The 288,358-nt window shown below is 39.3% G+C and overlaps 7 protein-coding genes across 11 annotated transcripts; 3 read left to right on the forward strand and 4 right to left on the reverse strand.

The window, feature by feature from the left end:
• Positions 1 to 9,237: 9,237 nt before the first annotated feature.
• CEP152 (centrosomal protein 152) lies at positions 9,238 to 31,259 on the reverse strand. The gene is made up of 26 exons (XM_033071067.1): positions 31,196 to 31,259; positions 29,949 to 30,071; positions 29,195 to 29,295; positions 28,918 to 28,984; positions 27,723 to 27,891; positions 26,928 to 27,068; positions 25,891 to 26,030; positions 25,398 to 25,598; positions 23,852 to 23,999; positions 23,110 to 23,201; positions 22,122 to 22,285; positions 21,330 to 21,534; positions 20,468 to 20,560; positions 20,224 to 20,354; positions 19,929 to 20,057; positions 19,656 to 19,791; positions 18,743 to 18,922; positions 17,981 to 18,253; positions 17,411 to 17,524; positions 16,485 to 17,135; positions 14,936 to 15,110; positions 12,708 to 12,789; positions 12,513 to 12,619; positions 11,609 to 11,765; positions 11,231 to 11,334; positions 9,238 to 11,108 (listed from the first exon to the last, which is right to left on the reverse strand). The coding sequence occupies exons 2-26, from the start codon at positions 30,033 to 30,035 to the stop codon at positions 10,231 to 10,233; spliced, it is 4,725 nt and encodes a 1,574-aa protein (XP_032926958.1). The 5' UTR covers positions 30,036 to 30,071; positions 31,196 to 31,259; the 3' UTR covers positions 9,238 to 10,230.
• A 2,391-nt stretch (positions 31,260 to 33,650) lies between these two features.
• On the reverse strand, positions 33,651 to 61,207 carry SHC4 (SHC adaptor protein 4). Of its 2 annotated transcripts, XM_033070856.1 has the most exons (13): positions 60,361 to 60,452; positions 59,918 to 60,262; positions 53,119 to 53,189; positions 47,310 to 47,373; positions 46,276 to 46,395; positions 45,185 to 45,238; positions 42,794 to 42,845; positions 42,326 to 42,452; positions 40,181 to 40,358; positions 38,805 to 38,865; positions 37,276 to 37,458; positions 35,558 to 35,811; positions 33,651 to 34,864 (listed from the first exon to the last, which is right to left on the reverse strand). In XM_033070856.1, the coding sequence occupies exons 1-13, from the start codon at positions 60,364 to 60,366 to the stop codon at positions 34,709 to 34,711; spliced, it is 1,671 nt and encodes a 556-aa protein (XP_032926747.1). In that variant the 5' UTR covers positions 60,367 to 60,452; the 3' UTR covers positions 33,651 to 34,708. The 2 variants fall into 2 exon arrangements, with proteins under 2 accessions (XP_032926747.1, XP_032926746.1); XM_033070855.2 differs by having other exon boundaries at positions 59,918 to 61,207.
• Positions 61,208 to 69,016: 7,809 nt separating this feature from the next.
• Positions 69,017 to 97,078, reverse strand: SECISBP2L (SECIS binding protein 2 like). The gene is made up of 18 exons (XM_033070487.2): positions 96,912 to 97,078; positions 87,560 to 87,738; positions 86,633 to 86,957; positions 86,379 to 86,514; positions 85,764 to 85,993; positions 85,652 to 85,676; positions 84,796 to 84,905; positions 82,973 to 83,104; positions 82,364 to 82,447; positions 81,357 to 81,524; positions 81,088 to 81,229; positions 79,306 to 79,475; positions 78,075 to 78,207; positions 76,932 to 77,094; positions 76,006 to 76,226; positions 75,221 to 75,375; positions 74,521 to 74,740; positions 69,017 to 73,563 (listed from the first exon to the last, which is right to left on the reverse strand). Exons 1-18 carry the CDS (start codon positions 96,927 to 96,929, stop codon positions 72,890 to 72,892), a joined length of 3,285 nt encoding a protein of 1,094 aa, XP_032926378.1. The 5' UTR covers positions 96,930 to 97,078; the 3' UTR covers positions 69,017 to 72,889.
• Positions 97,079 to 104,000: 6,922 nt separating this feature from the next.
• COPS2 (COP9 signalosome subunit 2) lies at positions 104,001 to 125,524 on the reverse strand. 2 transcript variants are annotated; one of them, XM_033070724.1, is made up of 13 exons: positions 125,342 to 125,524; positions 116,302 to 116,415; positions 115,175 to 115,252; positions 114,458 to 114,583; positions 113,046 to 113,135; positions 112,856 to 112,933; positions 111,833 to 112,007; positions 110,658 to 110,836; positions 110,469 to 110,521; positions 108,414 to 108,511; positions 106,640 to 106,722; positions 105,526 to 105,584; positions 104,001 to 104,756 (listed from the first exon to the last, which is right to left on the reverse strand). In XM_033070724.1, exons 1-13 carry the CDS (start codon positions 125,393 to 125,395, stop codon positions 104,612 to 104,614), a joined length of 1,332 nt encoding a protein of 443 aa, XP_032926615.1. In that variant the 5' UTR covers positions 125,396 to 125,524; the 3' UTR covers positions 104,001 to 104,611. The 2 variants fall into 2 exon arrangements, with proteins under 2 accessions (XP_032926615.1, XP_032926614.1); XM_033070723.2 differs by having other exon boundaries at positions 113,046 to 113,156; positions 125,342 to 125,462.
• Positions 125,525 to 127,306: 1,782 nt separating this feature from the next.
• On the forward strand, positions 127,307 to 175,987 carry GALK2 (galactokinase 2). Its single transcript, XM_033070979.1, has 10 exons — positions 127,307 to 127,401; positions 129,313 to 129,401; positions 130,523 to 130,646; positions 135,608 to 135,698; positions 138,597 to 138,743; positions 151,305 to 151,403; positions 154,102 to 154,254; positions 159,100 to 159,310; positions 168,740 to 168,941; positions 175,513 to 175,987. The coding sequence occupies exons 1-10, from the start codon at positions 127,349 to 127,351 to the stop codon at positions 175,715 to 175,717; spliced, it is 1,374 nt and encodes a 457-aa protein (XP_032926870.1). The 5' UTR covers positions 127,307 to 127,348; the 3' UTR covers positions 175,718 to 175,987.
• A 32,376-nt stretch (positions 175,988 to 208,363) lies between these two features.
• FGF7 (fibroblast growth factor 7) lies at positions 208,364 to 234,459 on the forward strand. 3 transcript variants are annotated; one of them, XM_033070751.1, is made up of 4 exons: positions 208,364 to 208,549; positions 209,060 to 209,644; positions 232,936 to 233,039; positions 233,422 to 234,459. In XM_033070751.1, exons 2-4 carry the CDS (start codon positions 209,359 to 209,361, stop codon positions 233,614 to 233,616), a joined length of 585 nt encoding a protein of 194 aa, XP_032926642.1. In that variant the 5' UTR covers positions 208,364 to 208,549; positions 209,060 to 209,358; the 3' UTR covers positions 233,617 to 234,459. The 3 variants fall into 3 exon arrangements, with proteins under 3 accessions (XP_032926642.1, XP_042635606.1, XP_032926644.1); XM_042779672.1 differs by having other exon boundaries at positions 209,406 to 209,644; XM_033070753.1 differs by having other exon boundaries at positions 209,450 to 209,644.
• A 16,005-nt stretch (positions 234,460 to 250,464) lies between these two features.
• DTWD1 (DTW domain containing 1) lies at positions 250,465 to 260,047 on the forward strand. The gene is made up of 5 exons (XM_033070774.1): positions 250,465 to 250,635; positions 252,691 to 252,969; positions 253,961 to 254,104; positions 254,956 to 255,229; positions 259,020 to 260,047. The coding sequence occupies exons 1-5, from the start codon at positions 250,465 to 250,467 to the stop codon at positions 259,247 to 259,249; spliced, it is 1,098 nt and encodes a 365-aa protein (XP_032926665.1). The 3' UTR covers positions 259,250 to 260,047.
• The last annotated feature ends 28,311 nt before the right edge of the window (positions 260,048 to 288,358 follow it).

A 288,358-nucleotide genomic window follows, 5' to 3' on the forward strand; every position in this document is an offset into this window, starting at 1 on the left:
CTGAGTATCCCCAAGGATGGACACCCCACTTTTCTGGAGTAACCTACTCCATTGTTTCACAACTTCTGCTATGAGAAATTTTTCTTAGTAGGAATTTCCCTTCCCTAGAGTTTGTGCCTGCTCTTCATCCTACCACTGCTCACCACCCACAAGAGTCAGGCTCTACCTCCTCTATACCCTGAAGACAGCAGAAGATCCTCTCTAACCTGTGCTTCTTAAACCTGGATGAACCCTCTGCTGAGAGAGCATTGCTTTAGCCCCTCACCATGTGCGTGTCCTCTGCCAGGCTTGCTCCAGGTGTCAGTGGCTTTTGGGCTCAAGGGTGAGTGTGGTTTTTCTGTGCCAGGATGCCCAGAAACTGGCAGATGCAGTTTCTATAGCACCAGAAGAGGTCAAGAATGCCTTCCCTGCCCTGCCTGCTGGCCCTCCCAGAACACAACCCATGTGCAGTTGGCCTCCGCTGCCGGAGCGCCGCTGACTCACGGAGCACAGGGATGAGGCTCTGGCCAGCAAAGAGCTCAGAACAGCTCTGATCTGCACTTTCCTTTATTCAGTAACTTTCAAAAGGCTGACTTCATTTCCTCAGGTTTTCTAGATACCAGTAAACTGAGACAACCTCATCCAGAGTCTGTGATTTCTTACCGGGCAGAAAATCATTTGGGGATTTCCCTCCCACTTTGTCTGTTGAAAGTATTAAAATGTCCTTACTGAGGATCACTGGGGTGTTATTTTATCAGGTTCACAAGTTTCAGCAGCCAGCCTTCATTGCCTCAAAATGTCCATCAGATGCAAGGTCTTTATACACCACACTGGATAAAAAATTATCCACTTATTAATACATGCATCTTTAATATATTGTACTGTACACTTCCAGGACAGTTACTTGGGTAAATTCAGCCCACAGATATCAACAGGAAACTTTCTATTAACTCACAGGGTATTCTGTTCATTTTTAGCCCCTTCTCATTAATGCAGTCTCAACCCATGGCAAACTGTTTTGCCTTATATAGATGCTTTAAAGCTATTTTATAGGATAAAATCAGGTTGCCCTTACTTATAAGGAAACAGGAAATAAAAATTGCAGTTAATTAAAAAAATACCAGTAGCCAAATTAAGTAAAATAAGCTATTTGAGGAGGAAGTTGCAATAGATTCCATGTACTCTGGCTCAAAGTGGGAATGAGAAGGGACAGGAAGAAAGCTCTCTATGTTTTTTGGAGGTTGAAAACCCTTTTTTTCCTCTTCTACAGAAAATTAAGATACAGGGATAGAGTTAAAATCAATTTGTTAGAATACTTGAAATGAGAGCGACTTTTACTAGTTTCTAGTACAAATTATTCAGATAATGTTTAAATAGGGGAAGAAATTCCAACAATAAAAACGTCTTTTCAGCTTTTTTTTTTTTTTTTTTTTTTTTTTAAAAAACAGAACTACTGCCTCTAGAACGTCCCCAGTGGTTTACAAATTATCAACACTAGGTCCACCCAAAATTGCTATTACTGTGATGAATGGGGTGGAGTTCAGAAGAGATTGAGCTGCTACATTTCTTTTCTAAAGAGTCAGGTTTTGACACTTTACAAATTTGAAATAAAGATGTTGGATACTTTTTCTAGCTTAGTGAACTCCTTTCAATACCAAGAAAAATACCACATAACTTCAGACAAATAAGAATGAAGGTCGAACAGGCACAGAGTCAGCAGAGGAAATGTCATTTGAAACCCACGAGGGAGAGCCAAGGAAAAATACTTGACAGGAGATGCCTGGGGAAAAGGACATCTATATCTATCTATCTATAGATATATGGATATATATTAAGGCTGACTTTTCCCGCTCCTGCTCATCAGTAAAAGGAAGGAAGTGCAATTTTATGGCTGAAAAGTGAATGATGTAAATAAGGAGATTCGTGGTGCCTTTTCAAGATAAGGAAATCTTTCAGAGGCTCCAGTCTGGACACATTTTATGATAAACTATTGGGAAAACAGAGTTTCCCTGCACTACAATGATCTGGAGAAGCTTCCCTTGGCACTACAAGCCTAGTCTAAGATTTTTTTTTTCCCTCTCCATTTATTTCAGTGGAGTTCAGAGCATGCCCTGACTTCAGTGTGGTGGACACTATTCCATCAGTTAAACTAAACTAGGGCAGTGAAATTTCTAAGAAGAGCCTATTACATGGACTTGAAAGCTTTATGTAGAATTGGAAACAATTCCTTCTATACAGTTGGCTACAAAGTCTTTCCTCCTGTTCAAAGTATGCAATCCTCTGCATTCTGAGGCTCTTTACCTACTTGGGGCTTTGTCACAAACAGTGAACTAACAACAAAAAGCCTGTGCAGTCTTGCTGACTAAATATTCAGAGTCCTGCACAGTGAAAATAGAAAGTGAAATTCCAGAAGTGTTCTCTAAACCAAGAAATAACTGCTTTTTGAATCTACTCAAACTTGTAAAAAATAAGTCTTCAGAATTCACATATGTATCATGCTCTAATACACATGTTCAAGAGTGTCAAATTCAGAGCTAAATGTCTTATAAAAACAACTGTACCATTATACCAGCACAGCAGATCACTGTTATTTATGCATATGCCAACAACAGTCATTCCCCATGGAATCCTGAAAAAGTTGTTTCTTCTAGGGCAGATCAGCATTTGAAATCTGACTAGTATCTTCTATGTTATTTCTTTTTGTTTGGTTTCCGTATTTCCCCCTACCACAAACTCCATTTTAAGGGCAGTTGACTTAGGCAACCCTGGTAGCTACTTACCCTGCTTTGACAGGTTTGTTTCACAAGCTGTCCTTCCCCTTCTTGCAGTCAAATCTGTATTATACCATTTGCAAGTAAAAAAATAAAGAAAAGAAAAGAATAAAGTTTAAACATTTTAAATTGAGTATTATCAATTATGCCACTGGCTACACCCATAATATGGGAAATGTTATCCTGTGCTTTACCAAATCCCATGCTGGATAAGAAAACTCTTCTAACACATTTGGTAACTGTGCTTGAAGGACCAGAGTAGAAAGAAAACCTGAGGAATTTCTTCCATTCGTGAAGAATGCAGGTGGGATGCAGCCCAGGAAGATGCTGAAGAGTACAACAGAGTGTTAATCTGCAAATCCCGGCTATAAACCCATTGGAATCTGCACTGCTCAGCCCCACTCCTGAGCCACCAGCAGACAGCTGTGTGTGCAGAACTCCCTGTCTGACTGTTGCCAGGTGTAGAAGTTGCTGTTCTTCAGATGACCAACAAAATATGTTCCACAGCTACCAGCACTTCTGCAGGAAAGCATTTACCAGTGTGGTGATTTGATTTATAAGGTTGATCATACTCCAGAAGCTCTCAGAAAACCCAAGGAAGACTGACCTACTGCAGTGTATGAACAGCACAGAAAGCAGGCTCCAGACAATTGGCCACTGCCTTTGACATCAGGTCTAGGCAAGGCGCACAGCACAAAAAAGACATTTTGACAGCAAGGCAGAAACATGTGCAGCAAGCAGTCCATCTCTTGGGTTACTCCAGAACTTCATTTGCCATAACAGGATCTTATAGTTTCTGGATAAGGCCTCTTACACACTCATTTTAAGGCTTGTTTTCCTTGTCAAGTCTCATTCTTCTCAAACTACAAAAAGGGAAGAGAGCAATTATAAGGGTAATTACAATTATAATTATAAGAATGCATCTCATTATTAGGGGTTTTAGCAAGTATTTATCAGTTATATTCAGAGATTTGTGGAGGTGACTGAGCACTGGAACAGGCTGTGCCATAGAGGTTGTGGAGTGTCCATCCTTGGAGATATTCCAAATCCTGGGCACCTGGCTCTAGGTGACCCTGCTTACTCAGTGCATGTGGGACTAGATGACCTCCAGAGCTCCAGGTTCCAATGGAACCTATTCAATCACTCCTTTCTGATATTTCTATAGGGAACAGTGTGTCAATAGATTTTCTGTTTCAGAAACCCACAGCCACTGAGTTTGAATTCATACTGGATAATTTCCCTGTTCTCCTAAGCACAGGAACCTTGCAGTCCTACTTTGACTCATGTGTTAAGCTCTTAAATAACTACACCCGCTCCTTGGGGAAGATCCTGGAGCATATACCTGGAATTGCAACGTTGGGACTACTACACAGACTGGATGCAGACAGCTAACAAATGGAACTCACAAAAAATAAGAGCAATACCACAATGGAGGCAGGGAAACATGGGTCAGCTCAGCCCCAGTGCCTGCCCTGCAGAGCTGGAGTAGCAGAATTGCCAGGACAGGCAGGGTGCCCAAGCAGCAGCAGATCCTGCCCTGCTCAGCCCCACACTCCCCAGGGCAGGGCCTGCCAGCTCCTTGAGTAAAGCAACTTCTGCACCAGCTCCCTGCCTGTGTGCTTTTCACAGCTATACAGATGATTTTATGTCAGCACTGCATGTCTTACCTGATTCCTACACGTGCACATGCGAATGATTTTGATTTAGTTTGATTTCACTGGTGACAGTGCTGTTCAAGAGAAGAGTTAAGAACAAGTTAAACTCCCTGGCTGATGAATTGGTCACAGCTTCCCACAGGGACTGCTCAGACATCCGCAATGATAAATCAGAGTCAAAGCCTCTACTGGCTCAGCTCATGTTTATTAGAACTATCTGCTAATGACCTAAAGGGAACAATCTTGAGAAGTGTAGGAAATAGTTTCCCCAGCTATTGGTTATTGCAGTATGCATCGCTGACACAGGCAAATAATCTCTTGTAAGAGCACTGCAGGAAGACAGGAGTTACGTTTTATGAAGGACTTTACTTTTCACATTTGGTTTCCTTCCAGTTTGGGAGGAAACTGAGATACTTAAGTTTTCCACAAAAGAAAAATCACGTGGAAAAAAGGCTGGATTTGGATCTCCTAAACTGTTTTGTTTCAATCTTGACTTTTTAGAGCTGCAAAAGTTTACAAACCAAGACTCATTTTAAAACAAAAGGTTTCAGTCAAAGAGTGTTAAAATGTTTTGATTCTTGGAAGGTTTCCATTTTTCTCCCATAACTAAATATGAAGACAAACACAATTCTCTGAAGTATTTTAGAAGAACTCTATTTTTTCAAATGGAAAATTGTCCACATTTTCTTTATTGACCCTATACTCTTTTTATTCCCCTTTATTTTCTTCAAAATATTCAAAGCATTCTAGAAGAAAATGGAAATGTTTCTAGTGGGAAGTTTGGAAAGAGCAACTGACTTCTGAAAAGTGAATCCTGTATCTACATTTTTCTTTATACCCTCTGCCTAAGCAGAAACAGATGATAAGTCTCTTACTAGTTACCCTATCTTCTCCAAGGACATTAGCAAGTCATTTCTGTTCAAAATACAGACTCCAGGAAGCAAAGAAAAAGTTAGACAAGAACTTACCCAGTAACTATTGCTATATGTAGCTTATGCTGCACACCTGGATTACAACATCAGTCACTTGGGCAATGAACCAGAGATATAAAGGAAAAGAAGTTGTTTCCATTCTGATCCTGCAGGTTCTTGCCTGTTTTCTTCCTTGTGAAAACTGCATAGTACACAAAATTGCCAACTGGCAAGTTTAAAGGAGGAACCCAGTCATCTGACAGGCTCCATATGTCCCACAGCTTCCACAGGCCCAGCCACTGTTAGAAACCAAAACCTGGCACGTGCCACAGAACACACACACAGCAGCACTCTAGTTAGGACTGGGTTCTGCTGCTCTTTCTACAGCCCTGGCTGCACTTTAAGTCACTATGACATTGACATTAACATCCCCTGTGAACACCTTTGAAGGCACAGAAAAGAAATGTTTACTACATAGCTTTGAGATTTTTCTGCAGGCATGGATTTTAAAGCTGGGATGCAGTCTGGCTGTTAATTAAAGTCAACATATAAAGAACAATTTCACTTAGAGAGCTTCATTGGCAAGAATCCCAATCCCTGAAGAGGTTTCTCGATAGAAAGAGGAGCAGAAGGAAGGAGAAGTTACCAGAAGACTTGGTCTTTACGGAATACTAACACTGTCCTTAAACACAGGATGATGAAGTGTTACATAAACGTACGTGTGGTATGAGACCACTAGAGGGGAGTAAAGTAACTTACAAGTGAATGTTTCCTCTACTCGGTTTTGCTGTACAAATTGCATTTGCACATGGTAATTAACAGCTATAGTAAAGCCAGAGTATTAAAGAATTGCATTTGCTTAACATTCTAAGCAAAGTTGATTAGATAATTACAGTATTTCTGTACCATTGTCCCCTCTCACTAGGCTGCAGGCTGACAGGGAACATTCGTCATCTGGATGAAGCCAGAACACCAGGGATGGCATTTGGCCAGAACATTTGGCAATAGACATGGATTTCTTTACTTGTATTCAGATTTACAAAGAAGCAATGTTACATGATGGAAACAGACTCATTTTATCAAGTGTGAAAAAGGCATTGGGCTCAAAAGCTTGCTTGGTAGGTAAGCATGTACAAGAAGGAAATGAAGAACCTTGGTTCTCACACAGATCACCATCAAAGTCTACACAAGAGTGAAATATTTACCCAAACAGCAAGAACAGAGAGAAGCATGATTAATTTGGAAGTGCAAAGCACTCTGCATCAGAAGGCTGGGTGAAATCTCACTACAGCTGCAAGTAATGTGCTCCTGTATCACTGCCAGGTTGCCATCGTCTCCATTGTAAGCCATCCACACTGTGGGAGACAGGACTGCACAGTGAATCTGCACAAAAGAGAAAAATAAATTTCAATGGGAAATCTTAGCAACTCCCACAGAACAAAGGGAAACATGAGAACAGAGTTCCAACAGCAGAAGAATAGCTTTGACAGCAAATTTTAAGGATGAATGACTGAAATATATATATACGTGACTGTGGATCCCAATACTTCTGGCAAGTGCACCCAGTTTGAGATTTTATGGGAAAAGGGACATGATACAGTAGTAAGCAGACCTTCAAACCTCAGAAGAAAGTTCTAACTATAAAGTAAAGTAAGAGGTAGGGGGCAAACAAGATATGAAATTGCAAAGGTGGTAAGTAAAGCCTGGGAATGCAAGCAAGTCAGAGATCTCCATAGTTGATCCACAGGTTATACTTAGGGAACTTGAATTTAAATAATAGCAGTCTTGAAAGGCTTTCACAATCTGATAGAGTATTTTGCAAAGATTGTAGTAATTCTGCAGAAGAGACAAACTGGCTGAACCAGACTGAAAACTATCAAGCATGGTAGGACCAAGACTGTTGGGTCTAATTTTTTCTATTAATAATTTGCTGTCCTATATTATACCTGCAAGATAAACCAGCCAGAGAAAATATAGGGAACAAACATACAGAATACCACTGCATTCTGCTACTTTGGGGTGTTGTTAAAGAAAGTTTAAGTTAAATAGTGCCAAACTGCAATGTTACTGGAATAAAATTTGATCTAGCTGCTACAGCATAAATACAGTGTTGAAAAAGGAATAATCTGAATCAAAAAGATGTAACAGCAGGTAATCAGTTCTTGAATAAAGCAGGTAAGATCTTTCAGCCATATAACCTAGTGGGTGAAAATACCTGACAGGCTTAAGAGATTCATTCAGTGACTCTATCACAATCCTGGCTCAACTACCCAAGTCCAAGCACACACATTGCAGGATTACATCCCCCTTTCCAACTGGTGTCAGCTGTCCAATGTCAGGAGTTGCCACCCCCTGTTAATTGCTTCATTCTTTCCTACTGACATTGGAAGGAGAGCTGAGAACACTTTTGACTAGGAGCTGTTGATTCTTGAGCTAAGGATCATCTTGCACCTTAAACTTTACTCACCAGGGAATGATTGCTGCTGTTTCCATGTAGATCTTCCCTCTTGGCCTCTACTACTGATTTTCATTAAGCAAAACTTAAAATCTCTTCGGCAGCTCTGGAGCTCTCAGGAGTTTTCACTACAGCAAGACACACAGTAAACATCAGGTGAGCAAGGATTTAACTGAATCTTTACCTACCTTCACATTCTCACACACGTTTCAGTTTTGGTCCCTGAAGTTGCCCAATATGACACAGCTGAAACAGTAAGACAAGAGCAGCCAGTCAAGTGGAAGGCCCCTCCTCATCAGTATGGCCCCAGCTCCTAAATTAAATAGGTAAGATCAGTAAACACTTCACTCTGCATTGAAACCACTGAGCTTTTAAACACAGTGAACATCTTAAAAGCTGTGGAAATTGACAGTAAGAGTTATGCACACAACACTGAACAAGGCACCAGAAATAAAATGTATTGCAAAAAGTTATATTTTATTATTTTAAAAGCAGTTTGCACATTGTCTCTAAGTGTGGTATTCTGGGGAGCAACTACAAAAAAGCTCTTGAACCTACCTCAGATGGAATATTTGGAAAAGTTCCATTTGGTCCACAGCAATGAGATGATGGGCCCTCAGCTGCTGTCTGAATGCTCAGGGATGTCCTACAGGAGAGGTGGATGTTTACTTTTACAGATCAAATCTGGAAGCTGGGTCAGCTTCTGAACTTGCCCAAGGATTGAATCAATCTGATTTATTGGCTTGAACACTTGTGCAAGTACCTCTTAGACAGGACTAAATGTGCTTCTTTTTTACTTTGTGGAATTTGGGGAAATGTTTAAGCTAACCAGAAACAGCCACTCATCATTGAAAAAAAAAGGAAAAAAGCCTCCACATGGGGCTTAGAGGACAACTAGTAAAAACTTTCCTTTGCAGACAAGGCCACAGCTATTTCCTCAGCTAACAGCACGGAATTTGGCCCTTGAACTTAACCACTGCCCGTGTTTGTTTAGGCACCAGCGGTCTCTCATGGCCCCAGTTTGCTCCCACTGATGATGACAAACCCCACCTCACTCAAGAGGAAGTGGGGTTAGATTTATGGGCAACATGAAAGCCACCAAGAAATTCAGAAGTCTCTCGTTAGAGAGCCTGTGAGAGTCTCAAGTCACAACCCAGGCCTGTGTACCAGGAGCTGAAATCCATTCTGCCTGCCCAGTTGTCCTGGAACATAAACATGCAGGACAATTTTGTAAAGGAAGTTAAACACATTTGTCTTCAGATTCTGTACTACTTCCCTTTCAAAACTCAAAAGATTCTCAAACTGAACTGTGATGTTCAAGTCCAAAAAACCAAGTAAGCAACCTTAACAAATAAGCAGTTAAATGTTACATATGAAAGGCATACAGAACATCCTTGAGAGAAGAGTCAGACTTTCTTCTAATATCACAGAACAATAGCAAACAAATCCTTTTTGCTTAGAACTCCCATATTACTGTGGCTGTGCATTGCTGGCCCATAACTATTAATTGCAACAAGTGTGATTTAATCACCCCCTGTGTAAGCCAGCAGCAAAATCCACTGCTCATCAGGGGATCACTGGAAATGAAATGCCATCCCAAGGAAAGGAACAAGTCTAGGAAAAAAGACACATCCTGCAATTCTCTTTAAAATGTGACCAGGCCTTTAAAATAGGATATTTCTAAGCATCAGGAGGGCAAATTACTACATCTTCAGTTTACCCTGATAACATGTACTAATTAAGAAACATCTACAGAATATGGTCATTCTAACTGCTACCTTTCTTACACCCAGTATGAGCTATATTTTGCTGTATCAAAGGGAAGAATAATTGAAACGTGCTTTGTTATGATAATTTAATGAAAAATTGCAAGCATACTTGCTTTTGTTGTGGGAACACAAACAGAGGGTTACAGGAGATTCTTCAAAATGGAAAAGTCAATTAAAATACAAACTTCAAACAAACCCCAAAACATCTCTCATTATACTCTAAAGGAATTTTGATAACCACTATAAAAATGACCACAAGTTACAGTAGCTTGGTTTTAGATAAAAACTGCACACTTAGTTGAATATAAAAATAGATTCTATTTAATAAATTTGTATCTAGTGCACTATAAACATTTATGAAAGTGTTATGACAAAGGTAAACAAAAGTCTACAATAATAGTTCAAGTAACTTGATAGAATTTGTTCGTGTAACATTGATCATTAAATGGACACAGTAGAAGAGATTTTCCTCAATCAATCATCACACTTTTATTTAAACATCAAGTTAATTTTTTCCTTCAAACAAGGACTGCTGGTATGAGTTCAAGTAAAAGAGTGGGCTAATTAAAAACCACTATCTTGCTGAGACTGGGGATCCCACACCACTTTTTCTCCAAGCATGTGTTGCAGCATTTTCCTACATTTGGATCTGATGTTGCATTGAGCTGTGGGACAGCTGAATTTGATTTCTCAAGAGTCGAGGAATGAAGTTTGCTCTGGGTTTGTTATTTGCCGGCCTCTACTGTAAACTTTTGTGCTGTTTTTTGTACTGACAACCTTGCCACTGCCACTAGAAACGTCTCTCCAAGAGGTAACATTTTCATCTGCAGAGGAAAATGATCTGATGTGAGGAAACTCTTCACAGTATACAGTCTGTGCTTGAACATCAGTATTGGCTTTTTGTTGAGGATAGAAAAGAGGCATTTCACCATAATCCAGATGCAAGCTTCCATTCCCAGAACTCCATTCACTGCCACTTCCTTCATCTCTTTCTGGAGTGTCTTTAAAATCAAATTCCTGAGTTCTCTTAGACTTAGTTTTCCATTTTCCACATGATTGGATACATTGATCCTCTTTCAAGCCTGTTCTTCCATTCTTGTTCTTAAGCATATGAGTTGGCCCAGAGCTCATGTGGCCATTTTTAACATTGGATACTTGCATACTTTGTAGTGTTCCCTGACCAGCAGAGGGAGGAGCATTGCCATTACTCACAGCACACAAAGGTCCTTTGCCTATATTTGCAGCGGGGCCATATTTTTCTCTCCTTCCATCTTCATTTGGATAACATTCTGGTAGAACACCTCTAGAAGCACCATCCAGATTATGAGAATTATTCCTGTTCTGAGTATCTGAAGCCACTGTTTCACAAAGCACATGTTGAGCTTTGGTCTGTGTTGCATCAAACTGCTGTATCAAGTCACGTGGAACACGCTTCTGGACCACTTTATCAGTGGCTTTTTCAGTACTGCTTTCACTACATGATTTGCTTTCCCTATGGTGTAACTTAGTCCAAAGCACACAATCTCTTTTGGAGCACTCACCTCCAGGATCAGAGTTTGTATGCAGAGCTAGGAGAGAAGGGAAAGAGATAGGTAATTGAAGATAATGTTGATACTAGAAGAAAAGCATTTCCATTACTACATGCATTACATCAATATGAAGATGAGAAGGACCAGAGAGTCCAGCACACCTGGGCGGGCAGATTTGCGCGGGGGAATGTGTCGGAGAGGCGTTTCCAGTCCTTTAGCCATCGTAGCAAGTTTACTGGCAGCATCCATTATTTTCTTTTCAGCTCTGTCAAGAATTGCAGAGCATAGGGAAAAAAAACAGACAAAAACAAGTTAAGGGTAATTGAACACTACATCTTACATCAAAGCAGTGCTACTGAGAGTCAGAGAAGACTGAAAGGACAGTGTGCCAGGCAGCTCAGCAGTGACCTGGCACCAACACGCACACACTGGCAGGACTTCAGGTCTTCACTGTTTGCTGCAAGGTGGACAGACTCCAGACTAACATCTACACACCTCCTGCACAGCCAGCAGTCATTTCCAAACATACTTGAACTTACCCCTCATGTTTGCCATTGTCAGTGAGTAGGTGTTGCAGGCAGGTCAAGTAGTACTTGCGCATTTTCCGTGCTGTCTCTTGGCGCTCTCTTAAAACCTCCACTTTAATCATTTCAGCAGCTCGTTCCTTACTTTCACGGATATAACAAAGCATATCACCTACAAACACATGTCATTAGTAGCAGTTTTTCCCCAGAGTGAGGAAAAAGCCAACACCACAAACTGGGATTGTCTAGCAGACCTGGAACGAGTCAGCAAGGACATGGATTTACCTGCCAACATTCCACCAAATCCTCGTGCCAGTTGTTGCCCACTGGATGAATGCCAGGGCAAACCACAGCAGGTCAATATGAAGGATCAGAAAGGAATTCAATTGTCTGATTCTGCATCTTAAGCAGGCACAGGGATTTGGGAGGAATGTTGGCTGGCAAAATATGGGTCTAGAAACTTTTCAATGGCCATAGAGCTGGAATCTGGTGACCTGCTATACTTAGGTAAGACCTGGTGCTAAACTTAATCCCTTCTCCTCAGTCAGAAGGTTGCTGACTAAGCCAGAAGGCAGGATACAGCACAGGAGAAAAGCAGAATTTCTCTCAGGACAAGCTGCAGGCTAGGTAGGTTTCTTTCCTGGAGAAACAGGATCAGTTCTCAAAATACACTTGACCACTTTAAAAGACATACTACAGTACAACAAAGCAAGGATGGTAAAACAAGGTTTCACTCATCACAATTGCATATTGAATTTAGGGTGACAATTCCATTTCTCACAGTCACTCCTGTAAGATGGAAAAGTTTACTTCTCCTGTGATTTGGTTGTCAGATTCTTGCCCAAGCTGGCTGAAGGAAGAAGCAATAAAGTAAATTATTTTCCTCCATTAATTTTTCAGCTAAGACTTTAGTACTTACACTTAATCTTGCTCAAAGCCTTAATGTAGTGAGCACGCATTTCTTCCAGACCTTTCGCAGAGTCAGAAGATGCACAAGGTTTTGAGATGCCTTCCCTTGACAGTGACCTGAAATGCATACACATCACATTGCACAAAAAAACCCAACTTATATTCTCCCAAAATAAGAAACCATCTTGTTTAATTTTTTAAATACCTTGGTGGTGATCCCTGGTCTTTCAGTTTAGTGTTCATCTCTGAGTTTTCTGCAATTAGAGCTCCTGGAACCATCTCATTTTCTATTAAAAAAAAAGATGAACCATAATTCTCTGCATTTCTCTAAATTCAAGTTCAAGAGATGCTTATGTAATAACTGCTGCCTCTGGTACAAGAGCTCAATGTCCCAAAGTATTGTTAGTCGCAGTACAGCTGTTGCAGTAACAAGCAGATAGGAACTGATCCCAACACACTTCAATGAAGTCTGAATATAAAAATCAGCTCATACAGTAATTAAATAAGCTTTAAGCCTTCATATGTCATTACTAACACTAAACTAAGATATCAAGTGTACTTGGAGAGAAAGGACAGGATAAAAAAGAAACAAGGGTGGTTTTGACAAACATTGAAAAAGAATTATTAATTTGTGGCTTAGCAATTGTGCCTTTGAGCCTTTGAGACAGAAAGATACAAGATAAAACCTGGTTGGTTTGGTCGGTTTATTGTGGTGAGGAGTTTTTTTGTTTGTTTGTTATGAGGTTAATAACCAAAACCCCCAGTATCCACTAAAATTAAAAGATCCAACAGATGAGATAATCAAAGTTGTGTTTAGGTGACTAACAATCCTAACCTTGAATTTGCTCTGACTTAGCTTCATATTCCTTCACAGCAAGCTGAAGATGTTTGGAAGCCATCTCCAGCTCTCTTTTCAAGTCCTGGCACACAGCCTCTCTTTTTTCTAGCTCCTGGCAGCAGCACTTGCAGCACAAATCTTCTTTTTGTACATTTCTGACTTGCAACAGTAATTGCTAAAAAGTTATACATCAACATGGGACCAGAAAAAAAAATGAAACAAGCCCAACCTATTTTCAGTGTTCTACTTAGTCCTCCTCTCACTGGAGAGTGTGTAATATTTTAGCTCAATTACACTAATCACAAGAGGCTGGTACCCTGCTCCAGAAAGTGCAGCAGCATCTATCAACTCACACAGCCTTCACAGCCTCAGTGCATTAGCGATGATATCTGAGTTCTTCAGTCAGCAGAATAAATTGAGGTTAAATGCTTTTAATTTTTTTTTAGTGTTAAAAAAAATAAAAACCACCAAAAAACAGCCAAGCAGGGTCTTTTGAAGTCAGCTGAAGGAAGCTGTCCCAGCTGGAAAGCCTCACATGTGTCTGAGCCTGGTTAAGGGATACACAAAGACTGGGCTCCTTCCAGGCCAGCGATGGCTGCTCCCCACAGCCAGGCCAGGGCGCTCTAGAGACAGGAGCACTGCAGTGCTGGTATTGTTCTGTGTTAATAGGAACTTGTTTTGTTGGTGTTGAAGGAATTCAAGCCACACTACAGGCACAGAGCCAAAACCTCTCTTGGGTTTTGCTGCTTTATGTTTTTCAGTTGCGTAAGAGCTCAAACTAAACAGAAAGCCCCAGGGACATCTGTCCCTCCCATGAAGTTTTTCCCATCTACACTGTCTCCAGTTTTGCCATAGTACACGTGACAGCTTTGGGAAGAGCTACAGTGCTAAACTACATACTAGGCACAGGGAGTGGGGGGAAAGGGAAGAAGGGGAAAAACAAAAAAAAGAGAGAGAGAAAAGCCACCCATGGATTCACATTTTTTTCAACTACATTCTTGACCAAAAGAACCAGAGAAGACTACCCTGCCAGGTCAAGCAAGTTCTTGACACAATAGTATCTTTTACATGAATTCCTTGTCTTGTGTAATGCCAAGAGCAAGCAGTATAATCCAATCTTCGAAGATCCAATCTAGTATTACCCATTTACAAAACATAGTTTACACCATGCCCTGCACATCATGGCCAACACTGCCTTGCATGTGAACTGTTATATACTCCAAAGGTTTTAGTGCTAACAACCACCAAAGAATACACACACCTGAGTGTATGAGACAGCTATTTCTTTCCTTCTGAAGAATGGCTTCAAAAAGCAGAAAGCTACTAGCTTTTGATAAAATGAAACCATAAAGCCTAACGTTAAATCAGTATCTGGAGACCAGTACCATTCGCTGCAGTTTGTGACTTGAACTTAGTTTACGCAATATTCATCAACCTCACAGTCAGAACAACTATATCTTCCTCTATCACCCAAATATTTACTAATAATTAATTTTGCACTGGGGTCATCAATAGGACATTGACTATTGAAGACATCTACTAAAAAGCTTCATGTGATGATATGCAATGTGTCAGATTAAGATCAAACCCAATACCTTTGTCTGTTCCAGCTTCCTGCAAGGGTGTCTGTCTTCTCAGTCTCCTTTGGGCTTCTGCTTGGTGTCCAGCATGGCACACAGGAGGTCTTGCCACATCCCCAGTGTTCCCTGCACCATGGTGTGGGTGCAGGTATGAGTCTTTATTTGCATTACTCACTAGCTCTTCATATTTCTGCAATTGAAAAACACTTCCTGAAAACCCCACACAGCAAAAACAAAAGTGTTCCACACCACAACCAACCCTGGCCACCAATAGTAGCTTTAGTAATTTTAACACAGGTTCTTTAAACCTGCAGTAGAACCACAGTCAAATCATGAAAAAATTTCTATTCTATGGTACAAAAGTTTTATTTAGCATAACTTGTTGCAACAGCAGTGCCTGAATATCTTGAGTATTATTTGGAAATGACATAGCCCTTAACATTGCAGAACTATACCCTGTCTTTGAATAGCTAAAGATAATTTGCTTTTTAAAGAGAAAAGACATTACTAGGAAATTAAAGACTTCACTAGATAAGGTGGTTCAAGCCAACCAATGTTTTGAGATTCAAAGGCATATTAAACAGTTTACCAAGAGACATTTCATTTCCACTGCAGAAGGTGCATAAGGTACAGGAAAAAAAGCTCCCAATTCTCTTTACCATCATGGATATGACTTGTGACATGAAAACATTTAAGGTCCACTTGTTGAACAGAAATACATTGACACTAAAGAAATGGTAACATCCCACCTTCTCTTGAAAAACAAGACATTTTCTCTGTCCTATTCTCAGATAATTCCCCAGCTACTAACTGCTGGCAATGGCATTTCCGGTGGAATGCTCCCCACAACAAAAAACTTATTACAATCATAAGCACTGCAAGAAGAGGAATCTGCTAAAACAACAGAAACAAAGGCTTTGGGATACAATTTGATTTAGCCCCAAACTCCTCTAGTAGAGGGTAAGACATCTTTCCTCATTTAGGCAGGCACACTGAGAAAGATTTCCTAGAGGCACAATAAAACAGGCAAGACTCTTATTCCCAAGACAGAACTGCCTAACTGACAAACTGACCTACTGCAGGCAATTTGCAAAAAGAGTTTGCTGTTTTCATCTTTGTTTGTATAAAGAGGAGGGAAAAAAATGTAACATGATCAACATTCACTATCCAATCACCATTGCAAACTGGATTTTGCAGCTATGCAAACATCTGAGGGGGGTTCTGTCATTACAGCCCATCTGTGAGATGGCATGGAGCCTTCAACAGGCCCCCAACATTAAGGAAGTGGATTAATCTCCTTAATTTACAAATCTTTGCATAAATGACATTCCAAACCTGAATTTCTCTTCTTTAAGGACTGAAGATGTAAAAGCTGCATCCTCTCCCTTTTCACTTGCTAGTGTTAGATTTAGCCTCCTTTTAGTTTTAGAGTACACATATCAATGAACACTAAAGTTGAATTTTCTATTTCTCACAATTACATGGCTATCATGGGAGAAAGCAGGCCTGACTGACTTCTCAAATCCCTTTTCTGATGGAGAGTTACAATTTACAGAAGCATTACCTCTTTCCATTCCAGCTCTTTCTTCTCCAGAATTGTGCAGACTGTGGCTCTATAGGACTTTTGTAAACAAGCCTTCAGTTTGTCTTTGCCTTGACTGGTTAATGGAACATGAGAGTCAAAACACTTGTCCTTCCAATAACGTTTACTCTGTGTGCACTTGACCAGTTCTTCATGAATTTCACTCAACAAATACTCCAGCTCCACCAGGGTCTTCTCCTCATATCGATTAATTTCATCCTGCAGTCGCTTGGCTGCCTCAGCCTCCCATTCTCGCTGCTTTTGGTCTAGTAACATCTTTATTTCTGCATCCTTCTGAACTGAGAGATCATGCTTCTGCTTTGCAAGGTCCTCCTTTGCTGTTGCAAGGACCTCCTTAATTCTGTTTCTATGATCATCTAAGAAGGATTGGTAGTCTCTCTCATTTTGCTCTTGTATCTGCAGAATTTCTTCTTGTTTTTCTTTGTTCCACTGCACACGGGCTTTTGCTAGTTCTGCTTTGACAGCTACAGGGATTTCCTCTTTCTTTAGCTCCAATTCCCTCCTCAGAGAAATCACTTTTTCTTCAAGTTCTTTAACTCTTAGTCCAGATCTCTCTGTACCTTCATATTCTTTCTTCCACTTCTCCTCAGCAGCTGAGAGAACCAGGGCTAGCTGCCAAATATACAACAGTCATTAGAAATACATACACACATTCATAGATACACAAAATGTAACTCTGAGTCACTATAAATCTACTGGAGATATTTCCAATGTATTTAACAAAAATTAAACCTATGTAGGCAAAAAAATGGATGTGGAGCAGAGCAGCCAAGACATCTTTCCTTAGTGACTCCCTGTGCCTGTATCTACATTCATTCCTCTGTAATATTTGGGATTTGGAAGTTTTAACTGTTTATCAACACACATACAGCAGTAGTTTGGGCTACCTGCTTTGCTGTAGTCTTTTGGTGTTCCTTTTCCCATTTTTCTTGTTCTATCTTTAGATTTACTTTGTACTCTTGCAGCCACTTGGCATGAGCTTGGGTTAGTGCTGCATCTACCTTTAAACAGATAAAACACCTGCTTCAGTAGGTAGGTAGGTACACTTGAATACATTTTTATTATTACTTTCATGTAACAATGCAAGAATAGACTTCAGTTTGGATTGCCTACATTTACAGAAATTTAAAGAATCAGACCAGCAGCACTTCATGCATTTCTTGATGCAAAAATTATACCAGAATTTAAAAAATTAAATTAATTTTCAACAAAATGGTATAAAACCTAAGTCAGTGCTGCTCAGCTCTGTTCAAAACTCCTGCAAAACTTTAACAGCATGAAAAACAAACCACATACTACAGTTTTTTCAGAACTTTTTAAAGAACTCTATTTCTAATACAGCAAATATGAGTGCTAAACTTAAGAGGAAGTCAGTAGAGGAGCCCACTTTCTTTTTTTAAGTGACTTAATTGGACACAGTAGTTTTGCAAACTCCAGGCAGACAGAACAATTGTTACCTGGCTGGCAAGATTTTCACAGTACTTATTTTCCAGTTCTAATTCAAATTCTTTTAAGACCTCTTTGGAGGCTGTGTTTTCTTTCAGAGCCTTCTGGGTCTGCAGCCTCTGGTCTTCAACAGTCCCTTCTAACTCTTTAGTTGAAACTTCATCCACAACTGTAACTTGGTCAGTTTGGCAGCTGCAGTCATTACATTCAACTACAGTTCTTCTCACTTCTTCCAGCCTACTTTGCCATTCTCTTTCTAATTTGGCAAAGACTTGTTCTTTATTCTAAGGAAAAAAATACATTTTTAAGAAAATCTTCCCAGTGTCTAAATAAACAGATTTCACTGGTGTTTAGCAAATGAAACACTGTTCACACCAATGATGCTCCTTGACAGGAGAGGAACAAAACCATGCACAGAGAGGAGAGAGTTTGGTGACTCATCAGAGCTTTCTTCTATGGGATAGGATACACAAAGGATTTCTACATGATACCTGAGTGAAACAACAACCTTCACTCAAGCATCAGGGTGGAAAACTCCAGCTGTGACATTCAGGGTATTCTGTTTGCTACTTTACAAGATCTAGGTTTTGGGTTTCTTTAAAAATACAAAACATGTATAACACCTAATGATTTTTTCAGTCATTAGGCTTTTAAAATGACAGATCCTTAACAGACACTTCCAGTGGCAGAATAACAGCACAAAGTTCTGTTTCTGAAAATAAACAGCAAAACAACCAAAAAAAAATTGAAATTTCATTATCTAAGTTTCCCACCTCTTTTTCTTCCTTTTCCCACTGAACTTTGGCTAATGCAACTTCTTCTTGAACCTGCTGGCTTTTTTCTTCCAGCCACTGCTTCTTTGCTGCCATCATAGACCTGATGTGTTCCTCTTCAAGCTCAATTCTCAGAAGTTTAAGGGAGACTTCTTTTTCTTCTTGTAGCTGTTTCTTGAGCTAGACCAAAAAAATAAAATAAATGAAGTATTCTCCAAGGTACAACTGCTCTGGTACAAAGAGATGAGAATGCATGAGACACGTGATTAACTCTCTAGAGGCTGTGCGCTGATGACAGCTAGATAAGAGATTCAACTCTCAAAAAAGGTGTTTTAAGATATTACACCAGAGGTGGTTATAGGCTATTCCTGTAAAGTAAGTTTTCGTATCAAGCACCTTTACTCTTCTCATACTTTGGCCTGAACCTCTTTACTGTACTTGCTTACCCAGACAATTGATCTACTTCGGTCATTGCACTGACATCTTCAGAAAAGCAAAGTTTCTAATCAAATCAGTGTAAATTCATTATTACGTTAAAAAAACTCAGTATTTTTTAGATCAGTTTTATACAGGCTAAAGTAAACTTGTATCATCATTCAGGGTTTTTTGAAAATGCCTTATGAATGTAAAAGCTCATACTGCTGACTAAGCATCCTTGGAAGTCAGAGTTATGGAAGTACACTACATGAAAACAAACAGCTATTGGGAAGAGTTACTCCTACAATATTTTAAAGCCCAGGACACACCACCAGCTTAATTTAAAAACCTGTAAGTTATATGTATGAACTTTCTGATACAGTTGCATCTCTTCCAAGTAGGTTCCACAAACTTTTACAAAATTAAATATACTTATTAATATTACATCTTGAGAACAGCGTGAAAGTATATGGTTTACAGGCATTTCCATTTTTACCTTCTCTTCCTTCAGCTGCTGCTCTTGCTGAAATTTCTGTCTTAAAGTAGTTTCCAAGGTGTCCTTCTCCCGACAAATTCCAATGTAACATTCCTTCACCACAGTAATCTCTTTGTTCAGCTCCTCTATATTATCCCTTCAAAGGACAGACTAGGTATTGTCAACTGGCCTCACAGGACAGCGAGTCAGCTTTAAAAGAAGTGTTACTAGCAATGAAAGTCAGACAGGAAACATGAAAGGTTCAGTAAAAATGGAAATAACGGTAAGCCTTACTTTAACTGCAAGATTGTCTCTTCAGAGGTTTGAACAAGCTGCTGCTTTTCCACAGCAAACCTCTCCATCAGCTCTTTCTCAAAATGTGCTTTGGTGTCCTCATGATGTTGCTGGTAAGTTCTTTCACACCTACAATTCGAAGAAAGGAAAAATAACTACCTGGTTTCAACTACCTAGGTTCATCTTTTCCATAAGAAAATACCTTTCTAACATTGATCTCTTGTACCTGGCAGCTGGAACACGGTTATGTGTACAGGGTGAAAACCCACAAATTAAACCAAGTTAACAGACTTACCTCTCAATGGCTTCTTGCTTATCATGATCAAACTCCTCAACCATCTTTCTCATCTGACAACAGAGGTCTTGATTTAAGCTTTTCAGTTTTTCCTCATTTTCCTTCAGTTCTTCAATAGTTGAAGTATGCACCTGGACAAACAAGGGTCAAGTAACATGGGATTGTAAGAACATTTAATAACAGGTTTTTAGCTCAGGGTGGGGTTTTTTTGTTTTCCTGGAGTGGTAAGCAGCATCTGTCTTACCTCAGCTTCCTGTAACAAAGCTTCATTAGCCTTTTTGAGTCTCAGAACTTCTTCCTTTAGATTATCAGAAGCATCCTTCAAATTTGTGACAGGCTAAAAATAAATAAAATTAAGATGATATCTTTCAAGATATAAACAATTTAGCAGCTAGTGCTTAAAAAAAAAGTTAAGATATGTCAAATAAAATTCTACTTAAAAATATAAAAAACCCAGGAAATTCTTGTACTGAAAGATCACAGTATCAATGCCATTGTAGATGAATTTTTAAAACTCAGTATCATGAAGCTTTGGAGAAGCACACTCAGTGTTGTGTCTGCAAGCTGAATGACAACAGTCATCCAACAGAGAGCACACTTCTCACATACATTGTATTCCTATCCACATCCAGGTCACCATGTACAGACACTGCAGGTCTGATCAGTCTCTAGAGGGAAGGCAATAATGGGGTGAAGAGAGATGCAATATCAAGGAGATTCCTTGTTGATCAAATTACACCCTGAAGGCCCTCTGAAGGAAATCTGTGAAATATCAAATTTGTATAATCTAATGGTACTATCAGCCCTCTTAGAGAAATTACAAGGTCCTTTTGGCTAAAGAAAACCATCTTTTTCCAATGAAATTTACTTCTAACAAAAGTAGGGCAGACACTAAGTACTTCAAGCATATAAGTCACCATTTTAGGACTCACTTAATGCATATGCTGCCCAGGTTCTGCTATTCAATTGTTTTCTTTCCAACCAAAGATACAAAAGCAGAGTTGCTATGCATAAATTTTTGATCAATTCTCATAAGAAGTTTAAATGTTGGTTTTCTTCACCAAAAAACAGAAATACTTGACTTTTAAAGAAATGTAAAAACAAACCTCTGAATCTCTTGATGCTTTTTCTGCTTTCAACTGCTTGTATTCCTCTAGTGTCTCCTGGCAATCTTTAAGACTATTTTGTAGTTGAGTAATCTGGTTTCTCTTCATTTTATTACTGTTCAATAAACGTTCCAGCTCAGCTTTTAATTCTACAATAATTTCATCTTTAGAGAGTTCTTTATCCGTGTCTCTGTTCTGTATTGCACTATCAGGAAAGACATAACCAGTTCAGTATTTAAAAGACAAACACATTTATCTGAAAGGCAGTGGTAGCAAAGAGAAGAGCAACTAAAGCCACCAGAAATATCAGGATGTCTAAGATGTAATAGTAAAAAGCATAAGAAGACATGAATATCAAAGCTTTTTCATCAAGTTGCAATTAATTACAGAGAACTTGTTAATTCAGCTATTTCCTCAAAAGATTCATTCTCACACAATGTGAAGAGTTATGAAACAACTCAACGGGTTGATGTAAAAGAGAGATTTAGCTTTAAACTACTATGTGGAGTCTTTGAGCAAAAAACGTATCCATGAATATAATTCTTACAATTAAAGGAACAGCAATATAGTGCCCATAAAATCTGAAGACTTATTAAATAGCAATTAGGCAACCAATTTATGGTACTAACACAGTTTTTCCTCTGTTTCTCGGATTACCTGGCAATACAAGCAGTATTTCAAGTATCTATCAAAAAACCTGTGTGTTGATTGAGTAGAACCCTCTTTTTAGACATAACTTGCATAATTTCTAGAGGATTTAAATTTTTTCTTTCAACAAGAATCACTCAATACCTGCAGAATCTTGGCTTCTTCCCTGTGATTTTTTTAATTCCCAGTTCTACATAGGAATCACCCAGGCTCATATGTTGCTCTCCACCTGCATCATTCAAAAATACTCCAAGCTTGGCAGCAGATTCATACAAAGCTATTTCTTCTTTCAGTTCCATTAATTCTTCCTGAAAGGAAAAGACAGAAAAAAAAATACATTGACCAGAGAGACTCCAAGCCCAACGTATCAGGCCCATGATAACTCTTCCAAAGAGAACAAACACATGGAGCTCTTCCTCCTGAATATAGTTATATTTAGCTGCATTTAGCAGAATTGTCTAGCATTAACTTATGCTTTCATTTTTCATTTCTGGTACCTCTAGCAAAGCATAGGTTAAAACTACAAATTCATAAAAATATACAAGAAATATTCCCTATTGTTCTTCTTATAGTCCATCTATGAAGAATTATTTCTTTTGCTCTTCTGCATTCCTGCTGTCCTTGTATAGCAAAATGGATGACAACAGAAAAGCACATACCTGGAGAAACAGCTATTACTCTAGTCCTTAGTAGGATTCATGGTTTCCAAGGTAAGAGATTTAAATCAAATATAAGAACTGAATTGGAAACCCAGACTTCCACTCATGCTTTACAGAGGACTTTCTAGCATTCCCTTCTGCTGACAAAAGATAAATTTCAGAGCATGGCATCTCCTCATTGAATTACAAGACTCCTAGCATACTGAATTTACTTTTTTTTTTTTTCCAAAAGCAGGTTTGGACAGAAGTATGAGCTCAGACTTGTGCCAGTATAATTGCTCAAATGTGTTTTAATTGGTGGGGAATGAGGAAGACCAACATGAAACACTGGGAGAGGAAGTAGTCAAAGATGATGTACTTGTTTCCTCCAAAAATTTAAAAGTGTTTCAACCACCAACATCTTAGTTATAATGCTCCACCCCTCATCAAATGCAACCATTTTATTCAAACATAAAATATTGAATAAAATTAACCTGCAAAGCCTTGTTCATGTTGTTGCTTATTATCTGTGCAGACTGAGCTTGCTGCAATTGAAACCGTAACTGATTTGTCTCCTGCATTGAGCCTATTGCAGGAAAGAAAGGGGAGAAAAAGAGTAAATCATAAACATGCAAGAAAGTCTACATAATCTGAAGAAAGATGTCTGTTAAAAACAGCAATGTTGATTCTGGCAATAGACATTACTGTTTCTATTTCCTTGAGCTCACTAACAGCTACTAAATACATTACTATCAAAAGGTTTCAATGTGTGAAGGTAGGCAAAAGTCAAACACACAAATTGCAATGCATTTCACAATCTATGATACAGGCTTCCAAGAATCAGCCTCCACCTTCCAAAACAATTATTCTCACTAAGACTTGAATTTAGAATGGCAATTCACGTCAAGTACCTCAACACTAAATTAACTTGCATCCAAATCCTGTTTAGTATGAAACAAGGTTTACACATATACAGAACAAGATACCTATGAAAACACTTCAATCACCATTGTTTGGGGTTTGGAGATGCTGTTTGCTTTTACTTCTATTTGGTTTTTACATCTTAGTCTAGACTTAAAGTTAAGTCTGACTAATCTACTGCATAGGAAACTGTCTAGAACACAATTAGCTTGATGCTGATTCCCCTTCCATAGAAACATTGATATGCAATTTAACATTTAGAACAACTGAAGACACTTCTGCAGGGAAAGGCAATAGTATGAGTAAAAGGCTGACCTGTTTGCAGTAAATTTGCACATTGCTTTTGGCTTTCTTCTAAGCTTCTTGTCAGTCGATTTATTATTTCAGTTTTTTCACATTTGGTTTCTTCCAGCAATTTTTCAAGTTGCTTAACATGCTCTCCTAGATTTTTGCAAAGCTCTTTCTAGAAATAGAGCATTTTTACTCATTTTACAAACATTTAACCATCTAGAACAGTTTCAGATACAGAAAAAGTCAATATATACAGGATAAAGGAGAAAAATAATCTGATACCTAAAGGGGTAGAGGACAGTAAAATCAATCACAGATCAAACACTATCCTTGACTGACAAGTGTTCAGTTTTCACTGGGAGCCAGTAAATGTACTCATATACAAACACACATGGATGAGAATCATTTCATATTTCCTAGAGCAGTCACTTTTCAGCACATCAGATTATCTCCTGTAATTAATCACATACACTTAGTCTGCTGGAGAAAAAAAAAAAAACAAGCCTTCACATTTGTATCAAGCCAGAGCTTAAGTCAGTTTATTTTAACTGAGCTTAAGCCAAAGTAGCAAGTGCCAATACTCTGTAAAAGAGGAACTGTAGTTTCTTTTTCACAGGGTATACAAAGTAGACATTTATATGGCATTACTTAGTTACCCTCACAGACCTGGGAGGCACAGTGCCTTGTATTTACACTTTTTGACTTTTCTAGCTTCCCTCAAAAAACAGGAGATCTCCCTCTTTAAATATCCCAAACATGCTACCATATATTTCACAGTAGAGACAAAGTTGTAAAAGCTTTGTTATGGTACTAACAGACAAAAATTTAGCTGTGCATTTTGTTTAGAAGCAAGTACCAGTTACCTCTCCAAGTGTACAACCCATCTATTTCTATATGTTGAGACAAGAATTACAGAAATTTAATTTTATTTTCTTGATGTAAAATAAGAGGAAAATTTATTAAGACCTGCCTGAATATTTTTGCTTGAATTGCTTGAATATTTCTAATAGTGGAATGGATTCTTGTGACATATCAAGTAGAATAATTTCAGTAACCTCTACAACATAATCTATATCAAACTTCATCTTAAAGACAGCCTTTTAGCCCTTCTCTACTTTTAAATCCTTACTGCTAAAATAAAGTCACTGTTGAGTGGTTAGTCATCCTTCAGCATTTGAGACCAAATCGTGGCAACAGACTACTCAATAAAAAGTTTTTGTTTTTTTTCTTGGAAGAATATCACAATATTTCTTAATTAGCCCTTTTCTTTCCCAGAGTTATTTGCAGAACTCCTTAAAAAAAGGCTGCACAGAAGAAAAGCTCAGGAGAGCAACTAAGACAATGAATTCCTTCCTCCTCTGCATCTGCTGTGCACAAACTCACAATCTGAACTTGCAACTGCCTGGAGATGTTTATGAAAACACACCACATAGGCCTCATAATGCTGAGACTTTCCATTTTCTTAGTAGCTTCCAGAAGGAGTTCTTAGAATTGTAGGTCAAGAAATGCAGTTTGGGAAACATGGGGAGCTCTGCAGTGTGGTACTCAGCATCCTAGAATAATTTCTCACCTGCTCTCGGAGTGCAGATTGTGTAGTGTCAAGTTTCTGCTCTAATGACAATACTTGCTGTTCATGCTTCTGCTTGAGTGCAGAAATAATGGCCTCGTGTTGTTCTCTGGCTCGCTGGAGGGCATCTGATCGCTGGAGTTCTAACAGCTGCTTCTGCATGCTTTCCATGGCCACCTCTGCCACTTTGGATTGCTTCAGTATCTGTAGGAACAGTATTATAGTTCACAGTTACATACATTTCACTGTTGCTCCAATATTCTGGACAACAGTTCAGTTTTTTCTGGGCAAGAGTTGCCACAAGTGCTCAGATAATGCCTGTGTTCTCACACACAGTATTTTCAACCAATGAATCCCATCCATCCATCAGGTATTTAGCTTTTGCAATGATCATGACCAGCATTTCAAGAGACTAGCACTTCTGCTTAATGCAAATGCACCACATATTTAACTGTAGAGGTCTTCAACATAAACAGTCTAAAAATATTTACAGTACCTGCTCCTCATTGGCAGTAAGAGTCTGAATTTGAGTTTCAAGGGCCTTGATTTGACCTTCAAGATGCATTTCCCTTTCCTTTCCATTCTGATAGAGTTTCTGAGACTCATGAAGACTAAGAGCCAAACCATCCTTTTCATCTGAAGAGAGAGACATAACTGTGTGAGAACCATGGCCAGCCACTCAAAAACTTCCTGCAGCACAACTGTTCAGTACCTGCTCTACAGAACCATTCACTCGCTCGTACTGTGGACAACATCAGAAGACTGAACAAAAACATTGTCTCTATCCAGCAACCAGTCTCCTCCTGGCAGCAGGGAGCACTCCAACACTGTTTGCAGTAGGGTCCTGAAGGTACAAACCCCATCCTGGCAGCAGGAGGACCTCACATCCTCCTTTAAAGGGAGAATCCTCTGGAGGAACAGCCAAGACACAGCCACGTGGTTGACAGCTGAACTTTACCCTCTCCTTTGCCTCTTTTACATTCTAAAAACTATAGTCTTAATTATATAAGGTTCCTACTTTGTCTGTTCCTATAAGAAATGGGAAACTAAGACAATCATCAGTCTCCACCACAGATTTTGTAATTTTTGAAAGAGATTTTTTTTTTTTTTACATCCAGTCTATGTCTGCTAAACCAGAAAGCACCAATTTTTTTTTTTTTTTAATAGATGTCCATTTCCCCGGTTGGGGTCCGGGTGTTTTGGCATTGACTTCTTTTTTTCCCCTGACTTTTAAAAGATTACTTTGGCAAATTTTTCATTTTTCTGTACATTTGTGATGCCTGACACATGGGGACTCTGGAAAACAACAGTGGTTTTGAAAATACAGTAAAGTTAAGACAGTTATGCAGTCAGGCACCAATCCAGAGATTTTTACTTAGAACAATGTTTGGGGGAAGAGGGTTAGGCACATATAGTCCCAAATCAAGTTTATAAGTATGATAAATACTTTGAAAGACACTTTCTAAATCAATCTCAGAATTAAAAAGCTGCTAGATATGAATAAATTCTAATAATTAGCACAAAACATTTTACCTTTGACCATTGAAAGCTGATGATTCAAATACCTAATCTGTTGTGCACTCTTTTCTAGCTTTTCATTAAGTTCTTCCAGTTGTCTTTCCCTTGCTTTATTCAGAACTTGAAGTTGAAGAATCTGCATACTTTCTGAAGAATCTGCCAAATTTCAAGCAGCATGCAGACAAGTCAGCACAGATATCAAGAAAGTCATTGCTGTAATTCCTGCTCCAAAATATTATTTTTTTATAGTGCTAAGTTCATTGCTGGTGCACAAAATCTTTTTTTAATCCACATTTGATTCACATCACATAAATTCCTTTGGCAGCAACGGCTAAAGGATTGTACAAACAACAATTCCAACCTAACAGCAAGCCCAGATAAAAGTTTGCGTGCTGTGAACTCACAGACTTGTGGTCACTGCAAATTCACACGTCTAATGAAGCAGTTCTGTCATTTGAAGTGTACCTAACAGAAAAGCCCAATGTGGCATCACTCAGAGTACACTACCTGAGGAACAGTGAGTCATTATTTTCCAATATTATGAAAGGAGAAAAAGTGTCAACAAGGTTTGACATGAAACCATCAGAAATCATTTTTCAGTTTCATCAGTCAAAACTACATTTTTAATGCCCAAAATTCATATACCCTGAGCAAAAAGAGATAACTTCTAGATTTAAAAGATTACATACTTCAACATACTTTTAGTTGTCCTCTAACTGAAAAACTACTGAAATCAACATGCTTTCTATCACTGATTCCCAGAGAACTTTTTACACAAGTTTATTTCAAGTCCAAGCACCAAACACTTACTTTCATCATTGACCAAGAATTCATGTTGCAGATCTTCAAACATTTCATTTCTCCTATTTCCTTCTTGGATTCCTGGAATATTTTGATGAATGCCATTTTGGTATGGTTTATAAGTCACTTTGTAAGGTTCTGGTGATTGGCCATTGACAAGATCAGATGCAACAAATTGCTGTTGTGACAATATATACATAAGAGGAAATAAATTAAAACCACAAGGGTAGTGTTGCCTGGTGAAAATACTTTACATCTTACAGGTTAACATGAAGAAGAGTTCTAGCAGCTTTTCATGTTCAGGCTCCAACCCTGCTCACCATTTAAGCATTCATTTTTGATGAAAGCTTCCACCTTAGAAAAGCAGTGAAGTGTTAACTTAAATAAAGTAAGCATACACATAAGTGAACTACATTTATTCTACCTCATGGAATTCCATCAAGGCAACAAGAGAAAGAAAAAAATCGTATCATGAACATATGAAAATTCAGCTTTTAACATCTTGTTTTTTAAAATAGGCCACAGAAGCCTCCCATCACTGTTTGAACTGACTGTAAGAGAATGAAGACATTTAAAAATATTACTACCAATAGCTAATGACCTGTGAAAATTTTCCAAGACAGAAAAATGTGTCAGCTTCTAAAATACCTTAAGATGTTCCTTTGGATCATCTGAAAAATTTATTATTTTATTTTGCTGATTGTTAAATTCTGGTTTATGGCCATTTGTGTAAGGCCTGAAGTTTTCAGGAAGATGATACACATTGTTATCTTGGTAGCAACTTGGAGAGTTAAACCCATCTCTACCATGATACACATAATCTGGATCATCTTGGCCATTCTGGCCACAGTAATCTTCTGTAACATCATATAAATGTTTGTTCTCTTCATCATTATGTAGGCCATTGCAATTCTTCCCATGTTTTTCAAAGTGATCAGTTTGCTGGTCACACAAGAATTGTTCAGGGTACAGATTTTGTCCTTGTTCATAGCCCTATGAATGGATAGGAGGTTTAGAACTGCTTCCTCAAAACTCAGATTTCACCCCACCCTCCTTTTTCTGAGGTTACCAGCCCTTAAGTTAGAAATACTTCAAATGAATACCAAAACACATCACCTACAGATATTTCTCCAATGAATTTAAACAATATTTAGCATGTCATTATGAACAAGCAGTAATTAGATCCCTGCTCATACAAGCTTACATTTGGAGGATCACTGATCAATGGATGATCATTCCACCTTCCATCAAGCTTCCCAGGCTCATGTGACCTAGAGAGACACAAGTAGCTTAACTATGTACTAATAACTTCAGAGGGAAAAAAAACAAGCCATTTTTTCTTAAGTTAAGGTACATTTAGTTTACTGCAAATTGCACTACAGCTCCCCTTTTACTTGGATTGCTCTTACACACCTCATCAACCCAGACTTTGACTTGAAAGCATAACATAAATAATAAAAAGATGGTGCCATATGCCTTACTGCTCCTCAGTCTCCTGGATGCTACAGTCTGAGAAGCTGGAGAGTTGGTCTCCACTGTCCTCCAGCATATCATGGGGAAGGTCTGTCAACAATTGTTGCAACTGAAATAGAACAAACAACATTCATTATATGCTCTTCAGGAAAATTAATACAAGTTCAGCCCAAAAACATTGGCAAAGTAGGCCACATGCACAAAAGCCTGGTTTTCTTCCTCCAAGGAAGAATTCACAAAGAGACTTATACCACAGAATGCTTACTAGACTAGGATACCAACCAAAGCATTTTTCTGCCAAGCTCTTGTTAAGCAAAGAGCTGCACCAGGAAGAGGTAAAGGAAATGCATCTAGTAGACATGTTCCAGGACAGCCTAATTTCAAATAATCACCTGCAAACTGATCATTTCTCCTCTCTAAATTCCATTCTAGAGAGGCAGTGGACATCCAAAACATGCTCTTTCTGAGAACTCTGGATGGAAATCGAGGTAAGAACTTGCCAGTCTGTATCACTACATTCAAGTCATCACTGCAATGATTAGTGCTCTACTGTGGACCAAGCAAGCAGACACTAACAGAAAAACACCACAACTAAAGCACACCTGAACTTTGCTTCTTATGCTTTTCAAGAGTGGCACAGTCAGCACCCTCTTTAGCTCTTACCAGATTGCATAAACCTTTTTCTTTCTTTTTAAGCACTTAAAAGATAGGAAGAAGCTAAATTCACAAGCCTTCAGATTAAATTGCTTAATTCTTTTTCACCTCTTGTTCTCTTGCATAATCTTCTTGGTCATAGTCATCATCTTCATGTTGGGTTTGAAGAGCTCCACTATCAAAGTCAAGGGACATTGTTTCCTAATATTGATTTTGTGTATCCAGCAAAACCTACCACAGGACAGGAAAACATCACACATGAACAAAATACAAGAGGAATCAAAAAGCACCACCCTCATCACCTGAATTACTTAGCACAAAAATATAATTCTTTAAACAGTCATTGTACGTTACTTATTTGTTTCTCACATACCCAAGCCTACCGACTCCCAAGAATTTAGCATTTAAAACAAGTATTTGGGTTTTTCATAGGCTGCCATTATATAATTTCTGAAGTTCACTTACAGCCAGACATTATTTTCTGCAAGTTCTAATGCTGTACAGTATACACATGATGTGATACATGATGACAGTTATGTCCACTTCTGCATCTTGCTTCATAGCCTTCTGCAGAATAACTGCATTTTGTACTAAAAAATGAAATTATGCTGTTCCTTGTGCATCTAAATAACAGCTCCAAAAGGAAAAATAGGAAAAGTATCATTGAAATCTGAAAAGTAACATCAGTTCCATATTTCAGTGCTTAAGGAAGAGAGTCTTGGCTCCAAAGGCTTGTCTGCACTGAGCAGTGTGTTCACAGAGCTGCTGTGGAAGTGTTGCTCCACGCTTGGTTACAAGGTGAGTTACTGCCTGTTCAAGGGACGCTTGTTTGGGCACACAGCTGCAGCAGGTACTGAAGTCTTCACTTGGTATAACATTACAAGAGCATTATTTCCAAGTCAAAAGTCACTTCAGCACGTTTAAAGGACTCTCTTTCCCACTGCTATTCAAGGAAACTCTCCAAGAGAGCTGGCAGGAGGCCTCAGAGCAGCTCCTGTAATGCCCGTGATCCCTCTCCCAGGGGCTCTGAGCTCCCCCTTCCCCCACACGCATCGGCCGGACGCGACCACCGGCCCTGTCCCCCTTCCTCAGGGCCGCCCCAGCCCCGGGAGCGAAGGCAGCGGGACGAGAGGGCACAGCCGCCAGAGCCGCGGCCGGTCCGGAGAGCCGGAGCCCGGAGAGCCGGACCTGGACGGGCCGGGGGCAGCTCCAGGGGTGCGAGGCGAGCTCGGCCGCCGCCACCTCAGCCCTCTCAGAAGCCGGCGGGGCCGACGCTGCCGTTATTCAGTACAGCTCCCGCGGGGCCTGCAGGGCCGGAGACAGCGGCAAAGCGCGGCCCGAACAGCGATACCCACCTGAGGCGCCGGGGCCACCCGCCCTCCACAGCCACCGCCGGGGCGGGCTCGCCTCTCTTCCGCATCACACCCGGCCCGCGCCCGCCGTCGCTGATTGACAGCCCTGAGCACCAATCGGCGGCCAGAACCGCCCTGAGCCGCGCTGATTGACGGCCCCAAGCACCAATCGACAGCCAGAGCCCGCCCAGCCGAGCGGGAGGGCAGGCCGGCTCGCTGATTGTTTGAAAGCAGGCGCGCATGGTCGCGGGAACGCGCCTGGCGAGCTGATTGGCCAAGCAGGTGACCAATGGCAGCGTGGCTTTTGTGTAGGGGCGGGGTTTCCGCGGGCGGGCAGCGGCGCCATCTCGCAGCGGGACGTGGCGGTCGCCTGGCAACGCGGGGCCGCGGGATGACGTCACGGGCCCGGAGCTGCGCCTCACGACAGTGTCACGATAGCGCTGAGGGGTGCGCGGTCACCTCTCCTGTCCCAGCTCATTCTCATTAAAAGATTCAAACTCCCGAATGAACAGATGTGTTGCGCAGAGCCGCGGCAGGAAGCGGTTCTGGCAGAGCTGGCTCCGTGTGTAACAGCCCCACCTGGGGCCTCGCCCTCAGCCCGGGCTGCGCCGCCCGCCCGCGGGAAAGGACCCGGGGCACGGAGGCTTGGGTCATTTGTTAGAGGGCTTTTATTGATTGGAGCAAACAGTTCATTTGTTTCAGTGACATTTATAGAAGTTTGAAAAGGAACGAACAAGCTATATCTAGTAAATGTGCCATTATAGGCGAAATCAACCATTTTTCCCAGAGGATTATAGTAGCCATTCGAACAGAGACTAACCAATTCTCATCATTTTCACAGACATCAAATGACTCAAACAAGGACAAAAAAAGGGTTTAGATGTGTCTGGCAATTCATATTGAGTTTCTCAAGAACAATATTTTGGAAACTTCACAGAATCCAGACAACTATTTTTCTTTTTAGCATGGTTGTTTCTAAGACTTCCACGGAGAACCTGACATTGTACTTTTCATAAGACAGCTGGGCCACAGAGCAGCATTAATAGCTTAAGTGAAGGCACGTAAATGCTAGAAAGTAAAAACTGAGAATGAATGTAGTTCATTCTAGGAAAATGCATGGATGTGTTGTGTTTGATTTTTACCTGTAATTAGTTGGGTTACCTGCTTTCTCCCCCATCAAAAGATTTTTATATTTATTGCACTAGCACCCAGTTATTTCCCTTTCCTTTTTTAACTTCACAGTTCTGCTTCAGACACTGAAAAAATATGCAGGAGCATCAGAACAAAGATTGAGGTCTTTTAAACTTTTTTACATTAATGATATTCAGAGAGAGAGACACACTGCATTATACTGTGATCCAAACATCACACACCAGCTCTGGTTGTTCTTATGTGCAAGTGAAAACTGGTGAAGTGAAAAAAGTCCCTGAGTCAGCATCTTGACTGGCAAAGTCACAAAACTTTGATCTCATGCTATCACAGCTCCAAATGCTGTTATTTAAGTCGTGAGTACCTTTGATTTGTACTAAAAATAGAGGTGGAGTTCTGCACATTTTCCTTCTATGACCTGCCATAAAACTCAGCTTTGATGCAGAAATCAAAACAGCAGGTCTTTACTCCACTTGACAGCCACAGAAATAGCTGGGTTTGCTTCATTGCTTGCTCCATAGCTATATCAAGCACATTGTGAAGTTTGACAAGATGTGAGAATAGAAAGGATATTATGCAGAGGGTTGATATCCCAGTTACAGTTTCTTGCCAGCTGTCCTTGCTGTGGCACAAAGCTCCAGCTGGAGGTCTTCACAGGTGAACATCTTGCATGGGATAGAAGGGGCATGTTTGCTGCTAGCCCTGAAGGCTCAGGGTATCAAAAATGCCAGACTGTTAGCAAGGAAATCAACTACTAATGTTTTAAAACTTCTCATTGCTTCAGTATATGTAATTGTGTAGCTTCATCATATTATTACCAAATAGTGAAATGTATTTTTATGGCTATTATATGAGGATAAAAATAAAACTGTTTTCTAATAGGTTCTAAATGCGGCTCTTTACATTATATTTTCCCCTCCAAGGAAGCTTGTCTCCCAGAATTTTATAAGACCTTCCTTTTCTAAAGGAAAGAGTTCCTACTACAGTGTCCCATTTACATGAACACTGGCAAACAAACAGAATGTAATATTTATGGTCAAAATTTCCAGCAACTGCTGAACTCAACAACAATTGTCTGCCTTAGGAACTGAGCTGGTGGGCTGGGAGACAGAGTTTGTTATTAATTAATAATTAGTAATTATGTCTGTTCATGCCAGAGGACATTGCTTGTCTTAAAGGCACAATTTCCCTCAGGCCATCACCTGGACTACCAGTTCATTCCCCAAAGCTTCCCCGCCTTTCTTCAGTCACTTATTAAATCAGTGAATCTTCAACAGGAAGCCAAATAAATCACTGTTCACTCTGAATATAGGATTGTTCATGTTTAGAGTATTTATTGTGGCAAAACAATTAATAGATTTCTTTTAAAAGGTTTTTCCATGTTTAGGAACAAATGGATGTGAAAGGGGAAAACTATCTTGTTTTGGAAAGAACACTGAATAAGGACACATGCAAAGTTCAAACAGCTTTTAAATAGTTTTCTCCCAAAATGTATCATTAGTTTTGTTCAGCTGTTCTAGTTTGTAAACAACTATGTTATCAATGAAAATATATTTAGCCTACCTTTAAAAAGATGTTTCCAGTATTAATTGATAATAATAATAAAATCATATGCAAGACAAAAATATTAAGATCTAGCATGCTTGTCCCTTAACAAGTTCTATTCCAAAATTATATTACATATATTAATATCAACTTTGTAAATGTTTGTAATCTCAAATCTTTGAGTAGTCAGACAGCGACAAAAAATTATTAAGAAACTGGACAACCTTTCTGTATTGTGGATGCCATTCATTTCAAATGTTACTTGCTAGTAAAGTGCTGTTACAAGCAAAATGAAAATGTTACTGTCCATTGAAAGAAGATGACATTTTAGTAATATTCAAATTGTACTTGTTTTTGGCAAATAGTTAAAAGCTTAGACATGTTTGTTTAACCACCCAAAACTAATTCAGTATAAATAATATTGGTTTCAATAATCCTATGCTAAAAGGCACATACTAATGTTCCAGCAGTCTTTCAAGTGAGCTTTTGTATGTAGAGTTTTAATTGTGCTTTTAAATAGTTACTGATTCAGTATGACCTTGAAAGTGACATTTGTGCATGTCTAAAATACCTTCTCACACATGAATCTCACACTCTGAAGGTGTAATTTTTTAAGATTAAGATTATATGTATCTATATAACTATGCTTGTTGATCTCTATAGATCTACATAGATATACACATATACATATATTCATACATACACACACAAAAGGGCTTCTTCTGGAACAGCAGCAGAAAGTACAGTCTATACTTTTTTGACTTGTCTTCATAATAGAAAGTTCAGGTATGAATTGTCTTGGGATTTGTGAGATCCAAGGGATTATTTGTGACACTGCATGTGTCCCATATTACTCTCTTTCCTTACAGGCTGCTTCAAGCTCACTTCACTTCCAGAAGAGATGATTGGCAAATTATTTTCCATGTGATACTGAATAAGATGACCCACGCTATCAAATACATGGTCTTTGGTTCTCACCTAGTGGAAGAAGCAAAAGAATGTATTTAGGGTTAGATTGTGTTTATAAATGGTTGGACATGAGTGTAACACATTAAAGTCAAAAGGCACTTAAGCCACTGAACTCACTTGAGCAGGATCATTAGGCTGTAGACAGCAATTCAGACCTATCCTTTGACCCACCATTAGCTCACATGAAAAGTAGTGGAAAAGTAAAGAGACTGTGTCAAACTGAGCTGATTCTACACAGGGGAATGAAATAACCTTTTTTCTTTCTCCACAGAAGAGATACATATTTTTCCCTAAATCCCATTGAGGATCACTTTTCTGATTTACTCTCTCCTCAGAAATGTCACTCAAGACTACTCCTCTAACCCTGAGCAGAAGAAAGTAGAATTGAAGAGACAACAAACCATTTCTGCATCCATAATTAAGGATAGGGTTATTTTTTCTAGGACTAATGATTCAAATAATGTATTAAATGTATACACTAATTATCAGCACCTGGACCAACAGTATTTAAGTTTCTCATTAATACTCTATAGTACTTCAGTGCTTTTAAGTTTTTTGAACTTTCAAACCTACTGCAGCCACTGGCTATATTTCAATTAGCCTGGATGGAATCAAATCAGTTCCACTTCATGGAATGCACCCATGCATTCTGATTTAAATATCTGAGCAGCACTGAAATTTCATTATATGAAATATTCATACCTTGCCCTCAGGATCCACCAAGAGCAGATGCTTTGCCTGCCCTCCCTGAAGTCCACTGAGGACATACTGACCAGGTGACGTTGTGCTCTCTCGTACCAGAAAATCCCCGTCGTTGACTAAGAGGCTCTCTGCTGCTTTCCTGTTCAATTTGCCATGGTAACAATCTTCATTCTTTAGCTGTTGCTTTATTTGTGGCAGAACACAGAGACCAGCTGTGTTGCTTGTGGCACTCTGCTGAACAGGTTCCGGTAACTCTAAAATTAAATGAAAGGGAATGTATTGAACACTTCACCTAAAACTTCACCCGAAGAGGATGCAAGCCAATATTTTTAATAGCTTTTACAAAATTGAAACAATTCAGTCTTGAAGCTGTGATCAAACCAACCTTACAGACTGTAAGAATATGCACACATGAATGCTCACGACCCTCCAGTGCATTAGGCAAAATTATCACACCACCTCTCCCCCACCTTAGATGGGAAAGCCTTTGGTCGCTAGGCAACAGGTATTAGAACCAGGAGGTTTTCTGATGCTGTACTGGTTTGGGGTTATATTTCTTTGTATGAAAAAGTCAAATCTTCCCTGTACAAACAAGATTTTTGTTGGCTTTTTAGCTTTTTTTTTTTCCTTAAGATCTTGTTTTTCCTTCTTCCTTAAGAAGCTCTGAAGAGATTGTCACAGATCATTGGTAGAGTCATGTTGAGCGGCTCCAGCTATGTGCAGGAATGTAAGACAACATAGCCAATATAGCCAGAAGGGAAGGATTAGAGCATGATGCATTTGCTGTTAAAAAACGAACAATTACCAAATGTACTAAAAAAACTGGGTGGTTTGGGATATAGCCAGTCAGACTGAAAATGATTCACAGGCAGAATTCTTCTAAGGAAAATAAGAGGATACCACTTTTTCAATGGAATTGTGCAACCTAAGGCTCCTCAGGATATAGGGAGTTCTTTTTAGAGCATGATCCAGTCCCAAGCTAGAAATGTCTCAATGGTCACAGATTTATTGTGTTTCCTTTATTGTCCAGTCCTTTTTCCACTTTCTTGTGTGGAGCCAACTCTGACAGAGAAAACACCCAGTGGGAAACCATAAAAGGCAAAGCTAATAAAGAATATCCAATAATGAGGACAGTCAGTAGCAACCATATAATCATTTAGTGGATATCCACCACTCTGAGTCCATAAATTAAGTTTTGACATACATTTAATTGATACCACAGATCAAATGGTTCAATTTAGAAATTATTGGACGAGATTCAATGGTCATTTATCGAAGAACTGAGTAAAGAGTGTCACAATAATCCCACTTTACTCTTGCATGCTACTGCCTGTGAAGCAAAGGCATCTGAGGCAATTTCCACCTTAGAGGAGTTAAGACCTTGAACATACAGAGAACCCTCTTCCTTGAGGCAATGTGCATTCCAAGCTTGTATCGTCCTAAAGACTTGCTTTTTGATACCTGTGGCACTCTATTCATTGTCATCAATCAACTGCAGAAGATGCAAGGTTACTCTGCTTGTTTACCATCACTACTTTTGCTCTAAATTTAATCCCCTTTCTCTTTAACCTAATAAGGAAGAAGAACAACCAGGATAGATTTCTTGCCCCACCTTTTCTCTATTTCTTATGGGAGACCCAAATCTTTGTCCATGCAGAGATGAGAAGCCCCCCTCCTGGCAGTGCTTACACAGCTATGGCATCACAATGGGAACCTACTGGGCTGGCGCAGAGGGCTCCCAGGGATCTGTGCTGCTGCTGCTGCACCTCGGGCTGCACAGGCTGCAGACTGCAGGGACTGCGTGTTGATGTAACAGGGATCGTCAAAGAGATCTGCTTTGTAGGCAGGTTTCAATGAGGTTGCCTCTTTTATTGCCTTCTGTGATCTCTCATCACAATTACCTGCAATTAGTATATGGTATGCACAGATTTCCTTCTTTTATTTTTTAAAATCACCTTTAAGTAACTGTAAAAGCTGAAATAGGAATGATGTTCTTATTTATAGCCCACTAAAGTAATTCAGAAGGAAAATAAAAATGCAAATGAACTTATTTTTCTGTATGTCTAGAAAGCACAAAGTCCAAAATTAATTAGAATGAAGTTTTCAGAAATGTTCTGCACTGGTTCAGTTCTCTTCAATCAATGTCAGCAGTGAACCCCCCACAGACTGGAAAGAATACATATAGCTCTACAGAAACACAAACCATATATGTTATTTGTTACAAAACCCTTTCCTTCCCCTCTGCACCACAAAAAGAGCTTGTGGGAAGCTGAGCAATTCTCTCTGGCTATTCTGGTGGAGAAGGGAGGGATGGAGGAGATTGGTGCTTTGAGGCTCGGCCTGGAGAGCCAAAGCCACATCTGTCAGGTTAGGAACCAAGCCTAGGAACAGGCTAACAGAATATCCCCTGCAGGGTATGAAAATAATAGCACTTCAGCTAGCCAAATAGCAGGCATATTTTTGCTCTTCAACAAACGTTTTATTCATAGATCTATTCATTCATTCTTTTATTTGTTCACCCTCTCTTTGTAGAAACCATTTGATTCTCCTTTCCTTGAGTTGGAAATAACACAAGAAACTGAAGTATCCCCTACATCGCTTCAGAGTCGTGCAGGTGGGAATTCAGAAAGGACCTCATTGTGCAGTGAAACAGAGGAGCTGGGGAAATGTGCTCAGGGCATCAGCTGTAAAGGAAGTCCAGAAAGGGATAGAGGCTGAGATCTCCTGGGGTCCCTTAGAGCAGGTTTTGCTAAAGGCAAATTGATCCTGAGCACAAAGCTACCTAAGGCAGGGGAAGCACAGTCACACTGAGAAGCCAGGGATGCTGGAACCAAGGGGCCAGGCTCTGTTGGAACAACCCAATGCTGATACTTTGGATCTCATTGAGCATTTATAGGAGAAGGGAGATATTCAGAGATTGGTAAGCAATGAAGTATCTTTCTTTTTCAAATGGTATGAATAAAGGGAATAAAACAACAAAGAGTATGAAAGAATTAAAAAAACAAAGAACTACTGTACAGTATCATGAGAAGTAAAATGAGTAAGTGTGCCAGCAGACATGAAGATAGATTAGTGGCCTTTAGAAAAGCTGTAAGGCTTTTTTGTCTGCCTTTCATCTAGGGCACTAAAAATGACCCACTAAGTAGAACACTTTTCACCATTGTATTGAAAGCCAAGGGGCAGTTCTTCCAGGCAGCCTGCCCTGGCTAATTCTGCATATGCATGAGAAGAAAAAAAGAGTACATACCCACAGTTTTGTTTTCTTCTGGACAATTTTCATATATATTGATGAAGGTTGGGCTGCCTGCCTATAGAAAAATTTTAAAATCAGTCACATCAAGTAGTCCCCTAGAAAAACTCAGGTAACTTCAAAACATCCATGCACTAGTTAATAGACATACTGGTAATTAAAAATGTTCTTCACCACAAAATTCCCATCTCCTCAAATAATATTTCACACTGATACTCTTCTTTCTTTAGATGTCACATCTGGACTCCAACCCCACATAACTGCCCAGCTATGTATCTAAAGTTAGTATATATGCAGTATAACTTCTGGCTAAGAAAGCTCAGATTTTCTAATACATGTCCCTCATCATAAAATCAATTACAGGTATCATGGTTTGAAAGTGAAATGGTTACTAAATTGTCTGAGCAGCACTGAAAGAGAAAGGAAAATCAAAAAGTAACACCCCATGGGTAAAAGGCATTTGCATTTACATGCAGGGTAATTCCTTGCAACAACACTGGTGAGCATCAGGTGCAAACTCTGAATATAGTAAAACATTTTTAGAATTAGAGAAGTGTTGGGGAGGTGGGGACCTGATATGCAGAGTATGGTTCATGTTAGCAAAAAATGGATGGAGCAGTAGCACAGGAACATACAGCAGCCTGGGAGCAGTTGCCAGCAAACACAAATAACACTTGGGAGCAGCAAGTTTTAAACAGAACCAACTGGATATATCTGAGCAAGCGTATCTGAGTGTGCTCCCTCTGAGCAAATAGGTGGTGCCTTCTTTCCTGCGTGGGGAGAGGATGGTGCTCCCAAGGCCTCACAGAGCAGGCTCTGAAATCTGTGCAGCCAGTCTGAACTTGGCTTGTTTTACTCCCTGACTGGTTTTTATTTCCCGCTATCCCAGACAAGAGCCACAGATATCTTCTGCTGATTTAACAGAGCTTCTTGAAACAATCTAAGAGTAATGAATATTGTATATATACTGCAATCAGTCAATGTTGTATGTATAAGTTGTAGAGCATAATGGACAGGATGAAATATTTATTAGATCACAGAATCAGGAGCCAGGAGGTCCCAGATTTTGCAGATGTTCTCTCCAACAAGCCATTTAAATTGGTATCTATTTTCTTCTCAGAGCTAATGAGTGAACAAGGGAATATTACTTGGTCTCCTGAAAGTACTCTGAGGACAAACCAGTTAATATTCAGAAAGTGCTTTGGGATTCAATTATGTACTAAGCATCATTAAATCTAGCCTAAAAAAGCCTTTTCCCTGGATAATCAGGACCTGGTTCTGATGTTAATGCCATGCTTTAACACCACAGAAGCATTTTATTATTCATTCCCACAACAGGCAGTGAATATTTATCTCAGCAGATGCATACTTACTGAGCAATGCTGCTTTTTGCACTGGACAGGGCACTTAGCCCTTTGGTCTGTCTGACCCTTCATTCGCATATCTAACACTCCACCAGTGGGAGGCTCCTTCCCTGGAATCTCATTGTAATATTCATGATCCTCCCTCTCCTGTGAATTCCCAGCTGATCCATTAGCATTTGTTGCCTCGCTGAAAAAAATATGGGAGGGGAAAAAAAGAAGCTTCTGATGTAATCAATTGCTTTCTAGTGTAGGCCAATATCCCCAGTGTCTGCACAACACACAATACACAGATCTGCCATATGGAGGCTGTAAAGGGCTTTGGGCCGGAACTTTCAGAGCTCTTTATTTTCCCACTTACTTCTTCCTGAATTAAAAATAGTCATGACAGCTTGGGGTAAAGGGAGGTACAGTCATTTCATTAGCACCACGCAGCTGGGATATATTTTCAAGTCAAAGAAAAGGTAAGAGGCAACTACTGAAACATTAAGGATTCCAATACATTGTTCATTGAGGTATCCATAATGTTGACCTTAAAATTAATTCCTGGGGCTTCTTGACTGAACTCTACAAATCTAGAGATTACTGAGGGGCAGCCAGACTTCAAGAGAAAAATGAAAACCTCATGGTGTTTAGTCAGACAAGCAACTGCAGTTGTTTTAAAAAATCAAATATTGCTACCAAAAGGAAAAAAAAAAGCTGTCCTCAGTGGCATTTACCCTGATTTTAATAACCACAATCAATATTCTGGTTCAGCTTGAAGGGAACACTGCATGACAGGAAGAAGAGCACACAATGGTTTGCTTGAGCTAAACCAGAATGATGATAGTTTAAATGTACAGCTGATACACTGCAAAACAACTAGGTGCTTCCTGTACTGTCTCCGGTCCCAAAATAAAAAAACTCATCCCAAATCTTACTTCTCTGATTAACAAGAGTATAATTGGATAAAAGGCCATGAGCAGGAAAAAGATAAAGTTCAAGTAGTTGATTATGTGATATGCAGTGCAAGTATTTGATTATGTGATTCATAGTAGTTTGGAAGGGAGTGACTCATTCACACAGCAATATCCGACTGCTCTGCCCGAGACCATTCTCCAAGGCTGGCTGTGGGTTATGCTCAAGGAGGAAATCTAATTAGCCTCTTCCATTTCTCCCTGCTCCCATGCTACTTGTGACATAACCTAGCAGGGTTTCTCAGGAAAGAAAGGCATTTCCTCTGTAAAAACAGACCAGTTTTAGTAGTGGAATAGCAAGAACCACCATATACATTGAAATAAATATAAACTGGAGGTGCATTTATGTAATAAAACAGCTCTGCTGTGATGCATTAGGCCCTGTTCCAGTGACACTGTCTGCTCAAGACTCCTGTGCTCAGGGTGCAGGTAAGCAGTGCCACAGCTTTACCTACTCATGGGAAGTAGCAGGCAAACAAATTTGGTGTTACAGTAAAAAGAAGCCTGAGAAAAATAGGCATGACTAATCTGTGAGGAGAGCCATAAATTAGAGCAAGAATTGTGTCCCCAGTGCAATGGAAGAAGGGTAATTGAAACAGGGAATTGTGGTTCAGAAACTAATCTAGGCCCTGTATTTTGGGCAATGTGCAGAGGACAGGGCTTCACACTTTAAAATGCCAGGTGGTGACTGTGTTTATTCCAGTTCATGAGGCTGATGTAAGACATGCCAGGCAAAAACTGAGGCTGCTGCCAGGACATGAGCAGAATATCAGAAAGGTGAATTTAAATGGTTTTTTTCCCCACCACACACTTTCCACAGCTGCAGCAAGCTTAAACTTGGCACAGGTCAGGACTGAGCTCAGTCTCTGTGTGTGTGTGTGTGTCTGCTATTTATAAAGCTGAACTTACTTGGGCAGAGTAATTTGAACATTTGTTCAACTTGCATGACTTAAAATAAGGCTGCTTTATCTAAGGAACAATTCAGCTTAATTCTGTGTTCTGCACCTCTACAAATGTCACAAAAATCAATGGAGTTCACTGGAATAAGCTAATTTTGGTATTAGGCATATATTTGAATTATCCTGTTCAGAAAGCATATTCAAAGCATCTTACTTATGGATCATTCTTTGTGGCGTATTGTTTTCCTGAAAAGTACTAAAGAGAAGGAAACTGCCAGTTAAGTGACAGAGAATGTGCTGACCTTTCATTAGATGTAACCAGGCTGGATGGGTTCTTCAGGTACTGTCTGAAGCGGAGCTCAAAAGCCTGTCCTATGGTGTTGATCACCTCCTGTGCCATCCCATTGGGACATTCCAGGATGTGGCATGCTAAAAAGAGACACCTTACTTTAATGAAGTAAATGCAGTTTATACTAGAAAGTAGAGACTCAAGCTACATTGCTTATGGCAGAAAAGCAAGCTCTTCATGGAGCCAACAGCTAGCACAGCTTTAGTCTGACCTGCAGATGCCCACTTCACTGCACAAAGAACATGGCATTTAAAGCCACAGCCTGCATACTATTACCCCTAAACATACAGCAAAGCCAGAAATTTACAGAGTATTGAGCTGTTCAGTAGCTTCTGCATTTAAAAATTCAAACAATTCCTTGTTACATACAAATAAAGCAATCATATAAACGCATAAACACATTGGAAATGTGTTTCAATACCTCTCTGATTAACAGGGTCTTTTGCTACATATGCCACGTAGTCTGTTGTATCCTACAGGAAAGAAGACAACAAATACCTTGAACATTGTAGTTATAACAACCCCCTGCCACCACAGCACAGCAATTGCATATAGACAGATACATTTTCAGCTTTAGAAGGTACGCTTCTTTCAGGGAAAAACAACCAGAGGTACTAGCAAAGTGAGCCAAGGAAAATACCAGTGACAAACTGGTGGCTATCAACACATATTGTCCCATATTCTTTTTCTTCTAAAAAATGCACTAGGCCATTTGGCATTCTTTGGGTCTTCAATAAACCGTGTATTCAATTCCAGCTCTGCAGCAGGAGTAGAAACACAACTGGTGCCTCACCAGCAGGGAATGCTGCTCCTTCCACTGTTCCCATGGAGCTCACAACCTTTCCCGTGTGACACGTCAGGGCTGGGTGACTGCTGCTCACAGCTTTTGGCTGGGACAGTCCTTACCAGAATCAGTGGAAGATAAAATTGTGCTAACATACTGCAAAGGACAAGTTTCCAATGTTCCCAATTTGCAGCAATAAGATTGAGTTTTGAAGGCATCTTAGAGAAAAGTTAAACTTTAAAATTACCAGAATAAAATGAGTATCTGATCTCAATTGCTTCTGCCCAATTTTAGTCTGGCTACAATCAAGTTAAATTACCCCAGATCTCAAAGCTGCTGCTGAGATCAGACAACCTCAGTACAATCAGTTTTCTGTTTCTGATTCTCTTTCTAGCCAGCACTGAAATAATCCTCTTTTTCTAGTAAAACTGAAAAGGAAATAGAAGAATTAGCATTTCTAATGATACTGCAAAAAGCAAAGAGTGGCTTGATAATTCAGTGTTATAGTCAAATTGGTAAGGTAATGAATAACATTCTTTTAATTATTAAAGATACATTTTGTTATTTTGGATCTTTAAGGTGGGACAGGGAAAATGCAATTCACAGCTTAAAGGCATGGCTCTCTTGAGGGAAGATGCAATCAGCTGGCAGGAAACAAGGCCCCATTTGCAATATGCACAAGAACAATCATTTAATAATTCACAATGAATGACACAAGAGGCAGGTCTTAGGGCCAACAGAACTCGTCCTAGATAATATTTTTTTAAAATCTCTACAGTTAATATCATTTTAAAAAAGCAAGCTAAATAATTCTTATGCATCTACTGAACTCAATTTTCTTTCTTTTCCTTTCAAGTTTTTCTTAAAGTTCATAAATATTTTAGGATAGATATTTTAAAATAAATCAGATCTAGGGAGCGACTAGACAGTAAAGTAACTAGAGCAGTACCTGCTATTTTTTATGTCTTTTAAATGTTTATGTGGATGCCTGGATGATTTTGCTTTAAAATGAAGCCAGAATAGGCTTAATTACCAGGGAGAACGGTGCTAGTCCTTCACAGCCCAGAGCAATACTGAATTTCACTCAGACCCTGAATGTGGGGCAGGTGGAAAGACAGGTCCTGTGGAAACTGTCTCCCATTTTAAATGTAAATTAATTTTGACAACAAAATTGCCCCTTATGTGAAGGGCCACGAGGTTTATAGTTATCACTGGTGAGCAAGACGTCTATTTTACATATTCTGCCAGTAAGAAGTGTCAGCAGCTGCTCCACCAACCCCAATTCCTGCAGCACATCTGTGTCATGCACATCTCCTGCTGGCCCTGCCATTAAGCACTGGCCAAATCCAGCCCTGCATAGCCTCTGAAATCTGAAGTCACTGTGCAAGACCAGTGCAGGATAATAATATAAAAAACACTAAAAAAGGTAAACAAGCACTAAGGAATTACTTATCCAACCCAGACAGATGATATTTACTGCTTACAATCATTGCAGTAAAGAGTCCGGAAGAGAATAAAAAAAACTCTGACTTGTAAACATCCATGACTGCATGGCTGTGACATTAAGAAGAACAACCCTATCTGCAGGAAGAAGGTGGCTATGCCACATCTATCTTGTAGGAGCAGCTTGATTGAATCAAAATTAATCTAAAAATGTACAGGTGCCAGTGCTGATGGCTTTTATGACAGGTATTGGATCACAGGGCCCACTGAACTAAGCAATTCCTATGTTCAGATTCTTATTTTCATATCCTCAAGTCAGAGGGCTTTTGAATGGACTGAGGCTCACTGATGGGCAACAGGAAAGTTAACTGCATATATCTATTAAAGATGCACTGAGTCACTATTCCACATTTCCCTTTCAATGTCAGTCCCCCAGTTTTCTTGTATTACAGGTCATGATCCAGAAGTGCAGTGTACTCTGTTAGTGCTTGTGGAAGGAAGGGATGAAGCAAAGTGTGTGCAGGTAACAGTTATTATGTGAGTTCATTATAACCACAGAAGTGTATTTTATAAATCAATACTTACTGGGTCACCTCCAGAAGCAAATGAGATGGACTGCATGTGATGGTTGGCAATAATCTGGAAAGCATAACAGACTAATTAAACATGCTCTTGGGCCACATATTAGAAGCCATCACAACATGTCTTCATAGAACAAGCAAGTAAATTAATAAAAATCCCATTAATTAATTTATGCATGTATCATTTAGGAAGGAAAGAGATAAAAATAGGAAAATTTTTGAGACTACCCATTCATGTTTAGCAATGTCTAGATCCCTGAGTAATCTTCAGAGGATCTTAAAGCGTCTTCAGAATGAATTCAACCAACTTCTAATGTACCTGAAAGGAAGGGGAACCTGGTGTCCTAATTCCCTCCTGGAGCAGATGTGCAATGGACAGGAGACATCTGCACTACAGACAAACCCCTAGGAGCTTCCTGATGCTCAGCATGGCACAGCTCAGTGCAGTATTCCTCAGAGCCAGTGAGCCAAAATGATCTCCCTGATGTTCCCCTGCTCCAGCTTGGAGCAAAACCTGCTGGCCCAGGGTGAGATCACTCAGGGAGCTGATACCAACAGCTGAGGGAGAAATTAGGTGGGCAGGACAAAGATCCTTGTCATACCTGCCAAGAAGGAAGGGAGCACAGCCCAGTTCCAAGCAAACCCAGGCTCTCAGCAACACACCTCAATGGAGCCTAGAGACTTTACACAGTATAATTGATTGTACACGTGCATTATCCAGCTGTAAAATAGCTTTGAATGACACCACAGCCAAGCTCTGACTTAATATCTGTTTCAATTTTTTTTTCCCTCCTAGGACTGCAGTCAGAACTGGTGCCTTGTTTATTAGGCACTTCACAGGCAAACACATCCAGAGAAACAGTTTGCCAAGTGCTCAAGGATCTCTCCCCATGGAACACACCATCATGAACAAAAAGGACTTGTGCTGTATGTCAATGTCCCCAAAATGCTTTCATTTTTCAGTTCAGAGGCATCATGTAATTCAGCTTCTCCAGGCATGCACAGGTCTGTTAAAGGGTGCTGCTTTCCCTTTGAAGCCACAAAGGAGGGAAAACTGTAGCATGGAGAAAAGGACACTGATTACATATATCCTACCTGCTGTGTGTCAGCATTAATCAAAGTGAGGCTGTTTGTTGAAATGGTCAGCTTTATATTCATGCCAGAAAACTGAAGGTTGCTTTTGCCAAGTACAGAAGACAGAAGCTTCACTGGAGGCTTTGAACAAAGAAACAAAAGAAAGAGGCTGTCAGCCCAGTCTGTGAGGGGCAGAAACATATCAAAGTCAAGGAGCTTTTATGGTATCTTATTGAGACTTTCAATGGAGCAAGGATAATGGCTTGATCAAACACAAATAGATCTTCTAACAAACATCAGCTCTGAATGCAATACTGGTAGGAATGGGTTTTATGTCAATAATGGGAAAAAAGTTTTAAAGCAAAATCCCAGTGAGCTAAATGTTACAGCTGGCTCAGTAATTCAGAATGGGCAATTTTCTTTCTGAACTCGCCTTTGTTTCCAGAGGATGAAGTATTTCTGGGTAAAGCAAGAAATTCTCTCATGTGTTCCTTTTTCAGGGGCAAGTTCATACCTCTTGAGCTCCACAGTTACTGAAGAAAATCAGTAAGTTCTGCTGGACACAACCCAACAGTAACCACTGGTGTTGCCCTTCATTGCATCCCAGTTACCTAATAAAATCCATTAAACACTGCCATTTTAGTTGTGTTTAATTTTTTGTATATATAAATAATAGCAGATAAGCACCAGATAATCTTCCAGTGAATCAGCTCCCTCCTGCAATCCATAAAAAAAAAAAAAAAAGAAAAAAACAATTCAAATAATTTAGGAGCCAAAGCCTAACACTTGCAAAGCACCATATACTGCAAGGGCTGGTAGAAGCAGGAACTTGGGTAAAGCATGAATCCTGAGAAAAATAAAGTAGGGCATAGCCTCGGCCCCAAACCAAGCAGGCCAAACACCCTGCTACCAGCACTTCCACGTTATCCAGGCTGAGTTCAGATGGATTAATATGTGCTAATTCCAGCACAGACTCCAGCCTGTTAGGGAATCATATATCCAGCTTATCAAAAGCAGATACAGAAAAATAATTGCTGAGCTAAAACAGGATTTACCTTCCGCTTTTTTATAGCTCCATTTGTACCCGACACAGCTTCACACAGTCGGCTTATTGCTTCCCTGCAAATAAAAAATACAGCACAAACTGTTGGATCATTTCACACGCACCATCTGTAACAGAACCAGCAACTCTGCAATTTATTGTTATAGGCCCACTTATAAATTCTTAAATCTTCTGTCAGGTCTTTCACAGTTGTTTTTCTTTCTTCTTTCCTCCCACTGTTAAAAAGAAAACAAAAAACCAACCAAAAAAATACAGTGATTCAGCAGTCTGGTTTGCATTGCTTTTTCTTCACCAAACACATCAGTTTCACCTTATGAAAATTTCTTTAATTAAAAAAACCTCAAGACAAACAACCTAATACCTTCAAAGCCTTTTTCTCAGAATGGTTGATAGGTGAGTGCTTGGCAGGAGGGGCTCCTCCCTGCTTAATCCTTCCTATTTGGCACAGCAGGTGCATGCTGAGTGAGCCCAGATGGGTGCTCTGATTGACTTTCCAGGGTTTGAGATTTCTTTTCCAATAACAAAAACCCAAAAAAACCCAAAACAACACCCCCCCCAAAAAAAGCAGAATCAAAACCAACACACACAATAACCCAAACAACACTGTGGAGGGGTGGGGATGTATAATCAGCATCTGCAGCTTCTTTTCAGAGCTGTCAGTCCACATCTTTCCATCTCTGGTAGGAGTTTCCCAAGTCAGACCTTCTCTCCAGCCACCCATTCTCTGCAGGTTCCTCTCAGTTCAGGCAGCAGTAGAGTAAGGCATAAAGCACACACAGGCTCATTTCTAGGTCAAAGATGAATCACACACAGGATAACAGAGTGCTGTGCTGTGCCTGTTTTCCACACTTAAAGAAGGCAAATTCTGGCCTTTGCTCAGGTGACTGGTTTGGACACACTGACAGCCCTGCTCAAGGTTAGCACAGCAGCTGGGAAAAACCTTTCTGCTTGCACTTACAGGCTTTTCCTCACTGACAGCTACTGCTTTGAAGACAACAGGAAAATGGTGCCTGACTGGGCTGGGATGTGCTCAGCAGGTTTCCATATCCTTGCCTGGACATCCCGGCTGGAGCAGCAGCCCCGGCTGCCCTGGATCTTCTCAGGCTTTGGGTCCCATAGTGGGCACTCCAAGCCTCAGCCTTTCTCTTGTGCCTGAATTCAGATTTATGTTCCAACGCTGGGATTTTGTTTCATTCTAAACGGGGAGTTTGTTTAATTATTTATTTGTGTTATTGAATTATTATCCAAAGAGCTAATTAGGAAACAAGCTGGTTGGGAAAGTTTGTCCCAGATCCTGGCAGGTGTGTGGAAGGAAAACACCACTGGCCTTCAGCTCCTGAGAAATTTTTGGTTCAGAAGGCTGGAAAGTATCAGGAGCCCACACAATGACAAGAGGCTCCAGCCAGGTATGTCCCATGCAGCAGAGATGCCAGGTGAGGACTGTGGCCCCCCCAGGACCTGCAGATCAGAGGGGAAGGAAAGGCAGCCCAGCACTGGTGAACCCAGCAGGGCTGCTCAGTGTCCCATGGGCTGCCACACCACTGAGCTGTGTGCTTGTAGCACTGAAGATCACAGATCTACATTGAGGCTTCCTGCCAGGGAACACCCTGGGAAAGTCAACCTGGATGCTGGCAAATGAATGGAGACCCCACCCACAGCACAATATAATTGATATTTTCTGAGGGAAAACAGCAGGGAAGAAAAGGGGCTTCATTGTGGGCTACATAAGATGGGTCAGAAACCCAGCATTTTAAACACTGACCCTTCTTAGCATTTAAAAGCAAAGTACTTCTCCCTACACAACTGAAAATACATTTTTAAAGCAAATTCCTGATACTCTTCTTTGGTTAGCTCCTGTTTTATTTAGCTGTTACCAGGAGGAAGGCCAAACATAAAAAAAAAAAAAAAAAAAGAGGAAGGCATCCTGCAGGATGATCTTGCAGATTCCAATAATCAGCTTGGAAAATGAGAACTCATCTTCTCATTCAATATTAAAGGAAATTAAAATCAGAGCCAAGACATTAAGGCTACGTGGAGCCTTCAAGTCTAGCCTTACCTAGAAAGAAAACCAGATACAAGACAAATTGGAAAAACAGGGAAGTTGTCTCTTTTGGTGACAAATGAGCTCTTGCACATGTCAGGCAGCCCATGTGAAATCAAGAGTTGTAGGCTGAGTTGCCAGGCACAGAGCCTGCTCCTGTACAAGCCAGTGTGCTGGCTGCCCACCTCACCAGGCTCTGGAGCAGCTGTCCAGTAACAAGGAACCAAAGAGTAGCAAACCATTTCTACTTTATAGTTTCCATAACCTCTCTTTGGTAGGGGAAATAGTAATACAGACATTTCTTGCTGCATGCCTCTAGGTGATTTTCCAAGTGATCCAACAAAACTTTACAAATACTATTTTAAAGTCTGAAAAGCAGGAGTTTGGTAACACCTGCTGCTACAACCAAACACTTCCTACATGCAGTCATTTCCACAAACTAGAAACTGCACCATACACTAGGAAGAAAAGAAACTCCAGATGCATCCATGATATACTGAAATGAGTGACCCATTTTTGGCATCCATAACCCTTTAAACCAGCTTTTTTTTTCCTTTCCAGGCCTGCTCAGAAGTACAGTCCACGGGTTTTCTCTGGGTCTGCAGCCCTGCAGTGAAACCTGTGGCAGACCCAGCCCTGCTGCTCCCAGAGCATGCCTGAGAGTGCCTGTGGGCAGTAACACTGAGCCACTTTGTTTATTGTTCCCCCAAAATGAGAATAAAAGACGAAAGATGGGCTGATGTAAGCAAGCAAGCATGCTGTTGAGGATTTGCTTTTAAGCATCTAGGGCCCTGCCTACACCATGTAACAGAAAGGGATTATGTGGCTCAACAAAGTTGAAATTAATCTTTCAAACAAAGTCAGCCTTCTTCCAGCAGCCCTCCCTGGCTGCACATTTCAGACACCCTTCACCCCTCACTGCCTGACCATTTTTAAGTTTGCAAGCTAATGGCCTCAATCCAAGATACAGAGTCCCTTTTCCCAGAAATGCCCAAATTTGATGACTAATAACCAGCTTGACTTAACAGAAGAGGGAAATGTGTAAGAGGAAAAGAGCTGAAGGGCTGGACAAGAGAAGCATACATCAAGGTCCAGAAAAGGCAGGACCTGCCATAGCACAAGGGTGACAACCCCGACACATCTTGTATCCAGAGCAGCAAGCACAGGTTAACCATCACAAAAACTGAGTCTCAAGCAGAAGAATCTGTTACACTTATTGTTATTTTTTGGTTACTTTTGTCATCTACATGGAGTTTAAGATCACAGATTTCTGCAAAATGGGAGGGACGTCCCTAAGAACAAGTCAGGTCATGGACAGGCAAAAGCAGAGAGCTGGAAAACTTGCAGTGGAATCTCCTCTGCCCACCTCCTCACCCCACAGCCACTGAGGATAAATAGCACCTCAGTGCCCAGCCCTTCTCTTGCTGCCCTGGGGTCATTTGGCCACACAGCACCTCTGCATCCCACGGTCATTCATAGCACCAGAGGCACTTTCTGCCTTCCCCAACCATGCACCTGCCAAGCAACTGAAAATGCAAGTCCAGCAAGAAAACAGAAATTAAATCTTCCATGTTCATCTCTTTGGACTCCTCACTGCACTTTGGCAAACATGAGTTTGTTGGTGTTTCCAACATTCATGAGGCAGGTAAATAACATCTTCAGTTTTAGACACCATGGGGTAACTAAGCATGCACATGCACACAAAGCAAGGCAGGGCGCAGACATAACTAGAGACCCTTTTTACATCACTTTAAAGCAGGAGATGCCTTTTTGTTTAGTGAAATGCCATCAACGTGAAAAAAAAAATCCCCAATTCAAATAACAGGCATGGTTAAAATGAGATAATTTCCAGCAGTTCCTTAGTTGGTGCATTGTGCATGTGTCTATAAACTTACTCCCCTGAGAGAACAATAGGGGAATAATCAATGTTATCTTTGCTCCAGTCAGCTTGTCATCGATCGAACTTTAAAGTCTGCATGTGTGAGCTCAGCACTTCAGCATTTGGTTTGCAAACAGTTTAAGTTTTGAATTTCTCATGCACAAAAGAGCCTGTTAAGGTCAGCAGTGGCATATTTTTTAGGTGATGGAAATATTTCCATTGTTAAGTTTTGACACAGTTCTGCTTAACAAAACCTTACTATCTGGCCCAAATTTAAGTTGGCAAGCCCTTGTCACACAGTAATTCATATTCATTATTTTCCAAACAAACCATCCAAAGCTCTGTTCTGTCAGCACAGCAGCACACACACCTCTTGCAAACAGGAGATAACCTTGCCCTGTGGCTGAGCTGTGAAGAACAGAATGGCTGGACTGGGTGTATCACATGGCTGCTCCTGGTCTGTAAAGGATTTGCCTGAGGGAAGTATATTGGTATCTTGGGCACTTCTTCATGCACACATGCAGGAACTGGGTGAGTGTGTGCTTATACCAGTTGTAAATGCCAACAACTGCTGATTTTGATTATAAAACTAACGGGACAGCTTTCAAGTAAAGTCTATAGGCATTGAAAGACTCATTTTCTTCAGTTTCTTTCAACTGGTAAATCTGGGAGTCAACAGGTATAAATGTAACACTAATCCCTTCACATTGCTTTCCTTTCTTTATGATTTTTTGGATGCAAACTTGAGGAAGCAAAACAGCATCTGAAAATCTCCCTCCAGCAGGAAGGAAGAGCTGGGGAGGTGCAAGAAGCCTCAACCACACTCCTGGCATCCTCAGCATGAACTGTGCCAGAAAAGCAGCTGAGAGGACAAGGGAACATGTCTAAGGCCAGGTCAAGATAACCTGCACCCACCCACCTCTCCAAAAAGCTGTTGGGTGGCTGCTGGGGCTGCCTGACAGAGCACTAGTCCTGACTGCTGGACAGTGAGCACATCACAGCACCACACAGCACTCAGCTGGATAACTGGGTGATTGTTTTGAAAACTCAAACGCTCCTGCACTGCCAGACTTACAAGAATAAATGTAAAAATAAAATTGTTCTTTTCTGTTTCTGACAGGATATTTCAGCCACCCCACAGGCATGGGGGTATTAACAATCTACACCCAGAAACTGCCAGCAATCTGCAACAGAAGTTACAAAGTTCCCAAAATACCACAAAATATTTCATGTTTTAACCACATCCTCAGTTGTATCTGAGAATGAAATATTAATCTTTTTCTGATTTGTAGCTAAAAACTTAGGCTTGCAGTACAGATGGAAACAGCTGTATTTCAACATGTTTTCCTTGTGACTCCACTTCCAGCTGAGCCTAGTCTTGGTGCAGATGGGGTCATACATCTGATAAAGATTCCTTAGATGACCTTGCTGGATTGAGGGCCTGATGGCACTTTGTGCAGCAGGGCAGAGAGCCCTGTGAGGATCCTGGCTCTCCACGCTGCCATGGCACCCCCAGCAGCAGTGGATGTGCCCTGAGCCTTGGCAGGGTGCAGGCAGTGCTGAGCCCCGTGCACAGCCCGGCTGCTGCCGGTCCCCAGCTGCCCGTGATGTCTGCTCTGTGCTGCCACTGCAGGGGGAGGCTCTCTGAGCAACAACTGGGAGAGAAATTACGTCTGTGCCTGAAACAATTCATTTCCCAATGCAAATAGCCTATTGTAATGATCAAATAATTCAAATCATCACTTAGGAAAAACCAAAAACAAAACATGCAAAGTCCTATTCAAAATTGTCTCAGAGCTTGGCACGCGCCCTCAGCTTTATATAAAAATTAGCACTTGGGCTTTTCATTCTTGGTCTGAATGTCAGTTTTTTGCCACCTACCTGGTGACTTGTGTTCGTGTGCCAAAGTCCAGGGATCTCATTGACTGCAGCACTTCAATACAGCCCATGTACTATGGAAAACAGACAGAGAAAAGGGAGGACTGTTAATATCTGCTACACAAGTAAGAGGAGGATCACAGGAGGAAGCAAATGTGATTATTGTCCACTAAGTTTATGCAGAGCCACAGTCTAAATGGAAAAATCAAATCAGCCATCCTAAAGCTGCTTCCTAAATAGATCTTGTTTTACTAAAAGTGTAGAGAAGAGCAATAAAGATACCAATGGCTTAAACACCCTAGTACAAAAAAAAAAAAAAAAGAAAAAAAAAAAAAGCATTCTGGGGACACAAAATCCGATTATTCCTTTTCTTCCATTTCTGCTTACTCTCACTTATTAGCCTGTGACACTGAGCTGGGAGGAATGCATAAGGAAATACTGGAGAGAACAGAGTCCTCTGGAAGCCCCTTGAGACCAATGCACTCAGAGCCCCCATGCAGAAGAGCTGAGTGTCCCTTCAGAGAGTAGGAGCATTACAGGCCATGAGGAAAACCACTGGCTCCACACTGCTAATGTCTGATGACAAATAACCTCTGCAGAAGATGAAGGTTGTGAAGTTGCAATTCCAGCTCATAGCAATAGCTCTTAAGAACCTACACTATAAAGTGACCTGTTTTAAATTAAAGGCTGACTACCACACTTTTGTTGCATGGGACAGAGCTGGGGATTTTTCTATACTCATTTGGGTTTTGCATAAGACTAATTCTCAGAAATATCAAGGATGTGATGGCATATCCCTAACCACATCTTACTAATCCCTTCAGCATTTCTACAGATGTCCATCTCTCTGTTGTCGAAGCAGTCTGATCTCTTCATTTCAACAGGCTGGCACAGGTCTGGGTCTCTCCTTTTTCCTTTTTCCTTTTCCATCCTGCAGTGCTCACACAGTGCCCAAGGGCTGCAGTCACAGCCTGCCTGTGCAGACTTCTCCAGAAGGAAATCAAAGCCTCTGGGACACAGAGGCAACTTGGAAAACCCAGGCAGGGACATGCATACTCTGTCCCCTTGCCTGAATGGATGGAGGAAACATTTCAAGCCAGAGAAAGGTACCATATTTAGTTCCTCTGCCTCACTTTGCCTGTAAATCAATTTTTCTGCTGGGCCATTCAGAGAGGGTTTGGTTTAGGTATCTATTTCAGCTTTGGAGACTTTCAGAAATGAGTGTGTGAAAAAGAGAATGTTATATGTGCAGTCAGGGATTCCACAACAATTGTATTATCCCTATTTTGCTTTCTTTCCAGATAGCAATGTAACCCTTGGGAGAACTCCAGAATTAGGTCAGAGACCTGGAAGGACATCAATAAGAATCTGAAAGGTTGGCAGAACTGCTTCCCTAATGAACATTTAATGACTTTGAGAGCTATCTGCCTTGTTAAAGATATTCCTGCTTAACAGGAACAAAGCAAATGTGGAAAATATGTCTAGAGCCTCAGTTTGTAGCACAGCAACGACCTCTGATCCTACAGTGTAAGGTCAAGCATCCTGTGAGCTGGTTGGCTGCTCCTCTATCCTTGAAAAAAGAAAAATTTAGAAGAGTAGGTGAGTCATATGCTGACAAGTGAGTCCCCATTGCATCCTGAACAGATGCGTGGGAAGCTACTCTAAGCAAAGATGAAAAATCAATATTAGGTTTTTGCATAAGTGACCCTGAGTGAAGCTGAACTTATCAATGATTCACAAAAGACCTTTTTTTTTCCCCTTTAAAAGCCTGAGTAGGGAAGTGCATTAACATGGCACCTCACTGCATCTCTCATTTATTTTAGCTGTCGTTGGTTATCTGAACTGGCACAGTTAGTAATGGCTGAACCTTCACATTGCTGTACAAGGGTACAGAGAACCAGCAGAGCCTTGGGCAGGGGGAAAATGTGGGCTGGGGCAGAGCAAGTCAGGGTCACAGAGCCTGGGAGAAGCCTATGGAGCACACAAAAGGACAATGGAATACCAGAAGCCTATTCAAGAAAACAAAAGATGCTCTCCGAGGAAGAAAAAAAATTAACAATAAACAAAAATATTAACCCCTCCATAGCAAAATATGAGAAGCAGCACAACCAAGGCATGAGAGGAGGGGGAAGGCAGGGGACAAAGACAATGTTTGTCTCAGAGACTCCTGCATCCAAACTCCAGTACAGGTGGTGCCCCTGCTTCCTGTCCTATACACCCCAAAAGCACCTCCCAGGAAAACCTAAAGGGCTTCTCTGGGCATGCAGGGTCAAGGCCAATTCCATCTTTACTGCTGTAGGGAAGGTTAAACTAAAGCATGAGCAGGGCAGCATCCACAGGTGCCTGGGAGAGGCCACAGCAGCTCACAGCTCTTGCTCCAGTGCAAGCTGTTCACCAGGTGCTTTTGTGAAAACCAGGTCCAAAGGCTGTGTCCAAGCAGGGCCACTCATCTTCTGAAGCCCACAGAGAGAGGCAAGGCCCAGTTCACTGAGCTGCTGGGCAAGCTGAGGGAAACTGGACAAAGGCCCAAGGGTGGGCAACCAGCCTTGGGCAACAAGCACAGATGTAACTGCAGAATTGAGCTACCTACTGAAAAATAAAACAGCAACACTGAAACAAGCCACGTGCTAGAGACCTGATATCGCTAATGGAAGTGGATGCTGAACCCACTGTTGTGTCAGCAGCAGGATGGAGAGCTCTGGCCAAAACAAGCAGCAGCTCTTGGGAAGGGGAGGGAAGGGAAGACTCATTGCATGTGCAGCGATACCCATGTGCCTGCAAAGGGCTGTGGAGAGCACTGGCACCAGGAACTGCTTTGTCCCTTGGTGTTTGAGTACAGAGGATGATCTGGGGCTGGCTTGCATTTCCCCACCACCACCAGGATGCCAGGGAGGTGGTGGAAGAAAACAGCAGTTACAGAAGATGCACATACCTTTTCACATCTATTTACATGAGATGACAAAGTGACTGCAAACAGGGTGAGGGACTGTGTGGGAGGAGATGTGAAGGCACCAGGCAGGGCCCATGTGAATAAGCAGCACATGGCAGGACAATGCAGAGTGCCAGGCTCAGAAACCTGTTGTGAGATTTCTCTGCTTTCACCCTAGCAGGAAGGTAAAGTGCTGTCTTCCCTCCATGGACTACACCAGGAGCCAGCCAGGGATGTGGGGAAGGAGCTACATGATTACTGTAGTTTTGGTAGGGACGTTTTCTCAGCCCTTCCTTGGATGCTGCCTGTGTAGCCTTGGGCTTAGAAAGTCACTGTGTCCACTGGAAAGCAGGGACCACCAGAGCTCCCCTGGCAGTGGCACAGACTCCACTGTGCCAGTCAGCTCAGTGCTCATCCTGCCTCCCACAGCAGGATTTAGTGGGCTGGGGTAAGTGCTCTGTAACGCTGTTAGCAGCCACCAGGCAGGCAGCTCATGAAGAACTTTGGCCCAGGTTTGTGCCCTGCAGGACATTTAATTGGCTCATTGCTCAGCCTGAACCACACTGGTTTCCTCCAGCAAACACCAACCCCATCCAGATGCAAAAGCCAAGCCAGCAGAACCTCTCCCATCCCCAGCACAGGAAGCAGAGAGGCCAAGGCAGCCCACAGCAGCATGAACAGCACTGCAGACGTGGGTGGTACCCCCGGGGCACCTGTGAGACAGCACAAAATCCAGGCAGAACCAGCTGGAAAACAGACCAGATACCTTCGAGGATGAAAAGAGCCCATTAAAGATCATTAAGCACCAACCCACCCCCTCCCAGTAGTTTGTCAGTGCTAGCCTAACTCTCCTCATGTGCTTGCCCTGCTCTCATCTTCCCCTTGCAGCAGTGGTGCAGACAGACAGACAGACAGATAGACAGACCCTTGGTCGGTCCCACTGCTCATGCCCACGCAGCACAGCCTCCTCCCTAAGGGCAGCAAGCCAGGGCTTTTTGTGAAGAATAGCTTTTGATAAATGAAAAATTTTCTGGGAAAGTCTGACCTTTTCATTCACAGATTTTCAATTTTTAAATATATCCTCGGAAAAAAAAAAATTAGAAAAACCCCCCAAAAACACCAGGGAAAAGTCATAAATACAGAGGTATTTTCTTTTTCTTTTTAGTTTTGTTCTCTGAAAAACCACTTTCTACAGCACTGCACTCAGGCCAGGTCTCTAACAGTTGTTCCCAACCCACCGTGTCCCCGTTCTCCGGCTGTGATGAAGCAAATGGCCTGAAAACACTGAACACGCGTGTTCCTGTGAGAATCGATTCCCGGAGCGCTGTGCCCCGCGGGCGATGCCGATGCCGAAGCGCTCCCGTGGGACGAGGCGCGCTCCCGTGGGCGCTGCAGGGCAGCCCAAAGCCCAAAGCCCAAAGCCCAAAGCCCAAAGCCGAGCCCGGCACAGGCAGCCCCGGCTCTGATTCAGGGCTGCGGCTCCGAGGCCGTGAATCACCCGAGCCCATCTCCTTCCTGCACAGCCCGGCTCTGCAGACGCGTGTGGTTATTTATTTACGACGGGCGATGCAGAGCAGCGCTCCGGGTGCGGTGTCAGGGTGCTGCGCGCCAGGGCAGCGGCTGCAGCTCAAATACCACAATATTTCCCTGCCCTGAACATGGGAGAGGTGCTGGTGGCAACCCAGGACCAGGAAAGGGCTGCCTTGGACCCCCTTCCCCGCACAGAGGCAGGGAGCAAGTGCTCCAGGCTGACCTGTCGCATCCTGTGGACAGCAGCGGGCACTGGTGCCCACGTGTGCTTCCAGGGTGCAGTTCATGTAATTCTACCATGACGGAAATGATCAGGCTCCTTTCAGTCTGGAGACATGTAACTGATTTTAGACATACATGATGATATATATCTATATGCATTTACTATCTGACCACTAGCAAACCACAACCTGTATATTGGTACAGCCCTTTAAGACAAAGAATGCTGCAAATAACCTTTACCATATTATTTTAAAGTCTAATGGTATTGTAATGAAATATCTGACAATAGTATTCCCTTGTAATATTTTAGTTAAATAGCACATTTTTAAAACCAAACACGTTTCAAAGATGCTTTGATTTAAGCACAGGTGCAGACGCTTACTCCATGATAGGTCCAGTAAACATCATCCTTGCTGTTCTCAGACAAACCACTGATGCAGGACAGTGCTGAGAGACAGATCTTATCCTCCCTCTCAGCAGCAGCCACATCCCTGGTACTCCCCAACAAGCAAGAGAGAGGATGGCAAGTGCCTCTTGGAATATTCCTCAGGCTCATCACAGCCATAACAAACATCAGCAGGAAAGATAAGAGCCATGGCCACTATGGGCACCATTTAGAGACAACCTTAGCTCCAGATGGGCAGCATTGTGGGAAGGTTTGGAACTGGCAGAACAAGGACATGGTAAATATTGTAAAGCCTGCAGCAAACTACAAACAAAGTATGTTTTGAAACACAACAGCAAGAGAACCAGAGCTGTCCAGTCTCCTCTTAAAATATTAATATTTGGGCTCTTCGTTATTTGCACAAGCATTTTGGGGGATCAGGTGCTTCTAATGGGTCTCAGCTTCCTCAGCAGGCTCAGGTGACACGTGGCTGTGACACCACCAGTCACTGCCACAGCTGCCTCCCCAGGGGACACAATGAGCCCAGCATTGCCTCTTTTTAAAGTTTCTGCCTCGCTCCAGTCTGCAGGGGACAGCTTCTGCCCCATGGCAATTCTTTAATTCTCCACATTACCACCTTTCTAAAATAACTGTAGATCCTCTCCATGTAATTGCTGAATCCTCCTCAGACTCTGATTAAGCTGTTAAGGCCAAAGATCTCTGGCAGCAGCAGTTCCAGTAACGTAGACCTGACCTGCCTCCTAAAAGGGTTTCTGTGGAGATCCCAACAATCCCATATCCCAACAGGGCACAAGAAGCTGCATGGGGAGAGTGAGTGCCTCCAAACACACAGAAGGGAGGGCAAGGGCCAGGGGGAGAGGGTAAGGATTGGAAGCAGCTCCAAATCCCAACCCTTGGTCTCTTGGCCCCGCTTTGCCTTCAGGTGAGACCATCCCTCTGCACCAGTCCTGCCATGCTGCAGCCCTGGCCACTTCCCAGCCCATCTGAGGCTTCATCACCAGCTCCTGAAGAGGTCTGGTGGTCTCTGGGGAAATGAGTACCTTGCTCATCCTCTCACCTTGCACATCCTCTGATGCTGAAATGCCCAAAACCTCATGCTACTTATTTATCAATCTGCTTGTTATTATTGAAAGGGCTAGTTGAAAAAAAAACCCAACAGTTTGGCCAGGACATGTCAGCAATGTTCTTGCAGCTCTCCTTGGGCTGGTTCCTGCAGGCCCACAGCCATGGGAGCAACATAACCAGGAAGATGAAGGGAAAAAACTTCTCCTGCCAGCGAACCTCCTTCTGAGATACTGCCCACGAAAGGAAGACCAGCAGAAAACCATACTGGAAATACAACCTGGGCAGTGCCTGCCCCACAGCCTCCTTGTCAAATATGCCAGCAGCCTGGGCAAGAATGCACCTAATGCCTGGAGTTGCTCTATGAGGGATTGGAGGCCCTTTCATGGGCCTGCTTTTCCCTCTAACATGCAGAGTAACCCGTCTGAGTTGCAGTTCAGAGTCTACAGATAGTCCTTTGGAACTGGATGTTGTGTTACCTCTGGAAGCAGCTGGGGTGCTCTTAGCTCCCTCAGTTCAATGCCACAGCCCTACATACACCAGAAGACAGGAAATACCTGGGACCATTCAGTGGTTTGGGGCATGGACTCTAGAGGTGGGAAAATGGGACCCACTGAGCTGTCAGAGGATGGAAGCCCAGCAGAAGTACTCACCCGCACACTGTAGGTGGTTCCTGGCTCCTGGCTGTGCGTGCTGTCAGTGCTCTGTGCCAGGCCCCTGTCCTGCCTGCCCTCCTCAGCTCCGCGCACAGCGCAGTCCCCCGCCGGCCTTGGCGCCAGGACCAGCTTGTCCAGGTCGGGCTGGGGGTACGAGGCTGACAGGCAGCTGATCTCAGGCGAGGTCGGGCTGCTGGGGATGGTGACACACTCCGTGAGTTTAATTCGTGGCACCTCTTTGGTTCCCAGGCAGAAGCTTTTCAGCCCCGGCAGATTTGACGGGTTGGCGAGTTTAATGTTGGCCATCCGGGGGATCAGCGTGCACAGCGTGGTGCAGGCGTCCTGCGGCCCCAAGGAGACATCTTCTGTCAGTAAATTGGGTGTTGAAGAATGGGAAGAGGAGGAAGAACCTTTGATATTTAAAGACGTATTTTGTGTACCTTCATCTAGGGAGGTGATGGAATCATTCCTGAATCGGCTGTACTTAGCCCTGTGCAGCATTCCTGGATGTCTGAATAACCCTACATACAGGACGTGTCCACCGAGGCTCTGCTGGCTGCGTTCTCTCATAGCCTTGGCAGGTCTGTAACTGGATATTCTTGCATAAATTGGCTCTTGCAGATAAATTACATGGAAATCAAGCAAGTCAAACAATTTTCAAAACAGAAACCTATTGGATATTTTTGCTGACTCCCTCTTGAATGGTTTATTTTCCTCAATGAACAAGGCTTAAAACTGCATGGACATCTGGCATTTTGTAAGCAGAAATAAAAGCAGCATACAGGAAAGCACATCGGTGGTAGAGCAGCTTAAGCTGAAGAGCCACTATCCAAACCTGCCTTCGTTCCTGCCTTAAGCCAGGCACTAAATCCCACCTAGCTCTGAAGACTCACAGCTGTAGCATCAATAATTGCGGAGTCCTGGCTGCAGCGAAAGCTCAAGCATATTCCACACAAAGCAGAGCAAGACAGCTACAAGCCCAAACGTATTTTCAGACCGGCATGAACCCCGCAAGGTGCCCGGCTCTCTGCACTTCCACCGCCGCTGCCCCAGAGGCGAAGAGCATCCCTGCGCCGCAGCTCCTGCCCCGCCGTCAGGCACAAACCCAGGATTCTTCAAAAAACACTGAGCAGCGTCGGTCTGGCTAATTCCTGCTGGAAAGTCCTTCAGCACCATAATAATCCCGACACAGCCGAATATTCCTGCGGCTCCGGGGCCGCTTCCCGCAGCGCCGCGGGGCAGCAGCTCCGCAGCGCCCGGGCCGCCCCCGCCGCCGCCGGTTTTATGAATGAAGTTTTTGTGAATGGGCTCGGCGCGTGCGGGCGGGCAGCGCCGTGAATGGCGCTCGGCGCGCGGCCGCGGCCCGGCGGCCCCCGGGGGGCGCCTCGCAGCCAATGGGCGCCCGCCGCCGGCTCACGCGCCCTCCGCGCGCGGGGAGCGGGGGCGGGGGGAGCGGGGGCGCGAGGGACCCTCGGGGGCTGCCCAAAATCCCAAAATCCCCAAAATCCCCAAAATCCCCAAATTCCCGTTCTGCGGCCATCCCTGCTCCGCCGCGGCACAGGCGCAGCCAGCCTGGGCCCAGCCGGGGCCGGGGCTGCGATGCCTCGCTGGTGCCCGGCCGGCCCCAAGGACAGGCCAGGCTGGCCCCAGCGCTCCCCGCCCGGCTGCTCGGCTCCAGCCCCGGGGAACCCCTCAGGCACCGCGGGGACTCGGGCAGCGAAAGGAGCGAGACGGGTTTATTTCACCGCTGAAAATACCAGGGCGCTCAGCACGAGTTACCTCGGCTCCGTGAGGGGCTGCGACCCTGGGGCAGCGTGGTGGGAGGAGGAATTCGAGGAATTCACCAGGGATCGGGCCAGGAGAGGAGAACCGGCACCAGGGCCTCGCCCCCCTCCCTTAGCTGAGGCGTTTTCTCTCGCTAGGTTTTGATGTTGACTTCACCTTCCTCATGCTCGCAGTGGTGCCGGCCTCATTCCCTGCTGGCGTTCAGGGCTGTGAATCAGCTGCTGGTGGATGAGGCGAGGCCGTGCTGCCCATCGCCCTGCCTGTGACAGGCAGCGAAAATCACAGCTCCTCTCTGCTGCAGAGACACAGAGCTCATCACAGCCAGTCCGTGGTTTTACCTCGTGTATAAAAGCTGGCATTAATCCTAAAGATGCAATAGTTGCTACAGTAAGGTAGGGGGGAAAATAACCAGTCCAGATTATTTTAATGAAATATGGCTGAAAGAAGAAGTGGCTGGTTTGAATCAATCCATTTTGGTGAGGATGGCTCAGACAGAATCAAACCCAAAGGCAAAACCTGGACCAGCCACAAGTTACAAAGAATGACTAATTTCTCATGAAGCTTTAATGATGGCTCTGAGCACAAAAGAATAGAAAATTTCAGAAATGATTAGCAGCACTATTTATTGCACATAGAGCACAGAAACTCTCCTTAGCGTGAACATTTTTCTTTCATTTCAACGCCACGCTGGAACATGACATCCACATGGCTGGAAGGAAAACTGGGATGGAGAGGCCAGGCTGGTGAGGAGGAGGGCCTGGAGGGGAGTGCAAGCTGTGCTTCCCATGAAGGGGACAGTGAGGACCAGCATTCAGGGATGTGCTGATGCCCTAGGCTTCCTTATTGGAGAACCTCCCAGATTTGTCTTTTTTTTACTGCCATGAAAAACATGCAGACATCTTTGTGCAAGATCAGCCTTACCATCCTTCCTACCTTTTCTCTGAGCACACAGCAAGGATCTTCTTGCCTTACAGAAGCCCCTTGGCAGAGATGACAGCACCAGGAAATTTGACTTGGTGACCATGCCTTAGGTAAGATTAGTTCATAGCTCTGGGCTGCCTCTAGCCCATGGTGGTCCCTCATCTTATGAGCCTGCCTGCCTGCTGATTCTTCCTCAGGAGGCAATTTGAACCTTCCTTACCTTTGTGAGTGGGAAAATGGGCAGGTGGGGTCCCTGCTGGGCCGGCAGGAGATGCAATCCCCTCCACATCCCACTGCAGCTAACAAGAACTGACAGGTGAAAAGGGTTAATGGGGCAGGCTTTAAACCTGTGTGGTGAAAGGGGACATTTCAACAAGAAAAAGAAATAATAATGCAACAGCCTGTCCTTCACTAATTCCCCATGAGCTGTACCTTGAGCATGGCACCAGCACCTGCTGGCCCATGGCCAAAGCCTTTTTGCCCTCTCAAGGTGCCATGGGGGTCTCAGGGGGGCTTCTCCAGTGAGGCGAGGGAGGCCAGTACTTTAATCAGCATTTCTCTGCTCACAGGCACCAGCAAGTGTGATCACAGTGTGGGAGGTGAAGAATAGCTGGTGTTTTACTGCAGGTTCCAGAGAAAAATGCAATTGTGACAAGCTCTGTTTTCAGCAGTGATCAAGAAATACAAGCCCAGGAGCAGAACCCCCTTGGACAATGCTGCAAAGAGCAGCATTGTCCAAGCAATACCAGCCATTGTGGGGAGGGAGAGGAGGGAAAAGAAAAATGCCATGCCTTTATAAATTAAAAAGCTTTTTTTTTCAAGGCTAAAAACAAGATTTCTGTGTAAGATACTGGGAAATCGGCCTCTAACCAGCACAGAGAACAAAGCTCCTTTAAGCACTGGTGAAACTGAGCCTACAGCCTTGTCTAAAAGGAGCCTGTGTTTCTTGCTCACAGCTCGAGTTCCCTCACTGTGTTCAGGGCTCCCCAGCTCCCTGCTCACCCCTGCTGCTGCCCCAGCAGGACACAGGGAAAACTCATTTTGGCCCTCACATGGCTGCTGACAAAGGGCTGTGCCACACGTGTTTTCTCAGGCTAGGTGGGAATGCCCTGATGGTTATGAGCTGAAACCTCCCTCAGTCACTGTTACCCATCACATGCCAACCCTCCAGCACACTCTGCTTACAGCCCCAGTCTCTCAGCCTCAAATATGCTGCATGAGAACTGCTGTGAGCAGCCCCCAATCAAGAACTGCCAGGGGGGTGAGGCGCTTTGGCAGGTGTAAGCACAATGATGGGGCAGCACCATTGCTTAGGAGCCGTCAACCAGCTGCAGCCACTTCTAACACCCCTCTGAAGGAGCTGCAGAGAAGGAGGCAAGATGGCAGCAGCCCCATCTCCAGCATCACCACAAGCAGCCAATCTGGCAGGAAGCTGCAGTGTCAGCCTGGAGCCTCAGGCACCCTTGGGAGTGGCCCCATTTCAGCTTTGGGGCTGTGGGATCACAGCTGGAGCAGGCATTTAATGCCACCACCCCTGGCATCTCTCCTTGAGTGCAGGGGCCAGGACAGGTGCACACAGCACTCACTGGGGACAGGAGAGGTCATGGTGGGTTGGGGACCAATTGAGGGGAGAGGAGAGGAGGCAGCTCAGCAGTGTCACAGCAGGAGTTTGGGGGCAGCACAGCAGAAAAGCTTCATCCACCTGCAGAGCACAGCCAAAGGCAGCTGCACCTTGAGAGTGCAGGGGAAGCTGTTACATGCTGCTTGCAACTGCAGCTTGGCCTTTCTGTTACAATACAGAGTAAACAAGGGACTTTTTTCCCCTTTATAAATAGCAACAGCAGAGTTAACTCATGCTGAGGTGCACCTGATACCGAAAATAACAAGAAAAGAGCTAATGTAGATATAGCAGTAGTTATGCTAAGGCTTAGAAAGCAACAGTTCACAAGCAGGCCCTGGGAATGTACTAAGAACCACAAACTGATAATTAAAGGATCTAGTAGGGCATGCAGAACACAGCAAAATAAATAATTAAAGGATCTAGTAGGGCATGCAGAACACAGTAAAATAAATAAATGATAAAGGTTAATGTATAATCAATGATAAAGGGTTCTGGTGGTGGGATGACAAGCAAGGGGGATTAAAGGGGGGTAACCTATAGTTTTGAGTAGACAAGCGTGTAGAATTTATGACTTTATAGAAATAATATCTATGAGATTTACGTAACTGTATTGTCTTGAAGAATATGTACTATTGTACTATTGTATGTAGATCACTTTGTAAAAGATATAAAAACCTGTCGAAAAAGGGGAAAGATGGGCTCTGACTTTGGACACTAGTCCTCAGACCCCAGGGCCCTCAATAAAGCACCGCACTAAACAACCTAGTTGTTTCGTGTCTCTCTGTCGGGCAACACACCAAGCCTTACTTCCTCATTGACATGCCTGGCTGATCCTGGCAGAAATCAGCAAATTGTTACAGAATGGCAGGAAAATCCCGTGGCAGGTAACAACGGGGTGGCAGCTACCTCTGGGAAGTCTGAAGCAGCTTATTTTCACTAGAGAAAGTCACACACAGAAACTGGTTTGTTTCAATTGAGAGAAATTTTTTTTCCTACATGCTGAATCATTCTCACTGTTTTCTCTCCTATCCATTGTTCTGAATGAGATAAAACCAGGTGTATTTGACAACTGCAGCCACTCCTACTTTCCAGGAGAGTCAGAGAGGGTTTGCTTGGGCTGAAAACAAAGGGATCAGAGCTGCTGGGTTTGAGGAGGACGAAGGCAGGGTCCTGGACACAAAAACTATTTGTGCTGTTCTCCTATTCTAGCTAATCCCAGAAATCATGTTCTGGGGTGAAAAAGTCAAGTTGCAATTTCCCTTCTTGGGCACCATGCTGTGTTTAGCTCAGCCCAGTTTCACCACTCACAGCAACATTGCTCTCTCCAAAACTGCAGCTCTAAGACAGCAGAAGTGCAGTGGGGCAGCTCCACCTGGGCAAAGCTCACATCCTTGCAGCTGAGCAGGATGGAGGGAAGGACCCAGCCTGCTGTGAAACAGGGCTGAGCTGGATGAGCTCCAAGCCCTCTGTTTTTTATATTCTCTTTACCTGGCAGGACCAGCACCCAGGACAGTCCCAGAGCTCGGGGGAACAGAAACGAGATGGAGAGAGTCATGCAAAAGCCCAACATTCAGTCTAAAGGTTGCTCAAGAGCCAGCACACAGCCAGTCCTTGCTCAGAGCCAGCTCTGAGGGAAATCAGCCATCAAAGATAGACAGGGGAGAGCTGAACATGGGAGAGAGCACAGAATGGGGGACCTGTGCTGCAGCTGTCCCATCTCCAAGGTGGATGGTGCCAACCTCTGCACACTCCACAAGGACACACCCAAAACAGAAGAGCTACTGAGAGCTGCTGCAAGCCATCAGAAAACACTACACTGCCCTAGCCACTGCTTTCTGAAAGGAGCTGCAAGACTGAGAGCTCAAATATTCATTCAGCAGCACTTGCTGGGCTCCCCTCGGCACTGCTTGCAGAGGTTGAGTGCCCACGAGCAAAACCCAGCATCACCTGGTATCTGGTGTACACAAAGTCTTCAAAGTAAGAGCAGATTAAGAGTCTAGTGACTGGATCCAGCTCTGAGCACAGCCCACAGCAGGAGGAATAAAAAGACAAATTTCAGCCTAAAGTGGCCTAAAGCTTCCTCTCACAAGAATTACCCACCACATGAAACATGTTTCAGCAACAGCATCACCAAACTACTGTCAGCTCAAAAGGAAGCTGGGAGCACTCATGCTTTAGTGGCCTCACAAGGCTTGATGTCCTTGTGGTAGCAGGCAGGGAACCATCCTTTCCTGTAAATATCTTTAAAGATGTATTTTTGTACAATCCACTAACGCATATTAGAAAATAATAAATCCTACAACAGAGTTGAACTTCTCCCAGTGTCTCCTCAGCTGTGCAGAGGAGACCCAAGGAAACGCTGAACACCTTGTTCAGCATCTGCCACTTCTGTACTTGGATGATTGCCTTTAACTTGAAAAAAAACAGGAAGTAAAACATGGGGACATTTCCAATCATTTATTTTTGTTAATTTGCTCTCTTCTTTGCTTTCCAAGAGCTGCCTTTTTTTTTTTTCTTCCCTCTTTGCCAAACATCCTCACCTCTGGTGCTTACCTATTCCTCAAGGCAATCAATGGCAGAAGGGACACTTCCTGCAGACAGGAAGTCCCCAAGAGCTTGAAACAGGACTCTTGGGCAGAATCCATCTGAAAACACAGCCTGCCCTTGCAGGAAAAGCATTGTAAGGAGTTTAATGCTCTAAAAATACATTTAGGGTTATTTTCCCTGAGAGATGCCACTTAACAGGAAGACTTTTATTACAATTTTTTTCAAAAACTGTACAGAACCTCAAAGGTTTTGACAACATTTATTGTTGCTTTATAACTCTGCAAGAAATGAGTAACCTACTACAGCAGTACAAAGCCTTATAGAAGCACATTTGGTGTGGACACACATTAGCTTTCCCTGTAAACACTGACTGAATTGCTGTGGGTGTGAGTGGTGCTGCTGCAGCCTCCAGAGTCCCCAGGGGAAGCCAAGGACAAACACAGCTCCACAGAGATAACTGTGGGACATGCAGTTTATTCCATGCCCCCTCTCCCATTTCCCTTTGCAGAACAAGCCTGTTATCAGTGTTACATGATGATTAAATTCCTCATTACTCACTAAGGCTGTATCCCTAAAAAACACCAGAGGAGAAACCTGGGCCAGAGAGACTCCCCACATCTGCCTGGTGTGGGAGCTCCCCAGGCTCCCTGGAAAACTCAAAGCTTTAACAGCTGGGAGCACACCAGGGCTGCAGCTGGGGCCAGGAAATGCATTCCAGCTTAGCTTCCCCTGCATCTGCTAACTCATAAAAGATCCCCAAGGTAAAGAGCCTACAGCTGGCATTAGTGCCTCTGGAGTGGGTTGGTTTTGCCCAGCAGCGCTTTAAAAAAAACAACCCACAACAATAAACAAACAAAAAAATTAATAAAAGCTTGTGTTTATTCACAATGGTCCTAAAAATCTAAAAGCAAGTTCAAGGACCTGTCATTTTTACTTAGTGCAGTTTGACTGACTGGGGTCTTTGCACACATTGTGGATACACAGGTTCAGAAAATTCCAGGCCTGCCCCTATAAACCTGGTATCAGAGAGCCCAGGCTGCTGGGGGAGTGCAGGCAGGGCCAGTGCTGCCCGAAGGAATTGAGCAGAAGCAATTGAGCAGAAGCAATTATTTCCTTGTGATGCCTCTTTTGGTATGTGCAGAAGTGCAAAGCACCATTTAAAAACTCACCAGAGGTGAAGAAATTTGCTCAACATTAGTGTTTCTTAAATGGTGAAGAAATGAAGAGGGAGAAGAAAAATTCCATTTGTAGAGGCGTGAGGGTAACTGACTTTGTCATTTCCATAGCATAGGTCACACTGTGCCACCCACTTTTTTTGTACTTTCAAAAACTCCTATCAGGTTGAGAAGGCAGAGGCTGAATCCAGATATGAGGAGTAATTCTGACTGCAAGTCATAGAGCCTCCTAAGTGAGGTTTGTGACAGAAGCACTTGCACCAGAAGACAACTGCAAGAGCAGAACTGAAACATAATGTTAAGGTACATAAATAGAAACTTCAGAATTACAGGACAAAGCTTTATCCTTTTCGAGCTGCTACAAATGTGCGTAAAAGCCCAAAACTCAGTCTAAAGGCTGCTCAAGAGCCGGCACAGAGCCAGTCCCTGCAGCTCCGAGGGAAAGCAGCCATCAGAGACAAACAGGTGAGAGCTGAACGTGGGAGGAGAGCATGTGGGAGTTGCAAAACCAGTTCATGACACTGTTACAGGTCACTGTTACTGACACTGTTAAAGACAGGACAACATACAGAGAACTTTATGTTATTTTCCAAAGGTGACTGCAAATTCTCATCCAGTGGAGCATGAGAGCAATCCCAGCTTTTGGAGGCACCTGTGATTATCCTTGCTCATTTCCTCTTAAATAAAACATTATTTCCAACTCAATATTCTGGACTTGCTTCAGTCCCACAGACTCTGAAGAAAGGTGGGTTTTTCCATGTAGTAATTTTCTGGTCAGTGCCACAGTAGTGACAACAGAGGGTGGGGATCCATGTGCAAAGCCCCCTGCTAACGCTGCTTTTTGCTCCAGCCACTCCCCCGCTGTGGTTGAGGGGCTCAGCTCCCTGCCTGGCTGGGCTGGCACCGAGTGGCAGCGCACAGCTCCTCCCTCCACCCTGTGGCTGCAGCGGGACACAGACCTGGCCCAGCACCTGCAGCGCCAGGGCAGCCCTTGCCAATCAACTCAGCAGCAGAATCGTGAACAGACACAGCACTGGAAAAAAACCATAAATTTCTACAATCATTTTTATTAGTTATGGAAGAATCCCCCACTAGTATTTACATAGTGCAAAAAAGCTGTTATTACTCCAAAAAGTACGGTAGACAGAACAGTTATCCTTCATACAGCAAAAAAGAAATGGAACAAACCCCTTCATATTGTATTTTATAATGGTTTTTCTACTGCTTTAACCTAAATATTACTATAAATTTTAAGACATTAAAGATTAAACAGCTTTCCTTATTAGAATCTATTTAAAAAGTAAATTATATGAACTATTTATGAACATTTAGAACGTGGGCTGTGCCAACTGGGTTTCTACTTTCAGCATTACCATTCACTGGTGAGGAAGTTTTGGGTTAGACATTCTCATGTTTCCTTGCATGTGGCAGGGTGAGTAGAAACCCCCCGTTCCAGGTTTCTATGGCTTGTTTCTGCTGGGTTTGGTTGACAAATTGCCATGTCTAATTTTTAAATGGCTGACACTGAAGTCAACTGAACAGTTTCATTAGTTGGCACAACTTCACAAGAAATACTTAATGACAGTTTTAGCAACAGCAGCTTTTCAAACAATAATACTTTTTTACATACATATTTAAAGTAACATTATTAAAATTTAAGCTTGTGTTAAAGAACTCGACAGAACCACATTGTGTAAGCTCCCACCCACCCATAAAGACACCTCTTAGCTTTACCAGAAGAACACCAACAAGTGCATTACTGAACATTTTCTATAATGAATTTTTAAAACACAGGTCAATACCCTCTGTCACTGTTTAGCTCCAATCCTACAACAGCCTGCACACAACTTAAGCAGATAAACAGGCCACCAATCTAAGTCAGTGGCATTAACACTCCAAAGTATGTGTGAGCAGGATCAGGGCCTTAGCCTTAATCAGACATTGCTACTTGGTCCAAGTAAGGACAGAAGTTCTTCAGCATATTTCCCTTTTACAGATTTGTAATCCATTTTTTATTATTGACAGAGATACTTAAGAGTATTTATATAAATAGGTTGTATACATAGCCACCTCTATCAGTTTTAAAGATCCCTACCCCTACCACAGATACATTATTTTTGATTTTACCAGATAAAGTAAGTGGTGAAATCATTTCTATAAACAATGCCTTAAGAAAAGTAGATCTGTTTCCCGAATAATTATTTTCACAACAAAAATATCTATACACCTATAACTACAGAAACATCTTTTCATGGGGACAGTAACAACCTGTATAAACTGCACACTTTTACACTGAAATAGAAATTCAACTACTTTTTAAAAAAATCATGGTATTGTAGAACATTTGTATGCTTTCTTCTTAAATTCTGTTGATAATAGAACCAAAATTACCACAGTGAGATACTCTCCTTAAGTGCTTCAAGTGGCAAGGAACTTCCCTAATTTCTGATGCAAATGGATCACTCCCAAAGGAATTGCAATTTCATTCTTACAGTTATTGCTTATTCCCAGCTTATCAAAAAGGAAGCACTAAACCCAGTTTTCTTTACTCAGTTTCAGTTTGCTCCCCCCCTAAGGGTGATCTCTCACATTTTAAAAAGAGACTAGTTCCTTATTTGCTGGCAAATTGAGAGATAATTATAAGTGCTGTATCACTTTCAAGAACTCTATTAAACTTGTAGCAAAATTGCAGTTAAATAGTGGGCTGAATATTACAAGACTTCTTTGATATAAATGTCAGAAAACTTTAAAATGACAGTCCAAGTTCAGAAAAGACATATAAAAAGATACGCCTTTGATGTTAATACTTCAAGATCAAAAGTTATTTGAATCACTGGCACTGAAAAAGCAAAAGGAGGAACTACAAACACCTTTGTTTTTTGATGTTGTGGCAAAGTTTTGCCCTCAGTGTACGCACTGATCTCACCTGTGCCGAGATGTGCTTACACATCCAGGGGCGAGTTTTGCTTGTCAGCAGTTCAAACACCTGTCATGTCCTAAAGCAAAAACTCTTAAAACATACAGACAGTAGAAGTCTGCCATAGGGACAGTAAAAGGCTTAACATTCAGGAGGCATCATTCCTTAGTCTTTGTTTTCCTATGAAACGCCTGCTCTAACCTAGGAAGATTACACTAAGGAGCTAAGAACGTGACACAACAGCCAGTTGTAGCAGCTCTCTACACTGCTTATCTACATAGCATTTGCTATGCCTAGAGCTATCAAAGCATTATTTACATAATACACAGTTTCTATTATTCTCATTAGCATCCACAAAGCCAGGGCTAGATGACTTCTAAACCTGGAGTCTTTATTTTCCCAGTGCAACTTAAACACCAGCATCACTACTGCTATAAACCTTGGTCCCATGTTCCTAAGTGTGGACTGAACACCCAACTGCTAACTTCAGTTTCCTGTGGTTTTCAGCCTACCCAGAGGCTTTTCATGCATTTTGATACAAGTGATTACGAAAAAGGAAGTGTAATGAAAAGAAACACGTCTGCTATGAAAGTGTTATTCACGTGAGTTACTCTTTGGCTACTCTTGTAGTGAAGCTCCTGCTGCTGGCAGTTTCAGTATATCCCTTGCCAATAACTAGACAAAGATGGAAAACAGACTCCTGACGTGCAAGGTTTAGACACACACTCCACCCTTCAATCTGAAACAAATTCATCATCAGTTAATGCATTTCACTTCAATATTCGGAACAGAACATGGAACAATTCTCTAGCAACAGGTATGTTTCAGGGAGGGCATTTTTTTGTTTCTTTTTACCTCTACATCACTGAAATGCTTCCCCAAACTACAGGGCACTTCCTCATTTCCTGGAATAACTACTTTCTTCTCTATCTAGAGGTTAACTCCTAAAACTGTTTCAACTGCAAGAAGAGACAGAGGTCACATTTATCAGCAGGAGTTCTTAAGATACATCCCGACCAGGATCACAGCATGCAGGTGAATGCAGAGACAGCCACATCATTCACACTTGCTGTTAAAGGATTATTCTTGCTTTTTGCAGTGTTATGTAGAATACAGTATGCAAAACAGCATTCCTGAGGTAAGTGACAGGAGAGAGAGGAAGTCATCAGTTTACTAAAAGCCCTGAATAGAGATTATGGTTAATGAGTCACTTAGTGTGGTTTGGCAGACAGCAACTGCAGAGAGAATGGGGAAATTTTGTTTTCTTTCCTGCTTTTTTTTTTTTAATGCAGTATTTCCACCTTGTAAAGAAAACCTGCAAAACATTAACTACATCCCTCTGGTTTAAGTTTTTCTGGAATCAAAGTTATTATAGCTTATTGTAACCATCTCATTTATCAGCAGCTTTTTAATGACGCATTCACCAACATCAACTCAAAAGCTGCATCTATCTTAGCATAAGAATCACACACAATTTCTCCACTATTTAATTCTCATTAAGATTGCAAATGGCTTTTTCTAGCTTTTCATTAAAAATAATAAAAATTTTCCTTTTATTTCTAGATAGAACTAGAAAGTCATGGCCAAATACACTGACAGGCCTGGTATAACACCATACCACCAACATGAATTGTTGGTAACTTGTCAGTGTTAATGCAGGTTACCAGTTTGAAAATATGCTTAAGAGTTACAACTTGAAAGAATTTTGCTTAAAATTGGTCAGTTACAAGGTGTTTCCCTTTACAAAACATCAAATTAATGCTTACTGACAACTTGTCCACATAGTTTCTAGTCTGGGAAATCAATACTGATTAAGAGCTAAGATAGTTTTCAAATCAAAGAAGTAACAGACAGCTACAAAAATATTGTTGTGAATTAAATACACGTATTAAATGTTTAACAGTGCAAAATGTTGAGATGAAGCATATGGAATAATGGCTGCAACCTTTACAACAGTTAGTTTTAATATAATTTCTAAAAAGTTCCTGAGTTCCTGCTTATTTTCACGGCATATAGATGGAATCTGTGTGTTCTTTATTCAAAGAACTGCAGATGGTGGGTTTATGTTGAGTGTTACTTGCATGCTTATCGTTTGTCCATTCCTCCCCATCAGTGATGGGATCAGCCTGCTCTGAAGTCTCTATTTCTTCCTCTTCACTTTGTTCTGCATTGTCTTCTTCAGCACCACTGAGGGTCTTCCCGAGCTGCAGCGTCTCCATAGTTCTCTGGGTCTCTGAAACCCAAGATTCAATTCTGCTATTAAGCTGAACTTCTACAGAAATTGGTTCATGGGCATAATCCTCATCATCATCATCTTCCTCTTCCTCCTCCTCTTCCAGCATTCCTGGCACAAGAGTACTGGTGGTACTGGTCATGGAGGAATTCAGCAGATCTCGGCAGCTGCCATCCAGGGATCCTGTTTCTGTACTCTGCTGTGAGGCCCATTCCAGATTGTCATCTGGTTTCACCTCATCTTTGTCACCTGGCATGGATTTTCCGTGATTTGTTGCTGAGGTAGCGCCAGTTGTAGCCAGAGGTGGTTGTTTATTAAGAGTGATTTTTTCCATTTGGCCATTACTAGCTTTTTCTGGTGCTGCAGCCTTGCACATGGATTCTCTCTCATTTTCAGAGGTCTCTAACCCATCAGATGTTTCCACCATATTTCTCCAGTTTGTTTCTACAAATTTTGAAAGAAGTTTAAGTAGGAAACATTAATTTCTTGATATAAAAATCTCTCTCCTGAGCATGCAGTAACAGCCAAAACATCAAAATGAACTAATAATAGTAATATTGTTCTATGCTTTCTAGAAAAATTTCTACTAGAAAAAAAGAAGGGAAGAGGAGAGACAACAGAAAGAGCTGTGAGTAACTTTGGCTTTTTACAGCACCCTGAAGCACACATTACAAAGTTGAAAGTTTGTGCCACTTAGTTTCCTGTGTAAACATCAAGTGTAGCACAAAGAGTAGTCAAAGAGGTTAAGCATAAATTTAAAGAAGAAAATTGCCACCATCATTCACTTAAGGATTTCTTATAAAATATTTAACTCCTGAAATGAATCCAAGATACCACAAAAGAATTCACTAAAAGGACAGCATTCTCTTTAATTCACTCTCAGACCAAAAAAAAAAAAAAGGCAGCTTTTGACTTCTAACAAGTAGTCTCCCTCTTATATTCCTTTCCATCTGGGCTTAAGTAACTGGATAGATGAACTTGCCTTTTGTTCACAGTAGAACCATTCACTGCCATCTCAAGTTTAAAAATTTAAGCTACATGTCCTATCTTCAGAGACCTCATATTTTAGTTCCTGCTGTCATCAGCTCTTCCTCAGTCATATGATCAATATTGTGCTATCAGTTTTAAAACAGTTCAATAAAACTGGAAAAGCTACATCCACTGATGTAGATACCTATAACACTTTGAGGACTAGAAATTATTATTTTCTATAGAGTCCAGTTTTTTCTATAAAAATTACTTACGAAATTAACTGAAGACTAACTGATCTTTTCTTACCTCTGGATATTGTAAAATACTGTAAATTAGGAAGAAGGATTTCATCTTTAGCTACATTTCACAACAAACAGCATTTGGAAAACCCCAGCTCCTGTTTACAAAGGTAAGCTTTAACCTACTTACCATATTCTTTCTCATTGACCTCAGATATGGGTTCAGAAATAACACTACAGAATGAGATAGCACTTGCTGCAGAAGGGTTGCGAGAATGACCCATGTGATGCGGGGCCTTCTTGACATTCTTCAAGGCTTCTTCTGCCTGCTCCTGTTCCATTGCAGCCACCATGTCCCTGTAGGCTTTCCTGGCCTCTTCAGTCAGGGATACCAGCTTATTAAACAGATCCTAAGTACAAAGGCAGTTCTATCAGCAGAAATTCTTACTAACAGTTTTCACTTCAGATTACTCATTTCAGTCCAAGGTATACCACACATGAGCCTCAAGATTAACACCAAATACCTCAACTTTAACTAAGAATTAGTTCTTTTCTGTATTAAATAATAAAAACACTACTCCAAGGTTTATGCAACTTTGAGAAGATGGACATACTTTAGGATACTGTTCTTCTTACATTCTTAAGCCTTCCAGAGAATTTCAGATTACAGTTTAAGTCTGTCTAAAAGCTACAATGAGATAAGACCAAAATGTTTCAGTACAGTCTCTCAGTACCATAAAGACTGAACTTCAGAGAAAAGACACCATAATACAGTTGAGACAGGGTTATTATCAAAAGTGTAGTAGGCATACTCTCAATGCCAAATCAATTCTTCACTGCAAGGAACGTAATTGTTTACTCCAGCCACTTATGGGATTAGAATTACTCACCTCAGCACCTGAGTAGTTGAAGATACCCACAACACTGACAGGAACCAGCTTGTTCACACAGCGGCCAAGAGCCTTGCGGCCAAGAGCAAAGACAAACGGAATTTCTTGTTCCCGTGCCATGGCTATTACATTATATAGAGCCTCATCTAGTCCACCTTGAAAAAAGCAATTTTAAATAGATACCTAGTCACTTGAAGTCATCATATGGCATGACAGACCCTCTAACCTACTTCACTTGCAATTAGGAAAACTTCAATACACACATCAGCAGCTGCTATGTCCCAGAGGATAACACGCAATACATTTCAAGTGCAGTGAATGAGTACAAATGAAGGTGACATTCTGTATTCTCTATTAGTCCTGCACACAAAGCAGAGTTTCACAGGTCTTTTCTTAAGCAGAACTATTCTCCTATCTCAGGAAGCCTCTATTTATACTGTGGTTGTGGCAAAATGTTTTGGTTGGCTAACTAACCAGTTCACATCCCTCTTAAGGAATGTTCCTCAAAAGTATCCAGAGCTCAGGACTCTGCAAGGTGTGTTGAGCACAAAATGAAGTAACACACAAAGTAAACTTCAATTCTACAATATCTATTTTTCTTTAAGCTTTCACCCCTCATCAACGAGTTCCTTTCAGAATGGAGCAGAAAAAAATAAATGTGGAACAGCAATTATCCACGGAGTCTGCATAGTAACAAATGCTTCTAACCTTGCTAATCAACACATATAATCAGCACAAGAAAACTGAAAAGAGCCAAGTGCACCACTTGCTTTTATGATTTGTACCTTTGGACTGAATTTTCTCACAGTTGGGGGATATGATTACACACTTGATCTTGTTTAGTTTCATGTGCTTGGTAACCTCACGCAACCCCATGACGAGTCTTCTCCTTGCTTTAGCTCTCGTGGGATCCTTCTGGTAAATCCGCTCCTGGAAGCTCACAAGCTCTTGCAATAGGAGAGTCACGCATTCATCTATTTCTTTACTTAGAACTTGGTTACAGTATCTGTCAATTCAAAACAACATTGACAAGTGTCAGCATTGCTACTTCACAAATATTAGCATAATCAAGGTTTCACCCAGCCTTTTTGCAAATTAAAATAATTTTACTCCCTCAGAACAGTTATTTAACTTTACTAAAGTCATTAGAAAGATTTAGAAATCAGACCGCAAACTAAGTTAAAAATACATCCTTAAAACATTTGTATTTGTAGTAATATCCCTTACTTCAAGAAGCCGATCAAAAAACTATTAAAATCAAAAATACAAATACCACAAGAAGTGCCTGAAGCAGCTTTCTTCTACTTAATTTAGTACATTATAAAGATACATAAATAAAAAAGCCCTAACACATTAAGAGCTACTATTACAGTATTTTAAGCATTCCTAAGTACTCCTTCCTTTCCCATCTACAGCACACATAGTCTTCCCCCAAAAAGAATATTTTTCAGAGAATACTCCCACCTTGCTTATTTGCTGTGGCAACCAAAGTCTCAAGTGAGTGTGTGTACATATATACACACACATTTATGTACAAACACAAGCAATCCATTTAGGGGAAAATAAAGAAAATACTTGCAGAACCTTCTATTTCTAAAAAGGAAGCTTAATGAACATAAGCTCTTAAGCCTACTAAATCTACCCACACTAAAAACACAATGGTGACTGAAGTGCAAGCCTTGAATTTATATTGATAAAGCAGAAGTCTTACTCTCTGAATCTCTTGCTGTGAATTTTGGTTATTGCAGAAGATGCCATTGGACTGCCTATTCCAGAACTAGCAGGTGAACCCTGTGACACTGGGGTCATGCAGTATGGAGAATTCTGACTTGCTGGAGACAGTGAAGTATCACTAGGCATACTCAGACCAGTTTCTGAAAGGTAATTTTAAAACATTATAAAATATAGAGTTTTTATGTAAAAGAAACAGAACCATGCTTCCTGTGTTTTCCCCTCCTCCTTTGCCCAAATTCCATTTTGAAAACACTAAGCATTACTCTTCCCTCCCCTTCTGGAGGAGTAGGGGAAAGGGGAGGAAAAAAACCTGAACACACACCCACCACTCAGCAAGGACTGGATAAATGAGCAATATTTGAATAGTGATTAAAAAATATCCTGAGCTTACTTTGGAATACCAGTAAAACAACAAAAACCTGTTTAAATATTACTCCTTCCAATAATTCCTTACTATTTTTTAATATATATATAAAATACTCAACTAACTTACTCCTAGAATGTCTAGGATTTTCCCCACTCTAGTCAGACAGGTCAGTCAGAAGAAAAAGTTATGAAGCAGTACACACAGAATCCTGACAGACACCTCCTTCCCCAACTCCCACTGCCCCAAACATGTTGAAGACATTGGAAAATCCTCTGGAGTTGCTCAGGGCTGCTGCTGAAAATTGACAATCCAGACATTGCAGCTGATTGACATGTTCAACAAACTGGAAAACCTTATTTACAGTCTGCAACTTCTATACCTGGAAAACTTTCAGTATGTTCAGCTTTAAAAAGTACTGTGATCATGGCATGGTTTACAAGAGGTCACATTCTGCTTGCTTATCAAAAATACTATCAACTCAGATGTGTGCTAGGAACACTCACTGGAGATGCTAATTAAAATGCTGTATGGAGATCAGAGAACCCACAGTGTACTGAGCCTTCCACAACTGAGGGACAGGCAAGGCATTTTAGAAGAAGGTTTCAACTGCTAGTATTTCATAAAGTAAAAAAAAAAGCTAAAAGATAACATCAATACATTGTGTGGCATAATAAGAGAAAGACAAAATATGAAAGTTAGCAGATTAGTGCAGCTGAGGGGGAGTGATGGGCATCTAGAGATATAGAGACCAACCTTCCTGAGAGGCCAGCTCCTGAGACTGGTCAGCAGTCAAGTTTAGATGAGCCTCTTTCTGCTCATCAGAACCCAGAAGGCTGTGGTCAGCTGATAAACGGCCTTTCTTCTCTTCTCTCTCTTTCAAAATAATCTAGAAACAAAACCAACAGCTGTCAACATCTGAAAATTAGAGATATCTGTAAAGAATAACATTCCCTTCACTGAACATAACATGAATATAAGTGAGTTGTTCTGAACCTTCCTACCCATGACAGGAGGGAAACCCTAGAAATCATTTCAGTTTCCTCTTTGAGATCAAAGAGTATTTCACTGCAGCATTTTACAGATGGTATACTCAATACTCACACACTTCTACCTAAATGGTACATTCAATAGTTTACTTTCACAGCTTCCTTTCTGATAACATAATATTCACTTATTAACAATTGCTCATCCCCATGCCTGTAAAGGAATACCTTATGCAGGCATCCTAGTCATCTTTATGAAGCACCTCAATAAAGACAATCTTTCTATAAAAGAATGGAAAGTGCAAAGGTAAGTAGCCATGGACGTACTGGTATTACTATCATGCGTAATAGCAACAACATAAAAGCCTTGACAACAAAGAGTTGAGACAACACTTCTGAACAGGTGAATTCCTTTAACTCAGACAACAGGCAGGTCAGAAGGTGGCCTTCATTTTTAGGGCTCACTTTTTTATATTTTACCTTCTGATCTCCATATATATACTCTATTCCTTCTGCATACCTAATTTATGACTGCACAAATATAGATTATATACAAACAATTAATTATTTTCAAGTTTACTCAAAAATTGTGGGCTTGCTTGAAGTTCTTAACCTAGCTCTATAAAAAGGAGTAGGAAAAACTAAGGTCAGCATACTACATTGCACTGCAGACTAGGAATCAGCTACATGAAAAAACTATGGAAGCTTTCCCCATGTGTACTAGTGCCTGTAGTTAAAAACAGAAAACACCCTTGCAATGTGTATTGAGGTACATTTTTATTAACTTCAGCTGATTATGTGGATATATAAGTTATGTTACATGTCCAGATCCAAAGGAGAGGATCCAGTTTAGCAGGAACTGGAGGCAGAAGCTCATAACTCCCCTGCCCTATGCTCACAGGAGTAGTCCTCAACTAAGAAAACAACAGGTTTTCTTTTTATTATTTTTGAAGTATGAGTGTGAAGTATGAGTCAAAACCCTCCCAGGTTGGCACATTTACCTTTTTAAGTGCTGTAGGGCGTTTCAGTTTCGCAATCTCTCTCTCTTTTCCTCTTTTCACTTTTGGGGCAGTCGAATCCAAAGGATTAAGGCAACCCATAGATGGTTGTCCCTTTGTTAAGGACTTTCTGCTGGCAGATTCTTTGGTATGAAAGGGAGCAGCACTGCCAACTAAATACAAGATAGATATTAGTTTCACCAAAAGACATGTCAGCTTTATTTCAACACTGTTTTCAGAATTTCCACTGATGAATTTTCTAAGTAGATTTTCCTTCCTTGGAAAAAAAGCAGTTCATAATGACAGGAAAATTACATCATCAGATATTGTTGCTTCCAGATGGTTTTAAGCTTTCTTCAACTTAGCCTCATGTTTTAGGAAACTGTGGATTCCAGGAATTATTGTAATAAATGGTAAGGGGTCTCTCTCAAATTACTACATGTAGCTTTTTCAGTTAGATAATTATGGTAAGAAATCTCAAATATTACTCCAAACATTGATTTTCAGTTGTTAAAAACTTGAATAGTTGACAGGACAAAACAGATGAGAGAGTGCAGCATGTAGTTAAGTGGATCTTTTGCCAGAAAGAATAAAACAAGTGCTGTCTCCAGTGGAAATGCCAACAGTTCTTTGCTGAGCTTTGTTTGATATAACCTTGCCAACTTGAATTAATGTTTGAACACTGCTGAAACTCAAAGCAGGTAAAGGAACCAAGACACCAGAAGGAAAATAGTAACTATGTGCATAATGATGGACTCCAGGCTACATACAAGAGCTTAGGAATCAAATTCGCGGGGTTATAATAAGTAATTACAAAAATGTCAATTCTGCATTTGGCAGCAAGTATTAAAAAAAGTTAATGTTGTGTTGATACAGGCATAGCAAAAAAGCTTAATTAAGCTATTATATACATTCATGATGGAACTATAACCTAATATTCAGTATATGTCTGATCTTATATTTAAACTGATACAGTAGAACTATACAGAAGGTTCAGAAAAAGCAATATGGATTCTGAGAAAAGATACTTCCAGAATTAAATAAAACTAAATAGACTAGGACTCTTCAGAGACCTGAGAGACATCTAAGAGTGATAACAGAGCAAAGAAGGGAATGACTGCCCAGTCTTTGTAATGCAGAAGCTGCAAAAGCTAACAAAATTTTTAGTTAGAGCACCAAAAAAAAAACCATTACTGACCTCCATCCCAAAAAAACACACCAGGAAGAAAAGTTTCTCCACACAGATATAGTAAGGTTACAATTCATTGCCATTGGACATTATGGATGGTAAAAGTATAAGGCAGAAACAATGCACAGTTTAACAAACAAATTTGATTTGAGAAAGCCTTAGGTCAGGAGACCTTGATCCATAAATAGCAGAAATGGGAAGAACATCCTAAGGACACAGCCCTCCATATCAGTCATAGGTATCTTCTCTTTCAAAGAGTATTTTGTAATATCTTTAGTAGATGTTCCTTTCACATATTGATTTCAGCACTGAATTACTTTCAGGGCACAAGTCCTGAGTTTTGAATAGCAGGTCCTTCTAAAAGACATATGGTCTCAGTTCTATATGAATTTTCATCATTAAGTACTGCAGCTCAGAGGATGATAGCACAGGTAATTTATTGAGAAATGCACTAAAAATAACTTTTCCAGCTTTCTATCATGCTTATATTCAAAAGCTAAAACTTGACAGAAAGAAAAACATTTCAGATGCTCAGATCAATCACACTCATGTTGGCACAAAATGCATTTAGGCATTGTCAGGCACATTAGAAATACCTGTATATGAGAGAGGCCTGGTGTTGGTGATCTGACGAGCTTTCATCGCTTGCTGCTGCTTTTCAAGAGCTGCTAACATGTCACCCAAATCTAACTGAACAGGGGTCTTGCTCTTCTTTCCAGCTGCTTTTGATAGAGCCTCCTACAACAGGAATATGGTATACAATAAATACAAAGAAATGGTGCCTGCAACATTCTCTACAAATAGATTACTGCTATTAGAGAGTAAGAGGAGCAACAGTGCAGGGGGTGGGAAGGGTGCTACACACTTGAAGTTTTTTCTGTTCCATGCTTATCTCTGAATACTCTTGAGCCGTTGCAAGTGCTGCAGCCAAGGCCTTCTTCTTCTGACTTTTTGCACGCTTTGGTACAGAGGTTGTGATGGGAATTGGAGTTTGGACTATATTGATTGGAGAATTCTCTGGTAAGTCATCCAACTAGAATTTTAAACAAAATGCAAGAAAAAACCCACAATTAAGACCTTTCTCTCCAGACCACCAAATATGCACCATTTCAGAAATCAAATCACCTAAGGCTTTGATTACCAGCAAGACGTCCTAAACAATTACAGCTAGATAACACAAGTTAATAAGCCAGCTAATAACACTTATTCATATTTCATTTTTGTACTGGAAAGCTAGTCTATTTAGCTCCAATTATGGCTTCAGAAGGTTTTCCAGTCTGATTACCAAATTAAGAATTCCCCTTCCACAAAATTTCACATAGGACTTGACTTTCCTGGAAAGCAGCCAGATATATTAAACAATCTATAGGCACAGTTCTGCAACAAAATATTTAAGTAGATCACAAAAAAAAAAGTACCTTTCCAACAATGTTTCCACAGCCTTAAAGCAGATGCAGTTTGAAATTAAAGAAACTACACAAACTGCAATTTTGAAAAACTGACACCATTACTACATATTTCCAGATTTCATAATTTAAGAGATGTCTACACAAAAGCATCATGATGCACCAGTTCCAGCCTGGGACAGTCTGTGATACTGAGTATCTGTAACGTGTATTTTACAATCTCATTAGCAGAGAAAAATCCTGAAGTTTTGTTTTCGGTTTTTTTTTTTTTTTTTTTTTTTAAGATGGGTTCCCTGCACCACTTATTTTAATTGGCATTTCTTTAGCATCCAAGACTGATAACAAACACACCCCAAGATTATTACAATTACAGCAATGTAAATCTTGTAGCAGAGATTCATAAAAAAATAACACAAACTGAATAGTCTCAAAAGACAATGTTTCGCAAAATAAAATAATGACTTACTACTTTGGGTGAAATCTTTTGCTGGATGCTACTACTTTTGCTGCTGCCATTGTCACTATTTAGCTCTGGAAATTCATCTTCATCCTAAACAATACAGAAATTAAGAATAAAAGGATGGAACCAAAGTCACCTGAGAAGCATGGACTGAAACTGCTTAAGGTAGAAAAACAAATTTAATCTTCAAGTCCCACATAAACTAGAAGGGTTAAGTGACACTAACAGAAAATAATCAAAAATTAGGAAAGCATTTCTGTATCCAAATTGGGTTTTTTTAAGAAAATATTTTTTACACAAAAAAAAATTCTTATCACAATTAAAGGGGATAAACCAGCAAACACACTAATTTCTATTCACAGGTGAACAGAAAAAGCTGCTTGAAGGCTGCTTATTTAATTTGTCAACCACAGAGCATTCTAAGTTGCTGCACTTTCCCCAGGACCCAAATACAAGTCTCTTTCTGTACACAATGAAAGAATCATCAATAAATTAGTGATCTTGACTGTACACTTCTTGGAGCCAAATGTTTTGTAACTTCCCATTGGGAACATCACTTATTCCATACACAACTGGCATTGCTGCTATGTGGAAAGTGTTTTCACACAACAGTACCTCAAAATACAGAGGTTCAGGACTCTGCTCTGCCCTGCTTGCCTGGCTTGCAGCTAAAGGTTTTTCGTGTCGTTTCTGCAAACTCTGCATTCTTTCTGAAGATGTGCTGTGGTCTCTGCATCTGAAACCAGACTGCAAAAAACAAATGTGATTGGCATTTTGCAATTTCAATTTTTCAAGCTATGCAGTTGCATGCACATAAAGCTTTCTCATGCCTGCTGATTAGCAATTAGGATTGTTTTTAGAGGCTATATTGTGCTTCGGTGTTCTAAGGTTTTTTTGTGGGGGTTTTCTGGTGGATTTTTGGTTGTCTTTTTCTTTAAAGCCTGCACAAAAATTCTACAGACAGCACCAGATTATTATTCCCCTCAAGACAATATATCTTTAAATTTGTAACTTAAATATAAAGGTTTCTTTTGGCCAAACACAAAGAAACTCAGGAGCTGCTGGTGACTAATAGCCATGAATACTGAGGAACTGTCTGTTACCACGATCACTCCAAAGAACTTCCTCTCACTACATAATTATTCTGCATGCAGTTACTGCCTTTTCGACACATTTTTGATAGTAATGTATATGCACATAGCTCTCTAAAGGCCAGAGACAACAGCAGAGTGGTGTAAGCATTATTTTGTTTATTATGTGACAGGTTGGTGGGAACCCACGTGCAAGACCAGTGCGTAAAAAGCAGTGGATGACTTGAATTTCACATTTATACTTACCTATTTGTCAAGAAAATTTTCTACAGACCTAATACCAATTTAGTTTCAACAGAAAATAGTTTCTAGGACAATTCTGTCTTGAGGTACAGTGAGTTTGACTGAGGCAACCTCATTTAAAACTTTTCGTGCCAGCTTTGCTTTTAAATATCTAAAATAACTGCCAGATTTAGAGTCTAAACTGACTGGATGAAAGAAAAGTCTGGTTCTCCCCACTCTCCCAATGCCATAAGCTAACAATAGTGGCTTCTGATTTGACAACAGATTATAAAAAGATTCAGAACTGCTACACTGCCAGATACAAGCATCTACAAGCTTCCTTCTATAATAAACCCACAGCTACCAAACAGGAAGACTCAAGACAATTTAACAATTCCATCTAAAAACCTAAACAGACCAAGCTAGCTCACATATGTTTGCACAAACAGGCATGTTTATACAAAGCTCTCACTCAGAGCTCAGATTTCTTGTCTGCAAAACCTACATTTAAACAAAGGCAAATGTTTCAGCCTTCTTTGCACCCCTCTGGAGCACCCACCCAAATAAAATCTCTCAAAATTAGGAAGACCACCTTCTCCTTTTGCTCCTGTCCCACTTGAAGGAAGTCTCACAGAAAGATACTCAAACTTTAGCATAGAAGAATTTCAAGCCATTAAGGAATAATAAAAATGTTTTAAAAATAGTATGGTATTGTAAACTTTAAAAAAAGTTTTGCAGACAACAGGAGTGAGAACACAGAATTCTAGTTCACCACCACATCAGAATTTTTTTTCTTCTGAAGTGTGAATGGGTCAAAAACACAACTTTTCTACACCCACACTCTGCCTATCGTCATTTCACAGGTTGCTTTATATATGCAAGGTTCTTCCTAGGTAGATACATATAAAGCACAGGCTATAGGCAGAAGAATGTCAAGGACATTAAGCCATATTAGCATACTGCTTAGAAATGTGCAAATGAGCAACTAGACTTTAAGGTTGAGTTTCCATATTGTTTTCATTAAATATTTTTTGTATGTTCATTTTATAATTCCCTCCAAATTCCTTATTTTTCCGTATTATAAAAAGCCCCAAATACTTCAGTTGAGAACCACTGACCACATACCTGTGGATTGTTTCTTTGCTCAGCTTGTCTTCCACCTCTAGAAAAGGTGAGAGTTTTTTCAATCCAAGGTTTTTTTTGAGTTGCTTGGGAATTTACATTAGTCCAACCAGCTGAAAGAGAAGTGTCATCTATGAAAAACTGAATTAATATCCGGAACACATCATAACGATTCATATGCCACTAGAGCCAGGAACACAATTCTGATACAAATAAAGTTCTTGGAGAAAGTCTAATTCTCCTGTGACAACACTTGCTTCCGTAGCTATTCTCAGATGTTGGCAGAGTCACTTTTATGGAGCATTCAAGCTGCCAAGAATTGATCACCACAAAGCAGTAAGAAAGGAAATCTCAGGTTCACATCCACATCAATTTCCATTCAGTCTTAAATAGCAGTCCCTGGCATTAGCTACTACTGCCACACTAATCAAACTGTTTGTTCATGGTATATGTAAAGCTTCTAAAAAGTATCAGTGCTTCCGAAATAGAGAATGAGAACTCACTGGCTCTGTTACTATCCAGGTATGAACTGCAGCTCAAAAGAGTAAGGAAGTCTGAGGACAAACTAAATAGCAGCACAGCTTTGCCTGAATGCTTCCACTGGAGTCTCTAGATTTTTTTTAACCCATTAAAGAAAGGTAGCTGTTAATAAATTATTAGTGATAACTATACACTTGTTCATTCAGCAAGTAACAGGTGTTTCAGTGGAGGTGGTTGGAAATCACAGTAAAGATACATCCTCAGAAGTATCTGATCAGCTAGAGCAGCATGCTGAAGTAGATCAAGAGGTATGTAATGCAAAAATACAAATGCAACCCAGCCAAGTTTTAAACAGCTCACCAGTCAAGGCAATGCTTACTTGCATTTATCGATGGTTCTACAACCTGAAAAGGAAGAAAACCACTTTTTAGTAATTTTCATGAGTCTGTAAGCTACAAATATAGTTAGGTTACTCAGTTATGTTTACATACATTCATTGCACAAGAATCTGCATTTCTTGAAGCCATAGCTGCAGCCTGGTTATTGCCATGCTTAGGACTACAATAGCCACTGTCACTGTCTATGTCTGCCTCGCTGGCGCCCTGTTCACTGGAGGACTCTGCAGCAGGGTGAGAGGTTCTCCTGCGCCTGCCTTTTGACTTCCAAAGCATCGTGGAGGCGCTCTCAGAAAGTGACTTGTTGGCTATATCTGAAGGAAAGTCTTCAAGAAACAATAAAAGTACAATTACTTGCGCAGGAATTGATAAGAGACACAAAAAAGCTACATATCAAAAACAAATTTTAAAAGCCAGTCTTCACATTAAACCAGTATTGAATTTAAATTATGTCTAAGTCCAACTGTTATTGAGAACCAACTCTTCAAGAGTTGGCAAAGTCTCTGCAGGAGCACCATGTCACTGCAACATTATAAGGTGACATACTGAGTAGGTATCTGCAAACATCTGCATCTTTTCTCCATTATTCTTCTGAGTTGCAAAGACATCTCTTAAAAGTTGCATCTAAATCAGGTCCATCCTCTTTTCAAAAAGATGACAACTGACATCTCGTTCTAGTCATTTCATACACCCAGAACTTAAACAAATTACCTGTTTGCTGTGATGCATCAACCAACAAAACAATCTTTGATCTGTTCTCAGGACCTGATGAACTGGTCTCCTTCTGAGTGGCAACATTTTTCACTGGAGGACGTTTATTTTTTATGTGCATCTGTAACTGCTGTTGCTGTTTTCAAACATTGCCACACAAAAAAAAGAAGTTGACAAAAAATGAGATATATGCTTCCTGTGCAAAGACATTTTCTTTATACAGTTCTACTTATCCTATTCAAAAGCTGACTTACTTTTTGAATGACTGGTCCCCTGTTAGTGCTTCTGCTCCGCTGAGTGGACAATGGAAAGACCTGGCCTGACGGGCTGGGACGCTCAGTGCATTCTGCAGTAACTGTACTTACAGCATTTGCTGCTTGAAAGGGTGCAGGATAGGGCGTAGGGAAAGGATGATAGAAACCCATGACCTGAGCACATGGTGCTGGCATCAGCTGATAGTAAGTGTATTCTGTAGAAACAGGTGGCTGTGCAGATATTATAGGATAAGCAAGGTATGGTCCTGCAGGATTTGGGCTGGGTTGCTGCCATCTGATGTCACTGTTATATAATGGAAACTGTCTATTTAAAAAAAAAACAAACAAAAGGAAAGAAAGCTGCTCAGTAAGTCTTCCCCCCTCAAAGAAAATTCAGACCTTTACCACAACCCCTTCAAAAACAACAGTTCTATTATAATAAGTTCCTAAACTCAACATATTTTAACTAGTTATGTGAAGAAAACTGGATACAGCTACACACACTACTGAATCAGCTACATGGCACCATGCTGTGTTTCACCACCTGCCATGATTCACCACGGCAGGACCCAAGCTGGACACCCAAAGCTTTGCTTCATTCAGAGAAGCATCAGAGATTCAGACAAAAGACTCTGACTGCCCTAGAAGATCCAAGAGCACAGCAAGTGACTTCAGGAGGGATTTGTACCAGATCTTCATAGCCAGGAAAAAAAAAGGCAACAAAGAATATGAATAGAGAAAAGCAAAGAGAAGGAAATAGGTAGTAGATTGAGGACAGAGAAACTTTCTCCTCATACATGAAGGGTTAAATATAGTGAACAAAAACACTGAATATACAGCTCACAATCACTGACTCCTCTCAAGCCAAGAGGTTTCAACTCATTTAAAACCAGATCATCTTCCATGAAGAACACAACCACTTATTACCTGTTGGATTGATTTTCCTGTACAAATGGATAGCAAGTGATCAGGTAGCTAGGGATTGGAGTTGGTTCCATGCCATTAATTCCTCCACTGTCATTAGGAAGTGCCATTGGGATCATTAGTGTTTCTGGACCCTTCTTCTGAGGAATAAATGGTTCTACTTCTGCTGACAGCTTGACATTCTTAAGAGAAAAGAAAGAATGTCTTCATTAATTACAATCATAAATTGCTTGGAAAAATACAGATTCATAAAATTGTATTCAAAGTACCATGAACAGCAGGCAAATGGATGACAAGGCTACAAGACTTCTGCAGTAAACCAAGAGAGGTGGAAAACAGTTGGCAAGTGCTTATTGCATCTTTCCAATCAATGCAGGGTGTAATCCAGATCACCAACATTTAGCATTTGTGTTAACCTTTACAAGTGCAATGCAAACACTAATTAATTTAAAAGGGACTGAAGCTCAGATCTTGCAGAGGATATATGAGTTGGAGCACAGAACAAAACCAAATTAGCACTGCATGTGGAGCACAGTTGTGTAGGCTTTCAGAAGTGAAACCAACATATGGAACATGTAGTAATGCCTGGCCTGCTCTACAAAACTGACCATGTTTCTAGGCAATTATAAAAAAGACTTCTCAGCACTAAACCATATTTTAACTGCTAAGAGATGATGCACCACAGAAGAATCCTCCTCACACATTCTATCTGCATAACTTGAGCATACTTTAAAGTGTTAAGATTATGATTAAAGGTTGTCATGAAGAAGACTTAGAAATAAGTTTTAAACTTTCAAAGAAAAGTACCTCCCTCAATCCTGAAGGTATCCTTAGTTTAAGACTTTTTCTCACATTTTCAGTTTTGTACAAGATAGCTGCATCTTACAGTTAAACAACAAAAAATGCTGTATTCATTAAGACAACTGCAGCACCAAAGAACCCTTAAATTCTATATTCCACTATAACTTGCATTCAGATGAAAATAATATTTTTCGGTGCAAAGATTTCAGCTTAATTACATGTGTCTCACATTACTACCTCATGGAGTACCAAATCCTAAGATTCTTTCTAAAGCAGACAAAGACTCCAGACATTTTTTCCTTCCATATGCCTACAAAATAACCTCAAAATAACACATAACCTGTGTAAGTACATGCTCTTATAGTAGAAAAAGAAAATCCTAAAGGTTTGCTAAGGACAGTCTTCTATCCTTGCTACTACCTCCAGAACAGCCATGTGAGCTGAAACAGTTAAACGGGACTCTGGAAGTATCATGGCCAGTAGACCCACACCTACCACACACTTCTCACTCCATGCCTTTGCTCTGTGTCACATCCACAATCCATCCAGAGACAGCCTTGCCACCCAATACCTGAATTACCAAGCCTCCAAAACAAATTCTACTTAAATAAGATCCCACACTGGTTTAGCAGCATGAGAGTGGAATAGGTGAGAAAGGCAAGTCCAAAAAACTTTTGAAAATACAGTTGCCCCAATGAAAAAAAGTCTGTACTTCAAACTGCTAAGACACACTGTTCTTGGCACAAAAGTAACTTTTAATAACTGTTCTGAAAATGCCTATGGCTATAATATGGAGATATATATAGACATAGATAGAATATAACATATGGAAGGATGTCCCATCCCTTGAAGTGTTCAAGGCCAGCTTGGATGGGGCTTTGAGCTACCTCAATGGACGGGGTTTGGAACCAAACGATTTTTAAGATCCATTTCAATGCAGGGCAGACTGATTCTACAAGCACAGACACAGAAATATCACTCCTGCTCTACAACAAGGTGTGCATTACAGCAGAACAATCACCTTCATATCAATTAAATGCATTTCTTTATCATTAGTAGAGAGTGAACATTCCTTTCTTCTACAGTAACTCTTCTAATTGCTGAAGTTCCATTCAGAGGAAAAGCTGTGGGGCAGCTGCTTCAGTAGCACCGAACTTATGCAACACCAATCAAAGCCAGCACTACCCAGAGCTTCCTCTCTGGCCTCGGGCACATCCCTCAGCTGCCTCGTGACTCGCCTACCCCTCTCCAAAGTTCCAAGGCATTCTCCTCAACACAAGAGAAAGACTTCTCATAATTTTGTATAAAGTGTTTATGTACAGTGAACACATAAGTACCAGAAATACCAACACTGAAATCCCTCCCTGAAAGCTGAGAGTTTTTTAATGCTATTTCAAGACTGTGAGACAAAAATATTTGCTTAAGAATATATTTACTTATGGGTTGGCCTACAAAACTAGATCAGAGATAATTCTGAATTGGAGAGACCCACAAGGATCATCAAGACAGCTCTTTAATGAATGGCCAATATGGGGACTGAACCCACAACCTCAGCATCACGAGCACCCTGCTGTAACCCACTGAGCAACCAAAATGTGAAAGGAACACACCAAGGGTGCTTTATCCACAGAACCTACAAAAGTAAAACTAGGATGAGTGCTGCATAAATGTGGTATTCCTAAGGAAACACTGAAAACTATCCAACAACTATTCCTAACCTGCTGGTCACTATCCTACCAAAACATGCCAAGTGAACTTTAGCCAAGATACTAAAAATAAACTCTAGTATTGGCTCAGAAAATACTCAAAACATTCTATTTGTCATTCATGTTGGGACCAGATTTCCAGTTTTAAGGATCTTTCCTAATGGCTGTCTGCTCTTTCCTGTATTTGGGAGATCTACGTGAAAATACAAAAAACCATTCTTTATTTACAAGTCTCTTGCAGAATGGTCTCATGACAATGATTTTTGTGATATTATACTACATCATCACTTATTAGGATATCACATATTAGGGTTATGAGAGAACAGTCTTCCAAATCAGATATTAAAAACAGAGCTATAACTGATCCAAGCAGGAAGTGAGTGATTCCCAGCTGCAAGGTTGCCATAGCAAAATATTTCTTGTCAATTCTCAAAGATAATTCCCTACCTTTACTTTTACATCCAAGGTGGATTGGATAAAATTTGACTTATTTAAATCTGTCCAGCCAAAAAGGGTATGTTGGAGTTTTTGTTTGTTCTAAATTTATTTTAAAACCTCCACAAGACTCAACACTCTTACCATGTAATTTTATGATTTTAGGAAAATAAATCACATTATTCTGCTTGGTTTTATTAGGTTCAAACAATCCAGTGATGCCTAAACTAGAAAGACAGCTTTAATTCTTCCTTTCCTGTTGCTCAGTCTCCTATACAGGTTATGATTACTATTGCTATGACAGAGCAATTGCCTGTTATAATTAATTACCATTTTCTGTACAGCTCAAAACAAGTTTAGCTTACCTGTAATGGTAAAATAAAGATACAGCAGATCTTGTAATCATAAACACATATGAGTGCATTTGAAAGTTAAATCCTTTTTTTGCTTACAGAACTTGGGGAGTGTCTGTTATTTAAAGGATTCAAAACTGAATTTCACATACCTCTTACATGCATTATACCTTAAACACTTCTCTTGCACAGTTTAGTCTGCACTTACAGGTTTGGTTGGTTTATGGAGGTTGGGATTTTTTAATCCTTTCAAGAAACTTGTTTTGGCAAAGGATTTAGGGCAAACTTCTGTTTTCAGATTTTGCATTTTGTTCTGTAATGCACAGACACATATACACACCAACTCATCAAAACAGCAACTGAAAACTTAGAAACCTCACTACAAGGTGTTTCAAGATCATTCTGAAAGCATAAGACATCCAATCCACACATAACTTATACATTTCATTGGACAACAAGGCCCCATTTTCAGTTTGGGGTAGAAAACAGAAAGGCAGTCCAAGTGTATTACCAATTAAACTAAATTAACTTCAACATATTGCCTCCTTAGAGCATTTTACCAGTCTTCCAAAAACACTTCAAGAGTTCTGTGTTACACAGGTTGTGTCTTCAGATGAGGGCAGTAAACTCACCAAACTTAAAGCAAAAAGGGAAACAAGTGTACTAAGTCAAGTCAGACAGCTAACCAAACCAAAACATCAACAGAATTAACTCTCCAGGGTGATTCTCCAGACATCTCAGCACATTTCACTGACGGCCAGTGGTTTCACTGGACAAGTGAGGGAAACAAAAGAGCAACACTAAGTAATTGGTCCAAAGTCATGTTAGCAGATCTTTTCAGGGCTATAGATGTCCCAGCTAGGAGGAAACGTTGGTGAAGATAGACAGCAAAGTAGCTCCTCTTTTTGATAAACAGCCTTCTTCCTTCGTAGTGCAAGGAGAAAAATTGAAACAAGAAAACAAAAGAACCATCAATCAATTTAGTATCAAGTAAAGGTGCTGCTGATTTCTCATTTTACTGGATAAGCAGAAGGTATCTCCTACTGAAACTTATTTCTTCCAACAGGAAAGGCTCCTTTGGCGTGCTACGGAAACAACAATGCCAAAGAAGCAGTTTGGTGGTGGGTTTGGTTTTTTAAATGCTGACATGCTTAAGACTCAGTGGAAAATGCAACCAATAACAAATGAAGTAAACTCCAGAACACAACACAAGCTCCTTTTTGTTTCAGAAGCAAACGAGAAAATGGATAAAACAATGTGCATGCAAATATATGTGAACACAATTCCTCAGAGATTTCACCCACACAGTACCAATGGAGTGCCAAGTGCACACGAACAGCACAAACAGGAGTGATCATGCCACTGCTCTGTAACTGCAGACAAGAAAGATTTGTCAAACACTAAAAGATTGGGAGAAGGCTGCTACACTTTCCCTAATCCTTACAACAGAGCACTTTTGATACAAGTTTATGCTTTAATTGCTCTCACAGTATTGAGATTTATTTTAGCCTGCATCCTCTAAAGCAAATTAGCGCTTCGCCACTGCCATCAATAAATGCAGGGTCAGACTTTAATACAAAATAATACGTGGCTTGATCACGCCATCTAAAACAAACACTGAAAATACTGCAAGAATGAACTCATTTTTGACTGCAAACTTTTTCATGTTTGTTCAACCTTTCATATCACAAAGCCAAACAAAGCTTTATTGAAATCAACCTCTGATAACCAAACTCCATTCTAAATATAAATTTAAATCATGCTGAAACATCAGATTTTCAATCAGCTGCCTATTAATGGAAACACACCCCTTCAAAAGAAACCAAGATTTAGACAGAAGCCTCTTTTGTAGATACCCCTAGTTTCAATTTACAAAACGTTTTGCAGCAGCTCATTACATATTTCAGTCCAACAATTACAAGTCTTTCAAGACAGCATATATACTGAAGAGCTCCTTTGTTTCCTGTATAAAAGCTACTGTAGTCATCAACAGCTGCAAAGACAGAAGATGGCACAAGCAGGAACAGACTGGTAAACTTTGTCCTATAGTTATAGCACTGTACATTTAATCTTAGAAAAGTTTTTGTTCATTGTAGCCTAATGTCATTCAGCATTTTCCATTAAATAGGATCTCTGTCATCCTGCTCTCAGAGGAGAACGCTTCGATATCAATCTCACCATTTACAGGGTGAGAAAATAGACACAGATGCCACATCTCAGAGGGTTATAATGAAATCAGCTGTTTTACTGTCTCAAAGTCTGGAAACAAGAAGTCTCATCCCAAAGTAAAATAAAAACATAGCTCAAATTTTTGTTGTTTTTTTTATTTAAGAAAAACAATCCTGTTTCTGAATTCTGGATTTCATCATTTAAACGCCATGTTAGTAGTAAGGCAAGTCACAGTTCATCTATTTTAAGATAAACTTTACAAATATGGAAGTCATTGTTTCTATAATTAGTTGCTTCTAAGTGGCAGATACCTCGGGAATGGTAAATATGCAGTCCAACTGGAAACACCAGCAGCAGGCCTGGCCTTCATTTAACGAAGCACAAAATTTAATCTTCCCTATTTACATTGAACATAGTCATTTCAACACAGCACTTAAAGTAAATACACTATGAAGTGAGTCTTTCCCTTTTCCCTCAGCTCATAAAAAGGGAACCGTGCATAATTCTCTTCCCTTTCACAGGAGTAAGTATAATGATCAGAACATAAAGTTAAATATTTAACATTTTTACCTATATATAGAAAACAAGTAAGTAGCACAACATGACAAGCTGGCATGTTTAAACTCAAAGCCAGAGTATTCTAAAAAAAAAGAGGAGGGGAACTAAAGTTTAATACTTACACAAAGCTTGTCCAAGACAAAAAAAAGCAACCAAAATGATCCTTTTCACTTACCTACTTTACAGCACTTAACAGTACAAACTTCTAAACCTATGCTATCTAATGAAGTAGTAATATTTGAGTGCTTTGTGTGTACTAAAAGTATATCCTTTTACGTGTACTAAAAGGATTAATCCAAACTATTTATGTAAATCAGTTTTCTGATCTCCACAAACTAGTCAATGATAAATAATTTGTGCTCAAACAGTGAAGATATTCATGGAATCACATCAATAACATTTAAATTCACCAGAGTGAATTCTAAAATGAGACAATACTAAACTCACAAAATCCAGAACTGTTCCACACTTTCAAAAGACAGCAATGTGCAAACAATACAGGAAATCAGACATCTTCCAGTTTGCCTCAGCTGAAAAATCTGCCATGGGTAAGAAACACTAAAGGAAACTGGACAGGATAGAAGAGCACAAAACATTGATCTAGATCTACTTCTATGGCAACCATATTATCAAGCCACCTGTTGAGTGGTCAAGAATAGCAGAGGCAGGCAGAACAGGCTGTCTTTAAGCAATACTAAAACAAAACACAGGTCACTGATTTTGCAACTTCACCTGATTTCTCAACTGTACTAAAGGAACCAACTGTCTTAATCATAGGGCAAGACAAAAGAATAAGACTGAGAAAAATCAAAGCACAGCAGTACCTTTGAAAGGGGAAGTTGTTTATCTTTAGTTTTCTATCATATTCTGCTTAAACAGAAAGAGCATCATCTGCTGAGTGCTCTCTCTTGTAGGAAAATAACCTACACTTAATTACTGAAGCCCATACACTTTATAATGGGAACAATTTTGTTCTGGTGTTGGCAGAAGTAAACTTACACACCCATTACAAAAATGACAACTACTCCTATCGTAAAATAACTGGTTTTATGCAGTTTTATTCTGATTTCATCTATATCAAATGCCAAAATATCACTGAGCATAGTATAACAAGTCATACCAGAATTTGGGTAACAGAAACCTTAAAGGCAATACAAAAGAAACATATTTATCAATTAGGTGTCCAAATGATCTTGTGACAAAAAAACCTCATACTGACTCACTAAGCCAATACCACAAAACTGTTTACCCATCAAAAGCATTTGTGATCTTCCTTTAATCTTGAAATACCATGCTAACACAGTACAATAGTCCTAGCTGCTCATACTCAATTCCACTGTAGTTACTTCTTTAAACACAGAGTTACTATACTTTGCCTGAGAGAGCATTCAGAGGGAAAGGAAAGAGAGAATGAGTACTGCTAACACACATTTGGAGGCTTTGACATTCATTTATCAGATGTCATGCAATACAGGCACAGAAAGGAGTCCAAATACAGAAAAAATGAAATGGCTCCCAAAACTGATGCAACCTTACCAAACACTTGCACTGGTAACAGTGATTACATTCAATTCTTACAGCACAAAAGGGTCAAACCCAAAGCATCCAGCAGTCTCCTAATCAAGATACTACTGTATAATGAGCAGACAAAAGCGACAAGACTGTTGAATCATTTTAGAAACTCATCAGGTATTAATTATTTGTCTGCCTAGAAGCCTTACTAGGGGATAAGGAACCAACAGGACCAGATATGCTGCAAACATAATAAACAAGATGACTCCTGCTTCAGAGCTTAACTACACCTCCAAGTTGAAATACTGTACTTAGTTAAGACAATCACTCAGAGTCAACACTTTATACTGTAAATAACATAACAACTCTGTTTTCATGAACTATTTTGACAGATGAAAAGAGAATGGTTTGATTAGGACATGTGTGTGAACCTCCAGTACTGAAGAGCTCAAGCAACAAGGAATAAATATTTCACAAGTGTACTGCAGTACTAATTACAGATGAAACAAAGGGAAAAAAACCACCCCACCAACACCAAAACCCAAGATTTTAAAGCAGAAAGCACTACAGATTAGACTAACATAAATTTCACAGAATAAGATCAGGTTTTCTACAGAAAGGCAAATAAAAAGCACTTAAAAAAATTAAAATCATTATCACACCAGAAAGCCAAAGTGGGAGGAGCCACACTGTAATAAGACAGACACACTGTTCACAAACTTCTTTAGATATATGTACAGAATGAAAAGCAGTGTATCTTTAGAGAGTGCATTGTTAGTCATTATCTACTTTGCTGCAGGAGCCTGAGTTATTTTATTCCTTAACCCTACTATTAGAACCCCTGGAGACGCCAAAGCTGAAAACTAGGAAACAAAGAGCTGTAAATCACCAATTTTCAACACATTCTGCTAAAACACAAGCTTAAAAGTAGTATCGGGCTCTAACAGATGACATCATTCATTTCAGATACATCTTTCAGAACTACCTCCTGATGATGAAATGTTTTATTGCAAATCTGTAACAAATTATACAAATTCTTAAGTCCCTGCTTCTGTTTCTTTGTACCTACACTTCAAAAGCTCTTAAGAATATTGCGAACTGATTACCTCACAAAGCCAAGTTTAATACGGAAGAAAAAAAATGTAGCGACCTGTAGAATTAGTGAGCTACACCCACTCAGCTATGAGGAGACCATCAGCTGTGTCCTATCACTGAAGACTCCAACCCGTGACATTTACAGGATTTCAACAAGAGTGACACCTCAATTGTGTTGCTAAGTTCTCAAAGAAACCTGTTCCTTTCTCAAGAAATCAAGTCTCTACTAATTACCAGGCAGGCTTAAACTAAATATCACTAACTGCAATACTTCCCTGAGCTTGAAACAAAGCCTGAAGGAACAGGGGGGAGAAGAACAGAACCGAGTTCTGAATTCCCTTGGAATTCCCAGGGGAGCCGCTCCCGGGTTCCCGGCTCCCCCGGACAGCCGGGCCGGGCGCGGCCTGACGCCTCCCGCCCGGGGAGGGGCGGGCGCCGGCGGACACGCACCGAGCTCCCGCTTCCAGCCCGAGAACGGCCCGGCTGCACCTCCCGAGGGCCGCTCTCGGCCGGGCCCGGGCGGCCGCCCCTCACGGCCGGTCCCGGCGCCCCCCGCCCCGCAGGCCGCGAGCCGCGCCCCGCCCCGCCCTGCCGTGCGCTGCCGCCGCTCGGCCGCTGCCGCCGGCCCTGCCGGGCTGACACAGCCGGGCCCGCTCCGCTCCGCTCCCCGCCCTCACCGCCGCGCCGCCGCCCCTCCCGCCGCGGCGGCTCGCGGTCCTTTCGCACCTTGTCCGCTTTGTCCATGGCTCCAGCTGCGCCGGGCGGCGGCTCTAATGAGGGCGGCGGAGGGCCCAGGCCGCCTCCCCCATGGCGCTGCTTCCCCCGCCGCGCTCCGCACACGCCCGGAGCGGCGCCGGCCCCGCTCGCGGTTATCACGGGAACCGGGACCGGCTACGCCACGGCCGGGGCGGGACGGGACGGGCGGCGGGGAGGGACCAGCTGAGACGGAAGCCGGGCGGGCTCAGGCTGGGAACGCCTTCGCTCACCACCCCACGGCGGGCGTTCCCCTCCCGCGTCCCGGCCCCCCGAAAACAAGCGGGGCCGTGACACCAGCGCCGCGGAAACCCGCGGGAAGAATCGCGGCGAGCGTTGCTCGCCCCGCCCGGGGCCGTTCCGCCTGCGGCGAGCGAGGGCGGCAGGTGCGCTGCGGGCCCGTCTGCTCGCGGCCGGCGCCGGGGGAGGCTCAGGCCGACGGTGTCCTTGAAATTATCTGGAACACCGAGTGAAAAAAAAAAATAACCACGCTGCGATTTATTTAGAGGCAGAAATCTAAAAATGTCGCACCAGCGTCTGGAGTGCAGGGCTGGGCTGTGGAGCGGGTTCCGTGTGTGCAGGGACTGGGGCGGTTCTGAGAGGAGAGGTTTGGCACAGCTCGTGTGACGTTCCTTTATTTTGCTGTCTTGCTTTTAACGTGGTTAATTATGAGTAACGCCAGCGAAATCCGTGAGACCGCGTTCACCTCGAGCCTGGAGAATGGGAAACGCATGTAGGAACTGGTGCTGCTTAACAACACATGATCCCTACGTGTGTTCTGCAGGGGATGTCCCGCATTTCATTACGCTAATAGGTCTGCTGCCTTGGGTTCAATGGAAATGAAGCATGATTTATTTACGACTTGAATGATTCATGGCAAGGAAAAAAAAAAAAAAAAAAGAAAAGCAGAACTAGACTAAGTACCTTTGTGGAAGGAATACACAAAGGATATCCCAGATCAGCACTTCTAGGCGAAGTACATTATAAATGTATTACATGTTAATACACGAGTCAGGTTCCTGCTTGATAGAGGTTCTTTTAAGGAATAAATGGCTTGCTTTTTAAAGAAACAAGTAAGAAAGTCTGAATCTGAATTTGACAGCAGTAAAAGCTATCAAGAATGTCTTGCTATAGCTTCCTAGATTGACCCTTTATTTTATGATTTAATCTTTCCAGATTAATGTTCATGATACCATGTAACAATTTTTCCTATGCTATAAAAATTTTATTTCTTGGATAAACCCACATAATCTCTTTGTACTTTCTTAGGAGTTCCTCTTTGCCATTAAAACTTTGTATGTAACATATGGGATTATGAAGAGGGCTACTGCATTGCACAGCAAGATCTCATCTTGCAAACAGATGACACGAATAGGGAATTGTGCAGACTGTCACTGCCTTCTGTGCTATTCCATCCACATCAGAAGGATCACCATCTAAGTGTAACTTTTGCCTAAATGTCTGCAACATTACGTATGTTGATTTAAGTTTTCATGAGGTCACATCACAGTACACAAAATCATAGGGCCCACTGAGCATATGGGAAAGGGAGTGGGCCAGGTTGTAATCCCAATTAAATTGAACTTTCAGGTTTCTGCTAACTTCAGTGAGAACAGTGTTATACTGCCAGTGAAGAGAACAGGAGAGCTTCTGCAGCATCCTAACTGGTGCAGAAACCTCATCTGAGCTGGAGAAGCTGCAGCAGTTGTATGCTTTATATGTACTTCTATATCCCAGCACTTTTCTTGACAAGATGAAATGGTCAGCAGAACTCACATAAGTGTTTATAATACTGGGAAGCCATTTCAAGGTGGTAAGACAGACTAATTTGAGGTTATGAGGTTGTTCCCAGGGGCTTTTACACAATGAGATTTGTTATTTCAACACAAGTCATGAAAGTAAAACTGGGTATTAAGCTGGTTGTACACAGAGCTTTCAGCTGATGCAATGGAACAGCATTTCATCAGTAACTGATGAACTTAAATATGAGATGGAAATCTACAAATAATTATGAAACATAAGCTACCTAAACTTCATCTCACTTAAAACAACAAATCTCTACTGAGAAAAATGCATTTAATTCCCAGTAGTGGAATGTGTTTTGCTTATTTGTATGAAATTAGGTTGATTTATTTCAAACTTAATCACTTTTCATCTCCAAGTAATGTGGGAGAACTTGCCTGACTGGACAGAAAACAGTGAAAAAATCCCACTGAAACAACTAAAACAATCGTCTTCTTGTGTTTCAGTGTGGAATGCAGCTTAATTTGTTCAAATTGATGCTGACCATGGAATATATATTATGACATTTGCTTAAGATAGTTGCTGTATTTTTAAAAAATAATGAGGCATTATGGCAAGGCTGTCCGTTATGAAATTCTTCTTTTGTTCCCAAGATACATACCAACAGAAAGGTCACACTTGAAAGGGCTGTTATGCACACTCAAATAACAGCAACGTCTAAGATCTAAATTGGGCAGTGATTAAATAGACATAAGATCTACATAAATCTATACAATATATGCATAATACAAAAAGTCACGTTGGGTGACCTGAGTGGCCACTCAGGTGAAAAAAACTCAAGTCTCCCATAAAATTTAACTGTGTTATCACCAAAAAGAAAAACAAACCAAAGAACTCAGAACCAGTTATGTTAGATCCTCTATCCCCAGCTATCACAAATATGCCAGGGTATCTGGTTACAACATCATCTTGATGGAGTGTTGTGTAAGAGCACTCAACAATGTCAAAGTTCTTAAGGAAGCCATCAAAAAATTCTAAAAACCCTGCTGAATTTTAAAACACTTGGTAGCTGCATATGGTTGAATTTGAACACCCTTGGTAGCTGATTTTGAACATTCAATTGTAAGGATCCAGTTCTCAAATCTGGCAGTTTGTAAACAATTATTGCTACTTCTTTGCTGCAACTGGGAGTAAGTGAATAGTTCACAAGCAAAAATGGTGGAACTCAGCAGGTGCTGACTGCAATTTTCCTACTAAGTTTTTTACTTTATTGCTGCATCCACTGGGTAGTGGAGGTATCCTTCCTGAACACAATGGAGGAAACAGATCAAGTGAAGAAGAAAACCTAGGTTGACATGAAAATAAAAAATGGGAGATTCAACCAAAAGATCTCAGCAATATGGAAAGGCACTTGGCAATGACTATTCAGAACTCAAATCACAGCATTACAAGCAAATCTAACAGCCCAGGGGTGGCTACTCACACCCTTATTACTTATATGGGCTCTAGTGGGTACAAAGTCCTGTGAAACACAGGGATGTGATTACACATGTCTCACTGAAGTCAAGGCAGCTTCTCATATGGAAAGCTTGAACATATGTATAGGCCTAATGGCACTGGCATGGAAGCATGAAATAAAGGTTGCTCAGTAACACCCTCTGCCTGACAGGCTCACACTGAGCACGGCAGCAGCACTAGTGGGGCTGGAGGTTGCCATGCTGAGCAAGTGGAAAATACAGCAGGAAGGAAGCAGACTCCAAAATGACAGTTTTACTGGCCTGGGACTAAAATCTTCAGCATAATTACTGAAAAAGCCAAGTACAGAAAGTGAAGTGAATCTTGGCAAATCAAACCCTATCTGGTGATGTGACATGTGGTGTCCTGCACAGGCAGCAGGGAACAGAACTGGAACCAGAGGGGGAAGGTGAGCTGGGCAGTTCTCCAGGAAGCTGAGAATCACGATTCCAACAGCCATTACTACATGGCAGCAGCCAGAGTGAGCCCAGCACTCCCACCAAGAGCAGCTGCAGAGAGGCAGCAGAGCCAGGCAGGACAGAGCTGCCATGCAGCTCCTCCTAACACGGCCAGGAAGGGATGAGCCTTTACTCTTGCTGTAATGCTTACACATATTACATCTAAAACTTAGCACTACATATGCAAATCTATCACAGATAGTCTGCAATCTACCTTACAACACAGTTAGAGGCATTTAAGATGGTGATAATCCTTTCTTAATATGGTAATTAACACTTAAATAGTTGACTAGCTTGTAATGTAGTTTACCTAGTTCACTAACCTAGTTCTAAAATACACTTTTAACACTTTGAAAATAGTAAGGTAACTGCTACACTTTTATATTTAAAATCCACATTACCACCTACATATGGAAATTTAGTTCTGTATCTAGGCTGTGTTTTTGAGAAAGCAAGGGCTACTGTACCAAGTGATGTCATTTTACTCTTGTCCATACATACACAGTTCCTAGTCAAATTAATTCACTACCTTGCAAAGAAAATATGAAAATACAATCTTTGATTACAGACATGTTTTACAGCTGACAACTCCTGAGTAGTTACAAAATTAAGAGTTTATTTACAGACTAAAATTCAAATAATTTCATATTATTCTGCTGGGTGCATTTCAGCTGCCTGGCCATTTTTCTGGGGTTTGTTGTTCAATGTGTTTTCAGGCCTATTTAAAAGGAAAATGAAATTAACTTGGTTTAATATCCAATCCATTAGAAATGCACAAAGAATACATTCCTTCAAAGTATATTTGATTAAAAATAACAGTAAAAATCTAAAATGCAGACATAGCACCCACATCCTCCTAGATTTGCCTGCTGTTCAGTTTTAATGCATAAGCTGCCAGCAACTCATAAGAAGGGTTTATATATACATAGCTTAATCACTGTTGTAATCTTACACAAGATTAAGATTGTGTAAGATTACAACAGCCATAAAAATGTTCTTTTGGAAACAGTGTTATGGTAACTTGCTAAAATGCCAGTTTGTCTTGTACCATCAGGAACAAAAGGTGTATAAAAACACCCAAGAAGTTGTGACAAGTGTGGGTCTGACAATAAATAACAATTGCAGAAATTTAATGATTGGACCTGAGACTGAGAATGCAGTGAGGCTGCTTACCATGTCTCAACCTGCAGTGCAATGGTGTTTCTTGAAAAAAATAAATCATTCACCCTCTTCAAGTGCTTGTTCACTTTTCCTGAGGAGACAGAAACGACATCAGAACCAGATCTACCAGGGACTACAGGTGGGCTATAAAACTATTGGCGATTTCTGCTGCAGTTGTATGACAACAGAGCACCTCAGTATTTCCCCACAGAAAATAATCTTCCAGGCTAAGAATTGTGAGAACTCAGAAAAGGGGTAGAATCTCTTAGGGACTATATAAATCTTCCTTATGTGCCTAGAGTGCTGCTAAAGCACTGTACACAAGAGAGCTGAAGTATGCCAAAACACACAACCATTTTTTAGAGGTAGACTGACCCTTTTTCTGTCTAAAAACATTGCTTGTCCTCACTGTTCAGACTGACAGTCCTTCACTAGTTGGACTAGTCCTAAAACAAGTAGTCATTCAGAACAAAAAGATACAAACAAGAGAACTAGATGGACGTGACAAGATTTACTGCAGTATTGCCATTTCTTTCTTGGAAAAAATCCAAAAATGCCAAAATGCCTCCCCAGCAGACACAGCTGGAATGGAAAGGTTACATCAGGTATAACAGACAGTCAAAAAGACTTTTATTTTCCCCCTCCTTTAGCAGAACAAGGGAAATGGCAGAAAAAGGAAATCTACTCAAATAAAGAGCTGTCACTGTCCCCTGTCTCCATGGAAAGGAGAACCTGCAAATAACTGTGACAATCCCTTGTCCCCATGGGAGGAAGAAACTTGCAAGATCAATCCAAAATAAAGTCTCTGGGTCTGCAGGTAAGGGTCCCAATGACTGTGCACTATTGTTAAGTTCAACTTCACATCACCAGGTATTACTGGAATTTTCCATGTAAAAACTGCATTACACATCACAGCGTTATAAGGAAACAAAATACAAGGTGCTTTAGTCAAATGTTATATACAGATTTTACAAAGGAAAGAAAACTTTGCTTAAAAATTTAAATTTTACTATTGTTTTAAGTAAGTGGAAAAATTAAAAACACCTATTGGTAAAAAAATACATGAGTGAAGAAGAAATTCTCACCCAAGATTCAGCATCATGCTACTCATGGTACACATTAAGTTTTATGGTGTAAACACTAAGAAAAAAAAAATCACTTGCTTTGACAAGTGCAGAGCAAAATTATTTTCTAAGGGACATAACTATTCCTCAGATTGAAGTTAATTTTATCCTAATTAATTATACTTTGTTACCAATTTAAATCCTGCCCTAGAACATTGAGTTTACCAGGCTGCCTTGCATGTATGTGACAGACATTTGTAATTTATTAGACTTTTTCATTATTTTTGAGGTGGTATTAATTATTCTACATACAGATTTTTCCTTTTGCTATTACAATGTCTGTGTGTGGCACTGCTTGTGTATCATCCCACACTACTCCCAACTTTAAACTGGAATATTTGCATTTATGGAAAATTTGAGCTTTTTACTACATTTCTGAGACCTGTGAGAGAATTTTTCTGTCAGCTCCGATCTGCCACAGGAATAAAATTTGCTGTGGCCAACACTGTATTTATTTTAAAATGATCTGATGATCCCAAAATCTTAGTACACAGAAGGTATGTGGCTATACTGTGGTAGGAACAGCAGTTCTGAAGGGACTGCAATACATTCAAACATTTGGGACAGAACAGATTCCGTTACCAGCAAGCTCACTGACTTTGTCCCCACTCCATACACGCAGTGTCATTTTGTATACACTGAATCTGCTAGAAAGACCACAGATTAGGCAAAGAGAGAGAACAATCAGAGTCTGCATCTCTATTCCCACAGAGCTGCATGGAAGATCTCTGTTCTTAAAGCAGCAAAATAAAAACCAAGCATATCCCTGAGTGATGCCAAATACCCACCAACATAACTAGACAAGACTGATAATAGTTTGGCATCTTGAAGCTAAGAGTTAGTTAGCAAGACTGATAAATGTCAGCTCCTTAGAATTTCTGTTTCACTATTTCAAAGGGGAGGGGGAGAAAAATTCACAGAACACACATACCAAGGCGCTCAGATTTAGAATCTCCATATTGTCCTTCACAAATGTGATGAGATCAGGTAATACCTATTTTCTTTTAAAAATAACACAAGTAAAATTCAAGTATAATGAAAGCACATCAAGAAACAAACTGTACAATTTCTGAACTGCACTGTTTATTTTGCTGCTTGAAACCTAAGTGACAGTATGCCACTATAATTATGGGGTTTCTTCTAAACCTTTACTACACTGCAGGTACAGAAATATATGGACACATTTTTGGAGAATTGACATTTTGCAAAATGCAGCAAACATTTCAATTTATACATGAGAAAAGGAAGTGTTCAAAAGGGTATGCATTTCAAGTTATTGCAGGTTATTTCTGTGAGAGAATTTCTGCAGGTAAAACATTTTTAAATTTAACCAACAGTAACGTGTCAGTGTATTTAAAATCATGACAAAAATCTTCTCTCTGGTCATTAATTGCCCCTTGACAAATTACTAGGATGTTGTATGTTTAGGGCAAGATGTCAATACAGCATAAATCCCGTGGCATTTTGGTTTTCTTCTGGAGATTAAAGCTGTTTTTTTCTTGGGATAAATGCAGCAGCAAAACACAAACCAGCTGATCAAAAAAGCACTTCTGCCATAACTCCAATAATTTCAGGGCACACCAACCGACAGTAGTTTTGCCATTCCCAGTTCTTTTAAGGTTTACATCACTGCACTGTTGCCTTAAGTACGTGTGTAGAAGCTTGGTTTCTGTTAGGCCAGCTTGCTGACTACAGCCTGGTTGAGAGAATTTAGTTGGTTGGTCCATTTATCTAACGCAGTATAACGTGCACCACCTCTCTTCTGATGATCCAGTTCTAGGAGCTGGTTGACTTGATCAATTCGGCCATGTATAGTGCTAGAAGTAAATAAATAAAAGCTATGAATTGCTAATGGACATGGAAATAGGAACTAACAATAAATCAGAGGTAAAATAAGAGGTCTTATACAAGAGAGGCACAAAGTCAGCACTTCTATAATTATTTTCTTGGGCAGTACTGCCTATTAAGCTGTCATCATGACTGGAAATCAAATGAACTAATTCGTTGGGCAATGCATATTTTATCTGCTTGCCTATGACCCCACACAAAGTCTGAAGCAATACCACAAACAGTTCTTGAAAGTCAAAGAATCATGAAAAATGGAGATTTATGTGAAGAGAACTCAAACAATACAGGGCCATGTATGGATTATATTTTTGTAGTAGTTATAAAAGGTACACTCCAGAAAAACAGGTTTTACAAATTGTAGTTAAATTTCTCTAGTTAAGAGAGCAGACTACCAATCTGTCAACTTGAAAATGCACTCAAAAATATACATGGGTATAAGCAGCAATTACTAAGAATAACAACTTCTGTAATTTCATAATAATTCAGGGAATGTATTATGTAATTAAGAATTGAAATAAAAAGATGCCACTCAATCTCCCTGTGTAATTTTCTTGGCTCCCATCTTTCCAACATCCTTTACTGCTCAGAAACCAAGCAATCCAAAGTCAGCACCATTACCTTTCACTTCTAAAATCAACCAGTATTATCACAATGCCCCAAAATATTGTTTTGTTGCTATTTCTATAGTTTGATTATTTTAAAGTAATCAAGATCAATAATCAAGAATCAGGTACATACTTATCCAATATGCACTGCACAAGCAAGCTTTCCACATCAGCTACATCTATGTTTAACTCCTGAAACAAAAAGAAAACTAATTATACTGCTGTTATGTTCTGCAACATTAAAACCCTCCAATCTATCCACAGAATTTCGTTTAACCTCTGTTTCTTACTGTTCATAACTATCAATTCAATAATGATCTATTAAGCAAAAAATCTCCACCTAAAGGACATATGGCCAAGAATCAAGAGATCAGTAACCTCTTAGAAAAATCTGAAGAGGCAAAAGCAAAATTGTAGAAGCTCCAGAAGTGAGTTCCTTTACTGACTTACTGGAAAAAAAAAAACCAGATAAAAAATATCCCAAACCAAACAACAACAAAATAAACCACAACCACAAAAACCCAGGAAATAAACTAAGACAATAATTATCAGAAAAGAATGGATCTGCACTCAAAACCATTTAGAGACATAATTGCATCTTCTGGCTCGAGCAAGTTCTCCAAGTGTCAAGTCTAGCTTAAAAAAAAGCATACTGAGTGCTAAAGAGAATTTAAGCATAGAAAATAGGCATCCCTAATATTTCATGACACATTTTGTAATGCTGTGAATTTTTGCAGGCAAAATCATAGACCCACAGGAGATGGAAACAGTCATATATTACCAATGGGTTTTTATTTCATTCTTTGCAGATTAGGCAGTGAAATCAGTGATTCTATGGTAATACTTGGTTTGTTCTACCACAGTTCTGTAATTCATACAACACAATATGTGAAGATACAACAAAAGGGATTAAAATTTTAATTTTTACATTCATAAAATTTATGCATTTTTTATTATACAAATTTCACTTTTTATACTTTTCTTAAGAAATGTGATTTTTTACACCAAGTAGAATATGGTGGTTGAGTATTTTAGAAGTGTATCATAGTACATATTATAAAAAGCAGTTGGATGACACTTGAAATTTACATTTTTGCACTGCAAAGCTGCCAGCAGTGCATCATTAGTACTTATGGTTTGGAGTGTATTTTAGATGTTCTATTTCTGGAAGCACTGTATTTATTTAAAAGCTTTTATTCCCAGTTAATCATTTACTTAAGCAAATGCAAGGCTCTACTGACACATACCTTAGAAATAAAAGGAATATGTATTCTTGTGTAAGGCTTAATTAATTTTATAAGCACTTGTGTTCTGATGTTTCGCAAAAGCTCTGTAAGAGAAGAAAACATAAACACTGTAAAAACAACAGTATTGCAATAAAGCTGCCACACCACTCCATACAGATACACTAACCACCATGACTTTTGAAGGTAGTGATTCAATAGGTGGGGAAGCCCAGCAAAATAACAAGGGCTCTCCTTTTCTGGGGATCCAAGTAATATGTAACTGGCGGGTATGTCTGGCCCCCTAATTTAGAGCTAGAATGCTTGCCTTGTACAGAAGTGAAAGGGGTTATGCAACTTAAAATGTCTGTGCATTTAACTTCATGGGGAATATTCACATTTAAAGTTAAAAGTCAGGGCCTAGTATTGTAATTACAATGAGGAACTGAAGAAGTATAAAATGGTCTGCATGGAGAGGCTGATTTTGCTTAGATAAAATAGTTTTTTTAAACTTTATGGTTTTATAAAACTATATATACAATAGTTTTATAAAACAGTCATTGTTTTATAAATTTTTGCATTATTAAAGACAGTTGGGATAAAATGAAATCATAAATTACAATTATAAATTGACAGAGAACCTAGATCCATTTTTACCTGTTTAAACAAGGACTGTTTATATAATAAAATACCACTGAACACCAGATTATGTGTCTCAATAAACTATGGAGATTAAAACGAGGCAAGGTATGTAAACATGACCATGAACATGTTGTGTATCACTGGAGAGTGAAAATGGTTAGACATCAGCAGCATATAAGGAGTGACACAAATTCTCTTCAATGCCGTAATTCAGCTTCCTCCTCTTGCTCTCCAGTTCTGTCCCACCTTCCTCCATGAGCATCCAGCTCTAATCTTACTGAGTCTCCCTCCAAGACTTTGCAGCTCACCAGCAGCCCACATGGAACAGCAGTAGTGGGTTATATTTAGTTTCCCCTGCTGTTTGCCCTGTTCTCTTTTACAAACAAGTATAAGAAAACCAGGTCTCTGGATTTAACTCTTTTCTTTCATGTACCTATCCAGATAAATGATCTTGCACTGCCACAGTCAGACCCACTCTTGAAAATCATAGTTAGCTGAAGAACTGAGCACTATGTTCAAGTGAAGAGACTCTTCAGTTCTCAGATACATGAAAAACAGACAAGGTAATTTTATTTTGTCACATTAATGGTGCAGAAAGGCATGTGTTAATGTATTCTCACTCTATTAAGCAGAGGTACTATAACTCCAACCATTGCTTACAAGACATAAATGAAAAGTATGCAATTTTTTTACATATTATATTACTACATATTTATCAGTGCAACTTTCATTATATTGTCTATATATTTTGTCTGTAATCTGAAGCAGTAAATTAAATTTATAAACTAGCAAACATCAAACTGGATGAGACTAATACAAACCATCTTTACAGGTGAGGGTTGCTCTTATTTTACTATTCCAATGGGAAAAGAAAGAACATAAACAACACTCAAAATATTAATGTCTTAACATCATAGATATCTTAAAATAGCCACTCTTCTCTCCATCAATCCTGCATATCTTTGCAGTCATGCCTGGATGCAAGTTAGCCCTGAGCAACTTCTAAATAACTTGTAAAGGAATCATCCACAAATAATTACAAGGAACTCTTAGTGCCAAAAAAGAAAAATAAACCAAGGTGGGGGGAAGAATATAAAGTAAAAAGGAGCTTACTAAGTAGTGAAAACAAAAATTATTCTAATAGCCTTCAAAATACCTTCAATGTGCTCCCTTATGAAGGGATCGTCCATGATGTTGCTGTGATTTGTTTTCAGAATCTTCTCAAATTCAGTGATGTCATTATTCTGATAGGCACTTCAGATAAAAAGCAAGAGACTGAATGATTAATTTTAAAAGTCAACAGACTCATAAGATTATGTTCCACAATTGCTAAAATATTTATATTCAGAACCCTTATAAGCAAAAAGTCTTTTAAGATGAAATGCAACAGAAATTACCTTTCTCCTGTTTCAATTTTAGCAGCATTTACTGAAGTTTAGTATGAACATTTAGTTGTTCTACAAGTGCACTCTAGTTTTATAACTTCTGTACTTTAAGAAGCTATTCTTAAATACCCTGTTTTGAAAAGTATCATTACATTAATTTTGGCTTCATGAAGTCATACTTTATGGAACAAATAAGAGCTAAAAAGAGTCTACAAGGCTGTTGCTGCCTCTACAATATCCAGCTTAAGCTGAATGCTAAAAATACTGGAAGATTAAAGAAATACAGACTTTCAGGATTATTCATCAGTAATTCTGGCGTAATATTACTTTTTAGATTTTTTATTTATAGCTTATTTGTTTTTATATCTTTCACAAGTCAATCCTGTCATCTGAGAAAGCACTGCAAAAAGAAGGTGCCACCACAGCATCATTTAAAGGTCAAGAGCTAAAAAATTCTTTCAATACAAAACTTTCAACTTCTGTTTAATACTAATATAAAACATTTTAATAACAACATCTATTTGTTCTTCATATTCTGTACATTTTAAAATTGTTTTGAAACTGGTCAAAAAAGATTCATCTGTTATTAAAATGGCCAAGAAAAAGCTCTGTTAAGGTAGAACTTGAGCAGTTTATAAATAGTTATGTGACTGGCACAGACTGTATCACATGAAACCAGTAAATTTTGCTTCATAATAAAAGAAATTTCAGTTCAGTATATTTTACTGTTTATTTCAGCAGTCTCTTTTTATCGTATGTAAAACATGCAAGTTCCCACTGTGGAGTATAGGAAGGATTAAAAACATAATTGTAATCTTTGAAATTAATTTTATCTTCCACATATTTCTTATCAACAATGCTTTAATTGCATTATTAATGTTAAAGAAGGAGTTATACTCAAATGTCAGGATAAAATATATAAATTAAAAATATGAATAAAATCAGATTGGTAAGGCCATCTGGAGTTCCTTCTGTCTCAAATTCACATGAAACTATGACAGTGAATTAGAAAAAAACACATCTCAAGTGAAATGAATTACTGGAAACAGTCCCTTAATAAACTGCCAAATAATTTATTCAGTCACCATGTCAATAATGGATGAATATCCTCACTTTCAGAAACAATTTGTATACATGCAATGGTAAAGCACAACAGCAATATCAGAGCAGTTTGTTCCAACACAGGATCAGCTGTTTCAAAATGTGAGCAGACATTACTGTAGGGAAAAGATGGGAAAAGGAGCAGAAGCAGGCCAGAGAGGGTACAGGAGATGAGCTTCAAAACCCAGCGTACAAAACCTGCCTCAGCTGACTGACCCAATGGCCTTCATATACTAGAAGTTCACACAATTGCCTGTAAGAGGTAATGAGGCTTTATTTTGATTTTCACATGTCTGAAGGATCTGAGAGCTAAGTTTCGTATTCCCAACTTAGGGAATCATGATGTATCCATGCAGTAAATTATTCTATTGGCTTTGGTATGAGATGTCACTCAACTCAATTTCTCTTATGTAATCAGCCACAGCCTAAGAAGACCAGTTACAGTACAAGATGGGGCAATTTTATTTAAGGGAAGAAATGAGGTTTTTGTCACACCATAAAGTGACAAAAGTACACAGTTTCTGTACCCCTATATAATATGGCATCTATGCTATGGTCTCTCAAAGTAAGTTTCTAAAGAAAAACAGTCCTCAAATATTTGTCCAATATTTATGAATAACTGTGTTAACCGTGCAGAGAAAAGCAATTTCTAAAAATATTCCCTTTCACGTTTGGACAATGTATCTTTTTTATCTTTTTGTTCTCCAGAAAAATGAAAATCTTACCTTACTAAATTCGTCATTGCTAGAATCTCTGGATCATTTTTGTATGGTTTAGCCTACACAGAAAAGAAAGCATAATATTCAAGATTAATTTTTGTTTTTCCATTTCCATCCTTTGGGTAATTTCTCTTTATATTCAGAAAAGGGTGAGGATATGTGGGGGGTGGGTGTGAAGGAAAAAGAAAAAAATACCTCCTGAGAATCAAATGGATTTATTCCAGACTTCATGAGCATGTTTGCTAAGACCAAATATTTTAAGCAAGTGGTTCTTCTGGGGCTCCCTGATTCATCATAATTCTTGAATGCTTCAAAAAAATCAGTATGTGCCTTTTCAAACTCTCCTTCTCTTAAGTGCATTTTGCCTCCACATTCTGAAAAGAAAACACAAATGAAAAGGAACACTGTGTGCTTGTTGCTGACTACAATAATTGTACTCAAGTTCCATGCTATTTCTAAGTAGATTACTGAAACATTTTCAGAAGTCATTTGGTTCTCTGAAATCACTAGGAAAAAAAACCTTAGGGCCTTCACATACAGCACTGCCATTTGAATAAACCCTTTGCAAGAAGAAAAAACAAAACCCAACCCACACCATAAAACTTAAGGAACACTAATCCTCATAGCCAATAATTACATCACCATTATGTTAAAATACTGCAAAAACTGAGATAGTATTTCTCTCCATTTCAGTGGCAACAGGCTTTGTATATTTATGAAATCTTCCCTATCTGTTGAGCAAAACCACACAGAAAAAACAAGAAATCCTTTCTATATCCTTTTATTTCTGAAGTACCCACTGCTGCCTGACTGTGCAGTATCTACACCAGGGAAAAGAAGAAGGCATAACAGTGTTCTGAAGAAAGCTGGGTTTTTTCCAAGACACATGGCTTGTTTCCACTACAATTCATTATTGCAGATAATAAATAGTATTTTCAAGCACATCTTAAGGCCCTTTGGTTTCTGCTGAGTTTTAGCAAGGTGAGACAACAAATTCATAAAAGGGCTTGCAGGAACAGCAGTCCCTTCTGCTAGCAGTCCTGTCAAGCCTTTGTTTTATCCCCTGAAGATGCCTTTGCATTCATCTTTTGCTGCCTGCCATGGTGTCAAATGGCAAGTCCTCCTCTTCTCTTTCTATTGCTTCTCTCCTAACAATTATTTAGCCAACTATTCTGCCCTTCTGACCAGTGTCTCTGGTACTTGGGCACCAAAACTGCAGAGCTGAAGTCCTGCAAGAAGAAAACGATAAGACTGAATCTACAGAAGCCTCTGTCCTTATAGCTGGAACTGGAAAAAAACACTGGTTATCAGATTTTCATGAAACAAATCTCTGCAACAGAAGACAAATGAAAAATTGAAGATGAACTTGCCTCTGATAACTCCCATGATCAGTGGATGAGGAATGGCTGACTTGATGTGCAATGACTGTTCATATAGTGCTTTAAGTTTTTTGTTATTTTTCTGTGCTGTATACATTTGAATTTCCAAAGCATAGATTTCCAAAAGCTGAGTACCTTTTTTTAGATCATCTTCCCCATCATCAGTCTAGGACAGATTAAGTAATAAATACTGTGAAATTTTAAGAGAACAGCAATTTCAGTTTTATACTAGTAAAACACTAGTAACCAAATACTCTCAGTTATTTCCTGTCAAAAACAAGAATATTTCTGAAACTCTGATGTAGCTACTAACAGAAAACACAGTACTCAAAAACTTAGCACAGGCTACATTTTAAAGACCTTTATTTAAAACATTAGTATTTTTAATTAAATGTTTTTCTCAAAACTCTAACCTCAATTCTTTTCCACTTTCCTTAAGCCACACTCTTAGTATATAAATGCAATGACTGACACAAATGCATATATATATAAAGGTAACACATATGACTCTTCTGCTGCCTTTAATAGAACCATTTCCCAGATATTTGTAACCTATTTCCATACTGAAGGAGGTAAAGTGTCACAAACAAGCACAGCAGACTGCATGGCTAGTTTAATTTTTCCCCTTTCAGATGGGAAAGTAAGAACTGTACTTTCAGTTTTGAATAAAGCTCACTTGGAATCTTTGCTGTATATACATGTCTATGCTAAAATACATGTCTATGCATTATAGATTGTTGATATGTGTTTCTCATCCTTGTAACTGAAGAGGAACCAAATCAGTTGTTGTGAATAAATTTTTTAAAATCATCTTTAAGGAAGGAATAAAGCACTTAGCATTTTTTGTTCACGTTGTCAAGCAGATAACAAATAAAAACAGGCACAGTATTTCTTCCCTCTGTACTAAAGCTCAGCAAAATGCCTCAAAGGCCAACAACACATGTATTTAAAAAAAAAAAAATCAATGCATCAATGTTGTTTACTAAGCCACAGTGATTTAGAACATAAAGGTACCTGGCATGACTGATGCAGCTGACGCAAAATCTTTTGTAATTTTCCATATTCTTCTCGTTCTAAATATAATTTGCCAAGCTGTAATGAAAAGAAAGTTAAAGTACTGAGGTCTATTAAAATTCCACAATTATAAATTAAAGAATTAGCCGAAGGTGTCAAAAAACAAAAAATAGGAGGTTATATATTTTACCTTTGTGTTTGTCTTAAACCACAATCTATCATTCTTAGCATCTTTCAGAGCTTCAAGTGTTGTTTCATAGAATTCCTGAAGCAAATCCATCTGACATAAAAAATCAGAATTCTATAATTGTAAACAGCAAATTTGTACCTGTTAATAAAGTCAATCTGAACAAACTAAAAGTGCATGCTTGAACTTCAAAATAAGAAAGGTATCTGCATCTTACTTAATATTTGCATTTAAACTGCAAACAGCTTCTAAAGCAACTAAACTAACTACACTACCTTTTCTTATATGAAACAGATAAAAGTAAAAAGTATTCACATTTTAAGATTTGTACCCATCTGTGGAAAATGAAAGCCACCTTATAAAACCCACCTTATATAACCAAGGAACAGAACTCTGATGTTGTGCAACAAACACAGGAAATATTGTTCCCACTTATAAGAATAAAAATAATTTACATATCAAAAAGAAAATAGCTTTACAAAGAGAAGACAATGGTCAAAGGGAAAAAAGGCTTCTTCTTTCTGGACTAGCAATGTTGAATGGAAGAAAGCTCTTGAGTGCATCAAACTGTTTCTTTGCATAAAACCCAAAAATACAACATCTGAAATGGAAATCAAAGTGCTGAGTGTTGCCTTTCACAAGAGTTCTACAAAGAATGCATTAGTATTGCTCATTGCCACTGTTCCTCTGGGGGTAACAAATCTGTGACTATACATCAAGTTTAGATTTCCAGACTGTCCCTCCAGGTCTGGCTCAACTACAAACCAGAGACTTTACCCCTGCCAAGAAGGGACAGTCTAGGACAATCCTTCAGACCTTAAGAGCAACCCAGCATTCAACTTCCACTTCCCAGAGTGGCAGGACAGGAGGGATTGTGATAAAAACCAAAGACTCAGCACCAAAGACCAATGATCCTCCATATGGAGGTGGTACTTTCAAGCAGTCAGCAAGGGGAACTTCCTACTCTCTGTAAAGCTTCTACAACACCACAAAACAAAAGGAGCTGGGCTGTGTATTTATGGACATGCACCTCTCTTGCACAGTGCACTGGACTGGCAATATTTCACACCAATACTTCACTGCAAAGATTCCCCTCTCCTCCCAGAATTAAAAAAAAAAAAGCATTGTTTAATTAAAAATTATATTTGAGAGGGTACTTACATTATGTAGCTATGCAAAAAAAAGTTCTTATTTATTGTTATAGAAATTCCAGGTAAATATCGCCAAAAAAAGACAAGTTTATGAAGATTGATCTGTGTTAATAGAATCCACTACATGTGGGAAATATATTTTTACAAATGAATATTCAAAATTCCTCTATTAAGATCAAAAAACCACAAAACAAACACAAAAACCATCCATAGTTAAAAATGCAAAACTGAAAACTATGAAGATGAAAGAATTGATGATCCAACCTGCTTGGAAGTTGAGATATAATCAAGAATAGAATTGATGGATTTTTCAGAGTAATTCCTTGTAACTGCACTCCGTATGTAGGTCAATAGCTGTTTATACCTATTCATCATTTCAGGAAAGTTAGTCTAAAAGAAAAACAAAACCACATTATAATTTTTGTTTTAATCATTAAAACTGAGGTATCTTGCAAGTGTACAAACAGGAAATAAAAGCATTAAGAAAGCCAGTGCAGTAGTGGTTGCTATTAAAACTTTCATATCACCACTTTATTCATAACCTGCAGAATCAGAAATAACTTCAGGACTGCACAGAACACACATTTAAAATATTTATCTCAATGAAGAAAATAGCTGGCCATACAACTCTTTGGAATAGTTGCATACATAGCACATCAATTTTTCACTGTTTGTTGCTGGTGCAGTACACACAGAATAACATGACCACTTTCAGGGGTGTGACACCACAGCACAGCCAGGACCGAGCCTCACACTTTCTGAAAGTACCAGCTGACTACAGCAGTTATTTTGCATCCATTTTACCTCTGACTTGCAACCACCACATCATTTCCCTGCCATATCTGTAGTAGCCAAAGGCTGCAAAAGACAAGTTCTGGTAGATTTAGTTGTCATAGCCATAAATTAGAATAGTAACTTAAGATCTCTGGATCAAATACTTATTTATGCCGTTTACTCCCAAGTGATAGCTGCAATTCCTACCAATTTAAAGTTTATTTTAATCATCTGTTTCAGAGCTTTGAATCCCCATTCTCCCTTTTCGCCTTCGAGCTCCAAAACCTGAAAAAGAAGAATTAAAAAAAAAAAATTTATAAAATCTTTGTTCGAACTTAAATTGTTTAAAATACACATCCCATGCATGCCCTTCTCCCCCACTTCATTCCTTACAAAGTAATGTTTGGCTCTGCCCTGTTCTTCAATTTTATCCTTTCCTGGTATTATTAAAAAAGTGAGAGTGTATCTCATCAGGTTTCACAGCTTAGCTGATGTAGGAAGGGTGAACGTGATTGTTGTTGTTGCTGTTGTTGTCTAACAGCAAACACTTGAATGCCAAACACTAAATTTTAACACCACTCCATAAACACATATGCAAAAATAGTTGTAACACCTCCTGCAAAACTGAGTCAACTAAATTTTAACTAAATTAAGCTAAAAAGCTCTTCTGAACTACAACAGTTCCTTCACAAAGGAGAAACACTTCTAGGTTTTAATGTAACATAGTTAAGGAAACGTTTTGTGAGTAAAAACTTTAGAAAGTTGGGTTTTTTTTAAGTCAGGTATATAATTTTGTTATACACCATAAATGAGCCAAGAGATGCAAGAATCTATTTTCTTTAAAAAGTTGCATCTAACATACTGCTTTCTCATAGCAGTGTGAAAACATTAAAAATTTAAAACTGAGATGAAGAAAAGAAACTCTGTGTCTCTTAGTATTTATACATTTAAAGCTTTGGAATTAGACAGCAAAGCAAATATAATGTAACATAAGACGCTGGGGAAAACACCATTTCATTTAAAAAAAACCCAGATGGATCTGGTTTCTATTGTTGATGCATGAAAATACATTTAGAAGTGTTTAATAAACTTAGTAAATCCTGAAGATTAAAAAGTCAGATCTGCAATAAGACTATAGCATGTTCTATTTATTATCCCTAAGAATGATGCTGAAAGGCAGTCAGCCAGGAGTCTAAGATACTCAAACTTAGCACATTAGTAATTTAAAAGATAAATCCTGCTCTTAAAATTTCAGAAAATAACTCACATGGTATCAAATATTTTAAAATGTGAATTAATATAAAAAGAAGAGATAGAATATAAAGACAGAAAACCTTCTGAAAACTGCTTAATGCTGCTTTGGGGTCATCCTCCTTCAAAGCTTTGGAATTGTAGTATTGATTTTCCAGATCCACATTTGGTTCAGAATTGCTGTCCTCAGAATATTCCTACATTTTAAGAAATAAAAATCAGAGAAAAAAAAAAAGGTTCAGAACATCTAATAATCTCCTGAAAATAGTAAACAGTAAGATATTACTCCAACTGGCACAGGATGCTTGTGTATTAACAGGCACTGTTTGGTTTTAGAGCACATAACAGCTATGGACTCGTATAATGATTTTCTCTCTCTCCCATTACTAGGCCAGACTCACCATCCACCACCATTTGCCTGTCAGCAGATTTCTTTCTGGATTAATGAACTCATAGCTCCCCCAACTTCACCTTTATGACAAGTACAGATTGTATTACTGAAATTCTGCCCATGCTGGAGTTTGAGCACAGAGGCCCAAGAGCACATGTCATTTCTGGGAGGGGAGAGAACACGCTGCCCACTGGTGCTCCTAAAGGCACTATTATCCAGCCTTTGCTAGCCACAGAAAAGGACTCTGGCTGAGCTGCCACACTAGTAATGATTCAGCTATGGAGGGTATCAAATGCTTCCATGAATCTCTCTATAATCTGCCTTTCTATGCCATAACGATTCATCCTTGTCTAAGGAAATTTTAGAAAAAGAATAATGACAGTGACACCAGCTGCTTCTGCACTGAGAAACAGATGATTAAGAAAATGCTAAAAATGCTGCCAAAGATGTTGGGGTATAGCATAGGCACAATAATTTAACCAAATAATTATCCATCACATACACATAGTGCCAAGCAAGTATTTACTTCTAACAATTACTACTAAATTTTTTTAAGAAGTACTCTGAGACTTCTTTGGATGAAAAACCCTGCATATTTTACCTTCTTTTGCTAAAGGACAATGCTGCATGTCCAAATTACAAAACCCTAACAAAGCTCAAATAATAATTTCATTTGATGTTTACATGACTCCAAACCACTTCAACCTCTGCACTTTCAAGCTAACTTCTCTGAACAGGATTTTGGCTATTAGGAGATAAACTGTTTTAACAGAATCTCTTTAAATCCCAAAGTTACTGCTGTCAGAGTAACTTTCCTTTGCACCAACATGAGCAATGCACAGTCAGGTCCCCTCCTTTAGGATGGATTTTACTCTTGCTGTACTTTGTCATGCACATTTATTCTTTTGTTCATTTGTATATTCCTGCTATTAATGGACTCCTCCAAATCCATGAGAAGGAATGAAAAAAAGATGAGGCAAAAGGAAAGTTTTAAATCAGCTCTCTCCTCCCTGCACTGCAAGTTAAGTTTTTTTAAGTTCTAAAGCAAAAATTAATTATGGGAGCCCACAGTTTAATCCAGTTTTATTAAATGTGGTACTTGAGACATTTGTCCTTCTACCATTTAATAGTTCCATTTGTAAATGTAGGCAAGTTGCCCAGGTATGTGTTTATCTTCACCCAACAAAGTACTATCATTAGTGAGAAAGAATAGACTGAAAAGTCTTGTGAATTCCACAAACCTGTTTTCTGAATTCCCACAGAACTATAAAAATGTGATACTGAGAACAGCAAAGAAAACAGGAAGCAAGTGTCTTGTTTCATTGGGCAGGCTCTTGTTTTGGTGAGCTTGTTTTGTAAACTCCCTATCCTATCGATCCAACTCCAATGCAGCAGCTATGGGTACGTGCACACGATGTCAACAGCTGTATCAGGTACCTTACAGATACAGGTTGCCAAAAATTAAACAACATAGCATTTAAGATGTGCATAATCACCTGATGTCTTGTTTATGCTTAACTTGGACAATAGGGAATATTTTTGGCAGAAGTGTCTATTTGCAAAGATAAAAGGAAAGCAAACTAAATTAATTCCTTTTAGGAGACAATGTGCTCCGTTAGCCCCAAGCCAGAAACATCTGAACTTTCATCTTAGCTCTGGCAATGATTCTGGATGTAGATTCATGCAGAAAGCCTTTTTTCAGATAATTTTTCTCAATGCTACTTAAATATCCCATAAAGATCCTTTCATAATATTAATACATAATAAAGGAGTGTTAAGTCTATTGATATTTTTCCCCCAGTGGAAATTCACTGAAATGCATCAAATGTACTGGTTTATATTTTCATAGCTATATTTTTTCTTCACTTGATGTTTATTTGCCTCACTTCAGACTTAGGATGATGATATGGACTCAAAGCTGTAATTGAGATAAAGCTTTCCTACTTCCAGAAAATATACGGTGGTTTACTTTAAGAAAGACGTATTTGGACTTAATGGCTGTGAAGAAAACTTTAAAACATTAAACTAAGTATGAGCTGATGCCATTAATCTTTAGACACTATAAAAAAAAATCAGCCATGTAGATACTGAATCTTATTTCAAGCACTGATGCTAATTATGCCAGTGCTGATAAATTCAGAAGGACAAGCACTCTGTCTTCTTTTGATGCAGAAATGGCTTAGTGCAGTAGGATACAAATGTGAGAACATTAAGCTTCTGCCAAAAGCAGAAAAGGAGGAAAGTATAAAGCTGCGTTCTCAAAGTTCCAATTATGAAAAAGATTAATTTCCTTCTCAGTTCTGAAAACAGAAAAGTTCTATTAACAATAAATTCAGATAGCAAAAGCCTAGCCTTTCCTCACCTTCATTTTTAACACCCCTGGTTCCTGCCTGAGCAACCTCCCCAGCTCAAACCATCTAGGTGGGAAGTTTGCTGCAAATTAGGTAGAAATATATGGTTTGCAAATAGGATTTCTACATAACTCTGAAAGTCACCACTACAGCATCCAGGCTTAACAATCTGCACAGTGACAAACAACTTTAATTAGAACTTTGAGATATAAAAGCAGCTGGATGATATAATTTATCTCTAGCTGATATAAAAAACCTAAAAGGCCTAAGAATTTTTAAAACTAAGGTCCTGGTGATATTTTTTTCAAATGGACATCAACACTGTAAGTACAAATGAAAAAAAGGAGCAGTCTGAGCACACAAAACTGCTCCTTGAAACCCACTGAATTTTTCCTTCCTCAGAGAATCATCAAAACAAAAAAAAGGGGGCTTTTATCATTACTTAAGAAGTTGTAAAGCCCTGATAGAGTTTGAAAAAAATGCAGTTAAATAAGTTAGGATATTATTTATGCATTGATATGTTGGAAATCTGCATGTTCTAAATGTAGTCAGTTATATTCAATCCTAAACCATCCTACTGCTTTTTGGAGGAAGAGAAATTACTACACTAGCTCAACTGTAACAGATAAAACCTCTCATGGAGTTTACTCTGTCTGGAACATCATTCTTTCAAATAGTTTTAATAAAAGTTAAATTAGTATCAGGAAAACAATTTAATTAAGGAGGCTTTATTATGTTACATAGTAAGTTTTCATAAAATTTTACCTAGTAAACAGCTTTAAAACATTGAGTCTCAGCTTCTAAAATGAGCACACACACACAAGTGAATTTGCCCGAGCCAGCTTCAGTCACCCCGTTTAGCGCAGGGATCCACGTGCAGTTTGTCCAGCAGCAAAGGAGCATCCAACGCTCCCGGCTCCTCCCCGGCCCTGCCTGCTCCCAGCCTGCCCTTTCCCAATTCCCATCTCCCATCCTGCAGCAGGCCGGTGGTTTGTGCTGTTTGCTCCTTGCTGCTTTCTGGAACTGTGGCAGGAGCCTTGTCAGTGCGGCCTCCAGAGATTGCAGGTCCTGAAGCACAGCCGCTGTGTCAGGGCCAGAATGAGGGACAGGGATCTGGAGCCCATAACAGTGAATCAGTGACATTTAGAGGTAGACGTGTGCCATTTCATATACTACAGTAGTACACTGACCTGGTAAAGTTCTATATGAACAGAAACAAAAACACAAGTATTTTGTGAGAACTACTCTTGTTACCAATTTTCTGGTCTTCTCTCTGAAGAACTTCCCTAACTTCTATATCAAACTGGAGTGACTACCTAAACTTATGCTCCTCTGTTTATCATTCACCACCACTACAGGAACTGAATTCCTACTTTGCAGACCAGTCTTTTACAAAAAGGAGTAGGGGAAAGTAGCTATATAGGGGCAACTTTCCAGAAAAAATACAATACAAAGAGTTCTATTTCTGTAAAAATTATCTTTCAAGACATTGCTGAACTACTTATTACTGTCAATCGTCAGTTGCTGGTGATTTTACCAAATTTCAACCATTTAGCTGACTCAAGCAATTTTTTTATGAAGTTCAATTGTTTCTGAGAAGTCTGGTACAAATTTGATTTTACTTCAGCTAACTTTATTTCATAACCATGGCATTTAGGAGGTCTACTAAGCACAACTTTCTTTGCATTTGCTCTTCCTGACCTGCAGGCACCAGGACAAGCAGCAACTACCAGGTTCTGTGTGCATTTGCCAGTTGGTATCCAGGCACATGAATATAAAGAAAGCAATCAGACTGGAATGCAAAAGAGCAAAGAGGAAAAGAACAGAGGCAAACCCTGAGAGTAAAAACAAGACTGCAATTTGTGCAAGAAGACTGCAACTGCTCAGCCATGCACTGGGAGTCCTGGTTTCTTTTCCACATTCTAGGTCTCTCTCTTCTGCTGCTACACACTAACTCTGCAAGTCATCCAGTGCCTGCTGGCTCACACCAGGGCTGACACCAGGAATAGAAGTCTGTGAAACCAGCGATTTGCAATGGTGGCAGAAGAGTTCCATGAAAGACAGTGCTCTGCCTTTGGTTTTTTTTCAGCTGGAAGATGCACAGAAATGAGACAGGAGACTGCAGAAATAAAAATCTGGTATTAAAACATGTAAAGAGTGCAGCAGAAAAGTGCCTATTTTTTCTACCTCTGTTGTGCAGCTCTCCTGTAGTTTTGTGCATCCTTTTCTGAAAGTCCAATTTTCAGCATAACTTAGACCTAATTTACGTTTGTTCAACACTCAACTCCATATCAGATCCTGGAGAGCACTATTCTGAACACAGCCCTAAATAACTGGCAAAAGAAGCCAACAAAAACCAGAACTCACCGACACTTGTCAATGTTTAGATAGAAAGAATTTACTAATTATTCCCACGCTTTTTGCCTCAATAGCTCCTTCTGAGACATCATGGTAATGAACAAAATAAGCCTCAAATATATTAATTCTGTGTTTGAAGATGAGTCTGAAGAGAATGCATAAAAAATATCACAACACATGTTGAGTCCATATAATATATGAAACAATAATTAATTCAGAGAACAGTACAACCTATGTCCTCCGTGAAGCACAGTTTTTTTAAAATCGCACACTACAGTAATTAAACTTAACTAAGAAACAGAAGTGGGCCTGCTTGATTTGGTACTTCCCTAGAACTGAATACTTGTTTTAGCAGCATTACCACATTCTTGTTTGCAACATATTTTCATAAAATGATGATAATAGTGAAATATGAGCAATTGGGAACACAAAATTTCAACTTTATCTACTAAAATCCAGCAATAAAAGACGGAATGTCTCTGTCTACTGACGAAATTACTTATCAAGTTTGGTAACATGCAGAAATTCCTTTTGCAATGGACTGTATTTCACTCAGATGGAAAGAAAGAACAAGCCAACTCACGTAGTTTGAAATAAGTAGTAAGACTGCCTATTTCCTAAGCTGAAATGGGAAATCCTCAGTAATCTGGAGGGATGCTCCCCATACTTGAGTCATGCCAATCCTCATGAACCTGCAGCCATCTCACCTGGGTGCAAACTGATGGCTGCTCATTGGAATTGCTACAGATCTTCTACAAGTCACTACAAGAAACAATACAACTCTGTATGGTAAAAAGACCAGTTGCTTGGCAAATATATCTGTCCAAACTTTCCTCAGATTAATTTTAAAGTTGAATTTCAGAACACAGTAAGATGACTCATGAAGAACACCACAAATTCCTTATTTATTTAAAACAAAACAAGAAAATCCAGTAGATGTACCACAACAACTGTCAATGTGTTGTCATTGTGCCTGGAAGAATCAATTTCTGGAGGAAGGCTGAGTTTAGCCTCCAAGTCAATTCTAAAAATAGTCTTTTGTCCCAGACAGAAAACAAAAATGGAATTTACAGTGGTCCTCCCCTCTTTGTCCTTCTCCACCCTCAATCCGGATCTAGTAAAAAGAACTTGTACTGAAATAATGTAAGGCACCTAGCAGCACCAAACTAGAAATTAAAACTGAGTGGCTTTCATAATGACCAGTAAACATTATTCTGTTCATTGAAGCATAAAGTGGAATAATTCATGTTATAATCAAAGCTGTCACAGCACATTACTAGCAAATTGTGAATCTAGGTTCATCCACCCACAAATATAAATGGAATTTCTTCCTGATATCAAGACTCCAGTGAATAAACTCAACTTCTGTAGGAGTGACTGAGGTCATTTACATGCAAAACTTCGACTTTTTTACCCACTGAAAAACTAAACAGAAACGATCCAGTACAACCTGGATAGTCTTCAATTGTTTAAAAATGTAGTGATTACTTTAATTATATAAAATTAAATGATGAAGCTGGGAAAGATCTGGGCCTTTGGAATATCTGTTCACATTTCAGTTCAAGTGTGAAACATTTGCATACTTAAGGAAATTTAACTGTCTGGCTCCACATAATCAGCAGGTCAAGTGCACATTAAAGAGGAACAGCCATAATCACTTCTAATAAAAGCTGACAAAATTAATTTTTGGGGGAGTCTTCACTGCTATTGTTACGATGGCAGCTACCCTGGGAGACCTGAACCTAGTTTCATAATATTCTGACAAAATAGATACTTCTTTCATTGACTCTTTCCATAATCACTGCCTCTCCTCTGGTTCTTTAAAAAAGTATTCACAGCACTCACATGTGCTCTTTTACTTCCAATTCTGCACTGATATGAGTATTACGTCCTGCATTCATTCTTTTGTTGCAAAGCCTCTTGCAGCAGCCTCTATGCTCAACCTGAGAATCATGAATCCCCTTACAGTCTTCTCTTAATCTAACTAGATATCCACATGAAAGGAAGAAATCAGGTCCTATCTTCAGAGCCTTTAACTTTTTTTTTTAACAGTTCTGTGGTACACTACAATTAGAGTTTCAAGCATTTTTGAAAACAACAGTCAATCATGGTTTGTTAGTCTCAGAATGCTGAAACGAATCTAGTTGGAATATTTTTACTCTTCAATTCTTGGGGTTTTTTCCCACCCATCAATTATGAACTGAAATTAAATTTTAAAAATCTGAAGATTGAGTATTAGTTGATGCTTTACATGGGAGTTACATACTGGAAAGAAAAAAACTAATGCACTGCTAATTATTACAAGCAGCATTTTAAAATTTTTGAAAGGTCTCAGCTAAGGGTAATTAACGAGAATGAAAATGTCCAGTAAAACTAACTACAGTCAAAAGCAGAAATCTGCCACAAGCAAGGTGTTTCAGGAAGGTTTTTCCAATGAGAAATAAAGTTCCTCACACAGGAAAAAGCACTAGATCAATTATTCTTGGAGAAAACTGGCATTTAGCAGTGTAAGTTTGAGCTGCACTTTTATTTATATCTGTATAGACTGAAAAATGCAACTCTAATGGTTTTTCTACAGGCCCAGTTCTCACGTGAAGGAAGGATATGGAAGATGAATTCTGCTGTGTTTAATATTCTGCGGATTGTATCGCATGGAAAAAAACCACCACAGTATTTCAAATCAGGACACAAACTTCAGTGTTAATAAAAACTAATGGAAATTAATTTTGGAATAAAATGTTTTTAATGCTCTCTGTGTATTTCCTTCAGTAACTCTGTCTCTATAGTATGTGAATTCATTCATAAACAAACAGTTTTTGGAAGCTCATAGGGTTTTGATGACAATGTCTGTCAAACAAGCACTCATGGTGGAAAAAAACTCTCAAAACCAAAAGCAGATGCTTTTACTCTGTATCTAATATCATCATCCAAGCATTCCAAGGAGTTCCTAACAAAAACTGCCCAGAAACTATTCAAAATAAAAACAGGTAAACATTTTAAGTGAATTCATAAGTGGCAATGAGTACGAAATAATGTGTCAGAAAGCAAGTCTTCCCAGAAGCAAGTGTCTGGAGTTCTTCAGTGAAACTGCAATACTGTTAATACGGATTTAGCTGAAATGAATGAAATAGCCTCTCAAGCTTCTACCATACATAGCTTTTTTAAAAAAGTCCCTAGTTCTAAAAACCCCATCAAAGTTCAGGGAAAAAAAACAAAAACAAAAAAATCAAACAAGTAAACCTCAAGCTCCAATATAACGTCAGGGCAATATAATTATAATTACTCAGACAAGCAGCAAATTTTTAACTTCAAAAGCTTAGGACAAAACCTGATGTTAACATTTAACTAAATGTAACATGAAAACCCCCAAAGATTACAATTAAAAACAAAAAGGCAGTGGTAGAAAGGTTACGAAGACTATAAAGACAAAAAGTTAGAAGTAAGTGCACCCTTCGGCGCGTTGGCTCAGAGCGGGCCGTGAGGCCATTTCTCCTCAGTTCCCTTTCTCTTCCCCCTACTTTCTCCTCAGTTTGTTGATCTCCCAAGCACACGAGCAGTATCTGCCCCCAAGGGCCTCCCGCAGCCGCGGGTGGGGAGAAGGGCGGGCAACTTTATCACTTCACTTCGTGCCCAACATTTGGGCCGGGGCAGGAGAAGAGAGGGAAGGAGGCAGCGCGCCGGAGCCCTCCCCTCAGCGAGAGCCCTGCGGGGACACAGCGGCCAGCCGGGGCCGGGGCACCAGCCCGGGCCTATCCACCTGCCCGGCCCGGAGCTGGCCTGCTCCTCCGCGGAGAGCCGGCCGAGCGGCCGCTCCGACAGCAGCACCCGCCCCTCGCAGCCCCTGCCCGCGTCCTCGTCCCCGGGAGGGAAACTCATCCTGGATGCCCGCGCTCCCTGCCGGGGCAGCACCCGGCGGGGCGGCTGCTGCGGCAGGCGCACCGCACCAGCAGCGGCCCGAAGCGGCGCCGCGCCGGCCGCACCCCCAGCTGTACCGCTGAGCCCCCGCGCCGCCCCGCGCCTTACCAGATCGTAGTCCTCCTCATCATCGCACATGAAATCATCCTCCATGTCAGACATCTTGGCCGGAGGACGGGCGGGGGGCGGCGGCGGGGACGGCCCCTTCTCCCACAACCCCGCGCGGCGCTGCCCAATGTGGCTCCGCTCCGCCCAGAACCCGCTGCCGCCCGCGCCTCTCCCGCCCCCGGCCCGGGGCGCTCGGAGCCCAATCCGCGCCGCCCCGTCGCCGGCTCCCTCCCCCTGGTAGCGACCGGCCCTTGGCAACGGCGGCCGGGCGGGGTCTGGGCTCTGCACGCCGGAACCTCCCCGGGCCGGCGCTGCCGCCGCCCGGAGTGCGCCGTGCTGGCGCCGGGGCCGTCTGCTGTGTGCCGGGCCTGGGCGCTGCTAGCCCGGATCCCCACGGAGGCTGCGAGCCTGCTGCCTGGCGCCTCTCTGGAAGGTGGAGGGAAGTGATCCTGCCGCTCTAGTTACCCCTGATGAGGCCGCATTTGGAGTACTGTGTGCAGTTATGAGTTTTACAGTACAAAAGAGATACGGAACTCCTAGAGCAGGTCCAGCGGAGAAGCCAGTAAGTTGGCCAAGAGTGGAAGTATCTCTCATGAGGAAGGGCTAAGGGAGCTGGGCCTGTTCAGCCTCAAGGAGAGAGGCAAGAGTGAGGAGCGCCTGTGCAAAGTGTGGGTGTCAGGAGGATGGAATCTGGCTCTTTGTGGTGCCATCCAATAGAACAAGGAGCAATGGGCCGAAACTGATGCACAGAAAGGCCAACCTGAACATGAGGAAAAATTTCTTTACTGTGCAAGTGACCATGAACTGGAACAGAGAGGTGTTGGAGGCTCCTTCACTGGAGATATTCCAGAGCCGTCTGAACACAATCCCGGTCCATGTATTCTGGGGTTTCCCTCCTGGGTAGGGAGGTTGGAGCAGATGTCTCACGGTGGTCCCCTCCAACCTGACCGTTCTGTGAAAGCTCGGCCTGGTGCTGTGCCCGGCGTCACTGCTCAGCTCCGTTTGCTTTACTCAGTGCTGCTGAACAGTTTACCTGGGCTGCATTCACCATAACCAAATAATACCAGAGCAGCAGTTTTAAAGGTCTGAACTCTTTAAATCCACAGACTTTGCAGAGCAATGGCTTTATAAAGATTTTTACATGCTAATTTCTACTGCTGCCTTCAACTGAGTGAGGCAAACCCCTCAACAGACCAGCTCTGCCTCCTCATGTCCACAAGGCCTGAGAGTCTCATGGACACCCAGATGCATCTGCAATATTTACTGGGTCTCCAGGTTATCCTGTTGTTGGTCATTTTATATTGTTACAATTTCTGACAGTGGGTTTTTGGTTCCCCCCTTTCCCCCCGCCCCAGCTACTGCCAAGTCTCTTAAAAAGCTGTGTTTGTATTCTGCAACTATACTAATGGGGAAATAAATGTTTTACCTGAGAAAACCCACAATGAAATTTGTTACTGTGCTTCCTTTGGTCTGAGAACTTAAAGCTCACTGAATGGGATGAGGAACAAGAAGATAGATACCAAAATGGACGAAGATACACATCAAAACACTGAGTGATTGAACCCGTGAACACTTGAAATGCTAAGTTCCTTGCACGTATGTGCAGCCATTTATCTGAGGGTAACTAAGGAGGCACGAGGCTGCCTGCTGGGAGGGGAGCTGGAGGAACCACACACGAGGAAAAACGGGGCCCGAGACACCCATCCCTCCACATCACTGAGGGATGCGACTGTGCATGTATCATTTTCATTGCGCGTGCGTTTCGCAGGAGCATCGGCAGGATTGCTGGAAAGCCCCAAACACTTCTTTCGCGTGTCACAGCAGCTTCCCGGTCCCACCCGGGCAGAGCAGCCCAGGGCCGAGCGGGCTGCCCAGGGCCGAGCACGGCCGGCGGGGCGGGACGGGGCCGGGCCGCGGGCGCTGCCGCCCGGAAGGACGCGGCGCTCGCCTGCCCCGTGACCGCGGTCCCGCCGGAGCCGCCGGAGCCGGGCCCGCGGTGCCGCCGCCATGGCGGGGGACAGCCCCAGCGCCCTCCCGGTGCAGCTGGTGGAGCAGCCCAGGTGGGTGGGTCACTGCCCGGCCCAGCCGCCGCTTGCTGCCGGGGCGGGTGGGCGGTCTGCGGGCGGCCGGGGGATTGGGAGGACGGGTGGCTAAGCTCGTCCTCATGCCCCGGGCTGAGGTGCGAGGAGGTGAGGACTCGTAGTGTCGCGGCTTTTCCCTGCCCCGACCAAAGAGCGCTCGGGAAGCGCCGCGCTCCGGCCCCTTCTCCCACGCACAGCAGCCCGGCCCGCCCTGACGCCCCTCGCAGGGTGGCGCTGGGGCAGCAGGAGGAATCCTTCATTCATTCATTCTTTTCTTCATTCATCATTTCGCCTGCATCATTTCTCCCCGGAGTATTTGGGGAATACTGATTATTCTCCCCTTTTTGCTGTGAAAGGCCCTGGCGCAGCCCTTGGAATGGCTGCGGCACGTGCCATCCCCGCTCCTTGCCCGTGGAATTCAAACGCACACAAACCAACCTTTCGAATTGCGTTAGCACCGTAGAAGGAGCACGTTTTAAAACGCTGGTTGCTTGCATACGATTGCACCGTAAATCCCACAGAAACGACACGTCCAGCATTTCCAGAGTTGGAAGTGTAAAGTTGTGAGGAGTGCCTTTGCCTTAAGGCTTCTGACAATTTTCTTCTTGATGTAGGTACTTGTAATTCAGTGTGCGTGTTGCAACATCAAGGCCAAAGCCTGTAAATAGCCTTTCATCAGGCCTGCTTGTAAAAACCACATTAAAAAAAGAGATCAATCAGCACTTAGATAAACATGCCCTCATGACTGCTTTGTTTGTTGTCTCTTGGTACCAACACTACTATAAAAATAGCTGTGAAACAAAGCAGCATTCTAAATACTGACACAAAAAGGAATAAAGTTAACACCTAGAATTCTGCCAACAGATTCCCTTGTGGACTATAATATTATTAATGTGATCTTGAGAAGGGATTGAACAATGAAATGGCAGAAATTGCTTTTGCTAATTGGAAGAGTGATATAACAGTCAATACTAGGGGAGATTATAAGAAGGGGAAATCATAGACTTCATACAGCTTTGTAACTAGGCATAAAGATAAAAAAGTACTGAAAGATCTGTTTGAAAATATCACATCAAATCATATAACCATATTTTGTAACTTTCCATTTATAAAAATCTTACAAAACATTTGAATATATGTAGCTGAATAGTAACACAGCCTTTACAAAGATGTACAAACTAAATAATGGTGGAATTTCTAACATCTGTTTCTCACTGCAGTCTTCTTACTTCCACTTTGCATTAACTAGGCTTCCAGTTCTAGATTTGGATTAAATGTAGAAACCTTATCAGGGTTCATGTTACTGGATTTTTGTCAGTAGACTAAAATTTTGCTTTATGGTCGTTTCAAAATGAATGAAATAGGAAACAATCAGGTTTCCAATGCTTCACTAAGATAATGGCTTCATCTGTTCTCAGCCCTCATTTTCCTGTTTTTCTGCATGATACGCTAAAGTATTCCAACTTTGCAAACATCAAGCAGAAGGGTGGAACCTTTACAGCTGCAGGAAATGAAGCAGTATGACAAAGGTTATTTGCTTTGAACTTTCATAGCACATCAGGCACCTCTGAATAGAAAACCTGAAGTACTTTTGCTGGAGTCCTGTGGAGTAAATACTGGCATAAGTCATGGGGATAATCTAATGTTTGGAATTCTCGTTTTCAGTGTATGTATTTATACAAATATGGGGTAATGTCAAATGTGACAATTGATTAAAATCAAGATCTAAGCAGAGTCATCAATGTTATATGAAATAGGCAGCTTAATGTCACTCTTGTAGCAAACTCCACATACTTCGGGAAGCTGAATTGAATTTGTTCAAAAAGCATTGAAACTTCTTGTCTTTTATGCAAATATAGTCCTTCTAAATGTTTCTAACCTGCCTTTCAGATTGCAGAAACTGAAGGAGATGTTTATATCAAAGTTTGGATCAGCTCCCAAGTTTTATGCTCGTGCACCAGGACGAGTCAACTTAATAGGTAAAAGAGAAAAATTCACCTTATGTTATTTTACTTCATCCATCATCCTGGAAGTCCAGTAGTTTAAAACACAGGATGAAAATGCTGGTCTTAATTTTTTTCAGAGAAATTTCTTGTGATAAATGGAAAAATCATGTATAATTTAGTAGATTTTACTGTATCTTACTCTAAACAATTCTACCTGGATATCAGTTTTGGAGAAAAACATTTATAGACAGTAATGATGGTTTTGAAAATTGGAGTAACTTGCCAGCTTATGTTTTTTTAAAAATTAATTACAGTTACCAAATATAACCAGCCCAACAGCAATGCACATGATAAAGCATGAAATTATTCCACCATCATCTCTTTTTTACTCTTCCATAGAGGTATGTCCACAGAACTTAAAACAGTGTGATTCACTGGCAGACTGGAGAGTCACAATTATTTTATGTTTAGGACTTTTATTTCTGTAGCAGCCTTATTTTTGAGATTTCTCTGTCCATGTTAGGATTGTGTTCTCCCTGGAGCTGACTTTCTTGCATATGTTCATAAAATAATCCTACACTTTTTGAAGACGTAGTAAAAGGATCCTGAAAAACAGAGCTGTAAAAGCTCGTTTGTTTATTGTGCAGTTAATGTTAATTTTTATCTTAGTGTTGTGTGAACATCTCATATAGACTAAATAGACAGCATATGGTGACTGGGAATTATTCCCAAGGGAGAGGATGTTTAATACATACATTTTCTGTTTGATTGTTACTTTTTGTGTTGTATGCAACTGTATTAATCATTATTTAAATGTAGTATCTTCTTGGAAAAAGGTGCACAAATTGTATGTACATGATAGTTCTTGTTCTTGGACAATAATCTACATGGTGGGGTTTTTTTTTGATTTTTGTAACCCAGCGTTAAAACATGAACATTTATAAACAGATGCAATAGAAAAAAATCACTAAAGAAAAATTTTTTGTGAAGTAATACAAAATGGAGGAAATATACCCCAAACTTGAGGTAATCAGAGTTGAAACTACAGTAAGAAATTGCCTCCTCCAGTAAACAACACTGAAGTGCTGTAGAAGCCCTGTTACTGCTATTCTAGAAAGAATTATTGCAAAGTGTTTTCTTTGTTTGTTTGCTAGGAGAACACATAGACTACTGTGGTTATGCTGTGCTCCCGATGGCTATAGAACAAGATATCCTGATTGCTGTAGAACCTGTGCAAACTCAAGTTGTGCAACTGGCAAATACAAATCCTTCATACTTGTATGTAATTACTTTGTTTATTCATTAATTTTTATAAACCTTTTCATGTATTGCAATACAGTTTACCTTTTCAGAGATCTGACAGACTTCCATTGCAATACAGAGTATGATTGTGTAAAACAATTTATATCAACAGATGGAATCCCACAGACTGACTCCATGCAGTGTGTATTAGTTCAGAGCAATAGCCTTGCAGCTGCTGTCTCCCACCTGTTTGTTCATATTACTCTGTAAAGCCTCTGATTTTTCTCTCCTTCTAAAGTGCAATTCTGTCTTCCCTTCTTTTATCTCGTCTTTCTTGATATAATCTCCATAACTGGCAGCAGCTCAGTTTCTCCTGGAGAAGGGAGTGAAATGTTTTGTAATCGATTACTGCAAAAGTAAGGTAACACTCCCCTGCTCTGGAGAACCTGAGGCTGTGTTTTCACAACACAACAGCTTTAGCAACAATCCTGGCTCAAAAAATCTGTATTCCTTCGCTTCCACTTCCTTCACAGCTGTTGTTCACAGAATTATAGGCCAATTTAGGTTGGAAAGGACCTTTGAAGATCCCTTGTAAATAATCTTGTTGGCCTTCTGCTGAACTCCCTGCCAATGTCTTTCATGTATTGGGAAACCCCAAAACTGGATGCAATATTCCAGCTATGGTCTCACAAGTGCTGAACATAGGGAAATAATCCTGCCACTCTTTTCAACTTCAGTTTTTCTGTCTCTTTGTAACAGACTGATATTTGTGTAGTTGCATGGCAGTTCAGATCAGGTCACTCACCCACATGAGCTTTTGTGGACATTTTGCAAAAATCAGAATCAGCAAAAGCTTAGTTTAAGCCATTTTTATTGAGCCATTGCTTTAATTGGTAAATTAATTCCTGAAAGCACAGTGTGTGGCAGCACAGGGACAGGAACACACTGTCAAAAGTGGGAAATACTTGAGCACATATTCCTGCTTAAAGCTCAATTTGTTATAAACACGTTCTGAACTGGTGCCTGTGACGATGACAGTTGAAAGGAATTTGTATTTCCATGCTAAGTATAGATACTAAAAAGTTTTTGACTTTGTGGAGTATGTTTTCACATAATAGCTGGGCTGAATTAAGAGTCTGCCCCTGCCAAAAGGCAATGGCTTGGCTTCTTTTACCCCTAGCCTCCCTGTACCTGCTTCTAAAATCAACTCAGCCTCTGCCTTTAAGCAGGCATAGAATACTTGTTTGATCTTAAGGTAAAGTTCACTATTCCCCCATTTTTTGCTTAGATAATTTTCTTTCATTTTAGTGAATTGCCGTGCATTCAGCACTAAAGCTGACTTGGGGTAAACAGTGGGAACAAGCAGTGGTGAACAGGGAAGGGAAATGAAAGGTGTGCATGGGACCTTTCCCTTTCTTCAACAGCAACCTCCCACCAGGGCTTAAGCTGTGTTGCAAAACCATTCTGCAAGAGACAATAGCTTCAGAATTACAATAGTTTTGATTAGGAAAAGTTGTTATAATGAGCACTAAATAAAACAGTAATAAAAAGGTAAACATATTCACTTGGTTTTCAAGCTTTGCTGCATTATATTGCAATTTAAATGGTGTTCAGGACAGTTCCACAATGTAGAATTATAGCCTTTGAATTTAAATTGCACACACTGACACTATATTTTTACATCTGCCCTGGTTTCAGCTTGAAATCATAGCCATATGATTTTTAAGCCATAAACCAAGAAAACGTTTCAGAACACAGCATTAAGCATCTTGGTTTTGTTGAGACACTGTTGCTTAAAAACAAAGCTAAAACATGCCCATAATTTCATAACAAAGAAATATTTTTCAACACTTTGAATGTTACACCACATAACAAAACTGATGACAGTATGTCTTTTTTTCCCAGCCTGTTACACTGGTAGATTTATGCCTGTGGTAAATGCATATCTATAGGCCTTTGGTGAACAAGGACTAACTGGAATCCTCTGTAGAATCACTATTTCCCCTTTCCTTCTTATTTTGTGAACTGGTAAACTGTGGAACAGTTCTGTGGCACTCTTTCACCCTGATAGTTCATGTTAACTTGTAGTAGAAATAGGATAGAGAACAGGTTGCTAGAAAAAGCACCTATTTGTTTTTTATCATAAATTACCTCAATTGATCTGATGCCTTTTATGTTATTTGGACTAAAAAGGTATTCAAAACTTACATTCTTTTGAAGTTCCTGATACCTCCCCTTCACAAATCATCTTTGTAATTGAGAAGTATGTGTAGAGAGAATATCTGATGCTATACTTCTCAAAATGCCTTCAGAAGTACCAGAGGATAATAATTAGAAATCAGTTCTCACAACAAAACCTGAAAGTTTTGTTTGTTTGTTTTTAAATCAGGGTACTTGTACAGATGACAAATAGATAAACTAACAGATTGACAAGGCAATAAGGTTCTGTGAGAAAGAGCCAAATTGATCTCCCAAAAATAAGGATTAATTACTATTCAAGCGGTAAAAACCACCTCAGTCACATTACTTAAAAATCTCGTCTAATTATACGGAAAAATGGAAGTTTTTATGTCTGGTTATGAAGGAGTGGCATTCTTTCCCTATCATTCTTTAAAACAGAAAGGCTGGAACAGACAGTATCAAAGTAGTTTTATTTCATGGGTATGTTTTTCCCAATCTTTTATTTTGTTATAAAGTTCTTATATTAGACTGCCTAATTTTCAGTAGGAGGTTCAAAGGCAAGCCTGAAGATTTACTGATTTGAGATAAAACTTGGATATTTAGGAGCTGTTTTTTTATAAGAAACTGAATGTGATAACAAAAAATAGACTTAAGGATTTTGGGGATTTTGACAGTCCCACATTTTTTGTTTGTGTGAATTATGTCCATATAAAACCTGCCAAAGTCAAAGCCTTTTTTTTTTCTTTCATTTTCCAAATGAGAAGATTGCAGAAAAGAGCAAAATGCATTTTGAGAGGTCATTATTTTAATTTATCTTGAGAACCAGCAAATATAGTCATAATATGTGTCTGCTTGTTCATTGAAATTTTACTCTGAGAGGGTAAAAAGAATTATGAAGATAAAATATTTTAGAACTCTTTTTGAGGCAAAGAAGACTTAAGATTTCTCTTAATCACTTTCACACATTGCTTTCCACCAACCTTGTTTTTTATAACAATAATTTAGGATTATTGTAGGAAGCAAGCAAAAGCAAGCATAGAATTTTTAAACCTTCATTACTTATGAAAAGCATTTTCTATTTTACAAATACCTCAGGGAGGGTTTATTTTATTCAAGAACCATAAGAAAGTTGATGTTTTATTCTCTTGGAGATCATTTAAAATATACATGAATCTCAAATTGGAGGAATGTACAGCCATTCTCAAACTTTCCTAGTACTCTAATCTCAATACTCCCTTTCCTATCTTCTGTATTCCTCTACAAAACCTAGTAATTTCTGACACTAGCTGTGTGCAGTTCTTTGCTGCTGCACTGTTGATAAAATCCTGTTTGTGGCACTGAGGTAGCAGCTTGCACATAAAACTGTACACCAACCTGATGGTTTGCACTGTAATTAAGGTTGAACTTGAATGTATAAGTGGCAAAATGGGAATTGTAAGTTGATACTCAAAAGTGCAACATCTGTCCTGTGGAGCTGGGCATAGTTATGGCTGGGAGTACAAGTGGTGTTCCTTACTGCAGTGGGGCAAACAATAGACCAGATGAACTGTGGGGCCACTGCAGCATTGCTTGTTGCTTTGGGGGCTGCATGACACAAAAATTGCAGCCTTTAAATGCATCAGAATAAAGTGAGATTTTTAGACATTGCTTGAAGACAATTATATCTTATTAAAGATGTTTTATATTTGTATAACTTTTTCTCCGTAGGTAACAGAATAATTAACTGATAAACGTCTTTCCACTATTATCCATTACAAATATTAATTAGTGATGTCCTTTAGGACAGAAATGAAACCAGGAGATCAATAATCTATGTAGTTTATAGGGACCAGTATAAGAAGGAAAAATTCCCTCCTTTTAGCAGGTGCAGACTGTCCCCTGAAGTATTATTTCTCTAAACTGGTTGTACTCCTGTTAAATATTTCCAGGAATTCAGCTGCCTCTGTTCATATTCTTTAGCAGAACTTTCCTTGTAGAGCACATCTTGATCTGGAACTTGTAGAGCACATCTTGATCTGGAACTTTTGAATATTTTTAATTTGATTTCTTGATGTTCTCACTGCCTTTGTTGTTTCTGTGCTGGGCACCTGCTGTCATGACATCAAGCAGATAAAGTTCTGGGAGTTCAAGGGTACAGACTGCCAAACAACTTACACACCTTGGGGACTGACACGCCTCTCTGAGGCTCTGCATGTCACCCATGTTCATTCTGATAGCACCTAGCTGTTCTTTAGGAACATTCAAGATCACTATTTTTATTATTTTGAAAGAAAGGTGGAGTAGGAATTATCCTGGAGGAAACAGATAAAATATTTAAACTAAATATTTTTGTCTTGTAACATACATAATAAAATTCTGCAGCCTGTTTTAGTCAGGTGCCATTCAGAGCAAAGGTAATGAAGATGAAATCCTGAGGAGGAATTACCAGAGAACCTGAAGTTTATCTCTCTGTAGTGAAGGTTTGACAGATATGATTATTTAAATTTTCACTTCTAAGAAATCATGATAGCAAACACATACATGATGGAAGGCGTCATGCCTGAATTAAGGATGTCAAAGGCAGCTTAATTTTTGGATTTATTTAACACACTCTTTATACTTAATCAAGAATTCTTATGCTTTCATCTAAAAGAATATATAGAAATTACTGATAAACTAGACGTGTGAAAAGATCAAACAAAAAGCCAAGCCAGAAAGCATTGCACTGAAAACCATCAAATCAGTCTTGTCCATCGGCAGGTGGCAGTAACAAGCCACGTTTTTTTCAAACTAAATGTAATACAAGTTAAAGCCTCAAGGTTTTTCTGTTTTTGCAGGGATTTCAGTACTAGTGTTAATAACATTCAGATTAACAAAACCAAACCTCAGTGGCATAACTACTTCCTGTGTGGACTGAAGGGTATCCAGGTAAGCCAAATCCATTTAATTTATGAAATTAATGTAGAAATGAAATACAACAAGATTACCTATTTACCCTCAGTGTTTCCCTGCATTCTATAGCTTTTTAAAAACATACAGTTGAGTATTTTTATGTTCAAACTTGAAGAGGAGATATGAGTGGGTTTGCTTTAAAATATTTGCAGAGCACTGTTTTCACCTCTATAAAACAAATTACTGTAGCAAATAATTGCTTAGCAAAGGTGTGATCAAACATGATCAGGATGACATTTCCGTATTTTGAAGTCAAAAGGAATGCTTTCCAATGGAATTATTTAATTAAAATCTGCTTTGAAAAAGGTTTGGAGGTTTGTCTTTCAGGACATGAAGATCATATCTTAGTCCTTTTCTTTCTATGGAAGCATTTAAAAAACATGGACTTCCATTAAAGCTTAAAACCTATAATTTGTGCACAACAGCTGAGTGAAGCTGACTCATGCAGTAGGCAAAAGAAAATGCAAAAGCCAAGTAAACAGCATACAGAAGAAATAATCCATTAAGAACCATTACTCATCCTGCTTTTCAGAGTTTGGAATTTGAATGGGATTTTCAGATTGTCCCGAGTTGAAAGTGCAGCTATGCAGGAAGGGGCACACTTACGGTAAAGGCAGGAGCACAGACACACAGACACACAAAACAGACCTTTTCCTGTCTGCCCACTCCAGGTTTATCTCCCTCTCCACACTGACCTGATGACCCAACTGTTGAGAAAGCAAATGCTGGTTGTCAGTGCTGCCCTGGGAGGTGGCCTTAACTCACCATTGAGGCTCCTGCAAATCTCACCTGCTGTTTGCAGGTGAGGCACAGAATTGACAGAAATCATGGCCCTTTGAAGGGGGGGCGAAAAAAAAAGATTACTTCTCTGCTCGATGTCAATCTAAGAATATTTCCAGAAGGGCAGATGGGATAAATAGTGATAGCAGGTCAGGAACAGCCAGCCCAAATTATGGGTAAATGTGCTTCTTAAAGCACGTGAAGTTTGCCTCAGGATAGGCCATCTAGGTCACCCCACAGGATGATCCAATAGCTGAGGACTGCAGACTGCTGAATAGCCTACCTCAGAGCTGTCACTGGAGTCTTCAGAATACAATATGCAGAACAATCAGTGCCACAAATCACTTTATTACAGTTCACAGGTCCAAACAGCCCCCTGCTTCTATACATAGACCCAAATAAATTACTTATGTGTGCAGTAACATGAGTATTTTCAATTTTGTATTGCTCACTAACACAGGCATTTAAATTGCACTGACTGTAGAGATATAGATTAGGTTTCTTTACAATATATCCTTTCTTATATTAAGGCTTGCATGACCAATTGACTTATTTATTTTTCAGTCTGCTACTGAGATTTGTTTCCTAAGGACAAGCTTTCATACTTGAAGGTTAATTTGCAGAGCAGGTTTGTAGACTCTAGTACTGGCAGAAAAAAAAGCATAAATGTTACAGACTTAAGAAACTCTGAAATACAAGTACTCAGAGGGTCCAGCGGGATAATCTGTTTATATTATGTTGAACATGCTATCCTTTTGGGACAGAACTGTTACAGAACTTGGCAAAGTCCATTTTCATTTTTGAAACCGAAATACGTTTTCTATTTAAACATCGCGTGATAAGTCTGCAAGCCTGATTCACATTCAAGACAATCCAGAAACTGTGGATCAGTTTCTGGTTACTCAGGCATTTTCTGTTTATGAACAAGCCTGTCTAGTGTTCTTCATGAAGGGGCATGGGCAGCAATAGTACTCTAGATATGAATTTTCTTTATTTGTAAAACAGGAAATTCAAAATAGAATTTGAAGTGATGGTAGAAGACTTTAAAGGAGGTTCTTTGTGCTTGCTGATCTCGACCATTGATATTTAAGGTTGAAGTTGTTTCAGGAGAAGTAATAGAAATCTTTTGAAGGTGGACACTTCTTTATGAAAATACTGTTATTTTTTCTGATTCTTGACACTGTAACATAGTTTATTGATGTATAAATTGCATCGGAAGTTTGCTATTCATATACCCCCCATATACAGTGAATGATTTTTTAATAAGTACTGCATGTTTGTTTCAAACTAATAGCAGGGAGAAATTTATATAAAAGTGATTATAAATAAAAAGACAAAGCAACTAAATAATAATTAAAAGAATATGTACATGAGGATTTATGACTTCTGGATTAAATGTATTATCTGTGATATCTTTCATGTATGTTAAAATATTTTAAACTTCATTCAAAAAACAGCATGCCAGGGACCATCCCCGCTGGTAGGTGTGTCTTTGTGACCCTAAAGCACAGAGCTCCTTAACTACCATTGTGGTTTTCCCATTGTGAGTCCTGTGGGTGCTCCAGGACACGAGTATCTGGCTTTGAAAACAGCTGCATGGCTACTGGTTCCCCCTCAGCATCATGTGGCTCCCTAACACCACGTGCCAGCGTTGGAAGTGAAGCATAAAGTGGGCCTTGAGTGCTTTGTGGTGCCTAAAATGAAGAGCTGTGGAGAAAAGGACAAAAGCAGGGTATAAAAGGATTGGTGACTTTGCACTTACACCACGGCAGCTCAAAGCAGAACCAGTTGCTGCAAAACCCACCCACGAAGCTCGGTGAATTCTTGGGCGTGCAGCCCATCCTGAGTTCTGCTTGGGGTAGTTATATGTTTGTGTACAGCAATTGCAGACATACCTTTGGCTGAAGCCCCACCATTGGCTTTGTTCTTAAGGAACAGAATGAAAATTTTGCTTTTGCTTTGTTTTGGAGATACCAGAAGCAGGTCCTTGCTTCCAGCAACTCAGCAGAAGGATTCTCTTTCTAAGTATCAGATAATTGCAAGCCTGAGCCTGTCTGTACTTGAAACTGAGATTGTTTATTTTTTCATTGTTAGGAACATTTTGGTCTTAATAACCCAACTGGAATGAATTGTCTGCTAGATGGAACCATCCCTCCAAGTTCTGGTCTCTCTAGCTCCAGTGCTTTGGTGTGCTGTGCAGGACTCGTGACACTCAGAGCTAATGGAAAAACCCTCTCTAAGGTAATTTACTGTAAAACACGAGTGTGTCAGCAGTAAAATTCTACTTAAAATTAAATATTGTTAATGCTTGTAAACATTAAAAACACGATACAATTGTTTTTGCAAAGAGTTGTTGGATATAAACTTAAGATATTGCACAATTGAGCAAACATCTTTGGCCAAATTTTGGCAGGATTTGAATTTGGCAAGAAAACAGGCTTACATTAAAGCTGAAAAAAGGAGCATTATTGTAAGCCTGTATTTTGGCCAACCATCAGGTCCATGCCTGGACCAGATGTGCTATCTGCAGGCCAGGGCTGAGGATATATGTGCTGAAGCATGTGGACCACACCCCCGAGGCCTTTACTCTCTCCCTGAATGACTTTTCATGGCTTTAACAGCAGAGCATCTGTTGGAGGCCTGTGGAACAATTTCTTGATAAATTATGTAATCAGCACAAAGCAGAGGTAAAATTCTTCCATCTGACTCTCCTTATTCTCTTCACAGTTTTTTTGGAATGAACATATTTACAATCCAAAACGTATTCCTCATTTTTAAACAAACATTAGTCTAAAAACAAACCCCAAGTATGTGACCTGTTAGCAGTACAACTGTTAGCACTGTTTGGCTTGTGTAATACAGATTTCTGCAGGAGTCATGGTCCTTGAAGGTGCCATATGGGAATGAAGTTCTCTCCATTAAAAATGTCTGGTTAAGTGAAACTAGGATCTTAAATTAGAACATTGTCAGGAAGAGAAAAGAACAGATCTAAATGTGACTGTTACACATATTTGTGCCTATTGTCTAAGACAGACATTCCCAAATTGTGGTACAAAGCCAACAGAAAGTGGCACATGATGATGGCAGCTGTTAACTCTGCTTGTAACAAGCACTTCTCTGAGTCATGAGGTGAACAGATCTGTGCAGAAGGTTTGTGCTGATCTGTTGAGATGTACTTCTCTCTGAGGCTGCAGTTCCAGGAATGCTTTCAGCAGTGAATGCACCATCCCAAATTCCCCAGCTCTCAGGGCTTGGCTTCAGGAGCATCGGGCAGGGCTCAGGCAGAAAGGAGCAGGGTTAGGAAAGCAGGGAAGCTTTTTATGCAGGAGCATGTGGCTACAGTTTCTGTCCCCCTGACTTGTGTTGGTGTGTGATCAAAGGTCAGGAAGGGACTGGACACCATAAGAGAGGTTCTGGTGTGGAAGGTGAGAGGTGTAGAGCAGTGGGAGATGAAAACCTGAAATTCTTGGATGAATGAGACTGCAATTAAAGAGTTGGAGGTGACAGAATGTGTACCTGGCCTGACAAGCTTCTAGTTTTGCACAGATGGTCCTACCACAGCTCAGCACCATCTCTGATGGTGGTCACCTCGAGCAAGGCTTGGGAACAACTGATCAAAATCACTGCAGTGCACGTGTTCAGAAACTGGCTATCTGCACAAGCATAAAACTGACAGAGGTCATAAAGCCCAAATTTTACTAGGTAGTAAAAAATCTGTATTTGGAAAACCAGAAGCCAGGTTTTCATTATTCCAATTCTGCACGGTGTTCTTCGGAGAATAAATGATACCGTGTATCTTGAGCTAAATTTACACATGGCTTGGGAGTCCTGGCCAGGATTAAGGCAGACTTGTTGTAAAGAAAGGTGCAAAACTCCTCATTTTCATAGAAAATTATGGAAGAACAGAAGGAAGACAGAGACTCCACTGAATGGCTTTTCTTCTCATGTGTCCTATTCAATCCTCTTCCTGCTAGTTGAAAAATGTGCTGAAAGTTAAGCTTGTGTCTGAAATACAGTTGGACAAACACAAGAGACACAATTGCACATTTTTGTCAGGAAACCCTGCTGTCTGCAGCCAGATATTTTACACTTGGGATGAAAAATGAGCAATTAATGTACAGATGAGACTTCTCAATATCCACTGTAGGAGCAGTTAAGAACATATCCAAGGTTTTGTATGCTTGCATAGACCAAGGCACCTGGTTGTCATGGTTAGGAGAGGGTGACAGCTCTGAAGAATGATTGCTTTTCCTCAAATTGAGTTTCCTCAAATCTTACAGGACAGTAAAAACTCATTCAGTGTTTTTGGCTAATTTATTATTAAGCATTAGAGACTTCTTACATGTAGCTAAATCCAGAGTCTCTGTTGCACTAGATTTATGCTTAGCCTTGCAGAACTGCCTGGTGTAAGGCAGGGCTGGTCTGAGTATAAATTAGAGCAATCTAGGCATGTGAGTGCTCAGAAGTACAAAACGTGATCTGGCCACTTCTTGCCAGCTCCTAATGCATCCTGTGCTGGTGTCAAACAGGATCTGTGCAGGATCCAGTCCTGCTGGCTCTGTGTCAGCAGGGAGCTTCCCCATGGCAGGGAAATTCTGAGCTGAACACAAGCAGGGGCTTTTCAGATCCTTTCTACTAAAAAGCAAACCAGGACCGTGCATTTTTAAGGCTCTGGATATTTATGTGTTTGTTTATTTTAAATAAGAAATATCACTTTATGCCTCCCATCCATATTTTTTTTCCAAATGCTTTATAGTTGGGAAAGTTGTAAATTGTAGTATTTATAAGTAACAATATTTGGTTATGATGGTAATTTTATGAGAAAATATTGACTTTTTGACTCTCACTAGTATGATGGGCTTTGCAAAATCTTAGTATGATGGTTTGTAGCAGGAAGACAGGAAACTTCTGGCTTTGGAATCAAATTTGGCTGAATTGTAGGGCTTCTGTAGCCAAAGTTATGAAAAAATGACCTTTTACTGAATGGAACATTTATCTGGTTTGTTTCTGTGAAACTATTTTTATGAGAATATTTTAGTTATATGCTCTTTTTTCCTGATAAATGTGAGTTTAAAATAGTTGCTGTAGAGTAAAAGTCGTTGAAATTTAGAGCTTTTATGAGATAGCACTTCCAGTGTGAGAGATTAAGAGCCTGTGAGATTAAGAGCCTGTGAGATTAAAAGCCAAAACCCCACAAAATTAAAAGCATTGTAATAGCATGGCTAGAATTTCATGGTGGCTAACTTTAAAAATAGCACTTTTTTGACATTGAAAACAAAATCAGAAAAAAACATGCTCTCACTAATTGTGTGTAGCAGTCTGCAATAGGGCATTGTTTCAGTGTGCATACAATATTTTTTTTAAAAAACCATCATACACATACACAATAGTTAGGGAAAATACCAGTTCAAGACAATTCAGCCAGATGTGCAGTGCTAACCAGTTGCAGCAGTGCAATAGCATTCAAATAAGAAGATGGAAAATGTAGAATGTGATTTTTAAAAAGAATCCATTTTTCTCCTCCAAACAGGATACCAGTCTAAGGCTGTGTTGGCATCAATCAAACAGCAGCAGTGCTCAGTAGTAGGAGTTCCTGATTTTAAAGTGATTTTTATTTCACCGTTACAAAATCAATCTATTGTATAACTTTTCATCAGGAGATGATACTCTTTGTAAAGGAAACATAATAATGCTCTAAACTGTCCCAGCTTTGTGTTTCGTGGTAGGAATTAATGAGGACAGAAAATCACTTAGGACTTGGTAACTAGATTTACTTGAAAGATGTGATGATAATGTTGTGTCCAAATGTTGGACCTTGTGAAAGTAAGGTCTGTACAGCCACCTTAACATTTTTTCTGTTACTCAAGCCTGGGAAGCTGTGTACATACTTATTGGGAAGAAGAGATCAAAAGTGAATAGGGTTTATCTAATTCAATGTGAAATGTTGAGCATAGGAAGGGGAATCATATTTAGCTTTATCTAGACTGACAAAAAGCTAAGTCAGACAGAGTAAATAAAGGATCTAAATCTGATTTGTAATGGCACAGTGTCCATTGGCTTCACTTTTCCCAGACTGCGGCTCAGATGAATTTGAGTGTGGGTGTTAAACATTTTTAAATAGTATTTCAACAGTTACTATACCTGCTAGTGTCACTGGTTTAAGTGGGAGTCTGATGGGCCATCTGGAATCCTTTCTACTTTGTTTCTGAAGCCTCTGTATAATGAGGAAAGCCCTGGAGTTGAACCCTTTACCTCTCCTAATCCATAGTTGTCTGGCAAGAAAACCTGTGAGTATCCATACTGATAGTGTGACTTTGAAATGAGTAATTTGTGCTGATAGTACTCCTTAGAATTGGATTATACTTTATTTTATTTTCTTTAAAAAGTATTTTTTTTATCATTTATTTTATTGATCTGTCAAAAGTCTTTGATAGATGCATGCTCAGGTTAATTATATGAGAAACCAAATTGTTTACACAAAAAATGGCACATATATATTGTATTTTAAAGTACTATTAATACAGAGAAATGCTCAAGTTCCTTTCTCCCTGTGGAATTGAAAAAACAAGGCTCTTGTTAAGCTTGACTGTTTGTAATCAAGGGGAAACAGAGTACTTTAGAGGAGTGGTAATCAAAGACCATAATCTCTCATCAACCAAATTGATAACCTTCTATTTGAGCATGTTAGGAGGCAGACAAAGTCAAGCTAAGATTGCTGTGCTTATGAGGACATCCAGATACTATCTGACAAATACATTCCCATTCTGGAAAAAAGTAAGCATAATTACCTTGCAAAACATATATGAAGTTCAGCTAATTGGGATTTTATGTGCAAACTGGAAGCAGATGGTAACTTTCAGCAACCTATTCCTAGTCAAGATGAGGTATTAAAAATAAAAGCATTCCTGGTGGTAAAAGTAACCTCAAAAATTTGGGCATCATTTTATACCTTACTAAATGAAACATAGTACCTTATATTTCAGAAATTATTTTTATACCTATGTACATATATATAAAACGTGCACAGATTGGAAAAAAATTGACAATATAACTAGAGTTGAAATATGTTATGTGATGGAGAATATTTCCTTACTGTGAAACACTCATCTTTATCTATAAATGTTTCTTCTGCATTTTCAGTCTTGTTTATTCTGAACCAAACTCTGTAGAATTTAATAGAAAATCTACACTACATTTGCCATTAAATTACCAACATTATTTGTTGTAAAGGAAAGCAGTAGACTGAGTCTCACTTGCCAAAATGTTAAGGAGTGTTCATTGAGGGACCATTACTCTATTTCCATAGAGGGAGTAAATATATGCACAGCACTTTTGACTGAATTGATATTTAAATACTACACTTACTTAAATTTGCATGATGAAGAGAATTCTGGAGCACTGAAAATGACAGTGCTAAAAATAACTTACATTAACAAATTCATTTTCTTCGTGGAGCTTCCATTCACAAACAATAAAATTTAAAACAAGAAGAAAACTGTTCTCTTTTTTTTAATTTTAAAGATTAGTTACCATTCCTACTGCACTGTAGTATATAGAAAATCTAGCACACTTAGCTTGGGCCAAAATGAACTACATTAAACCACTGAGGCAGATGTAATTTAATACTATCATTTTATGAAGAAGATTGCTTTATTTTGGCTGCTGTCATTCTGGATTTGTGTATATCAAGTTTCTGTGTAATGTAGGGTGAGCTGTTCCAAAAAAATACTAAGCAACACTAATTCTGTTTTACTAACAAATATTTGCCTGTCTCCTACTCACTAATTGTCTTACTTTAAAGGGGTTTATTCTTACACAAGTTTACTTCTTTGAAGGGCTGTGTGAGATTGAAAGGGATTGATCACTGGTTTAGAACATATTAACAGTGACAGTTATATAGGGACAAATTCTGTCACAGTTTACACACTGTCCAGGTCCATTATTGCATGAGTGAAAATCAGAGCAGTTGGCCCTTGGCCTCTTGCTGAGCAAGAGGACTACTAAAGGTGAAACTCCCTTATCTGTCCTCACTCAGATAAGTCTTTAGGTTTCTATTTTTAGGATTTTTTTTAATAATTAAGTGATCATCTGTTCACTTTCATTATTTCTAGTATATCTAAATACCTTCCTACATTTAGGTCTTCATGCTTTTTATCACTAACATCAAACTGATAGAAAGTAAAATAAATTATGGGGCAACAGAGAATCAAGTGAGCTGTATGGGGTGGGTTATAATTTATCAGTTCTTTGACTTGAAAGACCAAAAACACTCAGCTGTAAATCTAAACCTGAATTTGAGGTGTTTCATATTGAAACATGAGTAGAGAAAAGCACATATTAGTGAAAAGTATCATTTTACTGAAAACTCACTTTTTCCATTAAAAATCCAAAACAAGGTAACATGATGCAGAGCTACTGATGAGTTCTTATTAGAAGAAATCTCTCCATCTAGAGTAACTACACATAAGGCAACTAATAATAAAAAATCACAACCTTTCTTTGTCAGACTAAATTATATCTTCACTGGTATGATTTCCCAGATTAGACTTTTTGCATGCTGGATAGGAAATCTTGTGATTCAAAGATAAAACCGATGTAAGTGGTAGTAATTTCTTTCTTTGTAACCCAAGATTGACTTGCTCCTTATCGGGAGAACCTTAAATTGTTTCAAACAAAAAGCAGGGGTAGTTAGTAGAGTCTTAGATCAAAAGCTAGCCTAGGTCTGCACAGAGGGGGCAGTTGCCTGCTAGACAAATGAGTGTTACCTTCTGCAGTAGGATTCATTCTCGACAGACTTCAGAATTAAGCTTTGCAAACAAACAGCCCAAAAAATACATTTTGAAAACTGTTAGTTTTAGATATTTCCTAGTGCTCCCGCTAACATTGTCTAAAACCTGAGAGCAGCTTCCTTAAGTAATTAATTTACATAAATTTCTTAATGCTTGTTTGTTAGTGAATTGTATGTACTGAGATTCTTCTCCTAGTGATGTGCCTTTATATTGTTTTAATTATGGATACTCTAATTTATTGGGTTGTATCTTTTTTTGTTGGATAAACAGCAAAAAACCAGTGTTAATATATCATGAGACTCATGTATTCTAAACATCTCCCATGGAAGCACAGCCAACCTGGCATGTGTACTTGCCAACAGCTATAAAAGTAGTGTTTGTGTGGATGATATTTGGTCTGGCATTCAAAAGCTGCAATATTTAGTGTTTCTTGACAGATCACCAGGGAGACTTCAAGGTTTTACTCACCTGCCAGCTACTGCTGCTGTCACTTACACTCATCCCTCCCCCGTGTTCAGAGGTTGCACAGAGCCCGTGTGTGAAGCAGCTCGGGGTATTTGTAGAATAATTTCAGGTATTTTCAGTTTCCATCCCCACTCACTGACCTCACTAGAGTCAGCAGAAGGGAACAGTTTGCTTCAGCTATGTCACTGCCAGTATTGAACAAAGGGACTCTGCACAGGAGGGGCAGATATGGTCACATAATTGCTCCTGATGACTCTGGTCAGGGAAGGACGTGGAATTGTAGTGCTGAGCTGCTTGAGGTTGCATTACAATGTGCTTATGTTAACACTAATTAACACACATTTTGTGTGGCTCATTTGTCACGTTAAAATTGCAAACGATTCAGTGACATTTTCTCTAAGGTGTCTAAGAGAAGCTGTAAGTCTGCCTTTCTCCTTTCTTACCAACCAAGATAGTTAAACTGAAAAAGATTTACGAAAAAGCCACATGGAACAATTAAAGGTACAGAAAGTGTTTTAGTGTATTAGGACTCTGGAAAAATCATTTATAGGAGGAAGGGTCAGAGATCCATCAACTGATGAATGTAATTGATGGAGTGGATGGGAATCAGTTATTTGTTGCCCCTTCAAGAGCAGCAGGTATGAAATAAAGCTGATCAGGTAATAATTAGATTAATAGTCAGATTAATAATCAACAAAAGGAGACAGTTCTTCACCTGACAGGGTGCAGAAGTCCTTGTTCCTGGATGATCTGTATGTTAAAATTATGCATGAGTTAAAAGGGAGTCTGGACAAATTCACATCTAAGAAATCTGTTGTTGGTAATTAAGGGTGCAGAACTGACATTCAGCCTAGGGAACTCCCTATTAAAATAAAAAGTTCTGGGGAAATAAGATCTTTACTTGGCCTCTGGTCCATACTAAGAGCTCACTTTCAGTTGCAAGATACAGGACTAGAAGTGGTATTGGTTTGATGCACAGAGGCTGCTTTTATCTTCATATATTCTATATTTTAATTCTGACTCAAGTCTTTTAATGAATTTTATCTAGCTGAAAATCCCTCACTTAAGGGCACATGCTCAGGCACGTGATGGGATTCTGGGGCTTGTCCTGGGCAGGGCCAGGAGAGGGACTTGAAGATCCCTGGGGGTTCCTTCCACATCAGGGTATTCTGGGATTCTGTGATTATATGCACTTCCCTTCTTGAATAGGTTGTTGGGTTCTTTGGGGTTTTTTTGCAGGGGGGGGTGAGATCAAAGGAAACATCTCCTGATGTTTGAGCTTTTTGAATTACTGTGTTAAGTATATCACTTTGTTTGTTTAATAGTAGATGAGAGCTTAGGACTTACTGTCTGCATCGTGGTTATCGTTCACCTGGTCTAGTTAGTGCTGTTGGAACAACTTCCTGAAACAATAATACAGAAATTCAGAGGGCAGTAATATATTTAGACTTCACAATAGTTGAGCTAAAGAAATTTTTAATTTATCTAAGTAGCTTTTTTTAAATTCATAATGAGGCTATTCAGACCTAATTTAACTATGATTTTAATATCTTTCTGTTTCACTTTTCATTACCATCATATTAAGATTTTAAATCCACCCTGCAACCATTTCCCTTAGACTATATTCTTTACAGAATACGCCACGATGCTGGAAATAGGGAGGGTTTTTGAATTCTCATTTCAGCTTTGTGGCTGATTCACATGACTTTGAACAAATCATGTAAGTATCTGTGCTGTCTCTAAGTTGAAGATAACAGCAGCCTTACAGGAATGCTTTTAAAGTAAACTGTGTAAAATTCTATGAAGATTTAAATTGTGATTTACTAGTATTTTTGAAATACTGCTTTAGGGATGAAAAAGCATGCTAATGAGCCTTGGGTGCATAGAACTAGCTATGTTTTGTGGCTGGCTCAAAGTGATCTCTCATATGAATCAGAATGTGTGGGATGCATGTGAAGTCTGTGTGCAGATGAGGTTTATTCATTCTCTGTATTTCTCATGTTGCTTCATGAGGAACAAATATCTGCCTTCACCGAGTTCAGTGAGAAAGTCTGTTCTGGGACTTCTGTAGAACACAGTAGGGCTAACATTGTTTATTTTACACACATAACAATTGCATCTGGAAGTCTACCAAGGACTGTCAGGCCCCCTCTAACCTACCAGCCTGGTGCTGTGGTGTAGCCTGGGGTGCATTCCCCTGAATGTGAGTGTGAGAATGCTGTGTCACTTCTCTGCAGGAAGTGCAGTGCATGCAGAAGGAAGGTGTTCAATGCCCAGATATTGTTCAGACAGACATTTGAGATGTTGCACATTGTGCAGTGAAATCTGGGATCTGAGAAGCTCTGTATTTTTACACGTCAGACATGCACTGAAAAGATATAAATAGCAGATGATCCAAACAGCCCCTGCCCTAAAGAGCTTCTGAGTGTTGCAAGTTGAATGGAAACAAAGCATTGCTCTGAGATAGGCAAAAGCTATTTCCTTTTATTACATGGTTCTCAGAGACTTTTTTTCCTTAGAGATATTTTCTGTGGAAGCCTAAACTCTGAGAACTTGTGTAGTAAAATGTGGGTTTTTTCACTTTCTAGTAATGAAGTCACACATATTTATAGCATTATCATGTGAGAATCCCAAGTAGCAATTACTAATTAGAAAGAGGGGGAAGATACTCGTCATTTTACTGAGGAAATGGAGTCATGATGAATTAAAGAGACTTCCCCTGACTCATGAGAAACTTAATGTGGAGCTAGAAATTGAGCCCAGACCTCCTGAAATTCAGTTCACTGTTTCAGTCATATGACCATCCTTGTCCAAGTATCAAATATATACACAAGGCTTTCCAGTTTAGTCTTCACATTAGTTTCCAATGAAACTTTGCCCTTTCACTCATTTTAGCAAAAAGGCAAACATTTGCCCATTTGTCTCAATAGTAAGTAGAAACTGCTCTCTATACAGATGACAATTTCCTCTCCATTCACATGCTTCTCATCCTAGTATTAAAGGCCAGCCTGTGTCAGCAAGGGCCCGTTTAAATTAGAAACCAAATAATATTTCAGGGATGCCTTGGGCTGTCTTGTGGAGAGGGTTCTTTGCAACCCTTGCCAGTTACTACTTGGTGGTCCTGCCAATCCTTGCTAAGTTTCAAAACAGAAGTTGCTCAAGCTGGAGCAGCGCTGCTTGCCCGGCATATGCAGCTGGACAGCTGGGACAGAGCGAGGGCCGGCGCTCAACCAGGCTCAGCTCACCAGACCTTGTAAAGGGACAGGGGAGTGGCACTGTCCTAATTGCTAGCATTCCTCCTCTGCAAGACTTCTCCTGATACTTATTTAATAAGCCTAGGCTCATAAAGTCTAAACAATTTAGGCAATCAAGTGGTAGCTGATGTGTATGTGGAGATAGAGATGCAGCCAGACTAAGTGAAGAGTGAAATGCCTAATTTCTGACTTGGCCAAGCTTTATCTGGCAGTTGCAGCTGAAGTAATACCTCAGGCAGCTGTGCCCAAGAATGGAATTTGTGTTGTGAGTACCTCAGGAGCTGTACTTCAGGCCAGGTTTGTACAGCCACAGCTCCTACTTGAGTGCACATAGCCTGTGTGCCAGTGTGGTCTTCTCATCCAGTCAGTAACACTCATAAGCTCCAGTCTGAAGGTTCCTGCCAGTGGCAACAAAAATTAGGGATGTGGTATTGCTGTGTTCTCAGAGGGTCAAAAGGCAGGTTCTGCAGAACTGGCTGAAACATGCAGGCTTTCCCACCTCACAGCAAGAGTTGTTTGTAAATAGGCACACCTTCAAATGTAGAAGGGAGTGAGCATCTAGAGACTGCTGTGTGTGGGGTTTGTTGTTTTCTGTGAAGCTGTTGCTGAGTATTTTAGCGTTAAATGGGAAAAAAGCATCATTACATTCATTAGCATTTCATTCAGAGTTCTTTTCAGCTCATAGTGGAGCCGGGGAAAACTAGATAACTAGATAGATACTTGGTAACTACATGTTAAAGTTTCATTGATGCGATTAAGAGATCTGAGGTTCAGACTGGAAATGGGACTTGAATGGACACGGGACAGGGAGGAAAAATGAATTTTCATGAACTTGGGAAACGGTTTTTGTTAAAAAGAAAAAGCATCAAAATGCATGAAGTTTCTATAGTTTCTCAAGAAAAAGAAACATTATTTCAGCTCATCTTTAAAATACACAAAGGAAAGGCAATGCTGAGAGTATTTTTACTGACTGTACTTTAAATGTTCTCTCATTAATGGTCTTTTCCTCCTAAGAGGTCATTTACCATGTTTGATTCAAAGAGATCCACTCTGCATAGTCTTAGAGTAACTTTGTTAATGTTTTTTGATAACTTCTGCTTATCAGCCTAAGGCTTACTGGCCATAACTGCATTGTGAACTCAGTAAATGGTTGTTAGTGCATTTGCAAACAGTTCAGCCTGATTACATTCATCTAAGCACCAATTTTACAGCTGTGTCAGTGGGGCCATTACAGGACTTGAGCAAGCAAGCAGGCAGGCACCCTGTGCATACCTCTCTCAGCACTGTGATTTACTGCCTCTATCTGCTGCCTTTTACAGCTGTGTGCTGGCTAGTGTCCCTGTCTTGCTGCTTAGCTTGTTTCAGCCCTGCAATGCTACATCCTGACTGTGGAATCTGAATCTGACTTTGCCACTGGACTGGAGAACAGCCTGTGGCTTTTCTAAAGTTCTTTTCCCATCTTCCCTGTGGTTACCTTGTGCTTAGTAAAACTAACTGGTAGGGGTTATACTAGGTGGACACAAATACTTTTCTTTTGACCCACTTCTTTTTGACTAGTCTGTGTTCTTTGACCATTTTCCAAGCTTTCTCCTGTGTTTTGTTTTGACTTGGCCTGATAGCTGAAAGCTTTACTGTTGATTATTATTTTTGACAGTTATGACATCGATATTCCACCCTCCCATAGTATCCTCTGACCTGCAGGTATTAGAATGCACAAAGATATGTCCAAAATGTCACAAAGGAATGCACATCACATATAGTTACGAATTAGTTCAGATAAACAGAGTACAGTATCTCAAGGAGACATGACAAGCATCACTGACTTAAATATCTGCAGTGAGAAACAGTTTTGGAGTAATTTCTGGTAATGGAGTCAGCACATTAAAACAGTATGGAGTAATAACTTGCAATTTTTTGCTAAGCTGAGATTCACATGTAGATGGATTCATCTAATTAAGTCAACAAAACACTGGCTGTTGGGATGGAAGGATTTGAAGGAAGGTGGGAGGAGGACAGCTACAAGAGTTAAGTGTCTAAACAAGGATACCCTGAAAAGCATTTGGCTATGGTAGGTCCTCTGGAGGCTTAGTTGGTTCGTTTTTGCTTCAGAACAAAAGGGAAAAGGGGCCATGCGACACCCTGGTTGATAGCAGCTTATGTTATTTGACCTGTAAAAGATAATAATTCCAGAACTCTGACATTGTTTCCTTAGTTTTCTCACTAATTAGTATGTAAACAAAATAAAAGTATTAACCTTAACTGTGGCTGAAGGTTCACATGTTAATATTTTTCAGGTGGAACTCGCAGAAATTTGCACAAAGAGCGAACGTTATATTGGCACAGAAGGTGGAGGAATGGACCAGTCAATCTCTTTTCTGGCAGAAGAAGGAACTGTATGTGTACCTTTGTAATCTAAACTAACAGTGTAATATTAATTTATGTAAGCAAAAAAACCTTCATTAGGTCTAGAAGAAAGACAAGAAACTGGAATACTTTAGTAAGCAGTATAAACACCATTGGTATACAAATGGATCAGGAATTAAATTTAGAAACTTGGGTGCAATCGAGTATGACAAGTTTGAATTAATATGATGAGGAAAATCAGAAATGGCAAGGAGGAAGGAAAAGATGTGGAAAAAGATGTACTCTAGAAGAGCACCAGGTTCCACTATTTGGCTAATTCATGCTGAACTTAGAATGTTTCCCATATAATGAAATCTGAATGGTCGGCATGCCTTGTATTCAGTGCAAATGGGATAATTATTACAAAAATGCTTTCTTGAAACTTCTTATAACCAAACAGTTCTAGGAAGTTTTGCCAGGTTCAGTTACAAAGACAATAGAGACTTCTTTTTTCACCAGTTTTGCTAATTCCAGACAATTCTGTGGCTGGATTTTGATGTAGAAGACATTTAGCAGTCTTAAACGTGGTGACAGAAGGTGAACTAGCTGTGATAAACAGGACCTGCCAAGTTATGCATGAGTGCCTGCAGTAGAATTTACAGTGAGGTTCATCTGCTGTCCCAGAAGGTGCACAGGACTGCAACTTTTCAAACCTCAGACCTGTCAAAATACTTTTATTGGAATTAATGTAGCATTTCATAACAACCTTTAGTTTCCATATGACCGTGGCATTATGTCTCTGCAACTTTTGTTCCTTACTGACATGTCTTGGATGAGCTTACACAGAAAAAAACCCTATTTCCTAGAATTACACCAAACATTTAATGCCATCATATGACACATGTACTTTCAATTTCACATCACCTGTACCTTCATGTTTATACTGTTAGTAGTAAAAGCACAGCTGTATGAATAATGAAAGAAGGAAGCAGCATATTTTCCTGCCATAAACAGAGATGATTATGTAAGTGGAAGCTTTTCTGATCTATACCAGTGGCAACCAAAAAGACAAAGAAAATGTTGGATGAGAAAAGAAACTGTGAACAAACCAGAAAACATTCTTGCTTCAGTGTACTTGCAGCTGAATGCAGCTCTAGCCTCCCATCTTAAAAAAAAAAAAGTACAGTACAGTAAAGGACACTGAGGTTTATCAAAGCTAGTTTTTTTTAATATGAGCATTGACTGAATAATTTCAAACTTTTCAGCTTGGAAAACAAAAGGTTTTGAGGGTGATACTTTGAAGCTTGTAAATTCCCTAAACAAGTAAAGAGAAGGTAAATGGAGGATTCAATGTTTTTCATAACTGAAGAGCTAATAGAAACACAATGACATTAGCAAGCAGCTTGTAAAAAACAAACAAGGAAGTTTGGGGTTTTTTCCAAAACATTCATTGTTAAATTGAGAAATACCATACATTGTGGAAGGCAGAAGTTTTACAAGGATTCAAAAAAGACCTTTGTGGATACACTAATAGTGTGTTAAACTATATGTTGCTATTTAACATAATAGTCAGATGTTTCTTCCTGTGTAAGTTTAACCATTGTAATCTTTGCTTATGGGAATTTGGAAAAACATTCCCAAAGAAAAGATTGCTTTGTATATGTTCTATTTTTATAGTCCCCCTAAATAGCCATTTATGGCTACTGTCAGAATCAGGACACTAGACCAGCTTACATTCTGGTCTAATGTAGCAGATCTTAAAGGGTATATTGAAATGTAAGCAAGTCAGTCTGTCTTGATAGTAATTCTGTGATGGGGTCCAAAATCTCAATGGCAGGGAGTGACACACATGCTGTACATAATGTACAAGCGGATTTGTCATTGTTTATTTAGCACTCTAGCTGCTCAAGGGACTCTCTGAGGGTGAACAATGCCAAAACCAGTAAGATGTCCCTGCTTGCACAGTTACAGTCTATTCTAAAAAGCCAAAGCAGGGCACATGATTTACAACTTATCCCAGTGAAAAACCAGATGTGAATTTAATCTCTTGATTACATTACATCCTGAATTATTTAATTAATGGATGCCTAAGTTATTCCATGAAAAGGTCACAAATGTTGGGAACATCTTATGCAGCTTGTGTGAGCATGTGTGAGGCAAGGCAGTCTCTTATGTCAGAAAGGAACAGTAACTACATTCTTACACATAGTTTTATTTAGTTTCTTGGTGTGATTGTCTGTATTTACCATCATCACTGCCTCAAATCAGTCCTAAAACGTTGGTAAGATACTATACCTCAGTGAACTAATCTTGCTGTAGTGCAGAATCAGAAGACTGAGGGGGAGATGGACATTGATGAAGGGGCAGGGAATGCAAAGCCCCTTGTTTCTAGTGGCATGCACATTAGCTTCAGCCAGACCTGGTACTTCTCTGCAGATCAAAGTGAAACTGTTGTCTTAAACAGGCAAGAAAAATAGGTGGGGTGGGGTTCTGTAAAATGCTGAAAAAAACCCAAAGACTTAATGGAAACATTTTAAAATCCAGCTACAGGGAAAGGTTTGAAATGTATGTGTAACATGACCAATGAGGTTAAACCTCTTTTCTTGCTGTTTCATGTCAGTTTTCTTTCCTTAACTGTCCCTGGATTTTCAAGAGAAAAAACATGCAAATTTGCATTTGATTTATAGAACTAAGTGCACTGTTAGCTAGCAGTAAATTAAAACTAACCATTCATTTTTCTTTCAATAGGCCAAGTTGATAGAGTTCAGTCCACTGAGGGCAACTGATGTTAGACTTCCAAGTGGAGCAACGTTTGTTATTGCTAACAGTTGTGTTGAAATGAATAAAGCAGCAACTTCTCATTACAATATTAGGGTAATGGAGTGTCGGCTGGCTACAAAGGTAATGCATGGCTTATGTCAAACTCTAATGAAACCTTCATCTAAATATGTGCTTTTTTCCACTTCTGAAAGTTGTGTCTTTAACACCTGGCTAGGTGCTACTCTTAGTGTAATTTTTCTTTCCAGAACCAGACACTTCCATCTGCAGGAACAGAACTCCTGCTGAGCTTAATGGAAGTGCAAGGACTGTGTCCTTATATAGAAGATTATTTGATTTAGTTCTATTAAATTTATTTTTTATTATATTTCAGTGGAGGAAATAAGTCTGTTTTTCAGAAAAAATATTCCCAGTTAATAAGATAGACTGCTTCTAATTAAAGCTGAATAATGACAAATAATGGAAAGCAACCAATATGGTCACATGTTTATATGTATATATGGCAATAGATGTGTATTTTTTAGGATTTAGAGTACATCCAAGCTAGTAGTTGAAGGCCTGGAAGTAATATTACAAATGCTGAATAGAAGCACGAATGTCAGTGAAAAGTTTAAAAACTGGCTCAAATTAAACCCAACATTTAGGGTGTACTGCCAGTTTACAGCTTGAAATTATCTCTAAAATGTATGGAAATTGAACAGGGGAAATCTAAGTTCTGCTTTAATTCTGGATTTTGCATGTTCAGGGTTATGTAGATGTAGGGTTTGGTTTGAGTGTTTTATGAGAAGACAGTACATTTTTCTTTGATAAGAGTAAATGAGGAATAAGCATAAAGATTCACTGCAATTGTACCCAACATAGGGTGCTGAGGGAAAGACAGAATATGGGTCACAAAGTCTAGAAGAAAGTTTTGAAAAATGCAGTGTGGAACATGAGACTAATATCTTACAAATATTTAAAAGTACTTTGAATATATGTTGGCATCATGAGTCCGTAAAAGAATAATTTCTTACAAGTTTAAGTTAGTGCTAAAAATGGTTGAAGATCTGATCAGACACTGAGAAAATGTATTATAAAATAATGTGCTGACTTATTTTTTGAGAAGGGAAGCTAAACTTCAGATGACTTTTTAAATGAGCTTTAAACTCAAGTATAAAAGGAATAGTTGCTTTTCAGTTGTATCTAAGACATGGAAAAACAAATAGCATCAATGACCACAGTTAAAGCTGTTGTTACTCTGAAGTTAATGAGATTTTTAAGCCATTAGGAAAATGAAGATAAGGACCTGTCTGTTATAAATCTCTAATTTGGAATTGCAAATTGACAAAATGCATGTTTCAAAGATGAGCTTCTTTTGTAAATTCTTCTTTTGCTTTTTTTTTTTTTGCATTAGGATTGAAGAGCATTTACAGATAGTCTATTCTAAAAGGCACTGTACAACTTGTGCATTAAACTGTGAGAGCTTTTGAAGTTATTGTTCCATATACCAGACTTTGTGAATTGAATCACAGTTTTCTAAATTGCTTTAAATTATTAGTCCTGTACAGTAAACTGAAGAGGTAGTAAGGAAACATCTTTTCTTTTACATTCCTGTTAGCTATGATGCAATCTCTAAAAATGTACTTTTAGCAGATGCTTGATTGTAAGGAGACTAACAACATACACCTGTCTGTTTTTAAACATATGCTACCCAGATGGGAAGCTGCACACACTATAAAAATACACTGAGCCAGGAAAAGACTGTCTTTAGGAAGAGGTCACAGTGGGGTGAAGGAGGGCAGGTATGTAAGTGGAAACAGGGAAGTCTTTTAAGCACCATTAAGCTAATGGAACTATGAACTAACATGCTGGGCCTTGCAATAATACTTTAAAAGAAATTCTCATTGTAAGTGCCTTAGGATAGGCCTTTTTTCCCCTTTTCTGCTTTAGGTAATTCTAGAAGTTCATACTGCTTCATTGTGTAGGTAAAGATGCCAACACAACATATCCCTGCTAGCATTAGTGTAGAACATCTTGGTATCAGTCTGTCCTACAGCAAGCTCGTGATCATCCTGGAAAATTATCTTTCTTAGATTCTGTTTTTTCCCCTTCACCCTAGAGAATCATTCTTTTGCCTTTTGCCTTTTTCTTTCCCTTTCTCTATTCTTGTAGATCTTGAGAGCTCTCCTGCACTCTACTCAGTGAGTTTGAAGTTCAAAGACATTTCAGTTGTGCAGAGCACTCGCAGTTCTGCAGAGATCTGACCTGTCCCTCGTAGCTCTGAGCTCTGTCCCTCATTGCTCCAAGCTCTCCCCTGGGAAGAGCAGAGCTGGGGACACCACTCTCTCCCTGCTTCACCCTCAGTGTGGTGTGGGGCCAGCAGTGTCTGCAGCTGCAGAGCCACCAGCAGCTCCTGGGCACAGATGCTCAGATGGCATTACAGAAATGTTATGTGTAAGGAAGTGATGTTGCTATAAAAGTATTCCTGGACTAATTCCTAGTCAGACTTTCTTGTATTTATATTTGTCCCATCATTTAACAAGTCTATTTTCCTCTCAGTTACTTACAGTTCTCCAGTGTGCTATGTTGAACAATAAAGAACAATAAAGACCAGAGATTCTATATCCTGGCAGTTAAGAGCCAGCTGCTTGATGTTCGTATCTTTAATCCATCTAGTCAGCATCAAGAAAATATCCAACTGTGGGAGAAGTACTGGGATTAGGTTTTGTACATTCAAGAGATGGAATTTTTTTTCCATTTCTGTTCTATGTCCATTACAATTTGAGCTGCTGCAGCTAGACTGTTTTCAAAAACCATTTCAGTTTGCCCATAATATTTTTCCAGTGCTGTTAGAATCAAAACTTTGCTATAAACAGTATAGACCTTTCCAGCAAAGCCATGCCCACTGTCCCAACAGGGTCAGGTTCCATTTGGAACATTTGACCTGTAAAATCCCAAGTTAGTTTGCCTGAAATACAGTGTCTCCCTTGAAGTAAAGAAATGGGAACAGATGTGACAATGCATGTAGCATATTTCTGCAGGGGATTATTTATTTAAAAAGTAAGTAGAAAAAATTTTGTTGTCTTATAGAATATTATTGTTTGTAAATTCTGTTTTACTTCTCATAATACAATCCAGGGGATGCTGAATACTGGGATTAAAGGATGAGGAAAATAATTTCTATTCATTTAGCACCTTGAAGAAGATCTATATGCACCAACATACAAAATATTTAAGTAAAATGAAGCAGTAATTTTTATTCTAACTTAACAGTAAGTAAGCTAAAATACAAATTACATAAAGGCTGTAGAGTTACTCAGAGCCTTTGGAAAGGAGGCCAGAAATCACTTAACCAGTTTTTATAGAAAAAATTCTCTCACACTGATTTCTGCATTAGGCATTAAATAGTTCTGCTTCTTTCTCTACCATTGAATATATAAAATTGTGTTTTAAATGGCAACAAAGTTATATGACTAGGATTTTGTTTGTTTTGCTCTGCTGAGCCTCACATAAATCTCAGCAAGTCACTAGATGGCACCAAAAGTAGTTAATTTTTAGATACTACAATAAAGCAAAACTGGAAGAGCCCCTGCAAAAAAAGCACTGTTGGGGGAAAGTGAGAATCTACACCTAGACAGCTGGGCAGCAGATCTGCTTAAATTTCATACTGTAACTTTGCACAAAACGAAGCAAAAACTTTTCAGACATGTATGTAAATCCCATGACTTTTTTTAATCCCGAAAATTAAATGTCTTAACTGAATCAAGACAAATGATATCAAACCAATCTCAGTCCAAACTGGTGCTTATTGAAAAGAATAAAACACACTGGGTGAAATCTTGGCCTTGCTGATAAAAGGTTTGAATGCTGATTTGTATAAAGATTTCACTCCCTGGTCTTTCTGTACTGTCTTTCCAGACATACAGCTTCATCTAGAAGTTTTAACCTCAATTTAAATGGTGCAGCACTGGAGATACACCAGGTGCCTATGAGCACAGTAAAATGACATTGGCATCAACCTGCTAATCTTTGTTTTACTTTGTAATTACAGGTGGTATGTTAATGACCACTGACTATTCTAGAATTAATAAGATCTAAATACTTCACCTTAAGAGGAAGGTTTACCACTTTCATTAGACACATGGGAGCATCAACACATATTTCAACCTTCCAGAGAAAGCCTGTTGGACATTCTGCCTTTCAGGATTGTGGTGTGTTGAAGTAATGACTGTCAATTGCCAAAACATCACAAAGATGCACAAAGCATGGTGTCATTGCCAGGAGTGGGGAAAGCAGATCCATCTATAACTAATGAATATCATAGCAACCATGTAGGAACGCAACAGATTCAAACCACCACTGTACCATTCCTAGAAAGGCCCAGAAGTTCCTTTAAACTGGATCTTAAAGAAGGTAATTAAAGTTTACTTAAAACTCCAGAGAGAGAAAGGCTATGGTTATTCTCCCCAGAAATCTTATGACTACTTTCATATTTTTAGGGCTAGTACAAGAAAAGGGGGTAATGACAACTTCAAATGTTCATCAGAAAATTCCAGGAGCATATTGGAAATGTCAAAGTGAAATGTTAGAGCAAATACTAATGATATGGAAATAAACTTTTTAAGGACTTTTAGTGTTATAACATCATAGCACTTGTATAAACAGTTGTCCAGATGGGATTGTAAAAGGATAGTAAGTGCTTGAAGTAAAATAGTCCATGGAAGAAGATAAATCACTGATCTGATAAAAAGTAGGGCTTTTACAGACAGTACCTGATTTGAGGGACGCATATCTGTCATTCACAGACCTTTAATAATAAATATAAGCATTGACTGCTCTGTACTGATACAAAGTAGGTTCTGATGGTTCTCAATTAAGAAGTGAAAAGAGAAAATGGGCCTTAAAGATACTTACAAACAACTGATTGTTTTAAACAGGAAAGCACAATAATTTCTGTTTTCTTTCTTTTATTTTCTTTTTTTATTTTAGCTTCTCTCGAAGTCAAAAGGCTTGGAGTGGAGAAAAATGTTGAGACTCCATGATGTGCAAACCAAGCTAGGAGTTAGCCTAGAGGAAATGCTGACCATTGTTGAGGAGGTATTACATCCTGAGCCTTACAGCACAGAGGAAATTTGTAAATGCCTGGGAATTAGCCTGGAGGAGCTCCGCTCTGGGATCCTTAGTCAAAACATGCAAGATGGTGAGCATATATGAAATGGTGGGGTTTACTGTACAATGTTGGTATTATATAAAAAATTTATGCATTAATAAGTAGTGCAAGTGGAAATCTTGCCAGAATACTTGGCTGGAATCTTGGCTGGGAAGTGAAAGAATTGATACCATCATCAATTGATATATTCATTCTAACTTTTAACTTAAAATAGAGCAAACTTTGATTTTGCATGATTTTGTTTCTAAAATGATGGAAATAGCAGATCACTTCCCTGGTGTTCAAGATCAGCAGAGACGGGCTTGTGCTTCTGTTCCTAACCAAGTACATGATCACTTCCTAAAACTGGGCAGCAAGTTGTCCTGATCTCTCTCTGTCACTATTACTGTTCCTTTTAGGAAGATGTTGGTGGAGATGAACAATTTACTATCTGAAGTATTTCCCATGTACTATTGTTTAGGATTATACCACGCAGTCACACATGAAGTGTATCCTGGATGCATATCGTAGAGTTCCTAATAATACCAAATAATAGAGAATTTATGAAATAATTCATTTGCTTTCATAACAGGTTTCCAATTGAGATCAGAATCTTTCTGTAAGAACTACACAGAATCCTTCTTCCTTATTTCCATTCTGTGGCATTAATACCTGTATTCTTTTGGAGCCAAATTTCATCCTTGTCAGTCCTTCCCAAGACTGCTTTGAGGAATATGTATATTGGATGTATATAGATATGTAACATAGCTATCTATACTGACACTTACTTAAAGAATCCATTCATCTGGAGTGATTGTAAATTTTATATATTGACCAAGGACCAGGTCCTGAATCTTTAACCCGTTTTGCACCCCAGTGTATCAGACAGTATAAGACTATCTTATTGTCTAATTACACTGCCAGAAGATACAGGATGGATTAAGATATCTTAAGGCAGCTCTTTATCTCCACAGAAAGATTTTTGATAATTTTGTACTGTCTGTATATGAGGAATATATGAACCATGTTCCTGCACTCTGCAGCATTTTCCTGGGAAACTCCAAGGTTGTAAATCTTACACTGTCCCTGCACTCTCCCCTTCATAAAGCAATGCAAGACTATTAACTTGCAGATGTTTATACTCCTTATACCTGGTTTCTAAAACAAAATTCTACAGTTCTGCAAAATTGAGTTGTTTATACAGGTTATCTTGATTTTTTTTAAAAAAATAAAGTCTAGATGAAAAATTTAGACATAAAAGCCATAGAAGAAACTCAAAGGAAATTTTATACTGTAGCTCTGAATACCATTTGCAGATGTTTGCTGAACACAATCTCTTAAACTTGCATGACCGTGATTTCATTTGATAAGACCAATTAAAAAGGATTATTCTGAAAGCCTTTTTGCATGTACAATATAAAATTAAATAAGAGATTTCTGTAAAACTTTTGCAGAAGAAACAAGACAGACACAGAATGAATCTAAGTCTGCTGGGTTTGTTACACACTATACAAATTACGCGTTATGTTGGCTTTGGAACACCAGAGGCTGTTTGAAGAAAACATTTTTCTTACTTTCCCTCTACTTTCCCATTCTGTTTTAATGACAATGCCTGGCTTCTTCATGGGAGAGAGAAAACACGCTGTCAAATAAGTAACCTCTGCAGAGAATTTCAGAGTGTCATTGAGTTTCTTTGTTCAATGTGAAGAACGAACCATAACATTTAAGGGATCTTTTCATGCCCAGGAATCGTTACCAATTGTTTTGTACTGGCATTGTGTCCCATGTTCAAGGATGTAAAAGTGCTCAGTATATACTAGCTTAGCCTTAAGTCCAGCTTCTCCTCCTCTACTCCAGTGACAGTACTGTATACTTACAAAAAGTTTTATCAGTATGTAAGGATGACCAGATAAAAACTCCATGTCTCAAAGGAACATTCTATGGACTGGCTTTGGTCAAGTCCCCAATGTTGCTGGAATCTCACAGCAGCTTTGCATCCCTGTTACAACAGGTATTCAAGGATTTCTGTAGTTCCTCACTGTACAGCCCATTCATTCCCCATGTTTGGAGAAGTACAGATGGTGTATAAAGCCTCTCTAAACTTCTTAGAGTTGTTCCTTGGTCAACTCACAATCCTGAGTTTAAAGCTCCCTTGCAAATGTTTACACATGGATTGCAGTTGTGGCTTCTGAACATCTCTAGAAAAATAATATTTATTACTTTCTAAGGTGCACTGTGCCATAATTTTGGCTTGGACTCGAGTGCTTCACAGAACACATAGTGTGTGGTGATTGTGGGACATTAAGTATTTATAAGCTGCACCACAAAAGGATATTCTTCTGTTAAACAGTATATTCTTTTAACCACTAAATATTTTTTCTTCTTAAATGAGGTATTTTTTAAACCCATTTTTCCTTTTCATATAAAAAATGTTAATCTAATTCTGACATTAAACCTGAGAATGAAATCACCATGGAAGGAGCAGGCATCAATTTGCTGTGTGGATTTGGCTGTTTAACTCCTATTTGTCCCCTGGAAAGTGAATTCTAAATCTGTGCTGAAGGTTGCATGAGTGGTGCTTGAACAGTTGAATTGTTCATGGGTGTTGATGGTGATCTGAGTGCAGGAACAGTTTCCACACTCCTCCACTGACACATGGAGGTGAAGAGGTCTCAGGTGTTCTGTCAGGCAGCTCTGGGGTACAAAAAGCTCTCCCTGTGCACCAGTAGATGCCCTGCATGGCCAGAAGTTACACCTTCAAACTGATAGACCTCAGAGCACGTTCCAGTTTAAGCTTCACCCTGATCCATGTCATGGAGAAGTTTTGGGACATAGCACAGAAACAGAGATGTGGCTGCTCCAGGCAGATCCCATACCTGGAGGATGGAGGCTTTTGTGGTGTGCCACAGGCACTGAGTAGTCTAGGTTAGTTGCAAAAGCCTTGTAAAGCCATCATTCCTCTGGAGGAAAAATCACTTTAAACCAGTAGTTATCATAATCTCAAAACAGGTGTCTGCTAAATGTGTCACCGAACCCCATGATGACTCGTCCCCTGGTTTATTTTCAGAAAGCCAGATTGCAAACAGTTACTTGAGCAGTCCCAGTAGAGTAACTGTTCCCCACTTCAAGGAGGGGGTTCACAATCTGGCTCAAATTAAAGCCATCTGGCAGCATTTTCTTATACACATTATGAGCCAGAAACCTTCACCCTCATCATGTTCAATCAGCAGGATGCCTAACAGAGAAGGGTACTATTGCACGTGAGTAATGGTGCTAGAAACTGTCCCTACACAACCGTGTGTCCGTGAGTTTTTCCGGTTGTAAATGTCTAACAGTCCCATCAGCCAATGTGTAGCTCATTAATCTACAGTGAAATGTATCTTTAGAAGCTGCCAAAGCAACTAGAAAAAAATATATAGCCTGGAGAGGTTGGTCTTTAGCTAAAGGTCAGATAGAATTGTACAGGAAGCCTCTAAAGAAAGGAATCTGCTGAAGTTGAAGTTGTAACAAATAATACGAGTTGCTGAGAAGCCACAACGTTTACTTATACAGAAAAAAAATTTTCCTTTAAACAGACTGGACAGGTTTGCACAATTTTTGTAAGGCTAAAATTAAAAAATATGACCATACAGTTGAAAATACACAGTAAACATTTCTGTTATATTTAGTTAACCCACAATTATTTGGGACTAATAGCCCACATTTTTGTCTGTTAAGGGATTTTATATGGATTTTGGACAAGCTTTCATTAACATTAGTCTGCTGGGTCTCAGTAACTTGGAAGGTTCTTGCTGCAGTGCTATTTATTAGTGCCCTGGAAAATGGTACCATTCTTTCAAGGGCATTTGGTGGTTTGTAAGTGAACTGAATTTATCTGTTCATGGGTGACCTGACAGAAATCCGCTGCCAGGAGCAAAGCTCAGAGAAGTTTGAAGTGGGAGAAACCAGGCCTGAGTGCATTAGGAAGGTGTATTTACATTTTTGGTCTAATTAATTACCTAATTCCATACCTTACAGTAGATGTAAGGATCCATGTGCTTTTAAGAATCTGGCATTAGTTCCCTAAACCCTGTTTTTTATGCTCTCCTTTGAGCACCACAGAGGGTGAGACCATACGACCCAGTTCTGTGCAATCCTGCAAGGGTTTCTTTGAGGGCTTCAGCTTCTCCTCTTTCAGAGCACTCCAGCCTTGGCTCAGATAGGAACTAATCAAGTGTGGGCCCTCTGGTTTTGTTTTTTGTTACTGTGACAGAGTATGGCTTAGGAAATAAGTGGAACCAATATACAAGCTGTGATGTAGCAAACAGATTCCAATATAGATGTGACTTTTAGAAATGTAATTTGTACTCTGTCTTCAGTTAGATAGACAGGGTTTGTTTGGACTACCCATCCAAACAGAAGAGATAGAAGGTTTCTGTATTATCAGAGGCATTTGGTGTTGAAAGCTGAAAATACAGGAATCATTTCATTATTTTAGAATAAGGCTTAGACAGTACTGAGCTGTTTGCTGTCCTGAAGATAATTTTGCCTGAAAACTGCCTGAGAAGAAAAGCAAGCTATAACAAAAATTTTTAAGCGCAAACATAATTTTTTTGAAATAAAATGCTGCCTATAACAGACCAACAAGGCCTTTAACCAGTACTAATTTGGTAAACGTCCGCAAAGGAGCCTGCAAATAACACAGCCACTCTGCTGCCTGAAGGAGCTTGTTCCCAGCCACGGGAAGCTGTGTCAAGGTAGCGAACTCCCCCCTCCACCAGAGGCTGTCCTGGGAGCCAGCACTGCCCAGGACACAGCTCAGGTCCCCTGGCTGGCAGCCAGAGCCCCACTGTGGTTGCCAATTCCTGACATGACGAGCACAACACAACCCCAGAGATTTTAAGGTAATCTGGCCAGTGGAGCATTGCTCTACCAAAGGGTGGTCTCCGAATCAATCACAGCCTTTGGCAAGTCTGTGGCCTGACAATTGAAACCAGACATGTTTTCAGTTCATTCTTTGGGTTACTACTGTTCGATGGTGATTTACAAGAGAGTGTGAGCTATGGCAATCTCTCACGCAACTTTAGATATTCCCTAAACGAATGCACATTTAGAAATCTCCTTGCTCTAAAACAATGCCTCATAAGAAAAGAATATTTAAAGAGAAACCATCCTTAAAAATAGGCCAAACTGCCTTTCTTCAGCGTTCAAAAATACTGAGGCACCACTTTGCAAAACACAGCACAACTAACTCCAGCAGCAACAAAATCAGAAACCAAAATATGCTCTTCCTCTGTGATACTCTCAAGTCCATGTTTCTGAGGGGCACTCAATTCTCTCATTTCTGTCCTAGTTTGAAATGCTTTCAGAAGGCCTGTTCACAAGACAAACAGCACAGGGTTTCTCAGTAGCAGGCTGTATTGAATTACAAAATAAATAGGAGCAGAAGCAATATCAGCAGTAGCAGAACATTGCTATGTTAAATGTTTCTGTCTCATTTTAGACTACTTGTGTCTCAGCACTATTTTCAGCATTTACAGTTGTGAAATACTCTGGAGAAATAAAAAGGCATTATAGAGGTGCTGATGAAGTTTTAGGCTGTAAGAGTTGCTGCCTGGAGTGCACAACACGAGATACTGGACCTAATTTTATTTCCAGTCTTTCAAGGAAGATTTCTACATATATTTGCAAATGTGGATTACTGAAAGTGTCAAAAGTGGTTCTAGAACTTGGCAGTTTCAACAGAACAGAAAAGTAGGGACTCTGTGGGTCTGGGTCAGACAGCAAGTTCTATTTTAAATACAGGGCTGGTCTTGCTTCTCCTTTTACCTCTATTTCATCAGCCATTTAGAACTAGGAAGAGAGACCAGGAGCTGAACTGAGAGAGAAACTTCACTCTAAAGGAGAACTTACATGTAGAAAGAAGATGAAGAATGTTCTGAAGTGCTCTAGCAAGATTTTGCTGTGCTAAAATAAGGAAACAGTGCAGTAGGTGCTCCATATAGAGGTTAACGTCCATTAATATTTACCACCCAAACAGCTCACTCAAACCAATTTAGTCATAAATTAAATTATGTCATGCATGCTTCTGGTGAACAATACTTCCTAAATAGTAGCCATGGTATTAAAGCAAACAGAACTATATTGGGAGAGGAAAACAATGAACTACAGCACAAGCTTGGGAACAGCAGATCAATTCTCAGATATTAGTTGCAATCCAAACCTTCCTGTAAATATGGGTGGCTTGTGGAGTCTTTAACCACAGCCAGCTCCTTCCTTTTTATGCCCCATTATTCAGGCTTGATGGAGGTCTCTACCCTGATGGCCACACGGGTTTGGAGACTTCCCCCACCAGCCCTTCCTAGCAGAATTGCATTTTTCTGGCACAACAGAAAAAGTTTAACCAAGATTCTTGCACTAGTCTTTGATCTTAGTAGGTCAGTACTAATCAGTACCTGTCTGGGCTTGGCATCTCTTCACATCCATAAAGGCAGCACTAATGCTTTGGCAAGTACAGTAATTTCACGACCATAAGGCGCACCGGACTATAAGGCGCACCCCCCGGGAGCCGGCACATTTTGCAACTTTGTAGATCAGATAAGGCGCACCGGTCTATAAGGCGCACCGGGTTTTTTTTTGCAGCGAGGCTCCGCCCCCAGCTCCTCCCGCGCGCTTGCTGGCCGAGGCCCCGCCTCAATCCGGTAGCCATTGGCTCCCGGGCCTGCCTGTACCCGGCAGGGCCGGGCTATGCCCACCGCCGCTCCGTGCAGCATCCCCAGGGCCTCGCTGTTCTGGGAGTTCCCTGGCGCTCCGGGTGACCTAATGCCGGCAGGCTTGCCCCGTGCCGCCGCTGCCCCGATTCCAGCTGCTTGCCCCCTCCCCGCGTGGCAGCCACTCCGATTCTGGCGGTTTTCCCCCTCTCCGCATGGCGGCCGCCGTGCTTCTGGGGGTTTTCGCCCCCCCCGCGCGGCGCCCGCCGTGATTCCGGGGGTTTTCTCCCCCCCCGCGCGGCGGCCGCCGTGTTTCCGGGGGCTTTCGCCCCCCCCGCGCAGCGGCCGCCGTGATTCCGGGGGCTTTCGCCCCGCCCGCGCGGCGACCGCCGTGATTCCGGGGGCTTTCGCCCCGCCCGCGCAGCGGCCGCCGTGATTCCGGGGGCTTTCGCCCCGCCCGCGCGGCGACCGCCGTGATTCCGGGGGCTTTCGCCCCCCCCGCGCGGCTGCCGCCGTGTTTCCGGGGGCTTTCACCCCGCCCGCGCGGCGGCCGCCGTGATTCCGGGGGCTTTCGCCCCACCCGTGCGGCGGCCGCCGTGATTCCGGGGGCTTTCGCCCCACCCGTGCGGCGGCCGCCGTGATTCCGGGGGCTTTCGCCCCGCCCGCGCAGCGGCCGCCGTGATTCCGGGGGCTTTCGCCCCCCCCGCGCGGCGGCCGCCGTGATTCCGGGGGCTTTCGCCCCCCCCGCGCAGCAGCCGATCCGATCCCTGCGGCTTTCGCCCCCCCCGCGCAGCAGCCGATCCGATCCCTGCGGCTTTCGCCCCCCCCGCGCAGCAGCCGATCCGATCCCTGCGGCTTTCGCCCCCCCCGCGCAGCAGCCGATCCGATCCCTGCGGCTTTCGCCCCCCCCGCGCAGCAGCCGATCCGATCCCTGCGGCTTTCGCCCCCCGCAAGGGAGCCGTCCCAATGTCGGCGGGCCGGCCCGGCGCGGGGGCGGCCCCGATGCCGGCGGGGGCGGCCCCGATACCGGCGGGTCCGCCCCGCGCGGGGGCGGCCCCGAAGCCGGCGGGGAGGCCCCGATACCGGCGGGTCCGCCCCGCGCGGGGGCGGCCCCGAAGCCGGCGGGGAGGCCCCGATACCGGCGGGTCCGCCCCGCGCGGGGGCGGCCCCGATGCCGGCGGGGGCGGCCCCGATACCGGCGGGTCCGCCCCGCGCGGGGGCGGCCCCGAAGCCGGCGCGTCCGCCCCGCGCGGGGGCGGCCCCGAAGCCGGCGGGGAGGCCCCGATACCGGCGGGTCCGCCCCGCGCGGGGGCGGCCCCGATACCGGCGGGTCCGCCCCGCGCGGGGGCGGCCCCGATGCCGGCGGGGGCGGCCCCGATACCGGCGGGTCCGCCCCGCGCGGGGGCGGCCCCGATGCCGGCGGGACGGCCCGCGCGGGGGCGGCCCCGAAGCCGGCGCGTCCGCCCCGCGCGGGGGCGGCCCCGAAGCCGGCGGGGAGGCCCCGATACCGGCGGGTCCGCCCCGCGCGGGGGCGGCCCCGATGCCGGCGGGGGCGGCCCCGATACCGGCGGGTCCGCCCCGCGCGGGGGCGGCCCCGAAGCCGGCGGGGAGGCCCCGATACCGGCGGGTCCGCCCCGCGCGGGGGCGGCCCCGAAGCCGGCGGGGAGGCCCCGATACCGGCGGGTCCGCCCCGCGCGGGGGCGGCCCCGATGCCGGCGGGGGCGGCCCCGATACCGGCGGGTCCGCCCCGCGCGGGGGCGGCCCCGAAGCCGGCGGGGAGGCCCCGATACCGGCGGGTCCGCCCCGCGCGGGGGCGGCCCCGATGCCGGCGGGGGCGGCCCCGATACCGGCGGGTCCGCCCCGCGCGGGGGCGGCCCCGAAGCCGGCGGGACGGCCCGCGCGGGGGCGGCCCCGATGCCGGCGGGGAGGCCCCGATGCCGGCGGGTCCGCCCCACGCGGGGGCGGCCCCGAAGCCGGCGGACCCGCCCCTCACGGGGGAGGCCCCGATGCCGACGGGCTCTCACTTCCGGGGTGGCAAATGTTGCAACTTTGTAGATCAGATAAGGCGCACCGGACTATAAGGCGCACTTCCGGTTTTGGGGGGAGATTTTAGTCAAAAGGGTGCGCCTTATAGTCGTGAAATTACTGTAACCTGTACCAAAAATAAACCCTGAAAACCAAAGTGAAAGCACCTGTTTTCTTCACTGTACCTTTCATATCTGGTATTATCTACTGGATCGTGAGCCTGCATTATTGAGAAAAAAAAAAAAGGGAAACAAGTGCATGGTAGTCTTTTGTGGTTTAGTGGTTGCTTTTTTTTTCAAGCTAAGGTCCATCTGCACAGTTCCATAACTGATGCAGATTTGGCCTGGAGCAGCCACAAGGCCCTGGGCCAGCAGGTGCTGGCTGACAGCTGCCTGCAGGGCACTGGGACCCTCCAGGTGTTCCTGCCTCTGTTCTGCTGCTATTTGAAAACTTCCAATTAATGCCCTAATGCTGTCAATGCCAACTCTTGCTCTTCTGCCTTGCATCTAAAGTAAGAGGAGACTGAGCGTGTCCAGTGGTACAGCAAACAACCAGAGCATTAAAACAACAAAAAAAAAGATGTGTGCATTGCATTTTGATAACCTCTAAACATTATCATTTATTAGGGCTTTTAAAGGAGATGTAGGTGAACTTCTGCAGAAGACTTTCAGCCTAGAGAGTTCTCATATAAAGGATAAATTGCTAAGAAAACACAATCCTTTTGTGTTTTTGTAGTGAATAATAATGCAGTTTTCTTTTTGTGCAGTTTCCACCTTTAAGTTGTACCAGCGTGCAAAGCACGTGTACAGTGAGGCTGCCAGAGTGCTGGAATTTCAGAAGATTTGCAGCGAAGCACCTGCCAATGCACTCCAGCTGCTGGGAGAATTAATGAAGCAGAGCCATATCAGCTGCAGGGAGATGTATGAGTGCAGCTGTCCTGAACTGGATCGCCTGGTCGACATCTGCCTGTAAGTTCTGACCACAAGGAAGAGTAATCGCCTGTGGAGAATACGGTTCAAATTGAGGCGAAAATATGACATCCTTGGCTATTGCAATCTTAAAATGAAAGTATTCTTGTCTCTTCTTACAAAATTAATCTCCTGCAGGGGCATTACATGGTCAATTGTTTCCGTGCTGACATCTGTGTAATACTTGCAGATGAAAGCTACGGTTTATGGCTTTATTACAGATTTTGCTTTTGGACTGACTCATCGTCACAAGTGTTACGTGAGACTGTTGACTACTCTTTTTTAAGTTGCAGAAGAAGTCATAAGTGGTTTTCTTAAAACATCATCGTACTTGTTCTATCTGAACTGTTACTTTTACTCTATTTCTTAGAATTACAGCATCATAGAATGATTTGGGTTGGAAGGGACCTTAAAGATAATAGTGTTCCAATTCCCTGTCATGGGCAGGGACACCTCGCTCAGAGCCCCATCCAAACTGGCCTTGAACACTTCCACAAATGGGGAATCCAGTTTCTCTATTCCACTGTGTGTGCCTCACACACAGCTCTCATAGGAAAGTATTTCTTCAATATCTCATCTAAATCTACCTTTTTCCTTTTTCTTAACCATTTCATTACTGCTGCCGCAGGACTTCCAGGGCATAAACAAGCTGTTCTACAATCTTAGGTCATCTTGGAATTATAATGAAATAATGAAATTTCATTTGCATTGTTTCAATTAAAAAATAAGTTGTCCAGAGGATCAGAGAAGTTGGACAGCATTTCACTGTTTAAGCAATGAGTGTGCTGTTACAGGGCCTGATACTCTTCTTCTTCTCTGTGTTGTCTTGAGCTTTCCACATATAATTAAGTCTCTGTCTCTGCCCCAGCATTATTCTTTCAGCTGTGATCCCTTCCAAACTCAGTTTGGTCATGATGAAACAATATCAGTTCCAAAGTACATTCCCTGAGTGCCATTTTGTCCCTTCTCTTCTCCCACACACAGGTTGTTGTGGTATCAGGCTGTTTCCATGACTCAACTGCAGGGGACAATGAGATCTGGTACAATCGTGTGTTAATCCACAAATTAAAAACAAGCACTTAGTACTCACATCCTACACAGCATTTCATCCCTCCCACAGGGTCAGCATCAAACAATGTACCCATTTCAGTCCTCCTTTATTTCTCTTCTTCTGGCATATTTAATCACAGGACAGACACCTGGTGCTAACTGTGATCTAAATTCAGTGCCTGTAGAAGGAATTTAGTGGTTGGTGATTGTTTTAACAGTGGCTGGGGAAAATCAATAGTTGCCTGCCTGGGCTGTCCCATTTCTACTCCATCCCTGCCCCAGTCATCCTGCCCCAGCTGCTTCCCACAGTCTCATAATGGCTCCCTGGTGATGCCACCCTCCTAACTTGTGCCCCTAATTGTTCCTTCTTCTCCTTGGAGAAGGGTGTGCTTCATTTGGGAAACTGCCCTAAGCCAGAGCATTACTGCCCTGCCAGAAGGGAAACGTGGGGTGACACAAGTGTCTGCAGGCCTGAGGTCAAGAAATTTTGTTTCACTGTCCTTTAGAAGCAGATATCCCATCCTCTCTCTACATCTTTTCAGTCTTGAAGAAAACAAACTATTTCAATTTGATGTTTTAAAAATTAGATAATTAATACTTTACCACCTTTATCAGGTTTGTAAATCCATAGAGTGCAGAACATGATGGTTTAGGTGAGTCTGATTTCTTTTGCAGACATGATGGAATAGCCTCTGAGGCAGAAAGCTACAAATCTAAAAACTGAACAGAAGACTTCTGGACACTGAAAGATTATTTTGCATGTGGGATACACGTGTTGTTTTGTGCTAAAACACAGAGCAGCCTGATAGCCACTGGACAGACTGATAGCAACTGAGGAGAACACATTTTGATTCTTCTCTTGGGACCCAGTCCAGGATGCAACTCCCAGCTTTATTCAGTTTATTGTATCACTTAGTGATCACATCATACAATAAGCTGTGACAGTCACTCAGCAGGGCAGTTCCACCAGAGTTATCCCAGCTGCTCAAAGGGAACCACTGATCCATGTGTGACAGGGGATAACTATCTCCAGGGTCAGCTGAAATCAGAAACTGAACTCTGCTGAATTGTCAAAGGTCTTGGCCAACAAAGTCTTGATCCCATGCAAGGCATCAGCACTGCCTGTTCTGAGGCACCACTGGCAGGAGCCTTAAATTAACATCTGCATTGCTTTAGGTACAGTAACTGCCCAGTGCTGGTGCCTCAGTCAGTGCCATGCAATGACTGCACTTGGCAGACCTGAGGAACCCATTCTGACAGGGCATGTTCTCAGAAAAGCTGGGAGGAGACTGTCCTGCCCTGTGCAGGGGAAAACAAGCAGGGAAAACCTGGCCAGATGTGCTGTGCAGCATGGAGTTACCTGTGCCACATTCCAGTAAACCAGCAAGGATGGCAGTGACAGCCTCTTGCAGCAGGAAGCTCAGCACAGGAATGGAAATTGTGATCTCCATTTTGCTGAGCTCTGTGCTTCCATGGTGACAGCTCCAGCCAGCTCAGGCAGGGGGACACTGGCTGGCAGGCAGGAGCACAGCCACAGCACCAAAAGAAAAGCAGCTGTTAGGATTTTTCTAAATTAATTTAAAATTCATTAAAGCATTTTAATTCCAGGGAACAATATATAAATAGTAAAGGAAAAAAGTGATGTGTGTGCCCATGTTACATCAGATTTCTGATTTACCAACAGAAGAGCTCACAGTATATGATGGGCAGAGCTAAGTACCACAGTGGTCACTGTCACTCACATGGAATGATTTCAAATTTATATATTAAAGTTATTTCACCTGGGTTTTTTTAAATTGTAGTTTTTGCACAGAAGAAAGTAAATTGTTTGTTCATTATTCTTTGCAGTCTTGTCCCATCAAGAATATTTCCTAAGAAATGCATCTTCCTTCTCTAGAAGTTTAGTATTAAATATTTTTCTGATTCAGTAATTAGATTTCTAAAAGTGTATAGGTATTCCAGATGAATGCAGCTTAACATCTAACTTTTGGAAAAAAAGTCTTAACTTTTCTTAAGCTGTAGATTAAAAAACCTAAAAGACATAAAATCAGTAGTCACTCTAGGAAGACTTGGCTGATGTGATTATAGAAATGGCTGGGAACTACACAAATGACATTCTTTACTTACAATGATATATAGCCACCCTGCAACTTTCAAAAGCTTTTCCAAAAATACATTCCACAGAATTGCCTGAGTCTACTGCTGCTCTCTCCTTACAAGGTTTAAACTGTGAAGAATAATCTGCATACCCAGATGTTTTCTCTTTTCCCTAGATCTTTATGTTTTACTGTATAACCTCTGCCAAGAACGAAAGGGATCCATACTTGCTGTGGTTTGTAGTGCTGAAAACTGTAACTACGAGTTGGTCAGTTGTTTTTTTTTCATTTTGCAAAGATTGAAGACTTTTGCTTTCTCTAACCCACCTCATGCTGTTAGTAGCTGATTTACCTGTTAGTCTTCTAAAGCAGGTAACACAGCAGATTTACTAAACATTTAAGGGAAAAAAATTTGATGTGAGCTCCTGAGTAAGTTAAGTATTCTTGAAAATCTCTGATTCCTTAGTGTTGCACATCATGTACTTTCATTTTCTTATTCTCCATCTTTTGGTGCTGTAAATCCTGATCATTTTTGCGTTCCTGGCCATGCCTTTTACGTGACAGACATCTGAATCCTCCCTGACCACTTTTAAAAGATACAGATTGTACATTCACAATTCTGCATTTTATCAACTCTTAGCATTTCCACTGATGATTTTCTTGAAGCTGCAGAGCCCACAATCATGGCATAATTTGGAATTTCAACAAAGCCAGAAACACTTAAAGATGCTATTCAAATGCAAACTCAACTACAAAGCACAATCCTCCCCATTTATATATTTAAATCTTACCATGTTAACTCCATGCTTTCTGAAAAGCTACTTCCTAATTTTAAGTATTTCAAATTAACAATATTGTTCTGGGGTTTTTTTCACCTCTTAAAAGCACAATTATTTTTAAAATGCACTACTGCCATGTCTTGCCTACTGTTTCCATATACCACACTGTGGAATTTCCATTTTTATTCCCTTATTTTATTCTTTTCTTCTTCTTTGCTGCAGTACTCATGTTTTTACTCTCATTTACATCCCCATAAGCTGTGTCCAGTGAAGATGAGAACAAGATACATAAACACTAGCAGCAGCAAAGGCCAGAACCTGGACTGGGACTGAGTGTCCCCAGCCCTGGGCTCCAGACACATTTTCCTTGTCCCTGCATTCTGTGTCCCTGCAGCACAGCCCAGCAGCACACAGGGCCTTTCCCACACATGAAACCCACACCTCCCACTGCGTGGGTGAGCTCCCCATCCACAAGATTGTCTGCTCAGACTCCTCTTCCAAAACCCATCTAGATGCCAGTGCACAAGAGGAGTGCCTGGCCAGCAATCCCACTTTACCAGAGGGGTCCAGTTTAGTACTGAACTGATTAAAACCTTAATGAGGCAGTTTCAGACCTGTCCCAAAGACGCGTTCCTTGTGTTTGATATAGATACCTCCCAGGCACCACATCTCCTGCAGACACAGAATTTTAGGTGCTCCCTCCTGGACCAATGTAGTATCAGGATCCTGGTTTTCAGATGGTGCAGCACTGCCCATCAGGTTCCTCAGCAGCCCCAAGTGGCTGCTATCACCACATTTGACACTGTTAAGCCACGGTATTTTGAAACACAGTGACTTCAGCTCTGCAACAGGCATATTTTCTGTCTACTTTATGCTTTATTTCAACTAAGTATTCGAAAATGACTCAGTAAAAATGAGGCATGAGCATGACCACAGAGAATTATGAAATCAATAAAAGGTTCAGAACAATTCTGAAGGGATTTCAGTTGCGTACCAAAATAAAAGCCAGACACCATCTGAAATACGAAGTTCTGTCTGAGGTAACAGACCAAATGAGTACAGACAGTTGATTTAACAAACTCTGAAAAGTGGATTGGGCCTTATAAAGTCAATGGGAATTTCCTTATTGATTGCAGCTGAGACTGGATTGGATTCTGCTCATTTTAGGAGGTTGCTCCGTGGACTAGAAACTACCAAAATTGCATCAGAGAATGAGTGGCTTACAGGAATAACAATAAGTAAAATAAAACACCAACAGGAAATGCAGAATGAACATAAAATCGAGTCAATATGAAGGGTGGCACCACATAGACACACTGAAGAAAGTGTTTCTGTTCAAGAAGATATGTGTGTTTAGAATCAAACACATATGCGAGTACTTGCTTGAAATATGACCTAAACCTATACTAACCCAGCACTACAGCAGATTCATTTAACATAAAATGCACATTTGAAAAATTACAACAGCCCACTCCAAATGAGCTGTCATTTTCCAGAGCTATTCACATGATGTTGTCTCTCCCTCTAACACATTCTAGGGCTGGTGAATCTCTCTGAGCATAGCTATTGGAAACACATCAGAAGTATTTGTTTGTAAGTCAGATTAGATCTCCCACAAGAATAAGATTTCAGATGAGTTTTTTAGATCTTACTTGTTCTGTTCTCACGAGGTTAGAAAAGCCCCAAAGTAACTTATTACATGGTATTTTCCTAACTTTTTCTGAGTCTAAGATCAGGAACACAGGTAAGCAAACTACTGAAAACAATTCTAAATTCTAATGAGATAGCATCTGAGTTTTTCAGTGTAACAGCATGGGATTTGCTCTAGGACATTTCTAGTAGGCCAGTATCCTGAGGCTGGGAATGGTTTATATTTTTCATGTCATTTATTTGTCATTGTTCTTTCTGTTCACACTGCTCATTGAGAGCATTTTTTTCTTTTGTGACTACATTCATACTTTACCTCTACTGCTATCAGCCTGAAGTTCATGAGGTTCCTCTAAAGAGAGATACCCAGCTCTGTTCATTCAGCATAAACAGTAGTTTATGTGAGTTTATTTTGTATAGAGTGCAGAGACTGTATGACTTTTTGAGAGTCTCAGAACTCTCCTTCTCTTGACTGGCACACTCAGCAGTCCTGCAGAAGCCTGTGAATCTTCAGAGTGGTTTAGATCTGTCCTGGAAGAATAGAGCTATTTGTCTTTGCCACATTAGAAAATGGCTTGCATGCCTACATCCTGTGCAATTAGTTTATGAACCCTCTTTTGTTATTTTTGTCATGTATTTCTGTTTTCACTTCTGATGTCTTATGAATGTTGCTAACACAATTCCTTTCTTCTCCTGCTTTCTTCATCTCAGCTGTGCTGTGATCCTAAAAACAGCTGATGCTGAAGCATTACAAAACAGGGGACTTTTGGAACTGATAGAAATGACTATACTGCAATTTAGAGAGTCAGCACTTTTCTTTGGTCCAAAAGGGTAACTGCAAATTGCTGTAGTGTTACATACAAACAAGTGAACATCAGAAAAGTCTGATGACATGGGAATACTCAAAACACATCTGAGTTTTCTATAAAATGTTATATATGACAAAGTACCTCTTTTTGGTTTATTTTACATTATTTTTTCCCTGTTATTTTCTTTTAGGCAATTTGGGGCCATTGGGTCACGTCTGACTGGAGCTGGATGGGGTGGCTGCACTGTGTCAATGGTGCCTACTGACAAGCTGAACACTTTCCTAAAAAATGTAAAAAAGGCTTATTACCAAATGGATGGCCAAAGATTAGCAGTGGAGAATAGTCTGTTTGCTACCAAACCTGGAAGAGGAGCTTTGGTTTTTGTTGAGGGCTAAAGAACGTAAAAATTTTAAAGAAACTATGTAGAGTATGTAGAACTGGCAGTACTTCCCATGCCACAGTACATGAATGCTTTTTCTGGTTTGTATTGTAATGAGCAGTTGCTATTATCAAAATCTATTTCTGAAGAAGCAATTAAAAGAAAACTCTTTGATTATAAAAGTCTTTTCCCCCCCATATTAAATACATCTTTCATTACAAATATTGATTTACTGAAACCTCTTGACAGGGAAAAGGGAAATTGAAATAAAGATGATGATTTGTAACCGTGTCTCACTCTTCTTTTCCCTTTACTAAAATAAAAGAGAGCCCAGGTGAGCAATGAGCTGTCTCAGTGGAGGGAGGGGACTTTGCAGTGTTTGCAGGGCTGTTCAGTGCTTTTTCTCTTCATGTCCTAGACATTGTTTTCTTTGGAGTATTCTGCAAAAAAGCAAGATTAAACTAAAGCCTTCAAAAAATTGGAAGAACCTAGCTAAACATTCAAAGTTTTTACTCTCCACAAGTAGGATAATTACTGTTGTAATTAATGATAATACTGGAGGAGCACCTGCAGACCAAGTAAAGCATTAGGGATACATTATGTTAAGTTGGACAACTTTTCTCCTAGTGATATTTCTAAGGTATCTTTGTGCAGGTATGAAAGTTTCAAAATTAATGCTATTCATGAGCTGCATGATATGACAACCTAAGTGAGAGAGCAAATAATGAAGCAGAGTTGGATTTTTAGTTATCCAAACACCAAGATCTCATGCTTGAGTCCCATCTGTGCATCATAAAACATTTTCATTTTATGCAAAACTATTATAAAGGACTAAATATGATCCACTGACCATGTGGAAAAACAATTACAAGGCATAATTAATGAGAGAATTTACTCAGTTGTACTAAGCAAAAGTAAGTTCTAGATGGGACCAAGGGAAAATGTCATTGACATTAGTGACAAATTCTGACCTTGCTACCACTGTCTGCCCCTGGCATCTCCTGTGACTGCTCTGGCAGTAGAGACCCACAGTTCATAACCTGCCTCCTCAGCAGGAGAAATGGTTGTGATTGCAGAAAGGGGACTGAACATCAGGATCCCCCAAAGATGTCCTAACCCTGCTCCCAAGGGGAAAGTCAGGCTCCTGTGGCCTCTCTCTTGCACAAACTTCCACTTCTCTGCTCTCTCCAAAGAAAACCAAAGAGAAGATTTGGTCGTGTCACAGCCCTTGCAGCCATAAAAGACACAGCAAGAGTTGGCCCTGGGCAACGTTTTTGTGACGCTAAGCACAAGTTAATGTCCAGAAGTCTGCATCAAATTAGAGATCTCTCAGATTTTCTGTACATTACCCATGCTAATTCAGGCCAAACCCAAATTCTCAGAGGCTCCTAACTCTCTGAGAAGACTCTGCCAAATCTGAGCACAGCAGATGAACAACAGCCAATGCAAACTACCAGATCTTTTCAGGAACCTCAGAGGGGAATGTCATGGCAGTAGTATCAGTAGAGAAGATCTCTTATTTCTGACAACCAGGAAAAGTGGAACAGAGTGCTTGGGTCAAGTAAATCAAACACTCAAGAGGAAAAGGATGGGCTGTGGGCACAAGGCAGAGAAACGAAAAGATGATTTGGAGGAAGGACAGTTAAAAGGATGCATGTGAGAAGGGGAAAGCAAAGGAGAGGGAAAACAGTTCTGAACAATTGGCAGAATTATAGAATGGGCTAATCTTAAACATTCCCTACTGTCATCTTTGAAATTTAATTTCTTGTAACCCTTTTGTGATATACAGTAGATATACTGTGCATTCAAATAAACAGAGGACCCTGAAAAGTAAAAATCAGGTATCTTCAACAATGGTTAAGACAGCCATAGATATTTTGAAGAAAATATTGCCATTGCTTTGTTACCCACTGACTAATGAAATACAATCCTGAACTTACTCCAGTGAGTTCCTATGTATTATCCTGTCATAAAAATGGATAGAAAACTGTAAGTACCAGTCCTTTCATTAAGATATTTGCATAGAACTTTAGTTCAGTTGGGTTCATGGAAGCAGTAAGTAGCGTATGAGCAGAATAAAAATATATTTGGAGTTTTTTTCTTCTTCTTTTTTAAGTTGAGCATGACACACAAAGTCATAGAATCTTCCCCAAAACACGCAGGCTGCAGTGCATTTCAAAACTTTTCTGACAATGAATCTTATAAATCATATTCTCATAAACAAATAAAAAGAAACCAGATATAAAAGGAAATAGTATAAAAGAATAAAACCAAAAGTTCTTAACTTCTGATTAATCTCTTTCCCAGTAAAATTTAGACATAACTTGCATGGAAAAACCTACAGAATTCAAACTATTTGCATAAAATACTCAGGCATTTTTATTTACTGACTACATATAGGAAGTAAATGTTTCTTTTTAAACACACAAACAAGAAAAGGTGTTTTGTTTTAGTTTTCTTGCTTGTTTTTTAAAACCTTTAAAGACATGTTTCTACATAATCATTAAACTCCCCAATGATCAGAGCATGAGAATTATAAGAGGCAAAGGTATTAGTAGTATCTCTAACAATAAAACAGAAGATTTTGAGGAAAAATTCTAAGTCTGGAACAGCAGCTCATGAGCATATTGCCTAAGCAAGACTTTCCAGGTCTGTATTTTTAGTAGCTTTTTCTGACTACCTTTTAAAAATCTATAACTAGAGTAACACTAATTGGTAAATCAGACCATGGAATTGTTTAGGTTGGAAAAGACCTCTAAGACCATCAAGTCCGACCATTGAGCCAGCACTGACAAACCATGTCCCCAAGTGCCACATCTACACTCCACCACTGCCCTGGGCAGCCTGCTCCAGTGTTTGACAATCCTTGCCATTTTTCCAAATATCCAGTCTAAACCTCCTCAGGTGAAACTGCCCATCAGTGATGGAAAGTGGCTCGGTGAGCACTTCCACCAGGTCTCTCAGTTCCCTTGGGTGGATCCATCCCAGAGACTGGTAAGTGTTGAAGTCAAGTGGCAGTGAAGTCACTGCCCATCTCCCCTGGGATTACAAGTGCTTCATTCTGATCCCTGTTCCTCTCCTCCAGCTCAGAGGGTTTGGTACCCAGAGAACAACTGCTCTTACTATTAATGCCTTCTCTGCTTCTGCCTTTAAGTGCCTCAGGCGTTTCCTCATCCTTTGTCACTGTTACCCCCTGCACCCCCTGAAGGTTAGCACAGGCTATGATTATCCATGGAGTGTAATTTTATCTTAAGGCCTGACTGTAATTCATTCAATCACCAGTTTAATCTTAGTGTGCAGTAAATGGGCTCTAAAGATTTCCAAAAAGGATCTGGAATGGAGACACTGTTAGACATGTGGGTGCAGCATCACTGCCTGGTGCCATATTAATACTCTGCATTATGGTAATCCCACTGACATGTAAGTCTTCATCACTGCATTTGCTGACTGTGTCCCTGTCCACAGGAACATGCTCATCCTCTGAAATAGCATGAGAGCAATTTTACCATTCACTCATTGGGAGGGGATCACGACTGTGCATGTCTTGGACACAGCACACACACGGACATATGGCAACCTAATATATAATAGTTCCTTACATAACATTTTCGGGAATATTGGTTTCTAGTTAATATGATCTGAATGCCAACTTTTATTTTAGCAACTGCTGACTACTTAGTCAGTATAATCCTTCTGAAATTCCTCTCCAGGTCCATGTGTCTCTTTAATAACATCTTGATATGTTGGAGCAACTGCTGCACTACAGCTTCAGTGAAGTGAAAGATTTGTATTTTCAGCTAACTATGAAGTTTATTTGTGTGCTAAATCCCAACCAGATCCAGTTAAAGATACACAACATTCACAAGAGTATCCTCTTCTAAAAAAGATACCTTGCAAATCATAGCTGTTCTAGGCAGGACTGAAGAAGTGCTTCTTGATTCTTGTCATTATAAGGTTCACCAAGAAAAAAACAAACTCTATAAAAGAACTTACACTAAAAAGTACCAGTACATGGAAACTGGACTGGCAAGGCAATATCATGAAACTTGTGAATCATGCAGCACATTAATGTAGAGATTGAAGGCTAGGTATTGATAAGAGAGACTAGTTCACAAAGCAGAAGGACTACAGTGGGAATGTAAAACTAACTGCAAATTGCTCACTGTGATAAGTCCTGTTTGACAGATTTTCCCAGAGCACAGAGAACTGGCAGAGGAAGCACTGCCAAGCAATGCTGCCAACACATCTGTCCTCCCTCAGCTCTGTAGTTCTTTCATCAAATGGTCTTCTGAGATTCAATCTCATAAAACAGAGGCAGGAGATTAATTCTGGTACTGATCTTATCTCTTTTGGACTTGTGTCACAAGTAATTGAGATTTTCTGAGACAGACACACCAGACCACAGGCTCCCCTGGCAGCCCCAGGTTTTCAGAGACAGCTGTCACTGTGCTGAGGGCTGGCAGTGCCCAACCACCTCTGCAGCCTCCCCGTGCCCTGGGCTGCAGGGCAGAGCTGGACCTGCCACTTGGTAACCTCTGCTTCTTTAGCATGTGATTCTCCTCAGGTCTCCTATGATTGTTTGACCAGTTAGACCTGTGGGTGAGCATTATCTGGAGCTCCTGAAGCCTCTGCAGGCTTGGTCACTGATTGCAGCATAACGTGGATTTACCCAGCCCATACTCCCTGCAAACAGTTCAAGCGATACAATACCAAAGAGTGAGAGTTTGAGCATAGAGCTAATGTGCCCAAATCTCACAAATAATTTAAGGCACTCAGGCCAAATCCATCATAGGTGTCAGACCTAGTAATTGAAAAACTGCAGATAAGTAAAAAATGTTTAAACTTCAGATGAGAAGACGTTAAGGAGGTTTCAGACTTAATTGATCATTAAAATGCTTGAGATTGATTTCCAATAGCATTGTTCCTATAGAAGCAACAAACTGACGAGGATTCATACAAAAGCACTGGATATATTTATTGGATTTTAAGTCTAAAGCATTTTGAGAACTGCTGTCGTGTCCTAAACCTTTTGACTAAAATGTTGCTCGAAACCCAGAGGTGCGCCTTATAGTCATGAAATTACTGTACTCATTTAAATAAAAAAAATTATCTTTCCACTAAAGCACAACTTTCTGCACTTGGCACACGAGGATCAAATAACTCAATAAAGATTAGATGTACTTCAGACTGAAACACAACTAGTGCCCAAGCAGCTGTCTTCTTTCCAGCCAAGCTGTATGTGATTTGGGGTGGGAATAAAATTCTATTCTATCAGCCAATGATCAATCCAGATGTGTGGGGTTCTTTTTTTTAAATCCAAATTAATTTTTCAAAGGACACTGAAGCAGATTTGTATGGAGCTCTTAAAGCAATTCCTTAGGAATATTATTAAATACCTTATTTTTTTGCCAAATTCCATATGGGGGAAGGTTTTATTCACGTTGTTAGACATTTTCTGGTTTCTTATCTGTCCCTCATGTGACAAATACATGTATTTATTTTTGTTGGCTGAGCTGTCCTAACATTGAGCAGGATTTCTAAATTGTGTTCTACAGATCAATTATCAACAGAATTAAATTGTTCTGATTAAATGCTGAAGCATTTTCTACTGACTTTCTCCCTGGGAACATTATTTCCTGTCTCCTTCCTTTTCAGGCTTCCATGTAGAAAATAATTCAGACAAGACCCTGTACTTGAGGAAAAAAGAATTAAAAAATCAGAGCACCACTTTTAAACATCTATAGCAGCTCCATGAATAAAAAGTTTTTTTATGAAGGGCTGAACCTAATTTTATTTAGGAACATAAAGCTCTAACTTCCATAGCTGAATTAAAATCTAACCAAAAACAGGAGCTAGAATCAGAACTAAAAACGTCTAGCAAGGATTTACAGAACTTCTGTCAGATTAAGTTTAAAGCTCCACAGCTGAATCATAAACTTAGTCAGAGCCAAATACTAACTGTGAATGAAAAAATTTGGGGACAAAGGGTTAAAGGTCATGGAAAAAATACCTATTGGTCTTCTTTCAAGTTGGTTATGGTCAGGCCTTGGCCCTGCAAATAGATCCAGTCAAATTCCTCTGCAATCTTTCCACAGCCAATCTAATTATGTCAGCTGCAAAATAGATGAGGAGCTTTGAATAGCCTTGATTTTAAAAATTATTTTATTTTTTTCATTTATTTTCAGAAGAGCATTTGAGAGAGCGAGTGAAGGCCTGGGCAGCTTTTGTTTCTGAAGATCTATAACCCGATGATGGCCAGCGGGGAGAGAGGGGTCACTGGCTGCAAATGATTTTCAATACTTCCTCTAGAGGGAATAGGATGGTTTCTGGGAGCTGCTTCAGGAGATGGACCTACAGGCCTTTCACTATTGTTACTGAAAACCTTCAAAATTTATTGTCCTGCCCGAAAGTCATAAAATGCTTAGCTTTCTTGGTTATAAGATTGCAGTGGTATGCCTTCCTAAAGCTGATTTTTCATAAGACAAATTAAATGGTTAAAGAAATAAAATTTTTTGGACGGAACAACACTCACGATTTGCGGGATTTCTTAGTGCCGCCCCCAGCTCTCAGCCCCTTGCACACAGTGCCCTGGGTGCCTCCTTTCTCCCTGCCTATGCTGTGCTCATTCAGCAAGAGCAGCTGGGTTGGCTGCTCTGAAAGTGAGTGCCAGGAAATGCACAGCAGCCACCAGAGCTGCACCGAGGGGCACAGGGGTTTGCACTGCTCTGCCCAGCCCAAGGAAAATGGCAGTGACTTCATAAGCCCTTCTGGTGAGCCTAAAGGTTTTGGTTAGCAGAGTTTGAATCCCAACTATCTGCTTTAGCTCCACTAATGAGATTTATTTTATTTCTATGTAGGTGGTCTTTTATTTCTTAAATGCAATTAGCATACAGTTGTTGCCTGATGGTTTTATTTATTTTTGAAAGTGCCGACTACTGGACTTGCTTTCATAGTTCTCGCGTTTCCAGAATTTACTTTTGTGCTCCACAAGCCTATTTTCAGGAAATATTTTGTAAGAGGGATGATATTTTGAACTCTACTTTTAAGGCTGCAAAGGCTTCTGCTTTTTTCATTCCTTTGTCTGTTCATTAGGGGCCATCTTTAATTCCTAGATGTGTTTTTTGGAGTCAAGTTCGTTTCCTTTGAAACATACCATGAAAACAAAACATTAAAATACTTTCAGACTTTAGGCAAAGTTATATGTTTATTTTATGAGATTCTATGCTATATAAGGTTTCAGGTGGGGTACTGGAATTTACATATTTGTTCCTTTCTAGGTTTTCTCTAAACATTTCCTGACATGCTCATTAGCTGCCTTTTGCTCATTGCATAAATACAGAAACTATCTGACCTGCTTGGCTTCAGCTGTACAATGAATGGAAGGTTTTAGGCTTTTATTAAAACTATGAAAAATTTCAACATCCCCACGTTTTGAGGAAGACATAGATGAGTGGTATGTGCTGTTTCCAACTCCTAAGTTGTATTGCAGTCTTGATTTTTGTGATTCATGAATTTACAACTCATACTCTCAAAAAAGAAAATGGAACATTTTTGAGAATCAACATCATGCATATTGCAAACTACAATAAACATGTCAGCAAAAGTGGATATACTAACAGTTTATGGTGGCCAATTTGCTACTTTATTCTTTTTTATAAATGGACAAATTATGACTGCCCATTGTGGTCACATTAAAGGGAGAATGGTGTGGAAATTTCTGTTCTCAATAAACCCATAAAGAAGTGGACAGAACTTATTTTTAGACAGAATTGTGCTCATAATGTGAATAGTTACCTAAAATCTGCTGAGAAAAACATAATCAGTTTCACAAGAAGTCTAAAATTTTCTTTTTATCCCATTAGTCAGCCTAATAACAAGTTTTACAATTTGTCCTTGTGAAGTTCATAAAAACAATGACAAATATAAAAATGCCACACTGAAAGTTGAAAAAAAAAAGTTTTCCACTCTTCTATATGAAGTTGCGAAATTTGTTGAAGTCAGTGAAGTTAAACTACCATAACACAAACTGACCTCTGAATTCACTGAATAAGGGCTGTCCTGTTGTAACAGAAGCTGCTGAGATTTTACAAGCAAGCTGAGGCGTCCCTATGCTGAATATGCTGAAAAGCAGTGGCAAACTGGTTTTCCTTTAATGTGTTGTGTGCAAACTCCTCAATATACAGAAAACCAAAATGGTAAGAATCCCTTGAGAAAAGGTTTCAGAGAAACTCAAGTGTCTTCATTAAATCCTCCAGAAACATTATTAAAGAAGTTCTATGTGTGTCAGGGAAAGAATTGAATTAATTAACAAATCTTTGCTTGTGAAACCTCTTGGTTTTAAGATAAAAAGAACAAAGGGCTCTGAATATCTGTACCACACAACAGATAAGTCCTTTCTACATTTAGAAGGACACATGCCAGATAGAAATACATCCAAATTCAGAAAATACTCTAAGCTTCCTCAAGATTTATAGATGTTTGGATCCAAAGAGTATAATTCAAGGCCATAATGGAACCACGTCCATATATAAAGCTAGAATCCAGATATGAGAGGAGTTTCATTACATTCTCAGAGGTTTGATTTATGTTTCTCATTCAGCCTTATTCCCCAAAAATCTAACAGAAATAAAGTAACCAAGCTGAAGTACAGTCTCACTTCAGACATTTTAAATCACATGTTAGGTTAAAGGATAACAAGATGAGGAACCAATCAAACCTTTTTTCTGTATTTTTAAGTTTCTGTCTTTTAGGCAAACCACTTGCTGAGATTGTCTGCATTACTGTGGTCTGTCTCAGTCTAGAAAAGAGAAAACTGTCCCAGCTATTGTGGAGCATAGCAGAAAAAGGAAACAAAATAAATGGGTGAGACTTGAGTAATGCATTCTTCTCCTCCCTGCCCCAGCTGGTTTAAACCATCTTGGCAAAAACTTCTGAAGAAAGGTTTTTAAACACAATACAGGTTGGTCAGGGAGTCCAACAGTATATTGTTGATTGTAAATTTGAGTACAATTACTCTTCAAGTCAAGAGGTATGACACAGCACTGTCAGTATTGTGGGCATGGAGAAAGTAGGAGATGAAGGACTTTGGCCACCAAATTCTGAGGAGCACAGAGGTGCATTCAACCCTGGGCTGATACAAGAGGGCTGTAAAAATGGGAGAGATGTCAATAAAGGATATTACCAACCTGGGAAGACTAGCAGAAGGGACTAAGAAATTCTGCATTCATATTACAAAATATTTGTATTGAGGTTTTTTTAAACTAAGATCTTTTCCACCAAAATGAAGTGCTGTACTACTTAATGCTGTTACCAGTATAAGAAGGGATCAGAATTTCTGGCAAAGATTGATGGCAGTGATCTAATGTGTTACAGGAAACCATTCTCCATTTCTAGCAGAAAAACTGCAGACAACAATAGGCATGGAACATAAACACCTGCAAGCTTGAGTTATTTTAAAAATTAATGCTGACTTTTGTGCATAGCTATTTAAGAAAAATCGAAGTGTGTGATGAAGTTTTATCAAGAATTAAACTAGTGTATCACATTTTAAGCTGCAGTTTACTACAATCATGCCCTTACTTTAATCTAATTGATTCTTATCTCCAAAAAGCATTGTCCTTTTATGAACACTGAAAGCATCAAAAATGTAAGAAAGGAGAACTGAAAAAGGCCCATGTAAAGCATGTAAAAAAACCCCAGCACAAATACTAGTTGTAAAAGTCCAACATAAATGCAGCACTGTTCAAAACCTCTGATGGTAGAACCTACACAACAAACTCAACGATGAGTTCACCTCTGGCTGTTCTGTCTAGTTTTTAAATATATCACACCTAATATTACTGCAGCTGCCAGATCAGTAGGGAAAAGAAACACTTGTGGCTGAGTTTTTCTTTAGTTACATGCATTGTTGTTTCCCCCCATAATCCTCTGTATTCTGTCAAGCATTTTATAACATAATTTATAAATATTGACAGAATCACGGCTTTTGCTAGCATGTTACCCGTGGTCTGATCCTTTTAGCCTCAGAAGTATGCAAAGCAAACCTCTGGTATTGCTTTGGATTCCTTTGGCACAGTATTTACATGTTCACACCATTCACTTATTTCTTCATCTGCCATATATTTCCTACCTTTAGATAGATTTTTGCAAATTGAATCCTCTTCTAACAAAAATATAAAAATCATACATAGCATTTTCTTGGTACTTTAGGATACACATCACCCTTCCAGTGAAATGTTAATAAACTAAATCTCCCCTTAGTACATTTTCCACACTTTTTTTCTTCCCAGACAAAATGATATGCAAAGAGATTTCTCTCCAGTTAATGAATTAGTTAATGAAAAATGGTGCTAAGAAGGTTATTTGATCCACTAAAACACTAGCAATAAAACACAGATACTTGGATCTGTTTCAGATGTTTTGTAAAGACCATCCCTGGACAGACTGGTATTAAGAATTCTGGATTTCCATGGTGGTAAAGAGCAGTATTTATCCAGTCTCTCAAGGTGGGTGTCTCTGTCTGTCTGTCCCCACCTCACCTGCCCATGAAGAGAAAAACGACTGTAAAGCAGAGGTGTGTCCAAAACCTTTTAGTACCTAAAGGGGCTACAGGAGAGGTGGGGATGAACCTTTTAGAAAGACACAAAGTGATGGGACAAGGGGTAATGGCTTAAAACTGAGAGAGCAGGTTTGGATCAGCTAACAGGAAGAAACTCTTTTCTGTGAGGATGGTGAGGCACTGGAACAGGCTGCCCAGAGAGTTTGTGGCTGCCCCATCCCAGAAGTGTTCCAGGCCAGGCTGGATGGGGCTTTGAGCAGGTGGGAAGTGTCCCTGCCATGGCAGGGTGCTGGGTCTGGATGACCTTTCAGGCTGCTTTTAACCCAAACCATTCTGTGATTCTATGATTTTTCCTGTGCTCCATAAACAAACGTGGCACTTTGTGCAGTGCTCAGGCCCCTGTGCAAGCCTAATGCTCTGAATCTTCCCCTTGGATTCTTTTTTTACAGTAACAAAGGAATAGAATTATTACTGGGCACATGGTATGCAAGCACAACATGCTGACAATTTTATGTAGATCATCAGTACCCTCTTGTCCATTCAGAAAAGCTGTTAAAGAAAAGAAAAGTTGTTCACTTCTTGAAGGTCTTTAAACAAACAAGCATAAGTTCTAACTTGCAGTTTTTACAGTGAGTTGTCAGACATCCACGAGGATAAAGCCAGATCTTAACTGGGCAAGTACATCTTAGCCACAGGTTATAAAGCAGACACAGATGTACAAAACTATCAAGACAGGAAAACAAAAGTTTGGAAGAACAGTGAGAAAAGCTTTACATTTTTGCATAACAGGAAATCCACTGAACAAAAAAGAATTACAAATAACCACTAACATGTCTCATTTGCCTTAAAGAAATACAAAAGCTCCTAAAATGAGAAATAACATCATTGAAAAAGAACCACAAAATGAAGAATTTTATTTCAAAAAATGTCTTTGAACACAGCAGTTCAGTGCACAGAGAAGATGATGGAGTTGAAGACAAAGAACTGCTAAAATAGAACTGAAATGAAAGCCAAGATGAAATAACCTCCTCAAGATCTGATGCTGGCAGACAAACACCATTCAATAAAAGTTTTCCAGCAATGACAATTATCCCATAGGGCTTCAAAACAATTTATATACTCACAAGAAGAATACGTGTGAGAACAATGTTCCAGATTGCTGAAAATTAGCAAGAGGGGGAAGGAGGTACCAAGCAATTCCAAATCAGTTAATTTGAATTCTTAGAAAGATCTTAGAAAAGGCCTGAGTTTCCAGATCTAGCCCAGGACTTTTTGAAACCCATAAGCATAGAAACACTGTGGCTCCAAAATGTGAGTTTAGGAAAGAAAAGGGATAATGTCCTGACTGAAAAGGAATTATAATCTAACCGTACTCACAATGTGGGGTTTGGAGACACATTATCTGGAATCTGTGTGCTCCACAAAAATCTCCTACTGCATGAAGAAGTGACATGCACAAAAAACCACCAATTCCATGGAAAGGTGCAGCAGCAAGCTGGCAGACAAAGCCTACTCAACATGAGTAACAAATGTAGAAGTCATAGGTGTAGGGTTCAGCTCAAGAGGAAACACCCTCATGTCAGAAACAAGATGAGGAACCCCTCTGACAGAGTATTGAGGACAAGCTTTACTGCCTGTAGAAACCAGGAGTGATCTCAAATCCTTGCAGTGCTCTCCTGCTGTGCAGCAGTGCTCTCCCTGGAAAAACAAAGTGGACAGAATGGAACAGGAACAGTAACCAACATGAGGCTAAAGAAAAGTTACTGTCACCAAAGAGTGCCAGTCATCTGACAGGAACAAAATGAGAAAAGTATGACAGAGAAAATGAACATTTCCTCCTCCCCTGATCCTGAAAGAATCCCAGTGTACCAGGCTAAGAGACACAGACAGAGGCAGTGTCCAGCCCAGTTTGAAGAATCCAGAGGCAGCATCCAGCCCAGTTTGCCACTCTAGTGAGAAGAGCAGTGGAAGAGTCACATCTCAGAGCATGGCTGAGCCCTGCAGCCTGACAAGTCATTAACAAGGTCTTTGCTGACAAGATACAGGGACAATTTGGACCACTGAATATCTGTCAAAGAGAGAAAGGAGTACAAGATCAGCACTGGCATCCCTTTTCTCCTTTACTGTAACCACCAAGCCCAGTGGTGCTGCCAACAAAGCAAGCTCAAAGGCCACACTTAAATGCACCCCAACATTTTCCAGATTGCTGGCTGTTTATCTGATAACATCATTCCAGTTATTATTATTATGATTCCACTTGGATTTAAAGAAGGACCTACATGTCTGAAAGCTGACATTTTTCAAATTACATCATTTGATTTAATTAAAATACTGACTTTTCCCACAAATTTCTCATTTGTGTTATATATGAGCACTAGATACTCAAATCCTTGAGAAATTTGAACTTAACAAGGTGGCCAGCATGTCAATGGGATTTACTTTATAATTCCTATGACCTCACCCAACAATCCTTATGTGCAACACAAAAATAATCGCTCTGAGGTTTATTCCTCTTTTTACATTCCTCCACAGCAGACAAGTCCAGAAACCAATATAACAAACACGTGATTAAAAGGGTTAATAAGACTTAGTTAAGCAAGACTTAATTAAGACTAATCAGGACAAGACAAATCCTGATTTTGATAAGCTTCTCATCAACAGCATTAACATTCACTTACAGTACAGTGATGAACAGTTTAACTAAAGACACAATATACCCTGAAGAACCTTTTTATTACTGGCAGTAATACTTGGATTAAAATTAGCACAGCATGATTTTTAAATCTCAAATTGAGTCTGCAGAGAAGGCAGTTAAAAAAGTGTGGATTTTTTTTTATACTCACAAACTGAGCAAACTTGATCTGGAAGTCATTAGCAGATAATAAACATAACCTTCCCCCACTCACTCCCAAGATGCCATCTCTACAGTCACTTTTCAGCATACAGTTGTATTTTTACAACTTGTCATCCTACAGAGAAAAGCCTCACAGGCTTTCATTTTATCCCTTACTGGTAAGGAATTAGTGCCTTCTTTTCAACAGGACTCAGCCCCTAACAAGGAAAAGGAAGTGGAATGAAAGGAGAAGAAAAATTTGGTTTGCTTAGTGAAAAGGTTACAAAGTTCTCTTAAGGATGACAAAAGCCATTCTGAAAAGAAAGAAAAAAATTAAAGCAGATCAGCTTTAAAGTGAGCAGCAACAACTGCCTCACACAGATACCTCATTCATGTAGCCCAGTATGGAACAGACTCAACCAAAGGCAGCCACTACTTCTCACAAGATCTTTCCTTGCAAAGAAAAAAAAAATCTGTAAAAGCAGCTTTGGAAATTTAAACTACTCTTTCACAGGAAGTATCTGCACTCTTTTGGCATCCCAAAACAAATGGTTTCTTTTGCATGACAGCCTTGTAAATGAAATAGTAATCTGGTTTTCTGCATCATAACTGGCCATAGTTATAGACTAGGCTTGGAGACGCACCTTTTTTAACTCCTCACTTTCCCAATAGAAAAAAAATTAATTCGAAAATAGTAGTACTGATGGGCTAATGAAATAATTTACACAAATAGAATTAAACAAGTGTTAAGGGTTCTACAGATGAGAGCATGTTTAACTATATCAAGATTCACAATCTTTAATTATTGTCATTAAAAAAAAAAGGGTAACTTCTCTTTTCTTACTCTGTAAGGGACACAAAATTCAATATGATGCAAACATCCTATCACCTGTTCCTCCTATTTGAAATTATTTACATTGCAGCTCCTATGAGACTTGGAGAAACATTGATTTGTTAAAAGAAGTAAGAGCTAGTGACCCAAGAAATATTAAAGGGAAAGATGTCCAGCACTGAAGGGAATAAGTGCAGGATAAGTAAACCACAAAGCATCAAACAGGGGCTGGACATTCAAAATCCGGTGTTCAAGAAGAGACCAATGATAGAAAGATATTTTGCAACATAACCAACACATCATTCTCACAGAGTTTGAATGCAAAAGAACAACTTGGTCAACCATCAGATACCACTCAGTTCCTCAGAATCTTCACAAACCCTTAAGAAAAAAAAAAAGAGAGAGAAAAAGATGGTTTTCTAAACAAGCTGATGGAGCCCAATCATGCAGGCTCTGAGTAAGAGGGGAACTAGATAATTTAAAAACCAATAAAATTTGTTCTCTGTTCCTTCTTACTAAAATGTAGAATCTATAGATTAGTAAGTCTGCGCATCAGCAGATTAGAAGACATTAAAAATCAAAATTAACAAATTGAGATCTTGTATGACTGTCACCAGATATCTTAATGCTGCATCTGCTTTACTCTACTTGAAAATCTGACTTCTCTGAGCAGAACAAAAAAAAGAAAAACCAGATCTGGATTGTTTCCTGTTACAACAGAAGAGTACCAGAATAGCTGTACTCGGTCAAACCAAAGGTACACAGAGCGCAAGATCCAATTTCCAGCTCTGACCAACATCGGATGCCTAAGGAAGAACATGGCTAGGACACACTGCAATTTCCACAGAAATCTCTCTTGGCCACAAGCATTTTGTGGCTCAGGAACCAGAGGTAGTGTCTCTATTTAACAGCTCTGTACAAGTTTCTTCAATCTACTTCAGTAATCTTTGGAACTTTTAAAAATGTAATATCTACAGTGTCCTTTGGTGCTTAATAATGTTGCATGAAGAGCCATTTTTCTTTTGTTTTGGTTTAATCTGATATTCTGGTATCTTGCTTGTTTGAAAATTAGGGAATAATCAGAGGACTTCTTGTAATACATGAAATCTTGCTATAGAGAGCTGAAGACTTTTGTATATTAAGATGTCTTGCAAAGGAAAAGTTGTTCTCTCATTACAGGTTTCTTTTCCCAATTCTGCTCATTTAATAATCCCAAACTAATAGAGAAGAATTTCCATTTTCTGAAGTTAACATTTCTGAGTTCTTATACTAGAAAAAAAACTTTTAATAAAACTTCTATCAAATATTTTGATGTTAGACTATACTTTTCTGAGAGATGATTTTACACCTTTTAGCCAGATAAAAATCACTCATTCTACAGATAGGTCAAGGTGTTACCTGGCATTCAGGTACTTTCAATCCACAAGTAACTCAATAAGCATCAGAATGTTCTGTGCAAGCCAGCTACTGCAGTGTAATGTCTTCCTGCTGCTCAGACTTCTGCCTCTACACACCCAATATTGTTGCTATCAACAGAAGGATTTATTCTCCCTTCAATTACTTTGTTTCTTAGAAGCCAAATTTTACTGTACCACACATAATAAGTAAAAATCACCTGGAGTTCAGTGATCGCCTTGATCCTTGAAAAAAAAAATAATTCTGCCTCCCAGCAAGTGTGGGAAATCTTTCAGAGCAGGCTGCTTTAGGTGTGCTTCATCTCAGTGGCACAGCTACTGCCCTGCTCTCAATTGCAGAGTGGTTTCAGGAACAAGGTTCTTTAAGTCTGAAGTCTTCAGAGAGCACTGCAAATTATCTGCTGCATATGAGCAAAACTTACTCCTTCCTTCATGATCAAATGTCTAAGCAGACACATATTAGGGGCTGTTGGAATTTTCATCACACCAGAAATACCAGCAAAAACTAGAGGTGCACCTTAAGTTCGTAGTTGCCATTCAGTACTTTAAACTGGCTGCTTTCAGGGAACAAGCAATTGAGAGTTCCTGTGCTTTCAACACTGTCACTTATCTATCACCCTTAGGGTTATCTCCCACACACAATTAGGAACTAGTATGGAAACTTGACTTACAGCTATATTATCACCTAACAAAATTTGACAGAGTAAAAACTTGAAACAAATCTGATAGTATTAACTCTTTCTTGATACCTTACCCACATCTTATCTCACCAATATCCTAATGTGAGGTGGGAAGGAACGAAATGAGTTTCTATCTGAGGGACCTGAAAGCATCTTGAGTGATATGTGGACTACATGAGCTGCAGAGGAGACATGCAGGCCACCCAGACAGAGCAGACCTTGTGACTGACCTCCAGAAGATTTTGCCTCCTTTGCAGTGCAAGGTAATAATTGGATCAGAGTGTGGCTTTAACATCTGCTGCTGGTTGATATCTCTGACTGGCCTTTCCAGCTTCAATCTGAGATACATTTTGAACATTATTAATTTCCATGACCTGGTGTCAAAGTCTGATAGAGAAAGTGGTCTGGTTGTCTTATCTTCCAGTATTTAATATCAGTTCTGGATAGAAACAGCTGGAAACAATATCACTTCTGCTACAATAAATTTTCCAAGGAATTTGTTGAAAATATCTCATATGTACGAAGAGCTGATTTCAAAAACAGACTTATAAACTGAAGGTGTAGAGGAAAAGCCACATGAGCAAACTGCTCAAGATAAGCACCTGATCCCCTTGCACAAGACACATTCAGGAGTAAACTCATACTTTAGAAACTCATATGGAAGTCTAGGTACAATTTCACCCCAAATTCTGAATCAAAATTTTCTACTTAGAGTCCGATTATCTCATACTTACTATTTATTTATCGTTAAGCTGTGGATGGGTTCTGCAATATCTCTTCACATGCAGCTGTCATTGATTTCAGTAGATGCTTAGCATGCAGAAACTCAGAATGAACTCTGAGTCTGCTCTAGTATCATGCACAAATTGTACTATATAAGCTTTTACTCTGCTGGGATTTTTCCAACTTAAATGAAAGCATTTAACTCTTAAAAATGTTTTTGATTTAAAAACCAGAGTACCTAGGCTGTCATTAGTTATTGCAGCATGCCATGAAATAACCACAAATGAAAGTAAGAAATGAGGAATTATTAACAACTGAAAGTGAGGCTTTATTTATAATTACCTAGTCAAAAAAGTATGACAGTTTTGGGTCAAGTTCCCCTGCTCCTTTGATGAGATGAGGCAAATGAGTGTTGCATGCCTATCTAGGAAATTCCACCAGCAGTGTGTGCACTGTCAGAGAGATTACACGGTGGATGAATGCTTCCAGAACCTCTCCAAGCAGCACTTGCATGCTGGCAGGAAAAAAGTTCTCTCTTTGTTTTCAGCTTGGGAGGTACTAAGAAAATATTTCAACCATCTAGAGCAGCAATGTTAGGGTACAGAAATGGGATAAGTCCAAATACAAAAATTTAGAAAATAAATTGGCTCTTTTTTCTTGGCCATGAAGTAATCTATATAAAGTGCATTGCATATTTTTGCATGATAGAAGAATAAAAGAAGCAGAAGATATGTGTATTGTTTCTTTCTTTCTGATTAAATACTGCATGTAACCTTCTGACTAATAGTAGGAAAAGTACTGGCAAGAGAAAGTTGACAAATTTTTAACATGGTGGCAAAAGTTTTTATATGGGAGTCTTGGAAAGTGGGCAGTGATATCTTGGTCATTTGAACATCCATACATAAAAAAACCACACCTCAAAAAACAGGTACAGAAATTCTGTTCCCCATTACTGCCACTCAGATTTCAAGAGACTTTTGATTGAAAGAGCAACTTCCAAGAGGCTTTAGGAATTCAGCTTGCTTCCATTTTTTCATTAAATTATGAAACACTCCAAGGCCTTTCTGTTCTCTGAGGCTATTTGAGGCTTAGAAAAAGGAAGGAGCTAAGATTCTGTTTCTAATTATTACAGTAATTTTGAATGAACAACTATCAGGTGATGAGAACCTGGTAACACTTTAATACATTCCCCAAATTTTGAAGATGGAAGCAGAGAAGAAATGGTGCAGTAACTGGAAGTAAAATCTTTCTGAAATCTACTTTTCTTAGTGCAAATACCTAAAACTACGTACTTAATGTTTCTTTCCTGAAAGTGCCAACATATAATACCAGATTTTCCACACTTCTGTATTTCTTGCACATTAAAGGAAAAACTGCTTTTTTCTCCCTGTCTGCTTGAATCCCAGATGATAATTTATAATTCTTAATCCTTCATTAATAATTATTGCCACTAATACAGCAGTCTGAGTGCTTTTAGAAGACCACAACCAGAAGAAGAGTTTATTACAGATATGCCCTCTTAGGAAGTATCCAAGTTGAACACAAATTTAGTCATACTTGATTCTATTATTTTCTGGATACAGACTCAACATCTGAGCAAAGATAGCATGTACTTCTGTAGGTACATTACTGGCTCCTGTGCTTCAATCTAGTATGATGTGTCAAATAAAATACGGATTGTACTTGTCTCCAGTGTCAAAGTTAAGGGAAGCATTGTACTAAAGTTAATCAGCAAAGATTTGCATCCCTGCAAATGACAGTATCTCTGGCAGTGACAATTAGCAACTTCATTACTGCAGTCATGCAGCTATTGATGCTTCTAATTGGAGGGGAAAGTCAGAACTGCAGTACTTCCTAAGATGAACAATTAAACATAGACCCTCCTCTTTCTTGTGTAAGTCTGCATCTTGCTTTTGATCACCTGAAATGCAGGAAGCTGGTTTTGGTTAATAGAAATCCCTGTCTTGAACGAGGGTTACAAACAGAATATAATTTTGGCTTTGCTCCTTTTCTCTAGTACTGCTCACTAAACTGTATCTTCAATTTATAGATTAGAACATCCAAGTTCCCAGAACCTAAGTCTAAAATTGCAGTAGCATCAGAAGAAGGAAGAATCATTAAGTTTTTTCCTTTAAGATGAATCATGACTGGGAAAGCATGATGCTATCCCAGTCTCAGAATACACTGGTTACTATTGCCCAGAGGCACCAGAAATCCATCTCCATTTAAAAAGCAGCCTTGTTGCCACACACACAAATGTATTCTCAGAATAGCAAAAAGCTGGAACAGGTGCAGTGGGCCAGGGCATTGCATGTGTACACTGGCATGTGGCAGAGGATCAGGTCAGAGTCCAGCTCTGCAACACCAGGCACTCTCCTACAACTTGAAACCTTATCTCCTAATATTTAATTTACACATTTATTTGTTTGCAATAAAAAAAACCAATGGGGAAAAAAAAGGCAAGTTAAACTCCTAAACTGACACATTTCTTCGAAAAGATGCCAGAAAATTTTAATCTATCAAGGAATACAACTGACTGAATCCATGCCAGCCCTAATTCCCTTGTCACTCTCATGAACAGAGTAAAACAAACAATCATAAAAATTAAATAGGAAAGCTGCATTACACAGCCTTTAAATGGTGAGGAAATGCAAAGGTAACATTTTAACTTAGGCTACAAAAGATTTCCCTTATTATGAAATATGGGTTAAATATACAATGAATTCTGAATTAACATGAATTTCCTTGGACTAAGTATGAAATCTATACATTGATTTTAGAAAATCATTTTGTGATAGTGTTTAATTTTAAAACAAATCTGGCCTATTCCAAGAGTAGTTAATCAAAAGGGATTGATTTCTAACAGCTGTTATTGTTTGAAAAGTTAATATCTAGGAATTTTGTATTGGTTTAAAAAAGCATCTGTTTCTAGAACGTGTAAAGCTTTGATAAAGCAGAGATAATTTATCTGCTTTCATTTTGTACAATAAAGCTGCCCTTAATATTCTTATCTTAAAATATTGAATGTTAAATAGAGTGACTTTATCACACCATCAGTTTCTAAGGAAGATCATTGAAGTCAGGTGGGTTTTCTGTTTCAGAATAGAGGAATTATGTGATCCACTATCCTCTTGTAGGAAGTGAAAGAAAACCAACAAAACAGAAAAGGCTGTATTATGTCTCTAATTTATTAATAGATTACCCACTAAGAAAATGAGAAATTTTGCTTTATAAACTAACCCTAAATTTGTATTTCACAGTATCTACTCGGAGAAAGTGAGTTCACACTAAATATTTCTTTTAGTATTTCTTCTACTTACCATACAAATTATTTACTCATTTATTCAGCAAAACTGCAAATTGGCACCATGCACACAGAAAGAACAATTTTAGGAAACCAAACACTTCTTGAGCCAAAGGAAAAATTGAACTGGCTTCCATAAACAAGACAGTAGCATCTTTCAAAATAAAAGGTGGAACTAATGATTTTCATGGGGAGAAAAGGAGGGAAAAGTATTCTGAAAAAAATTGGCAAAAAGAGCATCTGTTCTGACAATGAAGTCAAGAATTAAGAAAAACTACATGCTTGAGGTGCAACCAGCTGAGCAATATATTGGGGGTGAGTTGGGATATAAAAGCAGTTCCAAAAGTTACAGAAGTTCCATGACTTCATAACCTTCTGAGCCTTTACTCCATTCTAGGAATGTGTTTTATTTAACAATTTATATACTGTCCTTACTACATGTGCATAGGAAATTGAACAGATATGTTCTTCTGTAAATAGTACCAAGAAAAGGAAAAATCTGATGACAAGAGGGGAAAACCAGAAAGCAAAATGCACACTTGAGATACAGCCCAAGCACTGATCTCATTCTGAAAGCTCCTGCGGTGGGGCCACCTGCACTTAACTCCAAGATCTGTGGCTACACGATCTCACAGCCATGGAAAAAGTGACATCTCCTCTCTATACCTCACCTTCCCCAGCTATGACATCAAGTTACAAGGACTTTGTCATTTCTTCAGAATGCCTGTTGCTTGCATATGCCTCTTGGTATGCAGCCAGGAAACTTTTTCTGAAGAAAACCTCCCAATATCAGAAATCATGTATCTACATATAGGAAACTTTATTTCCCTTTCATTATTTACAGAATTATTTCCCAAGTATCCCGAAAACATTTACATGAACTTAAATTGTGATGCATATGATAAATACACTAGAGGAGGTACTTAAAGTTAGATCACAAGAAATTAAACTAAGGATGTGGAAAGACAAATTTGGTTTGTATTCAGGATACAATTTCAACATCAGAAACATTGCACACCATCTACAACTTGAAGACCAACTCAGATTGGAAACTTGTTTCACTATCCACAGCTTAAAATTGGCTACTAGGGAAACCCAAATGTGCCAAAGGGACAGGACAGTGTTATCCACCCCCTCCTTCAGTAGGAAAAAAATATTTTTGACGCATGAAAGTCCTTTGAAAATGAAACATTCTAAAGGTGAAAGTAGTTTTAAAAATACAGATTATATTCTGAAATTATATAGTGTCAAAACAGGAAAAAAGTAAAACAAATAACAAAATCCAGCTCACAAAAGCAACCAGGAATGTCACATCAGTTCAAATGAGAGCAAGGAACATCACTTGATAATCTTCTGGAGAATCTCTCTTGTAAATGGGTAGCTGAAAATACAACATTTCACCAGTTAAACCAACACCAGGATTCAAGATGCTGGAATAAAATTATTCAAGAGATTTCTTCTACCACCATAAGGTTGTGATACTATATATACCCTGCACTTGTTCCTGGTTTATTTAAAAATGCAAACCAAAAACTTCAGTGATGAGAGATATTGCAGCTCCCCTGCTTTAGTGTGCAGTCATTGGATATCCCTGACCTGATATTCTGACCTTGAGCATAGATTATTTACAGAAGTTCAGACAGAGAGTTTCAAAAGCATAGCTCCTCTGAAATTTGCATTGCTTTGCTCTAATGTTTTATAATTTATTCTCTTAGAACTGTGAGGAAAATGGCTTGTTTTATTGCACAGAATAAAACCATGGAAGTGTTAAGATACTAATCAGTTGTCTTAAGACAGGAAAGTAAATGGATAAATTAAGAGCAGAGTTTCTCAGAGAAGTAGAAAACCCTGCTGCTGAGGTTCACTTGTATGCCTTCTCCATACTCTCTTACCAAGAACACAGACCTTTAGGAGGATCCACTAACAGTGACTGCAGTTACTGTTCTCTAAAACATAACCCATCTAAAAACTGATTTTGCAAAATTTTAATGGTTTTTTTCATTTTGGACTTTAGCTCTTCCTAACACCAGAGTAGAGGAGAAAGAAGGTCACAAGCATCAACTTGTAAATTTAGACTCTAAAATAATTAATGTATAACTCCATCATCCTGTCAAGAACTTGATCATACCAGTATTAAATTTGACCTCCCAATTTCAGATATGCTACAACCTGCTTCATTGAGAGATGTTGCAGAAGAGCCAAGGTAGAAGCAGGTGTATATCAAAGAGACAGTTCCAAAAAATATTTGGAAGGCTGAATGTAATTTTGAGATAGCTCTGTTAACAGAGGGTTCTTTCTCAACAAATAGGAGTATGTTCTCCCCAACTCTCAAAGCTATTTTTAAAGGACAGCCTCTTCAGTTTATTCTGTTATCATGTGGAATTCTAGTCTGGAGATGGCATCAGAATGATACACTAAAAAGTGGCAATACAGTTATGAACATGACTGAGAGGTCCCCCCTTCAACAAAATCTTAGCAAAAGTATTGGGGGTGGCTGCTTTCTTGTACCATTCATGAAGAAATTAAAAAAGTTTCACTTTTACATAATTGCTAAATATGCATTAGTTAGAGAAGCAGTAGAAGTCTCTCCTATTTGTTGCTGGTTTAAACCAGGACAGGAAATACAGAAAAGTAGTCCTACCACTTGAAGGCTATTTGGCAACCCATCTCAGTTTATCTGTTAGCACACAGCTTTGTAATAAAATAACCACTGTCACCTTCTGGCAGTCTTACCATATATGCTGAGTGTTGCTTCAGCTAACAAAGTGAACAAAAACAAGAGCGAGCCCTCCAGCTCTGTCACCTCCAGAGGCAGAATGATGTCAAATAAAAGGCAGAAGCAGTTTACATCTAAACCAGCACTGGGGTTGTTTTACTCAACCTCTTTGTCAAGTGATCAGTTTGCACAAATGTCAGTTTTGCACTTTCTGTAAGTACTGAAATGCTCAGACACTTCAGGAATTGCTGACAGTTCCAAGGGTCTGCCTAGGTGGATGTCAGATATTCTCTGTTATGAGGACCCAGGGTGAGTTTAATCTACAAAGAGATCAGTTGGCCAACATCATTAACACACTTCTACAAACAGTGGATAAAACAGTTTTAAATTACCAGAAGTTGCATCATTACGGATTATTATTTTAGCATTGTTAGCCTTCTATAATATGATGTTGCTCCCACTGGAATACTGATTAAAATAGGAACCAGATGTGCTTTTCATGACCAGATTGAAAAAGATAAACAACCAGAAAATCAATTCAAATAAAAAGGATGCCCTGGGGGTGTTTCTCGAAACTGAAGAGGGAGAGTGTATGTATCTTTTAGAAGGGTGGGGTAGGAACTGCAAAACACTCAAACCCAGAAATCTCCTCTTTCACAAAAAAATATCCCTAAGAAACATGAAGCAATCTAGTTCTTTAGACACCTATTTTGATTATACTCCAATGCACCATTATCTTAAAACTGGGTGTATCGGCCAACACTAAAACAAAGAAAAATCTCTATTTTCAATTTTGCTCATAAATCCACAAGAAATAAAGCACACATAAAAAAGACTAATTTACATTTAGACCCCAGTGCTTTACAGGAATAGCACTTTGGTTTACTGGACTGTAAGTAAGATAATTTTTTTGGAACCTACATATCAATCTTCAACTCCAGAGAGGCACTAAATGGAAATCTTTGTGCCAAACCTGATGGGAGCTCTTTTTCTGCTAAATGCAGGCCAGTATCTGCAATCTTGAAGATGAAGTATGACTTAATGGCACTGTTTTGCAGAGTAGACCATCTGTTTCTTTACACAGAATAGAGAAGAACAAAATTTCGAGTCACAAAGGAACAGGGATCACAAACCACAAAGGAAAGTACAGGACCACTCCTCAACATCACAGATTCTACTGCAGGTAGTGTGGCCCTAGTGCAGCCCTATTTTTCCCCTTGCACCTTCACATTCAGGCCAGGAACCAGAGACCAGTGAAGAGGCTACCAGTATCCTTTGGTAAGCTTGGAGAAGGGATTTCTTCATTGGATAAATAAAATAATAATTTCAAACATAGATAAAAAAATATCTCTCGCATATCTACCCCATTTTCAAAAGAACTGGAAGAGAGGCTGGGTTAGCCCTGCTCAGAGCCCAGCTCTAATGAGCAATGTTCCAATTGTGCCAGGTCATTTTGCTGTCACAATGGGAAAAGCACAAGCCACACAATCAGGCCTGCAAAACTTGAAATAGCACACCATATAAAGGCAGAAGGGATAACTTTCAGCTACCAGTATCTTATTTTTTGGGTGAACAGAGCTTCATCACCATGTGGTAGAGTAATCATTCCATTCCTGAAGTCCTTCACTGCACATTACCAAGGCGAAAATACAAATTTTGATATTAAAGATTCCATGCACTACAGCCTAATACATACCTGATTTGCCAAATTATGTTACTTCTCTTAGAAATATTTTGAAAAACATCAGACAGAAGAAGAGAGGATTTGTATGAGAAATTCCTTGATCTCTTCCTGTATCTTCTTAAAGTGACTTCCAAGATTCCCTAATTTCCCAGCTCCCATTTCTTCTGACATACTGCATACATCAGGACCTCTCCTCTGGTCTGTCTTGTATCTCTCTCCCTTTTCCTGAGAGTTCACCAGCTTTTCCCATTATTTCTTCTCTTCCACAATTTATAATGACCCTAATTTTCCTCTTGCCATAGCTGGTTCTCCATCTCTTCCACATGCCAGCAGCTGCTTCTGCATTAACAGCCCTTTGGGATGCTTCAGGAAACCCATCACTGCCTTCATGCAGAAGTTTATGGAGTTTGTGTACTCAGACAATAACCTTCCTGAGAAGCAGCACTAGTGGATGTTGAAAGACTGGTATTGGAACAAAGTTTTCTCTTTTGAGACATCCCCTGCTACATGTGAGATGCTGGTGCTAACTGTGTAAATCAGCAATTACAACTAGCAATTACTCCAACATCAGAAGAAAATTAAGATCATAAATTCAAACACTGAATTTTGGAAACACCAGAATTAATATGTTTCATGAAGCCTTACTTCAATTCGTGTGTGTACACACCTGATCCTTCTTTGCTTTACCACATTTTTCCCCACATCTGTATAAGGTGAGACTCCTAGAAAAAATACCTTCTTTTTACTTTTGAAGTAATGGTTATCAAAATTATGTTGGTATTGGGGATTATTTATAAAACCTCACAATCCTCACAGAAGAATCAGAATTGCAACAAGTCCCTAAATTTTAGGATACTTTAAGAGAGCTGTCTTTTCCTCCACAGGTTTCTCATCACAAAAAGATATAAAAAGTGTTAGTCACCATTAGGAATAATGAGAAAGGGCACAGCAGACTTACTTGAGGAAAAAAACTAATCTGTAATTCAAGATTATAGAACACATGTTCAATTTGATAAACCATTCACCAGAGTCTTTAGAGACCAAGAATTCATACCAAGCACTGCCAACTTATTGTTCGTGTCTAACAATGCTCTGAAACAAACAAACAAACAATGGCATGATCTTCAGAGAGGAATTTTATTGAAATGTGGTTAACTAGCAAAAAACTGCCTGTCAAAATTCTTTAAAAAATAGCTTTTCAGTAACTTCCCTTTAATATTTATATCTTCTTATTCTGGTGCTTTCGGTCAACTGGATTAAAAAACCCACACACAAAAACTTGTTCAGTTGATGGCAGTGTCAAGGGACTACCACACTTTGTACCTCAGCATGGCAGAGTTTGGCACAGTGACTTCAGCACTGGAGCCAGTACACACAGTCAGTGTGAAAAAAGTTTTCACAAAGTCATATCAATAAAAGTTTTCTACTTCAGAAAAGGCCTCTGTTGCAATAACCTACTGTCCAGCATGGCAGAGATAACAAGATGCAAGAGGTACACAAACTAGACAGATGCTGCACTCAACCCAATATCATAAAAGGCTGATAAAGGGCATTTACCACCACACTAGACAAATTCCTATCAGAGAATCAAGTTTTCCCTCCTCTTTTATAGGGGAGGAAAGAATACAGGAATTCTTTAGACCAAGCTTTTTACCCCGCTCTTTTTCACTATCAGCTCCCAAATGTTCTGCATTCCAGCTTCACAGAACAGTAATATTTAGGTTTGTGGAGAATACTTTGGTTGCAATGGACAGTCTTTGTCAAAGGTATTACTGCTAAAAGGATAGAAATTATTTTAGCAATGTGATAGTTATGATAAGCAAAGTAAGGCAGGAGTAGGGAGGCAGATCAGAACAACATCAAGTCTGATAACAATCTGCTTCAACGCCTGACCCTCAACAGTCAGTGACAAAATTCAATCCTTGGTGATGCCACAAGGCAGGCAAATAACCATCCAACACAGCAACAGCTGCACTGGTAGGCATTTCAACTCTTGGAAGCACAGCTATTCCCAGAAAGAAGGGATCACTCCTGCAATCTGCAGAATTATACATACAGAGGAACAGGATGGTTCATATTGCAAATAAACAGCACTATCTGGTAACCCCCAGTCTAGGCATCTTTCAATTACAGCCAGTTTGAAATCACTAGCATCCCTTCTTGCCTAACTCTCTTGAGGGAGCTCTGAAAGAAAATTTAGTTTTGACATAGCCTCAATTTGCCCCTTGTATGCAAAGGTATTTTGACACTTTCTTTTCTTCTTTTTATAATTAGAAAAACTGGCTCACCAGTCCATGACCACACCAGATGCCTCAGGAATGATGCTGACATGCTCATTCTAACCCTGCACTTGATATGCTGAACTGCACTCAGATCCTAGCACTCCACATCCTTCTTTCACACCCTTAACAGATTATGAAATGACTATTCTGGCCTGAATTTACATAGGATTTAGTAGGATATCATGGACTTCATTATCAGTAAGTGAGAGAATGGAAAAAGTGAGGAAATGTGGTGGAGTTCACTCTGTAAGCCAATTACTAACACGGATTCCCTAGGAACGACACCCTTTTATTAGATTCTCTCAGTTTAGCAAATGCTTATCTACTATTCAAATGGCAAACAGCTGGAAAACCTTACATTTTTGGGACTAAGTGGTGTCCCTGTCTCTGACAGATGGGTAATAAATAAAGCAATCATTACAGAGAATGGCTCTGAGTCAACTGGTGAGTTTTGAACTCTTCAAGGACCACAGCTTTTCAGGAGAATAGGGCACTTAGCCCACAGGTTATTTTGATTTTAGAACACATGTGACAATAGCCCACACAATTGGCTGATATTTAGGAAAGGTCATACTCCAGGCAAGGTCTTATTTTTGTTTCCCAAAGTAAAACAATAAATACACAGTAGTAATCCAGTAGCATTTTTGCCATATACAGTCCCACCTTTTGTTATTTTGTATTTGTTACATGGATTGTACCAACCTGCTTTATTGCCTTAGTACAGAGAAAGCTACTGAAAAAATGTCTAGTTAAATCTTGAACCTTAAGACACTCGTAAATAATAGAGAGCCATAAAAAAGGAATTTACATTAAACCTTGGGTGAAATCCTGGACTCACTGAATTATACAGAGATGCCAAGAGCTTACTTTATAAACACTGGTTCGTTTGAGTGTGTATGTACTATGACACAGACTAAGTTTTATCATTATTGTTCTCTTCATGATTCTCCCCCCTGACTGAACGTATGAGATGGATAGCTAGAATTCGTGCCTTTTGAGTATTTTATTTCACAGCATTAAGAATGTTTCACTGTATGGTGTGTAGATATGTGAGACCAGGTTTATTAAAAATCAATCACAGGGGTATTTACACCTACAGTTTGCAACAGGGGCAGTAGATATTGGATGTATCACACCTCTATTTAATTTGAGACAGCTGTAGAAGGTGACTCTAAACTACAGATTCCACAAATCCAGGTCTTAAAGCTGGTTCTTATCCAACCATTTTTGTATATAAAAAGATGCTACAAGTTTTTTATTTTGTAAAGAGAATATATTTAAAGTCAGGCAGAAGAAATCACTGCATGCTTAAGTATTTTGGTAAAATAAAAAATTTACTACAAATGTATGGATCACATCAAAAAAAGAAGAGAGACCTCTGAACCTGGTAATAAGTGAGATGAACCAAATGGGTCTCCTCAGTATTTCCTCATACCAGTTCTCCATTTTTCATATCTCCACCAAAAATGTACTGTTACAATTCTGCATTAACATCTGAGGTTATGAAAAACATAGCCTGAGTGTCCTGATGTCATCACAAGTAGAATCCCCTGAAGCTGAGGGTTATTAAGCTACAAATAACAACAAGAAGATCTAGCATAACCATTTCATTCAGAAAGGAAGGATTCATCTGGCTGCCATTGCATTCTGGTTTTATTCTATCTCCTTCAAAAGTCAGTATTATGATATTCCATTGTCCAAGTGAAAAAAGCTTGGATGGATTTACCTTTAAGTTTACTACTGATTGAGCTAAGGTATTTCCTGCCTTTGTTTTCCCTAAAATAAGCTATATAAAACACATCTGCTGTAACTAATTAAAAGAAAAGGAATTAATTATGTAGTAGTCAAACTATTTGATAGTTTCAAAGGGTTTTTTTTCCAAGTATCTACTGCATCCCATTCAATTTTTCCTGTAGATTTAAATCAGCTCAATATGATCTGGATGAATAGGAGGAAACAGAAAAAGGAATGATGTTGAAGAGATCTGTTTTGAAAACTGCTAGGAAAAAAAATGCTGTTGTCTTTTCAATATGATTTTAATAACCCATACCAGTTACCAAAACCAAAAAGACATTCCTATAGTCAGGGAGACAAAAGACATAGTTCTAGTTTTTAATCTGAGCCTTACAACCTGAAAAGATAAATCCAAACTGAAGTGCAATATTCCTTGTATCTCTTGTCTTTACTGCCTCATTCTATGAGTTTATTTTCCATGCATGTTTCAGTGTTTCTCAGATATTGCAATGTTGACCAAAGATTTGCTCAAACTGTAACACTTTTCTTGTATCTTTTGCATGTAATAACAGTCAGCCTTGATCTGATCCTGATTTCTGAGATCTGGAAACTGTGAATAAGGATTAAAATGCATGAATATTTAGCACCTTCACATCTATGGTATTTTTTCCCTGGGATCTTCCAATCCCATTTTAGCTTTTGCTGCAGGGCATTAAAACTCAAGATATTGGGTTTAACGTCTGATACAGAGATTTTTATCTTCCTGCTGTCTTAAACTCTGGAAGTTCTGGAAGATGTTAGAAAGAAAATCTGAAATGGATGAAAGAATGATGAGGAAGAGAATGACAAGTTTCTTAGCAGAGATGTGTTGCCCTAAGGGAAACTGGACAAAACTGAGGTTTTTTAAAAGTCACATTCATGACCCAATGCCACAGCTGGGCAGCAAATATGCAACAGACCAGTCTGGAGATGAGGAAAACATAGGTCCTTATGGTCATGTTTTCATCTAAAAGGACAAAAAGTAATTTCCTATGTAAGTAAAAAGGGAATAAACTTAATTAAGCTCTCTTTAAACTGGAGACCTATGCACAATCTATACAGTCAGAAGAAAAGTGCTTGCAATTCATTTCCACTTTCCTTTTCAGCATGTGCACTGTAACAATGCTGTGAAAAACTTATCAACACGAAGGAAACACCAATGCATGCCTTAAGCATTAAAGGATGGCTTTACAGCACGTGCATTTTGCACATTTCCATATTTCCTGCAGTCCTGAAACCTGACCACCAAAGAAACAGAAAATCAAGGGTGGAAAATTTCTATATATTATTAGAGATTCGCTTGGGATTGTAATGCAAAGACCTGGGCATGCACTTTGTTAAACAGATGGAGTACCAAGTGTCAGTCAAATGAAATCTCTACACCTAGTCCTGACCAATTTGAGAAAGAGATTAATTATGCTTGATTTATCAGATGCATATTGGGCCATTCAGAGGCTTGGAGATACATGCAGAGAAGCCTGATATATACATGCACAGCAAGATGGTATCCCTACCTCTGTATTAAAAAATACAGAGTTGCACTCGTTGTATAGCAAGACAGTAAAATGTGTACTTAAGGAAAACTGCAGCTAAAGCACGGTGGAAAGATATGATTTTATAATTACAAAATATGAGGATATGAATGTTAGCAGCAATAATTAAAGAGTAACTGCATTGTTCACCAACTAAAATTAGAGCTAGTGCCTTATCTAAGTCACATTTCATTTATTCTTAACTAAAAAAGTTTACAGAGATCTGAAGTGAGGCACCACTTAAGAAAACTCACAGCAAGTGATTTATTTTTCCAGAGCCAAGAGAAATACATGCCTATGCTTGGACAACGAACTGAAACCTCAGGTATGTATTTTTCTCCTGGTACTAACTGTCAGAAACAATAAATTCGCAAGGAAAAAAGAAAAATTAAAACCAGTATGGATCTAAAAGTGCAGGTTGTTATTGGACATAAAAGACCCAGAATATTTACAAAAACATTTCTACTTGCATCCTATTTTGCTGAGTAAAACACAGATTACCTTCTATCCTTGACTGCTTTCTTTATAATACACAAGAGATAAGCCTTTTGAATACCAGAAATTTTTTTCATTGCTATCATTCTGAATTCAGACCGTGGAATGGGTCAGAGAACATGCTGATATAAATCCACTAAATGTACTGCAAAAGCCACAACTGGGACAAGTCACTTCAGTCCCCATTTCTTGTCAGAATGGTGGCAAGGGGTTGACAAGATAAAAATCAAACCGGAGATAGCTGTGATCACAGTTTACAAGAGTTAACTAATGAAAGCCACTTTGTGTATCAGCTGCAGGTTTGCAGCCTTTGAAAGCCCTTGAAGCACATCTTTCATATCTGAAAGGTGCATGTACTGAGTCCTTTGCTAAAGTAGGAAAATTAGGCTGAGCTACAGAACACAGAAAACAGCTCATTATGCTGAAATGGAGATAACAAGAAAAATCTATCAACTTTGGACTACATGTGAAAATGGTTAAAAAAGAATGCAAAGTGAGTGACAAAGGGGACTGATCCATGTGAGTGCTGACAAAGAGGCTGTTGATGTTAACGAAGGAAATTACTCATTCTCTTTGTGGATAGGAAAGCCTGAGTGCTGCAAGTTTGCCTGGTGCACCTTTGCGTTAATTTTGGATCAGCCCAGTGAAACACCCTGTTTACTTATGCCCCCCTCACCACAAGGTGGCACATACGTACTCCCCGGGATTTTTAACTGCCTCTACACTTGATTTTTAATAAGTAACTGCTATCCCATTATAGAGAGAGGAAGGGAATGGGGATGGGATAAAAGCATGGAGTGATAAACTGTATTATATTATCAATCAAACTATTAAACATAACTATTCTTAATGTCTGGATTAATTCCAAACTTTCCTTGTTGATATTACTTACTAAAGGGACTGAGATGTACTCACATCAACAATGGGGCAGTTAAACAGGACAAAGAGCTACTGAAAACTTTGCTTCAGTGTGTTTTACAAATACACCCACCAGAAACCCAACAGAATTTAGGGGTGAAATGGAACAAGAGCAGGCTGGTGCCAGAGGGAAATAGGTACACAAAACCAGGTATACCCATCCATTATTTTAATACTCTAGATTTTAAGCCTGTTGTTTGGTGTGCAGTATTATTAGGGGTTTTCTTACATTGCTGCTGGTTTTCATCCTCCCTTTCTAAGTTTCCAGAACTAAATACATATGCTAAGAATGGCTGTTCCCTAGTAGCAATTTTTCCTTCGGGATGATAAAGGTTGTGTTTGAATGTCAGACTTGGAAACATCCAAATATACGTTCTCCTTTTCGCCTAGTGGCTGATCAAATAAAACCTCAGTGCAGTGGTCCCTCTTTTCAAATCCATGATCTAAAAATACACCTCATGATCTCTAATGGCTACAGCACACTCTTCTCCATGGTATGTAACAGATCCACTTTTCACGTATCCTTCAGAAAGGCACTAAGCAGACTATGAATCCACCAAACTGCACAAGAGATTTGAAAGCACAGAGATAAGCATGTGAGTACAAAAGAGGAGGATTTTTTTGAGGACAGAAAAATACTGACCTAAACCAGAGCACAGAAACACTAACGAGCATGTGAAGCAATTCTATCCACACAGCACAAAATATACGTTTTTAGAAAGAAGAATCTTGGAGACTTAAAGCATAAACTATGTACATAGCTCCCTCTGATGACCATTGGACACGATACAATGCAAGTCTCCTTTTACTTTTGTTCCTGCATTCAACTGACAGCTGACTGGTTAAATTCTAATTGCTTCCAAGTGAGGTCAGCAAAGGTATTTATCGAAAAGGACTGAACAGGCTCCACACACACATGCACGCGCACGCATAAGCACATACACACCATCTCTCCAGCCTGTTGATTTATGGAAACAATTATAATTCTGGTGGAGTCTTTCTGAGCTGAGAAAGTTTGTAGCTACAGTAGAGTGTCTCATGTTGCAAAAAGGAGACAACAGAAATGGAGTACTTGGGTATCCAGCTCTTATCAACAGGAACAAGTAAGTTATCTGTCCTTTACAAGATCATTCAACGGTTTCTAATAGCTAATAACTTATCGTTATTTCTATATGCTAGATGCTAAAAGAATTAAGAAAACTGTTTCTACTAACAATCTGAAAAGGGTAGGAATAAAAGCACAGGGCTAAAGCCATGAGGTCTGTTTTGAAACCTGAACTAGAGAAAAGTTATATGATAGATTGTGCTAATAGTAAATATATAGGTATGAAGTAATCAGGAGAATTTTATCATGCATGAGAGTTGAAATTAATCAAGAGGAGATTTTTGGAAGGACTTAAAACTGAAGAGAGAACTGTGTTTAAAATGAGTGTAAATGTTTGGTTATGTAAAAAGTTGTATGAGATGTATCTATTGTATATGCATTAGTATATTTTTAAAAATGAGCTCAGCATGTCATGTATTTCTGTGTAGTACTTTTCATTAGCATAATGTATCCTTGCACATTTGTAACAATTGAGCATAACGACTTACACATGCACCTTTTCTCACAGATCTTTTGCTTTCAGTGCAAGCAGCAAATTCAAGTAGTAAAGAAGGTCACAACAACAAAGGTTTTTATAACTTGTGTCTTTAAAGGATATTCTGACTGAAGAGATATTTAAGAAGCTCTTCTATTTCGCCATTAACTATTAAGGAATAACGATCAGAATTCTAGAAGAGGGAGCAATCTCACTTAAATGAATCTGTAACTCGTAAAGACAGAAGGCAGGTCGGTGACCTAAGAGCAACAGCCTACTTGAGATTTAATTTTCATTATGTTGTTCATGAACACCCAGAACACTGCACTATAATGCACAAATGGATACTGACATGGATCCTGCCAATTTTGCTCTACAGATCATACTTTTACATTATCTTTCTAATGGGCACTATATCTTTAGCTTGCAATGACATGACTCCAGAGCAAATGGCTACAAATGTGAACTGTTCCAGCCCTGAGCGACACACCAGAAGCTATGATTATATGGAAGGGGGGGATGTAAGAGTGAGAAGACTTTTCTGTCGAACTCAGTGGTATATGAGGATTGATAAGCGAGGCAAAGTGAAAGGGACAAGAGAAGCAAACAACAACTACAGTAAGTAAAATTTTTGCTTTTCCTAAGTTTTTAGTAATTTACACATCATTTTTCCCTATTCCTTGATTTACCATAATTCCAAAAGTTTTGTATCGTGTACTGACCATTGTGTAAAACAAGCTTTCCAATTAATCGTACAGCAGGACATTTGCTATTGATTTTGAAATGCGTCATTTTAAATACTACATTGTAGATCTGCTAATGTATTAGTTACAGCTGGGAACTATTATCAAACAGAGAGCCTATTCTAACAAGTGAACTAAGGTTGTATGTATGAAAATGTGTAACCACCAACTCTCCTCATAAAATATTCCTGAAATATTAAACCACATTATATAGTGCACAAACTACCTAAAAGTTTGGTGTGTTTGAGTTAACAATTAAAACAGCAATACTAGAAAGTTCAATGGAAAGAATTATGTAAACTCTCTTGCAAAATCTTTTAGATAGTTTGCCAAGCCAGGAAGAAAATCTATTATAGTTTCTGCAGTTCATTATTACAATGATCATGATGCTGAAAAACTATTCTCCCCCCTTTCTTCCAAAACCATGACTCATCTAGAGAGAATGGACATACAATATTTAATGAAGCTGTATCAAATACGAATTCTGAACTGGAAAAAGAATTGTGGTACTAACATGTATTTTCCACACAAATACCTATATACATAATCTTTGATTTATATTTGAAGACGTCAATTTTTACAGTCACTATTTTTGCCACTTCGTCTTCTGTGTTGTTACAAACGTGTGTTTATTTAGGGAAACATGACATCTGCTTGAAAAGACATTACTTTATTAAGATGCAACAGAAAAATACATAGGATTATACTGCACATTTAAAAACAAAATTATAATGAAAAGGGGCCAGGGACATGCTGGTCTAGTATTTAGAGACAAATAAAAGGACAAATATATTTCCAAGAATGCTGTGTAAAAAAAGTTTTAATTTGTTGTATATAAAAGAGTGCTTTTTATAACAGCAGCAGCCAAAGAAATCCATAAATCAAACTTCAAGAACTGTTAGTGTGTTTCAGCCTGAAGCTGAGTGCTTGTTTTCTATCAGAGCAGCACTTTTGCATCGTAGGCTTCATCATTTATTTCTTTACTTCATGACTACATTAAGTGTTTGGCAACTTGTGTGGCTAAAACTCCATTGACTAATGTTCCTGTTTCTTTTAAAATTTGTTTCCATATGTCTCCTTTCTTCCTACACTATTACATAGTGAATAACCATATTCCTCTGAAAGACAACACATGGCCAGCAGCCAACTAAATTATTTGGTCCATATTCAAGAAGACTCCCTTTGAGTTTCAGGAGGGCATTGCTACAATAGAGACCCACAGGACTAGTTGTGAAGGGAAAAAATGTTACTGACTGTTGAAACTGATTCTTCTGAATTAATGCAGATAAGTGAATATTCACAGCACCCAAGTTTTTTTGTTGTTACTACTTACAAACATATCATTACAGCATCTAGAGCTGAATAATTAATTATACAGAGTTGCTTTATTAGTTCCATGATGCTTAAGTAAAACTGTTAGCAAATTAGCATTATTTCAGATTCAAGCAGAATCAGGCTCTCAGTGCTCTGAAGGATCCCATTTACTGAAGCACATTAATGACACCTTTAAACTTTCTTTAATGACCCCATTAGAGAACACCACATCCTCTTGTGCCAATGATGCAGTCTCCTGCAGTTGTCTGAACACTTCATGACAATTTAGTGATGGTAACTATTACAAATTACAGAAAGGCACAAACTCGAGTCACTAAAGCCTTATATTTATATTGCAGTGGGGAAAAAAAAGCAAAACCTTTTTCTGGTAAATGCAATGAGTATGAGGAGAAAAACTAAATGAAATTGTAACACTTATCTGGTGACTGATGTGCACTGTAATGAACCATCTTTAAATTGGCTGAAGGATTTAGGAAGTTCCCACCATCTTAAGTCTGATACTCCGATTTATCTATTGTATCTTAAGGAATAACACCTAAATGCTTTTGTTGGACAAGCAGAATAGGCAAATATAGACAAAGAGGACTAGAAAAATGCAAACACTGATAATCGAGATTTTCTAAGAAATTAAAGAAATTAGTACTGTAGCACTAGTATAGAAACACTCTTTGTCATACCCTTTGCTCACCAAAAGATGTAAACAGCCTTTCTGAAGATCTGCTTATGGCTCTCTACTAAAACCAATGACCATAAAGATAATAGTATTATATGAGGGGGCAAAAAGCAAAACAGACAAAAAAACCCAGAAAAAACAATACCCACCTGGACTAGTACACCTTCCCTAAGGAAAAAAAATTTACAATTTAAACAGGCTACTTTTATCCAGGTTCTCTGAAAAGCATAATTTTAAAACCACACAGATGAAAAGGATGTATTTATGTGTGTGTTCAAACATTCTTGTTCCATGATTTCCAGTTCTGAAAGTTAGTAAAACATAAATCAAACCTGTTTCTTAGGATGGAATGCCAGAAATGCTGCAAACTAATCAATGGACATGAAAAGTGTTGCTCCAAGAGGTTTCTTCTCATTTTATCCTAATTTGCCACTTACGTAATAAATAAATTATTTTCCCTCTTGAATTCGCTAACTTGTGCTACTAAAATAAAACAAGAAAAAACCCATATTTTTACATATAATAACTTAGCTTCATAAAGGAAGCTGCCCTGACAGTTTTGTGGATCAAATGAACTACTTCTTTTCAGCCCATGAGGTGTGAAGCATGAATATTGTGAAGAACAATCTTCGCATTGAGAAATGTCTGAAGGAAGATAACTTCATCAGAGCTTTGGCAAGTGCCAAAATTCATAGAGGTTTTCTTAACAATTGGGACTATAAGAATGCCAAGGTGGTGAGGAATTAGGGTCTTTGTATTTCACACTTCTTTAGTTACAAAATAAAAAAATATATACACACATATATGATGAAAGTAACAGCACAAATAGTGAAAGTTTCAAAATTTCTCAGGTTTTTAGTTAACAGTGACTGTATCAAGTGTGTGTGGATTCAAATTTCATGACATAACCAAATGCTGAACCAAATTCTCACTCACCAACTGTAAATAATCTGTATTTATCATTCAATTGCTTCAAAAACCATTAGAATTTAATTGCTGAGTTAAAGAAATACGTGTGTGCCTGTCCCAGTTCAAGCAAATTGCCAAATCCTGTTTACAACAGTGCTGACCTTGTTAGGTACCCCAAGAATATGGTTCTGTGCACATTTCAGTAAGCAGCAGAGCCTTCTGGTGGACATAAAGGTGATAACTCAAGAGTGAACTAATCAAATCAGAGGACAGTGATCTCCTCTAAGCAGGGGAAATCACTTTGCACCTGACAGCTTTACTTTCAATCTGAAAACTAAATGGCAGAGTGAGAACTGAGAGTCACCCACTGAAAATCTGAAGCAAGAATTAGGCAGCAGCCAAGAGGTTAGGTCACCCAGAAAAATCTGTCATTATTCATAAAAAAATTCTCTTTGACAAAAACTTACTATAATTTGCCAAAGCCTGAACGTTTTTAACAAAAAAAAAAATAAATTCTGCATCTTGTTCAAGGAGAAGAATCTAAGTGGGCACACGAAGCACACTTTTTGAATTCATGATTGTAAAACATGAGACTGACTGAACAAATCTTGGAGAAAACAAGGTGATTTACTAACTCTTAATCTTTGATAGAAAAAAAAAATCACTCCTTATCACTGTTTACTCCTTCCTTCATTTCAGTTTGTGTTTCAGAATTTTGTCTGATTTGAATTTGTTCAGAAAAAAGGCAGCAAAAATCAGAGTTTGTTTTGACTCTATCCAAGAGGATTTTTAACTATGACTGGATGATGCTTTAGGACTTTCCATGCTCTGTTGCCTTTGGAATCTCATTTTAAAGACTTCAAAGGGTCTCTTAGTTACTAGAAAAGCCTTCCCGGAACCTGAATCCTAAGATGTCTGATCCTATCATATTCCATGTGTGCTCTAAACCCAGAAAGTGCCTATTTCCTCTTTTTTTCAGTGAGTAAAGCCAACAACAACAAAAAAGTAGAGAAAGTAATCTAGTGAGATCTTGACATAAAATGGCTGAAATCTTGATTACAATTTTACCTTGGAAAACTACTTCTATTTTGACCAAAATCCAACAAGTTTTCAGCAATATGTACGTATGCTGTGTTACTGTATACATTTCATTTCTGTTGTTTAAATACATATTACATAGAGAGTCAAGAAGATTCAGCTTCTGAAAATCAGGTATCTCAGGGCAGGTGCTGATGGACTAGATTCAGTTCAGGGTTATGTGTGTTCCAGACAAACAAAGTCTGTCTCTGCAACTGCATTTTTGGTTTTTCAAGAGGCTGTTGGTTCAACCAACACTTTGGTGCCAGAAGACAAACCTTCACTAACATGAAAGTGGTTCTGCTTCACATTAGTACTCTGCTAATCTTTTTGAGAATAAGAGAGAGATCTAATTCAAATGGAAATAATATACACATCCTCTCAAAACCTAGCCCACAGCAACAAGGATGAATTTCTGTCCCACAGTAATTAATCAAACCTAATATACCAGACACCCCTGCTGCCTCTCCAGGTCTTTATGTGGCACTGGGGGTACCCTCAAGTGTCAGCCAGCAGAGAGATCTATTCCTATCCCTCAGCCTACACCTTATCACAAATGCCAGGTTTTCACCCTCAACTGCTGATGAAGATGGGTTTCAGCAAAGATGCAGATAACAGAAGTAGCCGAGTTGTACCTGTCCTACAGCTTGTATTGACTTTTTTGGTGAGTCTAGCCTTGGGGAGGTGAGAAGAAAGCAGGGTGTGAAGCCCTGAAGGATTGCAGCAAGATTCTTCAGTCTCAGGTATCAACAACCAGATCACTGCTCAATTGACATGGTATAAGAGGGGTGCCACAGAACACAATTAAAACTGTTTACAACTTCTCAATTCACCTCCTGAATCTTCATCACCTTGTCTATTCTAAGGCACTTGCCAGCTGAAAAATATCTGTAAAGCCAGACAGTAGCAGTTTACACTCACTTTCTTCTCACTCTCATGAACACAAATGATTGCATAAGCTCTGTGGGGGAAAACTCAAAGCTCTGGGCTCAGGCCCAGGCAGCAGCTCCACAAGTTAACATACACCAGCAGGGCTATGCCTGCATGGGAGAGCCTCAAAACTGAGCTAACATCAGTCTGGGCAGTGAAAAAAATCAGAGTCTATACCATTGTCCTTACTGATTCCTTCAACCTTGATACACCCTCCTATCAGTTCAGCTGTGACTTGGCAGTTTTTCTGAATGTCTCAATACTGAAATGTATCAGAAATGAGAAATAGTGCATTTTTATGGCATGTTCAATCAAATTTAGCAGCCAACTGCAGAAGTAGTTACAGGATATATAAAAAGACAAATTGCTGCTCTTTTTCCCCCACAGCTTTCCCCCTTACATTGTTTACAATTTCCAAATTTTCAAAAAATTCAGTGTTGTATCATTAAATATATTATTGCTCCATCCTGAAGAAAATGTCCTAAAGTGACTCTGACCTGAGACTCAAGAGACTTGAGGATAATCCAAACTTCTAAGCAATTTGCTTACAGACTTTGAGAAAATCCTTCAAAAACTCTCTGTGCCTCTATGAAAAAGAATTATTCACCTCTCTGTAAAGAGGTTTAAAAAATATTAGTGAAAAAACTTCCAAACCACAAAAGAATTGTGTTAATACTACAAATATTAAATAATTTGATAATAGAACATTAATTGACTAATAGAAAATGAACTAGTAGTCCTGAAGTCAGTAGCTAGGCAGAAAAACACAGAGATCAGATGAATCTTAAAGAAACAATTTCCATGCGGCAAATAGAATTTGGTATAAAATTCAATTCCTTATACAGTCTGTCCTGCAAAACAAAGCCTAAACCCAGATATTTCCCTTCAAAGCTTCCAACTTTCTGTATTGTTTGAGCATCTGAAAGTGACTGTTTCAGATTTTTGGGATGCTGGAATACAGAACAGAGTTGGCTTTCCTCTTCATCTTCCTTAAAGCTTAGGAAGACCAAGACATCCTAAACCATACAATTGCACTGTTCCACACTCCAAGACCTATCAACTAGCAGTACATTTTGGAACACATTTCTCATCAAAACAGATTAAGTCTACACAAATGTAGGCTGTTACTCTTCATGGGTGGCACACTGCTTTCATTGCATAATTGACTGTCTATGACTATATTTGGCAACTGCATTTCAATTGTCTTGTTTGACCTTTGACATTATTTTTAATTCTGGATATGAAAGAAGGATCAAGTTAGCCTTCTGGTGTATGCAATTTAGAAACATTATTAATAAAAAGTTAATAGTGAAAATTTTTATGGCAGTAACATAATAGAGGTCAACAATCATAGCACTGAATTGTCACACTTTAAAACTTTCATAACACATGACATCATTTATACAAATAGAAAAAAGCTTTTGTAACAATTGGCGTTGAAAAGTTAGAAGTGAATATTCAAGATGTGGCTCACAATTTCATGAAAACACACCAAAGAAGCAATAAAAATACCAATGAAATCAATAGGCTCTATTATTTAGCTTTTAAAACAAAGAACAAAACCAGGATGAAGTTATTAAAGGGTCTAGATACTCTGTTCAAAACACTGAAATCTTCCTTCTGCGTCCAGTTTTTCAAAATTAAGCCCAGTCAGAGTACAGTCAGAACAACTCCAAACTACAAATGAAAACAGCAAACATGACCATTCCATGGCATTAACAACCACAGTGACTTCAACAGGGATCAACACACACCACTCCTCTCCATCACTTCAATAATGATACTTTTTGAATACCCCCATAACTTGGAAAAAAAATTTTTTTTCAAGGTGTTTCCTAGCATCAGTACTTCCATTTTTGGTAAGCTGGTTTGCTTCCTTTTAAATGTGTCAACAGACACTGGGAGGTGCTATAGACTATAAAAAGAAGGTGATCAGACTTGTCCTTGGTTATTTTGATACCTTGGAATTTTAATATTTGTCCAACTAGAAGATAAGGTATTCAAAATTTTTTGTATCTTGTCAAGGAAAAAATAGTCCCAACCAAAAGAAGCAAATTTTCCTTAATAATCTGTGCTAATTTTATATGTTTTATTATGACCTTTAAATGTCACATGGGATTTGATATTTCAAACAAAACAAAAAAAAAGGCAAAACCCAAAACTTTATGACGGTTAAACACAGAAATTCTTTTAGATGAACATACATGTCATGTAGAGGTGAAAAATATTAGGGGGAAAAAATAACCATAACCAACATCATCTTTGGAAGAGATTATATGTGAATCTGTGCTGCAGTCCCTGAGCTGCTCAGGTGAACTGGTGCCCTTGTTCAGTGGCTGTTTGGGTGCACAGCTGGAATGCAGTGGCAGATGTGGAATTTTACATGCCAGGTGTGTGGAAATGCTCACTGCAAGAGCTGTTGGCTTCTTGTATAACACATTCACAACTTTATATGGTGCTGATAGACTTGCCCTTTGAATGGTCTACAGGATCTCTAAGGGTGGCAATGTCCAGGCTCTCCAGCTAGTCACTAAGCAGATGGATTTGGGAGAAAATGCTGATCTAGTCAAGGGAAGAAGGCAGCAAACAGTTTTTGTGCAGCTCCTTGTGAAAACAAGAGTTGTACTCCCTGACAGAAACTCTGAAGTAAACCAGAAAGGATAACTGAATCCTGGAGAGTGCAGTCAGTACTAACACAATAGGAAACTGCAACTTTCACCAGCTTTCAAAGCAACTTTAACTCCACCATGCTAATTTATTTCCTTTGGAATAGCTCAGGCAGCTTGGGGACTGCACATAATGTGCAAGATGATACACAGAAATCCAAGTAGTTTTTGAGTGCTTATTGGTGACACTTTACAAGGATTTAGGGAACTAGCTATATAAATCCAGCACAGAGTGATTCAAATAATGAAACTTGCTTGAGAGAGCTGCCTTACAGCAAGAGCTATGGGAAAGGCCAACACAAGATCTCCCTCAGCAGCAGCCTTTTAAGTTTGCTTTTGAGAAACTGCACCTGAGAATTCCTGAAGACATCACAGCCATGTCACTTCCCAATGCCACAGTAAAAAACTGTAATACTACCTTTACCTAAGGACAGGGACAAATATTTGCACTCAGAGCGAGATTCATCCCAACTGAATTCCACACACAGCAGTAGTGCCTGCATCAGTTCAGCACCATCTTAGCAATCCCATACTAGAACACAGCACAAAAAGAATTCTCTGCCATGTACTAAGCACATCTTTGACCACATCTGAACCACAAGTGTGACAGAATTCACACAGTCCTCTGCCTACAAACGTTGCTACTAATCAAAAGTGAAATGGTATACAAGTACTTTCAAACTAATGGTGCAAAAAGCCATTCTTCCTATTTAAGTAAGTTCCACTCTTCTTCCAAGTTCCAAACTTCTTACATTATTTACTGAGCGTGCAGATTCTGCTCAGTATTTCCAGCGGAGACTAAAAACCAAAACCAAAACAAAAAAAAAGTACATAATTCCCAGGGCAAGCAAGTTCTTTAGAGCTCTAAAACACTGCACACCAGTCAGAAAAAAAAATTAAAAAGAAAAAAGATACTTCTTCATGCCCCAATTGTGATTCCAAAAAGACAATTCATCCATTCAGGAAAAAAAGTACCACTTACCACACCAGGTAAGGGCCAGCATAAGAACTGTGGAGAAAATCCCAGCAGAAAACAGATGGGGAGCCTCTTCCCAATAAGGAATCCTCCTCTCCTAACTGCTGGCCAACTACAAGGGCCTGGTGCTGCCCTCCTTCCTCTCATGAGTATGTAATTAGATACACAGGTGCTTTGAGCCTCTTGCTCTATTTTGCATCCTGCCACCCCATCAGTATTGGCACTCTTTCACAGAGCTGAGCCATTCTCTCTGAGCATCTCCTTCAGCAGCCAGGGAAGTTTTCTAATTGAGGCTGTGAAAGACAGTCTGGCATGTTCTCCTACTTCTCCTACCTTACACAGTGCAGCACTACATATTTGGGTGAACTTGTGTTGGACTTGTAGTGGATATTTATTAGTTCAAAGGAAATAAAATGTTACATCAATTTTGAGAGTAGCCTTAGGAGATTCTGCTCCAATTATAAAATAAATGGCAAGAGTCCTAGGCCACTTATACTCATCCATTTAAATGCCTTTTAAGTTGAGCAATAAAAACAACATAGCTACTAATAAAACCAAGCTCTTAGATTATTATACACCAATTTCAATCAGAATGTTTATATTAGATAACTGTTGTTCAGCCTCCTTTACCAAATATCAAACTAAAATGACTTAGCATGCCTTCATTTCTGATTGCATCCTTATGTGACTTGGGAAATTCAGCCTATATTACTGAAGAGAATCATCATGCAACCAAACTAAAGAAGAAAAAATTACCACATCTTTCTAGGAAACTATTACCACATATTTCGCAGAAATCATGCTCTGTTGATTTTTTTAGCTAAGTAATCCAATGTTTTGAATTTGAATTCCTCTAATTTAGTCACATTATTCTAATGAAAACTTCTGAAATGGCACTTTCATCCAGAGGGAACACTGGAAGCAAAACCAGTCTATACCAAAACCATAAAACTATCATTAGACCAAAAGCAGAATTTTCAAATTAAGGCAAACCGCCCAAATTCAGTTCAGTGATGAACACCCTAACTCTGATCCAGGCAGATTAATTAAGAGAAACTGATGAGTAACAACGAGTATAATTTAAACAGAAAATGATCTAGTCATACAAGATACATTTATTACAATCATAGAGAGAAATTATTGGAGAGTTATTCAGAACTGTTCAACATTTGAAATGGAATACACTTCTATGTTTGTCAAAACAAGACTATTTCTTCTTAGATAACAAAATATCCCATAAACACAAGAAGGTATCTGCACACTGTCCTTTTCACACAGGATCTGCAGACAACCCAGAGACAGTTCTTTAAAAGGGCTGACATCTACTCAAAGGACACTTCAAGCTACATTTAAGAAGGGTAACACATAGGCCCAAACCCCACAACATATATATGGTGTTTACATTTCTATGTCACTTTAGGTAGTATCTACGAAAATGTGCAATTTGCCACTGTTATTCAACTGTGGGAGACCAAAATTACAGAACCCATATTTTCTGACTTTGTCCTAATCACTTGTAAGTGATAATCTTGCATACATACAATAAAGACATTTCTCTCCTGCTAGGGCTCAAGTAAAATCATGACTGCCATTACGAAAATATTTTTCCCCTTTCTTCCTCTTCATTTCACTGTTCACTGTTTTCTGAATGCAATATAACTTTGTTTAGGGTACCCAGATTCAAGCAAAAGTAAATGGAATAAATATTATAAAATATAATAAATATAATAAAATACTACTTTCGTACAAATTATTTCCCCAATAGACTACCCAGATTCCACAATTAGAATGTCTGTGATCACCTCTTTTAAGGTGATGTAGCAAAATAAAGAATATTTCTGTCTGTATACAACACTTTAAATACAGAAGACTTTGGATCCCAATTTATTATATTGTCTTATTCATACTTCAACAATGCAGTTCTGGATGTTTTCAGCTGAATTAAGCCTAGCAAGGAGAATTGTTATAGTGCTCATTTCCCGAGTTTACTCTCTGACACCAGACCCATCATAGCAGGATGGTTCCTTTCTGTCTTTGCCTCTCAAGAGCTATCTGGCAGCTGCACCCCAAACTAACCTCTGTCAGTGGATTCCTAAGAATTCTACATCATCTCTTGTAATTACATGTGCTGCAATCTACATCACAGGTGGTATTGTACAAAAAAGTCGGATTTGAGCCCTGTCAGACGGTGCCACATTTGTTTCATTAACATCGATTTCTACGTGAAAAAAACAATTCCCTCTCTGTGTGCATGGTGTTTGATTGAAATAAATTCTCAACAACACAGAGATGTAATCAACATGAGAAAGTAATTGCTAAGAAGTACAGCATTAGCTCTTTTCCAACAAAAAGTCAAAATATGGCTTTTCTATTCATACTGACTTAGGGATGAACTATGGAAAACTATCACTGATGGTCTAAATAGCTGCTGTTGAAAGTGAAGAATATTGCACAGCTGTGGAGGAGTTAAGTTACTGACTAGTGGAAAAGCTATCTAACCCTGTGATTCATTAGGAAAAGTTTGCTCAAGAGTTGAAAGACCCATATTAGGAAAGAGACAAATACATGCCATTTGTAAAAGTCTGGCTCTAATGAAATCAGTAAAAGTTTTGTTACTGATGTCTATTCATGGCTGAGGAGTTTATTTTAAAATATAGCAAATAATAACTATTGCTTCTGCAAATCCATGTGCTTTTACTTTAAGATACCGTTTCATAACATTGGTAATAAATACCGGGCATAAAGAAAAATGGAATTCCTGTTCCACTATTAATCTCTTCCTGACTTTCAAATCAGAATGATTTCTCTATCTTACCAATATCTATGTAAGAGTAATGCTGCTATCGCTATTTATTCTACTTAAGATATGCTCTGAGAAGCACAGTACACCAGAATGTACTCTATTTGGGATACTCAACGTGAAAAATAGTTAGCTATCACTTTTCAAATATATGTGCATATTTATATTTATATTTATATATGAAATATATTACTGGAAGTTTATTCTAGGTTTTTCTGACCAATATTAAAACTACAGATTCACATTTCTATACTGACTAAAAACTGATAGCATTATTCATAGTGAATATGTATTCAACAGTAGAAGTATAATCTTGTTTTCTAAGATTTTTTCCTACCCTAGAACATTTGCATTTACATATGAATCAAGAATATATTGATACTCATAGGGGAATTAAAGTGGCATAAAAACATGAAGTTAAAAACAGCAGAATTACTTTGTTTCATTTTGTGTGGAAAAAAACAATCATCATCTCAGTACACTTGGGTAGTGTTTCCCCAGCTCTTTACTGCAATACAGCTGAAGTCATCGATATTTTATGCAAAGAAAGAAAAGGTTTCTTCACCACTTGAAGTGCTTGGAATAGCCGTAATTGTTTCAGTCAGAGCAAAAAGCATAGCAAATCCTTTACTAAGAACAGGTTTTCTTTATACATTTTAGAATATACCATTACAGGCACAGCCAAGCCCTGTGCTCTTTCAACTGCACACTCTTCAAGGCAGTTCAAAATTTTCCTGCTAAGTTCAATGCTATGGAGTCACTATTCTTTTATGTTGCAAACATTAGGAGAGCATAGTACCATAAGGAGCAGAAATTATCATAAATACAAGGCAGACTCAAAAAAGACTGTTAAACTGAGTCTGCCAATCACAGAATTATGTAAGCTTAATGCAAATCCACCACAAAATAAAAATACAAGAGCTGCAAACCCGTTATTTGCAAATGCAACGTCTGCTACGCAGTCCAGATTCTTACATGAAAACCCCACTAACCACTACTTGAGTCGTCTAACTTTATAAACTATGGAGGAAATCTCATTTTACTCTGTTTCCTTAAAACGAACATTTTATTCTTCCCTGCTTGTTCAAGCCCATTACTGAAATGCATGTTTTCAAATATCTACCACTCACAGACCAGCTGTTTCCCAGATTTTAAAGAGGTCCATATATTCTGCTACAGGTTGCTTATGTAGTACTTCCGTGGAGCTCATCAAAATTTCATGACACCACTACATATAAGAACAAACTGTAGCAGAAGAAATTGAAAAGTGGAACATTCTCAAAGGCCCCTGACTGAAGCTGTTCTCTAATGCTTGAGCGGTATGAAATCTGCCATTTGTTTCAAGGTCAAGAGAAAAGTATGTCTTTACACTTATGCCAGTGCACTGCACTGTTGTCTATCAAACAGGTTGGTTGATTATTGTCAGAGATGGAAATCTGGAATTCTACCAATATAGCAATATGGATGCCAGAATGGATCTGAATTTAAGTTATTAAATCCTTTAACAGACTGGTCACAGATATCTTTATTACAAACAGTCACTGTACAGTGATACAGCAGTACCCGTGCGCTTCGAGAGCCGAGAAAATGAAAATGAGGTACAAGAGAGCTCACATCCTTCCTTAGACAGCTCAGGGCCACAAGAAACTTTCCACAGTTCAATGGAAAGGTAAAGGTAAGGTAAAGAAAGTGAAGTGGTTTCTACTACTATTAATTGAGAGAATACTTTATATGGGGTTCTTGGTAATAACGCAAAGGAACAATGGGCAAGAAAACAAGGCAGCTCTAACTTCATACTTGTCCCTTTCTATGTTCCCTCACTATTTCTTTAGCTAATGTAAACTGATAATTAAAAGAAATATAACTGAGCTGATTCACACGTGGGGATATAAAAATTAGAACAAAAGCAATAGGAAACTGGATTATGTACAACCAACAATATATTAAAAATGTTTTGAAGTTAACTAAAACATAAAGAAATACAATTTGGCTAATCATACGCTCTATTAATTGTTCAATATATTACTTATTCCATTCCCTTTTTATATTAGCTATGACTGATAACTTCTTTTCATAATATAACATCATACTATTCTATCCCAACACACGGAATGTGAGTTTTAGAGCTCTGGTTTCTAATTTCAGGGTACAACTGCACTGAAAAGTGAGGCCATTACTCCTATTTAATGCAAAAAAAAAGCAAAGCACAGAAAGGCTTCTATTTCTAAAAAATAGAAAATGTTTACATTATTCTAATTGAAATAATTTTCTCAAAGACTTCCTGATATTATGCACATGGACAAAAATAAGAGTGTGCATGGACACTTTTATCACCAGATTCAACATGGTTAACACCTGATTTCTTTTACATCCTGGCATTCGAAGTCAAAACTGAAAAGGAGTCCAAATTTTCCAACTGGTTAACTGAGCTGAATTTTAAAAGGCAGATTAAAAATCATACAAATAAACACAGAACAAAAGAGAAGTTTGCCTGCAGCTCCTACAGTCTATTTGCTCTGGTAACAGCAACTGGTCCTTTAGCAGAGGAACAATTTTCTCTCTGGTGCTCATGCTACTGTTGTTCTCAGTTTTGCTATAGAATTGTAAAGCGAGATAACAACTAAAGATAACAATTGGATGACAGTGACACATTTACAAATATCTGGTTATGTAAACAGAGAGGTTCCAAAGTGCTGCCTGTGTGCAATGGCAAATTTTCTACTGATTTCCCTAAAGTCAGGCTTCCAGTCAGGCTTAAATTTTAGACTGGTAAAAACAGTGCGTAATTATAAGGAAATTAATTACTTTTGGCAAAATTAAGACAAGGAATGACCTAAGGTATTTGAAAAAACAATGGTAGGATAACTGATACACATTTTTGTCCATATACTGAGCAAGACAGGAGAAACATCAGCTACATAATCCTAATTTATTTATCAGAATTGAATTAGATTATTAGATTGATTTTGATTTTGATTTTGAGGGGGTTTTAATTTTCTCCTTCTCTTACTGTATAATTTAGTCTCTGGTCTTATATAGATTTTGAAAGTTCAACTAAATCTAAATTATTTGTCAGCAGCAAACCAGAACAATTTGAGAGGCCTCTCAAATGGCCTCTCAAATATATGTCCAGTAGTGTTTTGAAGGCAGGAGTGAGCCAGCTGGTTTCTATCAATTCCCACTCTGTGAGGCAGCAAGGGGTTAGTAAGATTTTCTCTGCAGCTTCTTGCATTTTGTACCTTGGAAGGAATTACGTAGTGCCTGCTCGTGTTCTTCTAGACACTGTAATTGATATATTTAGATATCCAGCTTCAGCTGTTCCTGCACAAAATAACAGATCTGATCTAGAAATGGAACTAAAATCTATTCATTTGGGTAGTGTTTGCCCTACATTTTAAATAACTACTGAGAGCTGGAAATCTCTCTTCAATGGGGATTGCAGTGTTTATGACTGCAATGAGCTCTCAACTACGTGAAACTAAATTTCAAACAATTTAAAACTATTTATTTCTAGGCCATAGGCCCCTCAGGATATCCTCAAGCTCTGGAATACTGCAGCCACCTTCTTTCTTATGCAACCACTTTCTGAATTTTACTTATTTTAAATAATTTTGGTTATTAGCTACTTCTGGGACCATTTTCACCATTAAAATGTATTGTACTATATATTTTAATTGATAACACATTGCAGAATGTCATTATGATCAATCCATAGGCATTTAATATTTGGTTGTTTTTTTTGTCTCAAGGATGTATTATTTTAAGTTACCCTCAAATAACACAGGAAGGCAGATCTTAGATTCAGTTTGTTTCCAGAATGTGGCCCTGCTCTTCCTCCTGTCAAGCCTGCTTCAGGAACCAGAAAAGCTGCAACAGGAACAGCTGGAGACAGGACAATACACAGAACAAAACAGCAAGGCCTTGAACTCAGGGAATATTTCATATAAGAGCAGATTCTATGTTGGATTTATTTTTGTCCCATTTAGCTGAATAAATCCAGCACCCCTTGCCACGTTCTGTTTAGGCTGATTTTGTGACTGCCTGCAGCCAGTTTCACACAGGTGATACACAGGACATGCACCTGGATTTAATGTTCCTCAGAACACAATTCAGAGAATGAAATCCTTGTACATGGAAAAGGCACGTTAACATGCGCTCCTTTTTTCCTTAGAAAAACAGAAGAAAAAGTCTTCCATAGAAATGACAGGACTAATTCTACATCAACTGTGATCACTAACTCAGGAAAGGGAAAGGAGCAAACACAGCTCATTACCAGATGAAAACACAAAATAGCACAGTAACAACACTTTTTTTTAATAGCCAAAGTAATCCATTTAAAGTCTTTGATTTAAATTTAAAGAATTTGAAAACCAGGAGGCTATGGTCTTATGGGGAATTTTCCAAGTTCAGATAATCAAAATAACTCTAGACACTGAAAATGAATTTGGGAAGTTTTACACCTCTAGTTGGATATATCTTATTTGCTGTGAAAAGGTTAATAAGCAACATTTTACATTTACTTTCGGTATTTTGAGGCTACATTCTGAAAGTCTGCAGAGCCTGAAAACATAATTTATTCTAGTAAAATTGGCACAAAATATTTAAATACTAGAAATAGCCTTCATCTGAGCTGTAGGGAAAGCATTTGTTGTACAAGTTCAGCTCTAAACTATTAAATCATTAATTTTATTACTGCTTGGAAACAATTACATTTTGTAAACAGTCATTCCACTCTTTTTTTCCATTTTTCATATCAGTAAATTATTAATGCTGTAATAAGAGAGCACTTTTTCAGACTGAGGATTAAGACTTGGATTTTACATGACAGTATTAATTCTAAAAAATAATATTATTCTTCATTATAACCATATGTTTAGCTTCAGGGCAATTTTTATTGGAGGGAAATGTAGTTTCCTGCAAAAATGAGAAATGACTACATGCTGTCTAAGAGGCTGATCAAGAAAATATTTATATAAAGCAGTGGAGATCAGGGAAGTAAAGGCTTCTAATAAGTTTAATGAGACATTCCCAAGAGAAGGACTGCCTGGGGCAGAGTGTTATTCACTTGTTACTGTGTACTGCTATTCACAAGTCACACCTCTGGATGAAAAACTCCACAACTTTACAACCTACTTTAGTGAAAAATGTCACACCCTTTGCTTCTGAAGATTAAATCAAGAGAAATACTGGAAATAGAGTGGCTTGAATAGCTAATGTTCAAAAGAGATATGCACAGAAAGCAGCAATTTAGAGTCAGAGCATTCTGACTAATTCTTACTATGCCACTATTTTCAATGAAGAATGAAGCATTTGATTTATAAAACTATCTCCTACTCACCAGAATTAACAGAGAGTTAATACAAAACTGAGGCAAAACAGGTTGTACAATAAGGAAAAATACTTGAAAATTTTAAGGTATTTCTCTTTAGCAATTATTAATTGCAATAGGGTCAGTGAAATTCTCACTACAGTAATTAGGGGAGGTAAACTTCATGGAGTGTTGTATACTGATGAGCACTGCATTACATTTATTCACTTTTAAAAATGACTAAAAATATGCATTATGGCTTTCAATATTTCCCACTGCAGAACAAATGTGTTAAATTTAAAGTAAAAAGGAAGGCGGATTTCCAAACATCAGTCTCAAAGTTCAAACAACACAGCCATGGTTGGAAGGGCAGATTATACATTTGATGATGCATAAGAAACTTTGTAAATACTTTGAACAATACAGACTTAAGAGTGGAACATGGCTTACCCCTTCCTTTTTTGTCATAAAGGTAAACACCCACAAGTGCAAGTACACATGCAAAGAACAGATCTTGTAAGTAAAATAACTGCATTTCTAAACAATAATCTCAGTTCCCTCTTGTATCTTCCCTCTTATGTTTGGTTCTTACTTTGCCTTTTTTATACTGTTTTCAGTTATCAAGTTAGCAGCTTCTTTCAAAAACCTTGACATGGCTCATATTCCTTAACCAACTATCTGTCAGCTGTTGAGTATCACAAGGACAATGGTTTATCATAAAGTTGTTGCATCTAGCAATGCATGTATCAATTAATTTGTCTAACTGGAAAACAGTGGAGAAATTTATGGATAAGGTAATGGCAGATAAAGAAAATTTTAAATGAAAATCTAATGGAGTACCAAAAATACTTTGATAGATTTCTGTTTAGCAATTAGGTGATTTCAATACAGTATGCCTCCCGTTTTTGTGCCCGACGAATTGCAGAAGGGTAATTAAACATCAGCTACTTGTGCTTAATCAAATGTTCTGTACATGGACTAAATCTTGTAAGCTAATTCTGCTGCTCAAGGATGCTGAGCAATGTGCTGCATCAAGTCCTCAAGGAATACCTCTCTGTTGTTAATCACGTTTCCTCAGACAAATACAATTTTTCCTGCCTGGAAATTATACACAGGACAAACCCAGGAGTTTTGAGTGCTTTGAGTATTTCTCCATGATATCCAGATGTCTGGCACCTCACTGAAGCAGTAGCTTCAACTGTTCTCCTGAAAATCCTTGATAGATCCATTATTTCTGTGCAGATCATTTTTACAGCCATATTCATATTTAAAGTGCTTCAGAGAGTCTTCACATGCTCAGCAAATGCATGCACAGATATGGTAAAAAGCCCCTCCCCTGAAGAACTTTTTAGCCTTCTGTGCTGTAAATAACAACATATATGTGTTTATGACATAAATCAGAAATCTGAGCATCACAAGACGAAGACAGAAAAACGTAGAAGTGAATGTATGTACCAACTTGTTTCTGTTAATTAATTGTTCATTAAAATCATATAAACAGACAGAATATTCCTGGGCTGGAGAAACCTCCTGCTTGGAAAGGCATTATAACATATACCTGTACATTTATTTCTACTTAAAAAGCCTATGAACAGGACTTCTATGAGGTACCATCTAGGACATTCCTTCATTCTCTTGCTAAGGGAAGTACTCAGTAGAAGTGCAAATTCTACTTTCTATCACTTTTAATTTAATAATAGGGAAAGGTAAAAATTAAGTCATATTACAAAATATCTGAAATCAATACCTTTATTTGCAGCAATTTTTATCTACTGTTAGTTTTTATATCTGAGAGAGAATGAACACACAAATTGTTTTACCTAAAAATGAACTTCAAGATGCATCCATTAAAAAAAATTAAGACTCAAAATTACTTAAACTGCACAAATACTTTACAATATAGATACTATACTAAAGAAAAAAAAAAAAGAAGGAGAAAAACATTTCCTGAAAAAAATTACTTTCAAAACTATCCAATGAAAGTATTCATTTCACTGATAAGACTCTTCTGGGAAAACATTTAAGTGTAATGCACCAGCCAATGAACGTATTTACTGTGCTGGCTTACCAAATACACACATGTACCAATAACACCATGAAAGTTTTCCAAGACTGACCATCATGAATTGTATTTTCTGGCTTTAAGAGGCACAAACATTAACTTATTAAATGCCAGAACAAAAGAACAGTTTACATTACATATGATTATGCAGTGTCTTCTAAGTAAAGAGATCATTTTCCTTGGCCTTGAATCATTTGCAAAGGTCATTTGAATTCATAAATATGTGCTCCAAATTCAATTAATGAGAAACACAAGTTAGTGAAATTTAGAAGTTACATTTTGTTTTGACTCATTTTCCATCCAAGTCTTTTCTGCCCCTATGTCCCTATTTAAGATTTCACATACTTTATTTTTAAAGACAATTCTGCTGAGGAAAGAGTGTTTCACAAACACATTCCTCACAAGTGCTGAACTGTCAGTGCCAGCCTCTTTACCCCTAAAAATCAGCAACAGACTGCTTCTTTGCAACTTCACTGCACAGAGAGCCACAAGAAATAAAGTGCTGTACATATCATATGTGCTCTCACAACATATATACCTGGCAGAACACAATAGTACTGGGAAAAAATTTGTCAGCTTTCTGAAAAATGTAACAGATGTCAAAATATCTCTTTGAATGAATGCCTACAGACACTGTGACTGGCAAACTGAGGAGCAGCGACCAGAAACCTTATGTGACAGACACTGAGGAGATACCTGCAACATAGCAACATATGAAATGTCTGGAAACAGAGCCAGCTGATGAGAGACTGAACACAATGTGTGCTTCCCAGAATCTTCCTGAATAATCCTACCATACTGGGGCAGTTCCCTAGAAGATCTCCCTCTGTGGTTCTGCTGCCCCTCCTCTGCCAAAAGCCCCTGCCAGGTTATGCCTGCCCATGGGATCTTCAGGATGAGCAGCACTTTCTGGATTCCTTACAGATTTCAGGAGCCAGAGCTGCATCTGCTCCTTCAGCCTCTTAGCTGACAAATGAGTAAATGCTAAATCACAAAGCTCGTTACTTTTTATGGACAAGATATTGTTGTCTAAGGATATTATGGGCAAACACAAAGAAACTGCCTATTCAACTATGCCTGCATACTCATAGAAATTACTTTAATATAGTCTGCAAACAGATTGGGTAGCAATAAAAGCAAAGGTTTAATAGATACAATGCCAGTGTGTTGTAAAAGCAAAAAGAAGTCTAACAAATAAAAGGAAGATGAAAAGACTGATTTGAAGATACTAATTGGAACAGAAAACACATAATATCAGGTGATAAAATCATCAAATACCACTCACTGAGAAAGAATCATCTCACGTGACAATGCTCAATTTTATATCAGTGATATAACTAAATGCCCATTTTTCTGCATAAATTTCCAGCCTGAGGTAATGTCCTGTTGTTCAGGCTATGGCTGTGGAATAAGTCTAGACATAAAAGTGTCTGCTTGTAAAGTACTGAACAACTGTCATTCTGGACCAGAATGCCAGGAAACTCACCTCATTTATGACATAAATTTTCTCCAAAACCCAGTATTTCCCCCACTGAAACTGTGTTTGTCTAAAGGCTCATTTTGTTTCTTTTTTTTTACTTTAAAATTTTTTTTTCTACTTTATATCAACTGTGTGTTATTTAATTGGCACCAAGTGGTTCCAAAGACTGCTGCCATCATCCATAGGCATCTTTTCCAAAGACAAACTATAGCCCATCTCTGCTGAGTGTCTTTTACATCCACCAGAGGAATTTCAGCTCTGTAGGAAACTTCATTCACTACAGGAATTTTAAGCTACATTTGATACACTGACCATACAACCATATAAAATTGTTTGGAATTTCATGATGATTTTAAAGAAAGTACAGTTGTTTTCAATTTTGGGTGCCCATCTCAAAGTTGTTTTATTTTTCTTTTCCTGGCTTTAATCTGATTTCTTTCCCGGTTGCTTTGTGGTATATTCAAGTCTTTTTTTAAACCTCTTCTGAAATTTTCTGGGGATGCCTTAGATAAAGCAACTGAAGAACACAGTTTACATTTTAATTTTGAAATCGGGGATATTCACGACCTTGCTGAAGCTTGGTCTTCTGAATTTCTCCTCATCAATATCTTATTAATTTAAGAATGCCTTTAAAGTAATTTTGGTTTTTAGAGTATGAAAAGAGTATTTCAATGAAACAATCAATGTATAAGAATTTTCTCTTTCCCATCCTAGCTTGGTGACTTTTTTCTTTTCATGAATAGATATTGAAAGGATTTAAAACCTTTACTCAGGAAACATGTAAGAACAAAGCTTCTCATTTAAGACAAGGAAAGACACTAACAGTAGAAAAACAAAGTAAACCCAAACCAAAATAAAGTAACTCCAACAAGTCAGTCACAATCTACTTCAGGAAAATGAAAAAACTAAAAAAATAATGTAAAAATTGTAACAATAATAATATTGCTTTGGACAAAACCTTTCGGCATTTCCTTTTTTAAAGCAGTAGGATTTCTTACTACTGCAACTTCAGCCAACGTCAGCTTACTCAAGGAAATCTCAATTCCTATTAGCATGACTTGTTTTAAAAAGTAATTTTAAAACCTTCATTTTTAAAAATTCTGTATAAATAGTAAACTCAAACAGATTTTTTTTAAAAAACTCTCCTTAAGTTAATGGCAAGCAGAGGCAAAGAAACAAATGGATATAAGCTGTCACTGAAGAAATGCAGATTGCAAATTACTATGAAGTTTCTAGCCATTAAAATAAATCAAACTTGGGAACAGCCTTCGGCAGAAACACTGGGGGCAAAGAAATAACAACTCTAATTTAGTATTGGCAAAGTTTATGAAAAGAGAATTATCTGATGCAATTCCCAGGAGAGCAGAGCACTGGACTTGATGACCCAGAGATCCCTTCCACTGTTATGTTCTTTGTTAGGCTAAATGCAGATGTTCATCTGGTTTTTAGCCTCACTGTGGTTTTTCTAAAGTGAAATTTAAATGATAGTTAATATAATTTTTGTAAGTTTCGGTTACAAATTGCCCTTTGTTACAACTATTGCTAGGCCCGCAGCAGAGTGGAACTTGTCAAAGAATTCTAAAAGCTTTACTTAAAAAAAAGCTGGCTTAGCATTATAGGAGAGTACAGAAGTATAAATGCTGCAAGCTGAATGCCCAGCAGTGCACACATCATGAGAAGAGGGAACTGATCTGCTAAAGAAAATAGGAAGAAAAAAATACCCATATGTTCTAGGACTGTACATCAGTAATATAAAGGAGAAAAGCTAAACAACACAAATTAAAGCAAAGGACAAGAGGATATAAAAATGTATAGGGAATGAGAAATATCGAAGGTATTTAATGCCTTTCCAAATAAACCTAACTAATGAAAAACTCTCACCACGTGCCTGTGAAAAGTCAATGCCAACTTGAAAGGGAAAAAAGGAAATGTTTTGTTAAAGAGGAAATTCAGGTGATAATCTAACACATGCCTCTCTCCCACCTCCATCACTTGTCCCTCCCATGCTTAGCTCTGGAAATTCGTCTCAAGTTGGCTGCCTTTGAAAGACCCCATTTTGGAGGAGTCACAGAGCAGTTGCTATGGCAGAGTTCTCTCGATGACTCAATATTGAAAGAAATAGCTCAAACTCAGATGTATAACTAAACTATTACTGAAGACAAGAAGCTTGAAAACAATCTGGTGTGCCTTAATAACTTGCATAATCCCCCTGCCTTCCCTTTTTTTTTTTTTTTTAATATTAACAAAAGAATATTTGTTATGCTGCAGGTAACTTAAATGTATCAAAGTGACTAAAGAAAGTATTGCTGATAAGTATCAATGAGATGAAAATAAAGCAGTTTATAGAAAACAACACTGAATGTTTTCTGGTTTTGAATAAATAAGCTCTCAGGGCAGCCTTTAATGATTTTCAAATACACGTATCTTTACAGCTCCGATCAGTCATAAAAGCACACAGAGGTCAAGCAAATACTTTATCTTCTTTAAGAGACTGTGGTCTGTTTTCTATCACTCACAAGTTCTAAGGTTTACAGTCTTTCAAGGGGATGATACTGCTACACAAGTTTTCAAAATAAAGGCTTTACACAAATTCTGTGAACCTTGATGGCCAACGACATATTCCAAACGAAACCCTGATAAATTCTAATCTACACTGATTCTCTGAAAACAGAGAAATTACTTATACTGACATCACAACTTCAGTACATACTTAAAAATTACCACCATACAATTCTAAAGTGGCTCTATGCAGACATGATCATGCAGAGGGAATTTTTAAAGTCCAGCCCTTTCTTCACATGAATATACATAATTTTTCTGTATTCCAAGAATGATTGCTTCAGATTTTCAATAAACATGGAAATATTGCAGAATATTAGTTCAACTAAACCTGCTAAGTTAACTGGAGAACAACCAATCATTTTACAGCCCTTGCTGTGTACCTTTGCAGGTATTCTAGAAATCCGAACGGTGGCAGTTGGAATAGTGGCAATCAAAGGAGTGGAAAGTGAATATTTTCTGGCAATGAACAAGTCAGGACGGCTCTATGGAAAGGTATGGATGCAAACTTCTCTTATGTGTACATCCCTACAACCTCAGAGGTATTTTGAGATGTAGAATTTGTATGGTTTTTAATAAAACAGATTCCTAACTAAGTAAAATATATTCTGGACTTATACCATGTATGCCATATTAGACTTTTATGTCCATTTAGTAAATTCAATGATTAGGTCTTATATAGTTCATTAAAATGTGGAATACTAAGGGGGAATATAGAAATCTAAAATATTCAATACTCAGAGGTCAAATTTATTTATTAAAATATTCCGAATATGCAGGGTCTATAACACCTATTCTTCTCCCACCTTCCCTAATCTAAGTATTTAAAAAGACACTTGTACTTGCCTTAACATATTTTATTATTTGCTCTCAACAGAAAGTGTGCAACGAGGACTGCAACTTCATTGAACTGATTGAAGAGAACCATTACAACACGTACGCTTCTGCAAAATGGACACACAAAGGAAAGGAGATGTTTGTTACACTAAACCACAAAGGGGTTCCAATGAAAGGTAAAAAAACAAAGAAAGAACACAGAGCATCCCACTTTCTTCCTCTGGCAATATCCTAATCACAAATGATCTATAAAGAACTAGTTCCAGCAGGAAGATTAATTTTAAGAAGACTGTTTGACAAGATACCAAGAGAGGCTGGAATACTACTGAGAAACTGAACAAGCTGGACTTGCGCATTTATGTTTATTTTTAAGAGACTACATGAAAAAGATTTGAAAATATACACAAAACCAGATTTACTAACTAAAAGTTGTAAAAAATTCTAAAGAGTTGTACAATCATTATCTTAGTCATTGTAACTGGGTAGTTTCTTAAATTAATTTACCCTGAAGAATAAGTCATTACTTGATTATCTGATAATATTTTATTTAAAAAACTATCTGCTTCTTAAATATGGCTGCTATAATAATAATAAGCAGATGATAATGTTGTGTAAAATATGTCAGACTTTAAGGCTGCTGGAATGAGTTGTCAGATTATCAAGTCAATAGAAAATGTGGAGGCTGAGCAGTATTTTAAATACTTCCCCCAAGAAACTGATACCTTATACATAAACTATATGATCAAAAAAAATATAATCTTGTAAATGTTTATTGCTGTATTCAGATAAGAGAGTTAGTTTGGAAAAATTAAGTTTACTCTAACACAAAATGTTCCTATCTATTAATGAAACAAATACCTAATGCTGCTCTAAAAGATGTTTCAAATAGTGTATGTAAAATAAAAATAGGAAAAAATAATGTACTTCATCTCACTTTTCACAAATTAACATTTTATATAACAATGAAGCAAAAATTCAGACATATTAAGGTTTTTTATGTAACATATCCTATCTTTTGTATAATACCTGTTAGGGCATACAGCTTTCAATATTGTTTTTCCATTCTTATACATGCTTTTTCTGTTGTTACAGCATTAAACTTTATTTTAAGTTGTATTTGAACTTTATTGTTTTAAGTTATTTAAATGTTATTTATAAAAAAAGATACTTATTAAGCTGCATCTGTTTCATATGCTTTTAATTCTAAAGGAAAAACAAAATGGTCTGGCTGAGATGCATGAATATTTTTTTTGTGACCAGACACAAAGCCTAGTACACAACCCTCCTGCCAACATACATTGGATGGCAGACAAAAATGACAGCCTGCAGCAAATCACACAATGGACATCTCAAAAGAAACAATGCAAAAATTTTAAAAATCTATGCCACATACTCTTGATAATTGAATTACTAGCATGCTCAGAGTTATGCCAGGTAAAAGAAGGTTACAGCTCCAGCAGGCACTGGAAATAATGCTCAGATGGTAGAAGCTCCACTCACAGATACAGAAATACGTGCAAGCCTGCGTGACTAGTTTGACACTACAGATAAAATCACTGTGACCTGATGAAGAAAATCCTAATTTTCTAGCTATGAAAGTGCTCAGCTAAGCCCTACCTGACTTATACATTATATCATTACACTTTTTCTTGGGTTTGTGATAACTGCACTTAGATAAAGATCACCAAAAACTAGCTAAAGCAGCAGATGTGACTGGGATAGAGCCAAGTTAATTAAAAATGATCTTAAATGCTTCAATGTTATGCATTGAATAACAAGTGTCTAGAGTCAACCATTTTTTCCTACATGAAATACTTTCATTTTAAGAGCACTCACAGAAAATGGCAACAATTTCCTTTGACAAATATTGACTTTTTAAAAAAACTTTTGTTTAACAAATAGTGCCATTTGAAAATCAATTATGATATTAGCAGGTCAAAAATCAAAGAAGATACAAACAGATCCATGCATAAAAATTTGCCAATACAGCTCTATCAGTAAACCTTCACTGTGCTTTTGCTAGTTTACTTATTACTTGTTCACTGAACACAACAGATTGTACTATAAAAGAAGCTTTTTTTGCTGGTACCTCTCTGCACTACTTTCTGTGACTATTTAAACAGTGAAACAAAGTTCACACTTCTGATCAACATTAAAATACTAGCAGAAGTTTCTATATCTAAACTAGGTTAGTGGAAGCTTTGAAATAAAAATGAAAATAACAAAACCCCATTAGGATTGTTTGTGCTTAAAAGCTTTACTGAAGTTTTAATTAAAATGTATGTATGCACGTTAATATATGTATATAAAAAAATCTTACAACCAGATGCAGACAGGTTCTTTTAAACAATCTTTTGATTATGTAATTCAAGAATACAGAAATACAGTCAAGCAAATCCTGAATTCAAATTGCAATTAGTCCTTACTGCTAAATGCTTGATATAATGAATAACTATGTTACCATTTTCAGGTAAGCCAAGGCTGCTTTGTTTGCCAGCTGTCAGAACTGAAATGTGTTCTGTGAGGGAATTGTTCCCAGAAAGACACCTGACTGCAAATGCTGCAATTCATCAGTACCACGTTCATGTGTCCTTACAACTGAGTAATTTTCAATGTATCTTTACCTTAGAAAATTTATTGTCAAATATTGACTCCAAAAAAAAATCAGCTTAGTGCTTAAACCAGAGAATAATAATCAGAAAATTTACAGCAATGATCTCCAGTAGCAAACTATTAAAAGACAAGGATAATAAGAAGAATCTATTAGATCTGAACAGGAATTCAAAAAGGCATCAGAAATCTTCACAAAAGCCTCCTACATCAATTACATCACAATCCAAGGCACTCTTAACACCAACATACAATATACTGTGTAGGAGGAAAATATGTTTATGCATAAAGAAACTGATAGACCTGTCTGGAAATGGCTCATTAATACTCTGTATAATACTAAAATATGAAGAAAACCCAAGCAAAGAGGGTTATAGAAGCCAATCTCAAGTGTACATAATTTCTTTGCTTTCCCTTCAGAGGCATTTGCTTTCCTGGAGCTTTTTTCATTGTTTCCAACACCACACAGTGTGTCCAGACTGGGGTTCAAAAGGGAAATACAACTCCTGTGTTCAAAGCAGCCACCTACAACAGCCACTGACATCTCACAGAAATGAAATCTCACTGGAGTGAAATCTCCTGCTCCATTACACAGGACCTGTAATTAGAAAGGTTTTACTTATTTACTTCTGTATTACTGCTGATAAACACTCTGGGACACAAATGAGCAAATCTCAGCTGAGGAATCTCAGAGAAGACTGCAGAATCTCCATTCTTGGAGAGTGTTAAGACCTGACTGGACAAAGCCCAGCACAACCAGTGTGGGCTCTAATTTGAGCAGGAGATTGGACAAGAGACCTGCAGTACTCTTCCTACTTTAATGAGTCTGGGATTCCACAAGAAAGTTATTTTTCTTGAAACAATATCTTCAAACAACTACACAAAATACACTTTCCTTTTTAGGGGGATACCTAGATATTTTTCTAATAACTTGCGGGTCCCTAAAGGTATGGAAAATGGTGTAAATACATTTCATAGCAATAAAAATGACAATTGGACAATATCCATGACCATTAAAATATATGATACAGTACAAGAGAGTCTCACTTTTAGTTCTGTCGCAGGTACTTTAAAACATGGCTCTGCATAGCATCTGTAATAATCATATTACTAAATGGTTGATCAATTAACTATTAAAATACACTTGTCTGTGTTTTAAATCACTTTTTGAAGAAAATATGTATATTCTTTTTTAATAAGCTGAAGCAAGATGTAAGTTGATGTTAAAACAATAAAGTAATGAAAACATCATTATTTCATTGCACTCAGTGACCAGTATCTGAGTAGTCTAAATATTTCACAAGCCTATGAAATCTATCTCCTCACTACTAATTTTTCAAATACCATAATGATTTCATAACATTTAACACGTAGAAAAAGGAAGTGACAAGTTAGATGATTTTCCACAAATTAGGAAAAGTCATCATCAGAGGTGAGATCCATACTTAGAAATAATGTTTTTTTAACCAACATTTTATAACAACAACAACAAAAAAAGAAATACAATTTTTTACATCACTGGATGAATTTTAAAAGGTAACACTTAAATCACACATTTACTTAATACAGTGGAGAAGTGGAATTTACTAACAGAAAAAGATGCTAAATTCTCTGCACTGATAATTTTGAAGATTAGGACTGTATTCAAAACAGAAACTAGATGGGAAAAATATTCAAAGAGCTGCACAAAGTTTTTACCATGACATTTATACTAACTTTATAAATATTGCCCCAGCAAAATTTCTAAAAATGCTTTTTAACACCATACATTGAAATCCATAAAACAGCAAAATTTAATTTTAAATATTTGGGGGGGGGGGGGGGGGGTGGTTTTATATAACATTAAAACTACCAAGTGTTAAGTCTTGAGCTCTGTAAATAACTTCACAATACCTGTCTGAGGAAAGCTAGCTTGTAAACCTAAAGCATTCCAGACACTGAAATTCCACAACTGCTTACATTCCAGGCCTAAAAAGGGAGATTTTCCTCAATTCTGCCTGGAAGGCCAATCCTAGCTCACCAAGTTTGGTGGTTTCTTTACAAAAACTCTTTTATTTAGAGGCCTCACACTAGAAAATATCAACCCAATACAGAAGGAAAAACAAAATTACTCACTTCAGATGAAATTACTTTCTTATGAAAATAATTCTTTTACTTCAGTGCCAACCAGAAAAGCAGAGGAATTAGAACGAAGATGTATAAATTTGTCACATAAGGGCTAGTGTCACAGAAGCTAGCCTGGCTCCTAGTTCTCTTTGCACCCCTCCCTTCAGGAATTTATATTCACTGCTCTGCCTAAACAGTCCCAGCTCCCCATCCCTCCTCATGGCAGAGATGCACCAGTGCCTGATCACCTTTGTGCCACTTCCCTGGGCTCTCTGTCCATGTCTCTCCTGTTCTAAGAGCCCAGAACTGAACACAGTACTCCAGCTGTGGTGTCAACAGCACTGAGCAGAGCAGAAGATTCACTTCCCATTTTTCCAGCTAATCCAGTAACATCTTTACTACCCTTAGAAACGTTTTTTATAATGTTATATCATATAACCAGAATTCAGGACCAATTCCCTTTACAATTACAACTGGCTGTCCAAACATAAACACAGTTCACTATTACCTTGGACAGCACCAGTTTTGATGGACAAGAATCCAGTCCTCAGTGACTGCTGAGTTTTCAGGGTTCATCTACTGGCCTTCGAAAAACCTGGCTCTCTTAAAGATTTCTCACATAACTTCCAGCAAGCCACTTTCAATGTCCTATTGATAAGTAAGACAAACAATTCTGGTACACCCTGCTAAAACATCAAAATACACAAATTATCTGACTAATCCCATCAGGGTAGCAGAGGAGCTGCAGCTGTCTGTATCCACATTCACAGTGGCTTCTGTTGCTTCTAGGACACCCCTGTGCCACAGGCACATCAGTGCCTCTGCTCACCCCAGCAAACACAGTGAGCCTGTTTATCTCTTCCTGAGTTACTCTGATGTTACTGCACAGTACAGGAAAATGGGATGAGATTGTTAGAGAAAAGAGAACATTTGAAAGCCATGGACACTCAATTGTTGTGTAAGACACTTACTAGTTCAGCTAAGTTGCCTATGCACCCTACTCCTATTGATTTCACCAGGCACAAAACTGGATCTTAACAAGTAACTAACTTCTCATGAAAGAGAACAAGTGATTATTAAAACTGTGAGCACCCTGAGAGCCTAAAGCAATGAGGTAGATCACTGCTGGAAGGGCTAAAATAGGAAGGTTTCTCCCTTTCATTTTATTGCCATAGGAAAAAACATCTTTGTATCTTGCCAAAATCATCAAGATAAGAGCTGCAGTGACTTCAAAATTATTGTCATTAAAACAGGTTGCCTGAGATCAGAAGTGTTAATGAACAGCTGAGGTCATTTATTGAACCTGCTTCACAAATAATCATTTCTACTTGTTTTCATATTCTTGTTTCTATATACTAGTAAAGTAACAAGCTCTAAAAGGAAATATGATTATACTGGAATGAAACCACTGGATTTTATGAAAATCAGGCAAATGTTTCCACTGGGTTTAGACTTTTGGGTTTAAAAAAATACCCAAACGTTCCTGTGTTCAAAAACACAGATACATTTCTGTTTCTGAGTACTGTACTGCAAACTGAGCAACACACAAAAAATGGATTCTGTAAACAAGAATTTCCTTTCAAGACTGTAACTCAATGAGAGTAACACAGACTTTCAATTTTAAAGAAACCACATTAATTGCACTTATAAAAAAACACTAAAATAAAAAAGGAAAATTATTCAGGAAAGCCAACAGGCAGTACACAATGACAGTAAGACAGTTCACTTTATTAAGTTTCAGCTGTGCATAGCCAATCTATACCAAGATTCCATAAAGCCACATCCATTTGTAGACACTAAATCCCTCAGCTAGGCCTCAAGAGGAACTCTTCTCTTTGCTTAGACAGCCTCACACAGCTCTTTTACATCCACATCACAGGAGAAAGCTTTGTGGAAATCATGGCACATGACAGAACACTTCCCCATCCTCTGGAGTGTCTGCAGGCCCTCTAATTCAGGATTTCTGAGAACATGCTCCAAACCTCCTCTCCTCAACGTTAACAGACACAAAAGACAGCTCTCCATCTTTTCATAAGCATTTAACCTAATTGTAGAGAAAACATCAGAGTGGTGTCATTGCATTGAAAACAGTAGGGGCTGGGGACTGGGAATGCAAACTTACAAGTTTTTGCTTAGATATTTTCCTCTGAATTATTTCACAACGAAAATAAGGTTTTCCTATCTTGATGAATGGGGAATGATCTAAATTCAGAAAAAGCAAATGAGCCCATGAAAACAAAACAAATGATGGGGAAAAAGACAAGGACAGGAAAAATTATGGTTATGGTTGGTACAGACTGAGAAAAAGGATTAAGAGAACACTGGTTGCATAAAATTGTGGCTGTAAATGCTTGAAGGAAAACAGTAATTTCAGGAAGGGGGAGGAGAGAAGAAACTGGCTACCCTGAAGAAACAAAATGCTGGATAACATTCAGAAAGGGAGCTAGTTAGAAGCAACATCAGCACAAGGTTGAAAAAAAAGAAGTTAAAATAGTGGCCATGAGAAAGAACAAAGGCTAGACTGAAAGAATAAAAATCAAGGTCTGATCCATTGGGACAGTGAAAACAAGGAGATAAAAGAGGCTACAATGCAAGACACATTGAAAATGGGATCCAGATACCAGAGAAAGGAGTAGAAAAAAGAGTGGCTGTCATTAGTATAAGAAAAGTGACAAATCAAACTAAGATGGATTATCAGTAGCTTCTTTAAATGCTTTGTAATATTTTTCACAGCTTAATCAAATTGACTTAGCAATGCATTGGCAGGATATATGTTTAGAGTTGATCAAAATTTACATTTAATTTTGAATTGCTTTAACATTTTGGTTTTGTACAAAATAAAGTGAAAATATTAGTAACAATTTATGTTGATAATGAAGATTTTGCAGTGTACCATAAGTTTCATTTCAAAGTCTATGGTCACATGCATTACATGTTTAAAATATTTCCAAGACTGACTGGCTGCTGCAGAACTGGCAGATGCACCAGTTGTATTTTAGCAGTAGCATCTTTAGTAGTATGATTTACTACGGCAGCCTTAAAGCTTTTGAGATTCCATTTCTTCCACACACATTTCCTTGGTTTTAGACCTTATATTTAAAAAAATTTAATTTAGAAAAATGTTTATGTGAATTTTGAAAATCATCCTATGACTATCCCCAAATGAAATTAAAATTGCTTTATTTCCTGTCTCCAATGTGCAAATTTTTATGCCACTGTCAACTTCAGGCATGAGACCCAAGCCTGTTAACTGAAATAATTATATTCAAATATTTAAAGTCAACCAGAACAGTTTTTGCTATCTACCTTCTGCTTCTGCTTGGGTTTGCACATGGGTGAATATCCTTACTTTGTGGTTGCTCCAGTTCTGGTAATTTAATACATTTGCATATGTTTTGTTGAGGTTGCGAATTATTGTCACAGCAATATTTAATTTACTTTATTCCGTGGTTTTCAGTCTTCATTCCACTACAATTTTACACAGCTCCCACACCATAAGTTTCATGCAGACACAGAATCTGTGCCATAGCAGTGGTCTCCTAGAGTCCTGGGATTTTTTCTAGTCTGACTAAATTTCACTTAAATCCATCCATTATCTGTTTATAGTGGTTACACATTACAGAGAACGCTGTGGGCTTATCCAGCTCTTCCAAGTTAAAGGCCCTTTAGGAGTTTGGAACATGGATAACTTTGATGTATATAAACCTTCCCTAAATTAAATTTTTCAGGGTGATCTTTTTCTACATACAATTTTCTCTGTCTGTAACTAAAAAGAAAATTCTGCCCAACAAACAGTGACTGACACAGAGAAAGGTTTTGAGAAAATATTTCTGTATTTTACATCTACTTCAAAAACATATTTGTATTGCATTTGTCAATCAGTTTCAATGTACAAGATAATGAAATCCATATTGTCATGAAATCTAAATAAATGAGCGCTAAAGATAGAAATCTGCTCTAAATCTAAGTTTTGGAATGGATATCAAATGACATATGCAATCTAAAAATCATAAACTTTTACTGTCAAAACATGCAGCTATTTAATGGTAATATAATACTACTTCCTTTAATGTTAATATAATACTACTTCCAATAGAAATTTCTAGGACAGGTATAGTCTGAATTCTGTAAGAATATTTGTAAAAAGTGACTTTTTATAGAGATAACTTCAAGGCCACCAAGTTGCTTTTGCAAAAAACATTTTGAGATGTTTGATCCAGTTTTGTTTTTCTTGAGAAATAATGCCATGGGTATTTAGTTCAGATTCCTTTTCAGGAATTGGACTGCTATAAAATATTTACTCATTTTTATATACCTTAAATTAGTATTAAGAAATCATCATAATTATTATTACTGAGCAGAAAAGGCCAGCTTTGACACCAGTATTTCCAGTATACTGCATTTTCTATGTATACATGTATGACACTGCACACATAAGGCAACAGGCAATAAAGGCAACAGATTCTCACTGAAATGCACAGCTGGTAGTCTGGACAAAATATGCTTCAGGGAAAGGGAAAAAAATAGCAATAACTGATATCCACTGAAAAACTAAGTCTACCAATCCCTCCTTAAAGTCATCATCAAAACTTTTACTATATTTAGGAAATACTTTCCAGAAAGTGACACAATGATTTGTGACAACCAATCAGGATACACCTGACAAGATAACACCATATCTAAAAAGTCTACAAAAGAGATTTCATGTCATAATTTTTTTAATTAATGTAAAAATACAAAATACTCAAGTGAACTGTAACAATTGCAATAAACTTCTGCTAGAGAGAGAAAAAAAAGGTTTTAAAAAATCACATCACTTAATATTATAATTTAAGGTTACTATTCACATTTTATATCAGCCAAAAACATTCCTTTTAATGAGTGCCCGTGATAATTCCCATCTTTTTCTCAGCAGTTCTGGTTGTTCTCTCTCTCAGGTACTTACATGCATGTGCTTCCAGTTGCCTTCTGAAGCCAAAATGTGCCAGTCTGGATGCAGGTACACTGGCTTATGTGTCACATTAATACTTTTATGTGCCAAAATACAGCAGCTACCCATGTGTCACTGAAAAGGCTACTAGTACTCTTACCTGAGAAAAAGCATCTTTAGCATTCCTGGAACAAGAAGAAAATGTGCCATAAAATCTGCCATTCTGTCAAACAAGTGCTCTTGTTTAGGCTTCAAAGGAGAAAAAAAATCAGGGTAAAGATACCTACATAAATTCAGATATGGCTGTATGCAAAATAGTGATGCACAACACTGTTAAAGCTCACAGTTATCTGAGGTGAGGCACTGCCAGCACAAAGGAGCAGCACTGAAACACATATCCCTGAATTAGTGCTCTCTCTTACTCCAACACATGGTTCTTCTAATCATTTTAATAACTTCTAAGTGTTTCATTGGTTTTGAGTATATTGAGGTAGTTCCTGATTCAGAATAGCACTGAGAGATGTGCATTATCTGAGGCATTTGTTAAGTTTATCAGCCAACAACTAAGACAGAATATAAGTGACCCAAAGCCAGTGTAATCACAGTCTCCTGCCACAGGATTATTCTCCTCCTCTTTTTAATAAAGAATATAGTGATCACTGAGGTAACAGAACCCATACACTTTTGATTGATGCTCTTAACCTAAATATTCCAAACTCATACCTTTTATAAATTTTAGCACCATTACACAAAGTAAGCGAAGTAAAATAAACAGTCAATTTCATCTAAAAGTTTATTTTAAGCTTCATGATGCAAACCTGCTAACTTCTTCATACATTCAACTACAGTTCCTTAAAGTTACATGAAAAGTTAATCTTGCATCTACAGCTGATGCAGTTGAGCTGCATGAGTAAAACACTTGCATATTTGTACTTGAGGAATATGCAGATTATTTGTTTGACAATAACAGCTCTAAGAACACTTAAAACTCATTTAGATGTTAAACTTCTGGAGAAACCACGACCACAAAGAATCCTGAAGCACTACAATAGATTATTTTGAGAAAAACAGGCTTCTCCAGACTTTGAGAACAATTTTCTATCAAAACAACAACAACAAAATTCAGTACACTGAATGCAGGGATTTAAAAACTCCTAAAACCACAAAGCAAATCATAATGAGACAAAGGTAAAAAGTACAAGGATTTTAATTTAAAACACCATCTGCAAGCATATAGGAACTTCTTTCAGCTTGCAGAAATAGTGCAAGGAAAAACTTGCAGGGGGAATATTTAGCTTTCACTGAGAGGAACAAAAGCAGCTTCTCTGGGTATCTCAACATTAGGTTGTCAAAATACAGGGACTGATCTGCATTTGCCAGACACTGCAAATGCAGCCTGTTACTGATGGGTTTTTTTCAATTTTCAGTAGACCTAAAAGTCTAAACACCTACAGTTTAAACCACAAAAATGTCTTTGATACAAAATTAGTAAGGCATTCAGTCACACCTCTTGAATTAAATTTATAACATATTTTAAAAATATGTAAGGACAGCAATATTGTAAATGACCCCAACTAAAAAGGAGATGAAGACTGGAATAACATGTTCTAGGAGGCAAGCATTGATCCTAAGCTGTGCCAAAACTGTGTGAAAAAATATTCCTTGCATCTTGCTTATCTGGGTATACTTGCGTATCTTTAAGCACAAATAAACAAAATAATTTATCAGTCCACCAAAGGAGGCATTTCAGAAAGCATCATCAGCTTCTGTCAGTGCACTACAAATGTCTCTAACAGGAGTAGCTGTAGATTATAAACTCATACAAGGTTTTTTACCCAGTACAAGCACTAAGATCTATAGCCATCCTTTGGATGCCAAGACATTAGGCTTCATGAGGGGAAAAAAAAGACATTTAATATTTTGTAGGACTAGTGATTACTTCAGTACATTGTCAACTTTAACTAGCATGCTTCTCTGGGTGTGTTTTTAACACTTTTCCTCAAAAATGCTGCATTTGCCCACACATGTTTTGTGGCAAGTGCTATCAGCAGTTCAGTGCTCAGACACAGAGTTTATCAAGGCTGCTCAACCACCTGAATTTTCAATCTACCCTTCACTCTGCACAACTTGTTTTTATCAGCTTGACAGTATTTGGACTTGGACAAATGACAGGAATTAGGTTTCCTTCATTTATAAATGTGAAGCAGTCAAAATTCACTCAGAATATTTACAATGTTCTAAAGTCTTATCAGTTAGTAACTATTTCAACACATTGTGAAATTCAATCAGAGTAATACTGTTTGATTACAGGTTAATTTGCAAAAAAAAATTATATAATTTTAATTAATAATAGCAACTTAATAGGCAAAAAAGGTCAAAAGACAGAATTTCAGAGAGATTGTTTTATGTTGGTGATAGTGATCTGGTGAATATTGGGAATCTGTTCCTTTATATATATTTCTGTACCAATATAATGCTACTGATCCTACAGCAAAAAGGAAGTATTTTTGATAGCTAATTATGAAATTTTAAAAATAGTTCTATAGTGAGAATTCAAATTTGTTTGTAAAATAAATTACTTATGGTTTAATTCATACTTCAAGTAGGTATACTTACCTAGTCTGTATTTTATTACATCAAGTATTTTACATGTCAAAGAGAAATATTAATGAAAGTAATTAATTACTTACTAATTACACATTTCAAATTCAAGTTGAAATTCTAAAACAATGTAGAACATTGGCCTTTCACAGAGCCTTGAATTCTGACTCTACCCCAAACTGACCTTCCTAAGAAGAAAGCTGCCCTGACCTAGCAGTCACCAACCTGCTCAGGAACAGGGATCACTGCCTGGAGCAGATCACAAAGGCAGCAGAGACATGGCTCAAAATCAGCCCTGGCTTTTTCAATTGTTATTTAAAATCCTGAATTCACAGGAAAAGACTGTGACTTCTCATTTGCTTTTTCTAAAATATTTAAAACAATAGCTAATTCCCACTGAAGTTCAGTTAAAAACCCCCCAAAATTTACACTTTTTATGGTGAAGTCAGTCATCATGTTTACACAGTATTTGGAATTTCTATTACCCAATGTATCTGAATTCTTGTAATCTCAGAAAAATTGACTTAGCTTGCTATCAGAGGTATTTTTTTGACTTCCAAGTCAAACTATACCCATAGGACAGAATGCTGTGTACTTTTTAAGATGCAAACCAAATAATCCAACCTCTACACTTCTACCATATGACCCCTCAACCACGAATTTGGGAACCTGAAAAATTTATTAAAACTCATTTCATAATTAATTCTATTTCACACGTTGAAATGAACAGTATTTTCAGTTAAAACAATTCACACTATGAACTGTGAATATATTTCAGGTAAGGAACAAAGGTCTAAAACTGATACTTTAGGAGATAGAAGATACTCTCAGAAGTATAAAGAAACCAAAGCAGTTTTTCAAGTTGTTTTTTTTTAACCCCCTAAAAAACATACAGATATAGGTGTAATTACATGTATCCAAGTGGGGAAAAAAGAAGAAAATTTTATTTTTCTTGTCTTATCCATAAAAATAATTAAAAATATTTAATACTCCTTTGCTTTCCGCATCTCACTTGTCTGAGTCAGAGCTTCCTCTGTAGTAATTTGTTCAATAACAATGTCTTTAAAAATTAGCTAGGTTTAGCAACAAATAGGGGCCTGGATTGATGATTTTATTGATTAAATTCTCCAAGCAGGCAAAGATCATACATATATCAGGATCTACATCTAAATGTGTCTACACACAAAATTTAACACATTTTAGAGGCCCCCTGCATCACTGGAAGGATTGGAAGGTTTAAAATTTACCATTTTAGGCTCATCTTTCCTTTATTAACAACACGATCATGGAGAACATGCCTGCATAGACTTTTGCCTGCACTTTGTTTAGGCCTAAACAAAATATTCCTAAAACCCAGGCAGAACTGGGACTTTGGTTTATTGGGCTTTTTCAAATTATAAACTTGACACCTGACACTCAGAGACTGAGGGAAAGCTGTAAACACTTATCTGGGCCAATGCCTGTCGGGTGCTCTGTCCAAGGGCAGGAAGATGTTCCTCTAGATACACTGGCACTGGCATGAGAACATTTCTGAGCACGTTTCTGTGCTTCAGTGACATGTTTATTCTCTTCTCCAAGTCTGAGAGTAGTCTGAAGTCCATACAGATATTTACATAACACTAAAGGAATAATCTTTTTGTAACTTACTCACCAAAAATAAAGCCCATCAAGAGAGATACAACGCAGCCATTCCTTCTGCAATCAGTACATTACAAAAGCAGCTTTTTCTGAAAATTATACAAATGAAAAGATTAAATCAAGTAATCTGTGAACTTTATCTTGCATAAAGAATTGCAATACAAGTATAAATGCATTTTACATCTAAGAATCTCTAATTCTGGCAACACTGCAATGCAGACTGTGCTTTCCTCCTCTCTCATGTACTGCATTCAGAGAGGATTACATCATCTCAAAGAGCCAGAATAACAGAAATAGACCAGGGAGGCCCATTACAGCAGACACAGAGTAATTAAAAAGACTATAACTTTTAAGTTAGAGAAAGAGATAACTCAAGAAAAAAGGGTCATTATGTTTCTAAAGAGACAAATAAAATCATGTGCAATTTAAGTTCTCGGAAAGGCCAGTAATGCCTTCCATCTGTTGAGAACAGCCTTGGAAGCACAGGAGGAAACTGTTCCTTAATCTAGCAAAGAATTTAAACTAGCAGCTTAAATATTTGAGCAAATTGTTGGAACCAAAGGTAGTTGTTTGAACTTGATCATCAAATTGATCACTTTCCTGAAATAACTTGGTAAGCACTGTAACAGAGTAATCAGTGTGTTTTTAAGCACTCTGGTGTTGCTGAAGGACATTGACATGCCCTATTTTAATAGCAGGGCAGCAAGACAAATTATTTCTTAAAAAAAGTGAATCAGTGAAATGTTATTGACTGCACTGAAACTATTAATACACACATGCTCATTCGGTGATTTCAGGGTAAAATGGTTATGAAAAACCAATTTTAAAATGTAAACAATTCAATACTTTGTTTTGATATTATCCTAAATTAAAGTGTTTCCATATTTATGACAGGTTCCTCCTCCTAGATATATACTTTTTAAAAAATTATAATGAAATGTTCCACATATTTTCAAACCTTTTTGGTTTCCTTGATCCAGTGGGGGATAAAGTTCTGGTTCAAACCTCAAAAGAGCTAATTTTCTGGATTAAAACATTTGAGTGAATCAATACTTGCAAATAACGTAGGCAGGTCAAAAGGAATGTCCTGCTTGTTCCAAAGAGAATGTCATTCTGACAAATCACTGGTAACCACATGAATTCTTCAACAAACTAGAAATGCATACATAGTCAAAGATTTCCCTAGCAGTCTTACTAGTGTAAAGAAAAGAAAGAAAGGTAAAATTAGAACCAACTATTCCCCCTTTCATCCTCATCAGAACCTTTTCCTCCAGGGTTCAGGACTTTCTCTTATGTTAGTAACAGCATGGCCTGATCAAATCTTTCAAACAAAGCTTGATTCTCTATCATCACTCAAGCACAGTTGCAACCACAGAAAATTGCTGTACAGCAGGCAGGCATTTTCCTCCATGGTATAGCTTTAAGAAAAAAGAAAGTTAGCACCAGAGAGGCTGCTCTCTTAAACGTTTGCCATTTCTACAAAGCTCTTCTGCAGTGCCCAAGGGTCTTGGAAATACAATCTATACTCAAAATCAAATCTTGTGTTTACATTCATAGGGTTTTGCTCAGCACCTGACTCCTACATGTTCATTTCTCCATGCACATTGTTAGAACAATAGCCAATTGGACTCACCAATCTTGAGACTCTAATAATTCTACAAAAATAAAAGGAGGCTTTTTTATTTTCTGCTGACAGACATTAAGAATTGCTCTCGCACAAATGTCTTTTAAAAATCCATAAAATAACACATATTAGCAAATGTTGAAACTATAGACAACTAAAACTGCCAGTCAAAGCTATTACTACAGCATAGAGAGAGCATGTTCACTGTGGGTTCTTCCAATACACAAAATGCTACTACACATCCTCAGATGTTAAGAAACTTACTAAATATGTGAAAGATATGTGAAGGCACTTAATCACAAAGACAGAACTTCAATTTCCTTCTCACTACCACCACAACATTATACCATTATTATTCATGTATTTCTAAAACACACACTAAAGAAAAAGTGACAAATCTGCCACTATTCTCATGTATTCGGTATTTTGTTTCCAAGCTGGAAGCTCTGTGAGGGTTGCAGATTAGCTGAAGTTCACCCTAAAGGCTGAATATTGGGTAAATGCTACTATGGAGCAACATCCTCAACCAGGCCACGGAACCTCACAGAAGAGATCCCATGTTCCCTTCAGAGAGAGATGCAAAACAAGCAGAGAGGAATGCAGCAGTGCAATTCTTCCAGTCAATAAATATGCTCCTAGGATACTACTGGGTGTGGGAGGAAATACAGGGTAAAAAATAAATTCTGATCTATGTTTCCTGGAGTTCTAAAGGACACAGGGCAGGAAATACCTGGCACAGGCCCAGCTGGGAACAGGGGGATTCCCCCCTGCCCAGGTAGCTGGAATGTTGGAATTTTGGCAACAGAGAATTTTGAAATTTTTATGCTGTTAGGCACAGACTTTTAAAAGAGTACTGTTTTTACTTTAGGTTTTGGAGAAGGTTTTCAAAATTCAATGACAGAACTAGAATCACAGGTCTGTAGTTTGAATAGAAGTTTATAACGTTACACAGTGAAGGGTTTGGAATTTGGGGGTTTAGAAAATAGTAATAGGTATGGGACAAGACGGAGGTTTTAGGGCAGAGGTTTTTCTTTCTTCTTGTCCCTCATCTTCTGGGATATAGGTAGTACTTCTTAATTGGATAAAAAATGCCACACTGTGCTGTAGATAAGAAAACTTAGCCCGAACACGAAATTTCATCTCTTGTGCATTCAACCCCCGACTCTGACTGAAGAAAGATAAAAAGTAAAATAGTGGTGATCCCGTGTGAGGACACCTGCTGGAGTCAGGGTCGAGACCTCCCTGAAGAAACAAAGACAACCAAAGCAGCTGGAAGCTGGAAAAGTCCCCAGGGTGAAAAAAAGAAGAAAAAGGAGCTCGGAAATCCGAGCTGGTGAAAAGTGAACCAGAAAGCCGTGGTGCTGGCCATTCGCGGAAAAGGGGGAGCCGAGGAGGAAAAACTGAGGGCAAAAAGTCGGGTACGCTTCAGGGCTAATCGATTACAATGGTGGGAAACGTAATGTCCAGATCGCAGAGACATACCTTTCACCCCAACTCTAACTAAAAAAATAACAATAGTAATACTGGAAGTGGTTTCTAGCCGGGTTTTTGTGAGACAAAACACGGGACAGCCCATGGGGGACGTGAGGCGCCCAGAGCAGCACGAGCCCCTCAGGCAGGGGCGGCCCGGCGGGCGCCGCGCTCAGCCCCGGGGCCGCTTCCGTCCCCGCCTCCCGCGGCGGCCGAGCCCGGCACTTTCGTTCCGGGGCCTGCGAGGGCCGCGCGGGAGCCGCGGCGGGCGGCGGGTGAGGAGCGGGCGGTGCGGGGGGGCTGGAGCTGGAGCCGGGCGAGGAGCGGCTGAGGAGCTCCAGCCGCGGCGGTGGCGGCAGGACGGAGGAGGCAGCGCGGCTCGGGAGCGCGCAGGGGCCGCGCTGAGCGCGGGGCGGGCTCGGGCGGCCCGCGGTGGGAAGCGCTTTGCGCCCCAGGGGCCTTGGTGCCGCTGCGGCGGGACGGGGCCGGGCGGGCACGCCCAGGCGGCAGAGCCGCGCTGTTTGCGGTGGCGGCGGCAGAGGCCGGGGCTGTGCCCGCCGAGCGCTCCGGCCCCGGCCTGCGCTCCCTCGCTCGGCTGATAGAGCGAGCAGCAGCACAGAGAGAGGTCATGGCACCCCGTGAGCTTTACACAGCCCCCCACATGCACCGGCCGATGTTCTCAGCTGTCCTGGAACTGCAGTGTGGAGGGTACCCTCCACCGACAGTGATTTACCAGGGTTTTGGAGATGAGATGCAGATGGAGTTACTTAGTCTTAAAAATACGTGTCTGAAATGAGATTTGGCTCTCAGAATTGTAGTCTGTCGTTTTCTGAAGTGTGCTGTATGTGTAGTGTGCAGCCTGGGCACAGCCATTATTTTGAGGCACGGCGGATCCCGTGTCAGTATCGGTAACAAAAGCGCTCCAGGGTGTGACCGTGCAGCGCCGCGCAGTGTAAGGCATTATTGCACTGAGAAGAATCAGTTTGCAGGCTGGGAATGCATGGCCAATTCCAGGGCCTCTCGGCCTCTGCTTCTTGAGGAAACTTGATAGTGGCACAGGTTACTTTGAGATGTAAAGTATACTGGCTTTATCTCAGAGAAACTTGAAAGCAAATTGCACTAGAAAATTTATATGCGTATTAGATTTTGTGTTTGAATGGACATCCCTGACCTTTCAAAAGTTAAACTTTGGCAGAGGGGGAGGGGAAGGCATGCATAAGTCTTTCATTTTACCAGAAAATAACAATTTTTTCTGGGATTGGTTTTAATTTTGTGTTGGAAACTTAGCTGAGTTTTTTTGTTTTGTTACTTTCCAATTTTATTACACTTGATTTTATTTAAACGCTTAATTTTGGATTACATTTCAGGATGTGTTTGTTTTTGTTAAACATGACTTTGCTACATTATTTCATAAGTGTGATCCTTGACATGAAAAAAGTAAACCTAAATTAGCTGAAAGTAAATACTGAGGCTTAACTTCTTTCATTGCAAGTGATGCAGCGCAAAGTGCCAAAGGCAGTTTATATCTAGTGCAGGCTCCTGGCTGAGGGCTGCTGTGAGGATGAGAGATCTCCAAGTGCTCAGTCAGAATGTACAGCAGCACTAATTCTGTCAGCCCTGGGGTGGGAACATGGGCATGTTTCTCATGCCTTGCTCACATCTGTGCCAGCTGCAGAGGTGAGATAACAGCTGTCCTGAAGAAAGCCTGAAAAAAATCTATCAATGTTTCTAAATAAACTTGGAGAAGTCTAAATTGGGTCAGCACTTACTGTCTGGTACATGGGGCACCAAAGCCCTCTTCTAGCTGTTACTTTTCAGCCTCAAGGTCTTCTGGAAAATTTCTTCTATTTCACAGACTTCTATCCATGAGGAATTTCATTCAGGTTATTTGGTTGGCCCACACACAGTAAAATTTAGGATAGAGATCTAAATTTGCACAATTAATTTTTGTCTTACAAACTTCTATCCTGTAGGCATGTAATTCCTTGTCAGTAGTCTGCTGTAGACTAATGGGATTGCTCATCATGCTTACCAGTGTTTTCATAAACTTTTCGGCACAGCTCTCAACAACAGAGAAATAACAGACTTCTGCAGGAGTTAAGTGAGTGGGATAATGAATGTGCATTTGTGAATTAAGGATGCAGATCTCAGGTTCTTTCCAGATATTTATCTCATGCTCTCCTGAAATCTCTTGAATCAGATGATGTTAGTATTCTTTCAGTTGTAGGAAATACCTTCTTCGATGCTTTTGTTAAATGGGATAATACAGAATAATTTCCAGTAGTTTAGTTCACAGTAATTAGATTTTTTTAACATTTTGTCTGTTTCAGCTAACCATGTCTTTAAATTCATCTACACTTTTAAATGAAGAAAATGCTCAAGGACCAAAAAGAAGTAGTGAGTGTTTGGAAAGCCTTCTGCAGACTCCATCATCGTTTCAAGATAATCCACTTCAACGATTACAGTTAGCATCCCAGGAAGTACTGGAGAAGGCAAAAAAGAGTGGGAGATCAAAATGCCCCCGATGCAATAGTTCAAGGATGTTTTATTGTTATACATGCTTTGTCCCTGTTGAAACTGTTCCTACCACAGAAATTCCAACTGTGAAGGTTAATATTTCTAAAGATTTTTATAATACCTTTTTGATTTTATTTACTGTGGACAGCAAATAGTCTGTCTGCAGCCATTTCTTTTCTGACTCATTCTTTACAGACATTCATCTTGAACACAGCTATAAGTATGAAAAAACTACAGTTAGATAAAATTACTGTTCTTGCTTGAGGAACTACATGTACAAACACTGAAAATGTTCCAATCCTCACATAAACATTTATGTATCTTCTAGATGAGAATATAGACTGAAGTCACTCCACTTCTCATGCAACTGTGTTTTCACAGTTGTTGAAAGTTTAGTTTCTAATAACTCTGGCCAGATCACATTATACTGTGAACAAAAAGTTTATCCATAACCAAAGGTGAATTTTGCATAAAATGTGACCTAAAAGACATTCCAATATGTCATGATTCTGTAATTCAGATAACTACTCTTAAAATACAAATAGTGTAATGCCTTTCAGCTAAGATACTTGGGGAAACTATCAGAGAGGACTGAGACATTTTGCAAAATCAGTTAGGATCTAAGATGCATTTTTAAGACACTGGAGTTTGAAAGCATCATAAAAATACTTTAGAAGTATTTGGAAATTTGACCTAGTAAACTTAGGTGTATTTTCATTGAAATAGCCATTTTCACAGTTGGGTGAATGCCTAATAGAGATAAGTATTTGTATTTAGAACCATTATATTACTCAAATTAAGAACACATCCAGCTTACCTTATTGATTCTATTTCTGGAGATTTTACCACAGTACTGCTGGCTGCATTCCAAAGTGCATCATTGCTTACTTAGGTATTTGCATAAATTGAATATAAAAGGTGCTGCTTCTAATTTGTCTCTAGTTTTGTTTTAAACCTGTCAAAAATTATCAGATATGTTTTAATGACACACCCATAGAAATTTCTCACAAGTTTTGAGTAACTTTTTGTACAGATGTTTGTAAATGTGATGATAAATACTGCTTTTTTCTTCTTTTACTCTAGTTACCTTTGAAGATTGACATTATTAAACACCCAAATGAAACTGATGGCAAAAGCACTGCTGTGCATGCTAAGCTCCTGGCACCTGATGATGTTACAATTTATAAATACCCTTGCATTCCAGAATATGAAAAGAAGAGACATGAAGTAAGAGATTCTCTAGAAACAGCCAGGCTTTCTGCTGGGGAGGTGCAGCTTCCTCCTGCAATGCCCTGCTGGGAGGAAGCCCCTGTTCCATTAGTGCAGTCCATCCTGTGCTCTCTCAAAGTTTAGCTGTGCAAACACAGAGTTCTGGACTGAACTCTTTTTTCCAAAACTGAAAAAGACTGCAGCACTATTTAACCACCTTGAATTTTCATGTTCATTACTTTACATAGTGGAGAATTGGATTTACTGTGTATCTGAAGAAGTATTTTGCCTATAAATTAAAGTATTCAGTTTGGAGCAAGTTAAACAGCAGTTGAATATTGTGCTCATGTTTAGCAGCTGCAGTATTTAAACCTCCTTAAAATTTTTAACATTCTCTATTACAGAGGAAAACAATTAAAATAGAACTCTTGTCTATTATAGCATAGAGCACACAAAAAGTAAGCTTGATGTAAGCTTAACTTGGATGTATATGTTCATTTAAATGTAAGCTATTCTTTTTGGCCCTCCTGCCCCATATACTGCAGGGACAAGTGACATTTGAATTTCCTCAGGGCTGACACCATTGTCTTGGCTGAAAAATCTTTTTATACAGAAGTGTTAGAGTTGGTAGTAGAGGCATGGAAATAACAATTAAAAATCTCTGTTAAGGTTCTCAATTCATTAATGTGTTTTTAACATGGATTTAACACTATATTAGACAATGGAATACTTTTAAGAGATAATATTTCATCTTGTCCTGACTTAAATGTTTAAAGACAGGGTAGAAAACTTCTGTTCTTTAATGTAACAGTTCTTGTTGTTTTATTAGATTTCACTGATACTTGGATCTCTTTGTTTTTTTCATTCAGGTAGCACTTGTATTTCCTGGCCCCAATTCAGTTTCAGTAAAAGATATTGCTTTCCATCTGCAAAAGTACACCAAGAAAGGTGTCTGTGCCAGTGACAATGACTGTTCCAAAGAGCCACTTCTTAAACAAGCAAAAATAGAACCTGAAGAAGAAAAAAATCCAAATGAATCCATCTCAAGCAGCAGGAGTGAAGGCACTAGACTGAAGAAAATAATATTTATTGACAGTACCTGGAATCAAACTAACAAGATAATAACTGATGAACGACTTCAAGGTAAAAACACACAAGTTGATACTGAGATGTTATTGCTGCAGAAATAATTAAGGGGCATATGTCTATAACAGACCTGAGCACATATAAGCTTGTATGTACCCCCATATCTGAGTGTATATGAAGGATTCAGCAGCCTGTTCCAGCACTGTGGAATACTTCTTGAGCCAAAGACTCCATTACATTTCATGTCATATAATTTATTTTGCAAAAGCATAATACCAGTACTAAAAAAGCATTTACATTTGTTTGTCTCATTTCTCCATTGGAGCAGATTTCCTCAGTCTCAGAGAATGGGAGCTGTCATGTTAGACAGTAGAGCAGTAGTTTGAATGGCCTCTGAAGGAAGCCAGGAGGATTTCCATTGCAGGTGGCTGCCTGCTTTCCAGGGACCCGTGGGACCAGTTGTGTACCTGTTGATGGCAGACAGGCCCCAGGAAGGAAAATGAGGGACTTTAGGAGGTTCAGCACAGGTTTGTCATAGCTTGGATTCTCTTTCTCCTGAAGTTGTTCATGAACATTTCCATGATCTCACTACTTCAGACACAAAGGGAATGGCTACTTGCCCTCCACACCCTTCCAGCTCTGAAAGGAGAAACTGGTAATTCTGCAAAAAGGTTTTGTCTTAGCTTCTTTACAAGAAGTTTACATTTAAGCATTTTAATTAAAACCACAAAAGACAAAACAATTTAGCAATAGCATTCCATTTCCTTTGAGATTAATAAGAGTTTGAAAATACATTCATTAGTGCAAAAAGTGCACTTAGCTGGGAGGCAGGTTGTCAAGTTTATATGCTATATATATATACATACATACATACATATATATACACATATATATACACATAAATGTATACTGCTACTGCTTTGCACTATCCTACAAGGATCCAATAAGGAATTTCAAAAACTTTCTTATTTAGAAGATTAATATTGCCTTGCTGTCTAGTCAGTTTATTAAAGAGTCCCACATGTTAGTATGATGTATTGGCTAATTAAAATCCTGTTATAAGTGTTTAGTTTAACACAAAACATACTCTATCAGCTACATTGAAGTATTACTGTATAGATTAGAGGAATTGCATGCTGCAAGTTAATGTAAGGTATTTGAAACTTTTTAAAGAGTATTTTAAGAGGATGAATTCAAGGAAAGTAACCGGCAGCCGGGGAACTGAAAGTTTCCATGGAAGGCTATGCATATATTAGTCAAAAGCTCTTAATTGGGGTTACTTTGGAGCTCTTGAATGTTTTCCAGTTTCCCCATGACAGTGCTGGTTTGGTGGGCTATTCTCTCCTTTCTACAGCATCTCAGTTCCAGCTGTTTTGCAGCCCTCTGGGTTCCTGAGCACCTTTCAGGATTGCTGTGAGGTTTCATAGTGTCATGCAAATCAGTTTCTAGTATGGGAGAATTTTACCCACCCACACATTGGGTGTAACAGTGCACACAGCCCGTGTGTGCATTGCTTTCCTTAGTACTTGTCATAAAGAACATAAATTGCATTAATACCCCTTTTAGAGATTGCAGTTTTCACTTCTAAGATGAATGGGATAGAGGATAAACTGATGACATTTTTATGTTGTACATACATGAAAAATAGAGAACTGTTTTCATTTTTTAGTTCAATTGCAAGTGAAGTCATCATCCAACAAAATATTCATCATATGCTAAAGTTCAAAAAGGAGTGTTCATAATTCCAAATAAAAAGTAATTGCCATACTTACTAAGATTAAGTTACAAGAAGTACTGAATGAAAACATTAATGAAGCCAAGAAAATGTAAAGAAAAGCCTTGTGTGTTGTAAGCCTATATTTATATAAACAGTAAATCTAGTAAATTGTGCTGCAAGAGAAAGCACATGAGTACATCAGTCTTAAAATAAGCTGAGAGAACTTGGACAAAAAATACTTCTGTATCTTGGAAAATATGCTTAATATATCTTTAGAAAACAAAACTAAATCAGTTAAAGACAAGAAATAGATGAGTTGGTAATGTCTAGGATTGATTACTTCATTAAAAGTGATCCCTGGATGAGAAAACAGTTGAATCAATTGTTAATGATGACTTTATCATGTGAGTGATGGAGCTTATTGGCAGTATCACCATGATTGTTTAAGAAACTGATTGCTTTGGGTTTTTTTCCTGTAAATTTGAACTGTAAATATTTTATTAGCTTATACATTAGTACTGCAGGGTTTAATATGAATGGTGCATATTTGTAAGCAAACATTGCCTTTGGCTGTATACAGATAGAGTACAGATGAAACATTTTCAGTAAACTTTTATCCTTAACCCCCTCTATTTTATTTTTTTTAATTAAAGGTCCTAAAATCTTTTGTTTGAAAGTAACTGATAACTGCACTTGCAGTAGCCGCAGTAGTGTCCGTGGTCTTGCCTTCAGTGAATTTTTGTTTGTATTCAAACCACAACTGCATGGAGGTTCATGTTGGAGGAATCATCCCTGAGATTTACTTTACTGCTTTTAGGGTGGAAGCATTGCTGGATTTGATGGAAGTTTTCACTTTGGTTAGGGCTGAGAATTCAAGTGTTGAAAACTCTTGAGGGCAGCAAGCTTAATGCAGTTTCCTACTGCTATTTTAAGTTTCACATGTGTAGGATTATTAGAGGTAATAATTAGACTATGCTATTTTGAGATTTTGGTTCTGAAATGCCAATAACAACATTTAAATTCAGGGACAGACTCTCATGTTCAGGTTTTTTTTAAAATGCTGTAATTGAGATTTCCTCTACAATGCAGGATACTATACATTACTAACTGCAAAGCAAATAACTAAATCCCTCTTGCAATTACGCTGAAAAGAATTAAACACAGTTTGTAGGTTAAAAGTGTGGAATTACAAGTGCTGGGCTCTAGCCTGAATTTGGACCTTACTACCGTTTCCGTAACTTAAAAATTCTTAGACCAGATTGATTTTTGTACTGTTACCTGTGTTAAAGTGTTCCATCAGACAGAGTATCAGATTGTGATAGAAAAAGATAACTTTACAATCTGCTTCTGATACTGTTGACAAGTGTGTACCCTGTTGTTCATGATCCAACTGTTTACAAAGTGATAACATGTTAAGGTGGGATCAGTTTTGAATAGTTTGTGTATCTTAGGAAACATAAAAACCAAGATGCATGTTTAAAATTCATCTGAATAATAGAATAGTTATAGAGAATATAGATTAAAGATTTTCTTGTGCCATAGGGGCACCAAATTCCCTCTTTCATCTTCAGTGGGAATGCTTTTAGTATCTAATAAGATTAATTATGAGATGTTGACATACTTACTCCTGAGTAATTTCAGTGAGATTTCAGTTACTTAACAAGCATAAATGAGAATTTCCTGGCTCTTGCAAATAGTTCTCACTTCAGCAATACTAACAGTCTGAGGGATTCTGTTTTACACTTGAAAAGTATTAACTTTGCAAAATATGGAATAATAATTTTATGAACATTGATGAGTCTTGGTAAGTGTGGGTTTCACTCTTGCCATGTGAAGTGACTCTGCAGTTTACTGAGGCTGTGTAGAAGGATAACCTGTAATTAACTGAGGTATGAAGACTGTAACCTAGGACTTTCAGCACTTCATCAAATTCCACAGTGGTCCAAAAAGGAGAATAAAATTATTGCCTCAGTTTACAGATGAAAAATGGAGGTACAGGAAGAGAAATTATTTTCAGGCAGTCACTGAGCAGGCTAGCAGCAAAGACAGATAACAAAACCAAAGTCTTCTCTGACATTCTGGCCACCAATCCACATTGTCTAATCTAGGTCATCTTTTTTTCCTTCACAGGGTTGCTGCAAATTGAGTTGAAGACAAGGAAAACTTGCTTTTGGCGTCATCAGAAGGGAAAACCAGATACATACCTTTCCACAATAGAAGCAATTTATTATTTCCTTGTGGACTATCATCAGGAGATTTTGAAAGAGAGCTACAAAGGACAATATGATAATCTGCTTTTTTTCTTTTCATTTATGTATTCATTGATTAAAGATGCCAAGTGTTGTGCAGGAAAAGAGTAAACTGTCTGTTGGTGCATGACACTGCTTTTTTTTGTAATTATAGAACTGCACAAACATAACTGGGATTTTTTTTTGGAAGTAGATTGTACTCTAAATAATGTCCAAAAGGGAGCTGCAGACCTCATCCTGCACACTTGAGGTTGTAGAAGTGCTCAGATAAGCAGTCTGATGCTTTGAGAACAGTTACGTTTTGCTAAATATTGCTGTACTTCAACTTACAGACCTGATGTGCTCACTGTGATGAGCACATTTCTGGAGATGGGAGTGGAGGACTTGACCCCTCTTGCCATAAGGAGTGTTCTCTCTTAACTGTAAGACAGAAGTAGTATGCTGGCTTTTTATTGTTACCAATACTTATGTCAGATGTTTTCTTTGTGGTTTGCACAGCAATACTGATTTCACCTTCATGGCGCAAAGGCTTACTGAAATGAGCAGATGGTGTTCAGTTGCCAGGGAGAGTGGCAGCAATACAGAATGAAAGAGCACATTAACTGAAGATGAATTACATACTTTCAAGATTGATTCTGGAAAATTCTTCTAGTAATAAAAAAGTATTCTCTTTAAACACTGTTATACAGTGTATGATCCCTGAAATACCATTCATGTACTGTTATGGTAGGATTATTCTCCACTTCTTGGGTAATTTTAGACTTCTTCAAACAAATTTAGTTAAGTGTTTATTACTGTTATATAATATCATTACTTGGGGGAGCACTAGCCTAACAATGGCATATTGTTACTGTTAATATGTCACTGTGGCATATTGTGGGCACTGAAAATAAAAGATGGTGGTTCTGACCACAACGTTTCTGACAAGGCTTCCTTAAATTAGGCAGGCTGTCAGTCTGCTCTGTTTTGCCTTTTGCAGTAATGGGGTACATTAGAACAGTATAAGACTTTGTGCTGATGGGAGTTTTGTCATAGTTGCAGTGCTGCTGTCAGCCATCACATGTGAATGTAGTTTTACCAAGCTATACCAGCACAGCCAGTGCTGGCAGAGATAGACCTGAGCTACAACTTTAGAGCAGAGTTATATGAATTTATTTTAGATCATACATTGATAAAAATTATAATCCTAAGGTAGAAAAAATGTTTCATTAGAGGTACAATATAAGATGGATAAATATTTCTGAATATTCTCAGAAATGTGTTACTTAAGACAAAATATATCTTGTCAAAGTGATAGACTGAAAAATTACAATAGATTATATTTTAAATAAATATCGAAGTGTTTGTTATCGCTTGTAGCATACCCTCTAGGAGGGCACTCACACACCCTGGTGAGCTAGAGAAGTGTGTAGAGAAACAGTGTCTTGGAAAATACTTTACATAAATGTTTTTATGCTTACACAGCAATCCATACAGGCTCCAGCAGCTGGTTTGTATTGTGTTTTTAATGCTTCAGGTTACTGAAATCTTAATATTGCTTCAAACACAAGATACAAATATACTCTCTTACATCATACTTCATATTTGTATGCTGCTCTGCACGAGTGCATATAAAAAAAGTGCATTTCAGTGGACAACAAAAATATATCTCCATTTGCAGAACATAATGCTGGCTATGTTATGTGAGTGCACATGAAATGTGCATGAACTGTAACAGCACCCACAGGAAACACAGGCTTGAAGTCAGAGTGAGAAAGATAATTTTTATATCTATCTATATATTGAGTTAATGTGCCAAGCAATGGGAAAAATCAGCAATCTTGGCTCAGTGCTATTGAAACAACACTGGCTACTCATTTGGTTTTTACTGCTATTGAGAGTTATTTTGGCTTTTTAAAGGATTAATGTTAATTCTTTTGGTATGAATTTTGATAGTCTTTTGACATTTCCATCTGTTCTTGTATTTCTTAAACAAAGATTGTTGTATTTTTTTTTTAATGACACAAGTATAATAGCTTGAGAAGGAAACTTTCACCCACTTTAAGCAAACAAAAATAAAATTAACCCACTGACCTAATGTTTTACAAGAACCAGAGAGAAAAATCTGGGGGGAGAGGGGCAGTTACTTCCAAGACACATTTCCCTGAAAACATGTTTTTTATTTAAGAAGCAGAGGTCAGACAAAAGCTTGTATAAGCTGTTCTTTGTTACTTTTGGAAAATAGTTTCATAAGGTGAAAAATTGTTTCCAAATTTAAGTTTTGTGTACCTCACTTTATTTGAACAATGGGGATTAAGAACCTTTTCCAAAAGAAAATTAGTTTTAACTCTCAGATGAAATTAATGTACAGAAAGGATTTTAAATCTGGCACACTATGTCCAGGAATTGGGTTCAGATTCCTTTTCTTGCAGTGCAGCCTCAGTGTAATGCAAGAGTCATTTGTAACACCAAGGGACAGAGCACACCTAATATCTGTGATTCGTTATGGTCTGTTGCTGTTCCTCTGATAACCTTTTATGGGGGCAGGAAGGAGGTTTTTGTCACTTCTGCTGCAAATCTGTCCTGTCTGAGCAGCAGATGTAGTTGCCCTTTCTCTCATATATATAAAAATATTTACATCCTCTATTTAATTTTGATGTTGGTATAAGAAGCCAAACCAAGTCATCCATCTCACACTGAAAGCATCTCACTAGAACTGATATATTTCCCCAGCTTGGAGACGAAAGAAAAATTTTGCTCCACTAAATGAAAGCAATCAAGTGGTTAATCCTTTCAAGTGCAATTAGCAGCACTGACCTCCCTGTTCTTTAAATCGAGGTCATGGGGAGGTAAAGGCCAGTTCTGGGCCTTTTCTTTCATATCAGAATCCCCCTTCACTATCTCTTCTGTTTCCAAAAACATCAGAGACCAAGAGGGAAAAACAGGCTTCTGCTTCCATTAGCAGTAACTTAAACAGCCATAAGTTAAAGGGGGAGGAAAAGGAAGGGCATCTCTATCTTCTCTCACAACAGAAGACATCTGGCCTCCTGTGGGGAGGCCCCAGATAACAAAGAACCTGTCAGTGCAAACCTCCGCGATGTGTTCAGAGAACCATTTTACCTGCAGTCTGGCTCATTCATTTCCTGCCACCAAAGCCATCTGCTTTTGCTTATTGTGGGTATTTTTGTTCTTTGTTTGGCCAGGAGCATGAAGTGGCTTCAGTTTAGCATGCCTGTAAGCTTGGTCAGAGGGAGTATTTAATCCTTTTCTCAAAATGAATACGAGAGGGAGCTGCTACAAAAAACAATTCCTTTCCTGGAAGGTAGCAGAAATGTCATCCAAGCCGAGGTTGAATAAAGGGTCATGTCAGTGCATGGGGTAAAGATACATTGAGATTGAAAAGAGATGCCAACTTGCAATCTACAGCACAACCTCCCAAAGCACTTGTAATCTTACCTGATTTAAATCCTTTGCTACTGCTTCTTGCAATTTTTGAGTCCATCTGGTTTTCCACATAGTCTTCTTCAGGCCCAACTGCAGAGTAATACAAGGATCTGTTCTTCTGTTTCCCTCATGCTGTGTTTCAGTGCCTGAATGCTTTAGAAATCAATCTACAGAAATTATGGTTATAGCATACTTGTATAAAATACAACATGATATGAAAATCCATCCTGCCTACTGCTACCTTCAAAAGTGCCAAAAGAAGGGAGGGAGGGAAACTTCCTATTAATTTCCCATCATTTACTCTAATGCAGTTAATAGACTCCCAGTGCTGTTAACTTGTCTCTCAGAGTATTCTGGGACACAAAAGTTAATGGTGATTGCAGCATAATTACAACAGGAATTCTTTCCCACTAAGATCAGAATATGTGGCAGTTAAACTCCTGATCCGCTGATACCAGAATATGAAGTCACCTGCTAACGTACCGAAGGACTCAACATAGTTCCTGAACTGTTACTCCTTGTCTTGAGGGACACCACTTTAGTAAAATTCTGATGCTGTCATTAAGAATGTTAATTGTGACTGGTCAAACTTAGTAATACCAACATTTAAAGGAAGTTTTTATATGAAAAATCTACCACATTGTTCCTGTTTGTTTGTTGGGAAAGATAAAACATAGCTGCCATTTTACAAATTCAGAAGAGAAATGAGATGCTGTCAAATTTTGAAAGTAGTTTATCATATTAAAGTAAAACTGCTCATAGTGGTGTGATTTCTTTATCCCTATCTGCCAGAAATACATTTAAATAATTCTGAAGTTCCAGAGTAAGAGATGGAAACTAGTTCTCTAATGCAAAACAGACAGCAGACTGTATTTTCACCTCATGGAAAGTGGAAATTTTTGTCTAACTTTAGCAATACTGGTGTGGTTGCCACATGATTTTACTGCTGACTTCTGAGACCATTGGTGTTGCAATAGGATGTTTAGAAACATACCACAGGAGAGTGAACAGAAGAGAATGTGCTCCACCAACATACCCCAGACTGAGTCCTGCTCCTTCTCTGATCCTGTGCTTCCCTTACCTGTAAAAGTAATTTCTGCCTCTGAATAAAAGTGTGTATCTATGAAGATGGGCCCATGAGCCAGTTTAACTGGCATGAAATCTAAAAGCTTTAGTGCATTTCTGAAATTATGTGCTTTGGAGATGGATACTAATGAACTGAAGAGAATCAAACTCCTTTAAATTTAAAAAAGCATCCTTTTGTCTTTTCTACAGAATATTTTAATACTTCAGGTTCCAGCAAAAGATGTTTGCTTAAGCTGAAACAGCCTTCACTTCATCTCCCAATTTTAAATAAAAATTCTGTACTTCAAGAACATCATGTTTTATTTCTCTTAAAACTTATTTTTGAGATTTCAGTTTTGTGACTAAATTGTTTGCCAATGCAGCATGAATTTCAGCTGACCTGAAACTGCATTTTCTGGTGATTAATCTATGCAGCTGAAACATGCAGAATAGTTTTTCTGTTCGCAGGTTTCATTTGGGCAGAATCAATGCTACAATAGTTGTCTTTTTTTATGTTTACAGCAGACAAGGAAGCAACTTGATACAGCTTCAATTGTCAGAAGTACCTCAGTCTACTTGAAGCAGCTGGATCACGTTATTTCCTCTTTTAACCTCCTGTAAACCACACCTGTCTGAGTGTGGTTACAATGTTGGTTTTCTGTATTGATTAAGAATATAAAAGTACTTGCATTCTATTCTATCATGACTGTGTTGGCAAAAAAATATAACATAGAAACCTTCACATCACCAAAAGCTTCCTCTTTTCTTTGAATATGGCTCACTTTTTCTGGGAAACTGGTTTAAAATCAATGCCTGAAGAAGCTGCCAGGGAATTTGCCAACAAAATTATAGTGTCAAACTCTTGAATGCAGAATGCTCTCTAAGGTAGGCATGGCTGAGCTGATTTGGCTTATTTGAGAAGAATTCATTGAAAAAAGAATGGAGTAAGAAACAAAAAAAATTCTTGAATTTTTTGAAGCCCGTGAAAATTAGCACAGTAGATTCAAGCAATCAAGGGAATATGCAATACTTAAGCTACTCCAACATATGGTCTGATGGCAATGGCCAAGATTTGGTTTTCTAGGCCTCTGCAAAGTTCTTCTCTCTTTGTATAGGCAGTGGAAATTTTCAGCTAAACATGTGCCTATGTATATTTATCTTTGAGGCACTGATTTAGAAAAGACATTTCTTGTTTATATTTATATACGTTGGCACTTTTCTTTTAAGAAACTAATATATAATAACTAACTCTATACTAAACTGTCACTGTCTTGTTTTGATTTCCAGAATTCCAGTATTGGCATGCTACTGATAACAGAATTGGGATCTTCCTGTGCTGCTGAGTTTACTGTGTCATTTGCACCAGTGACCACAGCCAAGTCTGTATCTCAGACAAAAAGGAAATATATTAACAAATGTGTTATTATGAAAGGAAAAGCCACTGCTTCAAGTTATCAAGACAACACCAAAGCACATTAATCAAGCATACAATAAATGATGACAGTTTGTTGTTTCATCTGAATGAAAAAATTAAATCCATCTGTTGGTGTTTAAACCTAGAATCCAATCTTGGCAGTTCCATGTGCTAATGAAAACTATTAAAAAAATTTCATGCATTCTCTATGCAAGATATCATAAAAATAAATACTCCTAAGACTTAAGAGGCAGTGTTACGCAAGGCTGTGGTGAGGTCACTGAACAGAGCACATGTGTGGGATCTGAGGATGACGTGCATTATTATGTTATACCACACAGAGCATTTCAACACTGCTCACTTACAGGCCAAACCTTCAGTATCTGTTCTGATCAGCTCCACAGTTCCATGGCTCTACATACAAGAAGCACTCCATTTACACCCAATCCATTGTAGCACCAAGAATTAACATTTTATTAATTCAAGAGATTCTACCACTTCAGATAGTAGAACACAAAAATTGTTTATAATTCCTAAAACCTCTAGCCATCCTGGTCATGAAAGGTATATTTCTAGAGCAACACTACTGATAAAAATACAGGATTTGTTTAAGAACTTTAGCACCAGCAGTATCAAACAGATTTCCCTTGTCCTCCTCATGCTCATTCAATCCTTCAAGGAATCTTAACAGGCTTGTGAAATATCTGCACAAGTAGCACTAATCCCTCTGCCCAACATACCCACATGCCTACCAATATTTTTTTCTTTTTCAAAGTTGTTCAGTTTGCCCAGTAAAGTCAAGCTTAATGGTCTGTACATCTGTTCAGTCTCCTGGAGTCTGTATTAAAATCAGCACCATGTTAGAGCTTCCATTTCTCTTTACCTTCCTAACTCCAGGGCTGGCTATGCCTTCCAGGAGCTTGGCAACCAGAGAAGAATGTTTGGCTGTACCATTATTCTATCTTCTGTAACAGCCCTCCAAGTGACTGAGGGGCATGAGCCAAAGGAATTTAGCATTCTGTTACATGGAGAGCAACATCCAGGTCTGGGGCAACCATAACTCTACTTTGAGTATGGAAGGAAATAAAAGCAGTCTAATACAGAAATGTCTGATTTCCCTGCTGTTTCCAAGTTCCTAAAGTGGATGCAAATGTAATGTCAAACTTACAGCATCAAATACACCAATGCAAGCAGATTATCCTCATTGACAGCAATGAAGATACACCTATTTCAGATGTTTATGAAACACAGATACATAATCTTGTCTTTCCAACCTGAGTTTATAGGATAAACAGTGAGTCAAACATTTTGTCAGCTGAAAACTTTTGACACTGAGTCTTCTAGAAGCAGTAAATTCAAGATCCCATGGTACTAAACTTAGTTTGTAGATCTTCCTTTATGAGCTATCTCATGCATAGTTGCTTAGAACAAAATTCATCTAGTTTGGCTACCATCCACTAAAGCTGGGTCCAGCAATGCAAAGCAGCTCTAAACCAGATAAAGCACTGAAGAATTCTTCTGTGAAGGAAATATGGTCAGTGCAAGGTGATACAAAGATCTGAAAAGGTGCTGTTGAAATTACCAGATCCCCATCTGTCAGTGGCCCACATAGTCTCTAGTTTAATAATTGGCAGCCTCAGAAGGAAGTGAAAGCAGAGGTAGTATAGAGCCATCTTTGCCTTTCCTCCTAATGCTGCAGCTCATACGCATCTCCAGAGAAATTATCACAGCTCTTACAGCCTTCCTTACTTATGCAGTGTTGAATGTATCAGAAAATATTTGCCATCCTTACAAACTTAGGACTTACACCAAAAAAATCCAAAAGAGACCATTGAGTGAAAATTAAAACCACAAATCTTAAAAAATTAACACCCTAAATATTGAATTTTTTATGTGTATGTTTTTAACAATGCAGCATTCTACTTGGAATTCACTATTTTATTACAAGTAAAGCCTCTGACCCTTTTAAAAATAATTTCTTTAATCTTCAAGGGAAGAGTATATCAACATCTTGACTAATAACAAATTTCTAGGACTTTGAGTGTTTTCTGTTGGATATTTTTAATGTGACTATACCAAATGAACTGCACTTGACATTACATTTCTACAGCAGCCTGCTTTGCTGGGGGAGGCACTTTGGCAATTCTCTTCATTTTTTTCCATCTCCCTCTCCTCTCAGAGGCCCCTCATCGTGATGACCCATTCGTTTGGCTACGGGCTGCATGCAGCTGCCTCTGAAAGAAGCCAACTGTATTCTTGGGTCAGCTGGAGAAGTCAGCTCCATCCCAGCTGCAGGGATGTGCAGCACCTCCAACTCTGGGACTTAGGGCACAGAAGACCCAGGCTTCCCCTCAGGTTTCAGCAGAGGTGCAAAATATTTCAGCTGGCTACATAGCAAGTGCTCCATTGCTTCAGGCAATCCAGCTTACAAAAACTATTATATTTAGGGATTTTCTGCTACATATTTGGAACCATTGTCTTTTGTTCACATGCCTTCATAGGCATTTGCAATTTTTTATAATGGAAGAGGAATGATTAGCTGGCACATTTCATCTTACTGGCTTATACTGTGCTGTAGATGGGATGCATGAAAACTGAATGTTTCCTGATTTCCCTTAGTATTTTCCATGTATATTTATGCTACAGAAATTAAACTGTCCTGAAACACCATGACACAAACATTTTTGTTATTGTTGCAATTGAAAATGAATGTTGGCCAAAGCTTGCCATTCTTAGAGAAATCTCAGACTGAATAGCTGATTACCCTGCATAAATCTTGGCAGTGCTGCGTTACCCATTTTTAGGAAAAGCAAGTTTGGGAGGGTTTTTTAATGAGAATTAACACAATGGAGGAGGCCCAGTAAAGTAACTTCAATGACTTCATCTCACATTTCTTTGCTATAAACCAGTATTATTCAAAGGGTAAAAATCCAAAAAACTTTTAGGTTTGTGGCCAATTCTTTGAACTTCCAGTATCCCCAGTCCTGTACTGAAGGCTTTCATTATTTTTTAAGATGAGGAAAATTCCCAGAAGAGTTCACAGACATCAAGTGAGTCATTATTCATTAAGGTCTAATCATAAAGAACAGAAATGACTTACATTGGAGGTGGAATATACATCAACTGCAAAACCTCAAAATTTCACAATATGACAAATTCTGTAAACCTGATGAAATTTTTTTAGGGCCTTGATTAACCCTTTTGTCTTATGCTGTATCATTACAGAACCATGAGCACTGTAATACTACCAAGATGTATGCTCTGAAGCTGACTAAAAATTGTAAAGGTCTGTATATAAGGGCAAAACCAAGTAAGGAATGACTTGATAACGTCAGATGAGATATAGGTGGCATGTAAGGAGAGAAGAGGTATTTAAAAATTTTGGTATTTGGATTACAAGTGTGAATTGGATAGATTCAAAGGAAGTGGGAACAAGATTTTGACATGATTAATGTGAAGAATGAAATATTCAGTGTTACTCAAGACGTGAGGTAGCTTGGAAAGCCTGCTGTTGAGTAATTTGAACAGCAAATACAGTAATTTCACGAATACAAGCCGCAGCAATTTGACAAAAATTTTGGTGGAAACCCGGAAGTGCGGCTAATAGTCGGGGGCGGCTAATATGTGAATAATTTTCTGACATTTACAACCCCAGACGTGCCAGCCAGGGCGCCGAGCCAAGCACCTGCCAGTAAAAGCCGGCATTCCGCGATTGTTACAGTGTTACCGTGTTGCCCTGGCTCCCTGCAGGCAGCACGGGGGGCGGGGAGAGAGGCGGGAGAGCTCTCTTCCCTCCTCTGCCGCGGCCCGGGGAGGACAGGGGGGGGCCGCGCCGTCATTGCCGCGGTTCGGGGGGATGGGGGGCGCACCGCCATTGCCGCGGCTCGGGGAGCCGACGGGGGCCCTGCGCCGCCATTGCTGTGGCCCGGGGAGGAGGGGGGGTGCTCTGCCCCCGCCCTCCGCCGCTGTGGCGGGAGCAGGGGGTGCTCCGTGCCCGGTCAGCGCCGCGGCGTGAGCGGGGCGCTCTCTCCGTGCCCGGCCAGTGCCGCGGCGTGAGCAGGGTGTGCTCTCCGTGCCCAGCCGGCGCCGCGGCGGGAGCGGGGCCGGGGCAAGCAAACCCAGAGGCGGCGGCCAGCCCCGAGTGGCAGCGCCAGGCTGGGCCACCTGGCCCTGTCAGCACCCCCTAGCGGGCCGAGCCTGCACAGCCTTAGTTGAGTCAGTAAACCCCCCGCCATGCTGCGGCTCTGTTAGTATTTGGCAACTTTGTTGTATGCGGGTCCTCGCTGCGAACAACCGAGCGGCTTATATTCAGGTGTGGCTTATTTATGGACAAAAACCAAAATATTTGCCAACACCCAGAGATGCGGCTTATACTCAGTGCAGCTTGTATTCGTGAATTTACTGTACCTGAACTCCCACCCAGGGTAATGATAGAATCAGACTCCTTTGTCTCTTCAATAACTTGATCCAATTCCAGCTTCAGTGCAAGTTCCAGTAATTTCCATAGGTTTCCTTCCTGCTGTAGATGCTATGCCGTGTCTACCCAAAAGTGACATTTGGCAAAGACCAAGCCTAAATGTGAATATATTGAATGAGTATATTGGTCAAAACAACAGTTCCAACTCCATTAAAAGAATCCCAAAATAAATAGTTCATTTGTTCATTTGCTGTAAGTTCCCATGTAGTTTGTTTGGGAAGTCAGACTGCATTATTTTTCAGTTCATTAAAGTTTACTTTAACAAGCTGTGAAGCTGATACAGAAATGGTTCAACAGTTCAATATTGCATTGCCTTTATTTTTTTTTTTAAAGCTTCAGGATCCCACTTGGCATAAAAATTACATTTCAAACAGATTTTCAGATATGCTTTGGAGAAAACTTTGTTTTTCAGACATTTTAAAATGATTTCTCTTCTCCTCCCTAAACTACCTTAACATTTTTTGCTAGTGAAACAAAGATGTTCTTTGTTTAAATAACATTTCCCATCTTGCATGTTATGAAACAGCACATTTCACACTTCCTTAAAGCCAGTTGCTGGGTGAGATCTTTCAGTGAAGGCCATTCAGTGTTTTATAAAATATTAACTTACATGGCTGGTTTCACAAGTAAATCACATTGCTGTTATTGTTTTTTCTAGTTGTTTTTAAAGTTCAGTTGCCAGATTTAGTATACGAGGAACTGTTTACCGACAGCAGGGCTAGAACCTATGCAAAACTGTGCAAGTTCTCGATGGCATAAGATCATCACCTCAGTCAGAAGGAATCAGCTGTCTCAAGGCCACTGGTTTGTACTCCATGCCAAATTATGAGTGCCAGCCATGACCCAGGGTGTGACCAGCCAGAACTGAACTGATGACACATTCACACTGTTCAGGGAAGTGCCACATGAAAGTGCTTGAGTTCTGGGTAAAGGAGCTCCTAAAAAGCAGGGTAAAAACAAGAAAGAGCTCTTCTAGAACATATACATGGCTTGCAGTCCTTTAGTTGGCTGGAATTCTCTACTTGAAATGTTACACATCATGACACCCAGACATATTTTGATTTCTTTGCTGTCATTGGCATTTTAGGAGTTTTCTTGCCAAATTTTAATTCTGGAAAACCCACCAGACATCTATATCCGGTTGTCATAACTTCATTTTTTATACTACCAATATGAGTAAAATTCTGTCACAGAGCCAGTCCAGTGGCTGCAAAATCTCCTGCAACATCTTATTTGTAAAAGTTTCCTAAGTAAATGCCTTTGTCCTTTTTCACACAGAAAAGAGGACAAACTAGTGGAATTTCCTTACTGCACACACAATGCACAACAGGATAGCTCCATCCAGAGGAATCTATCAAGACGCCCACAATTGCCAAGACTGGTGTCAAGAAAACCTTCTGCACACAAGGCTCAGCCAGAGTGACTGTTTGGTATTTGGGTAATGGGCATAGCTGCTCCACCTACAGCTGTCAGCAGTTGCAATCCAATATGCACCACATAAGGGAAATACAAATTGAATTAATATTTCAAGAAATGATATCATTCCTAAAATATTTACGAAGTGAAATAAAAGCAAATGAAAGTTCATTTAATCACCCAGTTAGCAGAAGATTGTTACCTATGACCTCTAGTGGGTTTGGTCACATAAATATAGAAAATATGCCTTTAGAATTTTTGCTCAAAGATTATACAGGCATAATAGGAGCCAAAATATTTTTTTTTGCTTTGCAGGACAAGACCCTTACTCACTTATTTCTTTCCAAAACCAGTCCACAGTTACAGCAATGGCTAGGATTACATATACATCTGACTAGATAAACATCCACTGCTTATTTTACAGCACTGCTGCTGGCTAGAAAGTTTTGGATCTCTGCAATATGCTTTGTGGGATCCTACGAGGTCTTGCAGACTTCTTAAGGAATTTCTATAGGACTAGATAAACATTCTGCAGAATGCTTTGTTGATTCCTCATAGTTTGATGCCAGTTTTTTCCGTTTACATGCAAGACTCCCTTGTGGAGAGTATTCAGCAAGTGCTGGATGTGAGTGCAAAAAACTTATATTTGCAATGAAATGGTTCAAGAATTGTTCTCTGGAGACTACCACAATTGAAGAGAATCCCCCTTAAGAGTGCATACTAATCCAGGGGTGCAGCTTGGACCCAATGTAAAAATTGATCATACTAGCCATGGATGCTGTCAGCAAGCCTGCTAGTGGTGCCCAGGGAAGAAATGATGCCAAGTTCAGCACACTTGGAAGTGAGTGTGGCTGCTCTAATGCTGTATTGCCTTAGCACTAAAATATTTTTAATGCTAAAGCACAAGAAATTAAGACAGGGTACGGTACAGCATAAAAATACCAAAGATACTGGTCTTCTTGGTGATTAGTTTAGCTGCAGGAAAGATCCACCAATGTCAGATAGAAGACACAAAGTTAGGAATTTTTTTGGAAGGAATTCTCAGAAGTGGAAGTGCTCCAGCTCCTTTTCTTGTTGCAGTCTGTGACTCCTTCCATCACCCTTGTTAATTATGAGAAAACAAAAGCAATTTGATATGATTGCTTTGTAATATCAAATAGGACAGCAATTACACAGAACATGAAGTTTGAATAGCTGTATGACTTCACAGTAGGAAACTACTTAGGGACCTAAAATATCTCTTACTATAATTCTTCTAGCCAACAGTTGTTCACATGAGTCTCTTAGGAATAAAGCTCTGTGGAGTCTATGGATCTAAGTCAGATTCTCAGTTAAACAAACACAGTTTAGCAAATTCAGAAAAAAAAAAATCCTTGAGACCAACATCAGCATCTCTCCTAATGAACACAAAAACCAAAGTCACTAACCTCCTTTTCCTTGTGTTCCAGTCCTACCAAATTTGTTAAACTAAATTGTGTAAGACTGCTTCCCTTGTAAAGGGCCTAAGATAATTATGCCCTGGCTCCTCCTAAGCGCCAACTGGATTTTGAGGAAAACAGAAAAGGGCCTCTAGTGAATTGTATTCTAAATTTCTTATGACAGACTACAGTAGAGTACCCAGCAATTTCACAAAAGTCACTAAAGAAGCACTGAAACTACACCCCAGCACAGTGCCCAGATATGCCACAATTTTGAGAAGGCTGGCAGAAGGGTGAACATCAAGGTGTGGATATTCAATTCCATACTTGGCAATTCATGTAAGAGTTGCTGCTGCCAAACCAACCAGACTGTGAAATGTAGCTACAGGCTGAGGAAGGTCAGAGGTTTCAATTCATTTTGCAATGGTAAGACCTGCAAAATTAAATTATTTAGATCCAAAATGAAATATTACACTGTGTTTCATACTCAAAACATAAACAGACCATTGAGCAAGAAAGGACTGTTTACTTATGTTGTTTTCCTCTTCATACAATGAATTAGAAATATAATAGTTATAGGAAATTTTAACCTAATTTAAATCTTTTCCAAAAATACATTGCTAGAACATTTTGGGATGACAACTTGTAAGAAACAGAGCCAGAACAGATCCTTTGAAGCCACTGTTTCTCATGTGTTGGAGAGAGTTGTGTGGATGTACCCGCCAGAGTTTCCAAACACATTTTGCCTACAGAGAATCAAGGCCAGCAAAACAGCTCTGGATGCTTTAGAAGACTGCCACAATCTAAGTGACAAACTGGCAGAGTAGTGCCTTTCCCTCTTCTCTCTTACCAAGTTTCAGGCTCAACTTTTGAGAATTTTTATTGGCCTCCACTCCAAAGTATTGGATACAAAATCCTCCTAAACAAATCAGCATTAAAACTACAGTAATTTCACGAATACAAGCCGCACCAATTTGACTAAGATTTTGCTCCTAAACCGGAAATGCGGCTAATAATCAGGAGCGGCTAATACAACCTCAGAAGTGCCTGCCAGAGTGCTGAGCCGAGCAGCTGCAAAGTCGGCATTTTGCGATTGTTACAAATCGCTACTTTGTTGCACCGCGGGTGGAGCCTGGCTCCGTGTAGGCAGAACGGGGGGCGGGGAGAGAGGCGGGAGAGCTCTCTTTCCTCCTCTGTCACAGCCCAGGGGAGAGACGGGGGGGGGGCCCGGCGCCGCCATTGCTGCAGCTCGGGGAGGAGAGGGGGGACCCGGGCCGGCCCTACCGCGGCCGGGGGAGGGGGGGGGGGACCCGGGCCGCCCCTACCGCGGCCCGGGGAGGAGAGGGGGGACCCGGGCCGCCCCTACCGCGGCCCGGGGAGGAGAGGGGGGACCCGGGCCGCCCCTACCGCGGCCCGGGGAGGGGGGGGAAGCCGGCGCCGCCATTGCTGCGGCCCGGGGAGGGGGGGGGGGAAGCCGGCGCCGCCATTGCTGCGGCCCGGGGAGGGGGGGGGGAAGCCGGCGCCGCCATTGCTGCGGCCCGGGGAGGGGGGGGGGAAGCCGGCGCCGCCATTGCTGCGGCCCAGGGAGGGGGGGGGAAGCGCGCGCCGCCATTGCTGTGGCCCGGGGAGCCGACGGGAGCCCCGCGCAGCCATTGCCGCGGCTCGGGGAGCCGACAGGGTGCTTTGTCCCCGCCCGCCGCCGCCGCGGCAGGAGCGGGGAAACTCCGTCCCCGCCCGCCGCCGCTGCCGTAGGAGCAGGGGAAGCTCCGTCCCTGCCTGCCACCGCAGGGCAGCGCCGACCCGGGGTGACCGAGCCCAGGGGCAGCGGCGGCCGGCCCCGAGCTGCAGCACCGTGCTGGACCACCTGGCCCCGTCAGCGGCCCCTAGCGGGCCGAGCCTGCACAGCCTTAGCTCAGCCAGTAAACCCCGCCCTCCCGCCGTTCTGTTAATAATTGCACGCGGGTCCTCGCTGCGAACGACAGAGCGGCTTATATTCGTGTGCGGCTTATCTATGGACAAAAACCAAAATATTTGCCAACACCCAGAGATGCGGCTTATAGTCAGTGCGGCTTGTATTCGTGAATTTACTGTAACTTAAAATTCACTAACATTTCCTTTCCCATAAATTTATTGTAATTTAGATCAACCGAGGCAGTTGGTAAATTCATAACAAGAAAATTGTTTAATGCAAGAAACAAATGGGAAGTTCCAACTAACTAGATCACTTTTTTAAACAACAATTTTTCATTTCAGAACAATATTTGATTTGAACAAAAGAGACTTTTTATCAGCAGTTAAGATCTTTCATCCCTTAGATAGAAGTGCCACCTTTAGGAATTTATGTCTTCATACTGTATATTTTCCTATCCTCTCAAAGAACAGTAAATTAATCAATAACAAGGATACTGTGGATTGAGCACATTTACCTTACAAAAAGCATGCATTCCCATTGTGCTGCCCAGAGCCATGCCCAGAATTTCTGCTGAAGATTTCAATGCTTCTACTGCTGCTTGATCCTGGAGCTTTAACACCTCAATCCTATCAGGGCTATTCCCAGATCCAGAAGTGACCTGAGTAGACGGAACTGCCACCCCTCCTGCACAGCACACAACTGAGCTGAAATACATTAGGTGAAAAACAAAACCAGAAAGAAACAAAAACAAAACAAAACAAAACAAAAAAAAATCAACCATGTAGTATTGCTATACTTCACACTATTTTGTAACTGCCAGGAGGCAATAATTATTTTTTTTTAAATTGTCTTTAAAGATGAAAGATTTCTTCTTTGTTTTGTTATTGCGAGTGAATATCCGTTTTTGATTATTAGACTTCTGCACATTCCTCTCTTAACATTTTCTGGTTTCTGTATTTTTTATGACACCAATTCAGCAAGCAACTATGAAACTAATTAGCATCCCAGCAATTCAGCTCCAGGATCTGTTGACATATATTTGAGTACATGTTTTCAATTATAATCAACACTGATGTATTGTTTTCTAATATTAGTTTAAAATGCCTCCATTACTGCCTTAGTCTTTATGGTTTTCAGGCTTATTTCTTAATGCTCTGCCCTTATAGAAAAATACTTAGCACATTAGTTCAAGTTAAAAGATGAAAAAAATACCTTTGCTAGATTAGTCCTGCCCTGCCTGTGCACATTTGAAAATGTTTTGGCCATTATATTCTTCATGGGTAACATTTTTATATTTTATAAAGGTAAATATGAAGTTCTGATTCTCTCATATTTTGATTTTAGATATTTTGATGTTCAAAATGCTCTGAAATTCCTACATGATCTCATTTAGTAAACATGCAGTCATCCATCTGATGTTTGAAGAGCACATGGTGACAATTTTAAATAATAAACTGTCTTTTAACCTACATCTCTGAATGAGTTGAAAGTATGATCCAAAACAATATAGTCAGAAAAATCCATGATGCTCAAATCATAACCATTCAACAACATTCTTGGAACGTTTGCAAAGGCCAAAGACCATGTGTTGGCTGGTATCTGCAAGAAATACTTATGGGCTTTTCAGGAGTCTAAGCCCAAATGGTTCAAGCTGAGAGAAGGGAAGCTGTCACATGAACAATCCTGAGATGGAGCGAGTTTATAGAAATTGTACCCTGAGGAAATGTGGGGTTAAACAGAGTAGCTGTACAACTGTATCACTGTGGCTTTTACTATGGCCTGTGGAAATGACGCAACACAAGAAGCAACACAAATTTCCCAGAACACCTCTCAAGTACTCATTTGTAAGACAGCTGAAAAAAGTTAGCTTTAGTGATTTTACACCTTGAGTAAACTTCTGACAGGTTCCAGGACATCCATTAGATTTTTTCCCCAGTGATGGTACTGTTTGAAAAACTTTAAAGAATTAATAAAATTCAGCACCTCATTTCTTCCAGAGTAAGTGCTGAACATTTTTCTAGGATGTTGGAAGCCTTAAGGGCAGGTAAAAAACACATCAGGTCTAATTACTGTCAGATTGTTGTCTTCCTCAAATACTTCTTTTCTGTCTTTAGTAAAGATGAATGCCAGTCATGTTCTACTTCTAATAAGAAATATCTCAGTTTTAATCAGTTTTGAACAAGACATGCATCTGGATGTGGATTAAAAAAGTAGCAAAGAACTGCATCTGAGGGTGGATTTTAAAATAGCAAATAAAGGTAAATATGGTCTCCTGATAAACTTGAAACTACCTAGAGATTCGTACCTGAGCACATGAATTAAGTTCTTCAATGAATACTGCTGCTTTTGTAACTGACTGAACATTATAGAACTGGAAATACAAAGCTGTTTTCTCTTGAATGAAACACAGTACAGTCAAAGGAATATGCTCAAATAAGGACAGTAGAAAACAAAAGGGCTATAAAATTGTTTCCCTGGCCCTAGGGATAACAGATTCCATGATCTAGTGAAGAAGGATGACAAATATTTGCCCATATAAGTGAATAGCTTTCCTAGAAGGCTGTTTTTCAAGAGGGCCTGATTCTGCACATACTGCTTGTTCCTCACTGCTTGTAGCACTAATTTTTCACACAAGATTCAGCTCTTTACTTGCTCATATTACTCATTTTCCTAGCCAAGACCACCCTCCTAGCTTTGGGTTACTTAGCTATTGAACAAATTCTACCTTTGTTTTACTTTGAGAGCTACAGAACTTCGTACTAGATTATGTTATCTAATTTATCTGCTTTTTCCAGTCCTGTGTTTCTTGTGTTTTGAAAACTACGCTATAATCCCTTTAATGTGTCAATAGCCTTTCATATTCCAATAAACAGAACCCATCCTGCTGCTGTAAGCTCTATCTATTCCATAGGTTTCCCAGCTCTTTCTTTTCTGTGGTTGCAGACTTAGTCTCTACATGCAGTTTTGGGGAGTGTTTTAGAGAAATTTTAGAATGAAGTTTCTTATCTTTAATCACTGAAAATATTAAATTGTGATTGAGGGTCTCCTTTTTCACCAAAATTTATGACTCAGAAACCAGGTAGATAGCGTACAAAAATCTGCCACATCTGCTCAAATAACAGACATAACTGTGGAGTGCTAATCAGCATGACAAACCCGTCCTCAGTTGTAAGATTTAACCTAGCAGCTTCATCAACTGATGAACCACTGCCTTATGTGGGAGATGTATTTCTTTTTGGACTAATCAGGCAGGAAAGAACTGGTCCTATGCAGAGGAAAAAGCAAAGGATACAGAAAGACATACCTGAGGCTGCACCAAATTTTGTCATCACTTCTCACAACTCCATTAACTCTGTTAAACTTTTCTTCTTTTGCCATCTCACCACTCACAAAATTATGTATATTCACTGTTGAGACAATGGGTATAAACATGAACTTGATGTTTATGTTGGCATTCCTATTTGATGATTATACAATCCTTTGGTTACCATTAGATCTTTGTGCATGAATATGCATCATGAATTTAAAGTAAATATGAAAAAAAAACATTATGTAGTGCCAGGAGTAAAAGTTTTCAGGCAGGAACTAAAATTGTAATCTAATTTGTAATTCCTTTTGGAGAAGACATTAACCTTGTTTTGATTTCCTAAAGGTCCCTTTGAATGAAATTGAACTCAAATCTGTCGTAGTGAAGCCTATGAGAGAAGAAGGCAGCAGACAATACACTTGAGAATAATAAAGACAATTTCTGGTATGAGAGGCAAAGGAAGGCCAGGTGTGACTCCCTGGATAGTGTGATAACTACTATTCCAAGCAAGAATAAATCTGCTCACCATTTGATTAAAAAAGGACTTGGGAGAAACAAGCATCAGTCTTAAAATACCTGCCAAACCTATAAAAAAAAACCTATGCAGGCAGAAGAGTAAAAAAACACTTTTCTTTAATAATCATAAAATAAAAACAGGCATAGAACCCAAACCCTTCTTCCACAGAAGTTGTCACAGACACCCATGATAACAGAAGGCATTTCCTGCTCATGCTTTTGCATGCATAACTTGTGTACATTGTTTTTGCCAGAAAACTAATTTTGGAATAATAGAGTCTTGGTCAGATGCACATGGGACTGCCAAACTAAATTTATGAAATAAAAAATATTCTGCTTGGGCAAATATGGAGAAATTGTTCACCAAAAAACTCCAAAATCAAATATGTCATAAATTCCCCAGTGGCTTTTCACAACCTTTACTGCATTAGTAGAAATACAGACCACAGTGTAGCATCTGAACATTGTTAAAAGATGCAGACCACACAAAGAGCTCAACAATACTTCCTTGGGAGAAAATATTATTGCTTCCAGTACTAGTCTCTTTGACCATATGTGTTAGTGGTTTAAGGAAATGTTTTTCCCTCTTTAGGAAAAGACCAGATCATTTCATTAATCCAAGATAATATGATATTCTACTTGGAGACATATTTTGTCATCACTTGCACAAGGTTTTATTAAATATACCCAAGTAAGTTCTGAGCAAATCAATGTACAGAATTAATTTCTCTGATCAAGACAAAGCCTAAAATAGTAAGATATTCCAATCTCACTCTTTGAAATGACAGTTTAATTTTCAGGTGTACTGTCATTTAGGAAAGATTTTAACAAAAACTTTTAAAAGTATATATAAAATTGCCCACTGTTAATCAAGGAGAGTAGATCTTCAAACAAGGTTGATACTTTGGACAAAACATGGTAGGTCCAGGACCCTGGGAGAAGACCATAAGGAAGGGACTTTCAGCTGCTGTGCAAAGTCTGGTTAAGGAATGAGTGAAACAGACTTCCTTCTCTGCTTCCCTCCTTTAAAATCAGCTTTTCAAACTGCCAGAATTTGCTTTCCTTCAACTGATAGCTATTTCTACTGTTACTCATTCAACTTGAATAGAGTCTTGAAAATGGAGAACCTGTGATACTCGTATCCTTTTCTGTTATCATTTGCATTATTCTTTCATTCCATCATTATTTTTAATGTAAAGCACATAAAAATCTTGTTTATGAGAGGAATACTCTTGAACATAATCAAAACCTTGCTATATGATTCATTTTTCCATTCCACACATATATTTCAACACAGATAATGACATCTGGAGTTATACAGTATACACAGGCCCTGATCCAAAAGCTTTTGAGAGCAGCCTACGTCCATTTCAATTGGCCCTGAGTTGGGCTCCTGACCTATACTGTACTGGCTCTTTATTTCATACATAATTAATATCAGAGGAAATTTATTGGTAAGAGAAGGCACACGGTGATTCACCAAAGACCCTGAAAAGTGACTTTTTAGCCTTTCATTTAATTGGGAAGCAACAGGACACGTTAGCAAACCTGACTTAGCACTGTCTGTGGCTTTTCAAGGTTAGCCCACACTACTTTTCAGAAGCTCACTTCATTTTTATGTATTATTCCTACCATGGTTCATTATCAAAATACCAACATGTAACAAGAAATATCGATAAATTCTCTTGTACCTCTTACATAAATTCCAATTGTGATCATAATTTTCCTAGATTATAAAGATATGACTCTTCCTGATCTTGTACTAATCTCCTTTTTTTTAATAAAAAAGTGTGCTGTCCCTAGCCAATGTGACTGAAATAATGCTTTACAGATTCCTGTTGCAGAAAAAAAATCATTATGATGGATTCCTACTGGATCTTACCTTTCTTTATATTATGGGCTGGCTGTTTCAGCAAAGTTCTGTCATGATGACTTATTTGCCCTTCTGAAATCAGTGGGATTACTCACATGAGTAAATAGAATGAGATTTGGCCTTTACCTTATACTGATTACTTTAACCCTTGATCTGCAAAATAGCACCAACCACTAAATGCAGTGAGTTTGTGTTCCTACTAAACCAGTTTTGGCCTGATATATTTCAGGTGTAATACACTTACCACTGAAGAGGAAAGAACAAAAATCAAACAAAAAATTCAAGAAAAATACAAAGCAAACATAAAAGAAAGCACAGGGAAAAAATACATTTTAAAGGATAACATACCTAAATCCTAGACTGTGTCCCTTAAAAGCTTAACACAAATATGCTTCTCTTTCCATTTTCTTAGCTGAAAAGTAATTCCAGTCTGCCAATATGTAAATGTTTTGCATGACTGTACTTTGATTTAATGCTACCTGCAGGCAAATATGGATTCCTGTCAATCTTCAATCCACCACAACTACAGAAATTAATTTTTCTTCTTAACTACATCCAAAATAAACTTGACTGAAAAAGAATCAGTTCATCTCAAGAAACATCTTGCATACAGAAAATTGCAGTCGGCACACAAGTAATATCCGTTTTCACAGATATTAAGGCTGCCTCCCAATTTAACTGTATATTTAATTCCTTTTCTCCTCCAAAAGGAGGGGCTGAAGGATGTAGGAAAGCATGAGGGTTGTTCTTTTGTGTATCACACACAGCTCACCTATTCCTAATTACCGACTCCTGTGTTCAATATGTGCTCATTTGAGTCCATAAACTCTAGTCCTGGAAGTCCTATTGCTAAGGCAGAGCTCAGTAGCTTAGGAGATGGCTGATTCTCAAAACACATCCTTTAAAAACACGAGTTTAAATTTTAGAGTATCGACATTTTTATAAGACTTTTTGCCCCATATTTTAGTGTTTGAACCAAGCAAGAAATTCCCCTCCCAGCATTATCATTCAGACACTGAATGATAACATTTCCTCAGAATGACTAAACTCCCTACCAAAATCACTGCTTTCAGACAACACATTTTATATGTTTTTTATCAAAAATGTTTTGGTGTTGAAACTCACCTTTATTACCCAAATTCCTCTAATGACATGACCAATAGCCCTATAATCTAAATCGTTCTTTTGTTCAAAGTGAAAATATTCTTTCTCAGGAGAAACAGCTTTAATAATTTCAAGATGTTGTTGGAAAAAAGGCTACTGGCTTGAGTAGCCATTCTTCTTGGCAAGTCCTTGTAACCAGTGTTCACCACACCCTGATGAGAAAGCAAAATAAATAGTTGTCAAAACTTTCATGTGCTGGAAACTTTTCACATATTCTCCACAGATCTGATGCCTGCGTTATACATGCTAGTAAATCAAATTTGCATATTACTACAGACATGAGTTACTAAAGCTTTCTTTTACAAGTTAAGGTTCCTGTGTAAAACTAATAGTTTACTCTGATGCATGACCAAAGAAATTCAGCAATTTTGTCAGGAAGCCAGAGATTAAATGAGCTGGGAGGCCAGTCAGGGAACTGGTTACAAAACCATATGGTGCTTATTTTTGAGAATAAGAAATCAAGTACTTCTTCAAATGAAAAAACACCTCATGATTGTCTGATAAGAATCACATTGCACAATGTGTTTCACAGATTAACTGCACTCCAGACAATCCCAAGGAAGAAGATAGTGATACCTTCAAAACTTAAATTCCTTGCAAGTACATCTGGATTAATACCACATCTCTAACATCCCTTAGTATTATTATGAAAGCAGAACATAAAAAAACCCCCAAACAATTCTTAACGCCATGCTCTGAAAATTCTGACCTTGAACACTGTACCCTAAGTTTTTGTTTCTTTCTTTCATTACACCATTCCAGAATAGCCATCTGGACATTAAACTGGCCAGTTATCTCACATGAAGTCACACATGTTGGCTTCCATACACATCCTGGAGTAAATCACAACATCATAATGAAGTATGGCAGCCCCAGAGGTTGTCAATACAAGGGAAAATTGAAATTCTGTAGCTGGACACTTCACCTGCCTCTCCAGAACAGGCCATTGCAAAGATCCACCTGGGGACAGCGGCAGCAAGCATTCTGCTTCACAGCCCACTGCCCAGGCTGGTTCCTGATGACATTTATTCTTCTTGGGTAAATTCACAAATACTGAAACAATAGCATTTTAAACTGCTCCAACTAATGGGTTTTACAAACCACCTTTATATCGTCTTACCATTATATACTGCACAACTTTGCTTTTCCACACTGGAATTTAGTAATATAAAAATTATATTAATTTTAATGGTAATCCCATAAAATCTGCCATTCATATTAAAAACTGTTTTATACCACTACTTTAAAATTGTGAAAACAGGAATTTTCCTGTATCTGGTATTGAACACTCAAAATTCTTGTTAATGAAGGAATTAGTTTAAAAGCATTTATTAATGTCATTGTTTAAAAGGATGTTCCCATGCTTATAAAAGTCACAGTGCATAAAACAGACAGAATTATCTCAAATATTCCAGTTTGTGATTTTATTACTTATGATTACCCCATAACACTTTTGTAAGGACTCCGTGACAGATTTGCAGTGACTTCAAGGAAAGACAATCTTTATTACTGTAATATTAATTTTTTGTTTCTTAGAGCAACACTGATGTTATTTTTATTTTCCCTGCACATCAGTTATTTCTAAATGCTGGTGAATAATCTACACCTGAAAAATGCCAAATTCCACAGGATGATTTCTGCTTTACTCCCAGCCTTAGCTCTGTACAATTACTGATCATTCTTTCATTGACTCCATCATACTCCTACTGTTTAGAATTGAAGATTTCTTCCCTAATTTCACATTTAAGAAAGCAAACCAAACAAGTTTAATAACTCATAGTAGAAATTATAAATTCTTACTACAGAGGATAGGGCGGTATGTCATACACATGGGTGCTTTCAGAAGTAAATATATTAATTACTTTGAGTCTGATGTGAATATTACTAGGAAATCATTAGCAAAGCAAATACTCTAAAACAGGTAAAAGGTAATCATGAAGCCATTACTCACCAATAGTTTTGAGTAAATACCTAGATACATGTATATGTCACTAAGCATATGTTTCAGCTCTTAAAACCATAATCAGAATCTTACTCGGAACAAGACCTGAACTAATACAAGTACCACTCTTAAACACTGTACCAGACAAATCACACCTGGTACATGAGGGCCTGATCCACTCATGTGTGAGCAGTGCCTGTGCCATGCAGTTCCAGCTGGCTCCAAAACCCACACAAACGGCCTCTCACCCTCCCAAAGCTGCCAGCCCAGCACAGGGCACCCCTGCTCACGTCAGCTCCTGAGGTGGGAGATGGGAGCAGAGACAGAGAGACACACGTGGAGTGCTGGGGAGAGGCAGCTGGTGAGGCACTCCTGGAAGCAGGCACTGCTTGCCAACAGGAATTCTCTGTCTGAGGAACAGCAACCCAGGGATGACCCATGCTGGGGTAGGGACAGCCATGGGGAATGGGGGTCAAACAGTTGCACACAACCCCACCTTCAAAGGGACTAGGATGGCCTGGGTATAATATCAGGGAAAATGGAAAAACGTTGAGTCTAAGAAGGAAGATTATGTTTTTTTTAAGTTGGACATGGGAAGTAAGGAGGCAGTATACTTTATGCAGATTGTTTTTGAATGACAATGTTTTGCTTCAGTGCAAAGCAAAGCAGAACTTTACCCAGAATGTTTTATAAAGTGTTAACAGTGTTCTAGATTCTAAGCCGTATTTTCTTACTCCACCTGGTATCAAATCCCCTGACAGCAATTCCCATTGTTTTGGCAGCTACTGCTGCAGTCAGCCCAGCAATGCCACCACCAATTATCAGCATCTAGAGAGATCAAACAGAGAGTAAAGTGCATTCTATGTTCACTTATTCCATCACATGCTGTGCCTGCAATATGCCTTATCTTCAAAAGCACTTGAGCTTTAAAGATCATCAGAGGCTAAAAAATCGTTAAATACTTCAGAGAAATTATAATAAAAAAAATTTTATCTCAACAATACAACATTGTTAAACAGCTGGTTTGGTCTATAAGAGCAGGTGGTCATCTGTACAAAAGGTACCAGATGTAGAAAATAAGAGAAAAAATTATAAAAAATAAGTTAAGCAAGACATGACTTTTTCTGTTCCACACAGACCTTAACTCAAACTTTGATAGCAAAGGATGCTGACATTATTTGTCCAGTTATGCAAATGTTTCTTTTTACTGTGGCTCTTCTCAGCTATGAATTCTGACAGGTACACTGCAACAGAAACCACAGGGCAGAGCTCAGTCTCAGAATGAAGGAATAGACTGGCATAAGGTCTTTTTAAAAACAGTGAACATCCCTCTGAATCAGGATGCTACAACGCATTTTTGTACACTGAAAATAATTGATCAAGCATTTTTCCAAAATAAATGCAAAATGCAAGGCTGAACTAAGATGCACATAATACATTCACTATAAATTTCAGTTGCCCTTGGCTGCACTGTATTAAGGCAGGTGACAGCAAACAGAAGGCCTTGATATTGGTGTCCTGCCCAAGCAGAAGCAAGTCTAGTAAAACATCATTTTTGGGACCATCCTGAGAAGACTCTGGTTCTGAGCCCTTGAAAAAGTCTTAAAAGTTCCTGACCAAGTAAATTCTGTATTCGGAAATGCTCAAATGCAGTTAAATAAACTTTTAGAGGATGGTTTAAATATCAAAAGACTGTACACTACAGCAAATCCAAATAAAATCCCAAGCAATCAAATGCTATTAGGTATTTCATAGAAAGGTCATGTACGAAGCTGAACTGCCTACAAAATTTTATTTTTTAAATGCAACTGTATTTTCACAGGAGAAACTTGCTCTGCTGTCACTATCTGACCAGTAAAATCCCTGTCAAAGTGATTAATTAGATGCCAGCACTAATGATGTGTAGTAAAAATAAGTAAAAGTAAACACATATCATTGTAGGTAAGTTGTGACACCATCTGGTAAAATAACATTGTGGATGATACTTCCTAGGGTTCAGATGCCAGGACACAACTTGCAGAAGCAGAGCCAAGTCCATAAACCAAATTGATTAGATAATTAATAGAAGTCTCTTAACAATAGCGTAACAGACATCTTTCATAAATTTTCGAACAATACATTCAAAAGTAATTAAAATTTATACCACTGGCTGGAATCTTAAATGTTTGTTGGAGGACAAATGCTGGAAAAAATGTACATCAAAAGTGGTGACTCACAGCATAAGTTGCTTCTTGCAACTGCAGTATTTGAATTTTTTTTTTTTTTACCTCTGTGGATCAGCTGACAAGCCTGTACTTGATGCCAGCCCACTTGCACATATCATGGACAGTGCAGAGGGCTGCTCATAGCTATTCCAGGAATTTACAGCACAGATCCCCTTGGTAACATAAGGCATTGATGAGCATATAGCTTACATGAACTGGAAAAGAGGTCCAGGATTTCAGCTCCCTTTAAAAGGAAATAAGTTGGAAACATAGAGACTGCCTGCATTGTTAAACTGTGCAAGAATGCTTAAGTAGCATGTATCTCTCCCACTAAGTAATTGCTCAAAAATATTTTCAATTTATTGTTTCTCATTCAAAGAAATGAAGGTAGCCCCAAAAGTATTCACTAAAATGATGCCTTGTGTGAATATTGTGCAGTTACTGGATCCCATTTAGGTATGTTAAAGGCTTTTTTGTTTCCAACATCTAATACTTGTAGGATGTTTTCTTTGCAGTTTTTATTGGGTTTTTTTACGCATTGGGGAATTAAGAATTACTGATTCCTTCTTAAGAGTTATGTAGGATAGTAATTTCACGATTATAAGCCGCACTGAGTATAAGCCGCACATTACAATACAGAAAGTGATAAAAGGTATCTGTTCTATCACCATCTGTTGAGGGTGGGGGCAGTGATCCTGATCTCAACGGCAGATATTCTGCTAATGGGCCATCCATTGAAACCAGGCAGGGCATTGTTCTTTATTTTTTCACAACCCATCCTTCCTCCAGCAAGTCATTTTCTGCTAATGGCCATTGAGTCCCACTGTGGGACTGATAAAATTACTGCATCCCATTGGGAGTTGCTCCAGCCAGGGGGAAGAGCCCAACACTTCTTACCAAGATAAAAACAGAGGTTTTTGGGACACTAAGGGAGCCCTTTCTCCACTGGACTCCAAAGCAAAACCGGATTCCTCCACATCACCACTGGACCTCCGGAGGGAAACTGCACCTTGTACAGGAGCACTGCTTCAACTGAGCCACATCTGTCACTGCAGGAGGATGCAGCCTGATAATTTCACTACTCACCATCTCCCAAGAATGCCCGGGGCCTCAGGTCACATCCTTCAGCTGCACTCAGAGGCTGACACTGTCCTAGTAGGGTAGGCCTGGCTTAAGAAGAGACAAGGTGATGTGGCACGGCTGAAACTTGGCTGGATCTACACTTTTTCTCCCAAACTCCCGGACTCACCGCAACAGCTCGATCATTGCTTTCCCCCCCGACCCACCCACGACAGGGCACAGACAGAGGGATCCCCACCCTGGCCACCTCCTTTGTGCATGGACCATTACCTTTGACCATGGGCCATTACCTTTGACCATGGACCATTACGAGCTGGGTGCGGCCCGAGGAGCTTTCTTTAGCATGATAATGGGAAGAAATGCTACAGCGAGAAAGAGCAGGGGAACAAAGCCTCCAACCCCCAAAACCAGGGCAGCACCAAAAACAACGTGGGAAAGGCAAAATGAGTGTGTTTTCTGCCAGAAAATGAGTAATAATATTAATCAGAACTTCTGGAGAAATTTAGGAGCATCACTTTCATATGATAAATACAGGCCATGCCCGTCCTTCCAGCCCAGGTGAAAACAGGAAGGAAAACTACAGGAAAAGTAGAGTCCTTATTTGGATGTATTTCCTAAAGACTGTACTGTGCTTCCTGCCCAGCTCAGGAGCTGGAACTGCTCTCGCAGGACACAGTGTCTGAAGGAACGCTGCAGCTGTGACATTAAAGCCACCAAAAACAATGACTAAATAGAAACAGATCCTTACCTGGTTCGATGTCCCAATCTGTGGCTCGTGCTCACGGGAGTTCCCTGCTCCAGCACACAGCCCCCGAGACCTGGCCTAAGGCGTTACCCTACCAAGCAGAAGACAAGGGGTTAACAAAGCTTTGGACACATTCTGTCCTCAGAGTAGTTAGACAAAACATCCATCAATGTGGATCTTTAATAAGGACAGCTTGTACCTAAGGCTTGCAATGGACTTTTGTATGTTATTACTGCAAAGTCTGTTTAAACTTATTTTGATATTAAAAGTGTTTTAAACAAGACTTACCATGAGCTCTGCACCCTGCCCTGCTCCAAGGCCTAAGGAGCAGCTGGATATCCTCACACCCATCCAGGCTGAGGCAGCTCTCACATAGGCAGAGTAGTTATAAAAGCATCCCTAGATTCATCAACTGAAAATCAGATTTTCTGACAATTAAAATCAGCTTTAAGCAAAAGAATTGAGTTATATCCATAACTATAAACGAGCAAAGATGCAATGTCTTTTATCCTACATGCACTTTACAGCTGAGAGTTTCTAACACAGTATGACAAATACCTTGTAGCTTCAGGAGAACTCAAACAAGCCTTTAGCAGCTGTGTGGTACAGCTTCTTAAAGCAGCCTGCAGAACATTAAAATATGGCCGTGGCAGTTATTGCTTTTTGCAGCCTTTTTAAAGGACTGAAAGTTTTCAGATTCAGTAAAGCTAATCAGCAGTTGCAGAAATTGTCTGTGGAATCTGAGCAGGAGTTTCTGTTCAAGGTTTGTTATTTAATCAATTATTCAGGTAACGTAGGAACCCTGCTCTTCACAGCCCAGACACAAAGGTGTATTTCCCATTATGGTAAAAATCAGTGTACTGTGCTGGCAGTGCTGTGTTCTGCAACTGTGTTCTCACACACACTTGGAAACACCTCGGCACACACGGACACAGCCGGACACGTGCACGCTCAGAAACGCTCAGACACACTCATGCACACTCGGACACTCAGACACAGACACACATGGACAGAATAAATACAGTAAGTGATATATGGTTCACCCTATATATAATAGGTGATATAAAACATGCCCCCTATGTAATAAGTGAAATATCACATGTCCCCCATGGAAAAAGTCATAAATCACATGCCCCTCATATAATAAATGAAATAATTAACATTAAAAGAATCTAAAGTACTAGAAAATAAAAAAACACTACCATGGGAAAAAAACAAAACAAAACAAAACAAAACCCCCTACTTTAAAAATCCACCTTGTAAG

Source organism: Catharus ustulatus, chromosome 12 (assembly GCF_009819885.2).
Source record: "Catharus ustulatus isolate bCatUst1 chromosome 12, bCatUst1.pri.v2, whole genome shotgun sequence".
Classification (NCBI taxonomy): domain Eukaryota; kingdom Metazoa; phylum Chordata; class Aves; order Passeriformes; family Turdidae; genus Catharus; species Catharus ustulatus.

Excerpts from the sequence above, each read along its gene's own strand:
- SECISBP2L (XM_033070487.2), bottom strand. Across the intron at positions 82,448-82,972 it reads CTGAACCTCTGTATTTTGAG|GATGAAGATGAATTTCCAGA; the intron begins GTACTGTTGTGT and ends TGTATTGTTTAG. Across the intron at positions 74,741-75,220 it reads TCAACTACTCAGGTGCTGAG|GATCTGTTTAATAAGCTGGT; the intron begins GTGAGTAATTCT and ends CTTTGTACTTAG.
- COPS2 (XM_033070723.2), bottom strand. The coding sequence starts at position 125,395 with ATGTCTGACATGGAGGATGATTTCATGTGCGATGATGAGGAGGACTAC. Across the intron at positions 113,157-114,457 it reads ATATCTCAACTTCCAAGCAG|AATTCTGATTTTTTATGTCA; the intron begins GTTGGATCATCA and ends TTACAATTATAG. Across the intron at positions 112,934-113,045 it reads GGTTTAAGACAAACACAAAG|CTTGGCAAATTATATTTAGA; the intron begins GTAAAATATATA and ends TTTTCATTACAG.
- SHC4 (XM_033070855.2), bottom strand. The coding sequence starts at position 60,490 with ATGAGAGAACGCAGCCAGCAGAGCCTCGGTGGACACGTCCTGTATGTA. Across the intron at positions 37,459-38,804 it reads AGAAGAAAACAAAACTGTGG|GTAATTGTGATGAGAGATCA; the intron begins GTATGTACTCTT and ends TACTAATTGCAG. Across the intron at positions 34,865-35,557 it reads TGGTGGATCCTGAGGGCAAG|GTGAGAACCAAAGACCATGT; the intron begins GTATGAATATTT and ends TTCTTCCACTAG.
- GALK2 (XM_033070979.1), top strand. The coding sequence starts at position 127,349 with ATGGCGGGGGACAGCCCCAGCGCCCTCCCGGTGCAGCTGGTGGAGCAG. Across the intron at positions 129,402-130,522 it reads AGGACGAGTCAACTTAATAG|GAGAACACATAGACTACTGT; the intron begins GTAAAAGAGAAA and ends TTTGTTTGCTAG. Across the intron at positions 151,404-154,101 it reads TTCTGGCAGAAGAAGGAACT|GCCAAGTTGATAGAGTTCAG; the intron begins GTATGTGTACCT and ends TTCTTTCAATAG.
- CEP152 (XM_033071067.1), bottom strand. The coding sequence starts at position 30,035 with ATGTCCCTTGACTTTGATAGTGGAGCTCTTCAAACCCAACATGAAGAT. Across the intron at positions 27,069-27,722 it reads ATTCTTGGTCAATGATGAAA|ATTCTTCAGAAAGTATGCAG; the intron begins GTAAGTGTTTGG and ends GAAATTTGGCAG. Across the intron at positions 15,111-16,484 it reads AAGAGCTGGAATGGAAAGAG|AAATATGAAGAGCTAGTGAG; the intron begins GTAATGCTTCTG and ends TTTCAATTGCAG.
- DTWD1 (XM_033070774.1), top strand. The coding sequence starts at position 250,465 with ATGGGGGACGTGAGGCGCCCAGAGCAGCACGAGCCCCTCAGGCAGGGG. Across the intron at positions 250,636-252,690 it reads GGAGCCGCGGCGGGCGGCGG|CTAACCATGTCTTTAAATTC; the intron begins GTGAGGAGCGGG and ends TGTCTGTTTCAG. Across the intron at positions 255,230-259,019 it reads AACTGATGAACGACTTCAAG|GGTTGCTGCAAATTGAGTTG; the intron begins GTAAAAACACAC and ends TTTCCTTCACAG.
- FGF7 (XM_042779672.1), top strand. The coding sequence starts at position 208,485 with ATGTTGCAAAAAGGAGACAACAGAAATGGAGTACTTGGGTATCCAGCT. Across the intron at positions 208,550-209,405 it reads GCTCTTATCAACAGGAACAA|ATCATACTTTTACATTATCT; the intron begins GTAAGTTATCTG and ends TTTGCTCTACAG. Across the intron at positions 233,040-233,421 it reads CAGGACGGCTCTATGGAAAG|AAAGTGTGCAACGAGGACTG; the intron begins GTATGGATGCAA and ends TGCTCTCAACAG.